The sequence below is a fragment of the Macaca mulatta genome, chromosome 6 (genome assembly GCF_049350105.2).
Source record: "Macaca mulatta isolate MMU2019108-1 chromosome 6, T2T-MMU8v2.0, whole genome shotgun sequence".
Lineage (NCBI taxonomy): Eukaryota > Metazoa > Chordata > Mammalia > Primates > Cercopithecidae > Macaca > Macaca mulatta.
This window is the reverse complement of record NC_133411.1, coordinates 77,562,150-77,809,898: the sequence shown is the minus strand read 5'-3', so window position 1 is coordinate 77,809,898 and position 247,749 is coordinate 77,562,150. Positions and strand designations below refer to the sequence as shown.

At 42.3% G+C, this 247,749-nt stretch overlaps 5 protein-coding genes, 2 non-coding genes and 2 pseudogenes across 24 annotated transcripts; 6 read left to right on the top strand and 3 right to left on the bottom strand.

Moving 5' to 3' along the window:
* Positions 1-4,368: 4,368 nt before the first annotated feature.
* Positions 4,369-20,379, top strand: LOC106998801 (small EDRK-rich factor 1). Of its 2 annotated transcripts, none has more exons than XM_015140259.3 (3): positions 4,369-4,518; positions 5,481-5,589; positions 20,025-20,379. In XM_015140259.3, the coding sequence occupies exons 1-3, from the start codon at positions 4,512-4,514 to the stop codon at positions 20,239-20,241; spliced, it is 333 nt and encodes a 110-aa protein (XP_014995745.1). In that variant the 5' UTR covers positions 4,369-4,511; the 3' UTR covers positions 20,242-20,379. The 2 variants fall into 2 exon arrangements, with proteins under 2 accessions (XP_014995745.1, XP_014995747.1); XM_015140261.3 differs by lacking the exon at positions 20,025-20,379 and adding an exon at positions 11,092-11,474.
* Positions 20,380-20,971: 592 nt separating this feature from the next.
* On the top strand, positions 20,972-21,631 carry LOC144341276 (mitochondrial import receptor subunit TOM5 homolog pseudogene; annotated as a pseudogene). The gene is made up of 2 exons (XR_013418146.1): positions 20,972-20,976; positions 21,135-21,631. The product of XR_013418146.1 is annotated as a mitochondrial import receptor subunit TOM5 homolog pseudogene (transcript).
* A 4,867-nt stretch (positions 21,632-26,498) lies between these two features.
* On the top strand, positions 26,499-26,581 carry LOC114679192 (small nucleolar RNA U13; annotated as a pseudogene).
* A 1,467-nt stretch (positions 26,582-28,048) lies between these two features.
* On the top strand, positions 28,049-60,187 carry SMN1 (survival of motor neuron 1, telomeric). 5 transcript variants are annotated; one of them, XR_013418011.1, is made up of 10 exons: positions 28,049-28,176; positions 41,804-41,875; positions 44,329-44,448; positions 45,284-45,484; positions 45,641-45,793; positions 47,550-47,645; positions 48,957-49,067; positions 56,529-56,647; positions 59,086-59,139; positions 59,612-60,187. XR_013418011.1 is itself a non-coding variant. In NM_001260664.1 (9 exon segments), coding segments are annotated over 8 exon segments (885 nt in total). In that variant the 5' UTR covers positions 28,050-28,095; the 3' UTR covers positions 59,137-59,139; positions 59,612-60,155.
* Positions 60,188-65,901: 5,714 nt separating this feature from the next.
* Positions 65,902-123,785, bottom strand: NAIP (NLR family apoptosis inhibitory protein). Of its 4 annotated transcripts, XM_078004858.1 has the most exons (16): positions 120,819-120,946; positions 111,538-112,108; positions 110,466-110,565; positions 103,960-104,041; positions 102,304-102,355; positions 101,916-102,035; positions 98,934-99,033; positions 88,253-88,334; positions 87,857-87,914; positions 84,886-86,997; positions 82,733-82,900; positions 80,815-80,967; positions 79,755-79,841; positions 77,691-77,855; positions 67,137-67,251; positions 65,902-66,040 (listed from the first exon to the last, which is right to left on the bottom strand). In XM_078004858.1, the coding sequence occupies exons 2-15, from the start codon at positions 112,103-112,105 to the stop codon at positions 67,172-67,174; spliced, it is 3,927 nt and encodes a 1,308-aa protein (XP_077860984.1). In that variant the 5' UTR covers positions 112,106-112,108; positions 120,819-120,946; the 3' UTR covers positions 65,902-66,040; positions 67,137-67,171. The 4 variants fall into 4 exon arrangements, with proteins under 4 accessions (XP_077860984.1, XP_014995736.3, XP_014995738.3 ...); XM_015140250.3 differs by lacking the exons at positions 65,902-66,040; positions 67,137-67,251 and adding an exon at positions 71,373-73,373 and having other exon boundaries at positions 120,819-120,944; XM_015140252.3 differs by lacking the exons at positions 65,902-66,040; positions 67,137-67,251; positions 110,466-110,565; positions 111,538-112,108 and adding exons at positions 71,373-73,373; positions 123,715-123,785 and having other exon boundaries at positions 120,819-120,944.
* An 8,693-nt stretch (positions 123,786-132,478) lies between these two features.
* Positions 132,479-167,109, bottom strand: GTF2H2 (general transcription factor IIH subunit 2). 6 transcript variants are annotated; one of them, XM_015140186.3, is made up of 16 exons: positions 166,914-167,109; positions 161,806-161,893; positions 160,782-160,859; positions 160,369-160,405; positions 159,946-160,032; positions 159,234-159,284; positions 158,802-158,856; positions 154,371-154,476; positions 147,889-147,979; positions 147,583-147,670; positions 146,838-146,945; positions 143,928-143,991; positions 140,140-140,243; positions 139,490-139,592; positions 135,310-135,349; positions 132,479-132,985 (listed from the first exon to the last, which is right to left on the bottom strand). In XM_015140186.3, exons 2-16 carry the CDS (start codon positions 161,859-161,861, stop codon positions 132,866-132,868), a joined length of 1,188 nt encoding a protein of 395 aa, XP_014995672.1. In that variant the 5' UTR covers positions 161,862-161,893; positions 166,914-167,109; the 3' UTR covers positions 132,479-132,865. The 6 variants fall into 6 exon arrangements, with proteins under 6 accessions (XP_014995672.1, XP_014995674.1, XP_014995673.1 ...); XM_015140188.3 differs by having other exon boundaries at positions 167,018-167,109; XM_015140187.3 differs by having other exon boundaries at positions 167,075-167,109.
* A 6,663-nt stretch (positions 167,110-173,772) lies between these two features.
* Positions 173,773-234,020, bottom strand: OCLN (occludin). 4 transcript variants are annotated; one of them, XM_001094789.5, is made up of 9 exons: positions 233,795-234,020; positions 223,349-223,465; positions 217,790-218,468; positions 213,510-213,671; positions 193,390-193,535; positions 183,237-183,452; positions 179,925-180,096; positions 176,445-176,486; positions 173,773-174,508 (listed from the first exon to the last, which is right to left on the bottom strand). In XM_001094789.5, the coding sequence occupies exons 2-9, from the start codon at positions 223,396-223,398 to the stop codon at positions 174,407-174,409; spliced, it is 1,569 nt and encodes a 522-aa protein (XP_001094789.1). In that variant the 5' UTR covers positions 223,399-223,465; positions 233,795-234,020; the 3' UTR covers positions 173,773-174,406. The 4 variants fall into 4 exon arrangements, with proteins under 4 accessions (XP_001094789.1, XP_001095022.1, XP_077860982.1 ...); XM_001095022.5 differs by lacking the exon at positions 233,795-234,020 and adding an exon at positions 233,545-233,655; XM_078004856.1 differs by lacking the exon at positions 233,795-234,020 and adding an exon at positions 233,558-233,655.
* On the top strand, positions 189,236-189,339 carry LOC114679177 (small nucleolar RNA U13). The gene has a single exon (XR_003730852.1). It is a non-coding gene; the product is annotated as a small nucleolar RNA U13 (small nucleolar RNA).
* Positions 197,681-197,783, top strand: LOC114679092 (U6 spliceosomal RNA). Its single transcript, XR_003730776.1, has one exon. It is a non-coding gene; the product is annotated as a U6 spliceosomal RNA (small nuclear RNA).
* Positions 234,021-247,749: the final 13,729 nt, after the last annotated feature.

The window sequence follows — 247,749 nt, the reverse complement described above, 5'->3', positions numbered from 1 at the left end:
CCAAAGTGCTGGGATTACAGGCGTGAGCCACCGCGCCCAGCCCTTTGTGTACTTTTTAATATGAATGTATCGCCCGAGATCTTGCCACTATACTCCAGCCTGTTTAAAAATTATTATAGTTGAAACTTTGTAAATTATTGTGAGTATTCTTAATCTGCTTCAGGAGGTAGCAGTAAACAAGATGTTCTGGATTTGGGAGAAGAAAATACAAAAAAGAAATGAACAAGATATTTTTAAAATGTATCAGGCCGGGCATGGTGGCTTATGCCTGTAATCCCAGCACTTTAGGAGGCTAAGGCAAGGCAGATTGCTTGAAGTCAGGAGTTTGAGACCAGCCTGGCCAACATGGTTAAACTCCATCACTACTAAAAATACAAAAATGAGCCAGGCCTGGTGGTGCAAGCCTGTAATCCCAGCTATGGGAGGCTGAGACAGGAGAATCGCTTGAACCCTGGAGGTGGAGGCTGCCGGAGCCAAGATGGCACCACTGCACTCCAGCCTGGGCGACAGAATGAGTGAGAATGTCTTAAATGAATTAATTAATTACAATAAAATAAAATTTATCAAATGTGAAAGAAATTTAAGGGTTGAACGCTGGGCATGGCGGGGCACGCCTATAATCCCAGCTACTGAGGAGGCTGAAGTGGGAGGATCTCTTGAGTCCAAGACTTCCAGATCAACCTGCTCAAAATATTGAGACCCCTAAAACAAATTACCCACATGTGGTGGCTGTGATGGCTGCCACCTCTAGCCCCAGCCACCCGGAAAGCTGAGGCAGGAGGTCCAGGCTGCAGTGAGCTATGATAGTGCCACAGCCCTCCAGCCTGGGTGACAGAGAAAACCTCGTCTCTAAAACAAAAATGTAAATATAACAAGAAAAAAAAAATGTACAGGACAATGTGATAGAAATTAATGGGAGGGAAGCTGGCAGTAGACTGGCTAGGGAAGTCCTCTATGGTGAGAGGAAAAATAGCCAGAGCTGAGGTTGGCCTTGGAGGTATTGGGCCAACGTTTGAACCAGTGATACAAATCCCCTGACTCATGGGAACACAAAGGTGTGACTTTCTTCTTGGAAGGAAAAGAAAATCCTACAAGAACATGGCAATACATTAATAACAAAATGTCAAGGAATAAAATCCTGAACTGACTGAAGAAATAGATCACCTAAAGGGAGAACAAAAAAGAGGAGAGTGCTTTTGAGAGTAGGAAGGCAAGACTGAAAGCAGAGAAGAGAAAAGATATGTCTCTAACACTATGAAGAAAATGAAGGTCTGGAGGCCAGGCACAGCTCGTGCCTGTAATCCCAGCACTTTGGGAGGCTGAGGCGGGCAAATCACTTGAGCCCAGGAGTTCAAGACCAGCCTAGCCAACATGGTGAAACCCCATCTCTACCAAAAATACAAAAATTAGCTGAGCATGGTGGCTTGCGCCTGTAATGCCAGCTACTCAGGAGGCTGAGGTTGGAGGATTGCTTGAGCCCAGGAGGCAGAAGTTGCAGTGAGCCAAGATCACACTACTGCACTCCAGCCTGGGTCACAAAGTGAGACCCTGTCTCAAAAAAAAAAAAAAAAAAAAGAGAGAGAGAGGAAGAATGGAAGGGAAGGAAAGGGAAGGTCTGTGGATTCTGTGGGCTCCCTGCAATACTCTGGAAAAGGAACGGGATCTCAGTTTTATCTAAAGAAGCTCAAGAATTCGAGAGAATCCCCCGCTACAGATGTCTCAGGAATTTTGGAGGACTACACAGCTTTGAACAGCATATTCTGATACAAACCGAAGACATAGGGCCTTTCCCCAGATGGGCTTCTGTTCCACTTAAGAAACTAGGGCATTCTCCCAAGTTTTTACAGGTCAGAAAGTAAATAGTGACTAAGATTCAATTTCCCACCAGTAAAGGGATGGGATCAGAATCAGATTAAGTTTTATTATTAAATATAAAGCCATAAGACATTTGTTACACAAGTTTGTGGAGTAAATTCTCAGTGGCATCATAGTAATTTTTTAAATCTCTACTTTTCTCTGAGAGACATACCCAACACGTTTTGTGTACATGGGGTATATCATGTGTAGCCCTACGACTTAAAAACTGCAAAATTTTTCAGCTGCAAATAAAAATGTTCAGTGACATTAAATTGAGAGAACATACAAAAACAACTCTACCACCTACCGGCCGGGTGCGGTGGCTCGCGCCTGTAATCCCAGCACTTTGGGAGGTCGAGGCGGGCGGATCACGAGGTCAGGAGATCAAGACCATCCTGGCTAACACGGTGAAACCCCGTCTCTACTAAAAAAGAATTAGCCAGGCGTGGTGGCGGGCATCTACCGCTACCGTCCCAGCTACCGGGAGGCTGAGGCAGGAGAATGGCGTGAACCCAGAAGGCGGAGCTTGCAGTGAGCTGAGATCGCGCCACTGCACTCCAGCCTGGGTGACAAAGCGAGACTCCATCTAAAAAACAAAACAAAACAAGCAAACAAAAAACCAACTCTACCACTTACCTTCCAATCCCACCCCATTCCCTCTTTAGATGATCTTATCTCTAAAGATCTAGTAATCCTAGCTACTGGGAGGCTGAGGCACAAGAATTGCCTGAACCGGGGAGGCTGAGGCTGCAGTGTGCCGAGACTGCACCAGTGTACTCCAGTCTGGGCAACAGAGTGAGACACTGTCTCCAAAACAAAACAAAACACGGTGCTAGAAAGTCAATCTTTTCCTTTCAAGTTACTTCACTCAGTGGAAACAGATGTTAGCAGTATTAAGGAAGAAAGGTGGGGTGTGGGGATAGGATAGTGATGTGTGCCAGGCTCTCTGAATTTGAAGGAATAATGACAGAGCTAACATATTGAGTGCTACCATATGCTGGGGACCTAGTACTTCACATACATTAATTCAGTTAATGAAGGAGGTACATGCCTCCCCATTTTACAGATAAGAAAGCTTTAACATAATGAAATAGTGTCCAAGTTGACATAGCTACTAATTAGTAGAGATGGACTTTCAACCCAGACAGTTCATCTCCAGAGCTCCTCAGTCTTTACTTTCTCCACCTTCTCTAAAATAGACGATTGTATGAGGTAATAATTGAAGTTTGGTCGCATCTCCTTGAGGATTCGTTATCCTTGTTACTAATGCTTTCGTACTGTATAAATGTCAGATCTTCCAAAAATAAAAGTTTTTAAAATATAGGGCAATGTGGGGTATCCAAATCATCTCAGTTTGTAACAATGTTATCTTTTGTTTTTATTCTTGCGTGTGTGACAATGACAGAGGTGAACAATGTAATTATATGCCACATGAGCCATAGAAGCATCTCTACACGTGTTTCTACCAATGACGGATGGTCCACAGCTTTTACGTAGGTTCCGAGGTTATTCTGGGCTATTCTGAATGGTGGTTAAGACTGCACTCCCTGCCATCCTCTCCCCACCAAACAACCTAAGCACACAGTCAGTAGCCTAAAACTACTAAAGCACTGTGGATCGTGACAAGGGCACTGGGATAAACTGGAAAATAAATAGGCTTTAGAGTCCGTCTTAAATTTTATTCTCGGCCGGGCGCGGTGGCTCAAGCCTGTAATCCCAGCACTTTGGGAGGCCGAGACGGGCGGATCACGAGGTCAGGAGATCGAGACCATCCTGGCTAACACGGTGAAACCCTGTCTCTACTAAAAAATACAAAAAACTAGCCGGGTGAGGTGGCGGGCGCCTGTAGTCCCAGCTACTCAGGAGGCTGAGGCAGGAGAATGGCGTGAACCCGGGAGGCGGAGCTTGCAGTGAGCTGAGATCCGGCCACAGCACTCCAGCCTGGGTGACAGAGCGAGACTCCGTCTCAAAAAAAAAAAAAAAAAAAATTTATTCTCATAACAATTCCTACTCGGTTAAGTCTGTCTCTTCTGCAAAATGAAAACAATGAAGCCTACCTTGCAGGGTTGCGTTTAGAATGAGGAAGGAAAATATGTAAAGGATAAGCAGTGCCTTTTGCAGAGTTACCCTCAATCTGTTCAGTTCCCATCCACCACTCTCCGCCTCCGCAAGGGGATGAATGAAAGCTAATGTTCTTTGCCAAAAAGTAATATATTGTAGAGGTTATTGTCATTTCCTATTAAAAAAAAAAAAAAGGTGGGGAGCTGGTGGAGCCCCGCCCCTGTGTCTGGTGCACAGTAGGGAAAATCCACACACGCCTATGCCTCAGTCAGAACAGAACCCGCTTTCTGGGCTCTCTCTGGGATCTCCCAGGCATTTGTTGCAGCAGGGCTCCCGGCGCTGCCAAGTCTCCACGAGCTTCGGAGCTCCGGCCCTGCCCCGGCCGCGCACGCGCAGGACGCGCCGGCCATGCCGCCGGCTGTTGTCTGGCCTCCAGTGGGCGGGGCCGCTGGCGGAGCAGAGCGGAGGCGCAGCCGGGCGGAGGGCCCACGCGGGCTCAGCCTTCCTGGTCAACAGTGGTGACGGTAGCCCAGAGTGCCAGGGAGCCGTTGCTTTTCCCAATTGCTCTCTTCCAGGCTCCCTCGGTGGTCGGCATGGCCCGTGAGTGTGCAGACTGGGGTGGGAAGCTGCGGGAAGCGTCCGGCGTGGGAGCCTAGCGCTGAGGCGCGGCGGGCGGGGGAGGCGGGGTCTGGCTGAAGAATCCCTTTGGGTCCCGCAGGGCGGGAATCCCAGCTTCAGTCTGCAGAGAGAGAGCTCGCGGGTAGTTCTGGTCCGGCTTCTGAGGCCGGGCGGGTGCCTGTCTCTTAGGTGCGAGTTTGTGCGGTAAAGAACACACCCCGGAGATGTGGACACGGCCGCCCGGGGAGGGTCCTTGTTTGGAGGAGGTTTATAGCTGATACCTCAAGTCTTAAGGCCTAATGAGGACCGGGAACTCCAGTGAGTCGCCTCCCTGGTTCTTTTGTTTGGCGCTCGCAGCTAATAGTCGAAAAAACAGGAGGCTTTAGAGCCGGTCCTAAATCTGATGCTCGTTTCTACTAGTCCTAGGTATTAGGTCAGTCTGTTCTGCAAAATGAGAACAATGAAGCCTACCTTGCAGGGTTGTGGCTAGAATAAGGACGTAAAGGGCCCACATTGCCTTTCGCAGTTACCTTCAATCTGTTCAGTCCCCATCCATCCCTCTCCGCCTCTACATGGGGATAAGGATAACTCTCAAGTGATGGGCTGAACTTGTGATCTCTGTGTCTAGCTTTCTCCTTCCACCCACTCCCCTCAAAAGCCAGAACTTATTTTGGGATACTGGCCCAAGATTCAAGTATCTGTTTTAAAATATCTGGTATTTATAGCTAGTGACCACCTTGATTGGGATGATAATACTCTTAAGTCTTTAAGTGTTTGCCTTTAAGCCACTTCCTTTTTGTCAGATCTGGGAACACCATCAGTCTGTTACTCTGCTGGTTTATCTATTAAAACACAAACTAAAGATGCATTTAAACAAGACCTATTCATTGGAATTATTAATAATTTTGGAGATGGGAAAAGAGCATGACTGTTTGACTTTGTAGGTGGAAATCAACGAGAACTTGCCCGCCAGAAAAACATGAAGAAAACCCAGGAAATTAGCAAGGGTAAGAGAAAAGAGGATAGCCTGACTGCCTCTCAGAGAAAGCAGAGGTAAGTGGTACTAACTTAATTCTAAAGTCGCTGACGTTGTGATTGAAGCCACATTTGGGGCTGGGTGTGTTTTATCATGCCTGTAATCCCAGCAGTTTGGGAGGACTGCTTGAAGCCAAGAGTTTGAGACCAACTTGGACAACATAACCAGCCCCTGTATCTACAAAATATATATTTTTTTAATTGGCCAGGCATGGTGGCACATGGTTGTGGTCTTGACTACTCCAGAGGCTGAGGCGGGAGAATCGCCTGAGCCCAGGAGGTTAAGGCTGCAGTGAGCTGCGATTGCACCACTGCACTCCAGCCTCGGTGGCAGTTAGACCATGTCTGAAAAAAAAAAAAAGGCCTCATTTTTGGGGAACGAAAAGCATTTTGTTAAGCCCTCGGTAGAACAGGGCCTAATGATTTGTGCCAGGCAGACTAAAACCACGTGGGGAAGCCATCCCAACCCATAGATAAAGCACGTAAAGCTCTGAGGCTATTTGTTTCGCAGAGACTCATGCAGCTCCTCTACAACCATAAGAACTTTATAGGCTGGGTGCAGTGGCTTAAGCCCATAATCTCAACACTTTGGGAGGCCAAGGTGGGTGAATCACCTGAGATCAGGAGTTTGAGACCAGCCTGACCAACACAGTGAAACCCTATCTCTAATAAAAATACAAAATTAGCTGGGTGTAGTGGTGCATGCCTGTAATCCCAGCTACTTGGGAGGCTGAGGCAGGAGAATCGTTTGAACCGAGGAGGGGGAGGTTGCAGTGAGTGAAGATCGCGCCATTGCACTCCAGCCTGGGTACTAAGCAGGAAACTCCGTCTCAAAAAAAAAAAAAGCTTTATTCAGCAAAATAACATCTTCCATATGCAAAACACTGTGAGGTGCTAGAGTTACAACATTTTCAAAGCAGACAGCGTACCCAAACTACTCTGGATGACAAGTGACTCAATTGTTGATATAATGATAATAGTTCTGAAGAAGATGCAAAAAAAGTATATGTATAATAGCTAGCTATGCTGATTTCTGAAGATCCATTGCATTGGAGAGAATTCACGTACATAGCCTTAATATATGACTATATGTGCCAATGTAAAACTGCTACAGAAATACTTTAGACTGCAGCTTAAGTAAAAAAAGTACATTCATGTTTCTGAAAGAACTAATCAAAGCTTAATTTTATTCTCAAATCATGTTGTCCATATGGAACTTGGAGGTTAAGTGAATAAGTGACTGCACGTGCTTCAGTGTGGCTTGTTTGGCGTTCTCAATCCTGGCTGCACATTAGAATCACCTGGGAAACCTCGACAGCTACTCAAGCCTCGCCTTATGCTCAGTTCTGATTTTTTGTTTTTTAAAAAATTGAATTACGATAGTTGTACATATTTTGGGGGTACATGTGATATTTTAATACCTGTATGTGGGCTGGGTAGTCCCAGCCACTTGGGAGGCTAAGGCAGGAGAATCACTTGAACCTGGGAGGTGGAGGTTGCAGAGAGCCGAGATCCTGCCACTGCATTCCAGCCTGGGTGACAGAGTGAGACCCTGTCTCAAAAAAAACAGCAAGAACAAAAGGAAACCAGCTGGGTGTGGTGGCTCATGCCTGTTATCCCAGCACTTTGGGAGGCTGAAGTGGGCAGATTACCTGAGGTCGGGAGCTCAAGACCAGCCTGACCAACATGGAGAAACCTAGTGTCTACTAAAATTATAAAATTAGCCGGGTGTGGCAGTGAATACCTGTACTGCCAGCTACTTGGGAGGCTGACACAGGAGAATCACTTGAACCTGGGACGTGGAGGTTGCGGTGAACTGAGATCTTACCATTCCACTCCAGCCTGGGCAACAAGAGCGAAATTCCATCTCAAAAAACAAAAACAAACAAAACCTGTATGTGTAATGATCAAATCGGGGTAATTGGGATATCTCTATGCTCAAACATTTATCTTTCATCGAGTTCTGATTTAATTGGTCTGAGGTCGAGCATTAAAAAGCACCCTAGGTAAATTTTATTGTACTTAGGTTAAACCCTTTTTTTTTTTTCTTTTTTGAAGACACAGTCTTATTCTGTTGCCTGGGCTGGAGTGCAGTGGTGTGATCTCGGCTCACTGCAACCTCTGCCTCCAGGACTTAAGCGATTCTCCTGCATCAGCAATCCAAGTAGCTGGAATTGCAGGTGCCCACCACCACACCCAGCTAATTTTTGTATTTTTAGTAGAGACAGGGTTTTACCATGTTGGCCAGGCTGGTCTCAAGCTACTGACCTCAAGTGATCCACCCACCTCAGCCTCCCAAAGTGCTGGGATTACAGGCGTGAGCCCTGCGATGGCCCAGTTATACCTTTATTTTTTTATTTATTTTTTATTTATTATACTTTAAGTTCTAGGGTACATGTGCACAACGTGCAGGTTTGTTACGTAGGTATACATGTGCCATGTTGGTTTGCTGCATGCATCAACTCGTCATTTACATTAGTTATTTCTCCTGATGCTCTCCCTCCCCCAGCCTCCCACCCCACCCAGTTATACCTTAAACTGAACTTAAAACAGCTCCCAGGTGATTCTGATGTGCAGCCACTAGTAAGAATCATTGATTAATGAGATTAAAGACCTTAATTTAAGGCAAAGGTCCTGACACTTTTTTTTTTTTTTTTTTTTTGGAGATGGAGTCTTACTCTGTAACCCAGACTGAAGTGCAGTGCCACAGTCTCGCCTCTCTGCAAGCTCTACCTCCCAGGCTCAAGTGACCCTCCCACCTCAGCCTTCTGAGTAGCTGGGACTACAAGGGCACACCACCAATCCCAGATAGTTTTTGTATTTTGGGTAGAAATGGGGTTTCATCATGTTGTCCAGGCAGGTCTTGAACTTCTGGGGTCAAGTGATTTGCCCACCTCAGTCCCCCAAAGTGCTGGAATTACAGGCGTGAGCCACCATGCCCGGCCCTAACATTTATTATTAAAGTGATAAGCTTTGCCTTCAATTTCTGTTTACTCACTTTAGAGTAAAAATGAACATGGTATAAATCAGTGACCCTGCAGTAGTATTTTTATTGGAGAACCTAGTCTAGCTTGGTTCAGAAATTGTCATTGTTGGCCGGGCATGGTGGCTCACGCCTATAATCCAAACACTTCAGGAGGCCGAGGTGGGTGGATCACCTGATGTCAGGAGTTCGAGACCAGCCTGGCCAACATGGTGAAACCCCGTCTCTACTAAAAATACAAAAATTAACTGGGCATGGTGACAGGCGCCTGTAATCCCAGCTAGTCAGGAGGCTGAGGCAAGAGAATCACTTGAACCTGGGAGGGGGAGGTTGCAGTGAGCGGAGATCGTGCCATTGCACTCCAGCCTGGGGGACGAGAGCGAGACTTCATCTCAAAAAAAAGAAAGAAAAAGAAATTGTCATTGTTTACCAAATATGCACTCCTTATTAAGTTCTGTACTAGATGTTCTATATGTGTTATTCTTTATTCATCATAACCCTGAAAAATGGTATTAACACTAATGTGTAGAATAGGAAACTGAGGCTCTAAACTTCAGTAACATTACTAAGGTCATATAGTAAGCACAGCAGAGCTTGGTTTCAAATAGGGAAGTAACCGTCATGGTTGTTTTTCCACTGTACTTCATTTCTTTATAGCTGTGTTTTTTTTTTTTTTTAGTGAAAGCAAGTTTGTTAGGAAAGTAAGAAAATCAAGATTGGCTACTTCATAGGCAGAACAGCCTGTAGCTGTGTTATTTTGCCTTTCTTCTTTATTTTTATTTATTTATTTTTTTTGAGACTGAGTTTCGCTCTTGTTACCCAGGCGGAGTACAGTGGCGCAATCTCGGCTCACCGCAACCTCCACCTCTTGGGTGCAAGTGATTCTGCTGCCTCAGCTTCCCAAGTAGCTGGGATTACAGGTATGCACCACAATGCCCGGCTAATTTTGTATTTTTAGTAAAGATGGGGTTTCTCCATGTTGGTCAGGCTGGTTTCAAACTCCCGACCTCATGTGATCCACCTGCCTCAGCCTCCCAAAGTGCTGGGATTACAGACGGGAGCCACGGGCCTATTTTGCCTTTCTTCTATTCCTTTGTTTTTGCTATTGGCTTTACAGAAATGTCTTACTGTCATGGCTGTAGAAATCAGTTTAGCAGTTCCTCAAAAAGTTAAAACAGGCCAGGCTCAGCGGCTCACGCTTGTAATTCCATCACTTTGGGAGGCCAAGGTGAACGGATCAACTTGAGGCCAGGAGTTCGAGACAAGCCTGGCCAACATGGTGAAACCCTCTCTACTAAAAATACAAAAATTAGCTGGACGTGGTGGCACATGCCTGTGATCCCAGCTACTGGGAGGCTGAAACAGGAGAATCACTTGAACCAGGGAAGTGGAGGTTGCAGTGAGCAAAGATTGTGCCACTGCACTCCAGCCTGGGCAACAGAGCAAGACTCTGTCTCAAAAAAATAAAAAAATAAAAAAATTTGAAATATGAGGTTAATAAGTCAGAGTTGTGGGACTTTAACCAGAGCTGGTAGAGTGCTTGACACACAGTAGATGTTGAATACATGGCCGTTTAGTCTATTTTTAAAATATGCGTCCATGGACTCATGAATCACCTAACCCAAGTAGTCTGGTCATAGTTCACAGTTTATATGGCATGTGTCAGTTTGACCAGAGATGAAAAGGGTTAAGGGCCGGGCGCAGTGGCTCACGCCTGTAATCCCAGCACTTTGGGAGGCCGAGGCAGGCGGATCACGAGGTCAGGAGTTCGAGACCAGCCCGGCCAATATGGTGAAACCCCGTCTCTACTTAAAATACAAAAATTAGTCAGGTGTGGTGGCATGGGCCTGTAGTCCCAGCTACTCAGTAGGCTGAGGCAGAAGAATTGCATGAACCTGGGAAGCGGAGGTTGCAGTGAGCTGAGATCATGCCACTGTATTCCAGCCTGGGCAACAGAGCGAGACTCCGTCTCAAAAAAAAAACAAAAAAAAAAAGTACCCTGAACATCCAGCTTTTCTTTAGTATAATCCAGTTTCAGTGACTAGCTTTTGGGCTTTTTTGCTTCTGAGAAACTGAAATCCTTCATAATATCTATGTTCTAGTCATAGATACCAGTTAGGATATCTAGGAGAGTTCATAAATGCCTCTTCTTTCAAGAAAAAAAATTAGAATGAATTAACTAGTTAACAACCAGGAGTAATAGCTATTATTTCTACATGTAGCTGCCTAATGTCAGACACTTTTAGTGATTCCTTGTGACAACCTTGATACATATTGCTCGGATTTTGTAAGGGCTTTGAGGTTATTTGCCCAAGGTCATTATAACAGAGATGGTATTCAGAGTAAGATCTGACTTCGAAGTCTTTCCAGTCTTTGTCTTTCCATTTTGTCTCCAGCCATGAAAATGGAAAGACAAGAATGTTTACATCATCTTTTCAATTGTCTTCTAATACACTGAATGGGTTATGTGTAGAAAACAAGTGAGAATATAAAATTGGTTTTTCTGTAACAACTTACAGACTTTTCCCTCATTGTAGGGACTCTGAGATCATGCAACAAAAGCAGAAGGCAGCTAATGAGAAGAAGTCTATGCAGACAAGAGAAAAGTGATGACTGGCTATTTGGAAAACCTGGGTGCTAATGCCAACTGGGTGTCTCATAAGCTCTAAGATCAAGATTTTGTAGAGTGGACAGTCATTACATATGTTATAACTTATCCTTTAAAAACTATTTTAAACTTTGCCATTTCAGCTTGACTTAGTGCGATGTTTTAGAAGCAGTCTTCAAAGAATAAAACACTAACCATGCATGTGACGTATTGGTGAATATTATTTTTATTATTGAACATTCATATATAATTTATCAGGTAATATGATCAGATAATAGGATCTCTTATGTAATAAAAAAATCTTTGTCATCAGCTTTGTTAACGTAGTTTTTTTCCTCACAGTTTCTAAGGATAAGGATAAAGTAGATCTTTGAAGTAAACTTAAATATATAATAGAAGTTAAGATCCATTTGTATAATTTTGCTTTGAAATCAACTTCCAGGACCAGGCGCAGTGGCTCATGCCCGTAATCCCAGCACTTTGGGAGGCCAAAGTGGGCGGATCACTTGAGGTCAGGAGTTTGAGACCAGCCTGACCAACATGATGAAACCCTGTCTCTACTAAAAATACAGAAAAAAAATTAGCCAGGTGTTGGCGGCACATGCCTGTAATCCCAGCTACTTGGGAGGCTGAGGTAGGAAAATCGCTTGAGCCCAAGGTAGAGGTTGCAGTGAGCAGATACTGTGCCACTGCACTCCAGCCTGGACAACAAAGCGAGACTCTGCCTCAAAAAAAAAAAAAAAAAAAAAAAAAAAAACCAACTTACAAAGCTTGCTTGAAGAATTTACAACAGATACTACAAACCACTGGAATAGAAACTAAGTGGATGTAAACTGAGGTCTCAGTTCTACTTATAACTTTAATATTTTTTGGAATGGAGTACCATATTTTCTGTTCTCAGCCCCTTCTAAAACTTGAGTCTTGATGGTAGTTATAAATTTGGAAATATGTAACCTAGGGAAATTAAGGTTTGAGACCTTGCTGCATTCTGAAGTAAACGCAAAACTATGTCAAAGAGAATAAAAATGCCGTTGTAATAGTAAATAGAATAACTTTAAAGTAAGTATTCTACAAATACTTGATTTTTCACATAATGCAGTTTAACAAATTTTTCTGATCGTCCAATACGTCAACCACTCTCTGAATGGACAGATCCTGAAGAGTTAGCCTAATATAATAATATCGTGTGATATGTCTCTTACCAGTGGTAGCACCCATAGGTTATAGGCTATAATTTTTTGGGTCTAATATTGAATTAGACAACCAGGAAGTTTTTTGTTTTTTTGTTTTTGTTTTTGTTGTTTTGAGACAGAGTCTTGCTCTGTTGCCCAGGCTAGAACGCAGTGGTGCCATCTTGGTTCACTGCAACCTCCGCCACCTGGATTCAACTGATTCTGCTGCCTCAGCCTCCTGAGGAGCTGGGACTGCAGGTGTACGCTACCAGACCCAGCTAATTTTTGTATTTTTAGAAGAGACGGGTTTTCACCATGTTGGCCAGGCTGGTCTCAAATTACTAACCTCAGGTGATCCACCCCCTTCTTGGCCTCCCATAGAGCTGGGATTACAGGCATGAGCCATCCCACCCAGCTGAAGTTTTTTAGCCTGAGTTTTTATCTTCATATTAGCCTAAATTTTTCATTAAATTAAAACATTGTTCTGGATCTTTGGTTAACTTTAGTCTTCAGAATATTCTATGATGGTAGTCACAAAGGCAAAAAGATTACAGTAGCTTAATTTGTGGGCCTGATTTCTGTAATTCTGTCTCCAGAATTTATTTCTACACAGAGTAATAAGCCATAAGTTTTCTTTTCTTTTTTTTTTTTTTTTTTTTTGAGACTGTGTCTTGCTCTGTTGCTGAGGCTGGAGTACAGTGGCACAATCTTGACTCACTGCAACCTATGCCTCCTGGGTTCAAGCAATTCCCTGTCTCAGCCTCCCAAGTAGCTGGGATTACAGGCGTGCACGACCACACCTGGCTAGTTTTTTTGTATTTTTAGTAGAGACAGGGTTTCACCATGTCAGCCAAGCTGGTCTCCAACTCCTGACCTCGAATGATCTGCCTGCTTCGGCCTCCCAAAGTGCTGGGATTACAGACATGAGCCACCATGCCCAGCCCTGGAGAGTAATTATTATTATTATTATTATTACTATTATTATAATTTTTGAGACAGAGTTTCCCTCTTGTTGTCCAGACTGGAGTGCGTTGGTGTGATCTTGGCTCATCACAACCTCTGCCTCCTGGGTTCTCCCACCTCAGCCTCCCAAGTAGCTAGGATTACAGGCATGAGCTACCACACCCAACTAATTTTGTGTTTTTAGTAGAGACAGGGTTTCTCCATATTGGTCAGACTGGTCTCAAACTTATGACCTCAGGTGATCCACCCGCCTTGGCCTCCCAAAGTGCTGGATTATAGGCGTGAGCCACTGTGCCTGGCCTTAGGAGAATAATTTTAAAAAGTAAATTCATGTAATGACTTTATTTAGTTTGGATATTCTTAGGGCTTGTTGCTAAAGAAAGATAAAATTATTAGGTGAGATAGTACCAACTTTAGAATGTAATTTGGAAAATACCAAACTCCATGGAACCTCCCCTTTAAACATCAAAAATTATATTTTGCATCATTCTCAAGAGGAGGTAGTGCATTATCATTAGCAATTTTCAGTAAGTCCTGCTGAAAATGAGAAGTAGCGGCCATTACTGCCCAAGATACACTGTGGTCCATTTTATCAGTTCCTTTTTTTTGAGACAGAGTCTCGCTTTGCCATCCAGGCTGGAGTGCAATGGTGCGATCTCCGCTCACTGCAACCTCCATTTCCATGCCTGGCTAATTTTTTGTAGTTTTAGTAGAGATGGGGTTTTACCATCTTGGCCAGGCTGGTCTCGAACTCCTGATTTCAAGTCATCCACCCACCCAGCCATCAGTCATTTATTTTTGAATGCCTCTTCTGTTAGTAGCATGTGTAAGAAATTGTGTTCCATTTATCAAACTCTAGCCTGTTTTTGAAAATAGGGCTAAAAGGGAACATTGATTTCTGATATTTTCCAAAAACTTAAAAAAATTTTATATAGGCTGGGCACAGTAGCTCACGCCTGTAATCCCAGCACTTTGGGAGGCCAAAGCAGGTGGATCAGTTGAGCTCAGGAGGTTGAGACCAGCCTGCGCAACACAGCAAAACGCCATCTCTACCAAAAAAAAAAAAAGTTAGCTGGGTGTGGTGGACTACACGCCTGTAGTCCCAGCTACTTGGGAGGCTAAAGTGGGAGGATCACCTGAGCCCAGAAGGTCAAGGCTGCAGTGAGCCGAGATTTCATCACTGCCTTCCACCCTGGGCGATAGAGTGGGACCCTGTCTCAAAACATACACACACACACACACACACACACACACACACACACTCTCTCTCTCTCTCAACTTAAAAATACTTGGTCTGTTACTTTTATGAAATTTTCATAGTTATCTCTTAGACCAGAGCTGAGTAAGAACATTTATTATATTGCCTCCTACAACTTTATCAGCTAATGTATTTGCTGTGTAACAATTACATATTGTAATATATTATCTTTAGAGATGGCCAAGTCATAAAACTGTCACTGAGAAAAGGAGAATGACACTGTGTATCCTCAAATCTACTTCCCTATAAATTCCTGAAAGATATGAAACTTACTACAGGTTTGTTTTTTTTTTTTTTTTTTTTTTCACAACTTCACTTTTGTTTTTGTTTTTATTTTTTTTTTTAGGCAGAGTCTCGATCCATTGCCCAGGCTGGAGTGCAGTGGTGCCATCTTGGCTCACTGCCAGCTCCGCCTCCCGAGTAGCTAGGACTACAGGTGCCCAGTACTATGCCCAACTAATTTTTTTTTATTTTTATTTTTTTTATTTTTAGTAGAGAATGGGGTTTCACTGTGTTAGCCAGAATGGTCTTGATCTCCTTGATCTCCTCAGCCTCCCAAGGTGCTGGGATTACAGGCGTGAGCTACCGCGCCAGGTCCCACACCTTCACTTCTTAAAAACAAATCTTTTACATAGCAGTAACTATCTAATGCACATTAAAAGTTTGTAAATAGCCTGCTATTGGATCATTTGCTTTGAAAAGTTGAGATATTCAAATTTGATTATAACATAACTTTTGTAGAAATACACAGCCAGGTGCAGTAGCTCACACTTGTAATCTCAGCACTTTGGGAGCCTGAGGTGGGAGGATCGCTTAAGGCCAGGAGTTTGAGACCAGCCTGGGCAACATGACAAAACCCCATCTCTACAAAAAGCACAAAAATTAGCCAGGTGTGGTGGTGCACACCTGTAGTCCCAGCTACTTGGGAGACTGAGGTGGGAGGATGGTTTGAGCCTGGAAAGTTGAGGATGCAGTGAGCCAAGATCACGCCACTGCACTCCAGCCTGGGTGACAAAGTGACACCTTGTCTCAATACTAATTTTTAAAAGGCACCTGTAATCCCAGCACTTTGGGAGGCCAAGGCGGGTGGGTCACGAGGTCGGGAGTTCAAGACCAGCCTGGCCAATATGGTGAAACCTGTCTCCACTAAAAATACAAAAATTAGCCAGGTATGGTGGAGTGCGCCTGTAATCCCAGCTACTGAGGAGGCTGAGGCAGGAGAATTTCTTGAACCCAGGAGGTGGAGATTTATGTGAGCCGAGATTACACCACTGCATTCCAGTCTAGGTGACAGAGCAAGACTTCGTCTCAAAGAAAAAAATAAAAAAACAAGGCTGGGCGCGGTGGCTCAAGCCTGTAATCCCAGCACTTTGGAAGGCCAAGATGGGCGGATCACGAGGTCAGGAGATCGAGACCATCCTGGCTAACACGGTGAAACCCCGTCTCTACTAAAAAAAATATAAAAAACTAGCCAGGTGAGGTGGCAGGCGCCTGTAGTCCCAGCTACTCGGGAGGCTGAGGCAGGAGAATGGCGTAAACCCGGGAGGCGGAGTTTGCAGTGAGCTGAGATCGGGCCACTGCACTCCAGCCTGGGCGACAGAGCGAGACTCCGTCTCAGAAAAAAATGGTGTCTCACGCCTGTAATCCCAGCACTTTGGGAGGCTGAGGCTGAGGCGGGCAGATCACCTGAGGTCAGGAGTTCGAGACCAGTCTAGCCAACATGGTGAAACCCCGTCTCTACTAAAAATACAAAAAATTAGCCGGGCATGGTGGCGGGCGCCTGTAATTCCAACTACTTGGGAGGCTCAGGCAAACGAATTTCTTGACCCCAGGAGGCGAAGGTTGCAGTGAGCTGAGACTGTGCTACTGCACTCCAGCCTGAGCAACAGAGTGAGACTCTATCTCAAAAAAAAAATTCCATTCCACATACTACTCGTGCTAGTTTACCAGTTGGACATGACTGCTTGCTGGTACATAAGTGCCAGACCATTTCCTTGAAGCGGTCTGGCTGACTCTTTGTGTTTACAAGAAATTTACCTACCAGCCTGGCTATAATTGACACAATCCTATTGAATACTTTCCTTTTATGAACATGTATCACATAAGTTTTTGTCAAATACTTTTTTTTTTTTTTTTGGTCAAAGGCTGTAGCCTTGTACCACTCAAAGGGGCTGTTAGGGTAGCTTGTGAATGGATATTTCACACCGAGTTATGTATTTAACCCATTTCCTGTTTAGAAAAAAAAAAAATACAGCTCGCTGCCAGCGCCCATTTAATTTTACATAAACACACTCTTAGAGGTTGATGCCAATTAATTTTCAATGTGAAAATAAAATAAACTATTCTAAGAGTTATTTCTAAACAGAACTTGTCTCTAATCCTAATATAACAGAAATGTATATGATGTTACATTAGGATTTGAGGCAAGAGTATTCTTGGGGCAAAAGGGAAATGGGTTAATATATACTTGAAGTAATGTAACCACATCTAACCTGATTTCATGATATATTGGAATTTTTGGTTGCAAGCAACAGGATCAGATTAATTAACTTACTGATTAAAAACCTTATTTGAAAGAATGAGAGACTCCAGAGTCATGGAGAAGTTGAGGACTTAAGGCTTTGGAAAGATCAAGAATTGCAACAGTTTCAGGTATCTTAAGAGTAGGTGTGGCCGGGCGCGGTGGCTCAAGCCTGTAATCCCAGCACTTTGGGAGGCCGAGACGGGCGGATCACGAGGTCAGGAGATCGAGACCATCCTGGCTAACACGGTGAAACCCCGTCTCTACTAAAAATACAAAAAAAACTAGCTGGGCGAGGTGGCGGGCGCCTGTAGTCCCAGCTACTCGGGAGGCTGAGGCAGGAGAATGGCCTAAAAACCCAGGAGGCGGAGCTTGCAGTGAGCTGAGATCCGGCCACTGCACTCCAGCCCGGGCAACACAGCGAGACTCCATCTCAAAAAAAAAAAAAAAAAAAGAGTAGGTGTTATGAAGTGTTTCCCCCCGCCCCCTCCCAGTGCTGATATCAGATTGAAATTCTGACAAGTATATTTAGCCTTTATGTCACTTGGAGTGCCTCCAACTGAAGTTACATGGGTTAGGTACCCATCCCTCAGCAAGAGGAAGGCAAGTTGATGGTAAAACCAAGACTATGTCTAGTAAGGAATAGGTGGTCCCCTGTATTAGTCCATTCTCATGCTGATAATAAAGGCATACTTGAGACTGGCTAATTTATAAAGGAAAGAAGTTTAATTGACTCACAATTGTCTATGGCTGGGGAGACCTCAGGAAGCTTACAATCATGGCAGAAGGGGAAGCAAATGCATCCTTCTTCACAAGAGGGCAGGAATGAGAAGTGCAAAGCAAAAGGGGAAAAGCCCCTTATGAAACCATCAGATCTCCTGAGAACTCACTCATTATCACGAGAACAGCATGGAGGTAACCACCCCCATAATTACCTCCCACCAGTTCCCTCCCATGACACACGGGAATTATAGGAGCTACAATTCAGGATAAGATTTGGGTGGGGACACAGCCAAACTATATCATCCCCCCCAAAAATTTAGGATTCTTTGCCAAAAGGAAGGAAGAATGGATGCTAAGCAGACTAAAATAATAGATTTTAATCCCTCTTATTGAAAGCTAAGACTAAATTTTTTAAATTGTGTATATAGATAGATAGATAGATAGATAGATAGATTTTTTTTTTTTTTTTTTTTTTTTTTTTAGATGGAGTGTTGCTCTGTTGCCCAGGCTGGAGTGCAGTGGCGCAATCTCGGCTCACTGCAACCACCACCTCCCGAATTCAAACAATTCTCCTACCTCAGCCTCCCGAGTAGCTGGGACTACAGGTGCACACCACCACGCCCAGCTAATTTTTGTATTTTTAGTAGAGATGAGATTTCACCATATTGGTCAGGCTGGTCTTGAACTGACCTCAGGCGATCTCCCCACCTTGGCCTCCCAAAGTGCTGGGATTACAGGCGTGAGCCACCACGCCCAGCTAATTTTGTGTTTTAAGTAGAGACGGGGTTTCGCCATGTTGGTCAGGCTGGTCTTGAACTCCTGACCTCAGGTGATCCGCCAGCCTTGGCCTCCCAAAGTGCTGGGATTACAGGCGTGAGCCACCATGCTTGGCTATATTTTTAAATATAAAAATTAGCCAGGCATTGTGGTGGGTGCCTGTAATCTCAGCTACTCTGGAGGCTGAGGCAGGAGAATCACTTGAACTCAGGAGGTTGCAGCGAGCTGAGATCACACCTCTGCACTGCAGCCTGGGTGACAGAACGAGACTCCATCTAAAAAAAGAAAAAAATGTATTTTTAAAAATACGTGATATGGCAAATCATGAAGGTGGTATCTGAAGTGTGAGAAATAATCATGCAGCTTATGCAATTTTTGTCTCTACAAACCTTTCAAACCCTCAAACTACAATGCTTGCTCATTATAGAAAATCTGGGAAAATACAATAAGTTCTAAATATCCATAAATTCTAAATAGCAGCTCTTTGAAAACTAACTCCTTGGGCATTTATCCCAGTGAAATGATAAATAAACAGCCAGCATTTGAAATGTATGTTTCAATGACTCGTATATGAATACTATGTTCAGATCACAATAAAGGACATTTCCAGCACCGTCTTAGATAATGCCTCCTCACTGATTATCACCATAAATAGTTTTGCCTGTTTTTGAATTTTATATAAATGGGATCACACGGTATGTGCTGTAGTGAGCCTAGCTTCATTTGCTCAACATTATGTCTGCAAGAATCCTCTATTTTGCTGCTACGCAGCAGTTCAGCCTTTTTCACTGCTGTATAGCATCCTGTTATATGAATATACCATAATTTAGTTACTCTACATTTCATGGACCTTTGAATTGCTCCCACTCTGGGGCTGTTATGAATAATGCTACCATAACATTTTTATATATCTTATGGTGGTCTTAAACACGCTATCTACTGAGTATATGCTAGGAGTGGAATTGCTGGGTGATAGGGTGTGTGTCTATACACACATATACACACATTTTTTAGTAGGTACCATTAAACAATTGCATTTTTGTTGTTTTTGTTTTAGTTTGTTTTTAATGACCATACCATTTTACCACCATCAATAAATGAAGGTTCCATTGCTCCATACCAGCATTAGGTATTATCAGTCCTTTATCCATATTGGTGGGAGGTAGTGATATCTCACTGTGGTCTTAATTTACTTCTGTATACTTAATTTAAATACACTCAATTTATATACACACATGTATACTCTCTCAGCCTTCAATAAGCCAGTCTCATTCCCCTGAACTAACCAATGTTAAAAATGGTATACTTCTCTCAGTGCTCATGCAAACATGCGTACACACACACACACATGAATAAGGGATGTGGGAAGGTATTTGATTCTGAGAGCTGCTGTAACAAATTACCACAAACTTAGTGGCTTAAAACAACAGAAATATTTCTGTTCACAGTTCTGGAGGCCAGAAATCTGAGAGCAAGGTGTCAGCTGGGCCACACCTTCCTCTGAAGGCTCCAAGGGAGGATCCTTGCTTTCCTCTTCCAGCTGCTGGTGGCTCCAGGTATTACTTGGCTTATGGCAGTATAACTCCTATCTCTGCCTTTGTCTTTGTGGTCTTCTTTTCTGTCTTCTTCCCTTCTTTTTATGAGGACTTTTGCTATTGGATTTAGGTTCCATTCTAACCTAGGATGATCTTATCTGGAAATCCTTAATTGATCTACAAAAACTATTTTCTCAAATAGGTCACATTCATGCATATCAGATGGACAGATGTATCATTTTGGGGTCCACCGTTCAACCCACTACAAGGAGTTTTTTTAAACAAAAATAGGAAACTTAGATGTAACCTAGCACTTTTTTTTTTTTTTTTTTTGAGACAGAGTCTCGCTCTGTCACCAGGCTAGAGTGCAGTGGTGCGATCTCAGCTCCCTGCAACATCTGCTTCCGGATTCAAGAGATTCTCCTGCCTCAGCCTCCCTAGTAGCTGGGATTACAGGCATGCACCGCCACACCCAGGTAATTTTTTTTTTTTTTTTTTTTTGAGACTCGCACTGTTACCCAGGCTGGACTGCAGCAGTGGTGTGATCACTGCTCACTGCAACCTCTGCCTTCTGGGTTCAAGTGATTCTCCAGCCTCAGCCTCCCAAGTAGATGGGATTACAGGCACCTGCCACCATGCCCAGCTAATTTCCTGTATTTTTAGTAGAGACGGGGTTTCACCATGTTGGCCAGGCTGGTCTCCATCTCCTGACCTCGTGATTCACCCGCCTTGGCCTCCCAAAGTGCTGGGATTACAGGCATGAGCCACAGCCCCCGGCCATAATTTAGCACTTTAAAAAAAAATAGCCATGTTGGGCCAGGTGTGGTGGCTCATGCCTGTAATCTGAGCACTTTAGAAGAATGAAGTGGGTAGATCCCTTGTGCTCAGGAGTTCAAGACCAGCCTGGGCAACATGGTGAAGCCCCATTTCTACTAAAAATACAAAAATTAGCTGAAGGGAGGGGATAGGCCGAGTTCTGGGTGTGAGGGGGCCGCTAGGGAGAGCAGAGCAAGGTGGCTGAAGGCTGGTCAGAGCCCCGATCTTCCAGATTGAGGGCCTTACCCAGAAGCTGGACCCCAAGGAGATGAAACGGAAGATGCATGAGGATATGATCTCCTCCATACGGAACTTTCTCATCTATGCGGCCCTGCTGCGAGTCACTCCATTTATATTAAAGAAATTGGACAGCATATGAAGATTGGACATCACATGTGAATGCATGATATGAAGAACCTGGTTACAGTTTCTACTGCCCTCTGCAAGTAAATAGGCCCAGAAAAGTGTAAGAGACTCTTTGAATGGACATAAAAATTCTGCTTGTTAAGAACAAGTTTGGCTCTGGTAACTGATCTTAATAGCTAAAACATAAAAATATTTGGGAAGTCTGAAACGAGGTCTCCTGGTCATGGTGTGCCGTTATGTCTGTGGCACTTGGCCTCTGTGAATATTGGTATAATTGTAGATAATGTCAAACTCCATTTTCTAGCAAGTATTAATAATTAAAGGAAGTATGTCTGAAATGGCACTGTCTTGTCAGTCATTTCTGTTTACCCTTCTGTCTGGAGTGTATTTGTGAAGAGTCCCTTATAAGTTATGTTTTACGGACATCAGCACATAACCACAATGACATTTAAGCACAGGATCATTAGTCTACATTTTATTTTATTATTATTATTGTTATTTTTATTTATTTTTTTTGAGATGGAGTCTTGCTCTGTCGCCCAGGCTGGAGTGCAGTGGGGCAGTCTCGGCTCACTGCAAGCTCCGCCAACCGAGTTCACGCCATTCTCCTGCCTCAGCCTCCTGAGTAGCTGGGACTACAGGCACCATGCCCGGCTAATTTTTTGTATATTTAGTAGAGACGGGGTTTCACCGTGTTAGCGAGGATGGTCTCAATCTCCTGACCTCATGATCCGCCTGCCTTGGCCTCCCAAAGTGCTGGGATTACAGGTGTGAGCCACCATGCCCGGCCCATTAGTCTATATTTTAAATAAACATACCAATTAAGAAACAAGCCAAAAACAAAAAGTAGCCAGGTGTGGTGGCATGTGCCTATAGTCCCAGCTACTTGGGAGCTGAGGTGCGAGGATCACTTGAACTCAGAGGCAGAGGTTGCAGTGACGCAAGATGGTGCCACTGCACTCCAGCCTGGGTGACAGTGAAACCCTGTTTCCACAAAAAGAAAAAAAATAGCCATGCTTATACTTCAGTACTTACAGATTTAACTTTAGTATAGATGTACAGTAATTTATTCAATCATTTCCTTACTCCTAGACAATTAGGATGTTTGCAACTTTTGCCACTACAAACAATTCTGTGATGTAGATTATCATATTTATTCCCATTTACTGGTGCTTTCATTTCTATAAGAATGGATTTTTAAAGATAGAATTCCTAGGAAATAGTTATGTCAAAGCCAAATATCATACAGAGACAAATCTCTAAAATTTGGTAAGCAAGAGCTGCAATTCAGGGCATACACACAGACCAGGCTAATCATTGTTATGATCAGGAGAATAAAGGGAAGGTTGGGGCTGGGCGCTGTAGCTCGTGCCTGTAATCCCAGAACTTTGGGAGGCTGAGACAGGTGGATTACCTGAGGTCAGAAGTTTGAGACCAGCCTGACCAACATAGAGAAACCCCGTCTCTACTAAAAATACAAAATTAGTTGGGAATGGTGGCGCATGCCTGTAATCCCAGCTACTCAGTAGGCTGACACAGGAGAAACGCTTGAACCCAGGAGGTGAAGGTTGCAGTGAGCTGAGATCGCCCCATTGCTCTCCAGCCTGGGCAACAAGAGCAGAACTCCGTCTCAAAAAAAAAAAAAAAAAAAATGAGAAGGTTCAGGGTTTTATGAGAAAGAACAGTGTTACATACTCTTTTGGAAGAAAGCTCATTCACACTAGAGCTTGTGGGAGCTAGCAAGCTCTGATTGGTGAGTGATGCTGTAGGTAAAACCAGTCTTAGAGTCATGGCAGTTCATTTCAGCAGCTATTAGGTAAAACTGGTCTTAGGGATACAGAAGGCTGTTTCAGCAGTTGGACTTGTGGAAAATTTAATTCTTGAAGCAGATGCTGTGTACCCCAAATGCTTTTTCCCCCTGGCCCTTCAAGTCAGATTTAGTTGAGTATTTCAAGAATGACCAAATATATGTAATCAACTTTCACAGGTATACATGTCTTAAACTTTAAACAGATGTTTTGGGTTTTGTTGTTGTTGTTTTTGAGATGGAGTCTCATTCTGTTATCCAAGCTGTAGTGTAGTGGTGTGATCTTTGCTCACTGCAACCTCTGCCTCCAGGGTTCAAGTGATTCTCCAGCCTCAACCTCCTGAATAGCTGGGATTACAGGCGCCCGCCATCACGCCCAGCTAATTTTTGTATTTTTAGTAGAAATGGGGTGGGGTTTCACCATGTTGGCCAGGCCGGTCTCGAACTTCCGACATCAAGTGATCCGCCCCCCTCAGCCTCCGAAAGTGCTGGGATTACAGGCATGAGCCACTGTGCCAGGCAGTCTTTCTTTCTTCTTCTTCTTCTTTTTTTTTTAATGACATGGGGTCTTACTTTATTACTCAGGCTGGTCTCAAACTTCCAGCCTCAAGGAATCCTCCCACCTTGGCCTCCCAATTTGCTGGGATTACAGGCATGAGTCATCATGCCAGACTATAAACAGATATTTTCAATAAGAGGATAAAAGTTCATTTCCCCATACTTTGCTAACATCAAATGTTACTAATTCCTGATAGTTTTGCCAAACAGGGTGGAAAATGGTGTGTTAGTTTTTCTGGGTTTTCTTTTTAAATTTTTTTTTTCTTTTTTATTCATTGTGACACTATTCACATTTTTTTTATTTTTTATTTTTTTGAGACAGGGTCTCCCTATGTTGCCCATGCTGTTCTTGTACTCCTGGGCTCAAAAGATCCTCCTGTCTTGGCCTCCCAAAGTGCTAGGATTACAGACATGAGCCACCACGCCTGGTTCACAATTTCTTTTTATTTTTACTAAAGGCAGGTATATTCCTGAATTTTTTTGTTTTTTTGAGATGAAGCCTTGCCCTGTCACCCAGGCTGGAGTGCACTGGCACGATCTCGGCTCACTGCAACTTCCGCTTCCCAGGTTCAAGCAATTCTTCTGCCTCAGTCTCCCAAGTAGCTAGGATTATAGGCACTGCAACCACGCTCAGCTAATTTTTGTATTTTTAGTAGAGACGGGGTTTCACCATGTTGGCCAGGATGGTTTCCAACTCCTGACCTCAAGTGATCCGCCCACCTCAGCCTCCCAAAGTGCTGGGATTACTGATATGAGCTACCATGCCAGGCCCGGAAATGTTATCTTAGTTTTCAATTTGTAATTCCTTGGCTCTAGAGGTTGGGCATTTTCTCAGATCTCTAGTGGACATTTGGATTTGCTTTTTGGTGAACTGTGCAGTTTTTCTCTCTGCTTTACAATCTTTATTATATGTAATCTTCACATGTAGGTACTACCATTTTTTTGGTTTTTCAAACAGGGTATTGCTCTGTTGCCCAGGCTGGAGCACGGTGGCAAAAACATGGCTCACTGCAGCCTTTGACCTCCTGGGCTCAAGTAATCCTCCTGCCTCAGCCTCCTGAGTAGCTGGTACCACAAGCCCACACCACCACACCCAGCTAATTAATTTTTGTAGAGATGGGGCCTCACCATGTTACCCAGGCTGGTCTCCAACTCCTGGGCTCAAATGATCTTCTCTCTCCCACTCAGCCTCCCAAAGTGCTAGGATTACAGGCATAAGCCACCATACTTGGCCCTGTTTTGTTTTTTTGTTTTTTTTGTTTTTTTGTTTTTTTAGGCAAGAGTGTTGCTCTTTCTCACAGGCTGGTGTGCAGTGGCATGATCTCAGCTCATTGCAACCTCCACCTCCCAGTTTCAAGTGATTTTTGTGCTGCAGCCTCCTTAGTAGCTAAGATTACAGGCATGCACCACCATGCCTGGCTGACTTTCGTATCTTCAGTAGAGATGCGGTGTTGCCATGTTGGCTAGGCTGGTCTCAGACTCCTGACCTCATGTCATCCACCTGCCTCGGACTCCCAAAGTGCTGGGATTACAGGTGTGAGCCACCGCCCCAGCATCATTTACTTTATCATGACAGAGGTCCAAAAGTCACTGAAGAGAGATTTTTGATGTGAAAATTACATATGAAAAAAGACTGATTCCAGTACATGAAATTAAATTCAGTATTTACATTAAGTGCCTTCAAATCTGGTAAAATGGTTTCTTTTGGCAGTTTACCTCATTATATTTTGAATGATTTGTCTATCATATGAAGTAACTCTTATAGTAACTCAGTCCTGGGCACAGCGGCTCAAGTGGGAGGGCTACTTAAGCAACTGAGTTTGAGACCAGCCTGGACAACATGGGGAGACCCCTTCTCTCCCAAAAAATAGCTGGGCATGGCAGCATACTGCTAAAGGAGACAGAGTTTTTTTTGTGGGTGATTAAATGTTCTGGAATTAGATAGCAGTGATGGTTGCACAACCTTGTGAATATACTAAGGTTTCCATTCAATCTATCATTCAGTTGTACTCTCTTAAATGATGAATTCTATAGTATGTCAACTATATCTCTAAATAATAAAAACAACAGGAAACAGCTGGGCACAGTGGCTCATGCCTGTAATCCCAGCACTTTGGGAGGCCAAGGCGGGTGGATCACAAGGTCAGGACGAAACCCTGTCTCTACTGAAAATACAAAAATTATCTGGGCGTGGTGGTGCACTCCTGTAATCGCAGGTACTTGGGAGGCTGAGACAGGACAATCACTTGAACCCAGGAGATGGAGGTTGCAGCGAGCCGAGATCGCTCCACTGCACTCCAGCCTGGGCGGCAGAGCGAGACTCTATCTCAAAAAGAAAAAATTTTAAAAACAAACAAAAAGAAACCTAGTTCTATATTTTGTTTAAATTTCTTTTTTTAACCATCATGGAATATGTCCATGTAATTTGTTTAAATTTTGACATCAAATGCAATTGTGAGAATTTTTATGATTGAGAAAAATATAAGCAAGCTTTACAAAAATACATATCTTTTTTGACTTTTTTTTTTTTTTTTTCTCAGAGAGTCTCGCTCTGTCACCCAAGCTGGAGTGCAGTGGTGCGATCTCAGCTCACTGCAACCTCCACCTCCCGGATTCAAACAATTCTCCTGCCTCAGCCTCCTGAGTACCTAGGATTACAGGTGGGTGCCACCACGCCTGGCTAATTTTTGTATTTTTAATAGAGATGGGGTTTCACCATGTTGACCAGGCTGGTCTGAAACTCCTGACCTCAAGTGATCTGCCTGCCTCAGTCTCCCCAAGTGCTGGGATGACAGGAGTGAGCCACCGTGCCCGGCCTTTTTGACTTTTAAATTATCTTGATCCTTTCATAGTTCATAAGTGTGATAATTGGGTTTTCATGTTGATGTATGAGATGTATCTTTGGCACATTACTCTCCTGACATGACATTTAAATTTTTTTTTTTTTATCTTGTGACAATTTAACTTTTTTGACATATAAAAACTGTATGTATTTATTTGTTTGAGATGGAGTTGCACTCTGTCACTCAGGCTGGAGTGCAGTGGCGTAATCTTGGCTCACTGCAACCTCCGCCTCCTGGGTTCAAGTGATTCTCCTGCCTCAGCCTCCCAAGTAGCTGTGATTACAGGCCTGCACCACCACACCTGGCTAATTTTTGCATTTTTAGTAGAAACGGGCTTTCACCATGTTGACCAGGTTGGTCTCGAACTCCTGACCTCAAGTGATCCACCACTTTGGCCGAGGATCGCTTGAGCTCGGGAGGTCGAGGCTGCAATGAGCCGAGATGGCGCCACTGCACTCTGGTGACAGAGCGGGACTCTGTCTCAAACAAAAAAGGTTGGGGGATCAAATGTCTTCTAGTGTTTAAGGATCTGCCTTCCTTCCCGCCCCCATGTTTGTCTTTCCTTGTTTGTCTTTATATAGATCAAGCAGGTTTTAAATTCGTAGTAGGAGCTTACCATTTACTTTTCCAGTGGGCGGGGGCGGAGGGGAATACACACACACACACACACCCCATTTACTTTTCCAGTGGGTGGGGGCGGGGGGGAATACACACACACACACACACACACGCACACACACCCCATTTACTTTTCCAGTGGGCGGGGGCGGGGGGGAATACACACACACACACACACACACACACACACACACACACACACTCGAGTTAGAGACCAGCCTAAGCAACATGCCGAAACCCCGTCTCAACTAAATATACAACAAATAGCTGGGCGTGGTGGCGCACGCCTATAGTCCTAGCTACTGGGGAGGCTGAGGTGGGAGGATCGCTGGAGCCCAAGAAATCGAGGCTGCAGTGAGCCGAGGTCGCGCCGCTGCACTCCAGGCTGAGTGACAGGGCGAGGCTATGTCTCAAAACAAAACAAAACAAAAAAAAAAAGAAAGGAAATTATATAACACAGTGAAATGAAAGGATTGAGGGAGGCCGGGCGCGGTGGCTCAAGCCTGTAATCCCAGCACTTTGGGAGGCCGAGACGGGCGGATCACGAGGTCAGGAGATCAAGACCATCCTGGCTAACCCGGTGAAACCCCGTCTCTAGTAAAAAAATACAAAAAAAAAGCCGGGCGAGGTGGCGGGCGTCTGTAGTCCCAGCTACTCGGGAGGCTGAGGCAGGAGAATGGCGTAAACCCGGGAGGCGGAGCTTGCAGTGAGCCAAGATCCGGCCACTGCACTCCAGCCTGGGCGACAGAGCAAGACTCCGTTTCAAAAAAAAAAAAAAAAAAAAAAAAGGATTGAGGGAAATTAAAATTCCACGCCATAAAGGTGGGAGGGCGATAACCACTCGTACAAAACGTGCGAAGTTATTTCAAGCGGTCCTCCAGGCCACCGTGCTGTTCCGCTCCCAGAAGCCCCGGGCGGCGGAAGTCGTCACTCGAAGAAGGGAAGGGGCCCCACGCTGCGCACCCGCAAGTTTACTATGGCGATGAGCAGCGGCGGCAGTGGTGGCGGCGTCCCGGAGCAGGAGGATTCCGTGCTGTTCCGGCGCGGCACAGGCCAGGTGAGGTCGCAGCCAGCGCAGTCTCCCTACCGGCGCTCGCAGCACCCTTCTTCCGGCCCGACTTTCCTTCCACAGCCGCGGGACGGCGTCAAGTCAATCCGCTCACTGGAGTTGTCCGCGTTTTTTACGTCTTTTCTCACTCCGTTCCCTGCGAACCCCATCCGTAAGCTCCTTCCTCGAGCAGTTTGGGCTCCTTTATGGCGTTGAGTGGAGGCCCTGCCGCGACTTGGCAGTAACTTATTTTGTTCACCCGTCTTTGGCTGGTGTCGGGGAGGTGAGGGCATTAGGCCAGGGTGAAGCAGGGAAACCACTTAGGAGTCTGTTAAGATGATCCGGACTTTAGATCAAGATGTTATTAACAGAGTTAAAGTATTTGGATTGTGGATATATTTTGAAATCGGAGGCAACAGGTTTTTCAGATAGATTCGATAACGGAGGTTATCCTGAATAGTTGAAAAGATACAGTTGCTTTTTACTTAGATGCGAAAGAGCAGATTGCCAGTAGAGCAGATTTCTCAGGAGTTCAGTCTTGGGCATAGCATGGTGGGGGTGAATTTGACTGGAGTGAGTTGGAGAGTAGGAGAAGAGAAATCCAAGGCAACATTTGACCAGCCTGGGCAACATAGTGTGACTCCGAGTCCACAAAAATTAAAAACACAAAATTTACACAGGCGTTGTGGTTCGCGCCTGTGGTCCCAGCTACTTGGAAGGTTCAGGTCTTGGAAGGCTCAGGGAGGTTGAGGCTGCAGTGAGCTGTGATTGCGCCTCTGGGCGACAGAGCCAGACCCTGTCTTAAAATAAACAAAAACATCGGTAGACATATTTCAAGGAATTTTATTTAAAAAAAATTTTTTTTTTAAGAGACAAGGTCACTCCCTGTGGCCCAGGCTGGAGTGCAGTGGCGTGATCCTAGCTCATTGCAGCATCAATCTCTTGGCCTCAAGCGACCCTCCTGCTTTAGCCTTTGGAGTAGCTGGGACTAAAGGAGTGAGCCACCACGAAATTTTATTATAAATGGAGGGTAGAGAAATTGGGCAATAAATGGAGGGGAAAGTGAGGTAAGAGGAATTTTAATTGTGTGTGTGTGGTTTTGAGAGAGGGGGGTCTTGCTCTGTTGCCCAGGCTGCTGGGGTGCCAGTGGCGCAATCATGAATCACTACAGCCTTGACTCCTGGGCTCAAGCTATCCTCCCACCTTTGCCTCCCAAAGTGCTGGGATTACTGGTGTGAGCCACACTGCACTAAGATGGGAGCAACGTGTTTCAGCATGTTTGTGGATTGATGGGAAAGAAGAATGGGAAAGTTGATGTCGCAAAGAAGAGAATTGCTAGAGCAGTGTCCTAGAGTAGGTAAGAAGGGATAGATTTGGCCTTTGTTGGAAACATTAGCGGTTCTTTTGGTAACTAACAGCTATATAGTTACACATCTATGATATGTGAATGGGCAGATAGGATGGCAGGAGATTTTGAAAGTTCTCTTGATTCTTACTGTTCTCTTAGTGAAAGAAGCAAGGTTATCAGCTAGGAGCTAGGATGAGAGAGGAAAGAGAAGTTGGGAAGTAGATAGTTCTTTAGAAAAGTGGGCAAGGGTTGGACAGGGAAGTTTAGTGGAAATGTTGCTAGGCAACATAAAAGGCCTACTTGAGATTCGTGGTCATGAGTTGAAGGAGACCAGACAGCAAGATTGTGTGTATGAGGGCAGCCACAGAGTAAATGGAGAGTTGAAATTAATACGATTGTAGTTTTACCACGTGGATATGAAGAAGTGAGGGGGAGAAGTACAAAGGAGTTATCTTAACAATTGACCATGAAATTTAAGCTGGCTAAGAAAGGAAATGAGGATATTAAGACCCTAAGAGACAGTTTAAAAAGTGGGAGGATCGGCCGGGCATTGTGGCTCACTCCTGTAATCCCAGCACTTTGCGAGGCCCGGGCGGGGGGGGGGGGGGGGGCAGATCACAAGGTCAGGAGTTCGAGACCAGCCAGGCCAATATGGTGAAACCCAGTCTCTACTAAAAATACAAAAATTAGCGGGCGTAGTGGCACATGTCTGTAATCCTAGCTACTCGGGAGACCGAGGCGGAAAAATTACTTGAACCTGGGAGGCAGAGGTTACAGAGAGCCGAGATCACGCCTTTGCACTCCAGCCTGGGCAACAAGAGCAAAACTCCATCTTAAAAAAAAAATACAAAAATTAGCTGGGTGTGGTGGCACATGCCTGTGATACTTGGGAGGCTGAGGCAGGAAAGCCACTTGAACACGGGAGGCGGTGGTTGGAGTGAGCTGACATCGCGCCACTGCACTCCAGCGTGGGTGACAGAGCAAGACTCCGTCTCGGGGGGAAAAAATTAACTGGACATGGTGGCAGGTGCCTGTAGTCCCAGCTACTAAGGAGGCTGAGGGAGGAAAATTGCTTGAACCTGGGATGTGGAGGTTGCAGTGAGCCGAGATCGCGCCACTGCACTCCAGCCTGGGTGACAGAACGAGATTGTCTCAAAAAAAAAAAAAAAAAGTGAGAGGATCAATGTATTGCCAGTCCTAGTGAAGTGGAATGTTTGTCCCCATTAAACCGCTAGTAGGAGTAAGTTGCAGAGCCTAGAAGGTGATGGTTGAGAGAGTGGGATTCTTGAAACTGTGTTTATGGAGAGGTTGTGGTTATTGGTTATAATAAATAAATACTGTTGAAGCGAGTGAGTAGCTGAGATTTGGGGATGTGTCAGTTCATTCTCATACTGCTACAAAGACATACCTGAGACCAGGTATTTATAAAGATAAGAGGTTTAGTCAGCTTACAGTTCTGCGGCCTGTACAGGCTTCTCTTGTGGAGGCCTAAGAAAACTTAACAGTCATGGCAGAAGGTGAAGGGGAAGCAAGCACAGTCTTCGTGTGACCAGCAGGAGAGAGAGAGAAGGGGAAAGTGCTACATACTTTAAAACAACCAGAACTTGTGAGAACTCTTAGCAGGAGACAGCACTAGGGGGATGGTGCTAAATCGTTGGAAATCACCCCCATGATCCAGTCGCCTCCTATCATGCCAACCTCCAACACTGGGGATCACAATTCAGCATGAGATTTGGGTAGGGACACAGAGCCAAACCACATCAGGGGATGTACAAGATTGTGGTGGATAGGAGTTTAGAACCCTGCAAATACAGGGTAGTTGAAGGGATCATTTACATGGATATTTAAATCACCAAAAATTATGGCAGTGTTGGAGAGAGAACTGCAATGTAAACATTAAGGAATGAGGAAGAGTGACTCAGGATGCTGTAGATGACTGCAGTAGGAAGTGATAATAGACTGTGAGTCTGGTGACAAGATTTTCCTTCTTACCCCGCCCCCCCAAACAGAGACTCTTTCTCTTGCCCAGATGGGAGTGCAGTGGCGCAATCACGGCTCACTACAACCTCCTCCCAGGCTCAAGTGATTCTCCCACTTCAGCCTCTCAAGTAGCTGGAACTACAGGCACTGACCACCATGCCTGGCTACTTTTTGTCAGGATTTTCAAAGCTGGGAATTTTTAGAGGGGAATGGAGGAGAATAATCTGGAAGTGCAAGTAAGAAGCAGGGAAGATTTCTTTCCCACATCTCCAGTAGGTACCGTGATATGAAGAGTGTGGAGGAGAAAAGAGGAAACATCTAACATTTGAGATGACTGCAGAGGAAAAGGCATCCTCGGGGAGTTGGATTTTACTTAGAGTGAGAAATGAAGGGATGATTCAGAGGTTAAAGAGTGGGATTTTGTTATTTACTCAAGGGAGCACAGTGGAACTTTCAGGAAGTGGAAGGAGAAGGTAGAAGATGGCAGGGTGTTGGGAATAATTTGAGAAATCTGAGCTGCTGGAAGTGACTGAGAATCAGATATAAAGGCGGTCCTGATGTTCTGTTCTGGCTGCCGTTGCCGTGTAACGAATCTGCCAAAACTTAGTGGCTTGAAACAACAAAGAACATTTTATTATTTCTCATCGTTTCTGTGGGTCAGGAATTTGTGAGGGCCTTACTGGGCAGTTTTCGTGCAGCTGTCTCGTGGTTGTGCCTACATAGTTGCTAGAGCTTCAGTAGCTGGGGACTGAGCAACTAGGGATTGGCGGGCTATCTCTTTTTTTCAAGTAGTCTCATGAAGATTTCTTTATGTGGTTTCAATGTGTGGGCTGGTTTGGATTTCATTATAGCGTGGTGGCCTCAGTTGGATTGATGTTTTGTGATCCTTCTCATCCCTCCTTGTCCTGTCCCCAGACAACCACTGATCTACTTTCTGTCACCATAGATTAGCTTGCATTTTTAATAATTTTATAAGCATGGAATGATAAGTACCTTTTTTGTCATGTTTCTTTTACTTCGCATAGCTATTTTGATTTTCATCCATTTTATTGCTGAGTAGTGTTCCATTGCATTTATATACTATACTGTATCCATCGCTTAGTTGTGAACATTTGGGCTTTTTCCAGCTTGGGACTGTTAATAAGTAGAGCCACTGTGAATATTAGTGTATAAGACTTCGTATAGCCAAGGCTGGCAGATCACTTGAGCCCAGGAGTTCTGAGACCAGCCTGGGAAAAATGGTAAAGCCCCTGTCTTTTTATTTTAAAATCAAAAATTAAAAATTTTCTATAAAAAGAATTTTAGAAAGACTTTATATAGACGTATGCTTTCATTTTTCTTGAGTAAATACTTAGGTCACAGGGTAGATGTATTTTTAAGTCTTTAAGGAGCTGTCAAACTCTTCTTCAAAGCGGTGGTTGCACCATTTTACTTTTGAATGTAACAGAGTTTAATTGAGCAAAGAACAATTCAAAAGTTGGACAGCCCCCTCAACTAGAATAGGTTCAGAGCAGCTCCCCCATTTTGCATTTTGACCAGCAATGTATGAAAGTTCCATTTGCTCAGTGTCCCTGCAAACACTTGGTATGGTCAGTCTTTTTAATTTTAGGCATTATAATAGATGTAGTGGCGTCTTGTGATTTTAATTAGCGTTTCCTAATGACCAGTGCTGCTCTTGATCATTTCATGAGCTTATTTGCCATCCGTATATCTTCTTTGGTGAAGTGTCTGTTCAAATCATTTGGGTTTTTTTTTATTTTGGAGACAGTGTCTCACTCTGTCACCTAGGCTGTTGTGCAGTGGTGCAGTCACACAGCCTACTGCAGCCTCCACCTCCTGCTCACAATCTTCTTGTCTCAGCCTTCTGAGTAGCTGAAATTACGAGCACGCACCACCATGCCTGGCTAATCTTTTTTTTCTTTTTTTTTTACACGGAGTCTCGCTCTGTTGCCCAGGCTGGAGTGCAGTGGCACAATCTCGGCTCACTGCAACCTCTGTCTCCCAGGTTCATGCCATTCTCCTGCCTCAGCCTTCCCAGTAGCTGGGACCACAGGCGCCCACCACCACGCCCGGCTAATTTTTTGTATTTTTAGTAGAGACGGGGTTTCACCGTGTTAGCCAGGAAGGTTTCCATTTGCTGACCTTGTGATCCACCTGCCTCTGCCTCCCAAAGTGCTGGGATTACAGGCGTGAGCCACCACGTCCGGCCAAACTGGCTAATTTTTTAAAAATTTTGTAGAAACGAGGTCTCGTTATGTTGCCTGGGCTTGTCGTGAACTCCTGGGCTCAAGCTATCCTTCCTGCCTCAGCCTCCCAAAGACTGGGATTGTAAGTATGAGCCACTGCACCTGGCCAACTTACTCATTTTTTAATTGAATTTTTTTGTTGTTGCGGTTTGAGAGTTCTTCGTATTTGCTGCGTACAATATCTTTATCAGATAGGTAACTTGCATGTATTTTCTCCCGGTTTACCACTTGGTTTTTCATTTTGTTAGCAACATCTTTTTAAGAACAGAAAATCTTAATTTTGCTGAAATCTAATTTTTCAGTTTTCTCTTTGATGGTTTTGAGAGAGGAGGTAAAAAGAGACTAGCTAGGCCGATAGACAAAGAGTCCTCGGTAGAACTTCCCTTCTAACAAAAAGCAGCCCAAGAAATCACTTCTGTTCCAACTAGGAGCAGCCTGGAAGATCGGGCTGTAAACATTGATAAAGAAGCAGTTCTGACACCGAGAGGGAGCTTCCTGGGTAATCAGCAAGCTTCACATATGTACAATGGGTCCCAGTAAACAACAGTGGACCTTAGTGAGCACATTCCTTTTTTTTTTGGACATACTCAGATAAGGAAGCTGAAAGCGTGCATGTTGTGGGTTGTTGGGGATGCCTGCAGCTGCACGGAGAGAAAGGGGCACCTGGGACCAGGCATGTCCACCATGGAGGCTCCACCTCCCCTTATTTAGCACATGCACGATAGGAAAGAGATAAGCAATGTGGAGTAGCTCAGGCCAAGGACCTGCCTGCATAATAAAAGGTGTCCACCATGGAGGCTCCACCTCCCCTTATTTAGCACATGCACTATAGGAAAGAGATAAGCAATGTGGAGTAGCTCAGGCCAAGGACCTGCCTGCATAATAAAAGGTTGGGGTGGGGGCTGCCAGAGATTCACGCTCTATGCAGATGGCACACCTGGTCCTAACTGTTTTTTGCTCCCTATGGAGATAAGATACCGCCTTTCCATTAGGTTGTTTATAAAAATGCTTGCATTTCACCCTGGAATGGCAACCCTTTTCAGGACCCCTCTCTGCAGGAGAGAGCTATTCTCTTTTATTTGCCTATTAAATTTCTGTTCTAACCTCACACCCTTGGTGTGTCAGCGTCCTTGATGTCCTCAGTGTGAGACCAAGAACTTCGGGTGCCATCCTGGGCAACAAAGCCATTTCAGTTTGTTCTTTTGTTATAGGCAATCCGTGATCACAGATTTCTCTCTCTTTTTTTTTTTTAATACAGTTTAGAGTTTTAATTTTACACTTAGGTCTGTAATCCATTTTGAGGTAATTCTTTTTTATTTTTTTTTGAAACGGAGTCTCGCGCTGTCACCCAGGCTGGAGTGCAGTGGCCGGATCTCAGCTCACTGCAAGCTCCGCCTCCCGGGTTCACGCCATTCTCCTGCCTCAGCCTCCCGAGTAGCTGGGACTACAGGCGCCCGCCACCTCGCCCGGCTAGTTTTTTGTATTTTTTAGTAGAGACGGGGTTTCACCGTGTTAGCCAGGATGGTCTCGATCTCCCGACCTCGTGATCCGCCCGTCTCGGCCTCCCAAAGTGCTGGGATTACAGGCTTGAGCCACCGCGCCCGGCCTTGAGGTAATTCTTATATATAGCTCAATGTAGGTGGAAATTTGGTTTGTTTTTGCATAAGGATTTCCAATAGTTTTACCATCATTCCTTGAAACTACTATGCTTTCTCTGTTAAACCACATTTGTAACTTTAGTTAAAATCAATCATAAGGCCGGGCGCGGTGGCTCAAGCCTGTAATCCCAGCACTTTGGGAGGCCGAGACGGGCGGATCACGAGGTCAGGAGATCGAGACCATCCTGGCTAACACGGTGAAACCCCGTCTCTACTGAAAAATACAAAAAAAAAAAAAAACTAGCTGGGCGAGGTGGCGGGTGCCTGTAGTCCCAGCTACTCAGGAGGCTGAGGCAGGAGAATGGCGTGAACCCGGGAGGCAGAGCTTGCAGTGAGCCGAGATCCGGCCACTGCACTCCAGCCTGGGCGACAGCGTGAGACTCCGTCTCAAAAAAAAAAAAAAATAAATAAATCATAATATCACAGGGCTATTTCTGACTCTAAATTCTGTTACATTGTCTATTAGCCTATATTGATGTCAGTACTACACTTTTAATTACTATAGCTTCAGAGTATGTCTTGTAAACCAAAAATAAAATTATAGGCACCCCCCTGCACAACCAACTGAATGGACCCATCCTCTCATCCAAGGGCATTCCAAAATTAACCTGAAAAACTAGTTCAAGCCATGATGGAAGGGGGAGTTGGACATGTCTCATCACACCCTCCTCCCTTTTGGAATTACTGATACAACAGACTCTTAAAGTCTGATAAGAAACATTTACAACCTACCCTCTCTGAAGCCTGCTACCTGGTAGCTTCATCTGCATGATAAAACCTTTGTCTCCACAACCCCTTATGGTAACCCAAACATTCCTTTCTACTTGAAATTCTGTTGATTTCAAGTAGTGGCCAATTAGAAAATCTTTAAATCTTCCTATGAAGTAGAAACCTCCCTACCCCCACTTTGAGTTGTCCCGCCTTTCACGACAGAACTCATATACATCTTACATATATTGATTGGTGCTGCATGTCTCCCTAAAATGTATAAAACAAAGCTGTACCCCACCACCTTGGGGACATGTCATCAGGACCTCCTGAGGGCTGTGTCATCGGTGCGTCTTTAACCTTGGCAAAATAAACTTTCTAAATTGATTGAAACCTGTCTCAGATACTTTGGTTTACAATCTTAAAGTTAGGTAATGTAAATTGTCCAGCTTTGGTTTATTTGTGTCCTTAGTATTTCCATATAAATTTTAGAATCAGCTTTTCAATTTAATATACTACTTTTCTCTTAGATCCACAATTAAATATATTTGATGCTAACAATTCTGGTTTTTTGTTTTTTTGTTTTTTTGTTTTTCTGGACAGAGTTTCACTCTTGTTGCCCAGGCTGGAGTGCAGTGGCGCAATCTTGGCTCACCACAACCTCTACCTCCTAGGTTAAAGCAGTTCTCCTGCCTCAGCCTCCTGAGTAGCTGGGATTACAGGCATGCACCACCACGCTAATTTTGTATTTTTAGTAGAGATGGGGTTTCTCCATGTTCATCAGGCTGGTCTCGAACTCCTGACCTCAGGTGATCCACCCACCTCGGCCTCCCAAAGTGTAGAGATTACAGGCGTGAGCCACTGCGCCTGGCCAGTTCTGTTATTTTTAAAACCCAAGTTTCCCTGGTCAATCTTGGTTGGATGAAGCTTATTTTTAGTAGATTCCCCTGAAAGGCTAGGGAGTACAGTATTCTACATTTTAATCTTTTCTTAGTCTTGCTACTTCAAGCATATAAAATTCTTGGCTCATACTTTTTCCCCATAAATTTCTATGAGAAAGTCTAATGATAACTGATTTTTTTTATTTTGTAACTTAGTCTTTTTGCTTAGAGGCTCTAAGGATGGGAGGGGGTTCTTCCTCCCATCCCTAGGAATTTTTCTTTTTTTTTAAATTCCTGACCACTAGACCACCAGGGACATTGTTTTGTTTTTATTCTTCAGGGACCCCATGTGTACCTATGTTAAATAAATACTGTTTGCCAACTTATCAACCATTTTGCTTTTTATTTATTTTTGTTCCTTTGGTTCTTTTTCATGCCTTTGCTTTGGTGCTCCTTAGGTTTTCAGTCAGATATATTTGTCCTTGGGTACCTTGTAATCAGTATTACTTTTTGTTCTGTCAGTTTGTTTTCTGTTCGTTTTGAAATTACTTGTTTCCTGGTCTGGCAGTAACAGTTGAGATATGAGGAGTTTGAGTTACCATCTGTCTGTGTATCTTGCTTTAAGACTGCACTCTTCTATTGATATCACTGTTCTCTGATTCTGTGATTTCTTTATTTCTTCAGGACCACCCTTCATTTTCTACTGTTTGCTTCCTTTTATTTTTTTGAGATGGAGTCTCACTCTGTCACTCAGACTGGAGTGCAGTGGTGTGATCTTGGCTCACTGCAACCTCTGCCTCCCGGGTTCCAGCAGTTCTCCTGCCTCAGCCTCCCAAGTAGCTGGGACTACAGGTGCACACCACCATGCCCAGCTAAGTTTTGTATTTTTAATAGAGATGGGGTTTTGCCGCATTGGCAGGCTGGTCTCAAACTCCAGACCTCGAGTAATCCACCCACCTCTGCATCCCAAAGTGCTGGGATTACAGTCATGAGCCGCCGTGCCCGGCCTCCCCCGCCTACCTCCCCCCCCCCTTTTTTTTTCCGAGACAGAGATTACAGGTGTGAGCCACTGGACCCCAGCCTGTTTTTATTCCTTTTACCACATCTCCAAGGAACATCTTCCCTTCCAAGTGGGAATGTAACCTTGAACAAGTCAGTTAATCTCTTTGTGATTACTTTTCTTATCTGCAAAGTGACTTAATGCTTTTAAGTACTTTTTTTTTTTTTTTAAAGACAGGGTCTCTGTCACCCTGGCTGGAGTGCAGTGGCATGATCTCTGATCTCCACTCCCTGCAATCTCCTCTTCCCTGGTTCAAGCAGTCCTGCCACCTTAGCCTTCTGAATAGCTGGGACTACAGATGTGAACCACCACGCCCAGCTAATTTTTGTACTTTTTGTAGAGATGGGGTTTTCCCATATTGCCCAGGTTGGAATTATAAGTACTTTTTATCATACAGCAAGATTGACAGTTTTATGTTGGAACACATTTATCTCTATATAATAGAGATTAACAGGAAAATGACAAGGCTGGGTGCGGTGGCTCATGCCAATAATCCCAGCACTTTGGGAGGCTGAGGTGGGAGGATCACTTGAGGTCAGGAGTTTGAGACCAGTCTTGCCGAGATGATGAAAGCCCATGTCTACTAAAAATATAGAAATTAGCCCAGCTTGATGGTGGGAGCCTGTAATCCCAGCTACTTGAGAGACTGAGGCAGGAGAATCACTTGAACCTGGGCAGCAGAAGTTGCAGTGAGCTGAGATCATGCCACTGCACTCCAGCCTGGGTGGCAGAGCGAGACTCTTGTCTCAAGAGAAAGTGAACAAACAAACAAAAAAAATAACAAACTTTTTTGGAATTCATTGGCTAGTACCGTACCAAATCCAAAATACTCTATAGTATACCAAATCCAACTCTACCTTATAGTATAAATTGGATTCTATTTGGACTTGTCTCACTGATCCCTCAAACAGTGTGTTTTATTTTTTATCGAAGTAAAAAAATTTGTCATTTTAGCCATTTTTAAGTATATAGTTCAGTAACATTAAGTATGTTCATGTTGTTGTGCAATAGATCTTCAGAACTTTTTTGTCTTACAGCCTGAAACTCTACCCATTAGCAAATCCCCATTTCTCCTTCCACTTAGCCCATGGTAATCATCATTCTTTCTAATTCTGTAAATTTGACTATTTTAGTTACCTCACATGAGTAAATTCTTTTTTTTTTTTTTTTTTTTGAGATAGTCTTGCTCTGTTGCCTAGGCTGGAGTGCAGTGGCACTATCTCGGCTCACTCTAAGCTCCGCCTGTTGGGTTCACACCATTCTCCTGCCTCAGCCTTCCAAATAGCTGGGACTACAGATGCCCACCACCACACCCTGCTAATTTTTTGTATTTTTAGTAGAGACAGGGTTTCACCGTGTTAGCCAGGCCAGGGTGGTCTCGATCTCCTGACCTCGTGATCCACCCGCCTTAGTCTCCCAAGTGCTGAGATTACAGGCATTAGCCACTGTGCCTGGCCTCACATAAGTAAATTCTTATAGTGTGTTTATTTTTGCTTCCATACCTTTTTTGTTGTCCTTGTTCATGTTCTTACTTGGAATGCGTTCTATTTTGTCTACCTGTACAAATCCTATTGGTTTTTTGGTTTTTTTCTTCCCCCCCCCCCCCCACAAAGTCTCAATTTGTTACCCAGGCTAGAGTGCAGCGGCACCATCTCCACTCACTGCATCCTTGACTTCCTGGGCTCAAGTGACCCTCTTGCCTCAGCCCTGCAGGTGGCTGGGACTACAGGCGTGTGCCACCATGCCCAGCTAAATTTGTTTTTTGTTTGCTTGTTTTTGAGACGGAGTCTCACTCTGTTGCCCAGGCTGGAGTGCAGTGGCACAATCTCGGCTCACTGTGATTTCTGCCGCCTGGGTTCAAGCGATTCTCCTGCCTCAGCCTCCTGAGCAGCTGGGATTACAGGTACCTGCCACCACGCCAGTTTATTTTTGTAGTTTTAGTAAAGATGAGGTTTCACCTTGTTGGCCATGCTGGTCTCGAACTCCTGACCTCGTGATCTGCCTGCCTCGACCTCCCAAAGTGCTGGAATTACAGGCGTGAGCCACCATACCCAGCCAAAATTTTTGTATTTTTAGTAGACACAAGGTTCTTACCCTGTTGCCTAGGCTGGTCTCGAACTCCTGAACTCAAGCAATTCACCTGCCTTGGCCTCCCAAAATGCTGGGATTACAAGCCACTGTGCCCAGCCTAAATCCTGTTGGTTTTTTTTGTTTTGTTTTGTTTTGTTTTGTTCTGTTTGTTTTTTGAGACAGAGTCTCGCTATGTCTCTCAGGCTGGAGAGCAGTGGCGCGATCTTGGCAGACTACAACCTCCGCCTCCCAGGTTCAAGTGATTCTCCTGCCTCAGCCTCCCAAGTACCTGGGATTACAGGCATGTGGTACCATGTCCAACTAATTTTTCTATTTTTAGTAGAGACAGGGTTTCACCATATTGGCCAGGCTGGTCTCGAACTCCTGACCTCGTGATCCACCCACCTCGGCCACCCAAAGTGCTGGGATTACAGGCGTGAGTGGTTTTTATTTCTTAGGTCGGATTCCTGCATATGATCTTTCAGTATACATTAGTTTCTTTCCTTTTTAATTAAAATACTGTTTATATTTCACATTTTGATGTTTGTTCAGATTTGTTTTATATTGTTTTTTGTTTCGTCTTGTGTGATCGTCTTAAATCCCTAGTTAGATCATAACTGAACAGTAACATGTTTCTATATATCTCTCAGTGACTTGCACAGTGCTAGTAGTGCTAAAAAAATATTTATTATTCTTATTTTGTCGTCGTCGTTGTTAGACAGGGTCTTGATCTGTCACCCAGGCTAGAGGGCAATGGGAAAATCATTGCTTACAGCAACCTCCAACAACTGGGCTCATGTAATTCTCCTGCCTCAGCCTCCCAATTAGCTGGGGTTACAGGCATTAGCCACCATGTCTAGACAAAAATATTTCTAGGTGCGGTGGCTCATGCGTGTAATTCCCACACTTGGGAAGCCGAGCGAGGCTGGAGAATGACTTGAGCCTAGGAGTTCAAGACCAGCTTGGCTAAGATGGCGAGACCCCATCTCTACAAAAAATTTTAAAAACTAGCCAGGCATGGTGGCATGCACTTATATTCCCAGCTACTCAGTGGGCTGAGGTGGAGGGTCGTTTGAACACAGGAATTTGAGGGGAGAAAAAAGGCAGAGAGAGAGAAGTGAAGAAAGGAGGGAGGGAGAGAAGAAAGAAACAAAATAAAGGAAAAGAAAGAAAGAAAACTGATACCAGGAAAGCAGGAAAGGGAAATGGAAGTAAAAAATAATAATAAAAATAAAATGAAAATTGGTTAGTCACTATTAACTATTTTGTATCCTTATAATCTGGAAACATAATTTCAAAAGAAAAAATATTCTTTGGATCATAGGTTCTGAGGTCAGAACAGCTTTCCCATAGTCTAGATGAAGTCAAGTTTTATCTGATCTTAATTGAAATAAGTGTAGCTGGCCTTGAACAAATCTACTCATGGTCTGTAGATAGGAATTAAATTGTAGGGGCATTCACTTTATGGCATTCATTCTTAGAACATTTACCTGTGTCCAGCTTTTGAAGTAAAGTCACAAAACCTCTAAGCAGGTTAAGTTTCCTGTGGCTTTATTTAGGATTTTAAATACTCATTTTCAGTGTAATTTGGTTATGTGTAGATTAAGATGACTGTTGGTACTGACATACATTTTCTGATTAAACCTATCTGAACATGAGTTGTTTTTATTTCTTACTCTTTCCAGAGTGATGATTCTGACATTTGGGATGATACAGCATTGATAAAAGCATATGATAAAGCTGTGGCTTCATTTAAGGTATGAAATGCTTACTTAGTTGTTTTCTTATTTTCTCTCGTTATTCATTTGGAAAGGAATTGATGACATACAGTAAAGTGTTAAAGTACATGTTACTCAGTTTTCATTTTGAAGATTAGATGATAATATGAGTTAGTTAAATCAGGTGATATCTTCCTTTAGAAGTTGATAGCCTATATATGTCATCCTTTTTATGAAGGCAATTTAAATAAAATTTAAAATATTTATTCCTACCTGGGTATGGTGGCTCACTCCTGTAACCTCAGCACTTTGAGAAGCCAAGGCAGGTGGATCACCTGAGGTCAGGAGTTCGAGACCAGCCTGGCCAACATGGTGAAACCCCATCTTTAATAAAAATACAAAAATTAGCCAAGCGTGGTGGCACATGCCTGTAATCCCAGCTGCTTGGGACACTGAGGCAGGAGAATCACTTGAACCTGGGAGGCAGAGGTTGCAGTGAGCCAAGATCGTACCACTGCACTCCAGCCTGGGCGATAGAGTGAGACTTCATCTCAGAAAACAAACAAAAAGTGTATTCCTTTTAGTATTTTTACATTGTATCAAACTATAGAAGTCCTCTAATTGAGATTAATAGGAAAAGGACAACCTGAATTATAATTTTAAACATTTAACAAGCATTTAATAAAATAATGATGAAGATAAATAGCATTAGTATGGCAATTAATACTTGTAGCATGCTGACAGTACTCTATGTGCTTTGCATATATTAAATTAATCTAATCATCTCAAATTCTGTAAGTTGGGTATCAAGTCAAGTGTTCCTATTGGGTAGGAATATACAGTTCTTTTAGGAAGTGTAGTATGGTTCTGTGTCTCAAGACACTTATACAGTTGGCCAACATCAGCACCTTCTCCACTCTCTGAGATGTTTAATCTTACTGAGCACTAAATAAGGGTCATCAGTAGTCCAGGCTACCTTGAACAGAGCATATACTCATACGGTGTATAAAGAGTACCAAGCATACAGAGTTCATGTCTTTCTCATAGTTACTCTTGTAACGTGAGCTAAGGATCAGACCTCTATGTCACCTTTGTAACTGATTTCTAGATTTTTTTTTTTTTTTTGAGATGGGGTCTTGCCGTGTCACCCAGGCTAGAGTGTGTAGTGGCATGATCATGCCTCATTGTAGCCTTCAACTCATGAGCCCAAACAATCCTCCTACCTCAGCTTCCTGAGTAGTTGGGACCACAGGTGTGTGCCATCACACCCAACTCACTTTTGTTTTCTATGTAGAGATGCAGTCTCACCCTGTTGCCCAGGCTGGCCTGGAACTCCTGAGCTTAAAAGATCCCTCCGCCTTGACCTCCCAAAGTGCTAGGATTACAGGCATGAGCCACTGCACCCGGCCTAATTTTTAAATGTGCTTTCCAGTATACACTGAAACTAGAAGTCAACTAAAGAAGAATTACCAAGAGAGTTCTATAAAATAGAGATTGAAATGGGGCTCAGTGTGGGGTGGGTTGGTTATATTTCAGGGAGAAGTAATCTGAGTAAAGGAGGAAAAGAACTGACGCGGGAAAACGATAGTTTTAGTAGTGAGTTTGAGTATGAATTAAGTTGAGATTGAGTTTGAATTAAGTTGAGGTTGAATATGAATTAAGTTGAGGTTGAGTTTGAGGTATGAATTAAGATGTGAAATTGATCATTGGAAATGTTAGATTGAGAACAGTCAGAGCTGGATTAAGAGCTTCATAAGTGTGTTTGCAGACTGTTGTAACTAAAGTAATAAGAATAGATGGCCTTGGCTGGGTGCGGTGGCTCATGCCTGTAATCCGAGCACTTTGGGAGGCCAAGGCGAGCAAACCACGAGGTCAGGAGTTCAAGACCAGCCTGGCCAATGTGGTGAAACCCCATCTTCACTAAAAATACAAAAATTAGCTGGGCATGGTGGTACACACCTGTAATCCCAGCTACTCAGGAGGCTGAGGCAGGGGAATCGCTTGAATCCGGGAGGCGGAGGTTGCAGTGAGCTGAGATCAGCGCGACTGCACTCCAGGCTGGTGACAGAGTGAGACTCTGTGTTAAAAGAAAAAAAAAAGATGGCCTTAAGCAAGTAAAGAAGGATGGCCAGCTCTTATTGGGAATGCCTAAATCTAAGGTTTAATCAGAAGTAATGAAACCACTGGGCCCTACATTGCCATGACATCCAAGGGGCCATGAATATCAGGAAGAAAGATGATTAACAGGGTCTAATGTTACAGAGAGGTTGAGAGGAAGGAGATTTGATTAAAAGGGTCTTTAGAGCTGATAATCAGATGTATGATGCCTTTAAGAGCAGTTTTATAGTGTAGGGAGTGGTCAAAAGAGGAAATAGATGCTTTCTGAGGTGATGGAGCCTTGAGACTAGCTTATAGTGGTAACTGGGTTGTGTTGTGACTTTTATTCTATGCACCACCCTGTAACATGTACATTTTTATTCCTATTTTCATAGCATGCTCTGAAGAATGGTGACATTTGTGAAACTTCAGGTAAACCAAAAACCACACCTAAAAGAAAACCTGCTAAGAAGAATAAAAGCCAAAAGAAGAATACTGCAGCTCCCTTAAAACAGGTTATTTTAAAATGTTGAGATTTAACTTCAAAGGATGTCTCGTTAGTCCTTATTTAATAGTGTAAAATGTCTTTACCTTAAGTGATTAGTACAGTGTTTATGTTGACATATAATTACACAACTTCAAAAACAACCATTAAATTTTCTGTTATTTAGGAACATGCATGTTAGTCATGAAAGTATAAAGAATTAGATGGGAATGATAAATGCTAAAATCAGGACATGTGTTCCATTTGTGAGTGGAAGGCAGGGAAAAGGTGCCGTTTGGGAGGAGTACCCAAGAGCCGTAAGCTGAATTGGCAGTGTTTTACATCTTAAGCTGAGAGATAGATTTTTTTTCCCCTTTTTCTTCAAAAACCCTAAAACTATTAATTCCAAGGAACCCAGAAGTCTAGGTGGATTATTTCTGCTAGTAGTCCTGAAAGCTGAATATTTTGGTGTCTTTTGAGCCAACTTTAGTTTCATCATTACCAAGGGGAAGAGAGCTGACAGTTGACGAGCACTTGGTCTAGGCCAGTCCAGAGTGCTGGGCACCATATGCATTTTCTCTCCCTCCTGCTGTTCACCACAAATATGGGAGGTAGCTTATATTATAGCCATCTAATAAGATAGGGAAACTAAGACTCAAAGAGATTCAGAAACTTGTACATGATTATAAAAGCGAGAGTTGGAATTCAGATTTATGTATTTAGACCCCAAGCCTTTCTCATTACATTATTTTGCCTTCCAAGTGTCTACCCTCTATCCTTTGCCTCCACACTGATCAAAACAAGATGTTAGTTTGCCCTCTTCAAAAGAAATGTGTGCATGTATATATCTTTGATTTCTTTTGTAGTGGAAAGTTGGGGACAAATGTTCTGCCATTTGGTCAGAAGACGGTTGCATTTACCCAGCTACCATTGCTTCGGTTGATTTTAAGAGAGAAACCTGTGTTGTGGTTTACACTGGATATGGAAATAGAGAGGAGCAAAATCTGTCCGATCTACTTTCCCCAATCTCTGAAGTAGCTAATAATATAGAACAGAATGCTCAAGAGGTAAGGATACAAAAAAAAAATTCAATTTCTTGAAGCAGAGACTAGATGAGAAACTGTTAAACAGTATATATAGTTGTCAGTTTGATCCACTGAGGCATTAATTTTTTCTTAATGACACTCTTATAACAAAAACCTGCATATTTTTTCTTTTTAAAGAATGAAAATGAAAGCCAAGTTTCAACAGATGAAAGTGAGAACTCCAGGTCTCCTGGAAGTAAATCAGATAATATCAAGTCCAAATCTGCTCCATGGAACTCTTTTCTCCCTCCACCACCCCCCATGCCAGGGCCAAGACTTGGACCAGGAAAGGTAAACCTTGTATGAAAGGTTTTCCAGAAAATAGTTAATATCGGGACATATAACCTCTCTGTTAACTAATTTGTAGCTCTCCCATGAAATTTTTGTAGCTTAAATACACAAGAATTTTTTGAAAAGGAAATAAGGTGATGCAAAATAGTTAATTTTTAAAAAAAGTTAGACACTGCAGTGGATGCAACAATGCTTTATATGAAAGATTTATCTGGTTACTTTTGTGGAGTATTAGATATTAGACTGATAATTAGTACACTTATATAAGTTAGAAAGTATAATAGTGGGCCAGATGCGGTGGCTCACACCTGTAATCCCAGCACTTTGGAAGGCCAAGGCGGGCGGATCACGAGGTCAGGAGTGGAGACCATCCTGGCTAACACGGTAAAACCCCATCTTTAGTAAAAATACAAAAAAATTAGCCAGGCATGGTGGCAGACACCTGTAGTCCCAGCTACTCGGGAGACTGAAGCAGGAGAATGGCGTTAACCTGGGAGGCAGAGCTTGCACTGAGTCAAGATCGTGCCACTGCACTCCAACCTGGGCGACAGAACGAGACTCCATCTCAAAAAAAAAAGTGTAATAATAATTTATCATTAGCTGGATGATACGCTGTTGTTTCCCATGTTACCTGTATAAGATATGTAAAATAACACTTTATTTACATCTAATACAGATAAAATCCTGAGGCGCTCTCAGATTGTTTTGTAGAGTTCACATGTAAATATTGTTTTCATTTATGGTCCTTTTGGTTATAAGTAACAGAAATCAACTCTAAAAAGATTTTATTATAGGTTAGATTATGTCATGGAACCTAAGGGCTTGTCCCTTTCTAGTTCTTTTGTGTAGTGATTCTTCCATGGAGGGGATGGTATTTAGGCAAATTTTGTGGTTTTTTTTGAGATGGAATTTTGCTCTGTTGCTCAGGCTGGAGTGCAGTGGCGCCATCTCGGCTCACTGCAACTTCCACCTCCTGGGTTCAAGCTGTTCTCCTGCCTTAGCCTCCTAAGTAGCTGAGATTAAAGGCACCCGCCACTGCACCCGGCTAATTTTGTATTTTTAGTAGAGACAGGGTTTCACCATGTTGGCCAGGCTGCTCTTGAACTCGTGACCTCAAGTGATCTCCCCACCTTGGCCTTCCAAAATGCTAGGATTACAGGCGCCCGGCCTAGGCACTCATTTTTAAAAATCAAGCATGACTCATCAAAAGTTTTAAGATTTTCCGTGATAATGTTCTTATTGAGGCTTACATTATATTATAGTTTCTTGACTCTAAAATGATGTATCCTCTTAGAATATATATATCATGCTTCATTGGTCTCAGGGGGCTGATTTTTATAAGGTGAGAGATTTGCTAGTTTTCACAGTATGTGCTTTAAGTTAGCATATATAGCTAAACAGGCTTTCATAAAAACATTATACAATTTAGTTAATGAAATTCGGGATATAGTCTTTTATGATTGAAATAATTTTGCTGAATAGACTGTCTTCTGATTTATTAGGTAATTACCACTCTTATTTTGTTTTACTTCCTTAATGTCTACATAGAAAGGAAATGAGAAAAATCCAGAGGTTGTCATTTGACTTATGAGTCGGTTTGACTTCAGGATTTGGTACATGAAATTTCACTTAATCTTTTTGATATGTATAATACAAATATTCTGGGTAATTATTTTTATCTTTTCGTTTTGAGTCCTTTTTATTCCTATCATATTGAAATTGGTAAGTTAATTTTCATTTGAAATATTCCTTATAGCCAGGTCTAAAATTCAATGGCCCACCACCGCCGCCGCCACCACCACCACCCCACTTACTATCATGCTGGATGCCTCCATTTCCTTCTGGACCACCAGTAAGTAAAAAAGAGTATAGATTAGATTTTGCTTTCATATACAATTTGATAATTAGCAGAATAGAGGATCGGAAAATGTCATTGTAGACCATCCCTTGGGCCAGATTCTAATGGGTAGAAATTTGAACTAAACCTCCGGGGTTTTTTGTTTGTTTTTAATGCCTTTCTGTTACCCAAATGCAGTGCTCTTGTAGTCCCAGCTCTAAGCTCTAGGTTGCCTGCTTCTTTCCTGGCAGAAGTTGGTATCTAGTCTATAGGGAAGTAGTTCCTGTTAGAAGGGATTTAATTATACCATATATAAGGGATTAGTGTTTGCCCTTCTAGGTATAGTTGGATGTTAGCTTCTGATGTAAACTGGATTTCTTTTTCTTTCTTTTTTTTTTTTTTTTTGAGGCAGAGTTTTGCCATTGTCGCCCAGGCTGGAGTGCAGTGGTGTGATCTCGGCTCACTGCAACCTCTGCCTCCTGGGTTCAAGCAGTTCTGCCTCAACCTCCCGAGTAGCTGGGATTACAGGCGCCTGCCACCATGCCCGGCTAATTTTTGTATTATTAGTAGAAATGGGGTTTCACCATGTTGGCCAGACTGGTCTTGAACTCCTAACCTTAGGTGATCCACCCACCTTGGCCTCCCAAAGTGCTGGGATTACAGGCGTGATCTACCGCACCCAGCTGTAAACTGGATTTCTAATGTTAGATTTTTAGGTATTAACAATAGATACAAAGATACTTTTTGGCATACTGTGTATTGGGATGGGGTTAGGACAGATGTTCTACCCAAGATGTTTGCTTAAAATGGCCCTTGAAATGATATGTGAGCTGTGTGTGTGCGCGCGCACGTGTGTGTGTCTGTGTGTGTGTGTATTAAGAAAAAGCATGAAAGTATGCTTGACTTTTTTTTACTCATAGCTTCATAGTGGAACAGATATATAGTCTAAATCAAAATGTTTAAATTTTTATGTCACTGTCTTTTGATCCTTGTTAAATTTAATTTTGTTGGTATTTTGTTGTTATTAGTTGGCTTTCTCCAAATGCTAGCTATATTAAGAAATTTAAGGCCAGGTACAGTGGCTCATGCCTGTAATCCCAGCACTTTAGAAGGCCAAGGCAGGAGGATCACTTGAGCTCAGGAGTTTGAGACCAGTCGGGGCAGCATAGCAAGACCTCGTCTTTGTTTAGGGGAAAAAAAGAAATTTAAGTAGGAGATGATCTAAGCAAACATACAATTAATATCTAGCATTCACTGTATAATATAAATCTCCAGACTTTACTTTTTTGTTTACTGGATATAAGTAACATCTTTTTCTGTCTCCAGATAATTCCCCCACCACCTCCCATATGTCCAGATTCTCTTGATGATGCTGATGCTTTGGGAAGTATGTTAATTTCATGGTACATGAGTGGCTATCACACTGGCTATTATATGGTAAGTAATCACTCAGAATCTTTTCCTGACAATTTTTTTGTAGTTATGTGACTTTGTTTTGTAAATTTACAAAATACTACTTGCTTCTCTCTTTATATTACTAAAAAAAAAATAATAAAGTACAACTATCTGTCTGAAGCTTAAATTACTCTTGCATTGTCCCTAAGTATAATTGTAGTTAATTTTTAAAAGCTTTCATGCTGCTGTTAGATTATTTTGATTATACATTTTTGAATTGAAGTTATACTTTTTGTAAATAATGTTTTAATATCTGCTTTGATTTGAAATTGATTGTACGGGAATGGAAAAGATGGGATAATTTTTCATAAAAGAAGAATGAAATTCTTTTTTTTTTTTGAGACAGAGTCTTGCTCTGTCGCCCAGGCTGGAGTGCAGTGGTGCGATCTTGGCTCACTGCAAGCTCTGCCTCCCGGGTTCATGCCAGTCTCCTGCCTCAGCCTCCCAAGTAGCTGGGACTACAGGTGCCTGCCACCACACCCGGCTAATTTTTTGTATTTTTTAGTAGAGGCAGGGTTTCACCATGTTAGCCAGGATGGTCTCGATCTCCTGACCTCGTGATCCACCTGCCTCGGCCTCCCAAGAAAAATGAAATTCTTCTTATGCACAAAGATCTGGGGTAATATGTACCACATTGAACTTTGGGGAGTATGGCTTCAAACTTGTCACTTTATACATTAGTCTCCTACAGACATGTTCTATTGTATTTTAGTCAAAACATTTAAAATTATTTTTAGAAGGAAGCTCATGTGCCCTGCTAAAATTATGATGTGATATTATAGACACTTGAATTTTTAGTAAATTAATATAGAAGAAACAACTGACTTAAAGGTGTACGTTTTTAAATGTATCATCTGTGTGTGCCCCCTTTAATATTCTTATTTAAAAGTTAAGGCTGGGCATAGTGGCTCATGTCTATGATCCCAACACTTTATGAGGCGGAGACAGGCAGATCACTTGAGATCAGGAGTTCAAGACCAGCCTGCCAGCATGATGAAACCCCGTTTCTACTAAAAATACCAAAAAAAATTTAGCTGGGCATGGTGGCACATGCCTGTAATCCCAGCTACTTGGGAGGCTGTGGCAGGAAAAGTGCTTGAACCAGGGAGACGGAGGTTGCGGTGAGTTCAGATTGTGCCACTGCACTCTACCTTTGGTGACAGAGTAAGACTCTATCTCAAAAAAAGAAAAAGACCTGGCACAGTGGCTCACACCTATAATCCTAGTACTTTGGGAGGTCGAGGCAGGTGGATCACTTGAGGTTAGGAGTTCAAGACCAGCCTGGACAACATGGTGATACCCTGTCTCTACTAAATACACAAAATTAGCTCAATGTGGTGGCAGGCAGCTATAATCCCAGCTACTTGGGAGGCTGAGGCAGGAGAATCACTTGAACCTGGGAGGCAGAGGTTGCAGTGAGCCGAGATCACACCGCTGCATTCTAGCCTGGCCAACAGAGTGAGAATTTTGGGGGAAAAAAAAAAGTCACTCGTCAGTTGTTGTTGTATAACCTTGGTATATTTGTATGTATCATGAATTCCTCATTTTAATGACCAAAAAGTAACAAATAAACAGCTTGTAATTTGTTTTGAGATCAGTTATGACTGTAATACTCTAAGCTTTTATGTTTTTTAAATTATGAAATAGTTGAAGAAAAAATATATAATATAAATATAAAGTACTGGTATAATTTATGTTCTAAATAGCTTTCTTGAGATATAATTCACATGGTGTGCAGTTTACCTTTGAAAATACGCAAGTTGGCTAGGCGCAGTGGCTCACGCCTGTAATCCCAGCACTTTGGGGGGCCAAGGCAGGCAGATCACGAGGTCAGGAGATCAAGACCATCCTGGCTAATATGGTGAAAATATCATCTCTACTAAATATCCAAAAAAAATTAGCCAGGCATGGTGGCGGGCGCCTTTTGTCCCAGCTACTCGGTAGGCTGAGGCAGGAGAATGGTGTGAACCCAGGAGGTGGAGCTTGCAGTGAGCCGAGATTGCACCACTGCACTCCACCCTGGGTGACAGAGCGAGACTCCGTCTCAAAAAATAAAATAAAATAAAAAAGAAAATATACAAGTCAGTGGTTTTGGTTTTCACAGTTATGCAACCATCACTACAATTGTAGAACATTTTCATCACCCCAAAAAGAAACTGTTACCTTCATTTTCCCCACCCCTAGGCAGTCAGTACGCTTTCTGTCTCTATGAATTTGTCTATTTTCGATATTATATATAAATGGAAATATACGATATGTGGTCTTTTGTGTCTGGCTTCTTTCACTTAGCTTACTATTTTCAAGATTCATCCATGCTGTAGCATGCATCAGTACTGCATTCCTTCTTATTGCAGAATATTCCATTGTTTGGTTATATCACATTTTATCCATTCATCAGTTCATGGACATTTAGGTTGTTTTTATTTTGGGGCTATAATGAATAATGTTGCTATGAACATTTGTTTGTGCTGTTTTTGTTTTTTGGTGTTTTGTTTTGTTTTGTTTTTTGAGACAGAGTCTCGTTCTGTCACCCAGGCTGGAGTGCAGTGGCGCGATCTTGGCTCACTGCAAGCTCCCCCCACCAGGTTCACCCCATTCTCCTGCCTAAGCCTCCTGAGTAGGTGGGACTATAGGCAGCCGCCACCACACCTGGCTAATTTTTTTTTTTTTTTTTTTTTTAGATGGGCTCTTGCTCTGTCATACAGACTGGAATGCAGTGGCATGATCATATCTCACTGTAGCCTCAAACTCCCGGGCTCAGCAAGGCCACTTCCCCACCATGCCCAGCCCAGAACATTTTCATTACCCAAAAAGAAACCCCATACCCATTAGAATTCACTCCTTAATATCCTGTCGTCCCAGCTCCTGAGAACCACTAATTTACTTTCTGTGGATTTGCCTATTCTGGACATTTTATATAAATGGAATTCTACAATATGTGGCCATTTATACCTGGATTCTTAGCGTAAGTTTCTTTCAAGGTTCATCCATATTGAAGCCATATATCAGTACTTCGTATCTTTTGTTGCTGAATAATATTTCTTTTTTTTTTTTTTTTTTTTTTTTGAGACGGAGTCTCGCTTTGTCACCCAGGCTGGAGTGCAGTGGCCGGATCTCAGCTCACTGCAAGCTCCGCCTACCGGGTTCACGCCATTCTCCTGCCTCAGCCTCCCGGGTAGCTGGGACTACAGGCGCCCACAACCGCGCCCGGCTAATTTTTTGTATTTTTAGTAGAGACGGGGTTTCACCGTGGTCTCGATCTCCTGACCTTGTGATCCGCCCGCCTCGGCCTCCCAAAGTGCTGGGATTACAGGCGTGAGCCACCGCGCCCGGCCTGAATAATATTTCATCATATGGACATAGAACATTTTATCCAGAAAGGTGTTTGGGTTGTTTCCTCTTTGGGTTATTATGAATAATGCTGTTAGGAATGTTTGTTTGCAAAATTTTGTATGGGCATGTTTTCAGTTCTCTTGGGTATACAACTAGGAGTGTAACTGTTGGCTCTTAGGCTAACTCTGTGTTTAACTCTTTGAGGAACTTCGAAACTGTTTTCTGAAGTGGCCGTACCATTTTACATTCCCACCAACAGTGTATAAAGGTTCTTCTTTCTCCACATTCTCTTCAGCAGTTATTGTTGTCTCTGATTATAGCCATCCTAGTTGGGTGAGAAATGGTACCTTACTGTGGCTTCAGTTTGCATTTCCTAATGACTGAATGATGTTGCATCTTTTCATAAGATGCTGCTGGTCATTTATATATCTTCTTTGGAGAAATATCTTTTCAAATCTTTTGGCTTTTTTTTAATTGGGTTTGTCTTTATTGTTGAGTGTTAATAGCTCTTTATATTTTCTGGATAATAGGATATCATCATAATCTCTTACCTTACTGCAGTAGTTCCCAAATCTCATGTCTCACCCTGCTAAATTTATTTTTCATACAGAAGCTAGAGTAATATTTTAAAAATGTAAAGTAGATCCCACCTCTTCCTTTAAAAGACTCTCCAATAGCTTCCAGTCACACTTGGGTTAAAATCCAAACCTTTTACCCTGGTTTGCAAAGTATGTCATGTTGTATTTCTTGCCAGTTTCTTTGCCTAAATCTCATTTCATGCTCTCTCTTCCTCTGCTCCAGCAACACTGGCCTCTTTTCTTCCTCTTATATACCAGGTTTATAGCTTCTTCAGGGCCTTGGCACTCATATTCTTTCATCTGGAAACCCTACCTCAGATTTCACTTGTCTGGCTTCTTGCCATTCAGATATCATCTTAAATTTCACCTTCCCTGTTCATTCTGGAAGTGACACCCCCTCATTCTCTGTCACTTTATCCCACTTAGATTCTCTGTGTAGCATTTGTCATTCCCTGATATAATTTTTCTTTCCTGTTTTATCTGTTTATGTCTAGTAGAATGTAAGTGCTGTGAGAGCAGGGACTTTGTCTGTCTTGTAGTCCTTGTATCTTGTATCTGTGGCCTTTAGAACAGTGCCTGGTTCAGAATAAATTTGGTTCAGAATAAGTTGGTATTTTGCCAAATGTTGAACATTAACAAGGTTTAACTCTGATAATGAGATAACCATTTTTATATATAAAGTTTTTTTGTAGATTATTTCCTTATGACTAAGAAGTATCATTATCAGGTGAAAAAGTATAAACATTTTAATAGCTTTTGATACACGCTGACAACTTGCTTTCCAAAATTCTTATTCCTATATGCATTGCCACCAGTACAATTTGAAAATGCCTATTTTACCATAGCTCTAGATAGTTATGGATCTTATTATTGATGGTTCTAGCAATAATTTAAAAATATGAATGCACTTATGTGTTAGAATATAGTTGATTTGAAGGTTGATAAGGATGAAAAATTAGAGTTAAATTGTACTTAAACATTCCTGTTTCAGGTACTTGATAGAACTGTTATTAAAACCTAGTAGGTTTTTCAGTAGACTTTTGACTTTTACTGAAAAGTCAGGACTTTTTTTTTTTTTTGAGACAGAGTCTTGCTCTGTCGCCAGGCTGGAGTGCAATGCAGTGGCACAATCTCTGCCTCCTGGGTTCAAGCGATTCTCCTGCCTTAGCCTCCCAAGTAGCTGGGACTACAGGCATGCACTACCACACCCAGCTAATTTTTGTATTTTTGGTAGAGTCGGGGTTTCACCATGTTGGCCAGATGGTCTCGATCTCTTGACCTCATGATCGCCCCCCTTGGCCTCCCAAAGTGCTGGGAATACAGGCGTGAGCCACTGCGCCTGACCTTTTTTTTTTTTTTTTTGAAACAGTGTCACTGTCATCCCGGCTGGAATGCAGTGGTATAATTTTGGCTCACTGCATCCTCCGCCTTCTAGGCTCAAGCAATCCTCTCACCTCAGCCTTCTGAGTAGCTGGGACTACAGGCATGTGCCACACCTGGCTAATTTTTTTTTTTTTTTTGAAATGGAATTTCGCTCTTGTTGCCAAGACTGGAGTGCAATGGCGCAATCTCAGCTCACCGCAACCTCCGCCTCCCGGGTTCAAGCGATTCTCCTGCATCAGCCCCCTGAGTAGCTGGGAGTACAGGCTTGCACCATCTTGCCTAATTTTGTATTTTTAGTAGAGACCGGGTTTCTCCATGTTGGTTAGGCTGGTCTCAAACTCCCAATCTCAGGTCATCTGCCTGCCTCGGCCTCCCAGAGTGGTGGGATTACGGGCGTGAGCCACCGCACGTACAATTTTTGTGTTTTTTTTTTTTTGTAGAGATGGGGTTTCACCATGTTGCCCAGGCTGGTCTTGAACTCCTGAGCTCAAGTGATCCACCCACCTCAGCCTCCCAAAGTGCTGGGATTACAAGCATGAGCCTCTTGACCAACAACATCCAGATGTTTCTGTTTCTTTTACTGGAGTTTGAGCAGCAGTTGTTGGGCAGCGCCTTTTCCAGAATATTTGCCACAAATTCTAGCTACCTAGAGAAATGATCTTTACTTTTAGAAATATTTTTTGCATATATGCATTCATTAAAGTTAATTAATTAAAATATAAACATATGAACTTCAGCAGTGTTAGGAAATTCCACTTTCCTGAGCCTGCATTTTTGTCTCTTGGAAATTTTTATCATTTAAAAACATAAGCCAGCTGGGCACAGTGGCTTAGGCCTGTAATCCCAGTGCTTTGGGAGGCCGAGGTGCAGTGATTGCTTGAGGCCAGGAGTTGGAGACTTGCCTGGGCAACATGGTAACAGCCTGTGTCTGCAAGCATTTTCTTTAAAAATTAGCTAGGCACGGTGGCATGCATCTGTTATCCTAGCTATTTGGGAGGCTGAGGCAGGAGGATTGCATGAGCCCAAGAGTTTAAGGCTGCAGTGAGCTATGATATACACCATTGTGTTACTGACCATGGGTTCTTCGGCTCTCAATGCAATAGAAATTGTGAGGCCAAAGGAGTTTTCCCAAATAAGGCTTTATTGGACCATATGCCCAGGCATAGGGATGGCAGCACAAGAGAGAGTTTTCTGGCTGGCTCCCCAGAGGGAGTTGGAAAGGCAGTTTTTAAGAGGCTACAGTGGGAAAAGAGTGACTTTACGTATGTCGAAGCAGGGAACTTTTAGCACCTGTGCAGTTTCATAACATGCTTCTTCATGCCTGGCATGTCGCATTAACATGTTACATCTCCACCCCAGGTGTGATTTTTAGTATTATAATGAAGCTAAGTTAAGGATTGGTCCTTCTCTGGCCTTGTGTGTATGCTGGAGATAGAGCTAACTCCCTTGAGTGAGATTTATGATGGGAGCTGCTTATTTTAGCTCCAAGGCATCATAATCAGTAGGTATGGCCCCTTGAGTAAGATTTGTGGTGCATGATCCAAATGGTTTGGTTGGGGTCTCCGCTGGCCATGGGGCCTCCCCTGCACCAGCTTGCAGTAGAGGTCCTTGGTGGGGGATCGGGGTAGGGGAAGGAGACACTGAGTCCTGTCCCTACTCTGTCTGAACTGCACTCCAGCCTGGGCAACAGAGAGAGATGCTGTCTCTAAATAAACAAAAAGAACAAGCCACTGCTGATGGTTAGGTTTTCCAACAGCTTTAGTGTGTTTTTTTGTTGTTGTTTTGAGAAAGGAATTTTTTTCTTTACATTTTTAAAAAGTAGAATCAGGGTCTTACTCTGTCTCCCAGGCTGAAGTACAGTAGCACAGTCATGGCTCACTGTAGCCTCAATCTCCCGGGCTCAAGTGACCTTCCCACCTCAGCCTCCTGAGTAGGTGGGACTACAGGCACAAGCCACAGCGCCCAGCTGATTTTTTAAATTTTTAATAGAGATGAGGTCTCCCTGTGTTGCCCAGGCTGGTCTTGAACTCCCGGGCTCAAGTGATCCTCCCACCCTGGCCTTTCAGAATGGTGCAGTTATAGGTGGGAGCCAGCCATTCCCATTCCTTGGCCCAGCCTAAGTGGTTTTCTTTTTTTTTCTTTGAGACAGTCTTGCTCTGTCACCCAGACTGAATGAAGTGCAGTGATGTGATCTCAGCTCACTGCAACTCTGCCTCCCGGGTTCAAGCGATTCTCCTGCCTCAGCCTCCCAAGTAGCTGGAACTACAGGTGTGTGCCACCATGCACGGCTAATTTTTTGTATTTTTAGTAGAGACAGGGTTTCACGTGTTAGACAGGATGGTCTCAATCTCCTGACCTCGTGATTTGCCTGCCTCAGCCTCCCAAAGTGTTGGGATTACAGGCGTGAGCCACTGCGCCTGGCCTTAAGTGTTTTTAATATGTCATTGCCTTAAGCTAGCAATTCTTAACCTTTGTTCTACTGAAGCCATGTGGTTGAGATAGGCTCTGAGTCTAGCTCTTAACCTCTATCTTTTTGTCTTAGAAACCTAAGCAGAATGCAAATGACTAAGAGTAATGTTGTTGAAATAACACAAAATAGGTTATAACTTTGATACTCATTAGTAACAAATCTTTCAATACATCTTATGGTCTCTTAGGTGTAGATTAGTAATGAAGTGGGAAGCCGCTGCTGCAAGCTAGTATACGTGTAGGAAAAGATAGAAAGCATTGAAGCCAGAAAAGAGAACATTTGGGCTAGATCTGACAAGAAAAACAAATGTTTTAGTATTAATTTTTGACTTTAATTTTTTTTTTTAGTGAATACTGGTGTTTAATGGTCTCATTTTAATAAGTATGACACAAGTAATTTAAGGTCATATATTTTATTTGATGAAAATAAGGTATAGGCCAGGCATGGTGGCTCATGCCTGTAATCCCAGCACTTTGGGAGGCCGAGGCAGGCGAATCACTTGAGGTCAGGAGTTAGAGACTAGCCTCAACATGGAGAAACCCGGTGTCTACTAAAAAAATATACAAAATTAGCTGGGCGTGGTGGTGCATGCCTGTAATCCCAGCTACTTGGGAGACTGAGGCAGGAGAATTGCTTGAAACCGGGAGGCGGAGGTTGCGGTGAGCCAAGATCACACCATTGCACTCCAGCCTGGGCAACAAGAGCAAAACTTCATCTTAAAAAAAAAAGGAAGAAAAATCTTTTTTTAAATTAATTAATTAAATTTTTAAGATGGAGTTTCGCCCTGTCGCCAGCCTGGAGTGCAATGGCGCAATCTCGGCTCACTGCAACCTCCGCCTCCTGGGTTCAAGCATTTCTCCTGCCTCAGCCTCCTGAGTAGCTGGAATTACAGGCATGCACCACCACGCCCAGCTAGGTTTGTTTTTTTTTTTGTTTTTTTTTTTTTTTTTTTTTTGAGAGGCAGTCTCGCTCTGTCCCCCAAGCTGGAGTGCAGCGGCGGGATCTCGGCTCACTGTAAGCTCTGCCTTCCAGGTTCACACCATTTTCCTGCCTCAGCCTCCCAAGTAGCTGGGACTACAGGCGCCCGCCACCATGCCCGGCTAATTTTTTTGTGTTTTTAGTAGAGATGGGGTTTCACTGTGTTAGCCAGGATGGTCTAGATCTCCTGACCTTGTGATCCACCTGCCTCGGCCTCCCAGAGTGCTGGGATTACAGGTGTGAGCCACTGCGCCTGGCGTAGTTTTGTATTTTTAGTAGAGTTGGGGTTTCTCCATGTTGGTCAGGCTGGTCTCAAACTTTGACCTCAGGTGATCCGCCCACCTTGGCCTCCCAAAGTGCAGGGATTACAAGCATGAACTACCGTGCCCAGCAATGTTTTTAAATTTTTGAAATTTAAATTTTATTTTTTAGAGACAGGGTCTCACTCTGTTGCTCATGCTGGAGTGCAAAGGCGCATTCACAGCTCACTGCAGCCTTGGCCTCCAGGGCTCAAGCAGTCCTCTCACCTCACCTTCCCGAGTAGCTGGGACTGCAGGGATATGCCACTGCACCTGGCCATGTATTTATTTAATTATTTATTTGAGGCACAGTCTCGCTGTGTCACCCAGACTGGAGTGCAGTGGTGTGATCTCGGCTCAGTGCAGCCTCCACCTCCTGGGTTCAAGCGATTCTCCTGCCTCAGCCTTCCAAGTAGCTGGGATCACAGGTCCCTGCCACCACACCTGGCTAATTGTTTGTACTTTCAGTAGAGATGGGGTTTTGCTGTGTTGGCCAGGCTGGTCTTAAACTCCTGAGCTCAGGTGATCCAACTGTCTTGGCCTCCCAAAGTGCTGGGATTATAGGCATGAGCCACTGCACCCAGCCTGAGCCACCGCACCAGCATACTTTTTAAATTTTTTATAGAGACAGGGTCTCATTATGTTGCCCAGGGTGGTGTCAAGCTCTGGGTCTCAAGTGATCCCCCTACCTCAGCCTCCCAAAGTCATGGGATTGTAGGCATGAGCCACTGCAAGGAAACCTTAACTGCAGCCTAATAGTTGTTTTCTTTGGGATAACTTTCAAACTTTTAAGTTGATTAAAAGACTATCAACTTAATTTCTGATCATATTTTATTGAATAAAATAAGTAAAATGTCTTGTGAAACAAAATGCTTATTAACATCCATATAAAGCTATCTGTATATAGCTATCTATATCTATATAGCTATTTTTTTTAACTTCCTTTATTTTCCTTACAGGGTTTCAGACAAAATCAGAAAGAAGGAAGGTGCTCACATTCCTTAAATTAAGGAGTAAGTCTACCAACATTATCAAAGTGAATCTTACTTTTGTAAAACTTTATGATTTGTGGAAAACAAATGTTTTTGAACACTTAAAAAGTTGAAATGTTAAAAAGTTGAAAGGTTAATGTAAAACAATCAATATTAAAGAATTTTGATGCCAAAATTATTAGATAAAAGGTTAATCTGCATCCCTACTAGAATTCGCATGGTGTCAAAGTATCATTGCACCAAATACTTAACGGGTTGGTTGTGTGGAATAAACATACTTTCACAATAAAGAGCTTTAGGATATGATGCCATTTTATATGACTAGTAGGCAGACCAGCAGGCATGTTTTTTTATTGTGATACGAGATAATCTAGGCATACTGCACTGTACACTCTGACATATGAAGTGCTCTAGTCAAGTTTAACTGCTGTCCACAGAGGACATGGTTTAACTGGAATTCGTCAAGCCTCTGGTTCTAATTTCTCATTTGCAGGAAATGCTGGCATAGAGCAGCACTAAATGATACCACTAAAGAAACGATCAGACAGATCTGGAATGTGAAGCGTTATAGAAGATAACTGGCCTCATTTCTTCAAAATACCAGTGTTGGGAAAGAAAAAAGGAAGTGGAGTGGGTAACTCTTCCAGATTAAAAGTTATGTAATAACCAAATGCAATGTGAAATATTTTATTGGGCCCTATTTTGAAAAACCATCTGTAAAAGACTGGGGTGGGGGTGGGAGGCCAACACGGTGCTGAGGCAGTTGAGAAAATTGGAATGTGGATTAGATTTTGAATGATACTGGATAATTATTGGTAATTTTATGAGCTGTGAGAAGGGTGTTGTAGTTTATAAAAGACTGTCTTAATTTGCATACTTAAGCATTTAGGAATGAAGTGTTAGAACGTCTTAAAATGTTTAAAATGGTTTAACAAAATGTGATGTGATGCATATGTGGCAAAATGTTACAGAATCTAACTGGTGGACATGGCTGTTCATTGTACTGTTTTTTTCTATCTTCTGTATGTTTAAAAGGATATAATAAAAATATTTAATTTTTTTTTAAAATTAGCTATGTGTCTGTGATTGTATTTGTTTTTTGCATATTATTTTGCCCTTTGGCCCATATTTTGATATGGATGCCACCATAGCGTTTTGTGTATGTGCATGTGTATTCCCACTTAATGTCACATTTTTCATGTCTTTACATATTCTTATTTTTGTTTATTTTTGAGACAGAGTCTCACTCCGTTGCGCAGGCTGGAGTGCAGTGGCGCAGTCTCAGCTCACTGCAACCTCTGCTACCCGGATTCAAGAGGTTCTCGTGCCTCAGCCACGTGAGTAGTTGGGATTACAGGCATGTGGCACCACATCCCGCTCATTTTTGTATTTTTAGTACAGATGGAGTTTCACCATGTTGGCCACGCTGATTTCAAACTCCTGACCTCAAGTGATCTGACCACCCCGGCCTCCCAAAATGCTGGGATTACAGGTATGAGCCACCGCGCCTGGCTTTTCTATTTCTATACATAGCTTTCACATATTATGTTTATTGTTTATATATTGTTTATATCTGTATTTCCTCTTTCATTAGAAGAAAGGTACTACATCTTATTCTTCATGGTGTCTACAATATGTGGCAGTTTTTGGAAGTCGAGGATGAACTTAGAGCATAGACTGGTGGGATTGTCAAAGAAGAGAGCAAATGGAAGAGAAATGTCAGTTATTTTTGGATCAGTCTTTAATTCATCATGACAGGTTAGGCGTTAGTTGTAATTCTTGCAAATTTTGAAGAAGACTTAATAAATCCTACATTAGGTAAATGGCTTTGAAAGTTGAGTTAATCATAATGGTGTTTGACCGAGGCCCTATTTATCTTCATATCGAATAATGAAGCGGCTTCCCCCTTAGATATAGACAGAAAACATCAAAGCCACCACACTACCTGACTGGACTTATCCTAGTAATAAAGTCAAAACTGAGCTAGTTCTCTGGCTTTAACTGTAACAATTGTCCTTGTGGTTGTAAGGAATCTAGATGAAAATTACATGGTCTGTTCTACAGCCATAGCTGTACCTACATTCAGAAGACAGGCACAAGTTGCTGTGTTTGAAGAGATCCTTCATTAAGGGATCAGACAGAGATTACTTTGAGACATCTAAGTTTAGCTTTTCTGCAGGTTTGCCATTAACAGAAATAAACTACAGAGTTAACTTTTTTTTTGTTTTTTCGATACAGTTTCACTCTTGCCCAAGCTGGAGTGTACTGGCATGATTTCGGCTCACTACAACCTCTGCCTCCCAGGTTCAAGCAATTCTGCTGCCTCAGCCTCCCGAACAGCTGGGACTACAGGCATGTGCCACTAAGCCTGGCTAATTTTTGTATTTTTAGTAGAGACGGGGTTTCGCCATGTTGGCCAGGCAGGTCTTGAACTCCTGACCTCAGGTGATCCACCCGCCTCAGCCTCCCGAAGTGCTGGGATTACAAGTGTGAGCCACTACGCCTGACCCAGAGTTAAGTTTTTAAAAATGTTTTTATGAACTTAAGTCTTGTGTTGTTTGAAATAATGGATTCAATTTAGACATCAAATTCCAAAAGTTACTAAGAGCAGCTGGGTGCGGTGGCTCACACCTGTAATGCCAGCACTTTGGGAGGCCAAGGCGGGCAGATCACCTGAGGTCAGGAGTTCCAGACCAGCCTGGCCAACATAGTAAAACCCCGTCTCTACTAAAAATACAAAAATTAGCCGGGCATGGTGGCACGTGCCTGTAGTCCCAGCTACTCGGAAGGCTGAGGCAGGAGAATTGCTTGAACCCGGGAGGTGGAGGTTGTGGTGAGCCAGGATCGCGCCACTGTGCTCAATCCTGGGCTAAAGCGAGACTCCGTCTCAAAAAAAAAAAAAGTTACTGAGAACAACTCTGGGCCAGGCACAGTGGCTTACACCTGTAATCCCAGCATTTTGGGAGGCTGAGATGGGCGAATCACTTGAGCCCAGGAGTTCAAGACCAGTGTAAGCAACAAAGCAAGACCCCTGACTCTACAAAAAATTAAAAAATTAGCAAGGCATGGTGGTGCATACCTGTAGTCCCAGCTATTGGAGAGGATAAGGCAAAAGGATCACTTGAGTACAGGAGGTTAAGGCTATGTAATGAGCCATGTTCACACCATTGCACTTCAGCCTGGGCAGCAGACTGAGACCCTGTCTCAAAAAAACAAAACCAAAAGCAACAAACAAAAAAACGAGCAACTCTGCTTCTGTACACTTTTTTTTTTTCTCTGCTTCTGTACACATTTTTTTTTTTTTTTTTTTGGTAGCAACATGATCTCATTATGTTGCCCAAGCTGGTCTTGAATTCCTGGGTTCAAGTCATTCTCCCACCTCAGGCTCCCAAAGTGCTGGGATTACAGACATGAATCACCATGCCCAGCCCTTCTGTACACTTTTCAGTGTACCCTTTTGTGATTTTTAAAATGTTTGTGTGTACATTTATTGTGAATTTTTTAAAACGTAATTAAGGCTAGAGGCAGTGGCTCATACCTATAATCCCAGCACTTTGAGAGGCCAGGGTGGGTGGATCACCTGAGGTCAGGAGTTCGAGACCAACCTGGCCAACATGGTGGAAACCCCATCTCTACTAAAAATACAAAAAAAAAAAAATTAGCTCAGCATGGTGGTGGATGCCTGTAATCCCAGCTACTGGAGAGGCTGAGGCATGAGAACCACTTGAACCCGGGAGGCGAAGGCTGTAGTGAGCCAAGATCACACCACTACACTCCAGCCTGGGTGACTGAGTGACTGTCTCAAAAAAAAAAAAAACACTAATTAAATTGTATCATGATGTATCATCATTACCCTTTTTGAACTTTTAAAATTTTTTATCTTTAGAGGTAATTCATACAATGTTCTTTAATAGATAAGTGCTTTTCTGCCAATATATCTTAGAGAACACACCATATCAGTATTTAAAACTCTTATTCTTTTAAGCACTTATAGGATATTCTTATAGATAGGTGTGTACCACGCTTAATGAATTGAGCTCTTGTGGATGACAGTTTGTTTCTAATCATTTGCTATTTAATAGTACAGTCAGCATCTTTAGGATTAAGTATCTAGAATTAGAACTACTGTGTTGAAGAGGATATTGCATTTAAATTTTTTTTTTTTTTTTTGAGATGGAGTCTTGCTTGTTGCCCAGGCTGGAGTGCAATGGCGTGATCTCAGCTCACCACAACCTCCACCTCCCGGGTTCAAGCAGTCCTCCTGTCTCAGCCTCCTGAGTGGCTAGGATTACGGGCGCACGCCACCATGCCTGGCTAATTTTTGTATTTTTTTGGTAGAGACAGGGTTTCACCATGTTGGCCAGGCTGGTCTCGAACTCCTGACCTTGTGATCTGCTCGCCTTGGCCTCCCAAAGTCCTGTGATTACAGGCGTGAGCCACTGCACCCGACCTACATTTAAATTTTTAATAAATGTTTACTAAATTGTTCTCAGTAGAGGTTATATTAATTTATATTTATACCAACATGGAGAGTTTGTTTCCCACAAAATAGCCAATAATTTATCAAACCTTTGAATCTTTGTCAATTGAATAAAAATGATTATCTCATATTTATAAATTTTTATCTTATTGTGAGTTCAGCACCTTTTCGTGTGTTTAAGAACTTTTAATTTTTTGTTGTTTATATGGTCTTCCTGTTACCATTTTAGGTATTTGTTTTTATTTTCACAGTTTTTGCTTATAAAATTTTATTTACAGTCAATTCTCATCATTTGTGGAATCTGTATTTGTAAAGGTACCTACTTGCTAAAATTTATTTGTAACCTAACATCAATACTCACGGCAGTTTCATGGGTTTTCATGGACATACACAGAGGTGAAAAATTTGAGAACCTTACCCAGATATTCCCAGCTGGGGTTGAACAATGTTTTTTGTTTAGCTTTCTTACTATAAACAAGTGTCCTTTTCAAAAGCAGTTTATATAGTTCTACATTTTTCACATTTTTGTGCCTTCTGTTTGGGATTTTACTGTTCAAAGTGATTCCCAAGTATTGTGCTGAAGTGCTATATAGTATGGTATTCCGAGGCGCATGCGGGCTGTGAGGTGCCTTAGAGAATACATATGTTAGATAACGTTTGTTTCGTCATGAGTTTAGTACTGTTGAGTGGGACTTAGATGATGATGAGTCATCAATATTTATTTATTTATTATATTTTTTGAGATGGAGTCTCACTCTGTCGCCCAGGCTAGAGTTCTGTCGCATAATCTTGGCTCACTGCAACCTCCTCCTCCCAGGTTCAAACGATTCTCCTGCCTCAGCCTTCCCAGTAGCTGGGATTATAGGCGCCCACCACTGCACCCAGCTTAATTTTTGTATTTTTAGTAGAGGTGGGTTTTACCATGTTGGGCAGGCTGGTCTTGAACTCCTGACCTCAAGTGATCCGCCCACCTTGGCATTCCAAAGTGCTGGGATTACAGGTATGAGCCACCCTGCCAGGTCTATATTTATTAAGTAATGTGTCTTTAAACAGAAACAGATATAAAACAAGGTTATGTATTCATAAGTTGAAGAAAATGTGACCAAAGGCTTACAGGAACCTAACCCTGTATTTCTCTTAGGAACAATGGCTAAGTATTCACTAATTTGCGTGTTTGTGGCAACTTTATAGAACATAACTACCTCAAGTCATTTTATAAATTATTTACAGAAGAATAAAGGGATGGCGAAAATCAACTTTGCTACCAATTTTAATGAGAATCCAAATATAGGAGACCCAAATTTTTTCCCATATTTTCCCTGTTTTGAATGTTTATGTATACCTAAAAGGCATTACATCCTTTGAAAGCAACTGTTCGTTATGCATGAATCTGGAACATACCTACCTTATAAATACTGATTTTGGATTTCATGCATCTCTACCATGTTCTACCTTATTATTTTTATTCTTCATGAACTCACTTGGTCAAAATGCAATACTTTTTGTTTTTTAATTTATTTTTACTTTTTGTAGGAATAGGGTCTCACTGTGTTGCCCAGGATGGCCTTGAACACCTGGCCTCACGTGATCTTCCTGCCTTCCAAAGTGCTGGGAATTGCAGGGATGAGCCACGACACCTGTCCAAACTGCAATACTTTTGAAAACTTAAGGGCTTATAGTTTTGTTGAAGTGATAGATGATTGCTATATTCTTTGTTACGTAACAGCAAAACATTTTTGTTTTTACATTTATAAATACCAGTTAGAATGACTTTCAGTGGATTGGTTTTCATTTTTCAAATAATCTTTACCTTCCTGTTACCTTGTATACATATCTGTCTTCCATACTTGTCCCCTTACAAACTTTTTCAAGTAAATTCTGGTGTACAGGCATAAAAGATGAAAGAACATTGTCACATTGTCACTTGTCCTTTTAGCAATTATGCGATGATTCAGCTGTTCTAGGTACAACTAGAGGGAGAGTATCCCAGGCGAGGGAGATAACAAGTACAAAGGCCCTAAGACACAAGTGTATTTAACATGTTTGGGGGACAACAAGGAGTTAATCGTGGCTGGAGTGGAAGTAAGGAGGAGAGATTAAAGAGATGGAGCTAAGAGAGGTAGTCAAGGATCAGGCCATATGTCAGCGACAGTAAGGTCTTCAGCATTTACTTTAAGTTGGGAGTCCATTGTTGAAAGGTTTTGAACCCAGGTTACAGCATGATCTGACTTACACAAAGAGACTTCTGATTGCTGTGTTGAAAATACACTATAGGTTTCAATGGAGGAAGCAGGCTGACTAGTTAGAGCCAGTGTGGGTAGCAGTGGTTGGATCTGAGTATATTTTCCAAGTGGAGCCACCAGGATTTTCCAGTAGATTGATTACATGTGGTGTATGAAAGAGGAGTGTCAAGTATAACTCCAAGATTTTTGGCTTATGCATCTGGAAAAATAAAGTCAGAATTTAATGAGATGGAGGTCTACATAAGGAGTACTTTTGTGGCAGGAAAGAAGTTGGGTTTTGAACATGTGAAAATTGAGATGCCCATTAATAGAAGTTGGATGTGAATAGAGTCCAGGCCAGGTGCAGTGCCTCATGCCTGTAATCTCAGCACTTGGGGAGGCCAAGGCAGGAGAATCATGTGAGCCCAGGAGTTCAAGACCAGACTGGGCAACAAAGTGAGACCCCATCTATATTATTAAAATAAAAATATGGTTCAGAGGAGAGGTCTGGGCTAGAGGTGGAAATGTAGAAGTTAGTATAGATACAGAATTTAAAGCTATTCAACTACAGGAGATAGCTGAGGAAGTGCAATCAAATAGAGAAGACGTCAGAGGAGAACTCTGGGGTTCTCTCAGTGGTTAGACATCAGATATGAAGAGAAACAGTGCAGGAGACTAAGAAGGAGCTCTCAGTGAGTTAGGAAAATCAAGAGGGATGCTCTGGAAGCCAAATGAAGGCAGTGTTTTGAGGAAGAGGGGATGATGGGCCATATGAAAACCAATAGGTCAAATGCTGTTAACGGGTCAACTAAAGTGAGGACTGAGAAGTATTCACGAATTTAGCAATGTGGAGCTCATTGGTGACCCTCATAAGAGCTGTTTTGGTGGAATGGAGGAGGTAAAATCCTGGAGGGAGAGAACATAAGAATACGTGAACAGTTGACAGTGCATATAAACAACTCTTTCATGGAACTTTGTATTTCTGAATTTTCATTTATTTGGATGTTAATAAAATCATCGGATATAGCTTTATTTTAGTAAGATTTGTTTTGTGGAACTTCAGTTGTGTATACGCATATGTGTGTGCATGTATGTGCGTATGGCGTTTTGATGGAAAATTTATTAATCGTGGGTCATGGTTAAAAAAAAAAAAGCCTGAGAATAAGGAGTTAGATCAAGAAGGTAGAAGGAATGTTGACATAAGTTGTGGATATAGGAGATTCTACCCATGTGGACACAGTGGAAGGATTTAGGGAGTTGGAGCAGGTTAGGATATATATGTGACCAAAAAGCAGGAGTTTAGCTCTCTCACTTACCCCTGCTTTTACCATGTGATGTGTCTGCTACCCCTTCACCTTCCACGATGACTGTAAGCTTCCTGAGGTCTCCCTAGAAGCCAAGCAGATGGCAGCACCATGCTTCCTGTAAAGCCTGCAGAACCATGAGGCAATTAAACCTCTTTGTAAATTATCCAGTTTGAGGTATTTATAGCAGTATAAGAATGCCCTAATACAGAAAACTGGTACCAAGAAGTTGGGCATTGCTATAAAGATACCTAAAAATGTGGAAGCAGCTTTGGAACTGGGTAGTGAGTAGTGGTTGGAAGAGTTTGCAGGGCTCAGAAAAAGACAGGAAAATGAGGGTAAGTTTGGAACTGTTTTTTTTTTTTTTTTTTTTGAGGTGGAGTCTTGCTCTGTCACCCAGGCTGGAGTGCAGTGGTGTGATCTTGGCTCACTGCAACCTCTGCCTCCCAGGTTCAAGCGATTCTCCTGCCTCAGCCTCCCATGTAGCTGGGGTTACAGGCATGCGCCACCACGCCTGGCTAATATTTTTGCATTTTTAGTAGGGATGGAGTTTCACCATGTTGGCCAGGCTGGTCTTGAACTCCTAACCTCAGTGATTCACCCACCTCGACCTCCCAAAGTGCTAAGTGTCATGCGCGTCTGTGTGAAGAGACCACCAAATAGGCTTTGTGTGAGCAACATGGCTGTTTATTTCACCTGGGTGCAGGCGAGCTGAGTCCGAAGAGAGTCAGTGAAGGGAGATAAGGGTGGGACTGTTTTATAGGATTTGGGTAGGTAAAGGAAAATTACAGTCAAAGGGAGGTTGTTCTCTGGTGGGCAGGAGTGGGGGTTACAAGGTGCTCAGTGGGGGAGCTTTTTGAGCCAGGATGAGTCAGGAAAAGGAATCCCACAAGACAATATCATCCCTTAAGGCAAGGACCGGTCATTTTCACTTCTTTTGTGGTGGAATGTCATCAGTTAAGGTGGGGCAGGGCATTTGCACTTCTTTTGTGATTCTTCAGTTACTTAAGGCCATCTGGGAGTATATGTGCAAGTCACAGGGAATGCGATGGCTTGACTTGGGCTCAGAGGCCTGACTCTAAGTTTACAGGCGTGAGCCACCACTCCCGGCAAGTTTGGAACTTCTTTTTTTTCTCTGTCGCCCAGGCTGGAGTGCAGTGGCGCCATCTTGGCTCACTGCAAGCTCCACCTCCTGTGTACATGCCATCCTCCTGTCTCAGCCTCCCAAGTAGCTGGGACTACAGGCACCCAACACCAATTTTTTAAAATTTTTTGTAGTTTTAGTAGAGACGGGATTTCACCATGTTAAGCCAGGATGGTCTCGATCTCCTGACCTCGTGATCCACCTCCTTCGGTCTCCCAAAGTGCTGGGATTACAACCATGAGCCACCGCGCCTGGCCAAGTTTGGAATTTCTTAAGAGACTGGTTAAATGGTTGTGACCAAAATGCTGATGGTGATATGGACAGTGAAGTCCAGGCTGACAAGGTCTCAAAAGGAAACAAGTAATTTATTGGGAACTGGAACAAAAGTCACGTTATGCCTTAGCAAATAACTTGGCTGCATTCTGTTTGTGCCCTAGGGATCTGTGGAAGTTTGAACTTAAAAATTATGACCTAGGGTATCTGGCAGAAGAAATTTCTAAGCAGCAAAGCATTCAAGATGTGGCCTGCTGCTTCTAACAGCCTGTGCTGAGATGTGGGAGCAAATGAATGACTTAAAGTTGGAACTTACATTTAAACAGGAAGCAGAGCCTAAAAGTTTGGAAAATTTGCAGCCTAGCCATGTGGTAAAAAAATAGAAAACACTTTCTCATCAAGGAATTCAAGCAGGCTGTGGAGCAACCACTTGTTGATATTTGCATAACTGAAAGGGATCCAAGTGGTAATATCCAAGACAATGGGGCAAAGGCCTCAAAGGCATTTCAGAGACCTATGGGGCAGCCCCTCCTATCATAGGCCCTGAGGCCTAGGAGGACTGAATGTTTTCCTGAGCTGGGCCCTGTATGCACCCTCAGAACACTGCATCCAGATGGCTCCAACTCCAGCAGGGGCTCAAAGGGGCCCAGGTATAGCTTGGGCTGTTACTTTGGAGGGCATAAGCCACAGCCTTCACAGCTTCCATTAGGTGGTAAGCCTGCAGGTGCACAGAATGCAAAAATGGTGGATTCTTGGTAGCCTCTGCCTGGATTTCAGAGGATGTATGGAAAAGCCTGGGTGTCCAAACAGAAGCTTGCTGCAGGGGCAGAGCCCTCACAGAGAGCCTCTACTAGGGCAGTGTGGAGGGGAAATGTGGGGTTAAAGGCCCCATGCAGAGTCCCTACTGGGGCACTGCCTAGTGGAGCTGTGAGAAGAGGGCTACTGTTCTCCAGACTCCAGAATGGTGGAGCCACTAGCAGCTTGTACCCTGCACCTGGAAAAGCCACAGGCAATCAACTCCAGCCTGTGACAGCAGCCTCAGGGGCTGAACTCTGCAAAGCTATAGGAGCAGAGCTGCCCAAGGCCTTGGGAGCCCAATCCTCATATCAGCATGCCACATGGAGATCATTGTGGAGTTTTATGATTCAATGACTGGCATGCTGGGTTTTGAACTTGCATGGGGCCTGTAGCCCCCTTTTTTGGCAGATTTTTCCATTTTGGAATGGAAATATTTCCCCAACCCCTGAACCCTTACTGTATGTTGGAAGTAAATAATTTGTTTTTCATTTTATAGGCTCATAGGTGGAAGGGATTTGCCTTGTCTCAGATGAGACTTTGGACTTCTGAGTTAATGCTGGAATGAGTTAAGACTTTGGGGGACTGTTGGGAAGGCATGGTTGTATTTTGCAATATGAAAAGGACATAAGACTTGGGAGGGGCCAGAGGTGGAATGATATGGTTTGGATATTTGTCTCTACTCATGTTGAATTGTGTCCCCAGTGTTGGAGATGTGGCATGGTGGGAGGTGTTTGGATCATGGAGGCAAATCCCTCATGGCTTGGTGTTATCTTTGTGTTGATACCGAGTTCTCATGAGATCTGGTCATTTAAAAGTGTATGGAACCTGCCCCCCCCCCCACTGTCTCTCACTTGTTTCTGCTTTTGTCATGTGACATGTGTGCTCACCTTCCACCATGATTTTAAGTTCCTGAGGCCTCCCTAAAAGCCGAGCAGATGCCAGCACCATACTTCCTGTGAAGCCTGCAGAACCGTGAGTCATCTAAACCTCTTTTCTTTATCAAAGAAAGAAAAGGAAGGAAGGGAGAGAGGGAAAGAGAAAGGGAGACAGGAAGAGATGGATGGAGGAAGGGAGGGAGGGCTTACAACCATGAGGACAGGTGCTGGGTCAATGAGGGATGACTTGGGAGTCCTATGAAGACTGATGTAAACTAGAATAAAGGGCATGATGAGCTTATGATTCAAAAGTATTTTGTCATAGAAGTAGTTCATTTTCTGTAAAACAACAGAGTAAATATTTTAGCTTTGTAGGCCACTGATAGTCTCTGTTGCTTTAAAAAATGTGAAAACCATTCTTAGCTTGAGGGCTGGACAGTCCAGGGCCATACTTTACTGACCCCTGCTTGAACTAAAAGCCCTTAGAAGAAGCTCTGGACAAATAATTTGCATGGAATCTTACGAGTTTTTAACATATTATGATGTTCGGTAGTTTAGGTATATTAAATGCCTGACGTACAATATTTTTACTTACAATGGGTTTTTCAGGATATAACCCTGTTGTAAGTTGAGGAGCATCTGTATATTTTTATTTTATTTTTACTTTTTTTGAAACAGAGTCTTGCTCTGTCACCCAGGCTGGAGTGCAGTGGCATGATCTCGGCTCACTGCAACCTCCGCCTCCTGGGTTCAAGCAATTCTCCTGCCTCAGCCTCCCAAGTAGCTGGGACTACAGTTGCACACCACTATGCCTGGCTATTTTTTTTAAATTTTTTTTGTATTGTTAGCAGAGACAGGATTTCACCATGTTGGCCAGGCTGGTCTTGAACTTCTGACCTCAAGTGATCTGCCCACCTTGGCCTCCCAAAGTGCTGGAATTACAGGCGTGAGCCACTGCATCCGACCAAGCATCTGTATATTAAACTTTCCCCATTCAAATTGCTGTGTGGTTTCTGTCTCCTGACTGGATTCTGATATAATGCTTAACAACCTTTCTAATTACAAAGGTATTACATATAAAATCAGACAAGCAAGAAGACTATCCATCCCACCTTCTAGTACTCTTGCCCTCCAGAGGTAGCTCCAGTTAACGTCTTAGTGCTAAACTAGATTTATTTTTGTTTTAAATAGAAAAATAATGCAGGCACTAGTAAAACAAAAAGCGATACAGAAAGGGAGAGAGTGAAAACTAAGAATGGCTTCCAGGCCCACTTCCTAGAGGTACCCACTATTAACATTTGTAGATACATCCTTCCAGAATATTTTTCCAGTTTTATTTAGGTATAATTAACAAATTAAAATTATGTATATTTCAGTTGTACAACATGGATGTTCAACATGTTTTGGTATACATATACTTTCTGATATGATAAATGGTTACCACAAGCAAGCTCATTAACATATTCAGAAATTCTTAATGTAGCTAGAAATGTAAGTGGTTTTGTTTTTTGTTTTTTGTTTTGAGACAGGGTCTCACTCTGTTGCCCAGGCTGGAATGCAGTGGCGCCATCTCAGCTCACTGCAACCTCTGCCTCCCGGGTTCAAGCAAGTCTTGCATCTCAGCTGCCCTAGTGACTGGGACTACAGGCATGTGCCACCACACCTGGCTAGTTTTTGTATTTTTAGTAGAGATGGGGTTTCACCATGCTGGCCAGGCTGGTCTCAAATTCCTGACCTTAAATGATTCGCCCGCCTCAGCCTCCCAAAGTGCTGGGATTACAGGTGTGAGCCACTGCACTCAGTCGTAAGTGGTTTTCTAAACAAATGAGACCACACCATACATACTGTCCCTATATTTCATACTTGGGCAAGGGGAGGAGAATGGACTTCTTTCTTACTAAAAATAAAAATGAGGATAAAAGTATGGTTGTTTACCAACTTATAGTAGTATCATGAATTTAGAATGGTCTTCTGGCCATTCAGAAAACTACTTAACTGGTAGGAATGAAATTCTGGACACTGACATTGATATAGACACTCATATCAAATATAATACTATGAAATACTATGATATGGAAATAATATTATGAAATCACTAGAGATAAAATATTTCCTACCCAAGGAGAGTGGATTCATAAGAAAATTCTAAATTATAGCATATGTTGAACTCTGAAAAGCCTCTGGAATAAAGTCCAGGTCCCTAACCCCTGTTTCCTCTTTACACTGGCAGTGGATAAAGGGAAAGTAAGTTAATTCTACTGTACCAAAGCTAGTTCAATATAGAAAACAGGTTCTATAAGGCTTAAGGAATATCTCTTGACCCACAGAAGATTCATGTGGATCCTGTGTTAAACTCGTTTCATCCATGTATGAAACCGATTCAACCATTAAGTTAGCCATTTATTATATAAATTGAACACTTCTTCTTCCATATTGTGGCTTTTAGATAGATTGGCAGACCTGTCCCCAACCCCTTCCCTGTTGACCATGGACAATAGAGCGTTAGCTGTATCAGCTTGATTGAAGGGTTTACCTTTAGCTGGGGTGGATTTTTCAGGGACCTCAAAGGTATTGGTGATGATTTATTTCTTGAGCTTGGTGGTGAGTATGCAGGACTGTTTTTTGTTTTGTTTTGTTCTGTTTTTTAGCGAGCCTTACACATTTTCTTTTGTATGCAATATTTAATAAAATAATTTTGGATAAGTTGGTTTTTAGCATTAATTGAACAACTTTTTTTACATCCTCAATGTGCCACAAGACAAATTATTGATTCAGCAGTTTTTAGCTGAATCTTTTATTTCTGAATGATTGGAGAGAACGGCAATATCCATTTCTGGAGAATAGTTAAGTACTTAGATTGAGGATGTCTTTCTTTCATGACATTAAGCAATGCAATATCATCTGCATCCAAGAGCCAACTTAACATGTTCAGTCTAATGAGGCTTGGCAGTCGTAACACACATTGACTCAAAGATTTGACTGTTGTGGCCTGAGCTTTGATACACTCTGTGAAATGCCTGCAGATGTTCAACTCCTGCAAGTTTGGCATGTTGTCCAGTGCTCGAAAGAAATTTCTGTATCCTTCCTCTGTAATCTTGTGATTGATTGAAAGATTTAAGTTCTCAAGTTTCTGGAAACCTCCATTGATTGCTACTTTGGCTACAAAAATAAAATATTTATGAAAATAGAATCATAAGGACTTCCATTTCAATAATGGTGGACTAGGTTATTTTAACCAGCCTCCTCTCCCACCACCACTACTAGTAGGAAGTGCTCAATATAATTTTGTTTTTTGAAATGCGGTCTTGCTGGGTTAACACAGGCGGGTCTCTTTTTCTTTTTCTTTTTCCCCCTTTTTTTTTTTTTTTTTTTTGAGATGGAATCTTGCTCTGTCACCCAGGCTGGAGTGCAGTGGTGCAATCTCGGCTCACTGCAACCTCTGCCTCCCAGGTTCACGCCATTCTCCTGCCTCAGCCTCCAGAGTAGCTGGGACTACAGGCGCCCACCACCATGCCAAGCTAATTTTTTGTATTTTTAGTAGAGGTGGGGTTTCACCATGTTAGCCGGGATGGTCTCGATCGCCTGACCTTGTGATCCACCTGCTTCGGCCTTCCAAAGTGCTGGGATTACAGGTGTGAGCCACTGCGCCTGGCCATCACAGGCTGGTCTCAAACTCCTGGACTCAAGTGATCCTCCTGCCTCAGCTTCCCAAGTAGCTGGGATTACAAGCACATGTCACTGTGCCCAGCTTAATGTAATATTTTAAAAATATCTCCTTAAAAAACTCAAAGAGCTGATGGGTTAATAAAGAAGCACCTGGCAAAAATATAAGGGAGAAGCAGAAACCAAAGAAGTACAGCCAAGTCTTAAAGCACCGACGCCATTGTGCTGAGAGTTTCTCCATCCTGGACAAATACGAGCTTCTCTTTTGGTCTCACAGGAGGTCACATCGTGGCTACAAACCAGACTAAGTTGGCCGGTCACACTGGCTCAACGCCTGTAATCCCAGCACTTTGGGAGGCCGAGGTGGGTGGATCACTTGAAGTCAGGAGTTTGAGACCAGCCTGGCCAACATGGTGAAACCCCGTCTCTACTAAAAATATAAGAATCAGCCGGATATGGTGGCGCATGCCTGTAATCTCAGCTGCTCGGGAGGCTGAGGCAGGAGAATCAGTTTGAACCTGGGAGGTAGAGGTTGCAGTGAGCCGAGATCCCACTACTGCACTCCAGCCTGGGTGACAGAGCAAGACTCCGTCTAAAAAAACAAAACAGAAAAACAGAACAAAACAAAAAAACACAAAAAAACAAAAAAGAAAAATCCAGACTAAATTACAAGGGACTTCAGAAATTGTGGCAACTATGTCTTCCCCTTTTATAGAGAAGGGGGTGTGACATTCCTAAAGCCATGTCATCTGACTGTCTACTGCTATGCCCTATTTCTGTTGCCCAGAAGGGACCCTCCTGTTTGAGACGAAAGTCTCTGAAGGAAACGGAAGCTGGGCACACCCTGTGTTCTCAATGAACACAGGTTGACTAGACTTTGGAATGGGTACCGAGCAGAGTTTTTGTTGTTTCGTTTTGGGGTTTAAAAAAAAATTTTTTTTTTGAGACAGGGTGTCACTTGGTTGCCTGGGCTGGAGTTGCAATGGTTCGGTTATAACTCACTGCAGCCTAGAATTTCTGGGCTCAGGCAATCCTCCCGCCTCAGCCTCCTGAGTCCTAGCTACTCAGGACTAGCCACCATGCTTGGCTAATTTTTTCAATTTTTTATGGAGATAAGGTCTTGCTATATTGCCCAATCTTGTCTCAAACTCCTGGCCTCAAGCAGTCCTTCTGTCTTGGCCTCCCAACGTGTTGGGATTACAGGCATGAGCCACTATGCCCAGCTTTGTTTTTAATTGCTAAACCTCTTTTTTTTTTCTAACTTGGGCAAAGGTTAAGTTTGGTTTCAATCTAGAATCTATGACTGTAGCTTGACTGAGGTTAAAGAACAGAGGGACTGAGAAAATGTCTTCAGCTATGTCCTGAATAGGTATCTTCAGTAACATTCAAGAGATATTTCTCATTCCCCCACATGAAGGACACTTCTGGAGGGACTTGAAGACAGACTCAGGTCTTCCACATGCATTCCCTTCTTTCCCCTGTTTCAGCATAACGTCCACTTCCTATTGTGTTGTTAGCCAGTTCCGTGATGTGTCTGAATGCTGTCTCCCACAGGTAAAGTTTAAGCATTACTGACTACTGGCAAACAGTGGCCTCTCAGCTGTCCCTCAGAAGAAGCTACGGAAAAGTAATCTTGCTTTGTTCAGTCAACAGATATTTATTGAGTTCCCACTGTGGGCCAGGCATACCCTGCTGGGTGCTGGGAAGAGAAAACACCCGCTGTCAGGAGGGAGAGGGACAGGGGTTACTGGCTCAAGAGATCTGTGTGAGAGTCAAGTTCTAAGGAAGGCTTTGACCTAATGTAGTGAGAAGAATAAAACACAAATAATTTATAGTAAATGAGGATGAGAGAGACCATAAAATTTACTGTCATTAAATTCTTCCTCATAAGGAGGAAGAAACAAGGCCTTTAAGAAAAAAGGCTGTAAGTTGTCATTGTTTTTTAGTTTTTTTTTTTTTTAGATAACATAAAATAACAGTGCTGAGCAGTAAGAAAATGAGATGCAGCCCTTGTAACACACCCGGCAAAGCCTCTCCATTCGGGCTTTTACTTTCCTCTCCAGTCTTTTTCTCACAACTCACTCCTGCCTTTTGCTCCAGATATTCCTTTTTTCCCCCCAAGTTCTTCAAATACATCTGGTTCTCTTTAACTCCAGGCTGTGACCTAAGTGATTACCTCTGTTTGAAATGATGTCTCAATCCCTCCTCTACCAACTATGTCTGGGTCATTCTTCCTTCAGGTCTCGACAGAAATCTCAATTCCTCAGGCCAGGCACCGCGGCTCATGCGTGGAATCCCAGCACTTTGGGAGGCTGAGGTGGGCAGATTACTTGAGGTCAGGAGTTTGAGACCAGCCTAGATAACATGACGAAACCCCGTCTCTACTAAAAATACAAAAATTAGCTGGGTGTGGTGGTGTACGCCTGTAGTCCCAGCTACTCAGGAGGCTGAGGCAGGAGAATCACTTGAACCCAGGAGGCTGAGGTTGCAGTGAGCCGAGATCCCGCCACTGCACTCCAGCCTGGGCGACAGAGCAAGACTCTGCCTCAAAAAAACAAAAGAAAAAAAAAAAGAAAAAGAAAAAGAAATCTCAGTTCCTAAAAAAGGGCTCCCCTGGTTCCAAATTAGGTTGAGTCATTCTGCTATATGCAAAAAGAGCAGAGAAAGAATGGAGGAGAAGAATCGGGCAGAAGCTATATGCATATTGGCCAAGAACTTCCCAAAACGGATAAGAGACATCAAGCACAGAGCCAATCAGTTCTAGAAACCACAAGCAGAGTAAATACAAAGAAAACCCACCAGGACACATTAGCGTGCACCTGCTGCTGTTGTCTGCTCAGGTGGCCATAACAAAATGCCCTAAAATGTCCTATCTCCAGATACAAACACATTGGGGGTTAGGGCTTCAACACATGGATTCTGGGGGGTACACAAGTTCATAGCAACTGCCACAAAAGAAAACAAAGAAAATAATCTTAAAAGCCACCAAAGGAGGGGGAAAAGATACCTCACCTTCAAGAGCACAACAAAAAGACGACAGCCGCCGAAACAAAAGATACTATGGAAGCTAGAGATGTGAGAGAAAATACGCGCCAAAAATAGAAGTCTATACTCACTGAAAAAAATATATTTCAAAAGCAAAGTAAAAGACCTTTCTAGGCTGGGCACGGTGGCTCATGCCTGTAATCCCAGCACTTTGGGAGGTCAAGGAGGGCGGATCACTTGAGGTCAGGAGTTCGAGACTAGCCTGGCCAACATGGTGAAACCCTGTGTTTACTAAAAATACAAACACTAGCCGGGTGTGGTGGCAGGCACCTGTAATCCCAGATACTTGGGAGGCTGAGGCAGGAGAATCGCTTGAACCCAGGAGGCAGAGGTTGCAGTGACCTGAGATCGTGCCATTGCACTCCAGCCTGGGCAACAAGCGAAACGCCATCTCAAAAGAAAAAGAAAAAAAGAAAAGAAAATTCAGTGAGCAGTACATATATGATTTTTGTACTCTCCTGTGTGTGTATTCATCTTCAGTTTTAAAAAGGAGTACTTAGGAGGATATGTGACCAGGTGTCTGAAACACCAGGTGACAAGAACACAGATTTGAGGGCTTGTATATCCACAAATGGGAGACCTTTTTGTACTTCCAAATCTGACCAGAATGCGCCTAAATCCAAGAAGGACACTAGGAGGGACAGTATGATAGTGAAAATGAGGAAGTGGGTTGAAAATTTCTAGAGGGACAAATGTTTATATAGACATGTTGCATCAGAAAGCTTGGCTATACCACTGGCTTCCATGCAAGCTGAAACACTAGCTCACCAATTTCCACCACGCTGTCATCATTCAACGTCTGGAAAAATGAGAGGACTCGGAGACAATGAAGCTGCTGACACTGCTGGATGATCAGTTTGGCCACTTGATAAATTGCATCCCCAGTAGGAAGGATCAATTCTTCCAGGTTACTAAGAGAACCTAAAATGTAGGCTGTCAGAAAAGACCAAAAAGCTATTCTCTTTGTACTTTTTGTTCCTGTGCAACAGTAATCTGAAAATCATGCATGGTCTAAACATCATGCACAGTCCAGGAAACTCCATGTAGCAAAGAGGCCATTCCTCTTGCTCTCCCAGGGCAAGAGAGGGGCCGGCACATGCTTTCATCTTCCTGGCTCCTCCAGACAATTCCTCCACCACCCCCTACCAACCAATCTCTCCTGCACTGAAGTCCAGGCTGCCAGTTAAATCTCCATTTCCTCATTTAGAATGAAGCTTTTCCTGACCTGCAGTTTCCTTTCCTAGCTCTGCAATGCCTTCAGCCACCTCCTTTCCCATTCCACCTCCCACTGTCATCCTCAGTGATTCTGCACCGGCCTCCCAGCCCTAAAGCCTCACACTCCACCACTCTTAGAACCTTCCTTTTCACTTTGACGCCTTCCTAGCATGGCACACTATAGATCATTTGATCATTAGAAAGTTAACTTCTGAGGCCTCACGCATGGAAATATATTGATGTCCCAGGCTTATTTTCTTTCCCTGTCTCAGTTCTTGAATCAGCCAATTTTGCAAGGACCCTGGTTCCTTTAAGGAAGGACAGGATTTAGAAATCAGTATCTAGGCACTTGGTGTGTTCATTATTACTGCAGTACCTTCTAGTCTCTCCATTGACTGAACTGAGAAATATGTATGTGTGTATCTACAGACGTGGAGATCAGTGTATATATACAGAGGTATCTATTTATGTATGTTCATAGGTTAAAAAACCATGAGGCCAGACCAATATTTCCAATTCTAATCCAATACCTCGAAGCTCGTTCTAGCCTCACCTTTCAGTATTAGTAAATTCCTTTTCCAACTGTGAGGAAATGTGGCTCTCGTTATACTCACTGTTTTGTTTCTTTGTTTGTATGTTTGTTTTTGAGATGGAGTCTTGCTCTGTCACCCAGGCTAGAGTACACTGGCCTGATCTTGGCTCACTGCAATCTCTGCCTCCCAGGTTTGAGAGATTCTCCTGCCTCAGCCTCCCAAGTAGCTGGGACTACAGGCATGTGCCCCCACGCCCAGCAAATTTTTGTATTTTTTAGTAGAGACGGGGTTTCACCATGTTGGCCAGGCTAGTCTTGAACTCCTGACCTCAGGTGATCCACCCACTTCGGCCTCCCAAAGTGCTGGGATTACAGGCATGAGCCACTGCACCTGGCTATACTCACAGTATTATTTGCTTAATCAACCTGTGATATATGCCAGCCATCCCCTTGGCCCTGATCCTACCTCTGCCATCTCAGCCCCCACCCACCTAGCTACCTCCAAAGGAAGAGAAGAGAAGAGGAGGATCCTGGCAATCTTTATGCACGCTTATGTTTGAGAAGCACTTTGAATAGCACAGCTCTACAGTTCCTATCTCCACTGCCTCACTTTATTTTTTTTTCCTGTTAGAATATTTTCGATGAGCATACATTACTTTCATAATCATTTTTTAAAAATCAGAAAGTATTTAAATTCTATAGCTATCATTTTATGAAACATAGGGTTTCACATATTGAGTTTTCTTAACCTTAAAAGATAGATTTTTACTTATATTCTAGTAACCTTTGAAACTATGAGGTCTTATATTTGGAACAGATACCTGACAATGAAATTGCATAGTGCTATAATGACCAAATATGTACTCTAAGAAGTCATTCTGCTTTGAATGAGATCAAGTCTGGAGGTAAAACTATAGTGAAGGCATTTGGTGGGTAGAAATTGAGCATCACTATCGCTTCGTTCTAGTAAGCAAGGGTAGCTAATACATATCTTACTTCCTTGTGGCTAACTAAAAATAGGAGAAAAAGGATTCTGGGCAGAAAGAGAATAAGAGTACGTAAAAAGCACTATTTTGTAAACATACCAAATTTTTCCGATGTTTCCTCATCAGGAAAATGCTGGCCTGCAAGATTTAATATCTTCAGAGAAATAAAATTTGGCAAAATGGCAACTATGAAAGGGAAAATAAAAATTTAGTTATGTCCGCTACATCTCTCACAGCAAAGCGTAACATCTTTAAAATGAAGAAATTAGAAATTAATGTAATAATTCGGATTGAATTCATATGACTAAGTAGATAAAACAAATTTTTGCTCAGAAAATAATTCTGATAACTAGAAATGTCATTAAAATTCTAGAAATTTCAAATCCAACTGAACTTAAAGGTAAAAAAGAAAATTCTGGAAACACATATACTTTATTATTTAAGAAACAATTTTTCTCTTTTTTTCTTTCTTTTTTTAAAGAGACAAGGTCTCTGTCACCAAGGCTGGAGTGCACTGGTACCATCACAGCTCGCTGCAACCTCAACCTTCTGGGCTCAAGGAATCTTCCTGCCTTCTTCCCTGGTAGCTGGGATTACAGGTACCACTGTGCCCAACTGATTTTTTAAAAACTTTTCAGAGATGGAGGACTTGTTATGTTGCCCAGACTGGTCTCAAACCCCTGACCTCAAGCGAGCCTCCTGCCTCAGCTTCCCAAAGTGCTGGGATTACAGGCATGAGTCACCACACCCAGCCTCAAAATATGGCTCTTTTTAAAGAGTGGTTAATATGACTCTGTGTCCATAGAAACATCTTTTTTTTTTTTTTTTTTTTGTGAGACAGAGTCTCGCTCTGTTGCCCAGGCTAGAGTGCAGTGGCCAGATCTCAGCTCACTGCAAGCTCCGCCTCCCGGGTTTATGCCATTCTCCTGCCTCAGCCTCCCGAGCAGCTGGGACTACAGGCGCCCGCCACCTCACCCGGCTAGTTTTTTTTGTATTTTTTAGTAGAGACGGGGTTTCACCGTGTTAGCCAGGATGGTCTCGATCTCTTGACCTCGTGATCCGCCCGTCTCGGCCTCCCAAAGTGCTGGGATTACAGGCTTGAGCCACCGCGCCTGGCCAGAAACATCTTAAACCACAATTGTAATATTATAACTCTTACCAAATGGGACGGCTTCAAAAAATGAACCCGAAAACTTAATTTCTGTGAGTTTCTTACAGGAAGCAAGTACAGTCATGAGAGACTCAAAATCCGAAAAGGAGTTACACTTCAGATGGAAAACATGAAGGTTTGGAGAATTTCGAATCAATTTTACTGTAAAAGATCAAGGATTTTCAGAAATTAGAAAATACTGCAAATTTCTATCAAAATTAGCCAAGTAGTTTATTATTTTGTTTCAATAATACTGAATTAAAACCAGCTACCACGATGTCATGATCTAAGAATCAGGTCACTGGACTTGGGTTCAGGTTCTGCAACTAACAACTGATGTGAATTTTGACACATTATTGACCCTCTCTGGATAACAGTTTTCTCTTCTATAAAATACAGGCATTGACTCAGTAGCATCACCTTCAGCTTTAACATCTAATAACTCTTAAGTTTGTACATGACATTTGCACAATAAGAATACTGTACAAAGAGGCCAGGTGCAGTGGCTCACACCTGTAATCCCAGCACTTTGGGAGGCCGAGGCGGGTGGATCACCTGAGCTCAGGAGTTCAAGACCAGCCTGACCAACATGGTGAAACCCTGTCTCTACTAAAAATACAAACATTTGCCGGGCGTGGGTGGCAGGCGCCTGTAATCCCAACTACTCAGGAGGCTGAGGTAGGAGAATCACTTGAACCCAGGAGGCAGAGGTTGCAGTGAGCCGAGATCACGCCACCAAACTCCAGCCTGGGCAACAGAGCAAGACTGCATCTCAATTTAAAAAAAAAAAAAAAAAAAAAGAATACTACACAAAGAATACTGTAATCCTAGCACTTTGGGAGGCCGAGGCGGGCGGATCACCTGAGGTCAGGAGTTTGAGACTGGCCTGGCCAACATGGTGAAACCCTGTCTCTACTAAAAATATTAAAAAATTAGCCAGGCTTGGTGGTTGATGCCTGTAATCCCAGCTACTTGGGAGACTGAGGCAGGAGAATTGCTTGAACCCAGGAAACGGAGGTTGCAGTGAGCCAACACGGTGCCACTGCACTCTAGCCTGGGCGACAGAGTGAGACTCTATCTCAAAAAAAAAAAAAAAAAAGAAAAAGAAACATAAAAGGAATGACAACTCTGAAGCAAAACCTAAATTTGTTTCAAAAATTGCTGACAAATATAACTACCACCTCCAGCTTCGATGTGTATACGTACACACACACACACACACACACACACACAAACACACACAAGTTTCGCTGTTGTTCCCCAGGCTAGAGTACGATGTTGCAATCTCGGCTCACACTGCAATCTCTGCCTCCCTGGTTCAGGCAATTCTCCTGCCTCAGCCTCTCAAGTAGCTGGGATTAGAGGCATATGCCACCATGCCAGCTAATTTTTGCATTTTTAGTAGAGACAGGGTTTCACCATGTTGCTCAGGCTGGTCTCAAACTCCTGACTTCAAGTGATCTGCCCTTCTTGGTCTCCTAAAGTGGTGGGATTACAGGCGTGAGCCATCATACCCGGCCTATATTAGGGATTAAGAAACTCAGATTTTAGAGTCAATATTCCTCTATTTGAGTCACAGATCTACATTTCCTTAGCTGGATATTACAAATTACTTAATCTCTTTATGTCTCAGTTTTCCCAGCTACAAAAGAGCATTAGTAATAGTACTTTACTTCATAGAGTGAGTTATGAAGACTGAGTTAATATTTGTGAAGTGCTTAGGACACTTCCTAGTGTGTAGTAAAGGCTCAATAATTACAAATAGCGCTCTGCTTTCTTAATGAGAAAGAGTGCTATTCCTCACAATTTACCATGGATACAGGCTACACCCTTAGAACCACAGAAACTTTAACTCTTAAGTAAATTATTGGCCAAGTAGCTTTTCCAACCGATGTAAAAAACAAGCATATTAAAGTGCCATCCTTACCTAGTTTGGAAGGATCACAGTCAGCTGAAATTTGAATCAATAATTTCTCCATATGATGGAAGTTTGGAAATTCTTCAGGAATGACTGAAAAAACATTTATGTTGCCCTTCAGATCCACTGACAGTTCTTTCAGGCACAGGAACTTATCCAGATTAGGAAAGATTTGGTCTGGAAAACAGCACACAGTTTCCCATTATTAATCTAAAGAGTTCTGAATGGACATTTTAAAACTGTCATTTTGATTCATCCAGCTATTTTCACATGCAAACCTTCCACATACCATAAAACATTTTTTTTACAGAGTACACATATGGAGATATTGCTGTTTGCAGCATTTACTGATTACGTACTGTGTGGGAAGCCCTGTGCTACTCTTTAGACTCACAGAAATACAGCATTTCGGCCAGGCGTGGTGGCTCACGCCTGTAATCCCAGCACTTTCGGAGGCTGAGGTGGGCAGGTGATGAGGTCAGGAGTTCGAGACCAGTCTGGCCAACATAGTGAAATCCTGTCTCTACTAAAAATACAAAAAAAAATTAGCTGGGTGTGGTGGTGTGCATCTGTAATCCCAGCTACTCAGGAGGCTGAGGCAGAAGAATTCACGTAAACCTGGGAGACGGAGGTTGCAATATCTAGACAACAGGCAAATTCATAGAGACAGAAAACAGAAGAGAAGTTATCAGGGGCTGATGGGAGGGAAGATTTTTTAATTTTTATTATTATTATTTTTTGAGATGGAGCCTCACTAGGTAGCCCAAGCTGGAGTGCAGTGGCGTGATCTGGGCTCACTGCAACCTCCGCCTCCCAGGCTTAAGTGATTCTCATGCCTCAGCCTCCGAGTAGCTGGAACTACAGGTACATGCCACCACACCAAGCTAATTTTTTGTATTTTAGTAGAGACGTGGTCTCTAACTCCTGAGCTCAGGTGATCCACCCTCCTCAACCTCCCAAAGTGCTGGGATTACAGGCGTGAGCCACCGCACCCGGCCCGGAGATTTATTGTTTAATGGGTAGAGTGTGGGATGATGAAAAGGTTCTGGAGATGGATAGTGGTGATGGTTGTACAACATAGTGAATGCACTTAATGCCACCAAGTTGTACACTTAAAATGATTAAAATGTAAGTTTTGTTACATGTATTTTACCATAAGAAAAAAGTACTTGAAAAAAGATGAAAAATTTTCTAAATTTGGTAAATGTCAACCCACACATCCCAAGAAAGTTCAGTGTACCTCAAGCAAGATATACAAAAAGCAAAGCACACCTAGGCAGGTAACAGTCAAACTGCTTAAGACCAAAGCAATACTAGCAACAATTAGAAAATGAAAAAATATTTTTAATGACATTTACAATACATTCAAAAGATAAGAGTATCTAGGAATAAATTTAATGAAAGATGGGTAGAGTCTACACTGAAAACTATCAAATAGTGCTTAGAGGAGTTAAGACACAAATAGGTGAAGATCTTATTTCCCATTAATTTATTTATGTCCCAGGGACTATAGGTCTTTCTTCCTTTAGGCAGCTAGGGTGAAGGTAATTTCTAAGCATCATCTCACATATAGCTAATTCTTTTAGTAATAACAAATAATTCATGTCTTTATTAAGAGCCTTCAATAATTTATTTATTTTTGAGACAGTCTCGCTCTGTCGCCCAGGCTGGAGTTCAGTGACACAATCTCGGCTCACTGCAAGCTTCGCCTCCCGGGTTCACGCCATTCTCCTGCCTCAGCCTCCCGAGTAGCTGGGACTACAGGTGCCCACCACCACGCCCGGCTAATGTTTTTGTATTTTTAGTAGAGACGGGGTTTCACTGTGTTATCCAGGGTGGTCTCGATCTCCTAACTTGTGATCCGCCCGCCTCGGCCTCCCAAAGTGCTGGGATTATAGGCATGAGCCACGGCGCCCGGCCCCTTCAATAATTTAATGTAAATATTTTATTCATTTTATCTAAGTTATTTGAAAACCATTCAATTATTCAGGGACTTTTCACTAATTCATGCTACTGTCAAAAAAACATTAGTGAAGGTTTATTTTATATCTATTCTGTCAATGAGCATTCATGCTTTCATGGCCTCAGAAGTTTTCAACCACTTAAAGTAAGAAAAAGAAATTACACATCAGAATAGTCATCCAAAATATATACAGGTATACCTTGTGACTGGATTGTCCCTGAGATTTCAAGAGATTCCAGGGAAGGCAGGGTGAGAAGCATTTCCTCTTCGGCTGCGCTGAGTTCCAATTTGCTTATGGAGCACTTGGTGACAGAGGCCTTAGACAGCTCAAGAGCTGGGCGGATGCTTTCAATAAAGCCTCCGCTGTGGTTTAAATGGAGTTCGATGCGCTGTGAAGCTGAGAAAACTGTCATTAGAATCTCGAGCATCTCCTGGTCTACAGCATCAATATTATTCACATGGACTTCCAGACAAGGAATCTTGTACTGCTTTGGAGAAAGTTTCCAATAGCCAGTACTAAGGTCTGGTGGTGCTGTGCGCTGGATAGCCATATAGCTCTTTACGTTATCCTCTTTTTCAGCTAAATTTTGCTCCCATTCATTCATAGGTTCAAAGGCAGAAGCATAGTCCTGATCTATAGTTGGTGCCTGTGATTTGTCCAAACATGCTTCCAGGACTGAAAAATCGAATCTGGGTGATGTCTTCTTGCCATTTATCGAGACTTGGATGCTCCTCAGCAATGACAAGCTTTCTGGGTGGTCGAAAAAGTACTGTAAGTTAAGTACTTTCAAAGTCAGTGTTCTCCCTTGAAGGAATTGCAAAACAAATGGAGAACACGCAGCAACAGTGTTGCTTTGATAAGCAATTTGCAGGGCAAGAACCAGTAAATATTCTGAAACCATTGAAAAGTAAGCTTGTGGACAAATTTGCCACAATCCCCTAATTAACTGCATCTTCAGTGAAATTTCTGGCTGGTGCTTTAAGTAGTCATCATTTTCAGATATATTCTCCAATGACTCTTTTTTATCCACTAAATGGAGCAAATGAGACACAATTTTGGGCCCTGCTTTTGTTGAAGGGAGGCTGGAGACATAGTTCAAAAAATTGTTGTAGGCGCTTACAGTCATCATGGGTGAGTTGATTTGTGTCAAATAATACAGTCCCAAATCTTGATGTTCCTGCCTATCTGAATCCAGGAGTTCTATCAGCCTCATCCCCGCAAGAAATTCTTGGAAGGCAGGACTTAAAAACTGGTAGGATGGTCTTAGTCTCTGGGCTGTAAATTTGCTCATCAAGCACATGGTTAGATCTTCATCTTCATCAACCCCTGCTTCTGTGAGATCATCATCATTAAACTCAAAGCAACATGAAAAAAACCCTTTCAAGGCCAGCTCACCACAGGAGGATACAGTTGCTTTGAGAAGTTCAGCTGCCACTTTGTTCCTTAAGAAAAGGCGTTCCATATAGGATTTGAAAACAGCCACATCATAAAAGGATGGGTCAAAAGGATACTGAAACCAATGAGCGCAGACTGCCGCCACAAAGAGAGGAGTTTTCTGAATCTTCTGCAAACTTTCGTTCTTTCTAAAGTAAATCATAAACTTTTGCAGACGAGTCATATTATGTGAAAAGAGTTTCCGTAATATAAAGATAGTATTATAAAAGGGAAATGCTTTGATCTCTAGAATCGTCTCTAGGTATCGGCGGATGTCCCTGGCCCTGTCTGTACGGACAGCAATCAATAGGCAGGTCCGTGACAAGTGGTTTTTTTGAATCAGTTTTCCTATGACTTGAGGGACTGAACATATTTCTTTGTAGTCATCTAAAAGGAATAAGACCTGATTCTTCAACTGCTGGAGGATGTTTCTCATGCACATTTCAGTAACAGATACTTCTTTCTCTAGGAGTTGGTCACAGATGATACTGACCAGCCCCTGATCTGGTCTGGTGGAACTAAGGGAGAGGTAGAAAACCAGCTGGAACCTGTTTAACAGGGGACAGCATCCAGACGCCCACAGAAAAGCTATTTTCTTCAGGAGAACCGTCTTTCCACTTCCAGCTTCACCCTCCACACACATGACAGAGTTCAAGCTGGCAAAAACCTCAGGCAGCACCAGGGGCTCCTGCACGGGTTTGCTGATGTGTTTTGAAGCCATGGACAAATCACAGCCCAGCAAGTGGTCCGTGCCCAGATCGGAAGAGATATCAAGCAAAGACATGTGGCGGAAACTGGCGCTGGTATAAGCTGCTCTCAGATGCTCATTCAGATTCTTCGCCTCTTGAAACCACTGGGCTTCACCCTGTGCCACTTCTGTAGAGAAAAGAAAGGGGAAACAACGGGGATACATAGTCACATCTCCCTCAGTCTCAACACCATGCCCTTTTCACTCCATAATTCTGCCTGTCTACTACAAATGTGTTAGGACTTTCCATAGCCATCCACGATTCCCACATTGCGATCATCTCATAGGTTTTGGCACAAAATCAGAATGTGGGAAGCACGTGTCCAAAGTGCCCCACTTGAAACAGGGACCTAGACATAATGTGTGCTTATCATAAGCACCATGGTATCCTATAGTTTCCCATTTAAAACATCTCAGGAAAGAGGCCAGGCAAAGTGACTCAGCACTTTGGGAGGCCGAGGCAGGTGAATTGCTTGAGCCTAGGAGTTCAAGACCAGCCTGGCCAACATGGCAAAACCCTGTCTCTACAAAAAATACAAAAATTAGCCAGGTGTGGTGGCACATGCTTATGGTCCCAGCTACTGGGGAGGCTGAGATGGGAGGATCACTTGAGCCTGGGAGGTCGAGGCTGCGGTGAGCCGTGATCTTGCCATTGCATTCCAGCCTGGGTGACAAAGACCCTGTCTCAAATAAAATAAAATTAAATTAATAAAAATAAAAATCTCAGGAAAGAAGCTTGCTGATTGGTGCTTCTAAGGACTGGTTTGCTTGTACCTGAGACACGTTGCCTACTATCAGTTTGGTCCTGCCTGCACTCTGGAGAAGCCACAAGAACCTTGACTTTTGCTCATACACGACACTGTTGCAAATGCTGTTCCTCTTTGGAAGCTCTTTGAACAATTATAAATACTCTTTTTTTGCAACTGCCCTGTATACAAACATATTTACACATACATATAATCCTACATGCTACTTCAAAGTTCTTACCTGGCACTATAGGATCAACTGCTATTGAATCTTCAAGATGGCTTTCACTTGTGGTTTCCTTTGGAAAATAAAATCCTTTCTTAAATCAAAATTTATATAGGAGGGTGGTGCATCATGCTATAATCACTGGGGACTAAACATCTTCTAAACACAGCCCACCCTCAAATATTTATGCTGACTGAAGGGAAGGGTGCTCCAAATATAAAGCAATTAATAATCTGCAAACATCTGCAAGAGTGTGTGTTCCTCAGTAGTTCATATATGATACAATCCATAGATGAATACTATTCAAGTACATTCATCATAAATAAGTTACATTTGACATTCCTGTTCAAAACAGTTCTCAATTACATGATCATGTGCTACTAAAACAGACAAGATGGTGGTGATCATTACCGGTAATTCACAGACTTCACCAGGGCTCTGAAGGTCTGGAATCACTTCCACAGAGGACTTCATATTTTGGAGAAATGGACAACTACGTGTAAAAGTTAAAAGTTATAAAAGTAGTTGTATGCATTTAAGTATTTGTGTTAGATTTTTTTGTTGTTTTGTTTTGTTTTGTCAGAGAGAGGGTCTCACTATGTTGCCCAGGCTGTTCTGGTTTACAACTTCTGGCCTTGAGCAATCCTCCTCCTTAGGCATCCCAAAGTGCTGGGATTATAGGTGTGAGCCACCACGTCTGGCCTTGTATTTAGGTTTTTAAAAACACTATTAGAGTGTTAGTGACAAGAATTAAGTACAAAACTATTATTTCCAGTGATTTCTCTGTCAGTGTCATCAGGTAAGGCATTTAGGTTGTGGCACTCTGCAAGAGAAACATAAATGGTTTATAAAGTAATGGTAAAGATATCAAGGGAATTTGGTGGAATGAGTGCATATTTAACACTTTTCCATGCAACCAACAAAAATGAACTCAAAGAATCAAAAATAGAAAAAAAAACACAACTATGAATTCTGGAACAAAAAAACCACATTAGTGGAAAAACTGGTGAAATCCAAATAAAATCTGGATTTTAGTAAATAGTAATGTACAGTATATGAATTGGTACATTGATGATTTTGACAAATATGTCATGCTAGTGTAAGATGTTAGCATTAGGGTAAATTGGGTATGGCAATATATAGGAACTCTTTGTATTACTTTGTACTTTTTCTGTAAATCTAAATAATTTCAAATAAAAATGTATTTAAAAAAAAAAAAACAAATAAACTCTGTGAGTGAGGTGGTTCATGCCTGTAATCCCAGCACTTTGGGAGGCCAAGGCGGGCAGATCACTTGAGGCCGCAAGTTTGAGACCAGCCTGGCCAACATGGCAAAACCCTGTCTCTATTAAAAAGAAAATTCAAAAATTAACCCGTTCAAGTGATTCTTGTGCCCCGACCTCCCAAGTAGCTAGGACTACAGGCTTGAACCCGGGAGGCGGAGGTTACAGTGAGCCGAGATTGTGCCACTGCACTCCAGTCTGGGTGATGGAGTGAGACTCTGTCTCAAAACAAAACAAAACAAAACAAAAAAACAAACAAGGCCGGGCATAGTGGCTCATGCCTGTAATCCCAGCACTTTGGGAGGCTGAGGCGGGTGGATCACTTGAAGTCAGGAGTTTGAGACCAGCCTGACCAACATGGTGAAATCTCATCTCTACTAAAAATACAAAAATTAGCCAGGTGTCGTAGTGGATGCCTGTAATCCCAGCGACTTGGGAAGCTGAGGCAGGAGAACTGCTTGAACCCAGGAGGCAGAAGTTGAAGTAAGCCAAGATTGCGCTATTGCACTCCAGTCTGGGCAACAGGAGCGAAACTCTGTCTCAAAAACAAACAAACAAACAAACAGAAAAAAACCAACCAACCACAAACTACTCCATTGCCAGGTGCAATGGCTCATGCCTGTAATCCCAGCACTTGGGGAAGCCGAAGTAGGAGGATCGCTTGAGGCCAGAAGTTCAAGACCAGACCAACCTGTGCAACATAGAGAGATCTCCTCTAAAAATTAGCTAGCGGGGTGGCATGTATGTATAGTCCCAGCTACTTGGGGGGCTGAGGCAAGAAGATCGCTTGAGGCCAGGAGGCTGAGGCTACAGAGAGCCGTGACTGCATCACTGCACTCCAGCCTGGGTGACAGAGGAAGACCCTGTCTTAAACAAACAAAAAATTAAAAAAGAAACTCTCCATCAGTATCAAAACAAAAGAATGGCCACAAACATACTCTCTAAAAACTATTTGCCAATCTCGTGAAACTAGGATGCAAATACCCTCTAAACTCAGGTTTGATGTGTGCTTAAAGAACAAGAGAGAAAGTTTAAAAAGATCCCTAGTTGCAGTTATTAAAATGGACAGATGAGAACTATACATGTGAGTAAGTCAGTGGCCCATTCCATGCTGCAGAATCACAGGAGAGCAGGAATAAAGCAAAGAGATACTTTTTTTTTTTTTTTTTGAGACAAGATCTCACTCTGTTGCCCAGGTTTGAGGCTAGTGGCACGATCAAGGATCAATGTAGCCTCCAACTCCCAGGCTCAAGTGATCCTCCCACCTCAGCCTCCGAAGTAACTGGGACTACAGGCACGTGCCACCATGCCAGGCTAATTCTTTTTTTTTTGTAGAGACAGGGTCTAACTATGTTGCTTAGGGTGGCCTGGAACTCCTGGGCTCGAGGTATCCTCCCACCTCAGTTTCCCAAAGTGCTGGGATTACAGGCGTGAGCCATTGCATCTGGCCCAGACACTTCATTTGTATTGCCTTCAAGTGACTTGGCGATGAGTCCAGAAATAGAAGCATAGCTTCAGGAAAACAACAAGTAGAACTTTTAATGTTTCTATCCAAAGTCAGCCACGTAGAGGCAAATAAAAACAGACCCACAGGGGAGGGGTGAAGTGGCTTACAAAAGAAAAAAATATATTTTAATAGGCCCATCAAGGAAAATAACCATGAAGGAAGGTAAAATATAAACTTACTCATACAAACAAATGCCAAATAAAGTTAGTTGCCAGCACAACTGCACTACAAAAAATGTGAAAGGGACCGGGCGCGGTGGCTCACCCCTGTAATCCCAGCACTTTGGGAAGCTGAGGCAGGCAGATCATGAGGTCAGGAGTTCAAGACCAGCCTGGCCAACATGGTGAAACTCTATCTCTACTAAAAATACAACAATTAGCCTGGCATGGTGGTGGGCACCTGTAATCTCAGCTACTCAGGAGGCTAAGGCAGGAGAATCACTTGAACCTGGGAGGCAGAGGTTGCAGTGAGCCAAGATTGCGGCACTGCACTCCAGCCTGGGAGACAGAACAAGACTCCATTTCAAAAAAAAAAAAAAAAAAAAAGAAGTGAAAGGAAGCACATCAGTTAAAAGGAAAATGATAGCAGATGGAAATTTGGTTCTACTCAAAGGAATGAATAGTACAGGAATGATAACTGACAGGGTAAAAATGGAAGACATTTTCCATTGTAAAAATGTACTTAAATTGTTTAAAGCAAAGATATAACATTATATTGTAATATTTATTAAAGTACATGGAAATGAAATGTATGACAAAAGCACAGAGGATGAGAGGGGAGAAATGAAAATATATTATTGTATGGTTCATACATTTTATGTCAAGGTTATATATTTTTTTGACACAGAGTCTCACTGTGTTACCCAGGCTGGAGTGCAGTGGCACGATCTCAGCTTGCTGCAGCCTCTGCTTCCCGGGTTCAAGCAATTCTCGTGCCTTGGTCTCCCGAGTAGCTGGGATTACAGGTGTGCGCCACCACACTGAGCCAATACTTTTGTATTTTTAGTACAGACGGGGTTTCACCATGTTGCCCAGGTTGCTCTGGAACTCCTGACCTCAAGTGATCTGCCTGCCTCAGCCTCCCAGATTACCAGGATTACAGGCATAAACCACTGTGCCCGGCTGTTATAATATTTTTTGAAGATGACTGTGATATGTTAAATAGGCATATGGTAAACTCTACAGCAAGTAGTAAAAAGGTAAAATAAGGATGAATAGCTAATAAGCTGACAGAAATAAGATGGACTACTAAAAAATACTCAAGGAGGGGGTAGAAAAAAGAAAAAAAAAAAAACCCTAAACCCTAGAAAGTCAGGAAAAGAAAAACAAAGGAGTGATGAAATAAATAGAAAGCAAATGGTAAAATGGTTTAAATCCAACCATATTCATAATTGCATTAAATTTAAACATTCTAAATATTCCAGTTAGAAAGCAGTTATTGTCAGACTCTTAAAAAAGCAAGACTTGGCTGGATGTGGTGGCTCACACCTCCATCTCAAAAAAAAAAGTAAGACCTGCTGGGTTCGGTGGTTCACACGTGTAATCCCAGCACTCTGGGAAGACAAGGCAGGAGAATTGCTTGTGGCTAGGTGTTCACGATCAGACTGGGCAACATAGTGAGACCTTGTCTCTACAAAAAAATGAACAACCTTAGCCAAGTATGCTGGCAAGTGCCCATAGTCCCAGCTACTCAGAAGCCTGAGGTGGGAGGATTGCTTGAGCCTGGGAGGTCCAGGCTGCAGTGAGTCAAGACTGCACCACTGTACCCAGCGCAGGCAACAGAGCGAGAATCTGTCTCATAAAAAAATAAAAAATAAAATAAAAGACCCCACCTGTGTTGTTGCCTATAAGAAGTCACTTTAAGGCTGGTTGCAGTGGCTCATGCCTGTAATCTCAACACTTAGGATGGCAGAGGTGGGAGGACAGCTTGAGCCCAGGAGTTTGAGATCTGCCTAGGCAACATAGTGAGACCCCGTTACCCACAAAAAGGAAAAGGAAAAAACAAGAATTCACTTTAAATGTAGTCACAGATAGATTAAAAATAAAATGATCTAAAAGATGTAACATGAAAAAAACTAATAAAGGCCTAAAAAATACTATCAGGGATAAAGAGGGATATTTCTGTTTTTTAGAGACAAAGTTTTACTCTGTCACCCAGGCTGGAGTCCAGTGGCACAATCATAGCTCATTGCAACCTGTACTCCTGAGCTCAAGTGATTCTCCTGCCTCTGCCTCCCAGGTAGCTGGGACTACAGATGCATGCTACCACACCGTTTTAAAATGTTTTTTATAGAAATGGAGTCTAGCTGTGTTGCAAAGGCCAGTCTCAAACTCCTAGCCTTGTGCACTCCTCCTACCTCAGCCTCCCAAAGTTCTGGGATTATAGGTGTGAACTACCATGCCTGCTTGGGATATTTAATATATTCTCTGGAATATGAAAGACCAAAGGGCAAAAAAATTGCTAAGACACACTCTTGAAGAGAAAGAACAAGACTATTTTGCAGGAAAATATGAAAATAAGCTCAATGGCCGGGCGCGGTGGCTCAAGCTTGTGATCCAGCACTTTGGGAGGCAAAGGCGGATGGATCATCTGAGGTTGGGAGTTCCAGACCAGCCTGACCAACACAGAGAAACCCCGTCCCTACTAAAAATACAAAATTAGCCGGGCGTGGTGGCACATGCCTGTAATCCCAGCTACCAGGGAGGCTGAGGCAGGAGAATCGCTTGAACCTGGGAGACGGAGGTTGCAGGGAGGTGGAGGTTGCAGTGAGCCGAGATGGTGCCATTGCATTCTAGCCTGGGTGACAGAGTGAAACTCTGTCTGGTGGAGGAGGAGGAGGAGGAAGAAGAAGAAGAAGGAGAAGAAGAAGAAGAAGGAGAAGGAGAAGGAGGAGAAGGAGGAGGAGAAGGAGGAGGAGAGGAGAAGGAGGAGGAAAAGGAAGAGGAGGAGGAGAAGAAGGAGGAGGAGGAGAAGGAAAAGCAGGAGAAGATGAAGAGGAAGAGGATGAAGAGGAAGAGGAGGAAGAAGAAGAAGAAGAGGAGGAGGAGGAGGAAGAAGAAAATAAGTTTAACATTATTAGTAATTACATTGACAAAAATTAAAATTTGGGCAATACCAAGTTAGTGAGGAAGCAAATCAATAGAAATGCATCTAGGCCAGTGGGAATGTAAATCAGTGCAACCACTTTGGAAAAAACTTTGCATTATCTAGTGGAGTTGAACATCCGCAAACTCTGTGACTCTGCAATTCTTTACTTTGTTATATATCCTAGAGAAACACACATGAGCACTGGGAAATATGTAAAAGAATGTTCACAGGGCATTATTTGAATTTGCAACACTCTGAAAACAACACATGAGGTTAATCAACAGTAAAATAAATTATATATTCGTAACATAAAAACACTATTTACCAATGAAAACAAGGGAACTACAACTGTGTAGTACATATAAATATGGATGAAACTCAAAAACAGCGTGGAGTAAAACAAGCCAATTACAAGAAGAACCATGCAGTATGCTTCTTATTTGAACTTCAAGAATAGACAAAGCTAAATATGTTTAAGGATATATATGCAGTTGGTAAAACCACAAAGAGAAGCAAGGGAATAATTAACCGAAAACTGAGCATCATGTTTACCTCTGGATTGGAGGGACAAGGATATAATCAGAATTAGGGGGTGGTTGGCATGCAGAGTTGTTTTTTGTTTTTCTTTCTTTTTTTTTTTTTTTTGAGACGGAGTCTTGCTCTGTTGCCTGGGAGTGCAATGGCGCCATCTCAGCTCACTGCAACTTCTGCCTCCCAGGTTCAAGCCATTCTCCTGCCTCAGCCTCCCTAATAGCTGGGACTACAGGCACGCCCAGTTAATTTTTTCTATTTTTTAATAGAGATGGGGTTTCACCATGTTGCCCAGGCTGGTCTCGAACTGTTGAGCTCAGACAATCTGCCCACATCAGCCTCCCAAAGTGCTGAGATTATAGGCGTGAGCCACCGCACCTGGCCACGGGGGTCTTTTAAGGCATTGATAATGTAAAATTTCTTGACTTTAGTAGTAGGTTCATAGGTTGCTTTTTATCCATTCTTTAAAGCATACATAAAAATTTTAGGCACTCATTTGGAGACATACTGGTTTGCAGTTTTTTTAAAAGAGGCAAAGGAAGAGTAAAAATCCAAAAAGGAGTTGGCTGGGAGCAGTGGCTCATGCCTGTAATCCAAGTACTTTGGAAGGCTGAAGCAGAAGGATCATTTGGAGCCAGGAGTTTGAGACCAGCCTGGGCAACAAAGCAAGACTCCATCTCTACAAAAAAAAATAATTTAAAAAAATTAGCCAGGCATGGTGACACGTGCTTGTAGTCCTAGCCACTGGGGAGGCTGAGGATCACTTGAGCCCAGGAATTTGAGGCCACAGTGAGCTAGGATTGCACCACTGCACTTGCTCCAGCCTGGGTGACAGAGCCAAGACCCAGTCTCTTTAAAAATAAAAACACTAAAGGCCAGGTGTGGCGGCTCATACCTGTAATCCCAGCACTTTGGGAGGCTGAGGCAGGAGGATCACTTGAGGTCAGGAGTTCAAGACCAGCCTGACCAACATGGTGAAACCCTGTCTCTACTAAAAGTACAAAAAAGTAGCCAGGCGTGGTGGGAGGCACCTGTAGTCCCAGCTACTTGGGAGGCTGAGGCAGAAGAATCGCTTGAACCTGGGAGGCAGTGGTTGCAGTGAGCCAAGATCACGCCACTGCACTCCAGCCTGGGTGACAGAGCGAGACTCCATCTCAAAAACAACAACAACAACAAAACACTAAAATAATGATAATAATGATAGTATAAAAGGGAATTGATAGATTCCAGAGTAAGTTCTAAATAAAACTAGACTGCATCCTAGCTTATCCTTCCAAGAATTAAGTAGAATGTCTCCATTCTTCACAATAATTTATTACATACTAAGCCCAAATAAGAAAGAAAAATGAGGTTAACTGCTGCTGTCAAAACACCTTCAAGGTAATAAAATTAGATGGAAGTATTAATTTTATTTTATTTTTGTTTTTACCACTATACAAATGAGCAGGAAGCATTCATTTTAAAATCTGTATGTGTTCATATTCATTTCTAAGAAAAAAAAACTCTTACTAATTACATAGTGAAAACACAAATTTCTTCTTGCAATTAAACATTTCTAAAGCGTTTGATGGGTAAAAAAAATTAAGTTTAAAGATTCACAGAAAAGAAAAATTTTTTCATAAAATTTTAGAGCAGATATTTTTCTAAAAACTTCCAGCGCAGGAAAAAAAAAAAAAAAAAAAACGTTGTTGTTTGCAATCAAAGGATTGAGAATCAGAAAGGCATGGAACTTCTCAATAGCACATTAGGAGCTAGTGGAAATGTAGCAATGCTTCTACAATTTACAATTAAAATGATTTCCAACCTATAATTCTACACCTAGCTAAACTATCAAGTAAGTGTGAGAATACAGGAAAAACACATATACAGATAGATCTATATGTCTATATATGCATTATGTACAACTAAAAATGTGTATTTCTTACGCAGTCTTTTCCAGTGAACTCTGATGAAGTGTTCCACCAAAATGAGTGAGTGAACCAAGAAGAGGATGACATTAGATCCGGGAGATACAACAGAGGAGATAATCTCCAGGATGCCTGTGAAGAAAGATCCCTGGATCCCAGGATGATTATAGGACAAGTTGTTCATAATCCAGCAGGCCAGAAGATTTCCAGGGAAACTCATTCAAGAAGGTGAAAATTATGGATGACTGCTTCAAGATGAAAATGGGCCAAGCGCAGCGGCTCACGCCTGTAATTCCAGCACTTTGGGAGGTTGAGGTGGGTGGATCACCTGAGGTCAGGAGTTCCAGACTAGCCTGGCCAACATGGCAAAACCCCATCTCTATTAAAAATACAAAAATTAGCCAGGCATAGTGGTGCACGCCTGTAGTCCCAGCTACTTGGGATGCTGAGGCAGGGAGAATTGCTTGAACCTGGGAGGCAGAGGTTGCAGTGAGCCGAGATCATGCCACTGTACTCCAGCCTGGGTGACAGAACAAGACTCCATCTCAAAGAAAAAAAAAAAGACAAATATGATGATGACTCTTTCAGGAAATGAAAATGATGAGATATCTGGTAGGTCTGGATGACTTAAGAGGAGATTTAAACATTTGGGATAATTTAAAGATGAGCTGGTGTTCGTCTTTATTTACTTAAATAAATGATTAATATGTGAATATTCTCTCAAGAAACAAAAATAAGCAATGTACATAAAAATTAAGCAGATGGCTATAATTTTTTTAAAAACAGAAAAGTTGATGAGAAATTGGAACCCTCATACATTGTTGGTGGGAATTTAAAATGGTGCAACACTGTGGAAAACAGTTTAGCAGTTCCTCAAAAAGTTAAAACAGACCAGGTGTGGTGGTGACTCACGCTTGTAATTCCAGCACTTTGAGAGGCCAAGGCGGGTGGATCACTTGAGGTCTGGAGTTTGAGACCAGCCTGGCCGACATGGTGAAACCCCATCTCTAATAAAAATACAAAAAATTAGCCGGGCGTGGTGGCAGGCACCTGTAATCCCAGCTACTCAGGAGGATGAGGCAGGAAAATCGCTTGAACCCAGGAGTCGGAGGTTGCAGTGAGCTGAGATCGCAGCACTGTACTCCAGCCTGGGTGACAGAGTGAGGCTCTGTCTGAAAAAAAAAAAAAAAAGTTAAAACATAGAATTACTATATAGCTAGCAATTTCATTGTTAGGTGTATGCGCCAAAGAATTGAATATAGTTACATGCTCCAACAGATACTTGTACCCAAATGTTCCTATCGGTATTACTCATGGTAGCCAAAAGGTAGAAACAACCCAAATATCTGCAAATAGATGAATGGATAAATAAAATGTAGTGTATCCGTATGGAATATTACTTGGTCGCAAAAGGAAGGAAGTACTGGCTGGGCGCGGTAAGCCTGTAATCCCAGCACTTTGGGAGGCCAAGACGGGCGGATCACGAGGTCAGGAGATCGAGACCATCCTGGCTAACATGGTGAAACCCCGTCTCCACTAAAAAATACAAAAAAAAAGTAACTGGGCGAGGTGGTGGGCGCCTGTCATCCCAGCTACTCGGGAGGCTGAGGCAGGAGAATGGCGTAAACCCGGAAGGCGGAGCTTACAGTGAGCCGAGATCCGGCCACTGCACTCCAGCCTGGGTGACAGAGCCAGGCTCCGTCTCAAAAAAAAAAAAAGGAAGGAAGTATTTATACAAGCTACAACATGGATAAACCTCAAAACAATATGCCAAGTGAAAGATCCAAATGCAAAAGGTCAAACCGTATGCTTCCATATAGAGGAAATAGTCAGAACAAATAAATCCATAGACACCAATTCGGTTGGTGTATCCCAGGGGCTGGGCATGGAGTGGGGTAGAGAGATAAGGAGGGCTTGCTTAATGGATACAGAGTTTTCTCTGGGGGCGATGAAAGCTTTTTGGAACTAGATAGAAGGGGTGGTTGCACAACATTGTGAATGTACTATGATAAATGCCACAGAATTGTACACTCTAAAATAGTTTAATTGCATGGTGGCTCACGCCTATAATCCCAGCACCTTGGGAAGCCAGGACGGGAAGATTGCTTGAGCCGGGAAGTTTGAGACCAGCCTGGGCAACACAGGGAGACCCTGTCTCTAAAAAAAAAAAAAAATTAGCTGCGCGTGGAGACTCGTGCCTGTATTCCCAGCTACCTGGGAGGCTGAGCGAGGAAGACTGCTTGAGCCAGAGAGGTCAAGGCTGCAGTGAGCCATGACTGCACCACTGCACTCCAACGTGGGCAAGAGAGAGACCCTGTCATGAAAAATAATAAATAAATAAATAAATAAATAAATAAATAAAATGGTTACTGTGTGAATTTTACCTCAGGAAAAAAAAAATAAGCAAACTTACTAACAGGCCAGTTACTACTTCCTAAAGAAAATAAAGGAGGTACAGGAAAGGAAAATAAATAAAAATTTACCACAAGCTTCAGCTCTGCATAGCATTTACATAGTCATGATAATGTAAACATGTAATGTGAAAATATGAATCTAACCAAAACTATGCCATAACAATAAAGAGGCAAAGGCTAGTACAGGAAGGGGGTCATGGAGCAAAGGGATGAAAGACATGAAGACTCATCCTTCATAGCCTGAATCAGAGGAGTAGATAAAGACTCAATCTAAAGATAAAATAAGGCAGGAAATGGGGCGGGGGGAACCAAACTGTTGAAGTGCATCCAAAGTCGCAGATGGTTAACATTCATTCCACTCACTTGGGAAAACATCTGGTGTGATTGTCTAATGGGTCATCACCTTCCTGCCACTTCTCTAAACACCCGCCACAGGAAAAGCACTGCACGATGTCCTTTATACCTAAAAGTAAGGAAACTTGATCAGTGCCACTGGCGTGGGCATCTGTCCATTAACATGCCCACATGTTAATGTCCAATAACCACCAGACCTGTAATAGTGAAAGCCTAGTCAGTCTCCAGCTGGGTTTTGTGACAGTCAGAAGCTGGTTACCAGTGAGGCAATTTTCTATATAAGACTCTGTCCACCAACGGGGTAACCAGCAAGTAGTCATTGAATGCTCCTACGCACCATGCACTTTGATGCACACCATCCCTCTGCTCCATTCTCCTTTGATCAACCAACAGATTGGCAACCAGAATCTGGCATTGAAGCTCCATGAGGGGGCTGGCGCAGTGGCTCATGCCTGTAATCCCAGCACTTTGGGAGGCCAAGGCCAGCAGATCACCTGAGGTCAGGAGTCTGAGACCAGTCTGGCCAACATGGTGAAACCCTGTCTCTACTAAAAATACAAAAATTAGCTGGGCATGGTGGCACATGCCTGTAATCCTAGCTACTCAGGAGGCTGAGGCAGGAGAATCGCTTGAACCCAGGAGACAGAGGTTGCAGTGAACTAAGATAGCGCCACTGCACTCCAGCCTGGGTGACAAGAGTGAAACTCCATCTCAAAAAATAAGAATAAAAATAAGCTCCATGAGGGTAGAGGTTTTTGCTCACTAATGAATGACATGAACCTAGAAGAGTGCTTGGCACTCACGTGGCACTCAGTCAGTATTCGTTTAATGAATGAATCGGAAAGAATATATTTAGAGCTCAAGAAAAAAAAATCAGCAAATCTAGCAGCCCTTATGTAAGTGAATGCATGATGAATTAATTGCATCTTACCACATTATTGCCAGGTTTATTACACCAGAAATAGGATTAAGTCTCTTTGTGAAATTATATGTCTTTGGAAAGAAACTGGTATTTAGCTCTGCAAAAGGATCAAACTAGAAAAAGAGCATTTCTCATCTTCCTTCCACTCTGGGAAAGCTGGGGCAGAGGAAAGCCTCCCAGAAGTATGAGATCCTAAAGCTTGCAAGATCTGAAAAGGGTGAGAGATGATTAGGATTTGTGTGGAGAGGTGGAGGATTGGAAAGGAAGAGGGCGAGGACACTGGTCAGAGGGGTCTTGCGGAAGGCTGACAAGAGGCAGACACAGTAGAGTAGGGAGAAATGGCAAACACTCTTTCCAAAGGCTTAAGATGGTGAGGCAGTCAGATTTTTTTTTTCTCAATGGAATATGTCTGCTAGGTAGAGTGACAACTATATTCTCTTTCTCTGTATTGCTCTGTGATATTTGTGACAGTTACTTGATCTCTCAGTTAAAGATCTGCATTAACCTCCACTGTAACTTATGCATGTGTTTGGTCTGAGCAAGACCAGCAAAGTACCCAGGAACGTTTCCCTGATCATTGTGTATCTCAGGTAGAGATTTAGCTGAGAGGAACCAGCCCATCATTTGTGGACTGCAGAGGTGCTTCCTAATGACCAGCAGCTAAAGAGAAAATGTCACAATCTGGTGGAAGACGCTGCATGTTTAGGAATCATGAAAATGAATTCCCTGAGTTTCTCCTGCAGGCAGAATGTGGCAAAGATTGCTATCCATGTTCTTACTATCTCAAATCCTTCCATACTAATAGAAATTCCAATTTTCAGCTGGGCATATTGCCACCCAGGAAAAAGATTAGGTTTCCCAGCTCCTCTTATAGCTAGGTATGGTCATCCCCATCTGACTAAATTCTTTTTTTTTTTTTTTTTTTTTTTTTTTTGAGACGGAGTTTCACTCTTGTTGCCCAGGCTGGAGTGCAATGGCATGATCTCAACTCACTGCAACCTCCATCTCCCAGGTTCAAATGATTCTCCTGCCTCAGCCTCCCAAGTAGCTGGGATTACAGGCGCCCACCACCATGTCTAGCTAATTCTTTGTATTTTTAGTAGAGACGGAGTTTCACCATATTGGCCAGGCTGGTCTCGAACTCCTGACCTCAGGTGATCCACCCACCTCGGCCTCCCAAAGTGCTGGGATTACAGGTGTGAGCCACCATACCTGGCCCATCCAATTAAGTTCTGATTAAAGAAATATAAGCAGAAGTGTCCTGTGACAGTTTCTAGGAGCACCTTGTCAGGGGACAAGAGGTGAGGAGAGTAACGTGTAGAAAGAAAAGACACGATGATGATCACAAATAGAATACTTGTATTCATTGTTAGTCCAGACCTTAAGGTTTCAAATGTGAAGGTTTACCACCTAAGGGAGGAATAGAAAACTGGGAGAGGATTTATGATGCAGGAAAGAAAAGGGATCTGTGTCAGGTGCAGTGGCTCACACATGTAATCCCAGCATTTTGGGAGGCCAAGGCAGGAGGATTGCTTGAGCCCAGGAGGTTGAGGCTGCAGTGAGCCATGATCTCACCACTGCCCTCCAGCCTGGGTGACCATGTTTCTAAAAATAGAAAGAAAAGAAAAAGAATCTATAAGAAATGCTGAAGCGAGGCCTGGCGCGGTGGCTCACGCCCGTAATCCCAGCATTAGGAGGCCAAGGTGGGCGGATCACGAGATCAGGAGATCGAGACCATTCTGACTAGTACAGTGAAACCCCGTCTCTACTAAAAATACAAAAAAGTAGCTGGGTATGGTGGCACACGCCTGTGGTTCCAGCTACTCCAGAGGCTGAGGCAGGAGAATCACTTGAACCTGGGAGGCAGAGGTTGCAGTGAGCCGAGATTGTGCCACTGCACTCCAGCAACAGAGCGAGACTCTGTCTCCAAGGCAAAAAGAAAAGAAAAGAAAAAGAAATGCTGAAGCTAGTGGAGATTGCTGAGTGTAGCTAAATGCAAGCCCAGGAGCATCAAGTGTATGTGGGAATTAAAGGTTAAGCAAGCAAGTGGTCACAACCTACTGACTCACCTGTGTAGAAAAGACCTGCTTTGGCCAGTGCTGCAGCTCCCACAGCTGACTCCCAGGGCCAGTCCTTAAAAGAGTCCAGCCGTAGTTCTTCGTAAGCAAAGATGCTGTCATTGCAATAAGCTTGAATAAAAAGCACAGAGTGAGACCAGCAGGCTTTAGTCTTTTTTTTTTTCTATGTCTCTATTGCTGCGGCACAAATTAAAGAGACCAGTAGGCTTTGATATTGCAAGTATCAGTGTTCAAGTTGTCCCTTCACAGTTACAGATGGAATGATGTCTAGAGTGTGCTTCAGAACAAATGGGGGAAAAAAGACAAAAAGAGATAGGGACAAAAAAATCAAAAGAAGAACTAAACAAGCAAAGCCTTTGGAAAATGTTTGAGGTTTTACCTGATGCCATAGGTAATTCTCTCTGGACCCAGGAATTCACAAAATGTTCTGCCTGAGGGAAATTAAAATTCAAGTTGTTGTCTTTTTTTTTTTTTTTTTTTTTTTAGGCAGAGTCGCACTCTGTTGCCCAGGCTGAAGTGCAGTGGCACATTCTCGTCTCACTGCAACCTCCGCCTCCTGGGTTCAGGTGATTCCCCTGCCTCAACCTCCCGAGTAGTACAGGCATGTGCCACCACACCCAGCTAATTTTTTTGTGTGTGTATTTTTAGTAGAGACAGACACCATGTTGAAGTTTTTTTTTTTTTTTTTTTTGGAGACAGAGTCTTGCTCTGTCGCCCAGGCTGGACTGCAGTGGCGTGACCTTGGCTCACTGCAAGCTCCGCCTCCCGGATTCACACCATTCCCCTGCCTCAGCCTCCCGAGTGGCTGGGACTACAGGCACCCGCCACCACGCCCGGCTAATTTTTTGTATTTTTAGTAGAGATGGGGTTTCACCATGTTAGCCAGGATGGTCTCGATCTCCTGACCTCGTGATCTGTCCATCTTGGCCTCCCAAAGTGCTGGGATTACAGGTGTGAGCCATCGCGCCCGGCCCATGTTGGAAGTCTTGAGGTTGGTCTCGAACACCTGATCTCAAGAGATCTGCCCAACTCGGCCTCCCAAAGTGCTGGGATTACAGGCGTGAGCTACTGCGCCTGGCCTGATTGTTCGACTTATGAAGTATATACCTATCTGTGAACAAGAACTGAACGAACTTTTCCCCAGAATGAAGAGTTTCATTGGCTGGAACGGCAGGGTCGTAGGAGAATTATCCCTTTAATTTTGATTTCTGTTGATGTTGCAATTGTTTTTATGCAGTGCAAGCAAGCAAACACACACACACACACACACACACACACACACACACGCACACATGCATGCAAGCTGTGAATGTTTATGCCTACTCAGTAGGAAGCCTTCTCAGGGTCACTGTTTCCAGAAACTGACCTTGAAAACAGACTTGCATTTAGATATCACAGATGTACTTTGACGAATGAGGAAGTAAGAGACATAGAATGGTATCTAAATTCATCAGGGTATTATATATTGAGCAACTGACTCTTCTGGGAAAGCTGCATCCAATTTCTTTTTGGGGAAACACCTCTCTTCCCCCACTGTCTGGCCATGTTCTCTCTAGAGTTCTGGTCTTCTGAGTCATGTTAATCAATACATTCTCATTTTTATTTAAGCCAGTTTGGATTCCATTTCCCATCACTCTCCACTAGGAAATTGGTACTGATACAGGATAGTTAGCCAGTGGGGAAGAGCCAGCTCTGCGGCCCACTGTGGGTGACAGCGCATAGGTCAGGAGATCATAGCAAGCATGCAGATGGGGCAGCAGAGGGAAGCTGGGACAAGTGGATTCATTCATAGAGGGGAAGACTATCAGGAAGGCAAGCAGAGCCCATCAGAAGCCAGCTCTGGAAAAAGAAAAAGGCTCTAGGTCAGCAAGTGAATGTGATATTTTTTCACTTTGAAGATGGGAGCCAGGGGAATGAAAGGAGAAAGGAAGAAAGAAATCAAACCCATGACATAAAAAGAATGCCTACGCCCTTCTGAGTCAGACATTTGTAGGTAATCCAAAGACTTGAGAAAAAAATTGCTGTTCTACATTACCGTTATGTCAACAAATCCCTTGTAGCTTTGAATATACTGGGCAATTTCCTCTGAGGATTTCTTACTTTGAAGAAATTCACATCTGTAATTAATGAATATAATTAAAATTTACCCCAATACTGTGATAGAGCTGTCCTATATCACGATGAACATTTATAAAAATGTACTGAATTGTTGAATTTTATTATACTTCAATAAAATTGCCCAAAAATTTACCACAAAACTTACTTAGGAGAATTACCATTATTCTCATATAATTATTTTTTATTTTTATTAGTGACAACATATGTAGTTATTTAAAATTAAATCTTCAGATTAACTTTTTTCTTGAAATAAAATATACAGTACAATCAAAGAGACTGATTTACAGTAAATATAGGATGGAGCTTTTGATTTTTGGAATTAAGCAGTGGTGACTAAATCTAGTACCTGGGGTTATATGAAAGCTACTGGCAGTAAAGAGAACTACATTTAAAATAATAGGCCAGATGCAGTGGCTCAAATCCAGGAGTTCAACACTAGCCTGGGCAACATGGCGAAACCCCATCTCTACAAAAAATACAAAAATTAGCCGGGCATGGTGCCACACCTCTGTTGTACCAGATACTCGGGAGGCTGAGCGGGGAGGATCACCTGAGCCTGGGGAGGTAGAGGCTGCACTGAGCCACGATCAGGCTGCTGCACTCCAGCCTGGGCAACAGACTGAGACCCAGTCTCAAAAATAAACACAAAAAATCTTTTTAAAATAACAATAATATATTTATCTACCGAACAAAAAATTACCATGCATTAGAAAGTAATGTATATTAGGCACCAGGCATGATGGCTCACACCTGGAATCCCAGCACTTCGGGAGGCTGAGGCAGGTGGATCACGAGATCAGGAGTTCGAGACCAGCCTGGCCAAGATGATGAAACCCTGTCTCTACTAAAAGTACAAAGATTAGCTGGCTGTGGTGGCAGGTGCCTGTAATCCCAGCTACTCAGGAGGCTGAGGCAGGAGAATCTCTTGAACCTGGGAGGTGGAGGTTACAGTGAGCCAAAATCACGCCCCTGCATGCTAGCCTGGGCAACAGAGCAAGACTCTGTATCAAAAAAAAAAAAAAAAGAAAGAAAAGAAAAGAAAAAGTAATGGATGTTAATTTATAAGTTTTGATTTTTTAAAAAAAGAGCATATTGAATACCATTTTAAAAACACATTCATTTCCCATAAAAGAGAAGCAGTTTTAAAATTAACTTTTAAAAATTCCTCCAATTCAGCTGGGCATGGGGGATCATGCCTATAATCCCAGCACTTTTGGAGGCTGAGGCAGGTGGATTGCTTGAGGCCAGGAGTTCGAGACCAGCCTGGTCAACATGGTGAAAGCCCATCTCTACTAAAAATACAAAAATTAGCCAGGCATGGTGGCAGCCACCTGTAATCCCAGCTACTTGAGAGGCTGAGGCAGGAGGATCACTTGAACCTGGGAAGCAGAGTTTGCAGTGAGTCATGATTGCACCACTACACTCTAGCCTGGGTGACAGAGCGAGACTCTGTCTCAAAAAAAAAAAAAAAAAAAAAAAAAAAAAATCCCTCTAATTCGAATTTCAGTTTTCTTTCTATGGTGCTGTAGCAAAGAATGGGTTGTGAACCCAAAGGCTGGAGCATTAGTCCCCGCTCTTCCACCAGTGGGGTGTGACCAACCTTGCCATCATTCTCTTAAATAAATCACAGGAGAACATGGATGCCATCAGATGATCTGTATATTTCCCCAGGGTCACGATTCTATGTGATAGGCAGCCAGGGTCCCCAGTTTTCAGGTGTAAAAATCTTTCCAAAGATTGCCCTAAGTCTGCACATAATCCATATGGTACACAATGCACGGGGTGTTTCCCTGTTCTCATGATTTATATGGATTGAGGAGGAACTCAGTACCTTAAAAAATTACCATAAAATCAGCTTACATTTATGGAGTGCCACATTTTAAAAAGTGTTAGGGCATACTCATTTTGTTGAGAGTTTATAAAAGAAGCAACAAATTAAAGCCCAAAAAGCTAAAAACAGAGTAACCAGCAAGAAACTTGGGGATTCTTGCTCTAATTCCAGCTCTTAAATTTTATTGACTGACCATATGCTTATGATGACAAACAAATGAAAGGCAAAACAGTTGGTCATCAGTCATCCTCACATTATACATGGTAATTTTTACAAAGCATTTGATCCATATACTTTTTTTCTCATCCTTACAGCCACCAGACAAGCTGTATATTATTATCTGCTGTGGAAGTTGCAGATACCAAGATGAAATCACTTTTGTCAGACCCATACAAAATAGGGCTTGGAAGGCGCGAAGGAATGGGGCTCAGGTTTACATGTCCAAGATAGGAACGGTTCCAAAGACTTTCTTTTTTTTTTTTTTTTTTTTTTTTTTTTTGAGACGGAGTCTCGCTCTGCCGCCCAGGTTGGAGTACAGTGGCCAGATCTCAGCTCACTGCAAGCTCCGCCTCCCAGGTTTACGCCATTCTCCTGCCTCAGCCTCCCGAGTAGCTGGGACTACAGGCGCCCGCCACCTCGCCCGGCTAGTTTTTTGTATTTTTAGTAGAGACGAGGTTTCACCGTGTTAACCAGGATGGTCTCGATCTCCTGACCTCGTGATTCGCCCGTCTCAGCCTCCCAAAGTGCTGGGATTACAGGCTTGAGCCACCGCGCCCGGCCGGTTCCAAAGACTTTCTAAGAATCCCATAAAAATCCCTTCACGCCTGTCACACATCTCCTGCTTTGCATTGCTTGCATGTATGCACATATTTCTATGACAAGGTTTATTACTGCACATTCTTTAGGACTGCAGCAATTCAGATAAGATAAGATGAGATGAGATGCTCTCAAAAGAACACCTGCCCAGGAATGGCATCTCCACCAATGAACACACAACAACTCTGGCTTTGAGCCTTCAGAACCAAGGAATTCTCTTTGCCCCTCTCGCCTCTCCCCTCTCCCCTCTCCCCTCTCTTCTCTCTCTCTCTCTCAAGAAACTGGAGCCTTGTCATATTGCCCAGGCTGTTCTCAAACTCCTGGCCTCCAACAACCCTCCCGCCTCAGCCTCCCACATAGCTGTGATTACCCATATGAGCTACCATGCACTGCTATGAACTCTGTTTCTAAGGAGCTTATGTGAACCTCTCCCTTTTGCCAAGAAAACTTCCCTTTACCCTCACTGCACGTGCCTGGGGTTTACCATAGTGCATTCCAAATCATAACCCTCTTTTCTTATTCCTGAATAAATTTGACATATTTGGGGATATCTTTCTCTAATTTTTTTTTTTAGGTTGACACTGCATTTTACATATGAGATTCAGACAAGGTCAGTCCCTTGTCTAGAGTCTGGTAGTCAGGTAGCCGCGGATTGAAGCCTGGCTCTATCTCCTAAGCCTCTGCACTACCCCCTGCCCTTGTATGACAGCCTGAGCTCCTTCCTGCTCTAGGAGTGGTTGCTGGACTGCTGTCTCCCCTCCCTGTGCTTATTACCTTACCCTCCGTCCTATGTTAGAGAAGGCACATGAAGGACCCTCCAGACAGGATGTGTGGCTCTAGTAGGTGCTAGTCACATGATAATGTGATAATGTGTGAATGGTGCCACTGGCACTTGTCCAGTGTATAACCCAGCGACACTAAACACAGTGACCCTGAGGCTGAGTGAAGCCTGAGCTGAGGTCCGAGCTGAGACAGGTGCCCACGAGCAGTGGCTTGTGCTCCAGCCAGGGCTGCTGTTCACTGTTACATACGCATAAATGGCGCACTGTCAGCTCGGACAAGGACTGCCTGGGGGGCTGTTTTGATTCGTCAAGGAGCCAGAGTGACTATCAAATGATTTCAAAATTCTAGCTTCATTCGTCCCTATAACCATCTCGTCTGCTTGTCTAACTTTCTCCTCTTCCTGCCTCTCTTTCCCCTCTTCTCCCTTGTTTACTTCCTCCCTCCTAATCTCCTCACTTTCTTTTCAACTGCAAAAGTAATATATACTTGTTTCCAAAAATTTAAACAAGACAGCAATGAACAAAATAAATGTGAAAATCTGTCACTACTTCACCCCCTGACAAATCCAGATCCAGAAGTATCTACAGTTTGGTTTATATATTTTCATAAGTTTTTCTATGTATTTTCTTTTTTTTTTTTTTTTTTTTTTGAGACAGAGTCTTGCTCTGTCGCCCGGGCTGGAGTGCAGTGGCCAGATCTCAGCTCACTGCAAGCTCCGTCTCCCGGGTTCACGCCATTCTCCTGCCTCAGCCTCCCATGTAGCTGGGACTACAGGCGCCCGCCACCACGCCCAGCTAGTTTTTTGTATTTTTTAGTAGAGACGGGGTTTCACCGTGTTAGCCAGGATGGTCTCGATCTCCTGACCTCGTGATCCGCCCATCTCGGCCTCCCAAAGTGCTGGGATTACAGGCTTGAGCCACCGCGCCCGGCCTTCTATGTATTTTCAAACAACTCCATGTACAGTTTAGTGGTCTTAAACATTTTCAAAGTCTCATACTGCACTTATTGTGCATATTGCTTTCCCACATAACATATCAAAACATATCAAAGATATCCATTCCCTTTTTTTTCTTTTGAGATGGAGTCTCACTCTGTTGCCCAGGCTGCAGCACAGTGGTGTGATCTCAGCTCACTGCATCCTCTGCCTCCCGGGTTCAAGCAATTTCCTGCCTCAGCCTCCCAAGTAGCTAGGACTACAGGCACGCACCACCACGCTCAGCTAATATTTGTATTTTTAGTAGAGATGGGGTTTCACCATGTTGGCCAGGGGAGAGGGGAGATGGGAGAGGAGAGAGGGGAGAGAAGAGTTCAGCACTTGAACTCTAGCCTCAAGTGATTTGCCCGCCTTGGCCTCCTAAAGTGCTGGGATCACAGGCATGAGCCACAGTGCCCAACCATTTTTTTTTTGAGATGGAGTCTTGCTCTGTTGACCAGGCTGGAGTGCAGTGGTGCGATCTCAGCTCACTGCAACCTCTGCCTCCAGGGCTTAAGCAGTTCTCCTGCCTCAGCCTCCCAAGTAGCTAGGATTACAGATGCCTGCCACCACGCCTGGCCAATTTTTGTATTTTTAATAGAGACAGGGTTTTACCATGTTGGCCAGGCTGGTCTCGAACTACTGACCTCAAATGATCCACATGCCTTGGCCTCCCAAAGTGCTGGGATTACAGGCATGAGCCACCGTGCTGGGCCTCCATTCACTTTTGTGGGCATGGCTGTCCATGTGCAAGATGACTTATAAATGTAAATAACTGTGCCCAGGTTTGTGGTTAATTTAGCATCCAACCAACAACTTTGCATGTAGTACATGTGTGACAAATATTTGTTAAAGAAAATAGAATCTGAGGCTAGGCACAGTGGCTCATGCCTATAATCCCAGCACTTTGGAAGGCCAAGGCAGGTGGACTGCCTGAGGTCAGGAGTTTGAGACCAGCCTCACCAATATGGAGAAAACCCATCTCTACTAAAAATACAAAAATTAGCCAGGTGTGGCGGCGTGCACCTGTAATCCCAGACCTGGGTGGGTAAGGAAGGAGAATCACTTGAACCCAGGAGGTAGAGGTTGCAGTGAGCCAAGATGGTACTGCTGCACTCAAGCCTGGGCAACAGAGTGAGACTGTCAAAAGAAAGAAAGAGAGAAAGAGAGAGAGAGAGAGAGGAAGAAAGAGAAGGAAGGAAGGAAGGAAGGAAGGAAGGAAGGAAGGAAGGAAGGAAGGAAGGAAGGAAGGAAGGAAGGAAGGAAGGAGGGAGGGAGGGAGGGAGGGAGGGAGGGAGGGAGGGAGGGAGGGAGGGAGGGAAGGAAGGAGGGAGGGAAGGAAGGAGGGAAGGAAGGAAGGAAGGAAGGAGAGAGAGAGAGAAAGAGAGAAAGAAAGAGAGGAAAGGAAGAAAGGAAAGAAGGAAGGAAGGAAGGAAGGAAGGAAGGAAGGAAGGAAGGAAGGAAGGAAGGAAGGAAGGAAGGAAGGAAGGAAGGGAGGGAGGGAGGGAGGGAGGGACGGAGGGAGGGAGGGAGGAAGGAAGGAAGGAAGGAAGGAAGAAAGGAAGGAAGGAAGGAAGGAAGGGAGAAAGAAAATAGAGTCTGAGTCTGACCAGACTGCTAGATCCAAGTGTCAGGTTCCTGGAAATGCAGAAGGTAGAGGAACATGTTAGATGATGCCAGAGGAACACATTTGCTAAATCTAGAGTAGACGGAATTTTACAGGACAGATTACATGGCTTCTTTAACAAATAAGCGACAAGAAAAAAGAGATGGATAAAGAGGAAATCTACAAATTAAAAATCTTAAGGGGCTAAAAATACAAAAATTAGCCTATCTTGGTGGTGTGCACCTATAATCCCAGCTACTCAGAAGGCTGAGGCAGGAGAATCACTTGAACCTGGGAGGCAGAAGTTGCAGCGAGCTGAAGTCATGCCACTATACTCCAGCCTGGGTGGCAGAGCAAGACTCTGTCTCAAAAAAAAGAAAGAAAGAAAAATTTAAGCAAAAATTATCTACTTACTTGGGGAACCATTTGGCATGTTCCTTCCAAGGATCATCTCCTTCTTCCCAATTTCCTAAACATCCACCACAGGAAAAACACTGTACCGTGTCCTGTTTACCTATATATGAAGGAAAATATTTAGATTGCCTGGCAGTGGCACCAGAGGGTATGTACACAGAGTTGATTGTTTTGTGCAGGAGCAAGACATGCTCCAGCGTGCCTGTGCACTCCCGATCTTACTGGCCTGAGTCTCCATCCACAGTCCCACCACCCGAAATGGGCCCCTCCACCACGGCCGCACTCCAGGTACAGAACCCTAAGCTGTGTAACTCAATATCCTTCCCCAGCTGCCTCCCAGAGCTGGTATGTTGCTCTTTGAGCTCTCAGGGTCAAAGTGATAAGGAAGCCGACTAACACCAGGACCAGCTGAAGTAATGTGCAATTAGAAAACCTATGTTTTAGCTTTGCCATGACATTTCAGCAGAAACATAGGCATGTTTCGTAAACTCTCTGAGCCTCCATGAACTCAGCTGTGAAATGGGAGAGAAAGAGGTAAATTCATTGGATAGGAATTAGTACTCACTCTATGCCTAGCATAAAGTAGGTACAGTACTCAGTAAATGATCATTGTTATTGTAAGAATTCTCATTTATGTATCATAACCCCTAGGGCAGGGCTAGGACAAACAAACAAAACCCTCCAATACTGCAGCAATGAGAAGAATCAAAGAAAGATCATGTAAGAGCAGTAGAGGGAGGATGGCTGAGGAGACTGATATCAGGATGACCACATGAGTTATTTAATCTTTTCAGGGCCTTAAGAATACAGCCAGTATTTTCTAAGGTCCAAGTTTAAGGAGAAGTAACTTTCTTATTTTATGTATATTTGGCAAATTAACACAGGCTGTACTAAATATAAAATGAGCAAAAATAAAAACATTGACATTGAATTTTGATAAACTAGACCTTATACCTAATATAACACATTTAACCAGGGAAGAAAGTTTAGCCAAATATTGCAAAAGCAATTGAAAAATGAAACCTAAACTTAAAACGCCAGAGAAACACTTCAGAGAATAATTTCAAGGTACCTGTAAAGACAAAACCAGCCTCTGAGAGCACACGTGGGGATATCCCTTGGGCGTAAAATGGCCAGTGCCTGAAGGATCCAAGTCTAGCCTCCTCTTCTTGGTACCTCATTTTACCTCCTCTCAGCCTGCTCCTCAGATTCTTCACCCTTATGTCGTACTTGGCAATGTTACCAACATCCTTGTTCAGAAGGAACCCACAGTCTGGATGAAACTTCTTGTGGTCTTCTATGGGGAGTCTCCTGAGGCTGGCACCAAAGAGGATGAGGCTACAGCAGAAGCACTGAACCCCAGCTTTTACCCCAGTGAAGTAAAACCCAGCGGCCGCCATCTCCTGCGGTGTCCATGAGCTGTACGGTTCATAGGTCACAAAAGTCTTTAACCTTTTTGCTTCACTGCGCATTTGAGAGTTGTAGCCTTTCCGCATTTTTGCCTGCACTTTCTGCTCATCTTCTTCCATTTCCTTTGCCAACTGAACTGCATCTATGCCCAGAAGAGCAGACAGCTCTGGCAGAAAATCGTAATCAAACTGGGAGATCCTCTCATCAGAGGCTTCCTGCTGGGTGGCCATTTTCTGAAAAGGGAAATAAAGCAGGTTGATCCCTTAGAGTAAGATTTTTCTTAGAAGAGCATTTCCCACTGTTTCTGAAGAAACCAGGAATTAAAGGAATGCCTGAAATTTCAACGCAAAAGAGAAACTGTTGGGAAAATTATGAAACATCAGTATTCGTCTACTTAATCAACAACTATTTACTAAGCACTTCCTATATATCAGGTACTGTGCTAGGCACTGGGGATCTAGCAACCAACAGGACAGACACCGATCTGCCTCCATTCACGAAGCTTTCCAGACATTAGCTATGGACACAATGTGGTAACACGAGCATATACTTACCATTTACATTAAAGAAAAACATACACAAAATTGGATAGCCTGGCAGCAATGATTTGATCAAATTACTCAGTTTTTAAAAATCATTATTTTGTGTTCAGTTTGAAGTCCCAGTGCTCTGTGCCAAAGCTGCAGATGTCCCACTATAATTATAGCCAGGGGAGATGGCTCATGCCTGTAATCCCAGTGCTTTGGGAGGCCAAGGTGGGAGGACTGCTTAAGGCCAGGAGTTTGACCAGCCTGGGCAACACAGCAAGATCCCATCTCTCTACATGTGTCTCTTTATATATATGCATATATATGTAATCTCTCTCTATATATATATATTCTCCGTGTGTGTGTGTATATATATATAATATCACATTAATAAATACATATCTGCAAATTACTCCTTAATGGCTTCATGAATCTCCTCATTTAAGACATTCAGGCTGTTGCCATTTTTCTCTGTATAAACAAATGTTATAGGATAACTGAGTATCCTATAACAAAAAGTGTTTTTCCAGTCATTATTTTTTCCTCACAACAAAGTTTCAAGAGAATTCGAGTCAAGTCATATGTATATTTTTCAAGATTTTTATATATGTCGCCAAATTGCTCTGGAGAATGGTGAAATGAAGTCCTTCATATTGTCAGGGTCCTGGTTCTCTCCCAGAATGTTCTCTGTCCTGGGTTTTCAGATCTCAAAATAATTTTATATCCTTCCATTATAGAAGCAGCCCATTAAAGCCCAGTAACAGGCCAATGACTGTTTTTCAGAGGACATATACCTGCCAGAAGCCTCAGGTAACTTTCTAGTCCCAAATCCCCATGACCATCCCTGAGGGGCAGTCACAGGTTTGGTAAGAAGCTCCATGAGCGTGAGTCGGTTGCCGACACTGCTAACATCATTTGAACACTGAGGTGCTATGGCCCCAAAGGAATCTCTTTAAAGTTCCCAAAGAGTCTGACATTTGTTCATTTTTCAAAGCTCCATATAAATTAGCTCCCCATTCCGTCTTAACTTTGAGAATAAGGGTTGATAAAATTCCCAAATGTGGTAGGTGATTTCTCCAGGAACCAAGAAATTGAACCAATTTTTGTGCCTTTTCCTCTGTCTTGTAGCTAGCAACTTAATTTTGGATGTTTGGGAATGTTTCTAGTGGCTCTAGCCCAAGTACTTTCTTTCCTTTTTTTTTTTTTTTTTTTTTTTTTGAGACAGAGTCTCACTCTATCACCCAGGCTGGAGTGCAGTGGCGAGATCTTGACTCACTGCAACCTCTGCCTCCCGGGTTCAAGCAATTCTTCTGCCTCAGCCTCCTGAGTAGCTGGGATTTCAGACAGATGCCACCAAACCCGGCTAATTTCTGTATTTTTAGTAGAGACGGGGTTTCACCATGTTGGCCAGGCCGGTCTCCAACTCCTGACCTCAAGTGATCCACCTGCCTTGGCCTCCCACTCTTGTCCTTGTCGCCCAGGCTGAAGTGTAGTGGCACTTCGGCTCCCACACTGGGATTACAGGCATGAGCCACCACATCCAGCCTAGCCCAAGTAATTTCTAAGAATTTTACCATTTATACTAAGCCTTGCATTTTAGCCAGGTAATCAGCCCCTCCCTGGTAGTTACATGATTAACAAGCACTTCCAATTCAGTCTTAGCTGGATATTTGGATTGAGAGATTAACATTATATCATCAATATAATAAGACATAGTATTAGCCAGGTGCAGTGGCTCATGCCCGTAATCCCAGCACTTTGGGAGGCCGAGGTGGGCAGATCACCTGAGGTCAGGAGTTCAAGACCAGCCTGGCCAACATGGTGAAACCCTGCCTCTACAAAAATATAAAAAATTAGCCGGGCATGATGGTGGGTGCCTGTAATCCTACCTACTTGGGAGGCTGAGGCGAGAGAATCACTTGAACCCAGGAGGCGGAGGTTGCAGTGAGCCGATATCTTCCCATTGCACTCCAGCCTGGGCAACAGAGTAAGACTCCATCTCAAAAAAAAAAAAAAAAAAAGGCCGGGCGCGGTGGCTCAAGCCTGTAATCCCAGCACTTTGGGAGGCCGAGGCGGGTGGATCACGAGGTCAGGAGATCGAGACCATCCTGGCTAACATGGTGAAACCCCGTCTCTACTAAAAATACAAAAAACTAGCCGGGCGTGGTGGCGGGCGCCTGTAGTCCCAGCTACTCGGAGGCTGAGGCAGGAGAATGGCGTGAACCCGGGAGGCGGAGCTTGCAGTGAGCCGAGATCGCGCCACTGCACTCCAGCCTGGGTGACACAGCGAGACTCTGTCTCAAAAAAAAAAAAAAAAAAAGATACATTATTTTCCAGTGAAATCAAATCTAAGTTGTTCCTCATTACGTTGTAGCAATAAGCAAGAGAATTTAAATGTCCTGTGGGAGCACCTTAAATGTACATTGGTGGCCTTTTCACACAAATGCAAATTGGTTACGATTTTCTTCTGAAATAGGAATCAAATAGAAAGTAAGTGGCCTGGTGTGGTGGTTCACACCTGTAATTCTAGCATTTTGGGAGGCCAAGGTAGGAGGATTGTTTGTGGCTAGGAGTTTGAGGCCAGTTTAGGCAACTTAGTGAGACCCTTGTCTCTACAAAAAATTTCAAAAATTAGCCAGATGTGGTGGCACAGCTACTCGGGGAGCGGAGGCAGGAGGATCACTTGAGCCCAAGAATTCAAGGTTACAGTAAGCCACAATTATGCCACACACTGTTCATTTTATGAAATCTCTTTCCTCAAAGGCATCCCCATTCAGATGTCATATCCATTCCAATAATACATCAGGGAGAAATGACAACAATTACGCAATTATATTGCATCATTGAATTATATTGAAATATAATTCACTGGGAGTAGTGCCTCATGCCTGTAATCTCAGCACTTCAGGAGGCCAAGGTGGGTGGATCACCTGAAGTCAGATGTTTGAGACCAGCCCGGCCAACATGGCAAAACCCCATCTCTACTAAAAATACAAAGAAACAAACAAAAAAATTAGCCGGGGGTGGTGGCGCGTGCTTGTAGTCCCAGCTACTCGGGGCCAGCCATGGTGACTCACGCCTATAATCCCAGCACTTTGGAGGCTGAGGCCAGGAGTTTAAGACTAGCCTGGCCAACATGGTGAAACCCCATCTCTACTAATAATACAAAGAAAAAGAAAAAGAAAAACCTGGGCATGGTGGTGCATGCCTATAATCTCAGCTACTCAGGAGGCCGAGGCAGGAGAATTGTTTGAACCCAGGAGGCGGAGGTTGCGGTGAGCCAAGATCATACCACTGAACTCCAGCCTAGGTGACAAGAGTGAAACTCCATCTCAAAAAAAAAAGAAAGAAATGTAATTCACCCATCATAAAATTCACCCATTTAAAATGAACAACTCAGGGTGTGGTGACTCATATCTATAACCCCAGTGCTTTGGAGGCCAAGGTGGGAGGATTGCTTGAGGCCAGGAGTTGAGATGAGCCTGGGCAACATAGCTAGACCCTGTCTCTAAAAAATTTTTTTAAAAAGAAAATGAAAACTTAGCTGGGCACGGTGGCACGTGCCTGTAGTCCTAACTACTCGGGAGGCTGAGGTGGAAGGATCTCTTGAGCCCAGGAGTATGAAACTGTAGAGAGCTACGATTGCACTACTATACTCCAGTCTGGGAAACAGAGTGAGGCTCTGTCTCTAAAAAAAGTAAATACAATGTACAGTTCAATAGATTTCAGCGTATTCATAAACAAGCAGAACCATCACCACAATCAATTTTAGAACATTTTCATCCCCCTAGAAAGAAACGCTATGCCCATTAGCAGTTGCTTTCCATTTTTCCCATTACCCTCCTACCCCTACGCAACTACTATGCTATTTTTTGTCTCTATAGATTTGCCTACTGGGGACATTTCATATAGATTGAATCAAACAATACGTGGTCCTTTGTGTCTGGTTGCTTTCACTTAGCAAAATGTTCATGTTGGTAGAGGTGCTTAAAAAATAAAATAAAAAGAACAACAAAAAAAGGAAGCCAAATTCATCCATGTTGTAATGTTTTAGTACTTCACATTCCTTTTCATTGTCAAATGATATTTCATTATGTGGATATACCACATTTTATTATTATTATTATTATTATTATTATTTTTTTTTTTTTGAGACGGAGTCTCGCTCTGTCACCCAGGCTGGAGTGCAGTGGCCGCATCTCAGCTCACTGCAAGCTCCGCCTCCCGGGTCTATGCCATTCTCCTGCCTCAGCCTCCCGAGTAGCTGGGACTACAGGCGCCCGCCACCTCGCCCGGCTAGTTTTTTGTATTTTTTAGTAGAGACGGGGTTTCACTGTATTTAGCCAGGCTGGTCTCGATCTCCTGACCTTGTGATCCGCCCGTCTCGGCCTCCCAAAGTGCTGGGATTACAGGCTTGAGCCACCGCGCCCGGCCACATTTTATTATTATATATACCATATTTTATTCCTCAACCCAGTGGATATGTGGATTGTTTACACTTTTTGGCTATTATAAATACTGCTGTGCACATTAGTGTACAAGTTTTTGTATGGACATTTTTCACTTTTTTTTTTCTTGAGACAGGGTCGCGCTCTGTCACCTAGGCTGGAGTGCAATGGCTTGATCACCATCCATTGCAGCCTCAACCTCATAGGCTGAAGCGATCCTCCCACCTCAGCTTCCCAAGTAGCTGGTACTACAGGAGCACACCACCATTTTTTATAGAGACAGGGTGTGGAGGGTGTTCGGGGGGGTCTCCCTATGTTGCCCAGGCTAGTCTCAAATTCCTGGGCTCAAGTGATCCTCCCACCACAACCTCCTAAAGTGCTGGGATTACAGGCATAAGCCACCACACCTGGCCCATTTTCCACTCTTAAACTTACAGTTGCATTGTCATATTAAACTAATTAAGTTAATTGCCCTTTAATTTTCTATTAGCAGGTATAACAATACATTATGCACCATGCTCCAATGATGACAACAAAGTTTTTCACCACTCCGGGCATTTTATCCACACCAATGTAAATGTCCTTAGGTCCCATAGCACCGAGAAACTCTGCCACCCTTTTCTTTACACCACACTGCTCTAAAGCAACTGTAGATTCTGCTTTTGCATCATCCTAAAGGTTTATTTGTTTAATTCATCAAGACTAGGATACATTAGAAATCTTGGCAGGGCACAGTGGCTCACACCTGTAATCCCAGCACTTTGGGAGGCTAACGCGGGAGGATTGCTTGAGCCCAGAAATTTGAAACCAGCCTGGGCAACAAAGTGAGATGGAGTCTCGCTCTGTCACCCAGGCTGGAGTGCAGTCGTGCAATTTTGACTCACTGCAACCTCCGCTTTCCAGGTTCAAGCAATTCTCCTGCCTCAGCCTCCTGAGTAGTTGGGATTACAGGCATATGCCACCATGCCCGGCTAATTTTTTTTATTTTTAGTAGAGACAGGGTTTCACCATGTTGGCCAGGCTGGTCTCAAACTCCTGACCTCAGGTGATCCGCCTGCCTTGGCCTCCCAAAGTGCTGGGATTACAGGCATGAGCCACCATGCCCAGCCCTTTCCTTTTTTTTTTTTTTTTTTTTTTTTTTTTTTTTTTAAGAGACAAGGGTTCACTCTGTTGCCAAGGCTGTAGTACAAGTGCAGTGGCATGATTCTAGCTCACTGCAGCCTCAGATTCCTAGGCTGAAGCGATCCTCCTGCCTCAGCCTCTCAAAGTGCTGGGATTACAGGTGTGAGCCATGACACCTGGCCTCCTTTCTTTTGAATGATATTAATCTGTTCATCATTCAGCACAATTTGGAGCAAAGGAGCTAGTAAGTCTTCAACAGCCTCTCACTTCATCCTGCTTCCCCAGTAGTAGGGTCACACAAAAAGTCCACAAAGGTGGAGGCCCTCTTATCACAGCATCAATCGTCACTTAAGTCAAAGAGATAAAATTAAGGGATACCTTAGTTTCATCACAGAACCAATCCCAATGTGCTTGCTTGCATTCTCAATGTTTCAGTCACCTCTAGGGAGTATTTCATCTAATAATTATGGGTGTAATTGGGCAGTTCCCCCTTACAAGATGTGTTTTATTTACTCCCACCTTTGTCCAGCTCAACTGATTTGGAATTTGCCCAGCTAACCACATTCCGGCAAAAGCTGCAGCTAATTGAAGATCTTCAACGAATTCAGCTAATGAAGACCAAGCACACCTTGTGTACATGTACATTCATTTGAAGGTACATTTGGCAGTACCTAATACAAGGAAAAGAGCTCCTTTGTCATTCATGTATATCATGTCCAGCAGTGGTTCTGCAGGAAGCTCTGTCAGTCCACAGGCAACTTAACTCTTGTGTAGTTCCCTGTTTCAGTTGTCTCTTGATGCCCTCCCACTGTAGTTTCTTTGGTAATTATCTACCAGATGAGGGTCACATTCCCATTAGAAGAAATATCTGCCCAACTCCCCTTTGGCATCATGTTCCTTCCCTTTACAGAAGGAACTTGGTGGATTTGGCAACGCAGGGCTCTTTTTTAGTTACTTTCATTTTTGCCAAAGCAGCCTAACCAGCTAGGGAACTGGATTCTTGGCTGACTTCCTCTGTGTCTGGATTTCTTTTTAAATCTATTTAACTATTTCCTCTTGCTCTGCATCAACCACATTCAAGTTCCATTGCCATCCCTTTCTTCCCATTGAGAGTTGTAGCACTTCAGCAAATTCAAACAGGGATTCCCCAGCAACCAGCCTGGCACCGGTGGCTCTAAATCTTCCCCACTTTTCATCTTTCTCCCAAAGCCTTAGCTATCATTTAAATTATAAAGTAAAAAACTGGGGGGCCAGGTGCAGTGGCTCACACCTGTAATCCCACCACTTTGGGAGGCTGGGACGGGCAGATCACTTGAGTTCAGGAGTTCAAGACCAGCCAGGCCAACATGGCGAAACCCCATCTCTACTAAAAATACAAACAAATTAACCAGGTGTGGTGGTGCAATGCCTGTAATCCCAGCTACTCGGGTGGCTGAGGCATAAGAATTGGTTGAACCCAGGAGGCAGAGGTTTCAGGCTTCAGTGCCACTGCACTACAGCCTGGGCAATAGCGTGAGACCCTGTCTTGAAAAACAAAACAAAACAAAACAAAAATCTTGGGCCCGGCGCAGCTGCTCACACCATAATCCCATCACTTTAGGAGGCCGAGGCAGGCAAATCACTTGAGCCCAGGAGTTTGAGACCAGCCCAGGCAACATGGTGAGACTCCATCTCTACAAAAAAATAATTTTGCTTAAAGTTAGGCAGCTGTGATGATGTGTGCCATAGACCCAGCTACTCGGGAGGCTGAGGTGCGAGGATCTCTTGAGCCTAGGAGGTTGAGGCTATATAGCCATGATCGAGACACTGCACTCAACTTGGGCGACAGAGTAAGACCCTGTCTCAAAAACAAACAAACAAAAATTTAATGATCCTATTCACAGTACCCTCGTCATCAATTACACAGGTTTGGATAATTGAAAAGACTCAGAGGACTCTGCATAGTATACTCACCTAAGGCTTTAATAAAGGTAAAGGATAGATTAAAAAACAAACAAACAAACAAACAAAAAAAAACCTCCAACAAACCAAAAGGCAAGTGAAACACCAGGCCCAGTTCCTAGGGTCCTTTTGCAGACACAAAGGATGTGGAAAATGTGCTTCATCTTTAAGTAATGAACCAGCTAGATACATGCAAGACACCTTGGTCTCAGGAGAACCATAACCTCATCTGAGGCTCTTTTATACTCCTCTGATGAGGTAGCCAACACTAGCTTGCATACCAGGGCTCAAAACCAGGAACAAGCTGGTATAGTCAAGCTGGGGCAGTGGCATGCACCTGTAATCCCAGCTATTTGGGAGGCTGAAGTGGGAGGATCACTTGAGCCCAGAAGTTCAAAGCCAATGAGATTTCATCTCCAAAAAGAAAGAAAGAAACAAGAAACAGGCTGCTCCCTGATCTGTCTCCCACCCCAGCACAAGACTCTATTAATCACTGACTAGTACATTTCATTTAGGTTTGGCCAAGGAACAGCACCAAGGCTTCAGGCCTCCCCAGAGATGAATGAGTACAGGGTTGCAGCAGACCAGCAGACATTGATCCTGTCTGACATAACAAAGTTTGGTGGTCAATCATGCCAGTCTAGAGGCTGTTTCTGGGGGAGGAGAAGTAATTTCCAAGGCCCTTTCCAGGTCTAATATTCTTTGACTACAGTGCTAAGAGTGCCACTGAGGTAACTGTGCCGTGGAGCTAGGATTTAAATCCAAGTCTGTGTGACTCCAGTGTCTGTCCTGTTTCCTCCATACCATCCTGCCTCCAAAGAGAGAAATAATAGCAAGACAAAGAAGGGGCCATAGGTTTAGGTGTAGAAGAAAATCACCTTTGCCACAGATGGTAACTTACTTACCTGAGGTTTATCCACAGTTTTAGTCTAATGGAGGAGAATGCTGGCCAGGGGAAGGAAAGTAGGAGGCTGAAGTACAAATGCTCTGTTCCTCCTTTAATAGGAGGCAGTGAGAAAATATTTAAGGAACTGAAACGCAAAACAAATTGCGCAGTCATAGATGTTAACAGTAAATGCTCTAAGGTCTTGAGTCAACAGGATCCAATCAGGACCCAAGGGGAGTAATGAAACCTACGGAGTCTCACACCAGAAGTATTTTATTCTAGTTTTTTTGTTTCTGTTGTTTTTGAGACAGTGTCTCACTCTGTCGCCCAGGCTGGAGTGCAGTGGCACGATCCTAGCTCACTGCAGCCTCAAGCTCCCAGACTGAAGCGATCCTCCTATCTCGACCTCCCAAAGTGCTAGGATTATAGGCATGAACCACCACACCCGGACTTTCTTCTAGTTTGTTGAGATTGGTTAACAGTTAAGGTGCTAGTGTCTTATTTCTGTTATAGCAACAGTTTCTATCTTTCTGGTAGCTTTTAGGATCTTTTCTCCTAAGTGTAGATCTCTCTACGTTCATTGGGCTGGGTATTCAATGGGCCTTTTCAATCTGAACTCTTGGGTCTCCCATCAAGCCTGGGAAATTACCTTCTATTATTTCTTTGGTAACTTCCTACTGTCTGTTACTCTCTTTTTACTCTTTTGGTATTCCCACTGTTTAGGTGAGAAATTAATTGATCACTTTTTTTTCCCCATATATTATTTTCCTACTTTCTAAGGGTCTTGCTCTGTCATCCAGGCTGGAGTGCAATGGCACAATCACAGCTCACTGCAGCCACCACCCCTGGGCTCAAGTGATCCTCCCACCTCAGCCTCCCAAGTTGCTGGGACTACAGACATGTGCTACCATGCCCAGCTAATTTTTAATTGTATTTCGTGTAGAGATGGGGGACTCACCACGTTGCCCAGGCTGGTCTCGCACTCCTGGGCTCAAGTGGTCTGCCGGCCTCAGCCTCCCAAAATGCTGGGATTACAGATGTGAGCCACCACACCCAGCTGTCCTCTCCTTTATATTCCAGCTCTCCAATCGTAGTTTAAAATTTCAGCAATTAAAACTTCCCACAGCTCTTTCTTTTCTGTTATTTTCATAGTGTCAACTTTGCCCACACTGGTTCTCTAGGTCAGCTAAGAGAAAGCCATGTGTTCAATTTTGGGGGCAGCAGGGAAGACTTCTTTAATTTTTTTGCCCCAGGGTAAACACTTGTGTGTCAAATATTCTGATCATGGGTTAGAGGGAGCTGACTGTCCCACGCACAGGCTTCCAATTAGTCCCTCAATTTTCAGCCCTTCATGTCACTCCAGCGCTCCTTCCTACCTGGCATCATGTCCACGGTTACTCCAAGCTTCTCCATAGGGCAGATAGTCTCTCATAGGAGGAGACTCCATATTCAGGAAGCGGTTTCCTTGGGCTGCTTCCTTCATGACTACTAGTCCGTTTAGTTTCTACTTTCCAAGAATGTGTTAAAATATTCTGTGCTACTGGTCCCATTTCTGTTTTATTTATTTATTTATTTTACCTTTAAGCTCTGTTGGACTTGACATTCCTATTTTCTTAATTTTCCTGGGTTTATACTTTTAAGAATCAGTAATATTGTGTATTACCAAAAACACGAATTAAAATTTACATAGAGTCTATAAAGGAAAAACCATTTCTCTACTCACATTTCTGACATCAAATATATGAGTTTTCCACCAACCAATTCTCCGCAGACAGCAGCTGAGTGTCCTACAATTTTACTCAATTCTGATGCTAAGTAACCAGAGTTAGTGCAGACCCCACGGGTTAGGGGCTCAGCCCCCAAGACTGCCCCCTACTTCGGATGCCAGCCACAACTATTAGGAGCCCAGGGTACCCACACTTCTGTCCAAGTTCACTACAAATCAAGGGCATCTGCAACCCCCTCAGGTTCAATAATTTCTTTCTTAGGGGTTGGGGGAGTTTAGGAGCAGAGGTTTAATAGGCAAAAGAAAGAACAATGAGAACAGATCTCTCCCTTCTGAGGGGCTTCCGAAAGGAAAATCCGGCCCGCGGTGGACTGCACCCGATTTTATAGGCAGGCCTGAGGAGGCGGTGTCTGATTTGCCTACAGCCCACAGGTTGGTTTGACCAGGTGTGACGTTTACATAGTGCGATGGGGAAGGTTGGTCACCCCACCCGAATCTTACTATGACAAAGGGCAGAGTGACCTTGACATGCCGTGTGCTTTCCAGAGCAAGGGCAGAGAGTGATGCTCACTGTGGTGGGGGAGGAGACCCTCTGTTCCTAGAAAATCACAACAGCATGCCCCTGTGCTATATCCCCGGTTACTACAGCATTCCTTGTTCTTGCCTAACAAGATTACGTCCCTGCACTGTAAAACTCCCGCAGCACTGCATACAGAGGGAGGATAGGAGACACGGTGGTCGTGGACAGGAAATGAGGGAATTATGATAGGAAAGTTGGAGGTCCTGTTGCCGACACTCCTTAGAGTGGTCGGAGGCTGGGGTGAGTCCAGAGGCCTTCGGATGGCACCAGGAGGTAGCCCCAGCCAGAAATCCTCCGTTGCTCCAGGACCTCTTCAGCCCCACACGACGGCTTGGTCCTCCGTGAAAGGAAACTGGTTCAAACATGGCCAATATGCCCAGCAGCCCGTGGGTACTTGGGGGTTCTCCATGTTCTCCCCAGCAAGCCTGCCCCCCGAGACTTGTAAGGCCGGCAGGCACGCTCATCATTTTTAAATGGCTAATTGTTGAAGGCAGTTTTCCCATTCACAGAAGCAGAAGGGGGCCCAGTATTTGGTTTGGTCTGATTCTAAAATGGAGGCCAAGAGCCTCGAAATCAAAGGACAGAGTTGAGCTCTGCTCCTCTACTCACCTTTCCAATGAATGCACCTTGGAATCCCAGACGAAGTCCCCAATATGAAGTGGCATTGTTGCCTGGGGTCAGTACCCGGGGTTCGTCGTCTCACACCAAGAAGGTTAAGGACACAGATACACACGAGGAGTGGGTTTAGGAGCGGAGGTTTAACAAGCAAAAGAAAAAGGAGAACAGTTCTCTCTCTTGCGAGAGAGAGGGGCTTCCGAAAGGAAAATCCCAGTTTTGATCATTTCTTATAATGGCTTACAGAACTCAGAAACTGTACTTATGTTTACTGATTTATTGTAAAGGATACAGATGAACAGGCATTTGAAGAGGTACACAGGGCAAGGTCCAGAAGGGTCCCAGGTGAACACAGGACCTTTTGGCTTCTTGCAGTTTGAGGTGCATCGCCTGTTAGGGTTAACCAAACCAAAAGCTCTCCAAACCTGCGGTTTATTTTTTAATGGAGGTGCCATCACTTAGGCATGATTGGTTAAATTACTGGCCATTGGTGGTTAGTCAATCTCCAGCCCTTTTACCCTCTCTGGAGGTCAAGGGGTGGGGCTGCAAGTCCCAGACCTCCAATCATGCCTTAGTCTTTCAGGGCATAGCCGCCATCCTGAAGTTGTCTAGAGGATCCCAGCCACCAGTTAGCTCATTGTCATACACTCTTATCATCTGGAGATTCCAAAGGCCTTAGAAGCTCTTGTGTCAGGAACCAAGACCAAGTATTCTAATAAAAGATGTTTCTATCACCCCTGTCACTCAGGAAATTACAAGGGTTTCTGGAGATCCGTGCCAGGAACTGGATGAAGATCAAATATGTATATTTATTATATCACAATATTGCAGCCTACTACTTGCCAGGGACAATTCTAAGCACTTTAATGTGTCCACTTAATTCCTTTAACAGTCCAAATCAGCTATTGCTATATCTCCATATTACAGATAAGGAAACTCAAGCACATAGAGGTTAAGGTTAACCAGGTGATCTGGCTAGTCTGTACTTTTACCTGATGTTATGCTGCCATACAGACTAGAATTTTTTGTTTGTTTGTTTTTGTTTTTTTTGAGATGGAGTCTTGCTCTATTGCCAGGCTGGGGTGCACTGGCATGATCTTGACTCACTGTAATTTCCACCTCCTGAGTTCAAGCAATTACCCTGCCTCAGCCTCCCAAGTAGCTGGGACTACAGGTGCGCAACACCACACCCAGGTAATTTTTTTTGTATTTTAGTAGAGATGGGGTTTCACCATGTTGGCCAGGATGGTCTTGATCTCCTGACCTTGTGATCCGTCTGCCTTGGCCTCTCAAAGTACTGGGATTACAGGCGTGAGCCACCGCGTCCGGCCTATTCCTACATATTTACCCAAGAAAAATGAAAACACATGAACACACAAAGATTTATACAATAATGTTCATAGCAACTTTATTCATAATAATAACCAAAAAATCAGAAACAGCCCAGTGTCCACTGGGGATAAACACATGGATAAACAAAGTATCCATAAATGAAATACAGGTGGTAAAAAGAAGCAAAGTATTGATATATGCAACAAATGAATAAGCTCAAAAACATCATGCTAAGCAAAAGAAGCCATACATATTTAATTTTTAAAAATTGTATATAACAGACAAATCTCATCTACAGTGACAGAAAACAGATCAATGTCACCGGCGGCTGGAACTCCTCAGGAATACTGACCGCAAAGGAGCCCTTCTGGAATGATGAAGATGTTCTCTCTCGATTGTGGTGGTCGTGGCATGGGTACAGAACACTTGTCAAAAGGCATGGAATTACTCAAAATGGGAGCATTTTTACTGTATGTTAATTATAACTCAATAAAATTGATTTTTAAAAATTCTAAGTACATATATAAATACACTAATGTTTACAGAGCATTAAGAGAAGTGAAAAAGGCCGGGCGCAGTGGCTCACGCCTGTAATCCCAGCACTTTGGGAGGCCGAGGCGGGTGGATATCGAGGTCAGGAGATTGAGACCATCCTGGCTGACACAGTGAAACCCCGTCTCTACTAAAAATACAAAAAAATTAGCTGGGCATGGTAGCGGGCGCCTGTAGTCCCAGCTACTCGGGAGGCTGAGGCAGGAGAATGGCGTGAACTTGGGAGATGAAAATTGCAGTGAGCCGAGGTCGCGCCACTTCCCTCCAGCCTGGGCAACAGAGCAAGACTCTGTCTCCAAAAAAAAAAAAAAGAAGTGAAAAAATAATTCCATGTTTGAGATTTGTTTTTTATTAAGGTTACCTGAATTTGTTTTTTAAGTTTAGAAGAATTCTTTTATCAGGACCTGTTTTTAAGTTACCTACATACCTCTGTAATGGGATTACAGGCAGTAACTCTCACACTTCAACATTTATTGTGACCACCTGGAGGATTTGTTAAAGCAAAGACTGCCAGACCCATCCTCAGAGTTTCTGATTCAACAGGCCTGTGATGGGGCTTAAGAATTTGCATTTTTTTTTTTTTTTTTTTTTGAGATGGAGTCTCACTCTGTTGCCCAGGCTGCAGTGTAGTGGTGTGATCTCAGCTCACTGCAGCCTCCTCCTCCCGGGTTCAAGTGATTCTCCTGCCTCAGCCTCCTGAGTAGCTGGGATTACAGGTGCCCTCCACCACGCCCGGCTAATTTTTGTATTTTTAGTACAAACAGGGTTTCACCATGTTGGTCAGGCTGGTCTCGAACTCCTGACCTCGTGATCTGTCTACCTCAGCCTCCCAAAGTGCTGGGATTACAGGTGTGAGGCACCGCCCCGGCCAATAATTTGCATTTCTAATGACTTCTTGGGTGATGCTAATGCTACTTACTGGTCCAAACACTACATTTAGAGTCACTGACTGTAGAGATCCTTAAAAGATCCCTAGTCCTCCAAAGAGTCAATTCTTAATGCTTAAAACTTGAACTAGGCTGGGCACAGTGGCTAATGTCTGTAGTCTGTAATCCCAGCACTTTGGGAGGCCTAGGAGAGAGGATCGTTTGAGGCCAGGAATTGAGATGAGCCTGGACAGCACGACAAGAGTCCATCTCTTAAAAAAAAAAAAAATCAGCCAGGCATAGTGGTGCATGCCTGTAGTCCTAGCTACTGGAGAAGCTGAATTGGGAGGATCACTTGCGCCCAGGAATTCAAGGCTGCAGTGAGTTGATTGTGCCATTGCACTCTAGCCTGAGAGACAGAGTGATACTGCCTCAAAAAAATAAAAATTTAAATTTAAAACAGAAACACAAAAACCCTAAACTAAATTATCCCCTAAGTCTGGCCACAGTGGCTCACGCCTGTAATCCCAGCACTTTGGAAGGTCCAGGTGGGTGGATCACTTGAGGTCAGGAGTTCCAAGACCAGCCTGGCCAACATGGTGAAACCCTGTCAGTACTAAAAACACAAAAATTAGCCAGGCATGGTGGTGCACGCCTGTAGTTCCAGCTACTCAGCAGGCTGAGGCAGGAGAATCGCTTGAACCCAGGAGGCAGAGGTTGCAGTGAGCCAAGATTGTGCCACTGCACTCTAGCCTGGTTGACAGAGCGAGACTCTGTCACAAAAACAAAAACAAAAAATAAATAAATTATCCCCTAAGAGGAGTATATCCCAGGAAAGTATAACACCTGAAACTTATAAGAATATCTGCCCTGGCCGGGCGCGGTGGCTCAAGCCTGTAATCCCAGCACTTTGGGAGGCCAAGACGGGCGGATCACGAGGTCAGGAGATCAAGACCATCCTGGCTAACACGGTGAAACCCCGTCTCTATTAAGAAATACAAAAAACTAGCCGGGCGAGGTGGTGGGCGCCTGTAGTCCCAGCTACTCGGGAGGCTGAGGCCGGAGAATGGCGTGAACCCGGGAGGCGGAGCTTGCAGTGAGCTGAGATCCGGCCACTGCACTCCAGCCTGGGTGACAGAGCGAGACTCCGTCTCAAAAAAAAAAAAAAAAGAATATCTGCCCTGATGATAAGTGATAGAAAAGAGACAGGCCAGGCCAAAGTTTGTAAACTGGTGGCCTGAAGATATTTAGCCTCTGTGTTTTTCTAAATTAGATGCCAACATCTCAAACTTGGGAGAATTCACTTTAAAAATCCAGTTTTTACGGCTGGGCACGGTGGCTCAAGCTTGTGATGCCAACACTTTGGAAGACGGAGGCATGCAGATTATTTGAGCTCAGGAGTTCAAGACCAGCCTGGGCAACATAGGAAGACGCTGTCTCTAAAAAAAAAAAAATCTTTTTTAAAAATTAGCCAGGCACAGTGGCACACACCTGTGGTCCCAGCTACTAGGGAGTCTGAGGTGGGACCATCACTTGAGTCTGGAAGGTCGAGACTGCAGTGAGCCATGATTGTACCAATGCACTCCAGCCTGGGGAACAGAGCAAGGCTTTGTCTCAAAAAAAAAAAAAAAAAAAAAAAAAAAAAAAAAAAAATTCCAGTTTTTAGTTTAAGTATCATTCCCAGAAGAAAAAAATAGGCTGGGGCCAAATAATGGTTACCTCACTTTAAAATCTTTATTTTTACATTTTTTTGAATTAAGTAACAAAATTTAAAAGATACAAAAGGATCTACAGTGAAAAGTACATCTCCCTTCTATCCCTGATCCCCAGCCTCTCAGAGGCTGCCTCCTTTAGATGGGATGGGTGCTTTCCAGATGTCCCCACTGTGCATCAACTGGCCCCCTTTCACTTATCTGCATTGTCTGCCTGACCCCTTTAGACATCTGAGCTGCCTCCCAACCCACTTTACCACACCTCTCCTGCATCCCCACAACACTTGGCATGTCGTTAGCGCTTCCACACAAGCTTCTTTACAAGGCTGTGTCTTTTCAGATGGGGAGATTCACAGATGCATGAGGTTAGGTTTACTTCTTTTGAGTATCTACATCCCTGATAACTAGGATTGTGTCAGACTTACGGCAGATGTACAAGTTTGTTGAGTGAATTAATAAATGAATGAATGGGCAAATTGTGTATTGTTTCCAGAGTCCTGAGGTGTGACACAAATAGCAATTCAGTCAGGTGAAATCAATAATTTAAATCCCTTCAGGATCCCAGCTGAGTTCCCAGTGCATCTTGTAATACTTCTCCCCAGAACAGACTTAGATTACCTGGAAATAATGAATCCTCTGCCCTTACAGAACTGGATCCAAAGCGGGTACTAGGGCACTCTAAGACTACTTCTCAGAAATGTGACAACCTCCTGTACCGTTTTTCTCCTTACTACAGGGCCCAAGGACTGAAACTTCTTACCTTTTCTCCTAAACTCTGCCACCCACTAATGGCCTCCAGACTGGGGTTCCACTCACCCACTTCCCAAGGGCTGACTGCACCCTTTCTTTGTCACCACTCATGAAATCATTTCATGCTACGAATTTGCCAGCCATTCTAGAGATACAGCTGAACACAGACATGACCACAAACATGAGGAAGTTATAAAGTATTGAGAAATCCTTCTAGAGGCGGATGCAATGCCACACCACTGAGCACGAGATCTGGCTTCCTGAGCAGTTACCACAGGATATGACACAGCCCTGTGGGCAAACTAGGATCAATGGGAAATGGAAGAACTTAAGAAAAGTGAGTTACTTCTCCTTCCTCCCTTCAATGGACTGCTCAGAGGGGCAGTTTCTCCTTATAAACCTTCTGGAGAAGCCCCACACTCTAAGTGAACACACTTGCTGGGAGGCTCCTGTATCTCGTCACAGCTTGTCATGAAGTCCAGCCACTGCAGTAACGCAATGCATCACGTTTTTCCTTGCCTTGCTTTCCCTTTTCTTCCACACTCTCACCCCCCTAGATCTGCCCCTTCCTAATAAAGTAACAACACTTTCATCTTTGCCTCAGGTTCTACTTTCTAGGGGACTTAAGTTAAGAAATTGTTGTTGGCCAGGGGTGGTGGCTCATGCCTATAATCCCAGCACTTTGGGAGGCCAAGGCAGGTGGATCACGAGGTCAGGAGATCGAGACCATCCTGGCTAACACAGTGAAACCCTGTCTCCACTAAAAATACAAAAAATTAGCCAGGCATGGTGGCAGGCGCCTATAGTCCTAGCTACTTGGGAGGCTGAGGCAAGAGAATGGCGTGAACCTGGGGGGCAGAACTTGCAGTGAGCCGAGATCGTGCCACTGCACTCCAGCTCTGTCTCAAAAAAAAAAAAGAAAAAAAAAAGAAATTCTTCTTGTTGTAATTTCTTGTTGTAATTTTTGTTTGTTGTAATTTCTAGGGTAACCACTGAAAGAATAAAAACAAAGTATACAATTTTCAAACTAGTGAGGGAAAACACAGAATGGTAGAAAGTAAGTAATCAAAAAGAAGGCAGGAAGGAAAAGATACTGTCAAATATGCAGTTAAAAAAACTAAAAAAAAAAAGGAAAGATGGAATTGTTGGAACCAATAACACAAAGATAATAAATTTAAACCCAAATATATCAGTGGTAATCTTTTAATAAATAAATATATTTGTTTATTAAATATAAAATGTACACAGTAAATATAAATGAACTAAATGCTTTAGTTCAAAGACAAACAGAATAAAAATTATGAAATAAAAATATATACACTTGAAAGTATTTAAAATAAATCTAATTTTCATAATGAATTTTAAGCATTAAGGAGTTTTGTAACTGAATAGTGGAACTCAGAAAGATATCCTATTCAGAAGGATCTCTCATGTTAATAGTTTCCTTCACTATATTGTATATTGTAGTATACTGTAGAGTTTCAAGAAAACAATTAAAGGCCAGAACTGTCTTACATTACCATTTCTATTTCTGCAATATTCAACAAACCAAAATTTTTTCTGTAATTGTGAAAAAAGAACTCCTCCTCAAGCATAAGCAAAATTTTGTCTTAACCTTATCAAATACCCAAAACTGTAGAAAGAGATAAAGCTATTAACAGAGACATGGATATCCCTTTTTATCAGGTCAAGAAGGTGAGTCTCTAATAGAGAGTTCTAGTAACTTTTCAATAGGTAATTAATGAAGGCCTTCCTTCTAAACCAGATAGGGGGAGATAGAATGCTCTGAGAGTATTAAAGGCATCTCCTGCAAGCCACTGATACCTTTGTTGACAGAGCAGATGGAAGAAAATAGCAGTTACTAGGTAACCTATAGCTGAAATTTGTGTCCACATAAAGAACCACTGGGTCTAGGCTCATGGAGTATGACTCCTGAGAGAAACTCCTGTTACTCTAATCACATTGTGTGTGTGTGTATGTGTGTGCATGTGCACACACACTTACTAAAGATGCATATTCCTGGGCTCCCCTGAAGATCTATTGAATAGACTCTCCAGGATGGGACTATATTGTCTTTACTGATAATGTTCTTAACTAAAAATTGTTAGTTATAAAATCACAGATTTCCGCTGGGCACGGTGGCCGAGGTGGGTGGATGACCTGAGGTCAGGTGTTGGAGACCAGCCTGATCAACAAGGTGAAACCCCATCTCTACTAAAAATACAAAAATTAGCCAGCCATGGTGGCAGGAGTCTGTAGTCCCAGCTACTCAGGAGGCTGAGACAGGAGAATTGCTTGAGCCCGGGAGATGGAGGTTGCAGTGAGCCAAGATCACGCCACTGCACTCCAGCCTGAGTGACGGAGCAAGACTCCATCTCAAAAAAAAAAAAAAAAAAAAGTCACAAATTTCATAGTGAAACTCAATCTAGAGTACCTGAAGTTTATATACATAAAATAGACATACCTTTGCTATGAAAGCCTGATTTACTCTTAACTGGGTAAAACCAGAAAAGAGTTCTGCCTATAATGATATATCTGCATTGAACCTAAAACACAGACTTCATCATACATTCTCACCTAAATTTCTCTGATGACCCAGAGTAAAGCAAAAGGTTTAGCATATGAGAGTGAAAGGATTTGAATCTCACTTTCTGTCAAACTTTTAGAGCTCTGTTAACCATGGTTAGTATCAACTATGATTTTAGGCAACTTTGCTTATAGTAAAAATAACTCATAATTGTTACAGTATCTAGATTGGGATGCACTATAAATAATCTAATGGAGACTTCAAGCTTTAGGCTTTCCTGAGTGTGGTGACTCATGAAATTGACACATCCCTTGTGGATACCCTGGAAGCTGTGTTTATGGAATTGTTAAGAGATATTGGTTCCTTGATGCCTGTGGAGGATCTTATCTCCTTGCACCTAAACTGTAACAGTGGACGGCTGCAAAGACCTCCACTGCTAATGAGGACCACTTGATGCTGTGCTGGCAGGCTGTTGTTTCTGTTTAGTATCCTTTTGAGTAAGCGGGTACCAAGTATGGCCATGGCAGTCTTGTGAGTCTGAATGTTTAATCTAAAGTGACTTCTGTTGGTCAGAGCCACAAATAATTTCAGATGTACTAACTTGATAAACATATTCCAAATGTTTGGTTAAACCTAAAAAGACCTCTCTGGTGGATGTAGCAGTACATCATTTCATATGTATTAATTTCATAACTTGGTTTTTTTTTTTTGAGATGGAGTCTCACTTTAGGATGGCACCATCTCAGCTCACTGCAACCTCTGCCTCCCGGGTTCAAGCAATTCTCCTGCCTCAGCCTCCCAAGTAGCTGAGACTACAAGCATGAACCACCATGCCCGGCAATTTTTTTGTGTGTTTTTAGTAGTGACAGGGTTTCACCATGTTGGCCAGGCTGGTCTCGAACTCCGGACCTCAGGTGATCTGCCCACTTTGGCCTCCCAAAGTGTTGGGATTATAGGCCTGAGCCACAGTGCCCAGCCTAATTTCATAACTATTGATAAATTTTCATCTTACACTGAATTTACATTTCGACTTAACTTTCTTCTTACACTAAATTAATGAATTAACATAAATCATATTCTGTATTTAATTATAAAAACATAAATAAAATTATCACATCAATTTAATTATTATAAGTAATTTATACATACTGCATAATGACTTTGAAAACAGTATAACTCAAAATAATAGAAAACAAAATTAATTGAATGAAGTACTACTGAATTTCAGGTATTTCTGTGACAGAACACAAATTTAAAATTTAATAAAATAATACCTTTTCTTAGCAAAAAGTTTCTTAAGTCAGATTATCCTTTCATGTTTTAAATGAAGCTTCTTCTAAATAAGTCATTTTATTCACAGTTGCAAATTTCTTTTCAACACATACAATGTATAGTACATGCTGGAATCAAACACCTGAAGGAGCTGGAATCTTATGAATACAGCCAGGGCAACAGTGTAGAGAATCATGAACAAAAACATCACAGTCCACACAGAAAACATTTTGGCACACAGCACAAACATAAACCTGTAGTGAAAAGAAGAAAAGTGATAAACTAGTTTCCAAAAGTTAATTACAGCACAGCTTGATGACATTCAAGGTGTGCTTTGCTCTTTTGTATCTCTACCAGTTTTTTCCCACTACCTACTTTATTACTTCCATGTACTCTATATTCTCAAATCTAAGGCAATTAATTTTTTACCCCAAACTATCCCTTAGAAATGAGGGAATGACTTTGTTTTTGAGCCTTTAAAGTCTATTCTATTATAGTTCACTCTCAATTATTTCATTCTACGGTTTGGGAAAGACATGAGCTTCAAACCAGCGCTACTTTTGAATGCTTAGCAAGACCACCTAATTGATTCAATTAAAAAGAGAAGCATAAAAATTTAACATAGATTTAATTATTCTTAGGGAATGACCTCACAATTGCAAACGTTATATTTCCTTTTCAAGTAAACCTTTCAAAAAAATATGTCAAATGACACAGATAAGACAAATAAAAAGGAAAAAACTACATTTGTTCTTTCAGCATTACATATATGAGTACTTATGCCTTGGGATAAATTTTCCAGGGCAGCTTCATACACAGATTCAAAAATCACTAAATCTCAGAAGTATGTGGCTTTGGATAAAAAAATAAAAACGAAATGAATGAATAAATAAATCTCAAACAACACAGACAATGACCTATTCTTAAAAACTCAAATGAGGCTGGGTGTGGTGGCTCACACCTGTAATCCCAGCACTTGGGGAGGCCAAGGCGGGCAGACTGCTTGAGCCCACAAGTTCAAGACCAGCTGGTCAACACGATGAAACCCAGTCTCTACTAAAAATACAAAAATTGGCTGGGCATGGTGGTACATGCCTATAATCCCAGCTACTTGGGAGGCTGACTCACAAGAATCACTTGAACTTGGGACGCAGAGGTTGCAGTAAGCCAAGATTGCATCACTGCACTACAACCTGGGTGACAGCGCAAGAGTTCGTCTCAGAAAATAAAACCAAAAACCTGTCAAATGACTCAAAAAGTAGTTCCAGTAAAGAGGAAGCTACTGATGTCAAAGAGGTATATACAATTTAATAAAATTATAAATTGTGACAGTGGAATAGCAATACTTATAATTATTATTTTATATAATTTATATAGTTTTAAATAGGAACATGTAACTAAATTAAAAATTAAAGCTAGACAGTGATCCATATTATATACATCTATACAAGTTTATACATTAAAGTTGGCCCTCTTCAAAATTGAAAAAATATTTTCTCATTGGCATAATGGAAGAATCACCTATTATCTGTGGCCACCTTAAACAACTTCAATGTGTTATCACACAGCTTAAAGTATAACATGAAGAAAATATTTTAAATACTTTCAGATTAAATGCAGTTTAGCTTGAAAGATAAAGACAAATTACATGTTTTACAAGGGTGTACTAAAGTAGACAAAACAATCAAAGAATTTTAAAAAATAAGAAAAATATTTAAAAACTTTTAATACAAAAAATTTTTTTTTTTTTTTTTGAGACGGAGTCTCGCTCTGTCACCCGGGCTGGAGTGCAGTGGCCGGATCTCAGCTCACTGCAAGCTCTGCCTCCCGGGTTTATGCCATTCTCCTGCCTCAGCCTCCCGAGTAGCTGGGACTACAGGCGCCTGCCACCTCACACGGCTAGTGTTTTGTATTTTTTAGTAGAGACGGGATTTCACCATGTTAGCCAGGACGGTCTCGATCTCCTGACCTCGTGATCCGCCCGTCTCGGCCTCCCAAAGTGCTGGGATTACAGGCTTGAGCCACCGCACCCGGCCCAAAAATTTTTTAAGAAGATGAATTATAGCCCGGCATGGTGGCTCATGCTTGTAATCCCAGCATTTTGGGAGGCCAAAGTGGACGGATCACGAGGTCAGGAGATCGAGACCATCCTGGCTAACACGGTGAAACCCCGTCTCTACTAAAAATACAAAAAAATTAGCTGGGCATGGTGGCGGGCACCTGTAGTCCCAAAAACTCAGGAGGCTGAGGCAGGAGAACGGCGTGAACCCGGGAGGTGGAGCTTGCAGTGAGTCGACATCATGCCACTGCACTCCAGCCTGGGTGACAGAGCCAGACTCAGTCTCAAAAAAAAAGAGATGAATTACAAAGTATCTTTATAGCAAAAATTATAATGCAGAATAACAAAACTACTATTTAAACTATATTGTTCCCATTTTACCTCCACCTATTTTAATTATCTTTACAAGAAATAAACTGATATGAGCCTGGTCTTTAACAACCTGTTGAAAACTTATAGTACCATTTATTTCAGTATTTCTTGTACATTACTTAATATTTAGAAAGCCAATGAACTTACATGTTGGTCTTTCAATTCCCCCTGACATCCATAACAAAATCTGAAAAAAAAGTTTAACAATCAGCTTTTTCTTAAAATTCACTCATTAAAATAGTTCAGCAAAATCTCAATAACTAGAATCCTTTAATTAATATGTACTTGTCTTCACATGACTTTCAGGAAAAAGAGTTAAGAATACCAAAAGGCCAGGCACGGTGGCTCATGCCTGTAATCCCAGCACTGTGGGAGGCCAAGGTGGGTGGATCACCTGAGGTCAGGAGTTCGAGACCAGCCTGGCCAACATGGCGAAAACCCGTCTCCACTAAATACAAAAATTAGCCGGGCGTGATGGTGGGCGCCTGTAATCCCAGCTACTTGGGAGGTTGAGGCAGGAGAATCGCTTAAACCCAGGAGGCGGAGGTTGCAGTGAGGCGAGATGGTGTCATTGCACTCCACACTGAGTGACAGGAGCGAAACTCCATCTCAAAAACAAAAAAAAAGGATACCATAAATTTAAAAAAATTCCACAGTATATACAAGGTCATCTGACAGCCCAAAATGTAGTTTTTATTTTCATTAAGGTTAAATGTGAGCATGCTTTATTTTTCTTTTTTTTCAAGTCAAGGGTCTTGCTTTGTCTCAAAGGCTGGAGTACAGACATGCTATCATGGCTCACTGCAGCTTCAACCTCCTGGTGATCCTTCTGCCTCAGCCTCCTGAGTAGCTAGGACTACAGGCATGCATCTCCACGCCTGGCTAAGTTTTTATTTAGACAGGGTCTCGCGATATTGCCCAGGCTGGTCTCGAATGCCTGGGCTCAAGCAATCCTCCCATCTTGGCTTCCCAAAGTGTTAGGATTACAGTCATGAGCTACCGTGCCCAGTCACAAGCACTTTCAAACTTTTGTTTGATAGTCAGTTATTCTAATAAGTGCTACTTTGTGATTCTTCACAGTTACTGGCTATGAACCTCCAACTACGAAAGAAGAGAATTTAATTCTCTTTCAACCATCTTGAACCCAGTAATGCATAAATATGTAACTAATGTCATTCTCAATTCTTTCTACATAGTTAAGTCTTCCTTTTGGATAGAACAATAATCAATGTTTAGTTTACTATCTAATTCAGGCCCAGTTTTCTCTGGAATAATATAACTGTCCTCTCAATATATTTAAATACATCAGGAGTTCTGCAGTTTTCATCCCCTTGGTGATATCTTTCCTGGAGCATTCTGACTGTCTCCAAACTGGACTGTTCCCCATATGTGACACACAGGTATCATTCTGGAATTTCTTCTTACCATCATGCTACGCCGTTCTTCCACCTGTTTTGAATTAGATACATATTACTAGACCCCATGTCATTCTCTTTCTCTGTTCCTTTGAATCATCTACCTCTTCCAGACCTTCCCCAGAAAAATATCTTTTTGAGACTTTACAAGTCTGAAAATGTTGTTATTCTACCTTCACTTAACTATAGCTTGGCTGGGTATCTAAGGGTAACAATTTTCACTACAAACTTTGAAGGTGACTGCTCCCTCTCTGCATCCAGTGTTGCTAATGAGAAGCCAAACAAGTTTAATTCCAGATCCTTTGTATGTGACCTCGTTTTTCCTCTCTGGAAATGTTTAGGGTTAAGGATTTATTGTGTATTCTGAAAGTTCACAATTATGGGGTCTGTCTTCCTTCAATACGTCAGGCACTTGGCAGTCCCTTTCTTTTATCTTTGTTGTAGAGATGAGGTTTTGCTATGTGACCCAGGCTGGCCTGGAACTCCTGGCCTCAAGTGATCCCCATCTCAGTCTCCCAAAGTACAAGGATTAGAGCTATGAGCCACCCTTCCCAGCCAACAGAACCTTTCAATCTAGAAAGTTCTGTCCTTCAACAGAAAATTTCTTTGAACTATGTCTTTGATGATTTTCTATCCTATCTTTTTTTCCCTCATATTATTCTCATACTGGACCTTCTGGATGAATCTCCAGTATTCTTATCTTTACTCTCCTATTTCAACCTCTTTATTTTACTCCTTTTATTGTACTTTCTGGAATATTTCTTAAACTCCATTTTCTATAGTACTGGGTTTTTCTTTTCTACTACATTTAACCTCAACCATAAGCAAATAAATACCAAGCTAAAACAATGAGACTTTTTTTTTTTTTGTCTGTCAGTTTTAGCCAATATAAAAAAGTTTCATAATACCTAATGTTGGCTAAATGTGGGAAAACAATAAATGAAACTTCTTTGAAGAACAACTTTACAATATCTATCACAATTCACAAAACATGTAAAACTCCTGACTCAGTAATTTTACCTCTAGGAATTTACCATGCATTTATACTTGTACAAATGTTCAAAAATATAGATATAAGCATTATTTGTTAATAGCAAAAAGAAAAAAAAATCTTATATCCAACAGGAAGCAATTGGTTATAATTATCCCTGAAATATGCAACAATTTCAAAAACAACACTGATCTAGATACGGTGACGTTAAATGACTTCCAAATGATTTAAGTGTGAAAAGCAAGATGGATACATAAGCCCAGCGCAGTGGCTCAAGCCTATAATCCCGGCACTTTGGGAGGCTGAGACAGCGTATCACAAGATCAGGAGATCAAGACCATCCTGGCTAACACGGTGAAACCCCGTCTCTACTAAAAAATACAAAAAAAAAACCTAGCTGGGCGAAGTGGCGGGCGCCTGTAGTCCCAGCTACTCGGGAGGCTGAGGCAGGAGAATGGCATGAACCTGGGAGGCGGAGCTTGCAGGGAGCTGAGATCCGGCCACTGCACTCCAACCTGGGCGACAGAGCAAGGCTCCGTCTCAAAAAAAAAAAAAAAAAAGATGGATACATAATTGTCTTCTGCTAGCCAGTAAGCATTTAATGTGATTCCTAAATCCTGGATGTTCTTTTTTTTTTTGAATGGAGTTTCACTCTTGTCGCCCAGCTGGAGTGCAATGGTGTGATCCACACTCACTGCAACCTCCGTCTCCGAGGTTCAAGCGATTCTCCTGCCTCAGCCTCCCGAGTAGCTGAGGGTTACAGGCACCTCCAACCACACTCGGCTAATATTTGTATTTTTAGTAGAGACGGTGTTTCACCATGTTGACCAGGCTGGTCTCGAACCGCTGACCTCAGGTGATCCACCTGCCTCGGTCTCCCAAAGTGCTGGGATTACAGACATGAGCCACCATGCCCAACTGATCCTGGATGTTCTTAAAAGTAGTAAATCTTTATTTTCTGAAGACTATTCTATAAAAGATTGACTACCTCTATTTCAGACTTTATTTGTTGTATTTCACACAAATACCATTCATAAAAATCCTTAAAGATTTTAGGTAAATTATGTTATGCCAGATTTTTATTTTATTTTATTTTATATTTGAGACAGAGTTTTGCTCTTGCTGCCCAGGCTGAAGTGCAATGGCGTGACCTCAGCTCATCGTAACCGCCGCCTTTCGAGTTCAAGCGATTCTCCTGCCTCAGCCTCCCGAGTAGCTGGGATTACAGGCATGCGCCACCACTGGGCTAAATTTTGTATTTTTAGTAGAGATGGGGTCGAACAGGCTGGTGTTGAACTCTGACCTCAGGTGATCTGCCTGCCTTGGCCTCCAAAAGTGCTGGGATTACAGGCATGAGCCACCGTGCCCAGCTTTTTTTTCCTTTTTTAAGAGATGGTGTCTCACTATGTTGCCCAGGCTAGTCTTCAACTCCTGGCCTCAAGTGATCCTCCCACCTTAGCCTGCCAAAGTGCTGAATGAGCCTCTTATTTTCAGTAGTATGCTAGGACTGGATTGTACTGGCTCAAGAGGATATATTGTTAAATATGTATTCAAGGATTTTGAGAGCTGGTTGTTAATTGGTAGATAAAAATTGGCCATAGTGGGAGTATTCAAACCATGGAAATCTGTGAATACTACCAGTCAGGGTTTTTTTCTTTTCCTTCTGGAAAACTGATTTAGTAGTACAATCATTACCCTTATTTATACATACGTGGGTTTAGTGAAATTATTTGGTTTCTGGAGATTCAGATCTATTTAACAATGAGTCATTTCAATCACAACCACGACATTCTTCACCTCATCTTCCATATTAGAAGTACTCTTGTCCAAGCCAATTGGATTATTTTTTAAGGTAGTAACAATCTATTCAAACATTAGCTTACCACTTGTAACAGATATAAATTAATCCAAACTGATATACCTTTCTCCATTATATTCTTCTAGGGGAATTTCTTGAAAAGCATCCAAAGGAAACAAATGATGGTAAGACCGTGCCAAGTGGGGAGCAGACACCAAAGTAAGACCTAACACATGAAGCAGAGAGACATGTTGAGTAGCCCAAACCTCATGAAGACAACAGCTGAAAAGACAAAAGATGTAACTTTGGCAGAATATTTTCAGTTTCTTTTAGGATGGCAGTTATTCATTTTACCTGTGGCTATAACAGAAGATTGTATGATGGAATCTTAGTTCTGTCACTAAGTGTGTAACCAACCTGTCTTGGTCTATTTGCTTACTTATAAATGAAATAAAATTAGACAATTCTATTAGTTCAATTATTCATTCTTGTATATATTTACTTTATAAAGGTAAGAGATGGAAAAATGTCTACTAGATCTACTGCACTGCCTTTAAAGAATATACTTTTTTCAGAAAGAGGATCAGAAAACTAGAATGCTACATTTATATCTGGAAGTGGAGTACTAGGCACTCAATTTTAAAAGTAATCTATTTTTCTTTGCACAGATTAATTCCAGAAACATAGGAATAACTTAACATTTACATTAATTTTAGCAGCAATACAGATAAGTCATTAAACATTTACTGAATAATGAATAGTTGGTTTCTTACCACAGATTTTACATTCAACAGGTAGCTCACAGTACTTTGCCCGACACTGTGGACAGAAATAGCCTCCTAATGTAAGTCCTGGCTCAGTATTGCCATCCAAATGCCTGTAGAGGGGAAAAAAAAGGTAATATATAAGACTCTGAAAAGTTAGAGCAGGAAAGCACATTATCTTGACCTTAAAATCTTGACACTATTTAAAAATCTATTTAAAAGTCTGTATTTTTGGCCGGGTGCAGTGGCTCACACCTGTAATCCCAGCACTTTGGGAGGCCAAGGCGGGTGGATCACCTGAGGTCAGGAGTTCAAGACCAGCCTGGCCAACATGGTGAAGCCCCGTCTCTACTAAAAAATACAAAAATTAGCTGGGCATCTGTAATCCCAGCTACTTGGGAGGCTGAAGCAGAATTGCTTGAACCCAGGAGGCAGAGGTTGCAGTGAGCTGAGATAGAACCACTGCACTCTAGCCTGGGTGACAAGAGTGAAACTCTATCTCAAAAAAAAAAAAAAAAAAAAGAAGTCTATATTTAAAAAAAATTTATAACTTTTTGTAGAGATGGGGGTCTCACTATGTTGCTGGTCTTGAATTCCTAGCCTCAAATGATCCACCTGCCTCAGCTTCCCAAAGTGCTGGGATTATAGGTGTGAGCCACCTGCCTGGGCTGAAAGTCTATTTTTTTTTTTTTTTTTGAGACGGAGTCTCACGCTGTTGCCCAGGCTGGAGTGCAGTGGCGCGATCTCAGCTCACTGCAAGCTCCGCCTCCTGGGTTCACGCCATTCTCCTGCCTCAGCCTCCTGAGTAGCTAGGACTACAGGCGCCCGCCACCGCGCCCGGCTAATTTTTTGTATTTTTAGTAGAGACGGGGTTTCACTGTGGTCTCGATCTCCTGACCTTGTGATCCGCCCGCCTCGGCCTCCCAAAGTGCTGGGATTACAGGCTTGAGCCACCGCGCCCGGCCTGAAAGTCTATTTTTAAATCTGCATGTCTTATAGCTCAATTATGCTACATTCATTTTTTTCCCTCTCTTCAGTTTTTTTTTTTTTTTTTTGAGACAGAGTCTCACTCTATTGCCCAAGCTGAAGTACAGTGGCACAATCTCAACTCACCGCCTCCACCGCCCAGGTTCAAGCAATTCTCGTGCTTGGCTTCCTGAGCAGCTGGGATTACAGGCTTGAGCCACCGCGCCCGGCCTGAAAGTCTATTTTTAAATCTGCATGTCTTATAGCTCAATTATGCTACATTCATTTTTTTCCCTCTCTTCAGTTTTTTTTTTTTTTTTTGAGACAGAGTCTCACTCTATTGCCCAAGCTGAAGTACAGTGGCACAATCTCAACTCACCGCCTCCACCGCCCAGGTTCAAGCAATTCTCGTGCTTGGCTTCCTGAGCAGCTGGGATTACAGGCACGTGCTACCACGCCCAGCTAATTTTTGTATTTTTATTAGAGATGGGGTTTCATCATGTTGGCCAGGCTGGTGTCAAACTCCTGGTCTCAAGTGATCTGCCTGCCTCGGCCTCCCAAAGTGCTGGAATTACAGATGTGAGCCACTACACCCAGCCCTTCATTTTTATTTTAAAGTTTCTATTACTATCTTTGAATTCACTAACTTTTTTCTTCTGTAGTGTCTAATCTGCTGTTAATCCCAGCAAATATATTTTTCATCTAAAACACTGTATTCTTCATCACTAGAAGTTTATTTGGGTCTTTTTTATACCTTCCATATCTCTTCTTACCATTCTCATGTTCTATAATATCCTGAACATACAGAGTACATTTATAATATAATTGTTGTCCTAACATCTTTATCTACTAATTAATTAATTAATTATTTTTAAGCCTGTCACCTAGGCTGGAGTGCAATGGCACGATCTCAGCTCACTGCCATCTCTAGCTCCTGGGTTCAAGTGTATTTTATACCTCAGCCTCCTGAGTAGCTGGGATTACAGGCGTGCGCCACCAGGCCTGGCTAATTTTTGTGTTTTTAGTAGAGATGGGTTTCACCATGTTGGCTATACTGATCTCGAACTCCTGGGCTCAAGTGATCCGCCCACCTGAGCCTCCCAAAGTGCTAGGATCACAGGCATGAGCTACTGCACCCAACCCTTTGTCTATTAATTCTACCAACTGGGTTATTTCTGGGTATGTTTCCATTCTGTGATTTTTCTCCATTTTATGGGTCATATTTTCCTTTGCATCCTTGGTAATTTCTGCCAGGGATTGTGAATTTTGCTTTGCCAGACATTGTGAATTTTGCTTTGTTTTGGGTGCTGGATTTTTTCTTTTTCTTTTTTTTTTGTATTCCCTTAAATATTTAAGGGTTTGTTTTAGAATATACTTCATTAACTTGGAAATAGTTTAATCTCTTCAAAACTTGCTTTTAAGCTTTGTTAGGCTGGTCCAGAACAGCTGTTAGTCTAGATTTCTCTTTTTTTTTTTTTTTTTGCCTCTGGTTCCAGTTCTTGTGATAGAATTAATTTGATCCCATTACTGTGGACTCTATTCAATGCCTGTCATGTTAAGAGGTATTTCCATACAGACTGGTGAGAACATGAATGTTCTCTGTGTGAGCTCTGGGAATTGCTCTGTCTGCTGCTTTCCAGTGATTCTTTCCCTGACTTCCAGTAGTCTCCTCACACGAAAGTGCTGATCAACACTCAGCTGCTGACTCATGAGCAAGTCTCTGCAGCTCCCCAGAGAGTTCTCTCTGTGCAGCTCTTTCCTCTCCAGTACTCTGACCTGCAAAATTATCACCCTCTCAGCCTCCTTGAAAGATGAACTTTGTTTCTTCAACTCAACATCTCCAGCCTCCATCTGCAGCCTGGGAATTCCATCCAGGCAGTAAGCTGGAGTGCTCTTAGGGCCCATCTCATTTGTTTCCTTTTTGTCAGGGATCATTATCGCAAGGCTTGCTGTCCAATGTATGAAAACCACTGTTTTATATACTTTGTCTACTTTTTTTGACAGGAGGGTAAATCTAGTCCCTGTTACACCTTTTTGGCTGGAGGCAGAAATCTTGTTTGTGATTTTTAAGAATTACTCTCTTAAATTTAATTTTGTTTTATAATTATGTAAAATACAAAGCTCTGAAGTTAAAACACGGTACAGTAATATTCTATGTAACATTTTGGTCAGTGATGGACCACACATATGACAGTGGTCCCATAAGATAATACCACATTTTAGTTGCACCTTTTCTGTGTTTAGTTACACAAACACTAAGTGTTACATTAAAACTGCCTACATTATTCAGTACACAATATGCTGTACAGGTGTGCAGCCTAGGAGAAATAGGTTATACCATATAACTGTGATGTTAGTAGGCTACACTATCTAGGTTTGTGTAAGTACACTCTGTGATGTTTGCACAATGATGGTATCACCTAATGACGCATTTCTCAGAACAGATCCCTATCATTAAGTGATGCATTCAGAAAAGTCTAGGGTCTATCCCTTTGCTTTTCCCTACGCACTCACTGAGGTAAACATGAAAAAAAAAAAAAACTTCCCCCTCTACCCCTTTTAAGTTTTTATTATTTCCATACTACTGTTTTTATTATTAACATAAACAAGCAAATATATCCACTTACATCTCTACTTTCTTCTTAGGTGATCAGTAGCATACTACAAAATTCTCTCAAACTTACTATTTTATTTAGTAATAGATCCTGAAGATCACTCCATACAAGTATACAGACATACTCTTCATTGCCTGTCTTTTGAATTTATAACTTAAAAGAAGGAATTAAAAATGTAAAAACATTATCACTGATATTTTCAAGGTCTTTACTTACGCCATGCTGAAAGAGGGTTTTGCATCCTGGTCAGATAAAGAAGCAATGGTGTGCTGAGGAAATCCTTCATAGAAGAAAATGTATTACTTTCTTTTTCCAAGCAAACAGCAGAATTCTAGGACTAAGAACCTAAAGATGTTCTTATCAAAAAGCCAACGAAGTTGTACAAAATATCACTTTACCACCTTTCAGATAAGCTTATTATAGCATGATGAAACTAATTCCAAGCTACAAGAAAAAGTAGAGGAAACAGGGGAAAGACCTGTCTATATATATGACCTCAGATTCTGAAGTTCATATATATATTTTTCTTTTTCTTTTCTTTTTTTTTTTTTTTTTTTTTTTGAGATGGAGTCTTGCTCTGTCACCCAGGCTGGGGTGCAGTGGCGTTATCTTGGCTCACTGCATCCTCCACCACCCGGGTTCAAGCGATTCTCCCACCTCAGCCTCCCAAGTAGCTGGGATTACAGGCATCCGCCACCATGCCCAGCTATATATTTTCTAACTTAATAATGATCAACACCACTTTTTAAAGAGGTTGTAATTTTTACATCATTTCTGATACAAGTGAAGATATAGTACACCTTCATTTTATCTAAGTTTATACTTTTATGTTTAAAATTTTGAAATGCTCAAATCTTTCATGTAATTTGTTTTCCATATATAATTTTAAATTCTGAAAACATGTTCAGGAAAAGCAGAAACCATTTTTAAAAAGAGATATTACATAAAAAATTTAAATGTATCTACATATCAAAACAAATAAATAAAAGTAAAGGCAAATAACCAACAAGAAAAATATTTGCATCAGGTGACTAAGAAAAGGTTAATGCCGGGCGCGGTGGCTCAAGCCTGTAATCCCAGCACTTTGGGAGGCCGAGACGGGCGGATCACGAGGTCAGGAGATCAAGACCATCCTGGCTAACACAGTGAAACCCCGTCTCTACTAAAAAATACAAAAAACTAGCCGGGCGAGGTGGCGGGCGCCTGTAGTCCCAGCAAATGTAGTCCCAGCTACTCAGGAGGCTGAGGCAGGAGAATGGCGTAAACCCGGAAGGCGGAGCTTGCAGTGAGCTGAGATCCGGCCACTGCACTCCAGCCTGGGTGACAGAGCGAGACTCCGTCTCAAAAAAAAAAAAAAAAAAAAAGAAAAGGTTAATATTCCTAAAGGACTCTAACAAACAAATTATAAATTTAAAATGGAATAAGAATATATATCAGTAAATCAAAAAGATTAGCTAAATAAGATCTAAAATGTATTGAATGTTTACATCAAGCATTATTCTAAATGCACCATCTGTATTAACTCGATCCTTGCAACACACAATAAGGTAGTTAACTAACATCATTAAACACATGAGAAGACCGTGGAAAAAAGAGGTCGACTAGTAATACAAAAGGCCAAAAGTAGAAAAGCATCCTACTTAATTAACATTTAAAAATATATATATTAAATAAGGAGATTCTTTTTCTATTTAAAAGTTATACCTTTTTTCAATATAAATGTAATAAATCTTCATTGCAACATTTTTGTAAAATAGAAGAAAATAACATTTTAAAAAAGTCATCCAAGCCCGGGTGCAGTGGCTCACGCCTGTAATCCCAGCACTTTGGGAGGCTGAGGCGGGCGGATCACGAGGTCAGGAGTTCAAGACAAGCCTGGCCAACATGCTGAAACCCCGTCTCTACTAAAAATCCAAAAGTTAGCTGGGTATGGTGGTGCCCGCCCATAATCCCAGCTACTTGGGAGGCTGAGGCAGGATAATTACTTGAACCCAGGAAGCAGAGGTTGCAGTGAGTTGAGATCGCGCCATTGCACTTCAGCCTAGGCAATAGAGTGAGACTCTATCTCAAAAAAAAAAAAAAAAAAGAAAGAAAAAGTGATCAAAAACCAATAATTTCCCCTCCTTTGAGCAATTTGGTGTACTTCCCTGCAAGCTTTGTCTTTGCACAGTTTGTATTACACAGCTTTGATCATACAGTACAGAGAATTTTGTAGCTTATTTTATTTTTATTTTTTTTAAGACAGTCTCGCTCTGCCACCCAGACTGGAGTGCAGTGGCGCAATCTCAGCTCATGGCAACCTCTGCCTCCTGAGTTCAAGCGATTCTCCTGCCTCAACCTCCTGAGTAGCTGGGATTACAGACATCTGCCACCATGCCCTGCCATTTTTTGTAATTTTTAGTAGAGACAGGGTTTCGCCATATTGGCTAGGGTGGTCTCAAACTCCTGACCTCAGGTGATCTGCTAGCCTCGGCCTCCCAAAGTGCTGGGATTACAGGCATGAGCCACCACGCCTGGCTTTTGTAGCTTATTTAAAACATTTCTTAATGTAAGTATTTTTCTTTTTTGTTCTTTTCTTTTTTTTTTTTTTGAGACGGAGTCTTGCTCTGTCACCCAGGCTAGAGTGCAGTGGCGCGATCTCGGCTCATTGCCAGCTCTGCCTCCTGGGTTCACACCATTCTCCTGCCTCAGCCTCCCGAGTAGCTGGGACTACAGGCACCCGCCACCACACCCGGCTAATTTTTTGTATTTTTAGTATAGATGGGGTTTCACTGTGTTAGCCAGGATGGTCTTGATCTTCTGACCTCATGATTCGCCCACCTTGGCCTCCCAAAGTGCTGGGATTACAGGTCTGAGCCACCACGTCCAGCTTAATATAAGTATTTTTCTATAAACACAGTTTATACCTTTCTAGCCTTAAAAATAAAGAAAGCCAACAGTATTTTCTGGGTGACAGGACTACTGGTAGTTTTAATTTTTTTTTTTTTTTTTTTACTTCTCTGTACTTTCCAAAATTGCTTCAACAAGCATATTTTTTCTTTAAAAATTCTTAAATATTAAAATAACTTGTGCAAATAAAAATAGAGAGCCTAGATATATATTTTTTAAAAACATAAAAACACTTACCCATACGAATAAGGGAGCATTCAGAACTTGAGCTAGCAGGAGGAGGACTAACATGATGTGTGAGCAACTCTTTGTAATGGCTTTCATCTAAAATAACATGGTATGTGCCTAACAAGATGAAAAGGAAAAAAAAAACAGCTTCATAGACATAACGAAGTATACGTTCTATGTAATTCTGTAAAAGTTTTATCATCTGAAAATGTACATTTTCAAAATAATGATTTCAGCTAAATTATCACTTTTAAAACCTTATTTAAATAATACATCTAAACCAACTTCTCTAGGAATAACTGTAATTACAATTTATTATTACTATTATTATTTTAACATATAAATAGAGACAGGTCTCACTATGTTAATCAGCCTTGATCTCAAACTTCTGGCTTCAAGTGATTCTCCTGCCTTGGCCTACCAAAATGTTGGGCTTACAGGCAGAGCCATCATGCCTGGCCTGTAATTAGAATTTAATTAAAGACAAGTTATAAAATCTTTATAAAGAATTACATACAGTAAAATTTCCAGCTTTCCAAGAGTTATACTACTTCCTCTAAATATTGACATAAGTACTGAAAACTCTTTGCATTTTGAGATGATTGCTTACAGAATCAATGATATATTTAAGATGACTGCCCATATTTTAGACTACTTTTAGTAGCTCAGAACAGATTAAAACATCCTAATTTAATTAATAAATTATTTCCTACACAGTAATTATGAGCAAATATTAAAGAAATTATATATATACCACCAGTTTCACGAGCAAGTACAGTGCAAACGCGAACCTCTGCAGACAATCCAATAACAGATACTCTAATTTTAGCTGCCTTTAGGGTCTTCATAAAATCCAAGTAGATAGATAGTTTTAGGGAAGAAGAAAAACATTTAAGAATTAATGTATTTGAAATATAAAGAATGCTCTGAAAACTAGTAATAAATTCACTACATCTACCACAAAGATGAATTAGACACACAAATATATATATATAAAAAAACAAATTTGCTACAGAATTCTCTTTAGAGTTGTAACTTTGGTTTTGATTTTTTGGTCTACCTTGATTAGATCATAAATATTAGATGGATCACAAGTTGTAAGGCTGCTAAAGATGATTAGTACTTCTCGACTTGTATGTCCAGGCATGTGTCTTAAAAGAAAGATAAAATACACTCCAATTAGGTACAACAAATTACACTACCAAAAAATTTACCCAAAAAGAATAGTAAACATAGGAATACACATTTAGACTATAGAATACCTCATTTGTTTCAATAATGCAAGGAAAGGTTGTGAGTATATTTTAAACACTTCAATGTAAATTTTTCTAAAATGAACTACGCACTTCAAAAAATTGATAATTGATTCATTTAATAAATACTGAGTACTCAAGTTCTGGGGATAGAGTGATAAACAAGACTGACAATGTTCCCGACATCATGAAGCTTACATTCCAGTGGCTTGTTTCATACAAAGTCTAAAGTATACACTAAGAAATACAACAATATATGGATAAACTTTAAAAAGTGGCAATATCATATGGATCAGCTTTAAAGTATATAGATGTGGCTTCAAAATAGTAACACACACTTCTTTCTCAAAGACTATATAGTAGTCCCCTCTTATCTGCAGAGGATACATTCCAAGACCCCCAATGGATAACTGAAATCAAGGATAGTACTGAACCCTATATATACAGTCATCCTTCGGTATCCTTGGGGGATTGATTTCAGGACCTGCTACGGATACCAAAATCTGCAGACACTCAAGTCCCAGATACAATATGGCATAGTATTTGCATATAACCTATACACATCCTCCCACATGTTTTAAGACATCTCTAGATTATTGATAATACCTAATACAATGTATACTATGTAAATAATTGTTATCCCCTTTTAGGGGATAATGACAAGAAAAAATGTCTATTTGTTCAGTACAGGTACAATTTTTTTCCAAATATTTTCGATGTGTGGTTGATTGAATTCACAGAAGCAGAACCCAGGATTCGGAGGGCTGACTATAACATGTTTTTCCCAATACAGGCATACCTTGGAGATACTGCAGGGGTGGTTCCAGACCACAGCAATAAAGCAAATATCACAATAAATATTTGCAATACAGCAAGTCACATGAACTTTCAGGTTTCCTAACGTGTATAAAAGTTCTGTTTACAGCCAGGGGTGGTGGCTCACACCTGTAATCCCAGCACTCTGGGAGGCTGAAGCAGGTGGATCACGAGGTCAGGAGATCAAGACCATCCTGGTAACATGGTGAAACCCCGTCTACACTAAAAATACAAAAAAATTAGCCGGGCGTGGTGGCAGGCGCCTGTAGTCCCAGCTGCTCAGGAGGCTAAGGCAGGAGAATGGTGTGAACCCGGAAGGCAGAGCTTACAGTGAGCCGAGATCGTGCCACTGCACTCCAGCCTGGGTGACAGAATGAGACTCCATCTCAAAAAAAAAAAAAAAAAGTTCTGTTTACACTATGCTGTACTCTAGTAAGTGTGCAACAGCATTATATCTTAAAAAAAAAGTACACACCTTAATGAAAAATACTGCTAAAAATCAACAGAGCTGTCAGTGAATAATATCTTTTTGTTGATGGAGAGTCTTGCCTTGATGTTGATGGCCACTGACTGATCAGAGTGGTGCTTTCTGAAGGGTGAGGTGGCTATGGCAATTTCTTAAAATAAGACAAAGTAGTTTGCTACATGGGTCAACCCTTCCTTTTATGAAAGGAATGCAAATGCTGGTGATAGCATTTTATTCACAGTATTACCTCTTTCAAAATGGGAGTCATTCCTTTGAAACCCCACTGATGCTTTATCAACTAAGTTTATAGGGTATTTTTTTTTTTTTTGAGACTGATTCTTGCTCTGTCACCCAGGCTGGAGTGCAGTGGTACAATCTTGGCTCACTGCAACCTTCACCTCCTGGGTTCAAACAATTCTCCTGCCTTAGCCTCCCCAGTAGCTGGGATTACAGGCATGCGCCACCATGTCCAGATACTTTTTGTATTTTTAGTGAAGACAGGGTTTTACCATGTTGGCTAGACTAGTCTTGAACTCCTAACCTCAAGTGATCCACCCGCCTTGGCCTCCCAATGTGCTGGGATTACAGGCATGAGCCACCACACCCAGCCAGTGTAGATATTTTGAACCCCTTCCATGAATGGCATTTAGAATGGTGAATTCTTTCCAGAAGGTTTTCAGTGTACTTTGCCCAGATCCATCTATGGCAGTCATAGCCTTATGATATGTATTTCTTAAATAATCAAGATGTGAAAGTTCAAACTATTCCTTTATCCAAGGGTTGCAGAATGAGTGCTATGTTAGTAGACATGAAAATAACATTAATCTCCTTGTACATCTCGATTAGAGCTCTTGGGTGACTGGGTGGATTGTCAGTGAGCAGTAATATTTTGAAATAAATCTTTTTTCTGAGATAGATCTCAACAATGGGCTTAAAATATTCAGTAAGCCATGCTGTAAACAGATGTGCTGTCATCCGGACTTTGTTATTCCATTTGCAGAGCACAGACTGAATAGATTTAGCATAATTCTTAAGGACTCTAGGATTTTCAGAATGGTAACAAACATTAGTGCCAACATCAAGTCACCAGCTGTATTAGCCCCCAACAAGAGAGGAAGCCTATCCCATGAAGCTCTGAAACCAAGCATTCACTTCTTCTAGCTATGAAAATCCTAGATGGCATCTTCTTCCAACAGAGGGCTGTTTCATCTACATTGAAAATAAGAGGCCAGGTGCAGTGGCTCACGCTTGTAATCCCAGTATTTTGGGAGGCAGAGGCAGGAGGACTGCTTGAGCCCAGGAGTTCAAGACCAGCCTGGGCAATGTGGCGAAACCCTACCTCTACAAAAACAACAACAACAAAAAATACAAAAATTAGCTGGGTGTGGTGGCACATGTCTGTAGTCCCTCCTACTTGGGGGGCTGGGGGAATAGCTTGAGCCTGGGAGTTTGAGGCTGCAGTGATCCATTACTGCACCACTGCACTCCAGCCTGGGTGACAGAGCGAGACCCTGTCTCAAAAACAAACCAACAACAAAAGAAAAGAAAAAGAAAATTTAATATTTAGTGTAGTCAGCTTCATCAATTATTTTAGCTAGATCTTCTGGATAACTTGCTGCAGCTTCTACATCAGCACTTGCTGCTTCCTCTTGCACTTTTTTTTTTTTTTTTTTTTGGAGACGGAGTCTCACAGTATCGCCTGGGCTAAAGTGCAATGGCACGATCTCAGCTCACTGCAACCTCCGCCTCCTGGGTTCATGCAATTCTCCTGCCTCAGCCTCCTGAGTAGCTGGGATTATAGGTGCACACCACCACGTCTGGCTAATTTTTTGTATTTTTAGTAGAGACAGGGTTTCACTATGTTGGCCAGACTGGTCTCGAACTCCTGACCTCATGATCCGCCCACCTCGGCCTCCCAAAGTGCTGGGATTACAGGCCTGAGCCACTGTGCTTGGCCCCTCTTGCACTTTGGTTTTGGAGATAGCTTCTTTCATTAACCTCATGAGCTCAGCTCTGTTAGCTTCAAACTTTTCTTCCGCAGCTTCCTCACTGCTCTCAGCCTTCATAGAATTGAAGAGAATTAGAGTCGTGCTCTGGATTAGGATTTGACTTAAAGGACTGTTATGGCTACTTTAATCTTCTATCCAGCCCATTAAAACTTTCTCCATATCAGCAATAAAGCTGTTTCACTTTCTTATCATTCATGTGTCCACTGAAGCAGCACTTTGAATTTCCATTATGTTTTTCTTTTTTTGAGACAGAATCTTGCTCTATCATACAAGCTGGAGTGCAGTAGCACAATCATAGCTCACTGCAGCCTCAAACTACTGGGCTCAGTCTCCTGAGAAGTTAGGGACTACAGGTGCTCACCACTGTGCCTGGCTATTTTTTTTTTTTGGTAGAGATGGGGGTCTTGCTATGTTACCAGGGCTGGTCTCAAACTCATGGCCTCAGGTAATCCTCCCATCTCAACCTCCCAAAGTACTGCAGTTACAGGTAAGAGCCACCAGGCCCAGCCAAGCACTTTCAATTTCCTTCAAGAACTTTACCTTTACATTCACAATTTGACTAAGTGTTTAGCACAAGAGACCTAGCTTTCAGCCTGTCTTGCATTTTGACATACCTTCCTCACTAAGCTCAATCATTTCTAGCTTTTGATTTAAAGTGAGACATGCGACTCTTCCTTTCTCTTGAACAATCAGAGGCCACTGTAGGGTTATGATTGGTGTAATTTGAGTTTTTTTTTTGTCTTAGGAGATGGGGGGCCCGAACAGAGGGAGAAAGACTGGAAAACAGCCAGTTGGTGAAGCAGTCAGAACACACATAATACTTATCAATTAAGTCTGTTGTCTTATATGGGCCCAGTTTGTGGTGCCCTAAAATAATTACAATAGTAACATCAAAGATCACTGATCACAGATCACCATAACAGATATAACAATAATTTACAAAGCTTGAAATATTGCAAGAACTACCAAGTGTGATATAGAGGCATGAAGTGAGCACATGCTGTTAAAAAAAATGGCACCAACAGACTTGCTCAACACAGAGTTGCCATAAACCGTCAGCTTGTTAAAAAAAAAAAAGTTATCTGAAAAGTGTAATAAAAGTGCAACAAAATGAGGTATGCCTGTACATACACACCTATGATCATGTTTAATGTATAAAAATTAGGCACAGTAAGAGATTAACAATAATAACTAATAATAGAACAATTATAACAATGTGCTGGCATCACTACTCCTGCACTTTGGGGTCATTATTAAGTAAAATGACACAAACACTGCAATAGTTTTGACAGTCAATAACAGTTAATCTGATGACTTAGGCCATTACATGGGTGGGCAGCATATACTGTGTGGATCTACAGGACCAAGGGATGATTCACATCCTGGGCAGGACAGAGAAGGAAGGTGTAGGATTTCATCACGCTACCCAGAATGGCATACAACTTAAATCTTATGAATTATTTATTACTGAAATTTTCAATTTAATATTTTTCAGACCAAGAATAACTAAAACTGGAAAGTGAAACTGCAGATAAGGGGAGATTACTGTAAACCTCATAGTAATTCGGTCATAATAATCACGAACATTAATCTTGTATACCATTTAATTAAAATGATAGCTTGTAGAGTTTTAAGTTGTGGTGACCAGTTTTCACCTATACTAAATAGATGTTTCTATGCTTTCTGCAGCAATTTTATCAGTTAGTTATAGCTTTCCTGCTTATGTTTTCTTTTTTTTTTTTTTTTTTTTGAGACGGAGTCTCGCTCTGTAGCCCAGGCTGGAGTGCAGTGGCCGGATTTCAGCTCACTGCAAGCTCCGCCTCCCGGGTTCACGCCATTCTCCGGCCTCAGCCTCCAGAGTAGCTGGGACTACAGGCGCTCGCCACCTCGCCCGGCTAGTTTTTTTGTATTTCTTAGTAGAGACGGGGTTTCACCGTGTTAGCCAGGATGGTCTCGATCTCCTGACCTCGTGATCCGCCCGTCTCGGCCTCCCAAAGTGCTGGGATTATAGGCTTGAGCCACCGCGCCCGGCCACCTGCTTATGTTTTCATTGTTATCTTCTCAGCTCTCACTGGTAGACCCTGCTACTGTACTTACCTCTATTACATGTGTTACCTCCTTCTCATCCACTTCAGAACTAGAAAAATATCTATTATGTAAAGTTATAAAGTCTGAGCCAGGGCAGACTACCCAGAGATAAAATATGTAAGCTTTAGGGAGGCTGAGGTGAGCGGATCGCTTGAGGCCAGGAGTTCAAGACCAGCCTGGCTAACATGGTGAAATCCCATCTGTACTAAAAATACAAAAATTGGCTGGGCATGGTGGCACACACCTGTAATCCCAGCTACTAGGGAGGCTGAGGCACAAGAATCACTTGAACCCAGAAGGCGGAGGCTGTAGTGAGCTGAGATCATGCCACGGCACTCCAGCCTGGGTGACAGAGCAAAACTCTGTCTCGAGGAGAAAAAAAAAAAAAAAAAAAAAAAAAAAATATATATATATATATATATATATATATATAAGCTTTAACTATACCAAGTATTTCCTTTCAGGTCTTGGCTCTATTCCACATAGCTGAACTTGCCATATCTATTAATTTACAGATATATGAGGTTGGTGCAGAAGGAATTGTGGTTTTGGCCATTATTTTCAAAATAAATTAATAAATGTTAATAAAGGTACAACCAACCTACAATTATTATACTACATTAAATCTCATTTTAATAAAATATTTTTTACCAATATATTTCTTTTGTACTATTGATATTTCCAACAGTTTTAAATTATATTTTTATAAAACCTTTAACAATATCCTACTAAAATGTAAAATAGAAATTACTAGCCAACACCACACTAAACATCATAAATGACATTACATACTTTTCGTACTTAATAATTTTGTTATAGCTGTGTTTATGGGCCCCATATTAACACATCATTTCAACTTAACTCATTTAAAAAACTTCTAATTCAATTATACATAATGTATAATACTAACTTTAGAGTTTGCATAGCCATGCTTAGGGAATTATAAAGAGATGGCTCTCCATGACAGGTCATATCCACAGCTTTCTTCAAAGATGTTATATGTTTTCTTGGGTTTCCTAAAATAGAAATAAGATCTTTAAATAAAATCCTATATATTAAAAAAGTTTCTTTCTCTCAAAATTTACATATCTAAGATGTTAAAGAACAGAATCCTTTCAATTTGCATTTCTGTTGGAATTTTATCTCAAATATTTTGTAAATAGTCTCACTTCATACTGAAAAACATAATACAAATAATCTCCTTATAGACTAGCATACATATTTTAAGATAATATTAACCTAGAGTGCATTTTTTTACTCTTAATATTTCCACATTTCATCATTTTTAAGATGAATACATTTTCACATTTTAACATCTCTGAAATCAGCATGTGTTTAATAATCACTGGTAGCCAGCAGCACTTGTAACATAGTCTTTGCCTGCTCATATGTGAACCTACAAATAGGTCTTCACATATTGTTGCTTCAATTACATTATGTACATTGTCCTCTTCATGGTGAGTTTAACTGCCATTTAAAATGTTTTTAAGGCCGGGCGCAGTGGCTCACGCCTGTAACCCCAGCACTTTGGGAGGCCATGGCATGCAGATAACCTGAGGTCAGGAGTTCAAGACGCACCTGGCCAACATGGTGTAAACCCCATCTGTAGTAAAAATGCAAAAATTAGCTGGGTATGGTGGCACACACCTGTAATCCCAGCCACTAGGGAGGCTGAGGCACAAGAATCGCTTGAACCCAGAAGGTGGAGGTTGCAGTGAGCTGAGATCACACCACTGCACTCCAGCCTGGGCAACAACAGCAAAACTCCATCTCAAAAAACAAACAATAAAATGTTTTTAGAAAGGTTGTTAATACAAAAGGCTATATTTTTATGTAGAAAGGTGTGGAACATAGAAGTGAGGCATAAATTTATTATTAATGAAGCAAATATTGATGGAAGAATGCATGCAATCCCGTATTTTTCTTGAGGGAAGAAATCAAGAGGTTTACAAGACCTAAGAAAGGAATAGTCCCACAAATAGACAAAGCTGTGTTATCTTCTCTTACCAAATAGCATCTGAAAAGATTGTCTATCTTATGCCAAGCAATTCAAATGAAGGGGGGAGAAGTTGCCAAATCCTTTTTTTTCTTTTTAATATAAAAATTTTTTATAGACAGGATCTGGCACTGTTGCCCAGGCTGGAGTGTAATGGGGCAATCTCGGCTCACTGCAACCTCTACCTCCCAGGCTCGAACCATCCTCCCACCTCAACCTCCCAAGTAGTTGGGACTACAGGTGCCCAGCACCACACTCAGCTAAATTTTTTTTTATATTTTTGGTAGAGACAGGGTTTCGCCATGTTGTCCAGGCTAGTCTTGAATTCCTGGATTCAAGCAATCCTCCGGTCTCAGCCTCTCAAAGTGCTGGGAGTACAGGTGTAAGCCGCCACGCCCAGCCCCCAAAGTGACAGACATGTCAAATTACCAAGAAGCTAGTATAGCCAACTCATATATCATTTGATATTGTGTCAAAGTTTAACTACTACGACTTTTCCTTCTTAATGGCTTATAAAAGTATACTGTAATTGATGGAATCTGAGTTTCAATGAAATATAGTATTCCGTAAACATTTTCCATTTCAGCACTGTCTTCGTATCAAATCATTAAATTGATTTTGTCATAAAATATAATCCATCAAAGTATACTTTTAAACGTTTAATTTTTAATCTGTCACTATTACACATAATGTTACAAAGAGTATTTTTGTAAAGTGATCATTCTCCTTCCATAACATTTCCTAAATATAATTTCAGGAACAATTTTTATGCTGTTCTAAAAAATGCTGAACTAATTTATAAGACTATCAGCACTATAAATAACAGTTTCTCTGTGGTTCCACAAGCAACATATTGCTTTTGAAACTTAATTTTGCTCATTTAAAATATATTAAAAAATAAAATGTTATGGAATTGGGTGGAGTTTTTTGGATTACTAGTTTCCCTTATTTAATTTCTGGGGTTTTTTTCTGTGTGAATCATGTCTTGTCTATTCATCAACTTGGGAGCTCCCTTGAGTTATTATTCATCTGAATAAGTTTTAAAATATTAACTATTTGTAATAGTTAATATTTACTGCAAGTATTTTAGATTCATAAATTTTAGAGATGAAAAGTACCTCACTAAGCAGACCAAATCCCTCACTTCATAAGTGAGAAAATTAATCTAAATCGAAACAAGTGAAATGACTTGCCCAAAGACATATGCCTACTTAACTGCAGGACCAGCAGCACCCAAACCTAGATCTCCTGGCTCTCTATCCACTTCTCTTCCTACCCTACAAAATTATTTTTAATCTCCCACTGTGTTATGGGTATAGGAAAAAAGCATACCACAATAGTGTCAGTGTGGTTTACAGCAGTGGTCTGATTGGAGGAAAAAAGGTGGCTTCAAGAGGCCTGTCAGAATCTCCAGAGTATTTTTCATCTTTACGTATATGACTTCACTAACATCCATAGAAAACTGCTGGGGCTGAACACAGTGGCTCACGCTTGTAATCCCAGCACTTTGGGAGGCTGAGGTGGGTGGATCACCTGAGGTCAGGAGTTTGAGATCAGCCTGGCCGGCACGGTGAAATTCTGTCTCTACTAAAAATAAAAAAATCAGCCAGGCCTGGCAGTGCACACCTGTAATCCCAGCTACTTGGGAGCGGGAGGCAGGAGGATCACTTGAATCCGGGAGGCGGAGGTTGCAGTGAGCCAAGATAGCGCCACTGCACTCCAGCCTGGCAACAGAGTGACAGACTCCTTCTAAGAAAGACAGAAAGACAGACGAAAGACAGAAAGAAAGAAAGAAAGACAGAAAGACAAGAAAGACAAGAAAGACAAGAAAGACAGAAAGAAAGACAGAAAGAAAGACAGACAGAAAGAAAGAAAGAAAACTGCTGGTAATTTGGGGTGGGTAAAGTGAGAGGAAAGTATTGACCCTATAGCCCTACCTTGGAGGAACCATCTTCTTCCACTACATAATAATCCTGCTTAGTTCATATGGTGCTGACCCTACTTCTATCCTCCTCTGGGCATTGGCAGGCAATCGAAGCATACAAACAAAATACTTCATTCACTGGCCACTTTGTTCATGGATGGGCAAATCATAAGTCAGGCCAATCAGAGTTCTCCCAAGACGTGTGCTGAAGCTATAGGCTACGGGTACAATGTAGACTGGGACAATTAAGAGACATCTTTTCAACTTCCAGAAAATCTATCCGAGAATGAAGCCCGACAAAGCCAGGACCCCAACATACACAGCAGCTATATATGGAATTGGCCCACCTTTGAATATAGCCAAAAATGTTCCTTCTGCACCTAAGCTAGCGTGACATTCTTTTGGTTACTCACAACTGAGTTTCTTGGATCACTCCAAGCCAATGTACATTTCACTCCTCGCCAATGTACATTTCACTCCTCACTGCATTTAATGAAAAACTACTAATGAAGAAAGTATGTCATTTCCCTTATGTGTGTTGGCAAGGATAAAAGGTTGAGAACCAGATTTAAGGGATAGCGTGTTTCACAGAAAATAAAATAGAATCAGTGATGCAAATTTGTAACAGCATATATACCAAAGCAAATTTTAAAATGCCATTACTACGTTTTGCAACTAAAATTCAGTTAGGTATGTCATGGAAGCAGAAAAATTGATTCATTAGCAATAGCTACAGTTTAATTTTTATACTTTTTCCCTTTTAAATTAGATGCTTAACTTTTTAAGAATTTAAGATTAACTGGATTTTATAAATGATTACAATAACTGTATTTTAATATTTTCAGGATAAGGCCGGGCGCGGTGGCTCAAGCCTGTAATCCTAGTGCTTTGAGAGGCCGAGGCGGGCTGATCACAAGGTCAAGAGATCAAGACCATCCTGGCCAACATAGTGAAACCCCATATCTATTAAAATACAAAAAATTAGCATGGTGTGGTGGTGGGCACCTGTAGTTCCAGCTACTCAGGAGGCTGAGGCAGGGAATCCCTTGAACCCGTGAGGCGGACTTTGCAGTGACCCGAAATCACGCTACTGCACTCCAGCCTGGTGACAGAGCAAGACTCCGTCTCCAAAAAAAAAAAAAAAAAGAAAGAAAGAAAAAAAAATTTCAGGATAAGCACATATAGATTTTAAATAAAAACATTTATATTCAATGTAATTATTATTTGCCACTATGAAGAACTCAATTTAGAATAGTTAACCTTGTATCCTAAGAATATAATGGTGGGGGAAATGTTAGTTTCCCCTAGAGAAGACTGAGGAACCCTTCACGTTACTTATTAAGCAGACATACAAACAGGGCTATGAGGTTGGGTAAATAAAGCAAAGTCCTTGAGTCATGTAAAGGTAATTTTATGCATACCTGAGAGTTCAGTCAATTTTTCAGCTCTTTTACTCTTAGTCACAATTATTCCAATCTTGAAATAAAAACAAAAATTATTATTAATCTAACAAGTTATTTCTTCCCATTAAGAATATATATAACTATTCCTGTAGATCATATTGGGGCAGAAAAAAAAAAATTTACATAGCTAAAATAAACTAGTAATTACAAAAGAAAGAAGCAACAGGTGAGAAACTTTTTCTCATGGTGTTTTTGGCAAATAAATTTAGCTATGAGTTCACCATACATTGTTTAACTTTTAGAGTTATTATGCTTTTCATTTTTAAGTATACCGGAAACTGGTTAAACAATTTGGGTAATTCACAAAATACATGTCCAATTTTTAAAAATAAATTACATTTGGAAGCAAAACATGAATCTAATTCTGAATTCTATCATTTATATACGTACCTGACTAATAGGATTTTGATCAAAATATTCCTCTACAAAGTATTCCAACAACTGTTTAAATAAAAAAAGACATACTAGATAAAGGCAAAATAACAATCATAAAGAACATGTCCAAGTGATGTTTCAAGCATCACTTCTTATGACTTTTAAACTTACAGATTTTCAAAAAATTTTAAGTAATAAAAATATTAAACAGTAAAAACTTTAATTTGAAATGGTGGGTAATGAGATAGGTTTGAGCTAGGTTTTAAAAGATGGAACCATTTGGATGTGTCAGAAAAAATTTCAACGAGGAAAAGATCCAATGAAGAGAGATGGGAGAATGAGCAGAATTGAGAATAGGTTTTGATAAATTAGGAATAATATGAACATATTTGTAATCTGAAGAGACAGATTTAAGTAAGGCAAAGGAGAATGAAGATTCAATAAAGAAAAGGGATAACTGACAAACCAAGATCCTGACGTGAGGTGGGAGGATAGAAATTAAAAACACAAATAATTAGCTATGTTGGTTTAAAATTTCCCTAAATGACCTGGCAGTACTTCTACTTAGCTATCATTAGTACTAACTAAAAATACAAGGCAAAAAATAAAAAATATTGCATTCTTTAAAAATATCCTTTAGAATCCAGTGTTCTTCCCCACTTTCTTAGTAGAAGTTTAAGTGATTTTGGTATAAATTTAAATGATTTAGTATAAATTTAAATTTTACCTTTAAAGTACATGTCAGTCTATTAGGCTTTAAGTCTTGGTCTTCCATTGTTCTTGATCCATCTACTACCACATAAAGGTGGCGCATCTACCAGAAAAAAGAAAGGGCCAATTTCAAGTACTTGTTTTGTTTTGTAGAAACTGGGTCTCACTCTGTTGCCCATGTTGGTCTCAAACTCCTGGGCTCAAGCAATCCTCCTGCCTTGGCCTCCCAAAGTGCTGGGATTATAGGCATGAGCCACTGTGCCCAGCCTCAAGTGCCATTTTGATTAGTAAAAATAGCATTTAATAATTTCATATTCTATGCATATATTTTTAATGTATTCTTTTAAAAACTTTGTTATTTCACTATTGTTTTTTCTAGCAAGTCAGAATATTTCTCTAACCTAAACTAGTTCTGTACTAGTAAAAAATAATGACATACCATTCCAAGTCGAACTTGTCCATGGTGCTCAAATACTCTGTTAAAATTACACAAACATTTTAATGGAATTCAATATACTATCCCCCCCAACACACGAAAAAATACAACTTTCCAATTGACCTGCTTTCTCTTTTTTTCTAATTCTGATTAAGAATGTCATAATGTGCATTTTTAGTGGAGTAAATAATTAACTTATGGAATACAATACACATAATTATAGGTATTGTAGATAGTCTCTAAAGACCATTTCCTGCTGAGGCAAGGGTAGGTGGCTAGTTCTTTCCCCATAGTCAGAAGGCAATAGGTCAGTTTCCTTGAAACAGCTGAAGTGAAGTACTGAGGAGTGTTTATAGATAGAAAGGCTTAAAATGAATATATTTTACCTTTTTAACATACGTAGGAAGGTTACATACCTTTTTCTCTTTGCCTTGAATAGAATGTCTTCTATTGTAGCTTTAAGTGATCCAGATTCATCTTCTTTAAGAATCTCCCTATAAGTCATAATTATTTGTTTGAAAAGACAAGCTAAAATGATTACTAGCCCAAATAAAATGAAAATATACGTCCACACAAAGATTTGCATGTGAGTGCTCATGGCTGCATTTACCTAACAGCCAAAAACCGTAAAGAACCTAAATATCCACAGACTAGTGAATGGATAAACAATAATGTGGCATAACCATAGATGGGAATACTATTCAGCAATAAAAAAGGAATGAAGTATCAATACATGCTGCAACATGGATGAGAAATAAGTGAAAGCCAGCCACAGCAGACCACCATGCTATAATAAGTCATGCATTGCTTACTGACAGGGATACGTTCTGAGAAATGCATTGTTAGGTGATTTCATTATTGTGTGAATATCACAGGGTATACTTACACAAACCTAGATGGTATAGCCTACCCCACGCCTAGGTTATGAACCGGTACAGCATGTTACTATACTGAATATATTAAAGACAACTGTAACACAATGGTCAGTATTTGTGTATCTAAACACACATAGAAAAGGTATAGTAAAAATACTGTATTATAATATTATGGGACCACTGTCATATATATATACAGTCTATCTTTGACCAAAACATCATTATGCGGCGCATGATTGTATATGATCACATTTTTGTGAAATGTCCAGAAAAGGTTAAAATTTAGAGACAAAAAGTAGACTAATGATTGCCTACAGGTGGAATTAAATCCAGATTAAATTAATTGTAAATGGACATGAAGGATCTTACTGGAGTGGTTACAATGTTCTAAAACTGGTTTATGATAATGGCTGCACAGCTCAGTAAAGTATTAATAAAAAATCACTGAATTGTACATTGGAAATGAGTGAATTTTAACAATGTAAAATATACTTTAATAAAGTTGTAAAAAAAAAAAAAAAGACAATGTCTAAAAGAAAAGACAGGGCAATAATGCTCTCCTTACCATGTTCTTTCATAGCCTCCTTCCCATCGCTTAGTTCTTTCAGGTTCTTCATCCATTTTTTCAAAACTGTATTTTATTATTCAGTAATCTATAAAAATCATTAGAAGGTAAGTTATCTAAAGATGTTTGTTACAAAATGCATCCAATTAAATTTGAAAATTAGACACATATATAAAGTAAAAAAAATTGAATGCCAGGTCATCTTATTCTTTGTATTTTACTCAGTAATTGTCATTAAAAATCTTCATAGAACTCCATTTCTCATTTTCAAGAAATAATATGAACATGTATACACAAACTTGGTACTAATAAAGCATCTTTTTATGATTTGTAAAAGAACAAAAATGCTTTATAGATGTGTCACATGACAAAACTGCTTTATAGATGCTTTATAGATGCGTCACATGACACATGACTGTAGAATTGTGAGGAGTCAGTATGGGTATAAACTATTATAGCTGAGTGACATGTGATTCATTGTAATATCTTTGTGTATGTCTGAATTTTCTCATAATCAAAAGTTTTGAAATCACATTTATTATTTATAAATGGGTAAATGCTATGGCTCATAATTCAAAAAAAAGGACACAAAATTAAACATAGTTCTTTGAGACATCTCCAAACTGCTTTCCACAGTGGCTGAACTAATCTACATTCCTACCAATAGTGGATAAGCATTCCCTTTTCTCCACAACCTTGCCAACATCTGTTATTTTTTGACTTTTTAATAATATCCATTCTGACGGGTGGTGAGATGGTTCCGTGGTTTTGATTTACATTGTGGTTTTGGTTTGCATTTCTCTAATGATCAGTGATGTTGAACATTTTTTCATATATTTATTGGACACATGTATGTCAACCCAACAATCCCAATACTGGGTATATACCTAAAGGAAAATAAAATCATTCTACCAAAAGTATACATGCACTCATGTTAATCACAGCACTATCCAAAATAGCAAAGACACTGAATCAACTTAGATGCTCATCAGTGGTGCACTAGATAGAGAAAATGTGGTACCTAATATATCATGGAATACTAGCAGCCAAAAAAAAACAACAAAAAAACCCCACAATGAAATCCTGTCTTTTGCAGCAACATGGATACAGCTGGAGGCCATTATCCTCATTGAATTAACAGGAACAGAGTCCCAACGCAGTGGCTCACGCCTGTAATCCTAGCACTTGGGAGGCCGAGGCAAGTGGATCACCTGAGGTCAGGAGTTCGAAATCAGCCTGGCCAACATGGTGAAACCCTGTCTCTACTAAAAATACAAAAAAATTAGCCAGGCGTGGTGGCGAGCACCTGTAATCCCATCTACTTGGGAGGCTAAGGCAGGAGAATCGCTTGAACCTGGAAGGCAGAGAGGCTGCAGTGAGCCGAGATCGTGCCACTGCACTCTGGCCTAAAAAAAAAAGGAACAGAAAACCAAATACAGCATGTTCTCATTTACAAGTGGGAGCAAAACACTGAGTACACATGGACATAACGATGAGAACAGACATTGGAGACTACTAGATGACGAAGAATGAGAGAGAGTGAGGGTTGAAAAACTGCCTATTAAGTACTATGTTTACTACCGGGGTGACGGGATCATTTGTACACCAAACCTCAACAACAAGCAATTTATCCATGTAACAAACATGCACACGTACTCCCTGAAAATAAAAGTTGAAAACAAAACAAAACAACAAACAAACACAGGCCAGGCCCAGGTGCGATGGCTCCATCCCTGTAATCCCTGCACTTTGAGAGGCCAAGGTGCGGATCACCTGAGGTTAGGAGTTCAAGACCAGCCAGGCCAACATGGCGATACCCGTCTCTACTAAAAATACATAAATTAGTTGGGCATGGTGGCGGGTGCCTGTAATCCCAACTACTAGGGAGGCTGAGGCAGGAGAATTGCTTGAACCTGGAGGGCAGAAGTTGCAGTGAGTCACAAAAAACAAAAACAAAAACAAAACCAGGCCAGGTATGCTGGCTCACACCTGTAATTCCAGCACTTTGGGAGACTGAGGCAGGTGATCACTTGAGGTCAGGAATTCAAAAATTAGCTAGGAGGTTGGTAGGGACAGGTGCCTGCAATCCCAGCTACTAGGGAGGCTGAGACAGGACTGTTTGAACCCAGGAGGCACGGAGGCTGCAGTGAACCAAGATCATGTCACTGCACTCCAGCCTGGGCAACAGAGTGAGACCCTACCTCAAAAAGAAAGAAAAGAAAGGAAAGAAAGAGAGAGAGAGAGAGAAACAGGCACGGTGGCTCATGCTTGTAATCCCAGCACGTTGGGAGGCCGAGGCCAGCAGATCATTTGAGGTCAGGAGTTCGAGACCAGGCTGGCCAACATAGTGAAACCCCATCTCTACTAGAAATACAAAAATTAGCAGGGCATGGTGGTGCACACCTATAATCCCAGCTACTCAGGAAGCTGAGGTAGGAGAATTGCTTGAACCTAGGAGGTAGACACTGCAGTGAGCCAAGATCGTGCCACTGCACTCCAGCCTGGGTGAAAGAGCAAGACTCTGTCATTCATTCATTCATTCATTCATAAATAAATGTCCTCATCATACCTCCACCCTCCCCAATGCAATCTCCCTCTCCACTCCACCACCTCCTGACTCACTGCAACCTCCGCCTCCCGGATTCAAGTGATTCTCCTGCCTCAGCCTCCCGAGTAGCTGGGATTGCAGGTGCGTGCCACCATGCCCAGCTAATTTTTGTATTTTTAGTACAGTCAGGGTTTCGCCATGTTTTGTATTTTTGTAGAGCCAGGGTTTCACCTGACTTGCCAGGCTGATCTCGAACTCCTGACCTCAAGTTATCTGCTCATAAATGGAACATTTTTGTTTGTTTTTTGTTTGGAGACAGAGTTTCACTCACCACCGAGGCTGGAGTGCAATGGCGCGATCTCGGCTCACTGCAACCTCTGCCTCCGGGTTCAAGTGATCCTCCTGCCTCAGCCTCCCAAGTAGCTGGGATAATAAGAGCCTACCACCAAACCTGGCTAATTTTTGTGTTTTTAGTAGAAATGGGGTTTCGCCATGGTGGCCAGGCTGGTCTCGAACTCCTGACCTCAGGTGATCAACTCACCTCGACCTCTGAAAGTGCTGGGATTACAGGTGTGAGTCACCGCACCCAGCCTAAACTGAACATTTTGCTCTTCCCTGTTTTCTGTTACATATTGCGAACTTCAAAAATGAAAAACTCACATAACGTTCTCAATGTTTTAAAACTCAAATTCTTGGCAGGGCACAGTGGCTCAAACCTGTAATCCCAGCACTTTGGGGGGCCAAGGCAAAAGGATCGCTTGAGTTCAGGAGCTCAGATCAGCCTGGGCAACCTTGTCTCTACAAAACATCAAAAAATTAGCTGGGCGAAGTGGCGAGTACTTGAGTCCCAGCTACTTGGGAAGCTAAAGTGGGAGGATGGCTTGAGCCCAAGCAAGTCAAGGCTACAGTGAGTCATGTTCACTACTGCACTCCAGACTGGGTGACATAGTGAGACCCTGTCTCAAAAGAAATAATTATAAATATATAATATATATTATAAATATAAAAATAAATAGCAACTGAAAGACTTTTGGATGATCGTATCAAAGGACTTCTTTTTTTTCCTTTTTTTTTTTTTCCTGAGACAGTCTTGCTCTGTCGCCTAAGCTTGGAGTGCAGTGACACGATCTCAGCTCACTGCAACCTCCACCTCAGGGTTCAAGCAATTCCACTGCCTCTTCTGTCTCCGGCATAGCTGAGATTAAGGCGCATGCCACCACAGTTAACTTTTTTTTAGTAGAGACGGGGTTTCACCAGCCTGTTGGCCAGGCCTTGTCTCGAATTCCTAACCACAACTGGTCCTCCTACCTCGGCCCTCCAAAGTGTTGGGACTAGAGGCATGAGTCACCACGCCCGGCTAAAAGGACTTCTTTTTTTTTTTTTTTTTTTTTTTTTTTTTTTTTTTTTTGAGACGGAGTCTCGCTCTGTCGCCCAGGCTGGAGTGCAGTGGCCGGATCTCAGCTCACTGCAAGCTCCGCCTCCCGGGTTTATGCCATTCTCCTGCCTCAGCCTCCCGAGTAGCTGGGACTACAGGCGCCTGCCACCTCGCCCGGCTAGTTTTTTTATATTTTTAGTAGAGACGGGGTTTCACCATGTTAGCCAGGATGGTCTCGATCTCCTGACCTTGTGATCCGCCCGTCTCGGCCTCCCAAAGTGCTGGGATTACAGGCTTGAGCCACCGCGCCCGGCCTAAAAGGACTTCTTAATTAGAGCTGCCTGCAATGGGAAATCAGAGACTGGACAGGAGGTATTAAGGTCCCTAAAACTGCAGACGTTCAACGGGAAGTCTGATTGTAAACATGCACGCTGTTTAAAGGATTCATGCATCTTGAAGATTGACTTTGTAAAGATCTCCAATGGCCTATCATTTCCCAAGAGTCCATCTTCTTCTTAAAAATATCAGTGAGGCCGGGCGGGTGGCTCACACCTGTAATCCCAGCACTTTGGGAGGCTGAGGCGGAAGGATCACGAGGTCAAGAGATCGAGACCATCCTGGCCAACATGGTGAAACCCCGTCTGTACTGAAAATACAAAAATTAGCTAGGCGTGGTGGCGCGCGCCTGTAGTTCCAGCTACTCAGGAGGCTGAGGCAAGAGAATCGCTTGAACCCGGGAGGTGGAGGTTGCAGTAAGCCGAGATCGCGCCGCTGCACTCCAGGCTGGCGACAGAGCGAGACTCCGTCTTGGTGGGCGGGGGGAAATTAAGTGATCTGTTTCCTGGAATCCAACCCCAAACAATCCACATTCCTCAGCATAAGCCTACTGGTGTGATTCCCATTACATGAGCTCGGAATGCTCTCTGGAAACAAATGAGAGCACCAAACATCCCAATTTAAGAAGCTTCTCTTCACACCTTACCCTACCAAGCTATGTGAAACTGGCAAGGCTGATTACTGTCCTTGTTTTTCAGGTATGGGATTCAGGCTCAGAGGGTGGTCACTTTCTCAAGCGGGTCACAAACTCGAACCCTGAACCATCATTTCTAAAAGTCGCGCTTTTACTTAGGGAGGGACGGCCTGCAGTCCCCCTCCCTACTCTACGCCTCCCCACACGAAAGTTACCTTCCTCTGCCTTCACAAGCTCCTTCACATCCTCCTTCCCTATGAGCACAGGCAGGGCAGTTCAGCCTCCGTTCCCCGCCACGAAAACCCTCCCAGCCGCCTACCTAGCCAAGCAGCCTGCCCCACCTCTGCGCCACACAGACTTCCACCCGCGGACTCACCGGCCCGGCTAGAAGGACTCTCAGCCGGAAACTCCGCCCCGCCGCTTTAGAGGCGCCCCGGAAGTCATTCCGCCTCGCGCTGCGGCCAAGGCGAAACGTTCCGGATGGTGCAGGCGACAGCTGCCGGAGCGGGGCGCTCTGGTGCAGGGCATGCCCGCCGCTGAGTTGGGGCGCGGAAAGGGATTGTCTTCCAGCTGGACTTCGCAGAGAACTGGAAAACAGTGATCGCCATTCGCTCTCGGAAGGTCGAAGGCTCTGCAGCCGTCGACCTGGGTTCTGAGGAGCTCGATCTTGTTTTTCTACCTCTAAAAAGTTGAGATAAAAGACCCTGGCTACAGAAGTAAGGCCAGAGTTATCCTTGCTTCTTGCTGTGTATTTCAGGACTCTTCCGTTGCTCTTGCTGTTCATTCAGCAAACATTGAGCATCTACTTTGAGCCTGATGCATGTCTAAGCACTGAGGAAATAGCAATGAAAAACTGACAAAAATCCTTACTCTCGTGAAGTTTTTCTCCAAGGGGAGTAAGTATGAAGAAAAACATATACTATATGAAATGGTGATAGTGCTGTGGAGAAAAACTAAGCATTGAAGGGGAAAAGTTGACAGTTTAAAATAGGATGGCTAGACCGGGTGCGATGGTTCACGCCTGTAATCCCAGGCATGGTGATTTGGGAGGCCTAGCGGGGATGGATCACCGGAGGGCAGGAGTTTGAGACCAGCCTGGCCAACATGGTGAATTCCGTCTCTACTAAAAATACAAAAAAATTAGCCGGGTGTGCTGGCAAGCGCCTGTGATCCCAGCTACTCGGGAGGCTGAGGCAGGAGAATCACTTGAATCCAGGAGGCAGAGGTTGCAGCGAGCCAAGGTCGCACCTTGCACTCCAGCCTGGGTGACAGAGACTCCGTCTCAAAAAAAAATAAAGTAGGGTGGCCAAAGGAGTCCTCGCTGAGAAGACAGTTAAGCCATGACCTGAATGAGGAAGGGTGTTAACCCTGCTGATATCTAGGGGAAAAGCTCTTCAGACAAAGACAGCTGCAAGTGCAAAGGCCCCGTTAGAAGTGCATTGGGGTCTTTGACGAGTGCAGGAGTGAGCAGGGGATGAGTGATGGCAGCTACAATCAGAAGGGTAAGGTGGGGAGGAGAGGCTGTGAGCATTGTTAAGAACTTTGCCGGGATTGTGATGGCTTGGACCAGCAGCTGGTGAGAAGTGACTGAATTCTAAATCTTACTGATACACTGGATGTGTGTTATGAGAAAAGAATCAAGGATACCTCCAAAGTCTTCAGCTGAGCAACTGAAAGGTTGGGGTCGCAATTATTGAAATGTTGGTGGGGTGGGTAAGATCAATTCAGTTTTGGACAAGTTGTCTGCCAATTAACACAAGTGGAATTATTGGCATTTCCCATACTTGAGAAATGGAGAGGCAGTGCACCCCCAGATGAGAAGAGGATTAGGAATAACAGAAAGCAACTGCAGAAGCTGGGGCCTCTTTCCTTCCCCATCAGCATATTCATCCCCTCCGTTGCCTTTATTGTTAAATATTCTTCCCATCTCTGTTGTCTCCCTCAAAAATATAAACAGAAGGTATCTTGCATAGCAGTGGAAAGAACAGCCCTGGATTTAAAATCAGGTTCTGACATAGTGGCTGGGTGACCTCAAGCAAGTCACACCAAGTCTATGAACTAATGTGTAAAATGGGGTTGTCTCCACCAACCCTACAGGGCTTAGTGGCAGCTCTGTAATCAGTCTCATTTCCTCCCAGAAGACAAGATTTTATTTAGTTATTTGTGTTGGCTTTGCATGAACACGATTTTAAAAGAGAGAGGAGGGGAAATTAGTATCACAGTGCCAGGAAGCTTCCATGCTTGCCTCCCTCCCACCTTTGACCTCATTAGAGGACTCACACCCAAACTCCACACTTTTCCGTTTGTGCCCTTCCTTCCTATCCACACTTTTGCTTCCTTCCATCTTAACTGACCATCCTATTTGCAAGATGGGATGCATTCCTCTAGGACAAACAGCCTAGAGGAATCCCAAGCCCCAAGTTTCTTGTATATGTTTGTTATCCATCAGCCTGGGAAGACTTTAAGGAAAATCAGGAAAAGGATAGAGGATTCCCCAATAAATGTAAAGCATATTTGCAGAGAGGAGACTAAAACAGTTCTCCTAACTGTAATATTTGCTCTGTATAGATTTTAGACATGGATGTTAAGATTCAACTAGGAATGGTACTAAAGCAAAACAAAATATGCATAAATCCATAATCTCTTGGCGTGATTATGACTGACATATTCTAATCATGTACAAGTGGTAGAATAAATTATCCAACCTACTCAGATGTTTTTTCAAATTGTAAAACTAAAAGACATATAAACTATATGTCTTTTATATGTCTTTTATAACATATAGACTATATGTCTTTTATAACTATAAAGAATGGAATAAATCTGCTCTTTGCCCACGAGTGGCCAGACACAATCAACAGGATTAGGACATTCACAATCAGCTCAGCCAACGGAATCAAACAGATATAAAAAGCATGCAACTTGAAAGACTGGGAGAGCTGATTCCCTTACAGGGAAACTAAATCATTCCAGAAAGCCTCATCTAAAACCTCTGTAATTGACAACAGTATCTAACGATCTTGATCTTGATATGTAAGTATTTGCTCTAACCTAAAGAAGCATTTGTTTATCACGTACAAATATTTAGAATGCCAATCCTGCATTCTCTGCCTAGAATTCAAAAGAATTCTAGGCTCTAAGGCTGCACCCAGCACAGATCAATCATATGGGATTGGATGATACATGCACTTCAAAAAACACAATTTGCGGCCGGGTGCGGTGGCTCAAGCCTGTAATCCCAGCACTTTGGGAGGCCGAGGCGGGCGGATCACGAGGTTAGGAGATCGAGACCATCCTGGTCAACACGGTGAAACCCCGTCTCTACTAAAAATACAAAAAACAAACAAACAAACAAAAAAAAAACAACTAGCCGGGCGAGGTGGCGGGCGCCTGTAGTCCCAGCTAGCTACTCAGGAGGCTGAGGCAGGAGAATGGCGTGAACCCGGGAGGCGGAGCTTGCAGTGAGCCGAGATCCGGCCACAGCACTCCAGCCTGGGCGACAGAGTGAGACTCCGTCTCAAAAAAAAAAAAAACACAATTTGCAGCCCGGTGCGGTGGCTCACGCCTGTAATCCCAGCACTTTGGGAGGCCGAGGTGGGTTGGATCACGAGGTCAGGAGATCGAGACCATCCTGGCTAACACAGTGAAACCCCATCTCTACTAAAAAATAAAAAAAAAAAATTAAAAAAAAAAAATTAGCCGATCGTGGTGGCAGACACCTGTAGTCCCCACTACTCGGGAGGCTGAGGCAGGCCAATGGCGTGAACCCGGGAGGCGGAGCTTGCAGTGAGCCGAGATTGTGCCACTGCACTCCAGCCTGGGCAACAGAGAGAGACTCCCATCTCAAAACAAAACAAAAAAACCCACAATTTGCTTTTAGAAAACTTGTTAAAGTTTTACCTTCTGGCTTTGAAAGATAGGGGTAGCTAGGCATATTTACTTTTAGACAAGGACTGAGTCACACATTAACTACCTCCTTAACTATTAGATTATTACAAATGTATTTTACAGATACAAAAAACTGAAGTACAGAGAGGCTAAGTTAATTTCTCCAAGGTCCCACAGCAAGTAACTGCAGAAGGGCAAAGCAAAAATAGGACAACACATGTAGGCAATACCAAGCAGGTCTTGTGGCAGCAACTGGAAACCTTTTGGAGACACCATTCTGCATTTTGTTGTAGTCATACACAAACCTAGTTATGTATCCAGGCTTCTTTCTCATAATGCCAAAGTAGCACTATTCTAATTTACTAACACAACGTTTTCTAAAAACTACCCAAATTATTGAGGTGTTTTTGCTCACTTCTTCCCATTAGAATAAATGTAGACAATAAGAAAAGCATGAGGGATGACGTAGTCCTCCATCAAATTTGTCCTTTCACACAAGAGATGGCATGGTGTAGTGTAGCAGAATCATAAGCTGCCAGGAAATTATGAATTCTGTATTCCTTCAGCTGAGTCTTTGAAAAAGTCCAGATGGGAAACACTTCCATCCTGATGCTGAAGGAAGGAGAATGTCCTTGTGTGAGGAATTCTCACACCAACTGAACCTAAGGTCCCTGGAGCCATGATAAAAGCACTCTTCTGCCCTGATTCTTCTTTACACATATGTACCCATTCAGGTCTTTACAGATATTTCACAGGAAGCATTTATGTTACAAGTACTTAAAATGCACTCAAAATTAATATAGAACACTTTATTTACATCAGAGTGATCTCACATTATCCAATCCATTAACAAAGTCAACACAGGATGGAAGTATAGAATCTAACAGTCCAAGAGACCAAGATCCTAATCCCTTGTTTTGCCACTTGCTAGTGTGACAATGGCCAGTTAATCTATCATATCATTAGTTCCTTGTCTGTAAAACAAGAATAAGAAATGGTCACATATCAAAAGATCGTTGTAAGGATTAAATATCCTATATGTACTTATGTGTATATAACTTATTTACTATAAATACTAGTTGACTTCACTTTATTTCAAAAACTATGAAGCACATATGACAAAACATTAACAGATGTTATTTCTGGGTGGATGGTACTTATATTTTATACTTTTCTGTATTTAAAATTTTCAAAATAAAATAATGATCCTATATACTTTTAATACAAAGCCACACATGTAGGGCATCACTTTATATACAGGGAATCTTTACAAAATGAACTATGTGCTATCACAACGAACTCCTTAGAACAACAGTTTATAACAAAGCAGAATTCCAGACAAGAACCACAGGTCAGAAATGGAAGGGATGGCGGAAATCTAATCTAAACCTCTGACTTTCTAGACTAGGAAACTTTCTGAGTGGCTTTTCAAATTTACATCCAGCTAGTTAATGCCAACACCAACAGAAACACTCTGATCCTGGTTTCCTAAAATGGTATTTAGTATAAATACATGTGAAAATTTTTCCTATTTTTAAAATTTCAAAGTCCAATTTTATAACACAATTTTACAATGCAAATTCTTGCTATTTTACCTTCTGGATTCAGCTGAATAGTTTTGTTTTGTGAAAATACTGACAAACTTGCCTTCATGAATTAAGTACACTGACTTCCAAGAACAAATTGTTAAAAATTTAACACAGAAAAATCAGTTAAAGGTGCTCGAGAGTCCTTTTCATTTGGTATAAATCCAAAAGCTATGAAAATACCTTTTCTATTATGTGCAGCATGCAGAAAATTAAGAATTTATTCAATTTGCAGAAATAAATCAGTGATATAATGGAAACATTTAAAATTTTATCTCCGGAAAATAATTCAAAATCATCTATCAAAAATTATAGGCTGGGCACAGTGGCTCACACCTCTAATCCCAGCACTTTGGGAGGCCGAGGTGGGCAGATCACCTGAGGTCAGGAGTTCAAGACCAGCCTAGGCAACATGGAGAAACCTCATCTCTATTAAAAATACAAAAAAAATTAGCCAGGCATGGTGGCGCATGCCTATAATCCCAGCTACTTTTGCTTGAACCTGGGAGGCGGAGGTTGCGGTGAGCCAAGATCACGCCATTGCACTCCAGCCTGGGCAACAAGAGCAAAACTCCATCTCCAAAATATATATATATATATAATTTATATATATAAAAATATATATAATTTATATATATATAAACATATATATATTATACACACACACACACTTAGGCTGGGCGTGGTGGCTCACGACTCTAATCCTAGCACTTTGAGAGGCCAAGGCAGGTGGACCACAAGGTCAGGAGTTCAAGACCAGCCTGGCCAATATGGTAAAACCCCATCTCTATTAAAAATACAAAAATTAGCCAGGCATGGTGATGGGCACCTGTAGTCCCAGCTACTTGGGAGGCTGAGGCAGGAGAATCGCTTGAACCCAGGAGGTGGAGGTTGCAATGAGCCAAGATAGCACCACTGCACTCCAGCCTGGGTGACAGAGTAAGACTCCGTCTTAAAAAAAAAAAAAAATTATATACCTAAATATCTGAAATGCATACTAAAGGTCACAGATTATTCTAAAAAAAGGTTTTTCGAAAAGTCTAAGCTGGGATGGTCATGATCAACTTGGTCAGCACAGTGCTATCAACTAATTTTACTAATAAGAATCTGAATTTTTAAAAAAGTGATACAATTTAAGGGCACCATTTGAAATTATTTGGTATTTCGTGGTATAGCATTCTATTTGCAGACATACCAGCATTCTTACAGCCAAAGGATTGGGAAACGACTAACCAGCACAGCACCCAAAAGAGTATAAACAACAACAGATACAACTCCTGAGTGTGGTTTTCCACAGCTGTATGTTAACAGCACTAACAACATCAAACAGGTTATTATGGAAAGAAAACACCAGGTTGAATACCTTATAAAATATGTATAGAAATTGAACATTCCTGTAAGATACAGTTCAAGTCACAATTGAATTATAAATGTAATCAGATATTCTGATATAAAGAAAAGGTTTAGTTGGTTTTTTAAAAAATGCATGTAAACCATAAAAGATAAAAAGTATTTAAAAATACACAAAATTCTAACCACTGGGTTTAAACTTTGATCTTAAAAAAGTAAATGTATATTTACAATCTTTAAATTTCACACATTTGTTACTTTTACATGATCTTTATTATTTAAGAAAAACTTTTAGCCATTTATATGACAGAAAAAAATAGGGAGGCTGGTAGATCATCACATATATAGTATCTAAAATATGAAAGGCCAGGGAGTTTATTATTAATGGAGTCATAAAACAGACTTAACCAAAAGTGTGTGCTAGGAAACAAGCAGTTTCACTTCAGAGACTTCATTGCAGGAACCCAGTTTCCTTAAGTGGAAAAAAGTGATTATAAATAACAGTTATCTGAAGGGTGGTTGAGAGGATTAAATGAGATCACCTATGCAAACAAATACATGTAGGTATTAAGACAACATCTGGGGTGTGAAAGTTTAGTTCACACCAGAACCTTCCTTTAAGGCTTAAAAACCTCAAACAGTATTTCATTCTTAATACAAGAACCAATGTTTAAAGCATAAAATCCTTAATTGGAGTGTTCAGCCCAGTTGATTATCAAAAGCTATTTATAAAATGCTTCAATACTGATGATATTAAAGCAACCAAAACTTTGTGATGCTCACAAGGTTTGGCTTCCTGGGTTATGGTCCAAAGTCATTTGCCTTCTGAGAAGAATGCAGAGATGTCAGATACTTAATTTCTCAAACAACTTGGCATCAGCCTTCTATGTTTTCTGTCTATCATAGTCTCCAACCATCTTCTTGATGTGTGACAATTTGCTCTTTAACTGCTTGCAATGATCCTTCTTACTTTTGTAATCTGCAGACTAAAAAGGGAGAAAATGAATCACATAAATTCAACAAAATAAAAACAGGTCTGCTAGGAAGGCAGAGGTGAACAAAAAAATGGAATATTTAGTCAGAGAATTGTTGGGAGTGTTAATTGAAGTAATACACTCAAGGTGCCTGGCAGTATCACTAACCACACAGGCAGCTGATTCTGTTTGCTCAGTTCTGTCTTCTAACCTGGGTTTTTCAAAAGGATACCCCATTTCTAAAAACCTGTAAAATGACCAAGAAAACTTATCAGCCTTTTTGCTAACAGATCATCTAAAACTGTAAGTAAAACAAGAGACTGGTGATCTCAGTTGACTGGGGAAAGGGAAGCTGAATAGGGGATAAGTGAGATGGGAAATTTTACTGTATACCCTTTAAACTCTTATTGCAAATCATGATGCCTGTAATTGATAATTTTTTGTTGTTGTTGTTTTTAGAAAGGGTCTCATCCTATTGCCCAGGGTGGAGCGCAGTGGTACAATTATAGCTCCCTGCAGCTCTGAACTCCTGGGTTCAAGGGATCCTTTTGCCTCAGTCTCCCTAGTAGCTAGGACTACAAGCACGTACCACAGCACCTGGATAAGTAATTTACAGAAATTTTAATATAATTTTTGTTAAGGTTTTAAGTCAATAGTGACTGACATGCCAAGTGTTAGCAACGATATAGGGCAATAGGAGTCTGTAGCGGTTGATGGGAAAGTAAACTGGTACAACTACTTTGGAAAGCCATTTGACAGTATCTACTAGCGCTGGATACACAAATGCCCATCACTTCTATGTTCAAACATTTACAAATATGTTTGAAGCTGTGATATTTTTAAATGCCAAAAATTGGGAACAACCCAAATGTTCATTAACAATAGAATGGATGAATAAAGTTGCGTTTTATATACAACACTACACAGCAATAAAAATTAATCAACCAGCCAGGCATGGTGGCTCATGCCTGTAATCCCAGCACTTTGGAAGGCCGAGGCAGGTGGATCACTTGAGGCCAGGAATTTGAGACCTGCCTGCCGAACATGGTGAAACCCCATCTCTACTAAAAATAGGAAAATTAGCCGGGTGTGGTAGTGCTTGCCTGTAATCTCAGCGGCTCGGGAGGCTGAGGCAGGAGAACTGCTTGAACCCAGGAGGCAAGAGGTTGCAGTGAGCTGAGATCATGCTACTGCACTCCAGCCTGGGTGACAGAGCGAGACTCCCTCTTAAAAAAAAAAAAAAAATCAATGAACCATGGCTGGGCATGGTTGCTCATGCCTGTAATCCCAGCACTTTGGGAGGCCAAGGCAGGCGGATCACCTGATGTTGGGAGTTCAAGACCAGCCTGGCCAACATGGCAAAACTTTGTCTCTACTTGGTGTGTGCCTGCAATCCCAGCTAGGCTGCAGGAGAATTGCTTGAACCTGGGAGGCGGAGGTTGTAGTGAGCCAAGATTGCGCCACTGCACTCCATCCTGGGCAACAGAGCAAGACTCCGTCTAAAACAAAAAAATAGTAATGAACCATGAATGGACCCTTACAAACACAATACTGAGCAAAAGAAATCACACACAAAATACATACTGTATGGTTCCATTTATGTAATGTGCAAGAGAGACAAAACTCTATAATGTTAGAAGTGAGCATGGTGGACCCCTCTGCAGAGAGTGTAAACACTGGAAAGGAGTACAAGCATGGGGTGGGGAGGTACTGGGAAATACATTTCTTGATCTGCAAACACAGGTATGTGGTCACACTGTGAAAATTCATCATGTTATACACTTTGATTTGTACACTTTATGTATACTTCAACTTTTACAAAATACATAAAATAAAAAATGAAAAACATGTAATAGAAAAGCTCTTCCTCCAGATGAGTAGGTATGGGAATTAAAAGAAAAAGAAGAGGAGGAAAGTTCTTCCTACAAGAACGATCTCGGATACTTACTCCCTTCACTTGCTTCAGTCTATTGTATTCATCAGCAGCAGCCTATTAATGAGAGACACAAAGGAATATGTTTACTGGGGCATTTTATCTTTCAAAAGTAACATTCCTGATGTTATACTTTGGAGCTAAAAGTGACAGCTTATGACAAAAATATAAGCAATTAAAAGAACAAAGTCATAAAGCTCTTAAAACTCATGATCAGTAGGAAGGTCTGAAGGAATTCAGTGAAGAGATATTTATGATACTGTATCTTTCACATTCCACTCACACAGGCAGGTAACTATCTGTTCTGCTACTTCTCATCTCTCCTCATGCCAGTCCCCATGCTACACTGACACCAGGAAGATCTTTTCAAACACAGCGCTGATCAGGTAATATCCCACTACAAAACTGGTCTGAGCTTCCCATTAACTTCTCTCTTCATCCAGTTTCCTACCTTTCCAGTCTCAGCACCCATCATCAGCAACTCCTTTAAAAACTGAAACATGTTAAATGCTTCAAGATTTTGATCATGTTTTCCTTATGGCTGAAATCATGCACCTCCCCGCACCCTTCTGTCTGGAAAATTCTTAATGATTCCCTCACTGTGAAGCCTCGAAAGACTTTATTTCTCCTATGAGCAGTTAAGTTATAGTGCTTTCTACACATGATACAAATACAGCATTAATCATATTGTCTAAATTGGTTAGATGTCAGTTTTTTTCTTCAAATATGAGCTCTTTGAGGGTGGGGACAGGATTTTATATATCTAACCTCAGCATTTCCACATCAAAGAGCAATAAGTGATCAATACATGTTCACTAAATTAAGAAAGATCTATAACACCCTATAGAAACCATAAAAGAAATACATAAATCTAACTATACAAAGATGTGAATATATCAAAACTAAAAAGCAGATCACTTCAACTGAAAAATGGCAGAATATCTAATTTTTCAGGTGTAAGTGACATGTGCATCAAATGAGCCCTGTATTGTATCAGGAGGGGGACGCAATTAGTGCAATCTCTCTGGAGGGCAATTTTGCAACAGAAGTTTAAAGATACATACCCTCTGACTCTCAGCAATTTCACATTCTGGAATTAGTTTTAATTAGATAAGCAGGCTGGGCGCTGTGGCTCACACCTATAATTCCAGCGCTTTGGGAGGCTGAGGCAGGCAGATCACCTGAGGTCAGGAGTTCGAGACCAGCCTGACCAACATGGCAAAACCCCGTCTCTACTAAAAATACAAAAATTAGCCAGGTGTGGTGCTATATGCCTATAATCCCAGTTACTTGGGAGGCTGAGGCAGAAGAATCACTTGAACCTGGGAGGCGGAGGTTGCAGTGAGCCAAGATAGAGCCATTGCACTTCAGTGTGGGCGACAGAGCAAGACTCTGTCTCAAAAAAAAAAAAAAAAACTAGATAAGCAGACAAGAGTACAAAAATGGAGAGGTTCACCAGTGCATACTGGTACTACTGGAGTAGGGGGAGACATACTTAAATGTCTATCCATAGAAAATGACTCTTAAATTATGATGCAACCATAAAATTGAAAGTTGTTTACCTAATTTTACACATAAAAAACTTAAAACTAAGTAGGTCTTTATTACTGATATAAAAAAAAACTTGCTGTTAAGAAAAGCCAGAAATAAGCAGTGCAAGAAAGTTTTGTTTTGTTTTTTTTTTAAAGATAAAACACCACAATGATAAGAGTACATCAAAGGGACACAGGAAGCAACTGAAAGAGTTCCCAACGGTCAAAGTGAGAACAATTAGAGCTACAAAGTAAAGCAGCCTTGGATTATAACTCACAGTATAAAACAGATATCCATGAGTCCACAGTTACGTAAGTGATTGATCAATAAAGGAACAAATAAACAAGAAGAGACTAATCTCCCTCTAAAAGGTGGTGTAACTACATTAATTTCAGTACGTATACAAAATACAGTATGAAAAGGATGGATTTAAAAAAAAAACAAAACCCAGTAACTCTACATGGACAAATTCTATCTCAGCCAGGTGATCAAGGGAGGAAAAAAAAGATAACTATAAACTGTTGATTTAAAAGACAGGAAGAAAGTAAGTGGAACATGGAAGATGATAGATGATGTTTCCTTAGAGAAAGTTATATGTACCTCGGTGACTCCTGCTTGGAGAGATTGTTTTAACAACTAATATTTTGGTGATAAGGATTTCTTGATGGTAGGATTTAAGGTGATTTCTTTTTCTTTCTTTTTTTTTTTTTTTGAGATGGAGTCTTGCTCTGTCGCCCAGGCTGGAGTGCAATGGCGCAATCTCCACTCACTGCAATCTCCGCTTCCCGGGTTCACGCCATTCTTCTGCCTCAGCCTCTCATGTAGCTGGGACTACAGGTGCCCGCCACCACACCCGGCTCATTTTTTTTTTTTAAATGTATTTTTAGTAGAGATGGGGTTTCACCGTGTTAGCCAGGATGGTCTCGATCTCCTGACCTCGTGATCCGCCCGTCTCGGCCTCCCAAAGTGCTGGGATTACAGGCGTTAGCCAACGTGCCTGGCCACGGTGATTTCTTTTTCTGTATACAATTCTGTGTTAAGTTCTTTTCTACAGAAAGAATGGCTTTATAAATAGGAAAGATAATAGGGCTATTTTATTATTATTATTATTATTATTATTTTTGAGATGGAGTCTCACTCTGTTGCCCAGGCTGGAGTGCAATGGCGCAATCTTGGCTCACTGCAACCTCCCCCATCCCAGGTTCAAGCAATTCTCCTGCCTCAGCCTCCCGAGTAGCTGGGATTACAGGTGTCCACCACCATGCCCTGCTATTTTTTGTATTTTTAGTAGAGACGGAGTTTCGCCATGTTGGCCACGCTTTTCTCAAACTCCTGACCTCAGGTGATCCACCCGCCTTGGCCTCCCAAAGTGTGGGGATTATAGCCGTGAAACCACCATGCCCAGCCTGGCTATTTTAAATAGGAAAGCATAGATGTACATAGAATAGTGCTTTGTAGGGGCTGGGCACGGTGGCTCATGCCTGAAATCCCAGCACTTTGGGAGGCTGAGGTGGGTGATCACAAGGTCAGGAGATCGAGACCATCCTGGCTAACACGGTGAAACCCCGTGTCTACTAAAAAAAGAATACAAAAAATTAGCCAGGCGTGGTGGTGGCAGGCACCTGTAGTCCAGCTACTCAGGAGGCTGGGGCAGGAGAATGGTGTCAACCCCGGAGGCGGAGCTTGAAGTGAGCCAAGATCGCGCCACTCCAGCCTGGTCGACAGAGCAAGACTCTGCCTCAAAAAAAAGGAATAGTGCTTTGAAATTCTTAACTATTATACATTAGTTCAGTCTTCTATTAGAAAAGAATTTCATACAAAACCCAATCTCAACTATTCTTCAATGAAACTGCAGTTTGATAATTACTAGCACATTTTAATCAACATTAATATAAAGGATGCTGTACCTCCACAGATAAGATTCAAATTCTGCATAATATACAAATATTAGGTTGAATTTACCATGTACTCTTCACTTTCTTCTCTATAGTCATCCAATTCTTTATCCAAACGGGAGAGTTCTTTATTGATCTCATCAAGTTCTGATTGTAAGCTCTTGTATTCCTGTAGGCCAGTGTCAAAATTTCTCTTGTACAGTTGTCTTTGTTGATCTGAAGTGATAGGTGGATATTCCCTAAAAGGTGAGAGAAAATGACTACATATGTATCCTTAGCAGACATAAAATTCAGTGCTCCTTCCTCAAAGATAATAAAGCTGGTGGGGTATGGAGAATGACATTTTCTTGTTTCCTTTTTGTTTCTTATGGGTAAAGAGAGAGAGAGTACAAATAGGTTCTATTAAGAGTGACTATATATTACTGCTCATTTTTTAAAAACTATGCCGACATAATTTGCAGAAATAATTTTGAAAATCATTTACAAAATTGAAGGTACAAGTCATAGGAACTCATTTATGCTCCATACACAGTATCAATAGTGGACTACTTATGTTTCAAGTTTTTATTTCTTTTTTTTCTTTTTTTGAGACAAAGCCCGCTCTATCACCCAGGCTGGAGTGCAGTGGCACAATCTCGGCTCACTGCAACCTCTACTTCCCGGGTTCAAGCGATTTTCATCCCTCAGCCTCCATAGTAGCTGGGATTACAGGCAGCTGCCACCATGCCCAGCTAATTTTTGTATTTTAGTGGAGACGGGGTTTCACCATGTTGGCCAGGCTGGTCTCAAACTCCTGACCTCAGGTGATCCACCCACCTCAGCCTCCTGAAGTGCTGGGATTACAGGAGTAAGCCACCACGCCTGGCCTGTTTAAAGTCTTAAAACTGGAATTCTGGAACACAAAGTACGCTTTGATCACCACAGTGGCAGCACAGCTGACTGGAAGTGGCTGTTTCCTGCTACCACCCATAGTTTTCAGACTGGTTTATTTATTTTTTGCTCTTGTTTTTCCAAAGTGGAAATAGCTTATCTACTTCTTTCATAATAAAAATAGACATTAAAAATGTACATGTATAAAAACATGTGCTCATTATTAAAATAATCTGGCAATTCATTAAAGTATAAAGAAGAAAAACTGAAATTTTGTATCACATGTATCTCTCAATATGCCAGCTACTCCTTACATAGGAAGATGATGCCATCAACCCATAATCCATAGAGAAAATACTCTGAATCCTTTCACAGGACTGGAGTTTCACAATGATGTGGAATTTCAAATTTTAGATCTAACAATCTAGTATCTTCATTTTACAGAGGGGAGAAATTTAAATGATTTGATCCAAAGGGAAATAAGAATTCAGATTTTGAAAATTTTCAGGCTGGGCACAGTAGCTCACACCTGTAATCCCAGCACTTTGGGAAGCCAAGGCGGGTGGATCACCTGAAGTCAGGAGTTTGAGACCAGCCCAGCCAACATAGTGAAACCTTGTCTCTATTAAAACCTCAAAAATTAGGCCGGGCGCGGTGGCTCAAGCCTGTAATCCCAGCACTTTGGGAGGCCGAGACGGGCGGATCACGAGGTCAGGAGTTCGAGACCATCCTGGCTAACACGGTGAAACCCCGTCTCTACTAAAAAATACAAAAAAACTAGCCGGGCGAGGTGGTGGGCGCCTGTAGTCCCGGCTACTCGGGAGGCTGAGGCAGGAGAATGGCGTAAAAACCCGGGAGGCGGAGCTTGCAGTGAGCTGAGATCCGGCCACTGCACTCCAGCCTGGGCGACACAGCGAGACTCCGTCTCAAAAAAAAAAAAAAAAAAAAAAAAAAAAAAAAAACCTCAAAAATTAGCCAGGCGTGGTGACACATGCCTGTAATCCCAGCTATTTGGGAGGCTGAGGTAGGAGGATTGCTTGAACCTGGGAGGTGGAGGTTGCAGTCAGCAGAGATTGTGCCACTGCACTCCAGCCTCGGCAACAGAGTGAGACTCTTATCTCAAAAAAAAAAAAAAAAAAGTTTTCAGTTAAATCTTCTGGATACAAGTTAGGTGAATATTTTACAGATAGATAGCTAAGCCAGGCCAAAAACTCTTGAGGGGAGAGGGGAAGATAAAGTATCAGAATCATCAGTGAATAGGGGATCTCAAGCTACCCATGCCCCGCCTATCCTTCCTCACTCTCTGAGAAGCAATGTTTTGATTACCATTCACATTGCAAATGTTTCTGATGTGTGTCTTAGTCCTCAGCATACTTGGGCATAGGAAGGCTACACATCATAAACAAATACATTTGGTGATGGTGGGTGGACTGTAACAAAACCACGGACACACAAAGAAACTTAACCACAACTGTGGCTGAATACTAAATTGTTACCTCAATTGTTTACGAAACTCTTTGGATTAAACTTTAAAAGAAACTCTGGTCTTATCATTTTAAGCTTAACTTAAAAAATAATTGCCAGCCAGGTGTGGTGCCTCACACCTGTAATCCCAGCACTTTGGGAGGCTGAGGCGGGCGGATCATCTGAGGTCAGGATTTTCAAGATCAGCCTGGCCAACACGGTGAAACTCGTCTCTACTAAAAATACAATTAGCCAGGCATGGTGGTGGGCGCCTGTAATCCCAGCTACTTGGGAGGCTGAAGCAGGAATCGCTTGAACCCGGAAGGCAGAGGTTGCAGCCAGCCGAGATCGTGCCATTGCACTCTAGCCTGGGTGACAGAGCAAGACTCCATCTCAAAAAAAAAAAAAGTAATGCCAAAGGAAAACCATAGCACTGGTCTGGGAATTTTATAATCAGTAAAACAAAGTTCCTCTATACCTGGATTTTATTTATTTGAAAGGCCTTTCTTTGGTTGTTTTTTGAGACAGGGTCTAGCTCTATCGCCCAGCCTGGGGTGCAATGGTGCAATTAAAGCTCACTGCAGCCTTGAACTCCTGGGCTTAAGCAATCCTCCTGCCTCAGCCTCAGCCTCAGCCTCCTGAGTAGCTGGAACTACAGGCCCATACTACTATGCCTGGCTGGTCTTGAATTCTTAGCCTTTGCCTCCCAAAGTGCTGGGAGACCTTTCTTGCGTGACTATTGGTATAAGTAAGAGCACTGGTGAAGTTCACCAGCCACGCTGTGGAAAGTTCAAAGTGGTTACTGCCAAAGTTCAAAGACATGGTTACTGCCAAACATTCTCTCCACTTCAATCTTTATCACAAAAGGGTGCTAAGGAAAAAACCAACCAACACCACACAAAAAACTGTCTCCAGTCCTGGCTGGCAAAGAATGAAATTACACCAGTGACCTCAATTTGGGAGGCAACAACTCCGACACCTGGTTGGTCTCCTTTAATCATCAGAAGGTGCACGTAGCCCAGGAAAAGGAGAGCTGAGTCGGTACCTGATCCAGTCCTCCTCCAGCTCATCACAGGACTCGCCGCCAGTTGTGTAGTCTGTTTCATAGTGATCTTGCTCTGTTCTCTTTGACTTTCCTGCTCTTCCCTTTGCAGAAGTCCTTTTTGAAGGTGTCTCAAAGTTACCACTGCTGCTGTAACGAGGCTGCCTGAAGTCATCCACAGGCGAAGTCACTGGAAGCTCCTGAACCACTTCAGGAACCCTAATAAAAACAGGCATCATTGTTCAGTACACTACAGCCCTTTGCCAGTGCACTGTAATCACAGAGTGCAGCCATAATAAACACCAGGAGACATCTGCACACAGGTGCACTCAAGCAAGGACTTCAGACAATTGAAGTCTTGAATTGCTTGAACTTCAGTTCAAGTAATCCACCTGCCTCAACACTAGCACTGAGCAGATGCCTCGTTTTCTGCACGCAATTTGACAGCAGTTCAGAGTCCTCTAATACACACAAGTAGTAGGTTCCAATTTAAAGGGGAGTAGCCATTTTTATACCTTCTAAGTACAATGGATCTCAGATTTCATTTTAAAAAGTTCAGGCTGATCTATAAGAGGTGTTTACTTGACCTGTGCCAGGGACTTACTCTACAAATGCTGTCAGGAAAATAATGATCATTCTTTTCTACAGGCTCTTCTGGTTCCCTGGAATACTGCGTGGGGAAGAATGCACATATGCTCTTTGTAATATTAATCTTATACTACCATGTAGCAATTATCATATTAAGATAAAATCTTGCAAAATAAACTAAATATCTAAACTAAAAAACTAAAAAGCTTTACATTACAATAAATTAAAGAGTTCCTTTAGGATTCTTTTTAAAATTGCTGTTAATCCTGAAGTCATGTAGAATGAATAGAAGGGTTACCATTACACACTTATTATTTTTTCTAATACAATTAAAGTTGCATCACAATTGCACATTTATAGTGTTTCAGACATAAACATGAAAATAACCCTAACTGAGGAATAAAATACCAAAGTTGAAAGTGGGAACTACTTCTGAGTAAAAGAAATACGAAGTTTCATTTTCTTGTAGAAAAGGGCAAGCACAGAAATGCTTCTCACTCTCTGAGAAGCAATGTTTTGATTACCATTCACACTGCAAATGTTTCTGATGTGTGCTTAGTCCTCAGAATACTTGGGCATAGGAAGGCTACACATCATAAACAAATACAAAGAATGGGCCTAAGACTTTCCAAGCATCAGCCTTGCCATTCCAGTCAACTATTTAAAACGTCTGAAGCGTTTCTTTTTGCTGCCAATTTACATAAACTATCATACTAAGCTTTATCTTCCAGGTTTAGTCCCTTTTCTAGGTGATCCACATGTGCTTTGCTCTAACTGTTGTCAGAGTCTTAGATTTGTAAGCATACAATTTCTTGCAGACTCTAAACTTTGGGGTATGTGTGTGTAGATGCAGGTGGGGGTGGTATTTATTTCTTCTTTCAAGATTTATGGCCGAGGGCGGTGGCTCACACCTGTAATCCCAGCACTTTGGGAGGCCAAGGTGGGCAAATCCTTTGAGGCCCCAGGAGTTCAAGATCAGCCTGGCCAATATGGTGAAACCCCATCTCTACAAAAAATACAAAAATTAGCCGTGCATTGTGGCGAGCATCTGTAATCCCAGCTACTCGGGAGGCTGAGGCAGAAGAATTGCTTGAACCCAGGAGGCAGAGAGTGCAGTGAGCTGAGATCGCACCACTGCACTCCACCCTGGGTAAAAGAATGAGATTCTGTCTCAAAAAAAAAAAAAAAAATGTATTCAGGTAATATGGCTTTGTGTGCTATGCTAATGTTACTTCTAATGGAGGGAAAATGTGACTTTCTCCATGAGTCAATGATTAACAAGTTCCTAGACACTCTGCCAAAACTGCCAAGTACTATGCTTCTTCTTCGAGGTAGCAAAACAAAACCTTTAGAACGCAGTGGATTTATTTTAGGGGTAAGGCCAAAGAGGGAGGAAACTAAAGGGCAAAAGAAATTACAAAAAAACATAAAAAGTAAAACATCGAAGTAGGCCTCCTGCCAGAATTTTTATATTCTTGATGTATCTTTACCTTCGAAGTTTTCCTCCCCTCCTCCTACACCCCTTTAAAATATTAACATACTTGATCTAGCATGAAAGCTAAAAGCAAAATGTTTCACAAGAAAAGTACTGACTACAGGTGTGAGCAACACCACACTGGGCTAATTTTTAATTTTTTTTGTAGAGACAAGGTCTCACTCTGTTGCCCGGGCTGGGCCCTCCACATTTCCCGAGCTGCACTGATCTTTTCAGCCCAGCATGAAGTTTCCTTTCCCAAAGCTTACATAGCAAAAAGGTTCTGATTGGCCCTTTTCAGGTCACTGTCATCCTTGAAGCCAGGAGAATGTTCTCTGATTAGTAAGACTTAGATATGCCTCCCAATAATGGTGGCAGCTCTAAAATACACAGTGTATAACAAACTTCATTCTAATAGTCATGGCATTGTTGATCATAGGTTGTTTCTCTGCTGTCACTGATTCTGTGTGTAATCAGAAAAGGATTCTTATACATATGTTTTCAATTCAGTAATTGTCCTTAACACCTGACATGCATAGAGTACTGAGCCAGGTGACCCTGGGAAGACCAGGTCCATGTTCTCACGGAGGCTGCAAAACAGGGGTGGAGGAAAGTGCACAACTCCACTGAGATCAGGGCAAGGTAGGAGCAATAAAGGCAGCATGAAGGAGTGTGTGTGAGAATGAAACAAATGACTGAAGAATAAAAACAAGCCAGCCAGGTGCAGTAGCTCACACCTGTAATCCAGCACTTTGGGAGGCCTCGGCAGGGGGATCACTTGAGGTCAGGAGTTTGAGACCAGTCTGGCTAACATGGTGAAACCCTCGTCTCTACTAAAAATACAAAAATTAGCTGGGCATGGTGGTGCACGCCTGTGATCCCAGCTACTCGGGAGGTTGAGGTGGGAGGATCACTTGAACCTGGGAGGCGGAGGTTGCAATGAGCCAAGATTGTGCCAAGCCTCCAGCCTGGGTGACACAGCAAGACTCCATTTCAAAAAAACCACCACCAACAAAAACCCAGGCGTGGCTGCATGCACATGTAGTATTAGCTACTCAGGAGGCTGAGGCAGAAGGATCACTGAGTGCAGTAATTTGAGAATTCAGTGAGCTATGATCACACCACTGGACTCCAGCCTGTGTGAAACAGTGAGACTCTATCTCTGAAAAGTAAAAACAAATAAATAAATAAATGTAGATGGCTATGCTGTCACAACAGAAGCTGAACTGAGAATAAAGCCAACATACCGACAGATGAAAGCATATAAGAGCCCTGCTATCTTCTGAATCCCTCGATTATGCCATGACTGAAGCTAGAGACATCCTTGGGCCTCATGTGACTCAGATAATTCCTCCTTTTGCTTAAGCTACTTTTTTCTTCATGATTTTTTAAAAAATTGAGACAGGGTCTCCCTACGTTGCCCAGGCTGGTCTCGAAATCTTGGCCTCAAGCAATCTTCCCACCTCATTGGCCTCCCAAAGTGCTGGGATTATCAGCCTGAACCACCATGCCCTGTCTTAAACTAGTTTAAACTGGGCTTCTGTAATTCCTCTAACTTGCATAAAAGTCCTAACATCATCCTACCAGCCTATTGCTACCAAACAATAGTCTCATTTGGCAATGCAAGGAGTCAGTCTTTGAAAGTTTTGCATTGCAGCAACATTCAACTTCCTTGATTTATGAAGGCTAATTCAACCTGGGTGTGGACAGGATAATAGACAGTGTACCTAATAGGGCTCTCCCAAGTTCGTTTAGTAAGTTTGGAGAGGCAACCATCTTCAGCTAAATTCTGGTGTGCCCTGATGCAGGATTAATTCTCATAGCCAACTGCCTTAAAATTCGAAGGTATAGGACATTATAAGCAAAAGGAACCAGATATGAGAGTAAATTGCATGATTCCATTTTATATAAGTTCACTAACAGATGGTGACAGACATCAAAATAGCGGTTACCTTGGCATGGGTGTGGGTGGGTATTGATGGAGAAAGGGCACATGAGGACCTTATGTGGGGCTCAAAATGTATCTTGGTGGTGGGAGTTAAGTTCATATATGGGAAAACTCATCAAGTTGCATACTCAAGATTAGTGCTCTTTTTATGGAATGTACATTATGCGTTGGGAGAAAAAAACATCTTAATACTGAGTTACCTCATCCTTAGCATGGATGGATGGATGGACACAATGTTCTCCATCTAATTCCTTCTCTATCCACTAGAGTGGTGAGGAAGAGACGTGCTCATGGGTTACTAAGCACTTGCGAGAATGCCTTAGGAAAGACAGGCTATGACTTATGTCTTCTTATTCCCATTCAAGTGGATGTCCTCTGAATGCTCTACAGCACTCAGTACTCTACTGTGAATAACACTTGACAATTTCTGTTGCCCCCCAGAAGCTGTAAAATACTTCCATCATTACCATGCTCTGGGGGAGATACTGTGCATTTGTATCTCTTAGTACCACTCCCATTCACCCATTCATCTGGGTTCTAAAATGAAGCATCATGTTTGCATTTTCCAGACTTTCAAAAAAAATTCCGGGGCATAAGTTCAGAGTAGAAACTAGTACAACCCTTATGAAATAAAATTTTTACATCTATCAAAATGAAAAAATGCACACTTATTTTAGCTCAGCAATTCTGCTTGTAGTATTTATCCTCCAGATACGTTCACATATGTATAAAGTGATAAATGTATAAGGTTATTCCTTAGAGTGAGTGGTCTGTAATAACAAAACATTGGGGGAAGTGTGCATCATATAGAATTAATACATTAAGTATACCAGCCAGGTGCGGTGGCTCACACCTGTAATCCCAGCATTTTGGAAGGCTGAGGCGGGCGGATCACCTGAGGTCAGGAGTTCAAGACCTGCCTGGCCAATATGACAAAACCCCATCTCTACTAAAAATTAGCCGGGCGTGGTGGCAGATGCCTGTAATCCCAGCTACTCGGAAGGCTAAGGCAGGAGAATCACTTGAACCTGGGAGGCAGAGGTTGCAGTGAGCCGAGATCGCACCACTGCACTCCAGCCTAGGCAACAGAGTGAGACTCTGCCTCAAAAAATAGTAATTAAATAAAGTATACCTATTTGATAGAATATTATACGGCTATAAAACAGAACAGTGCTTCTTCTTGGTTATAATTTAAAAAATAAAACAGAATCAGTCAACTCATTGTATACTGCTATGGACAATATCCAAGATAAAATATATTGCTAATGATACTTTTGATATGCTAATATTTTCTGTCTGTTTCGAAACAGGGTCTCGCTCTGTCACCCAGACTGAAGTGAAGTCGCACGGTCTTGGCTCACTGCAGGCTCGACCTCCTGGGCTCAATCAATCCTCTCACCTCAGCCTCCCAATAGCTAGGACTAGAGAGGCATGTGCCACCAGAGAGGCATGTGCCACCATACCTGGCAAATCTTTATTTTTTTTGTAGAGAGGGGGTTTAGCAATAATGCCCAGGGTGTTCTCGAACTCCTAGGCTCAAGCAATCAACCCACCTCAGCCTCCCCAAGTGCTAGAATTACAGGCATGAGCCACTGTGCCCAGCTCTGGTATTTTAGTATTTTAATGGGGGTGGGGGTGGGGGAAATCAATGTACTTTGGCCAGGATCTTTATGTTTTAAAATCTCAGGAGAAATATAAAAGAAAGTGATGACATTAGTTGCCTCTGGGGAGAGGAACTAGGTAGCTGATACCTTTTGTCCCTTTTAAATTTTACACTACCTAAGGTATTCAAGAATAAGAAAGATTAATATTTAAGGAATAAGATTTTCAAATTAATTTCATATGAATTTGTGAAACTACCCTGGTTTTCGTGAAAAGGGACAACACCTGGGAATGCTGTGTAAGCATGCAGGCCTCACAATTTAGAGGCACAGCTGGTGCCAAGATGCAGTATAGGCAGACATTTTGCATGTATGAAAGTTCTGCAAATCGGTCCTTTTATAGTTCATGAGCACAATGACTGGGTGTTCACACGCATGTGTGAAATGTGCCACCCTCAAACCTTGTTACAATATTGGCATATTACCCGTGTGACATAAAAAAGAAAAGAAAAAAAAAAAAAGCTCTGCAAATCATAGCTTAAAATTTTTAGAGGTTGAGGCAGGAGGATCACTTAAGGCCAGGAGTTCAAGACTATCCTGGGCAACAAAACAAGACCCCTTCTCTACAAAAATAAAAATAAAAAATTAGCCAGGCATAGTGGTATACACATGTGGTCCTGGCTAAAGTGAGCTATGAGGCAAGAGGACGGCTTGAGCCCACGAGTTCAAGGCCACAGTGAGCTATGATCACACCACTGCACTATAGGTCTGGGCGACAGAGTGAAACAGCGTCTCAAACAAATGATGAAAAAAAAACTTAGAAGGACTGCATCTCTCTTGTGTACCCTTGTCCCTAACAGTCTCAAGTCCTTTAGTTTTTGTTAAAATCCAAAGACACAGAGAAAAAGTGCTTTCTCCAAATCATTCACAATTGAAATCAACAGCAAGATCAAGTCTGAATACCAAAACAACTATGCACTCAGAGTAAATCTCATACATCATGGGCCACTAATCACGAGTCGGGTGTTGTGGATGAAACTTCAAAGTAGGCAAGGTGCGGTGGCTCATGCCTGTAATGCCCACTTTGGGAGGCCAAGACTGGTAGATCACCTGAAGTCAGGAGTTCGAGACCAACCTGGCCAACATGGTGAAACCCCGGCTCTACTAAAAATACAAAAATTAGCCAGGCGTGGTGGCTACTAGGAGGAGGCTGAGGCAGGATAATCATTTGAACCCAGGAGGCGGAGGTTGCAGTGAACCAAGATCGAACCACCGTACTCCAGCCCGGGTAACAGAGTGAGACTTAGTCTCAAAAAAACAAAAAAACAAACAAAAAAAACTTCGAAGTAACAAAAAAGTTATTTCCAGTAGATACACTTTTAACATAGACATTCCAACTAGCTGAAAGGAAGTTTTTTGGGCTTTTTCAGCCTCCAAAGGAACCTGGAGTTCTAGAATTACAGTCACAAAGTCAAAAGGGCATTTTAGTCAATGATGGACTAATAAAAGTACACGGCAAATGCAATTACATACAGTATATAATACTTGACAATAAACGACTATGCTACCGGTTTATGTATTTACACTATATTTTTTATTATTAGATTCCTTCAACTTATTAAAAAAAAAGAGTTGAAAGAGAAAAAGAAGTTAAAAGAGGTTCAGACAGGTGCTTCAGGAGGTATTCTAGAAGAAGGCACTGTTACCACTGAAGATGACAGCTCTGGGTATGTTATTGGCCCTGATAACCTTCCACTGCAACGAGACGTGGAAATGGAAGACAGTGATATTAATGTAGGCCTAGGCAAATGTGTATATTTGAATCTTAGCTTTGGGTTTGTGTGTGTGTGTTTTTGTTTGTTGTTTGTTTGTTTTGAGATAGGGTCTCTGTTGCCCAAGCTGGAGGGCAGTGGTGCAATCACAGCTCACTGCAGCCTTCCAAAGTGGTGAGATTACAGGCATGAGCCACTGCACCCAGTCTGTATCTTAGTTTTTAACAAAAAAGCGTAGAAACTAAAATAAAATTTACATGGTACAAATAGAAAACAGCACTTTGGGAGGCCAAAGTGGGAGGATCACTTTAGGTCTTTTCTAGAGAGTCTAAGAACAGCCTGGTGGCAAGGCATGGTGGCTCATGGCTGTAATCCCAGCACTTTGGGAAGCCGAGGCAGGCAGATCGCTTGAGCCCAGGAGTTCAAGACCAGCCTGGGCAACATAGCAAGACCCTGTCTCTACAAAAAAATAGAAAAAAAATTAGCTGGGCATGGTGGAGCACATGTGTAGTCCCAGCTACTGAGGTGACTAAAGTGGGAGGATCGCTTGAGCCTGGGAGGTCAACGCTACGGTGAGCTGTGATCACAGCACTGCACCCCAGCCTGGGTGACAGATCGAGACCATGTCTCTACCAAAAAAACAAAACAAAACAAAACAAAAAACCAAAACCAAAAACAACAACAAATCTTATAGAGTAAGGCAATTATTCCTCTATATCTATACAATGTAAGTACGGGTTTTTTGGCTTTTCTTTTTTTTTTTTTCCTCCTGTCTCACTATATTACCCAGGCTGGATTTGAGCTCCTGGGCTCAAGTGTGATCCCTCCCACCTCAGCCTCCCAATTAGCTGGGACTGCTGGTGTGCACCACTGTGCCAGGCTTTGTGATTGTGTTTTTCGTTGTTGTTCTTTTTTTGAATTTTTTTAAAACAGAGTTTCACTCTGTCACCCACGCTGGAGTGCACTGGTGCAATCTCAGCTCACTGCAACCTCCACCTCCCAGGTTCAAGCAATTCTCCTGCCTCAGCCTCCTGAGTAGCTGGGATTACAGGTACGCACTACCATGCCTGGCTAATTTTTGTATTTTTAGTAGACGGGGATTCACCATTTTGACCAGGCTAGTCTCAAACTCCTGACCTCGGGTGATGCGTCCACACTGGCCTCCCAAAGTGTGGGGACTATGGGCGTGAGCCAGTGCACCCAGCCATGTGATTGTGTTTTAAGTGCTATTACAAAAGAGTCAAAAAAAGTAAAGTTATAGAAAGCTAAGATTTATTATAGAAGAAAGAAAAATGTTTAGTAAAGTTAGAATAGCCTAAGTATAGTGTTATAAAGTGTACAGTAATGTCCTAGCCCTTCATATTCACTCACCACTTACTCCCTGACTCACCCCGAGCAACTTCTAGTCCTGCAAGCTCCATTCATGGTAAGTTCCTTACAAAGATGTACCATTTATTTATTTATTTATTTATTTATTTATTTATTTATTTATTTTAGATGGAGCTTCGCTCTTGTTGCCCAGGCTGGAGTGCAATGGCACGACCTCCGCTCACCGCAACCTCCGCCTCCCGGGTTCAAGTGATTCTCCTGCTGCAGCCTTCCTGAGTAGCTGGGATTACAGGCATACGCCACCATGCCCGGCTAATTTTGTATTTTTAGTAGAGATGGGGTTTCTCCATGTTGGTCAGGCTGGTCTTGAACTCCTGACCTCAGGTGATCCGCCTGTCTCGGCTTCCCCAAGTGCTGGGATTATAGGCGTGAGCCACTGCACCCAGCCAAGATGTACCATTTTTGATCTTTTATATATACTGTAACTTTTTTGTGTTTAGATATACAAATACCACTGTATTACCTCTGCCTAGAGTATTTGGTATATTAACATGCTGTCTGCATTTGTAGCGTAGGAGCAAGAAGCTATACCACATAAGCGGGCTACCCATCTGGGCTATCCATCACAGTGTTAAGTACACTGTGATGTTCACTCAAGGATGAAATTGCCTAAAGACACGCTTCTCTGTATTCCCATCGTTAAACAATGCATGACTATATATGTAAAAATACCGATTTTATCATCCTTAGGCAAAAATTACATCCCTGTCCATACCAATTACCTCCAATATTCTTCTCTCACTAGTCATTAGGTGGAATTAGAATTGGGCTTTAGGGTAAGTGTTTCCACCACAGAGATATCATTTCAATAATCATATGGCACCTACCCTAGGCCAGACGTTCACTGAAGTTTCACATCTCCCAACAATGAGGACCTAGCACAGCAAATGAAATACCACAATTCCTGGATTCAAATGAAGTCTTCCAGTTTAACAGAAATGTATGTGGACAGGGTTGATTAATGTGCAGTGTCCTCCTTCTGTTTATGAGATCCAACAATTACAGGCAAAAGGAGAGGCTGAGCACAGCACTGACCTCTGCTTAGTCACTTCCTCTCACCCTCACCTAAACTTCAAAACCAGAAATAGCAGAACCACATTCCTAGAGTGAAAGAACCCAACCCAGCCTTTCAATTAAACAAGCAAGTGAAAAGAAGCATTTTCAACTTAGAAGGGAAAGAGAACCCCACCCTCCTCAACCTGGTCTTCCAAGTGGCCGTAGGCCTCTCTACCAACAAAGCAAAGATTGTTGTAATACCAAGATCCAGATCCAGCTTTTGTGTGCACTGCTGGATACTTTTTTAAGCAGAAAGGTACAAAAACCAATTATGTGCAAATATTCATTTTTACACTCAGTCTGTCAAACTAAGAGAGACGCTACTTACGGTGTGGATTTATAGGAAGACTCTGGATAAAACCGCTTGTCATTCACTTTGCCGTTGGAAGAGTATGCCATGGGACTGTCAACTCTTTCCGCATAGTCAGATGGGGGTGGAGGCACGTCCTGTGTGCCTGCAGACACATTTTTAACCTTAAAAAACCCCAAGAGATAGTTATTATTTATCTTGTAATGAAAAGGGGGCATACACTGAAGAAAATTATCTTATATGCATTATCTAGTATTTATGTGGCCCATTAATGCTATTAATGCTAATAAAAAAAAGGCAATCATTAGAGGTTAATAGTCAAATCCACTTTTTAATAGACATATAAATAGTGCTACCGCTAGTTGAAACAAGTATATTACCAAGAAGAAAAATCTGATCACCTCGTTCTCATTCTAATGTAATTAGGTTTAATAATTATCCATGGCAATTTCCCACCTCCATATTAGGAAGACTGGTCTCATTACCTCACACCCACATTAGAAAGACCATTCTCATTTAACCTAAGCCAGGTCCGGATTAGGAGAATTTTCATTTCTAACAAGCTCTCAGGTAATGCTATGTTGCTGTCTGTGCACCACACTTGGAAAAGCACTAATCTAGAACAAAGTACACTGGTGGTTCTTAATCCATTCATCTCTCAACGTGGAATGTTAAAACCACAGAAGAAATCAAGCAGTTCAAGCTGACTTCTGCTCTTTTAATAAGAGATTTGTTTATTCTCCCTTAATGTAGGTTCTTAATGGCTCTATTACTAATAGCCTACGCAATATATCTCACAACATCAGTGCCTTCCCTTTCCACTTTCCTTATTTAATTGTGATGTGTAAGTGAATTCATCCTACAGAAGTAACATGCATTAGAAATTATGCCTTAATAGGCTGGGTGCGGTGGCTCACGCCTGTAATCCCAGCACTTTGGGAGGCCGAGGCGGGTGGATCACGAGGTCAGGCGATCGAGACCATCCTGGCTAACATGGCGAAACCCTGTTTCTACTAAAAATACACACACACGCGCACAAAAATTAGCCGGGCGTGGTGGCATGCGCCTGTAGTCCCAGCTACTCAGGAGGCTAAGGCAGGAGAATCGCTTGAACTGGAGAGGGAGAGGTTGCAGTGAGCAGAGATTGTGCCACTGCACTCCGGCCTGGCCGACAGTGAGACTGTCTCAAAAAAGAAAGAAATTATGCCTTAATGTTAGATACATATACAGGTTCTTCTTATCTGAGGAATGTAAGCCCTTTCTTAAAACATATCAGGCCTGGAGAGGCATTAAAATGAAACAGCAATCAAGTCCTACTGCCCCCTTGAGCTATGTAGTTATCTCCAGAAACTGCATAACCTAACAATGCTCCACACTGGGCACCATGACCCTGCTATAGCTCAACATGTAACAACGTTATTTCTGTAAACCAGTGAGAATTCTCATGAACAACTTTGTTTCTGCCCACTCCTCGTGCCCCTTTTTTGCCTTTAAAAACTTGCTTATAAAAAAGGCTGAATGGAACACTCCCCAGGGCAGCTTGGAAGCATGTCCCAGGCAGCTGTTCTCAACCTTGGCCCAAATAAACTCTCTATATTAATTTTGCCTCAGGTTTTTCCCTTAGGTCAATGTTAACATGGAAGGCTTACCACAGAACCTTTGGGATAAAAAATTTAAACATACAAAGCACAGCCAATTAGACTCCCAACACTGTTTTATATATATATATATATATACACACACACACACACACACACACACACATATATATATACATATATATATATATATGTGTATATATATATATATATATATATATATATAGAGAGAGAGAGAGAGAGAGAGAGAGAGAGAGAGAGAGAGACAGAGACACGGAGTCTCACCCTGCACCCAGGCTGGAGTGCAGTGGTGCGATCTCAGCTCACTGCAGCCTCCGCCTCCCAGGTTCAAGAGATTCTCCTGCTTCAGCCTTCTGAGTAGCTGGGATTACAGGCGCCCGCCACCATGCCCAGCTAATTTTTGTATTTTTAGTAGAGACAGGGCCTAACCATGTTGGCCAAGCTGGTCTCGAACTCCTGACCTCAAATGATCCACCCACCTTGGCCTCCCAAAGTGCTAGGATTACAGGCGTGAGCCACCCCGCCCAGCCACTGTTAGATTTTATGTTTTATGTAACAGCTCCAACACTCTTGACATTTCACCTAATAGTCTTTAAATTATTACATATCACTCTGTAATTGAGAAAAAAAATTGGAAAAAAAAAAATCAAAGACCTCAAACAAGTGCTAACCCTAGATGAATCATTTAGTTGTTTTAAGGCAAAGGAATAGAAATAAAGGGTGGAAAAAAACTAAATCTACAAATCATTTCTGTGAAAAAGAGCTGCTATTCAAAAGGGTAGAACCGCTTTAGCTTTGTGATAGGATCAATGGCATTTTAGCCAGGTTTGGTACACGTGCCTATAGTATCAGTTACTCGGGAGGCTGAGATGGGAAGACCTCTTGAGCCTGAGAGACGGAGGCTGCAGTGAGCTCTGATTGTGCCACTGCACTCCAACCTGGGTGACAGAATGAGACCCTGTCTCAAATACATACACAAACAACCAATGGCATCAGATTATCTGGGCTCACCCCAGGTCTGCCAACCACAAATTCTATAAAGCCTCAGTTTTCCTCTGGAAAAAAAAAAAAAAAAAGAAGAAGAAAAGAAAGAAGAAAAGAAAGAAGAAGAAGAAGAAGAAGAAAGAAGAAAGAAGAAAGAAGAAGAAGAAGAAGAAGAAGAAGAAGAAGAAGACGACTACCTAGTACATAAAGTTATTTGACGATTAAATGAGGTGACAAGGTATCACATTTACCACAGTGCCTTTAAACACAGTAAAAATTCAAAAGATGCTGGATTTTGGAATTAAGGCCACTGGATCTGATCAAATTAATTTTTACAAGAATTTAGAGGTGGCAGAAGACCTTTATTTGGATTATTTTGCTATTATAAAGCCTTACAATTAGGTTCAGCTTCAATATAGTGTATCTTCCTGCAATACACATTCCTTACATCTTAACTTTCCCATTCTTAGTAGCATTAAAACACAAGATGCAGTCTCCGGACTTATCCAGGCAGTACTGCATGCAGAAAGATATTTACCTACCCCTCCAAGTCCATAGGGGTATTCTTGATTGTTTAACATTCAGAGTCAGAAAGGAATAGAATCATTTCCCTCTGAAAGTGGAATTTGGCAGCAACTGCGAAACCAGTGGGTGGGTTACCACGGAGTGTGCTCAGATCCCACCACAGGGGGGAAGGGAGGGGAGCACTCGGTTCCCACAGAATTCCTTACAACAAAAGTTTACAGCAGAAGTTGCCAAGCTTCACAGGCAAATGCTTCACCAAACCAAAGCCTATTCTTAATCCAATACCTCATCAGAATTTAAAAATGCTTCCTTTACTTAAAAGCCCATTTTATACTTCTCTAGGTCCCACCCCCTCCTCACAGCGTGAGCTTTAGCAGAGTCTGGGTATCTTTTCAGAGATTTCTTACTGGCTAGAATGCCCCTCCCCTTTTGCCAGCTATTCCTTAATTGGGCTTCAATTCTTGGCTCACGTGCCACCACCTCCTCCTCATACAAGCCCCTCCTGGATGAGGCACCAACCTGTGCTATTTCCCTACACCTGTGCATACAAACCTCCCACCAAATCACGTATACACTGCCGAACAATGGCTTACTCACAGTACAATGGCTTGCTCACCTATCTCACTTCAGTAGGCAGTGGACTGGGCTTAAGCCACCACTATCTGACTGCTTACAATGAGCCAAATATTGAAGTGACAGATCATTTAGTAGGCATGGCTCTACAGACATTTCTTTTTCAGAAATGAGGAAGCTGTGGCTCAGGAAGTTAGACAAGTTTCCCAAGAACCTAGACATAGAAAATGGAAGTGAGCTGAGATCCGGCCACTGCACTCCAGCCTGGGTGACAGAGCGAGACTCCGTCTCAAAAAAAAAAAAAAAAAAGAAAAGAAAAGAAAATGGAAGGGTGGGCAGTCTCCTGCTTTCCTCTTCGAGTCTCCAAAGTACCACACAGTGTCTGGCACAAATCGGGAGCCCCAAGTTTGCTGCATAAAGGTTACCTCACTGATAACTGTTATATTCCTACATGTATACCGAGGTATCTTATCAATGAGGCACGCTGAGCTGACCTTTCTCTCTTAGCGTCAGCAGAACTGGACTAGCTTGACCACTGACTCCACCCTCCAGCACAGATCTTTGATTAAACCTTTTCTATACACGTGCATAATAAACTCCAAGGCAGTGCTCCCTTCAGCAGCATGTATATAAAGCTGAACAATACAGGGAAGGTTAGCATGGCCCTTGGGCAAGGATGGCACCCAAATTCATGAAACATTCCACATATTTTTTTTTTTTTAATTCTGAGCCAGCTATGATGCCACTCCAAGAGTCTAGAGGCAAAGGCAAAATATATTTGAAAAACAAAATATATTTGAAAAGATCATTTTTTTTCTCTCTTTACGCTTCAATTTTTCTGAAAAAAAGGCTAAAATATTTTTTCCTCTAACCCACTTAATGGTATCAATGCAAAGTAAGTATAAACCCAGTATCTGTGGCTTTTGAAGGACAGGAGGAAAGTAGAAGGGGGTTGGAGGGGGCAATACAAAGTGAACAGGTGCTCATTTCTACAAGGAATCCCCAACCTGTATTTCCTCTTATGAGATAAAGGACTTCTGAATTTCACTGTTATTACTGATAGGATCCCCAGTCAGCTCATAAAACTCAATGATGTAGTTAAAGTTCTCTTAAAAAAGAAAAAAAAAAAGATTTTAATTTTCAGTAAGATTTTTTTTTCTTAAGAGATGAGGCCTTGCTATGTTGCCCAGGCTGGGCTTGAACTCCTGGACTCATGCAATCCTCCTACCCCAGCCTCCTGAGCAGCTGGGACTACAGGCTCACACCACTACACCTCGCTTTTAAAGAATGAGAACTTGAGAAAACCAGCTAGGCATAATTCTAAACAGTAAAATGTCTTTGTAACAATTTTCCCTTAAGTAACTTGAGGATATCTCTAAGAAACTAGGGACAGAAGAAAGCAGGATGAAAACACAAATTAAAGATTTCTCTAGGCTGGGCGCGGTAGCTGATGCCTGTAATCCCAGTACTTTGGGAGGCTGAGGCAGGAGCGATTACCTGAAGTTGGGAGTTCGAGACCAGTCTGGCCAACATGGTGAAACCCCATCTCAAAAATAGCCAGGCATGGTGGCGCACGCCTATAATCCCAGCTACTTGGAGGCTGAGGCAGGAGAATTGCTTGAACCCAGGAGGTGGAGGTTGCAGTGTGCCGAGATCGCACCACTGCACTCCAGCCTGGGTGACAGATTCCATCTCAAAAAAAAAAACAGTAACTCAGACTTACTCTTGAAATTACATTTTGGCCAACAAACATGAAAAAATGCTCAACACCACTAATGATCAGGGAAATGCAAATCAAAACCACAATGTGATACCACCTTATCCTGCAAGAATGGCTGTAGTCAAAAAATCAAAAAATAATAGATGTTGGCGTGGATGCAGTGAACAGTGAACACTTCTACCTTGCTGGTGGGAATGTAAACTAGTACAACCAGTATGGAAAACAGTGTGGAGATTCCTTAAAGAACTAAAAGTATAACTATCATTGGATCCAGCATTCCCACTACTGGATATCTATCCAGAGGAAAAGAAGTCTTATACGAAAAAGGTACTTGCACATACATGTTTATAGCAGCACAATTTGCAATTGCAAAAACATAGGATCAACCCAAATGCCCATCAATCAATGAGTGGATAAAGAAACTATGATACATATATTATAGTGTGTGTGTGTGTATATACACATATATGATGGAATACTACTCAGCCATAAAAAGGAATAAATCAATAGCATTCGCAGTGACCTGAATGAGATTGGAGACTATTATTCTAAGTGCAGTAACTCAGAAATAGAAAACCAAACATCGTATGTTCTCACTCATATGTGGAAGCTAGGCTATGAGGATGCAAAGGCATAAAAAAGACACAATGGACTTTGGGGTCTCAGGCAAAAGCATGGGAAGAGGGTGAGGGATAAAAGACCACAAATTGGGTTCACTATATACTGCTTGGGTGATGGGCACACCAAAATCTCACAAATCACCACTAAAGAACTTATGTAACCAACACCACCTGTTCCTAAATAACCTATGGAAATAAAAAAAAAAATTAATTAAAAAAAAAAAAAAAAAAGAAATTACATTCAAAAAGGACAAGTGCTCACACTAAACATGCTTAAGGAGTACGAATTATTAATTTAGGGGATACTTAGGGAAGTTTTTTTAAGATTCTTATTCCAATCAAGAAAGAACTTCAGTATTTCCAAAATAGCAAAATGAAATATCTTTTTTTTTCTTTTTTTTTTTTTTTTTGAGACGGAGTTTAGCTCTTTTTGCCCAGGCTGGAGTGCAATGGCACAATCTCAGCTCACCACAACCTCCACCTCCTGGGTTCAAGCAATTCTCTTGCCTCAGCCTCCCGAGTAGCTGGGATTACAGGCATGCGCCACCATGCCTGGCTAATTTTGTATTTTTAGTAGAGACGGGGTTTCTCCATGTTGGTCAGGCTGGTCTCAAACTCCCGACCTCAGGTGATCCACCCGCCTCGGCCTCCCAAAGTGCTGGGATTACAGGAGTGAGCCGCTGCCCCTGGCCGAAATATCATTTTTATTGATCTTCACAAGAGGTAATTATGAGGATAAATTTTTATTCAAAGTTTAATTGTACTCATTAGAAGTGTTCTGATTCTGTCACTTGTGAAAAAATTCTTTGTGACAAATAACACCTAACACTCCTTGGAGAGTTAATGAAAACATCCTAAACCCCTGTGGGATGCCAAAAGGAAAACAAAGAGGGCAGCTCTCCTTTAGCGCAGCTCAGGTGCTCTTCTCCGAATATGTACCGTGATTCTTCCTCGCCTGAGAGTAAGATGGGTCTACACCACCATGTTGGTCCCACCTTCCCCACCCTGACTCCCTGAAGTCAGAGAAGGAATAAAAAGGTCAAGAAGGAATGTTCTAGGTCACTCTGAAAGAAAATCTTCTCTCCTCCAAAACAAAGATTGGGGAAAACACTTATTCCCACTTAAATCAATTTCATATTTCATTTAGAGTTACTAAAAGCAAAATATATGCAAATTATATGCAATTATAGCTAATCCTAATTTTTCCCCTCACCCTAATTTCATCCCTAGTTCACATATGGGAGAGAGTCAGACTAGACCTGCCTCCATGTGGCCTAGCAATGTGCAAAAGCCATCTATCACTAAGAAGGAAAGGGAAGTTCGCCTGCTGAGTATCCAGCATGTGCCAGGCAAACCTGACTGTTTATTCTCACCGCCACCCAGGGAGACACAATTATCTCCATTTTCGGATGAGAAAATTGAGCTTCTATGGTTAAATTAACTTGCTCAAAGTCACAGAGAAGGTAAAGTAGCAGAGGGGAGATTTGAACCCTGGTCCATCTAGCTCCAAAGCCCAGCTCTTTCTGGCATAACAAACTGCCACCTCAAGAATTCAAACATGGCTTGAAGTACCCATCTTGGGTACCTGGTATTTTGACTGGTCTTTGTAACAAAGGAGACCATTCTCATTGTCTTAAACTCCTCACTGTTTTGAAGAATTTTATTTGCCTATTAGTTTAACTTGGTAAGAGCAGCTATTGGTGCAAAATTATTATGAGTATGTTTCAGTCACCATGTGCTTTTGTTTGGGTCAGCGTTTAGGAACACCTCTCTCAAAAAGGAAAGAGTAGGTTTTTCCCAGCTTGGTGATTAAAGTGGAGAAATACCTCAGGCAGCAGAGGGAGGAGCATCTTAATCTCAAGGATCATCTCCAGGTTTACAACCTGCCCATTCCACCCTCCTCAGCCCTATGCCCTTGTACTACAGGTTCTCAACAGTAAGTGGTCTAACTCGTTTTTCCTGTTTTCTGATATTTTACACCCTCAGATACTCCCCCGAATAAAAGCTTCAAAATTGACTGGAAAGTTCTCTTAGACTTTTCTCCACCTTTGGTCACTTGAAGGCAGACGGTCTCACATGTACTAATCCCACAAATAAAGAGATTGTGGACCAGGTTTAAACATGTCTGGTTATTTTACCTTGCTCAGGTGGCACTCAGGATTTAGGAAACAAATTGCCCCTACTCAACTACACGCTGTCCAAAAATACTAATAATATAGACTAATGAGAACTATAAATAAAATCCTAAGCCCCCAACCGAGAGACTCCCTTTTGGTCAAGAGTACTTCAGAGAAATCTTAATTGAGTTCCTGGCCATGAGAGAATGGGAGGTCAGACACAACTCATTTACTCCCTCCCTTTTGTGGTTCAGGCACAACTGACCAGCATTCATGTTAACATAGAGATCATCAAGATTGATAGAAACAGACTCTTTGTGGCAATAAAACACCAAGTTATAAACAAGACCTAAGGCCATGCCAGACAAGGGTTAAATCCCATACCCCTATTATTTGTCCTAACCATATACTATGTTCTAACTACCATAATAAGGTTGCTCTTTTTCTCCAGCAGCCAAACAAGCACTAGCCTCAAGGTAAGCAAGATTAAAGCAATTGCATAAGCCTACTATGTGCCCACAAAAATTAAAAATAAAAACTTACCAAAAAATACAAAAAGAAAACAACCGCAGCTCATCCACCAACGGATACTGACTGACCCCTGTTCCACAAGCCATACAGCTTTGACTGGACAAGGAACTGATTTCAGTAACTTCCTCCTGATCAGAGTGGTTCTGGCCAGCTTGCAGAAGCTGCAGGTGAGAGCCTTGTGTTCCTGTTTCACCTTTTTTTTTTTTGAGACGAAGTCTCACTTTGTTGCCCAGGATGGAGTGCAGTGGCACTGTGTCGGCTCACTGCAACCACCGTCTCCTGGGTTCAAGCAATTCTCCTGCCTCAGCCTCCCAAGTAGCTGGGATTACAGGCGCCCACCACCACACCCAGCTAATTTTTATATTTTTAAAAGAGAAGGAGTTTCACCATGTTGGCCAGCTGGTCTTGAACTCCTGACCTCAGGTGATCCACCTGCCTCGGCCTCCCAAAGTGCTGGGATTACAGGCGGGAGCCACCGTGCCCGGCCCCTGATTCACCTTTTGATGTACAGGGTCTAACTGTAATACATTTAAATGTTAAGTCTCCACCCCAAAGTGAACGTGGGATGCATGTAACATCAATGTTTGTTCATTACGCATGCATCAGGACCCCATTCATGGATATTCATAGCTCCTCCTATAACCTGTTGAATAGGAACATATAGCCAACCTGTTCAGCATTAAGCTCTTGTCCCAACTCCATCTCCTTCTAAGTGCCTTTCAGTGTCTGCCAGAAGCTACGCTTCCAAGACTGTCAAGGATGGCCACCTTGCAGGTTGTAACTCTTTATAATAAACAGTCTCCTTTCTACTTTTTTCTTCTCTTTCACAGCTGGAGATTCTTTCTAAATTTATAATTGTGTCATCTTTAGGTTGACATCAGCAAAGGTAAATTCTGAAATTCCCTGACAGTCAACAAGTTATTAGAGCTCTGGAAGAGGATGAGGTAGAAAAACCTTGTACTCAATGAGGCTTATCAATAATCTCATTCAAGGCCCCTTACTTAAATGAAAATCCCTGTGAATTTCAGATTGTTAAATATACCTGTACCTCATGCCAGAGTTTTTCAACAGGTGTGCCACGATGTCTTTGGTCATTCAGCCTGTGAGCCAATCATCTGCACTTCCAGATCCCCCTCAGTTTACTCCAGTATCTTGTACTAAGTTACCATTTTCCAAGTATGCCATGATGTAATGATAACTTGCTTACAGTTTAATGGTTGCAGCTTGAATCTATAAAATAGTGGTTCTCAAAATATGGTCCCCAGACCAGCTACATTAATATTACCGACCTACGCCCCACCCAGGCATAGCGTGCGCATCATAAACTCCAGGGTGGGAGTGAGTGGGCTGTTTCAATGAGCCCTCCAGGTGACTCTGTTGCCTGCAAAAGTTTGAGAACCACTGATGTAGACACAATTCTCTTCAATGTTGCAGATCACTGTACCTCATAAAGACATACAAGTTATGGGTCTCGTTTGCCTGCAGTGATGCACAAACCTGACAGTGCCTGTTGTTTGGGCCCAGGTATCATAAAATAACCTAGAGCAACAGTGAGAAGGTTCACTCAGCATGACAACAGCTGAGGGTACCTACTTATAACACAACAGAAACATTAATTGATTCTCAACCCTGAGAAGGACTTCTATCATACTAACAACACAGTGGAAAAGGGAAGGAACACATCTTTCCCTAAATAAAGGAGAGAAGGCACTTTGGCTTGTCGTATCTATAAAGGGTTACTCATTTGTGAAAAGGACACTAATGATCAGGCAATAGACTATACTTCCTCAGGACTATGCCTCATAAAAAGTTGACCTTTATCCCATCAAAACGCTTATAAAAATCAAGAGTATCAGAGAAACTGGTTGAGTTTTGCCACCTCAGCAATTGCCAAAAGGTAAAAAGTAGAAGAGAAAACACATTAGGCCAATAAACATGACATGTTCAGAAGAAATATAAACCAAGACAACAGTGATACACTTTTACACATTTGAACTGGAAAATATTATAAAGTCTAACACCACTAAGAGTTGCTCGTTTAGATTATATATGAAAAATAACTTGGCATTGTTTTATAGAAATGTACACTCACAGGCCGGGCACGGTGGCTCACGCCTGTAATCCCAGCACTTTGGGAGGCCGAGGCGGGTGGATCGTGAGGTCAGGAGATCGAGACCACCCTGGCTAACATGGTGAAACCCCATCTCTACTAAAAATACAAAAAATTAGGCAGGTGTGGTGGTGGGCACCTGTAGTCCCAGCTACTCAGGAGGCTGAGGCAGAAGAATGGCGTGAACCCGGGAGGCGGAGCTTGTAGTGAGCAGAGATCCCACCACTGTACTCCAGCCTGGGTGACAGAGTGAGACCCCATCTCAAAAAAAAAAAAAAAGAAAGAAATGTACACCCACAAATGCTGCATCCCAGAAGCTCCACTCTTAGGTACATAGCCAAGAGAAATGTTCACAAGTATAGGTGATTTAAAAATGTTCATGGGGCCAGGCAGGGTCGCTCATGCCTGTAATTCCAGCACTTTGGGAGGCCAAGGCAGGTGGATCACTTCAGGTCAGGAGTTTGAGACCAGCCTGGCCAACATGGCAAAACCCCGTCCCTACTGAAAATACAAAAATTAGCCAGGTGTGGTGGCATACGCCTGTAATCCCAGCTACTTTGGAGGCTGAAGTGGGAGAATTGCTTGAACCCGGGAGGCGGAGGTTACAGTGAGCCAAGATCACGCCACTACACTCCAGCCCAGGCAACAGAGCGAGACACTATCTCAAAAAATATAAATAAAAAATAAAAATGTTCATGGCATTTGTAATGGTTTTAATAATCCAAAACCCCATTAAAAGGAAACTGGATAAACTGCTATGAAATGTTATAAAATAGAGGACCAGACAATGGTGACATCAGATGGACTTCAGCTCCATCAACATGCATTAATCTATAACCCAACTCTCAGTAAAACGGCAAATGCCAAGACACTACATGCAGGTACGCCTTCTACGAAGTTAAAAAACACCCAAAACAAAATCATGTATTGCTAAGTTATACATATACATAGGTAAAAACTTCTTAAAAAGCAAATTATAATAAACTCCAAATTCTAGACAGCCTACCTCTGGGGACAGGTAGAAGCAAGTAGATGAGAGAGTGAAAACTGTATAATGTCACTTAGTAATGTTTTGTAATTATTAGGTGGGATGGTAGATCTGCAGGTGTTCATTATGAAACAATAAATGTACCAGGAATGCTATGCATGGACTAAAGGTGATCATGTCATAAGCTAAGAATTGAATTCATCTATTTCTGTGCACCTGAAGTCCAGTTTTTGTTTTTAGAGACAGAGTCTCACTTTGTCACCCAGTCTGAAGTGCAGTGGCACATCTCGGCTCACTGCAACCTCCACCTACCAGGTTCAGGTGGATTTCCCACCTCAGCCTCCAGAGTAGCTGGGACTAGAGGCGTGTGCCACCAGGCCCGGCTAATTTTGTATTTTCAGTAGATATGGGGTTTCACCACATTGGCCAGGCTGGTGTCAAACTCCTGACCTCAAGTGATCCACGCACCTTGGCCTCCCAAAGTGCTGGGATTACAAGTGTCAGCCACTGTGCTCAGCCTTAAAGTCCAGTTTTTAAAAAGGTAATCATTGGCTGGGCACGGTGGTTTACACCTATAACCCCAGCACTTTGGGAGGCTGAGGCGGATGGATCACCTGAGGTCAGGAGTTTGAGACCAGCCTGGCCAACATGACGAAACCCCATCTCTACTAAAAACATAAAAATTAGCCGGGTGTGGTGGCGGGTGCCTGTAATCCCAGCTACTCGGGAGGCAGAGGCAGGAAAATTGCTTGAACCCAGGAGGTAGAGGTTGCAGTGAGCCGAGATCACGCCACTGCACTCTAGCCTGTGTGACAGAGTGAGACTCCATCTCAAAAAATAATTAAAAAAAAAAAAAAAAAAAGGTAATCATTAAGGTTTTTCCTCAGAATCTAATGGCATGGAAATGCTCAATTAGGGTTCTAATCCTGGCTTTGTCGCCCATATGTGACCCCAGGAATGCAGATGAAAATGCTTTCTGTTAATATAAAACCATATTTAACTTCAACATCAATTTTGTCTATTCTCTAAAAATATTATCATATACAGTTACAAAATGGCTTAATAGCCCCCTTTTACACAATTATTCTGGCCAAAATGTGTTCAAAAAAGGAAGAATAATCCAAAGACTCAACTTTCACCAAAAAATGTAAAATTTCAGAAAACACAATTTCAGTATTATTCAAGTTGACCATCTGGGAACAAAATTAAGTTAGTGTTTATCTCATACTATAATAAAAAACAAGCTTCTCAATCTGAATAAAGTTATGACATTTGGTTAATAGCAAATATCAATATTGGTCCAGTAGTGGTGACAAACGTACCATACTAATGTAGCATATTAACAATAAGGACAACTAGCTGCACTGTGTGTAGTGGCTCACACCTGTAATCCCACCACTTTGGGAGGCCAAGCCAGGAGAACTGCATGAGTTCAGGAGTTCAAGACTACCCTGGGCAACATAGCGAACTCTGTCTCTACTTTAAAAAAAAAAAAAAAAGTCAGCCAGGCATAGTGGCATGTGCCTGTAGTCCCAGTTACTTGGGAGGCTGAGGTGGGAGGACTGCTTGAGCCCAGCAGTCAAGGCTGTAGTGAGCTATGGTTGTACCACTGCACTCCAGCCTGGGCAACAGAGTGAGACTTTGTCTCAAGAAAAAAACACAAAAGGGAAAACTGAGTGCCATGGTATACAGAAATCCATCGTACTATAATTGCAACTTTTCTGTAAATCTATTAATAAAACTATTCTAAAATGAAACGTTTATCTTCAAAAACAAGGGGAGTGGTCCATTGTATATCCCGGATGTTAAAAAAAACAAAAACAAAAACACAAAAACTGGATTGGGTGCATGACACTTCTAAGTTTGCTAAAAATTACTGTAAATTTTTAATGGGTGATTACTATTTATGGTATATAAATTGTACCTCAATAAAGCTGTTTAAAAAAACAAGTTTCTGGTGGTCTAAAGCTTCTGGTGATCTTAAAGGTCTAGACTGGGCAAAAATAAAAACAAGAAACATGAGAGGAACATTACACCAATCAAGGATGTTAAAATGTACCAAGGACTGACATATGTTTAACTCAACCCTCTACACACATTTAGTACACATGGGGTAAAAAAACAAAACTTTAAGATACCAAAGAAACTATAGGAGGGTATTATTTAAACCTTGAAGGGGGTATAAAACTTTCTAGGAACAAAGATATGTAGAAGCCATAAAGAAACAGGAAATATAAGTACATAAAAAAATAAGTCTGGGCACGGTGGCAAATGCCTGCAATCCCGACACTTTGGGAGGCCAAGGCACAAGGACCACTTGAGGCCAGGAGTTCAAAACCAGCCTGAGCAACACAGTGAGACCCTCTCTCTTAAAACAAACAAAAAAACACTGTAGACAAAGGTGAAAGACCACAATAATATGTGAGAAATTATCATCAATAAGACAAAATATTAATAACCATAATATAAAAAACTCCAGTCAGGAAAGAACGAACAATCACAGAAAACTAAGCTATGCTCTGAAGACATCAAGTGATGAAGAACAGGAAATAAGCATATGCTTAATCACCAAATTTTGAAAATGAAACTTTATTTTTACTTACTGGATTAACAAAAATGAATGACAGATAATAACCAGAGCAGAAAAAAAATGTTGGGAACTGAGCAATTTCATATACCATTAGGGTTAGTAGAACCTGCAGAGCTTTTAAAAACAATTCAACTTGGTAATCCCTCGTAAAATGCTTTTTTTTCAAGAGAAGGGTCTTGCTCTATTGCCTAAGCTGGAGTACAGTGACACAACCATAGCTCACTGCAGCCTCAAACTCTTGAGCTCAAGAGATCCTCCTGTCTCATCCTCCTGAATAGCTGGGACTACAGTCGAGTCACCATGCCCAGCTAACCTAGTAAAATTTTAAGTGTGCACACTCGATGACTAGCTCTGGAAATTTATCTTACACAAACACTAGCAAGAGTGCATAAAGACATGTGAGAGAACGTTCACTGCAGCATTATCTGTAATAGTAAACCGAACACAATTAAAACATCCATAAATAGGAGAATGAATCATCGTTTACTCATACTATGAAATACCACCCAGCTGCTAAGAGCAAGTAGGTCTGTGTGCTGACAGACTTGGAAAGATGTTCACAAAACAAAGTTTTTAAAAAAGCAAACTGCACACAATGTGTACATTATGATCCTATTTTTGGTTTTAAAATAACACAAAATTGGCTGGGCACGGTGGCTCATGCCTGTAATCCCAGCACTTTGGGAGGCTGAGGCAGGTGGATCACCTGAGGTCAGGAGTTCAAACAATGTGGTGAAACCCCGTCTCTATTAAAAGTACAGGCCGGGCGCGGTGGCCACGCCTGTAATCCCAGCACTTTGGGAGGCAGAGACGGGTGGATCACGAGGTCAGGAGATCGAGACCATCCTGGCTAACATGGTGAAACCCTGTCTCTACTAAAAATACAAAAAATTAGCCGGGCGTGGTGGCGGGCGCCTGTAGTCCCAGCTACTCGGGAGGCTGAGGCAGGAGAATGGCGTGAACCCGGGAGACGGAGCTTGCAGTGAGCTGAGATTCGGCCACTGCACTTCAGCCTGGGCGACAGAGCGAGACTCCATCTCAAAAAAAAAAAAAAAAGTACAAAAATTAGCTAGACATGGTGGTGTGCACCTGTAATCCCAGCTACTCAGGAGGCTGAGGCAGAAGAATCACTTGAACCCAGGAGGTGGAGGTTGTAGTGAGCTGAGATTGCGCCACTGCACTCCAGCCTGGGTGACAGAGCAAGACTCCATCTCAAAACAAAAAAACAAAAAAACCACCAAATTATTAAAAATAACATTACATTATTTACCATATGCAAGGTATTATACTAAGTATTTTACAAATATTAACCAGTTTGAGGCTGCAGTGAGCTATGACTGCACCACTGCACTCCAACACAGGTGACAGAGCTACACCCTGTCTCTAAATATTAACAAAATTAAAAAAAAAAAAATTTAAGGAAGTATGACCATACTTCTGATTTAGAGTAAGAAGTAGGAAAGGAAAAAGATGATTAAAGAAAGTGCCCTGGGCCAGGCATGGTGGCTCACGCCCGTTATCCCAGCACTTTGGGAGGTGGAGGCGCATGGATCACGTGCTCAGAAGTTCGAGGCTAGCCTGGCCAAGATGGTGAAACTCCGTCTCTACTAAAAATACAAAACTTAGCCAGGCATGGTGGCAGGTGCCTGTAGTCCCAGCTACTTGAGAGGCTGAGGCAGGAGAATCGCTTTAACCCAGGAGGCGGAGGTTGCAGTGAGCTGAGATAGTGCCACTGCACTCTAGCCTGGGCAATAGAGCAAGACTCCTTCTCCCAAAAAAAAAAAAAAAAAAAAAAGGTACCCCAAAGTGCTAACTGAAAACCACTTGAACCTGGGAGCGGGAGGTTGCAGTGAGCTGAGATCATGCCATTGCACTCCAGCCTGGCAACAGAGTGAGACTTTGTCTCAAAACAAACAAACAAACAAAAAAAATTACTTTATATAGTCGGCCCTTGAACAACCAGGTTGGAACTGCATGGGTCCACATATATGCGGATTTTTTTCAACTAAACACAGATGGAAAACAGTATTGGCGGGATGCAAAACCCGGGTATCCAGAGGGCCAATTTTTCATACACATGGGTTCCACCAACTACAGGAGTTGAATATGCATGGGGGTCCTGGAACCAACCCCCTGAGTATACCAAGGAATGGCTGCACTTGACTGTATTTTCCAAATAATCCATACTTAAACAAACATAATATTTAACTTAAAAAATCAGATCTGAAATTTGAGGGCAGAACAAAACAAAGACCTGCAAAGTTTAATTAAACAAACCTTAAAACATTTAAAATACAAACTGGTATCCACCTGAGTGACTATAAAAGACCAGGTTATAAATCAAGCAGTGTGCAAACATGAGCTGTTTATTTTACAAGGTACAAGATATCCAGAAAAAGGAAGAGAAAAAAGCAACAACACTAAAAAGCCCTAAGAAGGGCAGAGAAACCACCGTGTTCAGCCAACAGGGACAGGGAATTACAAAACTCTAAGTTTTCTCACAGATTATACAAAAGGGCTAAAACCTGTTTTAAACACTGAAGGCACAGCTTTTGACTACCCTCTGCTCTGAGAGGCGGCGGGGCAGGAGGCCTGTTATAATCCTGAAGATGCTAAAAATCCAAGAAGGAAGGCAGTAAGACTTAGCAACATAATAAAATTCTAGACCGACCGCAATCTGTAGGGAGGGATTAAACTAATATTGAGTAGCTAATTGTTACTGTAGTAATTTTTTGTTTTGCTTTTTTGGGACAGGGTCTCATTCTGTCACCCAGGCTGGAGTGCAGTGGTGAGATCATGGCTCACTGCAGCCTTGACCTCCCAGGCTCCAGGAATCCTCCCACCTCAGCTTCCCAAGTAGCTGGGACTACAGGCACCTGTGCCCACGTCCGGCTAATTTTTTTAATTTTTTGTGGATATAGGGTCTTGCCATGTTGCCCCAGATGGTCTTAAACTCCTGGGCTCAAGTGATCCTCCTTGGCCTCGCAAGTACTGGGATTACAGACTTGAGTTTTTCTTTTTGCCCCCAAATCAACCATCATTAGCTATTCAGGGAGTCACCTGTCTCGGCTCTTTGCAATCAATAAAACCCAAATTTTAATTCTCCTTTAGTGCAAGTAGTTAATTCTAGATTCTTGTCCATTATTTTAAGTAGAAATTGTTTTGATATTAATTTCTCATGACCAAAAGGAAGAAAACTCCCTAATCTACTCCACTGTGAACAGTTTAGATGCAGGAAGACACAATTCCACAGCGATAGCCACATTATCAGGGTGAAACTAATTCAAGCAGAAATGAAAGTAACAGGCTACATCTGCCTGTTGCCATCAATTAAGGAAAGAATGAGAACGTGGTATTGAATTCCGCGTCATGAACTTGGGCAGGTGAGGGGAGAATAAAAAGAAAGGCAAAATACCAGTGGTTAAACCAACTCCAAATAATTTATTTTAAATAGGCTTTCTAAGGCATTTCAGTTCAGAAAACTGAAGGGGAGAGGAAAAGAAACGAGGAATTTGCCTCTGGTTAAGTATCACATAAAACATCAGTCTGGGCAAAATCATATATCTGCTATTCAACAGATAGTTCTTTTACATACAATGAAAATACTTGTTACTAAACAATGAAGTCCATGTGCAACAACCCACAGGGTATCAAATTTCCAGAGGTTCAAGGAGGAATTTTATTAAAATAATACCTTTTTAAAAGCTAAGTCATTCTTTCACCTTAATCATCATCACCTCCATAAGTTACAATAGTTATCTTTTGCCAAGTTATCAAAAGCAACTAGAACTGATTAAACCTACATGATAGTAAATCAGATGAGAGGCCAAAGTTCACTGGCACTCTAATATTACTGGCATTGGTCTCCCTTGAGTTGGGTTTGTTGTTTTTAAGCCTCTTGAAACCTTAAGTAAACAAATCTAACTGCCAATGAAAACTAACACACCCAGAAACTCTCAGCGAAACATTTACTTCATACCTCCTAATATAGACCTGTCCTATTCCAGCTACAGGTGGCCTTGCCTGGAGGTAAAGGTCGAAAGAAAACACTTCCTAACACCTTCTCATGTTAAAGCGAGGGAAAAAAAAAAAACAGGGCTTTGAGTCAAGGGCAGGGACATAAGAACTATCATCTCAGTGGTGAATACATACCACAGCCTTCTTGGCTTTCCTAAGACTGCTTCATTTTTGCTCCTTAATTAACCAGAAAAAAAATTCATCTATCTTCCTAGATTCCCTTAAAAATCAGACTTATAGAATGTTAGAGCTAAGCCTTCAAGATAGTAATGTCTCGCCTATAATCCCAGCATTTTGGGAGGCCAAGGCAGGCAGATCACTTGAGGTCAGGAGTTCGAGACCAGCCTGGCCAACATGGTGAAACCCCGTCTCTCCTAAAAATACAAAAGAACTAATCAGGCGTGGTGGTATGCACCTGTAGTCCTAGCTACTCGGGAAGCCGAGGCAGGAGAATCGCTTGAACCTGGGAGGTGGAGGTTGCAGTGAGCCGATATTGCACCACTGTACTCCAGCCTGAGCAACAGAGCCAGACTCCGTCTCAAAAAAAAAAAAAAAAAGATATTAACGTCTTTACCCTAGACCTGACCAGCAGCAGCCAGCATCCATCTTTAGCCAGCCCACTCCCCACCCCACTCCTAGAGGCCAAAATAAACCTCCCGGGAACCAGTGGCAATACCTTCATGACAATCAATCAATCTGCTCAAAGAACCCTGTGATGTCAGTTTCTGAGGTAGCTTCTAACAGGACCCTAAGAGGATTTCTTAGAAAAAGTTTCACTCCAAACATCTTTTCGTTTTTATTTTTTCCGAGACAGGGTCTCACTCTGCCACCCAGGCAAGAGTGCCAGTGGCAGAATCACAGCTCACTGCAGCTTCAACCTCCCATGCTCCAGTGATTCTCCCACCTCAGCCTCCTGAGTAGTGGGGACTTCCAGCATACACCATCATGCCCAGCTAATTTCTTTTTTTTATTTTTTGTAGAGACAGGGTCCCATTATGTTGCCCGGGTTGTTCTCAAACTCCTGGACTCAAGTGATCCTCCCACCTTGGCTTCTCTAAGTGCTGGGATTCCAAGTGTGAGCCACCACACCTGTCCTCTAAACATCTCTAAAGACAGTTTACTAACACTCATTTGGGAGGCATTTTTAAAGAGATGAACTTTCTAGGCTTTCAGCAAATCACATCATATAGGAAGCCTGGTAAGATTAATAGCATATATTTTTAAAAGGAAATTGTTCTAATCTGTCTTTGCCTCACTGAAGTATTTCATAATGTTAACTCAGAATTAGTCACTGTGGTTTGTCATGCTGTTATCTATGTCAAAAGTTTAAAAGGCCTGCCACCTGCTATTCCAAAAACACCCTTGCCAATCTTGACCCAAGAGAGCACCCTTGGCAATGGTTTCTGTTTATCTCCAAAATGATAAGCAGAAAAATAAAATGCAGTAGGGGAAGAAGCAGTTTTTGTTTTGCAAAAACCAAGTTCTTTCTGCATGATTTTTTTAGAAGCCATTTCTTTTCAAAACCTAGATTCACTTCTTGAAAATAGAAAGCTGATTTTCGCCTTTTAGTAAAACCATTTCCACTTAGCCCACCCTCTTAAAATTCTGAGTAAAAACCAATGCAACAATTTTTGCAACATATACAAACATTAATTATAAGAATAAAGTTTAACAAAGCACTAAAAATTCAGACACATATTTGGGGCTTTAATAAAAGATGTAAAGTTATTTTTTTAACACTTACCCACTCCTCGACATTGGGGGACTGCTCTTCATAAATGTGTTCCTTGTCCCACAAAATATTGGACTTGTCATACCTGTCCATCTTTCTTCGAGTTTTCACAGCAAAGAAAATTATTAAAGCAAAAGCCACAATAATCAAGAAACCCAGTACAATGGCAATGGCCTAAAAAGGGGTGAAAAATATTGGCATAATTAGATTTTAATTACTTAATCACAATTCACCCTCTACATACTATTAAAACCCTTATCTACCTAAGGCCCTACTAAATCCATGTGGTTTAACTTACAGAAAACTGAAGCAAATAGTTACATTTCAGACATATCATAAAACCTAACCCACACTAACTGGGCTAAGGCCAGCAAATGTACACACATACATACTACTTGATTCAATCCTCAGAAAATGCCTAACGTTAAAAACTATCAATCATCACCCTCATTTCAGAGCTGTAGAAAATTAGTTCCAAAGCTTGTGCATCTATGGGCCACAGTTTTATAAACAGATAAGAATGGCCAGTAAAGTAACTCAATCATTGGTATACTTCTAAAGGGCCTGAAAAATGCTATTCAAAAGCTTTAAAATAGCCAATCATGCTTGTAATCTTGTTCAAAACACATGCTTAGCAAGCCTTTTTACAATGAATGTAAATTTCAGTCCACAGATCTCTATCTTACCAAAAATGATGAAGACATGGATCTAATCAAGCTATAAGTACTAAATTGACTAGTGATTTGTTTGGTCTGGCAGGTTTCTCTGTTTTAGGAGTCTTGCATACTTACTAGAAAGGGCCCTGTGACAAACTTCCTACTCTTAACAGTTCTCCCAGCAGTGATGGGATATTAAATGGTATATTGGCCTAGGAGGCACTTGGAGTTGAGGGAAGTACCAGGCCTCTGCCCTGGATATCTGCTAATGGGAACAAGAGGCTCTCCTTCCAGCTGTCTGACAGTGACATCATTTTTCAAAGACTACAAGTTTCAAGTAGTAAGAGAACTAAGAGGGATGGATGGGGGTGTGATAGGATAGGAGTACCAACCTTCAGTCCCTATCTACAATGGGCATGTCTAAATGGCAACAACGAGCACTGTGAAAACCTACATCTGCAGGGAAAACCTTCTGTCTTCAAAATAATGGCAGAGATACTAGAGGTCTAACTCCAAAGGAGTGACTCATTCAGGAATGAGAATTCCTGAGTCAGTGTAAGAAAAAAGGAAAACAAGGGAAAAAAGATTAGTAACTCAGAAATGTTTCAGATGTTAATATAATCAGGATGACTCATGGTTACTAAGGTAGGTTTCTCAACCCCAACCTGAACATTTGAATCACTTGCATTGCTTTAAAACATACTTACACTCTGAAAACTATAAAACACAATTAAAAGAAGTTTAAGAAGACCTACATAAATCGCAAGACATCTTATGTTCATGAATCAGAAGACTTGTAATTGTAAAGATGACAATACATCCAAAATTGACCTACAGATTCAATATAACCCTTCAAAATCCTAGCTGGCATTTTTTTCCAAAATTGACATGCTTATCTTAAAATCCATATGGAAATGCAAGGAATCCAGAATCTAGCCAAAACAGTTTTGAAGAACAAAGTTGGAGAACTCCCAGTCCACAATTTCAAAACTTACTACAAAGCTACAGTAATCAAGACAGTATGGTACTGGCATAAGGACATATGATTAATGGAACTGAATTGAGAGCCCAGAAATAAATGTCCACATTTATGATCAATTCATTTTTGACAAAGGCATGAAGAAAACTTAGTGGAGGAAAAGTCCTTTCAACAAGAACACTAAGACAACTGCATACAAACATGTGAAAGCTTTCAGAACCCTTGCTTCCATCACGCCCAAAATTAACACAACATGAATCACAGACCTAACGGTAAGAGCTAAAATTATGAAACTACAGAAAAGTTAAAAAATAGACAATGTAGGAGTAAATCCTTGTGACCCTGAATTGGGCAAAACATTAGCTATGACATGAAAAATACAAGCAACAGAAGAAAAATTAAATAAACTGGACATCATCAAAACTAAAAACTTCTTTCTTTTTTTTTTTGAGACAGAGTTTTCGCTCTTGTTGTCCAGGCTGGAGTGCAGTGGCACAATTTCGGCTCACTGCAATCTCCACCTCCTGGGTTCAAGTGATTCTCCTGCCTCAGCCTGAGTAGCTGGGATTATAGGAGCGTACCACCATGTCCAGCTAATTTTTTTATTTTTAGTAGAGACAGGGTTTCACCATGTTGGCCAGGCTGGTCTCGAACTCCTGACCTCAGGTGATCCACCCACCTTGGCCTCCCAAAGTGCTGGGATTACAGGCGTGAGCTACCATGCCCAGCCCAAAACTAAAAACTTTTATGCAAAGGACACCATCAAGAAAGTGAAGATGCCTATAATCCCAGTAGTTTGGAAGGCCAAGGCAGGATTGCTTGAGCCCAGGAGTTCCAGCCCAGACTGGGCAACAAAGTGAGACCCTATCTCTACAGAAAAAATTTTTTTAAAATTATCCGAGTGTGGTGGCATGCCCCTGTGGTCCTAGCTACACAGGAGACTGAGGTAAGAGGGTCACTTGAGCCCAGGAGGTCAAGGCTGCAGTGAGCAGTGATTGCATCACTGCATCCCAGAGTGGGTGACAGAGTGAGACTCTGTCTCAAAAACAAAACAAAAACAAAAATAGCCCAATTAAAAAATGGGCAAGTCTAGGCCGGGCGCAGTGGCTCACGCCTATAATCCCAGCACTTTGGAGGCCGAGGCAGACAGATCACGAGGTCAGAAGATCGAGACCATCCTGGCTAACACGGTGAAACCCCATCTCTACTAAAAATACAAAAAATTAGCCGGGCGTGGTGGAGGGCACCTGTAGTCCCAGCTACTCGGGAGGCTGAGGCAGGAGAATGGTGTGAACCCGGGAGGCGGAGCTTGCAGTGAGCCGAGATCGTGCCACTGCACTCCAGCCTGGGCGACAGAGCAAGACTCCGTCTCAAAAAAAAAAAAAAAAAAAAAAGGGCAAGTCGTCTAAATAGCCATTTCTCCAAAGATAAAAGAGAAATGGCCAGTAAGTACATGAAAAGATGCTCAATAACATTAGCTACAAGGAAAATACAAATCAAAATCACAATGAAGTACCACTTCACTTCTCACCCATCAGCATGGCTAGAATCAAACAGACAATAACAAGTGTTGGTGAGGATGTGGAGAAATCAGAACCGTCATACATCTCTGGTGTGAATGTAAAATGATGCAAACTCTTTGGAAAAACTCTGGTAGCTCCTCAAAAGATTAAAGAGTCACCATATGATCCAGGAATTTCACCCCTAGGTATAACCCAACTCAAGAAATCATTAAAACATAGGTTTACACAAAAACGTATACAAGAAAGTCTATAGCATGATTCTTATTTTTTTTTGAGATGGAGTCTTGCTCTGTCGCTCAGGTTGGACTATATGGGCGCGATCTTGGCTCACTGCAAGCTCCACCTCCCGGGTTCATGCCATTTCTCTTGTCTCGGCCTCCCAAGCAGCTGGGACTACAGGCGCCCGCCACCATGCCCTGCTGATTTTTTTTATTTTTAGTAGAGATGGGATTTCACTGTATTAGCAAGGATGGTCTCAATCTCCTGACCTCGTGATCCGCCCGCCTCAGCCTCCCAAAAGTGCTGGGATTACAGGCGTGAGCCACTGTGCCTGGCCTAGCATGATTCTTAATAGCCAATGTAGACATGGCCCAAATGTCTATCAACTGATAAATAAAATGTGGTTTATCCACATACTGGAATATTAGCAATAAAAAGGAACGAGGGAATGGCACAAGCTATGACATGGGCAAACCTTAAAAACATTATGCTAAGTAAAAGAAGCCCATCATAAAGGCCACATTGTGTGATTCCATTTGTATGAAATACCTAGAGAATAGACAAATTTATAGACGTAGGATTAGTGGTTGCCTAGGGCTAAGAACAGTTAGGGAAACGAGGAATGACCACTAACAGGTACAAGTTTCTTTTTACGATAGCGAAAATGTTCTAAAATTGATTGTGGTGATGGTGGCACAATTCTGTGAATATATTAAAAACCACTGATTAAGTAACCAAATTACATGGTATGTTAATTATATCTTAATGACACTCAGTCCCTCCCCCAGATTTAATTAGAAGTGGAGCCTTGTCATTAATATTTTTTAAGAGTTTCCAGAGTGATTCTATTACATATCCCAAGTTGAAAGCCTCTGGCTAAGGAGATGGAGAAAAAACCCAACACACCACTCATACCTCCTGGGGATCCACAACACAGTAGTGATATAAATACTGATCCACGTAGAGTCCAGTAACGGCAGGTGTATAAAATTGGTTGCAGAGGGCATATATTTGTGAACCATACAGAGATCCAGAAGACTGAGCAGTTGGGTTCACTCCCATTATATAGACAATTGTGGCAATAAACACCATGATGCCCAGGATAGCACTCACTATTATCACACTTAAGTAATATCTTCTTGTTCTGGACATTTCAGATCTTATAACACTGGTAGCAAAGATCACCAACGCGGCAATGAAACAAAAGGCGGCCATGGCCAACATGAAGCCCTTTGCTGCTCTTGGGTCTGTATAGCCTCCATAGCCATAGCCATAACCATAGCCATAGCCATAGCCACTTCCGTAGCTACCAAAGCCACTTCCTCCATAAGGGTAGCCTACACTACCTCCTATAAGGGAAGTTCCATAGCCTCTGTCCCAGGCAAGCGTGGAGGCCACACATGCAAAGATGGCAATGCACATCACAATAATGAGCATAGACAGAATCCGAATCACTCCTGGAGGAGAGGTCCATTTGTAAAAGTGAAGAATTTCATCTTCTGGGTAAAAAGAGTATGCTGGCTGAGACAGCATCGGTCGAACATGCATCTCTCCACCATACATGTCATTGCTTGGTGCATAATGATTCGGTTTGCTGAAATGAACATGAAAATAATTTCAAGTTAGCACTTTTTGGTAGTAAGCAGAAAGAACACAACTTATTTGGAATAATTTAAACCATTGGGTAAATGAAACTAAAGCTTATCTGTGCATAGGAATCACCTGGAGGGCTTGTTAAAACATAAGATTATTGGCCTCTGGCCACAACCTATTGTGCTCGGACATCTGGGTTATCTCTGTTTGGGGGTATTGTAAACAGTTTAAGTATAAACATCCTTCAATGTGTATTCTGGTATAGAAAAGTACTCATTTTTCTAGGGTATATACCCAGGAGAATTTCTGGATCACATATTTTTTTATCTCCAACTTCACTAGACAGTATCAAACTGTTTTCCAAAGTGATTGTACCAATTACCTACAGTGGAAAGGGTAACTGTAATATATCCATACAATGGAATACTCCATAGCTATACTGTCCAATGTGGCAGCCATTAGCCACTTGGGTCTATCATACACTTGAAATGTATCTAGTCTGGCTGGGCATGGTGGCTCACGTCTGTAATCCCAGCACTTTGGGAGTCCGAGGCAGATGGATCACTTGAGGTCAGCAGAGTTCGAGCCCAGCCTGGCCAACATGGTGAAACCCCGTCTCTACTAAAAATACAAAAATTAGCCAGGCATACGCCTGTAATCCCAGCTACTCAGGTGGCTGAGGCACAAGAATTGCTTGAACCCGGGAGGTGGAAGTTGCAGTGAGCCGAGATCGTGCCATTGCACTCCAGCCTGGGTGACAGAGCAAGACTCCGTCTCAAAAAAAAAAAAAAAAAAAAGAAAAGAAATGTGGCTAGTCCAAACTCAGATATGCTGTTAAAATGCACAGCGGTAAGTTCGGGGCGGGCAGATCACTTGAGGCCAAGAGTTTGAGACCAGCCTGGTAAACATGGTAAAACCTCATCTCTACTAAAAATACAAAAATTAACCAGGCATGGTGACACATGCCTGTAATCCCACTTACTTGGGAGGCTGAGGCACGAAAATCAAGAATCACTTGAACCCAGAAGGCAGAGGTTGCAGTGAGCCGCGATCACACCCACTGCACTCCAGCCTGGGTGACAGAGCAAGACTGTCTCCAAAAAAATTTAAAAATACACAGTGGATTTCAAAGATATAATATGAAGAAAGAATGTAAAGCATCTCCTGAATCTTTCATTTTTATGTCAATCACATGATGAAATAATGTTTTAGATATCCAAGATTAAGTGAAGTATATTAAAATTAATTTCTTCTTTTGGCCGGGCACGGTGGCTCATGCCTGCAATCCCAGCACTCTGGGAGGCCGCGGCGGGTGGATCACCTGAGGTCAGGAGTTCAAGACCAGCCTGGCTAACCTGGTGAAACCCCCATCTCTACTAAAAATACAAAATTAGCTGGGTGTCGTGGCGGACGCCTGTAATCCCAGCTACTTGGGAGGCTGAGGCAGGAGAATCACTTGAACCTGGGAGGTGGAGGTTGCAGTGAGCCGAGACCATGCCATTGCACTCCGGCCAGGGCAAAAAGAGCGAAACTCTGTCTCAAAAAAAAAAAAAAAAAAAAAATTCTCCTTTTATTTTTCATGAAAGTATAAAATTACATATATGGCTCATGTTATATTTCTACAGTGCTATGAAGCCAAAACTGATGAACTATGAATACATGCAGTTACAGATAATGCTGAAAAAAATGAAAAAATACATATAGCATTATTATATTTATATAAAGTTTTAAAACAGGTAAAACTGGCTGGCCGTGGTGGCTCACACCCATAATTCCAGCACTTTAGGAGGCGGGAAGGTCACCTGAGGTCAGGAATTCGAGACCAGCCTGGCCAACATGGCGAAAACCCATCTCTACTAAAAGTATAAAAATTGGTTGTGCATTGTGGTGGTTACCTGTAATCCCAGCTACTTGGGAGGCCGAGGCAGGAGAATTGCTTGAATCCAGGAGGCAGAGGTTGCAGTGAGCCAAGATTGTGCCACTGCGCTCCAGCCTGGCCAACAGAGTGAGACTCTGTCTCAAAAATAAATAAATCAGGTAAAACTAAACTGAAACGTTTAGGATATACAAGGTGATAAAATAATAAAAGCAGCTAATGATCATAATGTCAGGACAGGGGTCTCCACAGAAAAGGAGAGGACACAGGGAAGGACTTTGAAGTGTTCTGTTTCTTGACGTGGGTAATGAGTATGTATGTTTGCTTGGTCTTTCCTCATGATCTCCTACATACATTGTATGTCCTTTTCTTTATGTATGTTTCAGTTCATCATTATTTACAAAAGCAACACAAAATAAGTGTCAGATTAGTGGTGTACTACTCAATTACTATATTCTCTAGTATGTTTTAAAAACTGTATTGTCATAAACAACTTGTGTCCCCACCATGTTTTAGGCACTAGTAAGGAGGTTAAATAACTGGAACACAACCTCCACATGATATTGTGAAATATGTATTTGGTCTTCATCTCCATTTTCTGGCATACAACTCCTAAAATCTCTGGAATCTCCAAAGTGATAAATGTCCCTTATATGTTAATGAGATGATAGGTTCCTAGCAGCCCTAGGAAGCTTTAGGATGGGAGCTAGGATTAGAGGGTTGGAACTTTTCAGCCCCAAATCCCTCTGGACAGGAAACGGGGGCTGAGGCTTACACTGCTCACCAATGGCCAATGATTTAGTCAATCATGCCTGTGTCATATAGCTTCCATAAAAACCTAAAAGGACTGAATTCACAGAGCTTCTGGACAGCTGAACATGTGCAGGTTCCTGGAGGGTGGCACAACCAGGGAGGGCCCCTTCCCACATACCTCGCCCTGTTCAACTCTTCATCTGGTGTTTGTTGGTATCCATTGTAATATCATCTGTTTGTTCATTCATTCATTCATTCATTCTTAAAAGACAAGGTCTCCCTATGTTGCCCAGGCTGGCCTCAAACTCCTGGGCTCAAGCACTCCTCCTGCCTCATACTCCCGAGTAGCTGCGATCACAGGCGTGCACCACCACATCTGGTTTTCGTAATACCCTTTATAATAAACCAGTAATGATAAGTAGTGTTTCCCTGAGTTCTGCGAGCCACTTTAGCAAATTAATTGAACCCAAGGAGAGACCTGTGTGAATCCTGATTTACTGTAGGTGGGTCAGAAACACAGGCTACAACCTGAGCTTGTGGCTGCTACGTGAAGTGGGGGCAGTCTTGTAGGAATGAGCCCTGAACCTGTGATCTGATGCTATCTCCGGACAGTGTCAGAACTCAACTGATAATTAGAGGACACAGAGCTATTGTCCACTGTAGAACTGATTACTTGGTTGCTGGTGGGGAAAAATCCCCACAAATTCTGGTGATCAGAGGTCACAGATGTGTTGTGACAGAACAGCAGGGGAAACTGTTTTTGCCTACATTACACTCCACTACACTTATCAGGGTTAAAGCTGCAAACTACTTAGAGGAGGAAATCCCTATCAATGTTTGATAGCAAATTTGGAATTCAAAAATTCACTGATAAATCTTCACATGACGAAGGAGCCCAAAACCCCTCAACATTGCTTGTTTTAGATAATGGCAGGAATCACTCTTAAAACTGACAGTATGGAAAGTATTATGCTAAGTGAAAGAAGCCAGTTACAAAAGGCCACATATTACATGAATCCTCCATTTATACAAAATATGCAGAATAGACAAATCTATAGAGACAGAAAGTAGACCGATAGTTGCTTAGGGCTGATGGAACTGGGAGATGACTGCCAGTGGGTAGGTTTCTTTGGAGAGTAATGAAATGTTCTAAAATTAATTGTGGTGATGGTTATACAACTCTGTGAACATACTAAAAATCATTAAACTATCCATTCTAAATGGGTAAATTGTAAAGTATGTTAATTATATCTCAATAAAGCTGTTATTTTCATTTATTAATTTATTTTTTGACAAGGAGTTTCGCTCTTGTCTCCCAGGCTGGAGTGCAGTGGTGCGATCTCAGCTCACCGCAACCTTCGCCTCCTGGGTTCAAGCGATTCTCCTGCCTCAGCCTCCCAAATAGCTGGGATTACAGGCATGCACCACCATGCCTGGCTAATTTTGTACTTTTAGTAGAGATAGGGGTTTCTCCACGTTGGTCAGTGTGGTCTCGAACTCCCGACCTCAGGTGATCCACCTGCCTCGGCCTCCCAAAGTGCTGGGATTACAGGCATAAGCCCCCCGGCCTGGCCTTTTTTTTTTTTTAGATGGAGTCTTGCTCTGTCTCTAGGCTGGAGTGCAGTGGCATCATCTCAGCTAACTGCAACCTCCGCCTCCTGGGTTCAAGTGAATCTCCTGCCTCCCGAGTAGCCAGAATTACAGGCAAGTCGCTGGGATTACAGGTGTGAGCCACCACACCCAGCTAATTTTTATAGTTTTAGTAGAGATGGGATTTCACCATGTTGGCCAGGATGGTCTTGATCTCTTGACCTTGTGATCCGCCGGCCCTCAGCCTCCCAAGGTGCTGGGATTACAGGCATGAGCCATGGCACCCGGCCTGGCCTAAAGCTGTCATTTTTAAAAACTGACAATATATTGCCAGTGCCCATCTAAACAAGGCATTTAAATGGAAGCTTCATTATCATTTGTACAAAACAAAAACGAACATAAAAATATAAACCTTGGCAATCTCTTGAAACAAACATTAGCAATAGGTGACAGTAGTTGTCCTAGCAGAGACAAACTGTCACTCTGAAAGTTGAGAGAAATTCACTTTTCAGTGCAGACCCTTTGATACAATTTGAATTTACAAGTACACGTATCATTTTATTTTTAAAAGCAAACACTTAAAATTGAAAGTTTCAACCATACTTATTGTTTACATGTGACAGACTTTTTAAAAGAGAATAACTAAAGGATTATTTACTTACAATTCATCAGGTCTGTAAGGAGGTGGACTTTCAAGAGGCCTGGATGACATGGCTGATGTCAATGGTCAGCTGATCTTCAGGATGAGCAATGCCCTATAGCTCCCAAGATAAACCAATCTAAGCAACAAAAGTAGGGTTATGGCATCACTACTGAGCTCACAGTTTCTTTCTTTTCTTCACCCCCTCCCCCCCACCGAGACAGTGTCTTACTCTGTCACCTAGGCTGGAGTGCAGTGGTCCAATCACAGCTCACTGCAGCCTTGACCTCCCAAGCTCAAGCCCTCCTCCTACCTCAGCTTCCCAAGTAGCTGGGACTACAGACGTGCACCACCATGCCTGGCTAATTCCTCTATTTTTTGCACAAAAATTTGAAATATATATAATTTCATATTACTTTTGAAAGTTCATATTAAATGAGAACACATATGAAAGTGCACATATAGCAGCACTAGCACATACTAGCTCCTCAATGCAAACTAACAATCTAATGGGTTAAACGCCTTTATCATTAAAAAAGATAATAAAATGTATCTATAAATGGCAGAATTGTAGATATTTTCCCCCTTATCTCCTTTTCCAAGTCTTCAAAACCGAGCATACTTTTTATACAAGGGGAGAAAAAACACTATGCATAGTATTAATTGGTCGTTTTCTGAAATTTTGTCCTAATATTCTTCAGCACAAGTTCCTAAACATCTGAGAAGCAATTTCACTTACCAAGCATTTATTAAGTGCCTACACTAGACCAGGAGAGCCTGTGGGAGTGACGCATGAGAGCCAGCGCTGGGGTCCTGGTTCTTCCAGGCTGGTGTGGTGCTGATACACAGGTGGCTAGCTTATGGAACAGTGAGGAGACCAGGTGGGAACATGGTGGAATGGTGTAGTCTTTTAAAATAAGGTTACAGTAAGAATATAGTGGATGGAGGATGAGTAAGAAAAGGGAGGGCTTTGAAAGTCTAGTGGAAATGTCTCACTTCCTTCAGGTAGGAAACAGGGAGCCAGTTCGTGATTCTCGGCAAGGGAGGTGTAAGTTTGATTTGAAACAGATTTGAAGGACAAAGTCAACAGTAAAAAGAAGCACCTAGAGTCAGCAGCAGCAAACCTAGGTGTGAGGCATCAATGAAAGACTAGCTTAGGAGACAGAAGATGGGAAGGAAACTAACATTCAGCAGACACCTACCGACGTGCTGGGTGCTTTAAACAAAATCCTCCTTTCATCCTCAAAACAACCCTCCATGGTTGATTAGTCACTTTACAGATGCAAAGAGGGTCAGAAAGAGATGTAAAGTAATATGCTCAAGGTTATATGGATGACAGGGAGTCACTCAGAAGTAACTTGAACCCAGATGATCTCCTGTGCTTTTCACTATGCTAGTTTGAAACAGTGAGTTCCATTTGGGAAACACCAGCTTTTGTGGGGAGTGCACAGCTGGTGTTAGCATCCATGAGGAAGTGAAGATGGAGATCGTATGCCTAGGTCTGTAGGTGGATCCATGGGCACTGAGAGCTCTCCAGGAAAAAGACAAGTCTCAGCAAGATCTGGTAAACACACAACTCCCAAACCTACAAAGCTTGAGGATTATTCTAGAAAACTCAGTGCTGGAGACACTGGCAAGGTACTTCCCACATCAGCTACAGAACTTTATGCCACTCCTTAGCTATGTTGAACCAACAATAAATTCTTTCCAGGCTATACCAGTGATTAGTAGAGTAGGGAACTTTGAGATCTACTAGAAGGTAAACTCCACATGAACAGGAATTTTTGCCTGTTTTGTTCACTGATTAAAACAATGCCTGGCACATAGTAGACGTCCAAATAATTTGTTGAATGTTTACAGGAACCAGATTGGACCATGGATATCTCTGCCTGCAAAACCTCTTGTGCTTTCAAGTTGAAGGTAATGGAAAAGTATCAGAGTAACTTTAAAAGGTATGATCCTTGAATGACACTTGAGCAATATCTATAATGAGTATATTAAAGTATCTGATTTGTTTTCCTTTTCTAATAAGGCCTGTACAATCATACATTACTATATTAACAGCAGTACATCAATTTAAACTGTTAAAACTTTTTTTTAAATTAATGGCAGCTCTTTTTTTTTTTTTTTTGAGCCGAGTCTTGCTCTGTCGCCAGGATGGAATGCATTGGCACGATCTCAGCTCACTGCAACCTCTGCCTCCCGGCTTCAAGCAATTCTTCTGCCTCAGCCTCTAGAGTAGCTGGGACTATAGGCGCATGCTGCCACGCCTGGCTAATTGTTTGTATTTTTAGTAAAGACAGGGTTTCACCGTGTTGCGGAGAATTAACTGTCTCAGAATTAAACTCTGCCCAACTGTTAGATAAATCCTCAAAGATGGGAATATAATGTTAATAACACCAACACAATTAGCATAATTTTCCAAAGACATGAAGGAAGATGACTTTTCTACATTTTTGAAAACCACTTTATTAAAGTATACCATATAGAAAAGTGCAGAAATCATAAGTGTACACAGCCCTGTAACTAGCACTCAAGTCAATTTCTCTGTATTTTTTTTTTTTTTTGAGACAAAGCCTCACTCTGTCGCCCAGGAGGAAATGCAGTGCCATCATCTCAGCTCACTGCAACCTGCCTCCCAGGCTCAAGCCATCCCCCCGCCTCAGCCTCCCAAGTAGCTGGACTACAGGCACATGCCATCATGCCTGGCTAATTTTTGTTTTTTTAGTAGAGATAAGGTATCACCATGTTGCCCAAGCTGGTCTCAAACCCCTGAGCTCAAGCTATCCACCTGCCTTGGCCTCCCAAAGTACTGGGATTACAGGCATGAGCCAACACATCTGGTCAATTTCTCTATATTCTAATAATGGTGAAACACACACACAAATGAGCAATTTAGGCCAAAATGTTTTGGTACTATAAAAAGGCAAAAGTCCAAACTGTCTTCCAAACTGATGTTCAGAAAAAGAACATTAAGGAAAACTGATTTTAGGCCAGGCGAGGTGGCTCACACCTGTAATCCCAGCACTTCGGAGGCAGGTGGATCGCTTGAGGCAAGGAATTCAAGACCAGCGGACCAACATGGTGAAACCCCATCTCTACTAAAAATACGAAAACTTAGCCAGGCATGTTGGTGCATGCCTGTAAACCCAGCTCCTTGGGAGGTTGAGGTAGGAGAATTGCTTGAACCTGGGAGGCGGACGTTGCAGTGAGCCAATATTGCGCCATTGCACTCCAGCCTGGGCAAAAAGAGCAAAACTCCGTCTCAAAAAAAAAAAAAAAAAAAAAAAAAAAAGCAAGCTCGTTAAGAACAAGTCCCACCACACCAACTTCACTTCCTTTTCTGGGAAGGTTACCAGACTGGTGGATGACGGGAATGCAGAGAGAAAGAATCCTGAGAATCTTGAGCACATCCTTGTGTGGGTGGGCAGATTCCCAAGGGGCTGAATTATGGCACCCCATTAGCACAAAAGAATGAACCATTTATGTCCACCTGGTGGGAGGTCTCCAGTGGTAACCACAAAGTGGAGGAGACAGCTTATCCAGATTTGCAGCTGACCAAACACACAGGAAAGGATAACTAACCCATTGGCTAGGCCATCAACACTAAGCAAGAACTCTCTGTAAAATAAGAATGATGAGTTTAAAACAACCTAGTGGTTTTAACAGCCCCCATTTACTGGCTCACAATCTGAGACAAATTCTCTATCTCCTCTAAGTGCACTCCTCTGTCAAATGCGGGAATAATCCTGATCTCTGCACTGGGATAAGAAAAAGTCTTAAAGAGCCAAGCGCTGTGGCTCACACCTGTAATCCCAGCACTTTGGGAAGCCGAGGCAGGTGGATCACGAGGTCAAGAGATGGAGGCCATCCTGGTCAACTGGTGAAACCCCATCTCTACTAAAAAAAAAAAATACAAAAATTAGCTGGGCGTGGTGACGTGCTCCTGTAGCCCCAGCTACTCAGGAGGCTGAGGCAAGAGAATCTCTTGAATCCAGGAGGAGGAGGTTGCAGTGAGCAGAGATCGTGCCAATGCACTCCAGCCTGGTGACAGAGCGAGACACCAGCTCAAAAAAACAAAAACAAAAACAAAAACAAAACCCCACAAGAAAAAGTCTTCAAGAAAATGGGCAACAGCATTCATCATAAGGTGGTTATCCTGAAAGTGAGAAATTTCAGTGCTTAGGCACTTAGGTATATTGTATCCATTTTCAAATACAGCTGACCCTCCACATCTGTGGGTTTTAAATCCAGATTCAACCAACCTCAGACAGAAAATATTCAGGGGAAAAAAAACTAAAAATAACAGGGCAGGTACAGTGGTTCACACCTGTAATCCCAACACTCTAGGAAGCTAAGGCAGCAAGATCACTTGAACCCAGGAGTTCAAGACCGACCACAGCAACATAGCAAGACCTCATCTCTACAAAAAATTTTTCTTAAAATTAGCCAGGCATGGTGGCACATGCCTATAAGCTCCAGCTACTCAAGAGACTGAGGTGGGAGGATCTCTTGAGCAGAGGAAGTTGAGGCTGCAGTGAGAGCCATGATCATGTCACTGTATTTCAGCCTGAGTAACATTAATACCTTGTCTAAAAAAAAATAAACAGTAAAACAAAAAAATACAGATTTTTAAAACTACAATATCACAATTCTATGTAGCATTTACACTGTATTAGGTATTATAACTAACCTAAAGATTATTTAAAGTCTACAAGAAGTCTGGGTGCAGTGGCTCACACCTGTAATTCCAGCTCTTTGGGAGCCCAAGATGGGCAGATCACTTGAGGTCAGGAGTTCGACACAGCCTGGCCAACATGATGAAACCCTGTCTCTACTAAAAATACAAAAATTAGCTGGGCATGGTGGTGCATGCCTGTAATCCCAGCTACTTCGGAGGCTGAGGCAGGAGAATCGCTTGAGCCCAGGAGGCAGAGTTTGCAGTGGGACAAGACTGCATCACTGCACTCCAGCCTAGATGATGCAGTGAGATTCTGTCTCGAAATAACAATTAAAAAAAAAAAAAAGTATACAAGAGCATTTAGGCCATATGCAAATACAAAGCTATTTTGTAATAGGGACTTCAGCCTCCTCAGATTTTAGTATCAAGGGGTCCTGGAAGAAACCTCTCACAGATACTGAAGGGTGACTATATTGGTGGCATAAATGAGTCATTTTTAAAATGTAAACTGATTTTTTCTTTTTCTTTTGAGACAGAGTCTAGCTCTGTCGCCCAGCCTGGAATGCAATGGCGTTATCTCGGCTCAATGCAACCTCCACCTCCCAGATTCAAGCGATTCTCCCACCTCAGCCTCCTGAGTAGCTGAGATTACCAGCGCATGCCACCAGGCCAGGCTAAGTTTTGTATTTTTAGTAGAAATGGGGTTTTACCATGTTAACCAAGCTGGTCTCAAACTCCTGACCTCAGGTGATCCACCCGCCTCGGCCTCCCAAAGTGCTGGGATTACAGGCATGAGCCACCACGCCCAGCAGTAAACTGAATTTTTTAAAAGTCAATTCCATAGTACAGTATAGAGGAGAACTAACTTAATAATCGTTCATTTTTAAAGGTGCATTTCTTTGGTAAGAATTTCAACAAAAGCTAACAAGCGATCCCAAACTTTATTCACAGAAATAGTGCTCATATCTAGGAATAATACGCTATTAAAAAGAACGAACAAAACCTGATTTGTACATCATATTCTAAACTACGTGCCTCTCCAGGAGGGTGACTAAGAACGGTAAAGATCTAGAAAAGCTGGCCAGGCACAGTGGCTCACGCCTGTAATCCCAGCACTTTGGGAGGCCAAGGCAGGTGGATCACAAGGTCAGGAGATCGAGACCATCTTGGCCAACATGGTGAAACCTCATCTCTACTAAAAATACGAAAATTAGTTGGGCTTATAATCCCAGCTACTTGGGAGGCTGAGGCAGGAGAATCGCTTGAACCCAGGAGGCAGAGGTTGCAGTAAGCTGAGATTGTGCCGCTGCACTCCAGCCTGGAGTGAGAGCCAGAGTGAGACTCTGGCCCCCCCCCAAAAAAAAAAATCTAGAAAAACCATGTCTTAAGACAAACAATTAGAAAAACAGGAAATGTTTGGCCTGGAGAACTGAACATTAGAAGAATCACTTTAGTAGCCCTGAGGTATCTGAAGAGCTGTCTTTGTTATCCTAGAAATGGTTAAAAAAAAAAAAAAAAAATCCAAAAACCACCATGTTAGGAAGCCTCTCCCTCACCCTGACCCCACACCCCCTCCAAAAATAACGAACAACAAATTGAGCTCATGCAATTTATGCAAAGCTTAAGTTATTTGATATTTTTTTGGAGACCAGACTGGAGGACTTCTAAGGTCTCTGAAATTTCAAAGTGAATCTGTGACTGTGCTTTAAGGCCGGCAGCCAAAGGTGAAAGAGGACCAATGCCCAGCACAGCAACATTAACAATCTGTACATGTGTTGAGTGAAGGAAAAAATAAAATGAGGAATGAAGAGACCACTTATTAACTACATGAACTTATGTCAAGAGTGACAAGGACAGAAGTCAGATAGCTAAATGAGAGTCAGGGGCAAAAGGGAAGCAGCAGATCCTTGTCAAATATGTTAATCTGAAAACCAGCATCTTGAGCTAATGATAATATATAAAAAGCATTCTCCCCTTGACAATGTTTACTGACCAAAAGCTATCTTAATGGAAAACTAAGCTAAGATGAAAAAAACAGGCTGAGGTTGGGTGAGGTGGCTCACACTTGTAATCCCAGTACTTTGGGAAGCCAAGGCAGAGGGATTGTTTGAGCCCAGAACTTCAAGATCAGGCTGGACAACAGAGACTCCGTCTCCATCTTTTAAAAAAAAAAAAAAAAAATATATATATATATATATATATATATATATATAGTAGAAAAAAATAGACTGAAAATGCTTTGCCCTCAAATTATTCTTTAAAGAAAACTCTCAATAAGTGAAAAATAAACATATTTAAGAGAAGTCTGTTCCTTTTAGGGCACATGCAGTAACTGTCAATTTGTCTTTAAAAAGTTTAAGTTGTGCCTTATATTAAATGATTTAGATTATAGGCACATCATTAAATTGTCTAAAAATTTGAAGTTAGGCAGATTTTGTAATAGACTGTGTCAGAAATTGTATTTTTAATAAACCTTCCAAGTGATTTTTTAACACACCACATATTTTGAGAATTGCTGTTTACAATAATGGTGTCAATCCAAAAAGGACATTGATCTTACAATTTCCTGTCTAAAAAGCCCAGATCTTTTACACAGCAGACACCTGCTGTTCACATCTCAGCTCAGATGCCACCTTCTGGGAGATGCCCTCCCAGTCCCTCACTCCATCACACAAAACTTGTTTTTTCAGAGCAAACTCTCCTCTGCCCTCATACCTAAAATTATTTTAGGTATTATCTCCACCCCATCTGGAATGCCTGCATCCCAGGCATCGAATGTCTATTTTGACCACCATTTATATCCCTGGTCCCTGAAACTAGCCCTGGCACAAAGTGATTGTCAATGAGTACTCAATTAATAAAACCAAGTCAATTATTAGAGTTGGGATTTCAATCCAGCAGTGAATGCCTTGAAGTTCTTCACACAACACCCAATCAACACCCAATAAACGCATTTTTTTTTCCTTTATTTCCAACTTCAGTGTGTCAAATGTAATTGAGTAGAGTCTAAGAGAAAGGGAGAAAAAGAGGACAGAACAGTCTGAGAATCACCTGTGAGCCTGTTAGAAAGGCAGAATCCCAGGTCCCACTCCTGACCTCCCAATCAGAATCTGTGTTTTAACAAGATCCCTAGGTGATTCATACTACAGCCAAGACTGGAATCACTGGGTTACGGAACAGCGGCAAGCCTAGGGGTTAAAACGAAAAGCCTAACAGAAATCTACATGGTCTGTTTACTCTCTTATTTCTATAAATAGTAATTTGATGAAAAAGATCCACTGATATTCCAATCAAATAAGCCTTAAAATGCAACTGAAGAAAACTTCCTTCTGGGACGTTCCTGGGAAGGTGAAAGATATTACATCAGATCATTTATGTGGTTAAAAGTAATCTATTATTTTGGAAAGGCAGTAATTCCAACATTACCTTTAGAAGAAAAAAGAATTTTACCATGACATCAAGCAAAATGCGGGAAATCTTGTATCAGGCTACAGGTACTAGTCAATGGTACAAAGGTCCAGAAAAATCCCCCAAATCTGGTTCTGGAATATCAAGGACCGCTGCTTCTGATATTCCTTCCCAGATTAGCTGAAGCAGTTTGCAGGCAAGCCCATGCAACACGTTTCCCCCACAGCATATGCCCGCTTTTAAAACGGAGTTCTACTAAGGTCTGCCTTTTAGAGTTGTTGGGATAATTAAATGAGAAAATACAGAATGCTTTTAGCACAGTGCCTCACGTGCAGGAGACACTGCCCATTATTTCCCGAAATGGCCTGGAAGCTGCCAAAAGGTGGAGAATCATGTCTTAACGACCTCCCTATCCTCCGCTCCATCACCTAACAAAGGAGGCCCCTAATAACTAAATAAATTGCAAAACGACAAAAAAAAAAAAAAAAAAAAAAAAAAGGGTTGCTTTGTTTGAGGAAATATCTGTGCCGCCCCCACACACTCAAAAAGCACCACTAAGAAAATATTCATAAAGGCTGGGCGTGGTGGCTCCTGCCTGTAATCCCAGCACTTTGGGAGGCCGAGGCGGGTGGATCACCTGAGGTCAGCAGTTCGAGATCAGCCTGACCAACATGGCAAAACTCCGTCTCTACTAAAAATACAAAAATTAGCCGTGCATACTAGTGGGTGCCTGCAATCCCAGCTACTCGGGAGGCTGAGCAGGAGAATCACTTGAACCCGGGAGGCAGAGGTTGCAGTGAGCCCAGATCACGCCACTGCACTCCAGCCTGGGAGACACAGTCGGACTCCGTCTCAAAAAAGCAAATAATAATAATAATAAAAACAAAAGAAAGACTCATACGTACAGTGCAAAAGAATTATTGTTACACTTGGGAATGCCTAGTTTTCTAAATCACCATAAGTGCCTTCATGGGAAGCGTTTCTCTTTTCCAGGTATTCCAATAATACACCTGTTGCCTAAGGGCCACACACTAACTGGCCTAGAAAGCTGCCGCCTCCTCGCCCGGGATAATTCCCCAAGCGGGCAGTGTAGCCCGCGAGCCCCGGGTCCGGCCTGAGGATGCCGCGGTTTTCCCCTCGGGCCCGGTGGCTTCCCGAGGAGCACGAAGACCTCGGCGCAGCTCCCAACCCCTAGGCGCAGAGGCCATCTTGGCCCTTGACCCCCGCTCCCCGCAAGCTTCCTTCCACGCAGGCAACATGGCTGGCGCGATGGCCGGCCCAGTCCCGGAGGTCCCCAAACTCCGTGGCCCGGCTGGGCGCGGATCCCGGCGTCCGTGCGCCCCGAGGCGCTCCCGGGCAGCGCGCGCCTGCGTTCGCTGGGCAGGCACCGCCCGGAGGCAGTTCCGCCCCCCTGGCGGCAGCCCTTTTGGTCACGGGTGAGAATCCCAAGCGTGAGCAGCTTCCCTCGAAATTAACTCCGTGAACCCCAGCTTAAATCGGCGCGGGTTCACACAACTCCCAACAAGTGGATTCGAGGTAGCCAGTGTGGCCCACACCGTGACTCCCGGAATATTTCACAGACTGAATCCAGCCCCCGTCTCCCCGGGATACCCAAAGGAGTGGGGTGGGGTGGGAGCCGAAGGGATGAAATTCCCCCCGGGATCTAAGCGGCTCGGACCAGCAAGCAGTCTCTCGCTGCAGCCTCAAGCTTAGGACCCCCAACGAGCTGGGCGCAGGACCCCTCTCCATGAGGGCCGCCCCCCAAAACTGCAGCCCCAGAGCTGATGCAGGATCGTCGCTGTTCAGGAATGTCCTGCCTCATAAAAGTGAAAAGTTGCCCGCGCCGCTGAGGCACTGCTAGCTTTAAGCGTCTCCGCGGAATAAAGCTTGATCGGCGGCTCCAAGCCGCCCCTTGCCCGGGGAGGCAGCCTCCCAAGTTGGCCGGTGCTGCTCTCTCCGCAGACCCGCGCCTCTCCGGTTCCCACGAGTCCCAGCCCGGGGACGAAACTGCCACCGAAACCAGCGCGGAGCGTCCTCCCCCCCGCACCTCCCCTAACAGAGGCGCCGCGGTCCCCCCACGGGGACCCTGGGGGCTCCAGTGCGCCCCTGACGCCACGCCCAACACTCACCCACTGGCCGCACCTGGGCCCGACCCTCCGGGGACCAACCGAGCCAGTGAGGGCGCTCACCTGGCGGGCGCACCTGACGCCGCGCCGACCGCCAGCGCGCAGCCAGGGACTGGGCTGGGGACGTCTCCTCCCCCTCCTCTCTCTCTTTCCCCTCCTCCCCCTTCTCCCTACAACCGGCCCTGCCCCCGGGCATGCGCACCAACGTGTAGGGGGGTGCGGGAAGCCTGCGGGCCAGCCCCGAGAGACCCACCTGCTGCGTCCCGGACGGGCTTCTCGGCGCTCTGACCCTAGCTCTCGGTTCTTGCCGCCTCCGCCGGAGGAAGCAGGGAGGGAGAGGTGGGCGCGGGAGTGTAGGTGTGGTGTGTTGGCCTCCTCCCTCGGTGACCCATTCACCTGAAACTCGGATGGGAGGGGGCGGGAGGACGCAGCCCTGCTTCCCACACCCTGCCAGCGCGCTGTTAAAGGAACCGCGCGATGTTCCGGCCGGAGGGGCGGAGCGCAGAGGAGCAGCGCGGGCTCCCAGGGGGCAGCACGCATGGGGGTCCTGGACCACCTAGGGGTGCGTTTGGTGCTCCGCCTGCTTCACATGGAACCTTGGGTGTCTGACGGAGAGACGTCGAACGAGGTCCGGAGGGGACTGTTTCCTCCGGAAAGGGTCTAGGCACTAAGCACTTTGATAGGAAAGGCACGTCCTCTCGGGACACTTTTCTGCTTCCAAAATTTGATTGAACTGTTGCTGGAAAAAGGCATCTAGATGTGTTGCTCCCACGAAAGACTCCTGGGAAAATTTCAAAACTCGTGTGTAAATATTGGCGCTATTTCTGAATCTCTAGATTCAGAAATAAGACAATTACTTAGTGGGGATAAAATGAGGGTGAACTACTGTAGCTGTTAGTTGCCGTCCAGCAAGCTAAAGTGCATAATACACAGTTTACACATCACCACCTCAGGGTCCTCCCCTGCCCACCCGTTCCGAAATGTAACTGGTCCGCTCTTGGGGACGGGGAGATTTAAACTATTATGGCTCTTTGGCCTAAGAAAAAGCACCTTATACTTTGTTTACCAACCTGTAGTGCTTTAAGAACCCTACTTAAAAAGCAAAATAAACCTGGTTTATTTGTTTATTTTTTTAAGAAAACGAAAAAGCACCTTAGTCCTGGGTGCTGTATTCTATTTCTTGATCTGGATTATGGTTCCAAAGGAAATTTCATAGTCTGCACTTAACACTGTGTATGTTTTTATGTATGTTTGTTGTTTTTGAACATATTTTTAAATTGTACTCCAGGATGAGGTAATTATAGTTCTTGGCATTTAACTACCTGCATTGAAAGCGAACTGTTAGGTTTCTTAAATCCTGCTTGTCTTTGCGTTCCAATCTGGAATGTCAGCATTGCTAATAAATTTCTATCCAATCCCACCCACTTCTCTACCTTTAATTAAATGGTTGGAGATGTGACTCTCCCATACATTAGATCTTAAGGCACAATTCATACTTAAGGAAGTAAAAGCACCATGTAAATATGAGGTATTTCAGATGATGACAGCTTTAATGAGTAATTAATTTAATTGGTATTTTTTTCGTGGAAGTCATTGCCACAAATGCTTTAATATGACTATGTAGTTTTTGAATGATGCAGTTTAAATTGGTATTGTTAACACTGGGGAAGTCAGGTTAATCCTCTTAATGTTCCCTGTCAGATTACTGAAATCTCCAAACATTCCACTTGGTTTATAATTAAACAAGGGAACATTTCCTAATACTCTCAGATTTGTAAACACATGTCCATTATTTTATAATGTATTTTGATATGTTCTGAAGAGGAGATCTTAGGAGTTTTTTTCCACTTTATAAAAGAGTTCACATACCATAAAATTCACCCTTTTAAAGGGCACGTACAATTCAGTGGGTTTTAGTATACTCACCAGATTGTACAACCATCACCACCATCTAATTCCATTTTAATCACCCCCAAAAGAAACCCCATGCCCATTAATAGTCACTCTCCATTTCCCCTCTCCCCTCATCCCTCGGCAACCACTAATGTACTTTCTGTCTCTATTAATTTGCCTGTTCTGGACATTTTATATGAATGGATAATACAATATGTGCCCTTTGTGTCTGTCTTCTTTCACTTAGCATAATGTTTTAAAGGTTCATCCATGTTGTAGTGTGTATCAGTACTTTGTTCCTTTTTATAACTGAATAATATTCCGTTGTATCGATGTATCACATTTTGTTTAATCATTCATCTGTTGATGAACATTTGGGTTGTTTTTCCTTTGGGGATGCTATGAATAATGTTACTATGAATATTTGTGTACAAGTTTTTTTGTGGATGTATGTTTTCAGTTCTCTTGGTAAATTAGGTTTTTAAATTAAACTTTTTATCATTTTAAGATAATAATTTATGCATATCATGTTATTTTGCTTATTCCCACCCTAAACCTAAACTCAAAGACATGTTGTGTTGGGTAGAAGGTTAGCTTTCATATTTTATTTGCTTTCCCAATTCATTCCTTCAACTATTTTCTGAGTGCTCTGTACACATGAGTGAACAAAACTCAAAAATCTCTGTGAAACTTACTTTCTAGTTAGTTCTGAGTTCATCCATATGGAATAATAGGATTCATTAAGTTGAAATATATGAATTCTATTTTATTCGCTTGAGATTAATTTTCTAAACAACACAGCATCAAAAGAACAGTTAACTATTGCCCAATATTGTATATATTTGGTAGTTGAAAGTGTCTAGAAAGAAAAATCCAGCCTTAAAACTTAAACACATCATTCTTCAATACCAAAACAAAATTTGTTGGATGTTAAATGATGCCATGCTCAATTTAATCTAAAATTTACATAATCATAAATTATAGCAAAATTTAACTACTATATTGTTACCAAATATTCCTTCTTGGCAACTCACATTAGTATTGAGTAGTATCCACTATTGGATATTACTTAATGAAAATCCCCATGACTCAGAGCAATGTAAATATTATTCTCAGAAGAACCCCATGATTAGAAGCTTGTTGACTTTACCTGCAGTCAAATGGATGATAAGATGAAAAAACAATTTTTTTTCTCCTTTTTTATGTGTAAAAGAGAAACTTAAGAGCTCAGATTATGGTGTCAGAAATTTCATTTGAAATTCCAGTGTTGCTACCTGGTAGCTGGGTAGGACTAAAGGAAATTAAACTACATAAGCCTCATTTTTTTCCACCGTAAATTTGAGATGATAATAAACAATACTATCTTTATAAGTCTGTTGGTGGGAATGTGGAACATTCACCAAGACAGTCTATATGCTGAGCCATGAAACAAGTCTCAATAAATTTAACAAGCCATTGCTGTATCCTATCTGCCTGAAATAGGAATTCTATAACTTTGTGTTGGATGAATGAATGAATGACTATAGCCCTGTTTCCCAAATCCAACGTACCTGTGGAATCTTGTCCTCCTCTCAGATGGCCTCCTGCCATTGTGAAACCTGCACATTCCTTAGTAGCATTTCAAGGCTTACATTCTAGTACTAGGGTTTAGAGGGGAAAAGACGGGAGATTAAAATAGTTCCACGGTTTCCACTCTGCCTTGCCTACTTAGTAAATGAATTCAAGCACTGGTATGTGTCCAAGGCAACTCAGTTTGGAGTTGCTGAGGGCCTGGCCTGAAAGGCCTCTGGTATCTCTGCCCAATTATGAAGAGGGAGGCTCCTGGTCCACACAGGAGAGTTTCCTTGGACAGGTGTATGGAAGAATTTATGGGGCAGCCACTAGGAAGACAATTTCTAAAAGGATGATTACACTAGATGAGTAAACCTTTATCTCCTCAATTCCTATGTGTTAAGCAAGATCCTCCTGGGAGGAATCCACATTTAAACAAAGAGACTCAGCACCTGAGCAGGAACTGCAACAGGTGGAAGAATAACAATAGCACCATTTACTCAGGGAAAAACATGTTATAAGTACTATGCTAAGTGTTTTTTTGGTTTTCTGTTTGTTTGTTTTGAAACGGAGTCTCATCTGTAGCCCAGGCTGGAGTGCAGTGGTGTGATCGGCTCACTGTAACCTCCGCCTCCCAGGCTCAAATGATTCTCCTACCTCGGCCTCCCGAATAGCTGCGACTACAGGCACCTGCCACCACGACTGGCTAATTTTTGTATTTTTAGTAGAGACGGGGGTTTCACCTTGTTGGTCAGGCTGGTCTCGAACTCCTGACCTCAGGTGATACCCATGCCTTGGCCTCTCAAAGCACTGGGATTACAGGGATGAGCCACCATGCCTGGCAGTTTTATGGGTTTTTTTATTTTTTTCTATTTTTGGGGAGTTTTTTGAGATAGAGTCTCCCTCTGTTGCCCAGGCTGGAGTGCAATGGCGCGATCTTAGCTCACTGCAACCTCTGCCTCCCAGGTTCAAGCGATTCTCCTGCCTCAGCCTCCCAAGTAGCTGGGATTACAGGTGCCCACCACCATGCCCAGCTAATTTTGTATGCTTAGTAGAGTTGGGGTTTCTCCATGTTGGTCAGGCTGGTCTCCAACTCCTGACCTCAAGTGATCCACTCACCTCAGCTTCCCAAAGTGCTGGGATTACAGGCGTGAGCCACCACGCCTGGCCCTGGCTGAATATTTTTATTTTTTATTTTTTTGGTCTTTACAACAACCTTATGATGTACTATTATTTTCCCCATTTTACACATAGGAAAACTAAAGCTCAGAAAGTATTGATGATTTACTCAAGTTGTCTACTAAGTTGTAGAGTCAGGATTCAAAAACAGGTCATCTGATTCCTGAACGAATGTTCTTAACAGTTTTACTATATTTTAGGACTACTTTTTGTCTATAGGCAATATTCTGTTTCTTACCGAGTCCAAGTTACATGGCTGTTAGCCTTACAACAATTTATCAAGCTGTACATAAATGTTTTATATACATTTTTGTAGGAATTTTGCATTTCATAATTTAAAAAAAATTATTTTGAGTCACCTCTGTCACCCAGGCTGGAGTGTAATACCATGATTATGGCTCACTGCAGCCTTTATCTCCTGGGCTCAAGCAATCCTCCCACGTCAGCCTCCTGGGTAGCTGAGACTACAGGCATGCACCCACAACTGGCTGTTTTTTTTTGTTTTTTGTTTTTTTTTTAGTAAAGATGAGATCAGACCGGGCGCAGTGGCTCATGCCTGTAATCCCAGCATTTTGGGAGGCCGAGGCGGGTGGATCACTTGAAGTCAGGAGTTCCAGACCAGCTTGGCCAACATGGTGAAACCTCGTCTCTACTAAAAATACAAAAAACATTAGCCCAGCGTGGTGGCAGCACCTGTAATCTCAGTTACTTGGGAGGCTAGGGCAGGAGAATCGCTTGAAACCAGGATGAGAGACTGCAGTAAGTCAAGATTGCACCATTGCACTCCAGCCTGGGTGACAGAGTGAGACTCCATCTCAAAAAATATATAAATATAAATATAAATAAATAGAGATGAGGTCTCTCTATGTTGCCCAGGCTGGTCTCAAATTCTTGGGCTCAAGTAGTCCTCCCATCTCTGCCTCCCAAAGTGCTGGGATTACAGGTGTGAGCCACCACTCCCGGCCAAAATTTGCTGATAGGATTTAGTTAGAGACCTACATCCAGGATTTTTGTTTTGTGAATAATGTTTTTCAAATACCAACAGAAAATACATTCATGGGATCAGAGTAAGTTGAGATCATCATCTAAAGAGAGAGTAAATGAGTTTGGTGTGGGACAGAATATTGCTACAATTATAAGGATAATACAGAGAAAGAGATTTGGGACTGATTTTTTAAAATTTTATCAGTCATCTATTGCAGTGGAAAATTGGCCTTGCAGGCTTTTTCAGGAACTAGCCTTCCTGAATCTTTTAAGCTCAAAAAAGGAAAGAGGAAAAAGTAAACATTAACCAAATACTGCCTTCACTTACCTGCTTTTAACTTCACGGGGCTCTTTACCTCCTGTGTCCCCAAACTGGAAAGGTAATAATAATTATCTTGTAATTTAGCATAAGGAATCCTAACCCTAGGAAAATCACTTGAACTGGGTCAGTGTGAAACCAACACACTTTAAGCAGATCACAAATTTCTCTTATTCTTTGGTTTTGAGGTACAGGACTCCTTTTATTCGATATAGGGGTTTCCAAATAGCAGCTTTTCTTGTTTTTTGTTTTTGTTTGAGACAGAGTGTCGGAGTCTCACTCTGTCTCCCAGGCTGGAGTGCAGTGGCACAATCTCGGCTCACTGCAACCTCCACCTGCTGGGTTCAAGCATCCTCCTGCCTCAGCCTCCCGAGTAGCTGGGATTACAGGCGCACACCACCACACCTGGCTAATTGTTGTATTTTTAGTAGAGATGGGGTTTCGCTATGTTGGCCAAGCTGGTCTTGAACTCCTGACATCAAGTGATCTGCCCTCTTCAGCCTCCAAAGTGCTGGGATTACAGGCATGAGCCACTGCACCTGGCTCCATATGGCAGCTTTTCTGATTTTACTTGGAGTTTCTTTAGGAGAAACTCAAGGAGCCTACAAGCAAAAACTCACTACAGTTCCTGAAATGTTGTTGTTGGCTGACACAGGGTACAGCGTAAGTGGTACATATGGCAATTGTATGTGAAAAGGAGTATTTATTCAGTCAGGAAATATTTACCTCAGTACCTGCTGTATACCAGACCCTGTTCTAAGCCCTGGAAATACAGTGGACTCAGGACAGACAAGGTCCTTTATGGAAGTTTAGGGAGGAAATAGTTAGGAGAGGAAATACAACAAAGATGATGAAACTGAAAATAAACAAGATAATGATAAGTGACTTGGAGAAACTAAACCAGCTAAGGGGACAGAGAAGGCTAGGAGAGGCAGGTGGAGGAACAGCTGCCTTGTAGAGTGGTCACAGGTGGCTGCTCTGAAGAGGTGACATTTGAGCCAAGACTTCTAGTGAGAAGGAATCAGCCATGCAAAGATCTGTGACAAGAACATTCTAGGGCTAGAATCCAGGACCGCTTTGGACATTCAAAGCAAAGAAAGGAAGAGGAAGGGGAGCGTGGGGGAGATGAAACACAAGGAAGGCAGAGGTCAGATCTTGGATGCTGTGCTACAAACTGTCTGGGCTTCTTTTTCTTTTTCTTTGTTTTGAGACAGGGTCTCACTTTCCCCAGGGCTGCGGTGCAGTGGTGCAATCCTGGCTCACTGCAACCTCAATCTCTGGGTTCAAGTGATCCCCTCTGCTCAGCCTCCTGAGTAGCTGGGACTATAGGTGCATGCCACCGCATCTGGCAAACTTTTTATTTTATTTATTTATCTGTTTTGTAGTGACAGGGGTCTCACTTTGTTGCCCAGGCTGTTCTCGAACTCTTGGGCTCAAGCAATTCTCCCACTTCAGCATCCCAAAGTGCTGGGATTACAGACATGAGCCACCGCACCCAGCCGAGTGTCTGTTTTCTTCTAACTGCAACAGGAAGGCTTTGAAGGGTGATGAATTATGTTTGGAATGTTGTGAAATTCTGAATGTTAACCTAAATATTTTCCTGTTTTTAGACTAATGTTTTGTAACGCTTGAGCATTTTATCTTTAAAGTTTGTGGCTTCTGAATAGAAAGGACTAAACTTGAGAAAGAGAGTCTGGGTGATCTGAAACCCAGTTAATAGGATCTGGAGAAATGCATACGACTCCTATTCATCTTCCTACATGAATCTTAATTAGAAAGATTGGCCTTTGTGCCTGAGAGGTCTGCTGACAGTGCCAAGGGTGGAAAGAGACATAGTAGGAGAAGCTCTACCGTAATGCCATGATGTTTTAAAATGTTTTTTCTGTATTTTCTAAAATTTCTCAATGAATAGGCATGCATTATCTCCAACAATTAGGAAAATAACATATTTTATATTTATTTATTTATTTATTTATTTATGTATTTATTTATTTTTGAGACAGGGTCTCACTCTGTTGCCCAGACTGGAGTGCAGTGGCATGATCTCGGCTCACTGCAATCTCCACCTCCCAGGTTCAAGTGATTCTCCTGCCGCAGCCTCCCAAGTAGCTGGGATTACAGATGCCAGTCACCACACCTGGCTAATTTTTTGTATTTTTGGTAGAGATGGGGTTTCACCATGTTGGTCTCGAACTCCTGACCTCAAATAATCTACTTGCCTCGACCTCCCAAAGTGCTGGGATTGCAGGCGTGAGACATCACACCCGGCCATATTTTAATTTTTTCCCTAATTTACTGCGTTGAAAATTTCAAACCCATAGAAATGTTGGCTGGGCATAGTGGCTCACACCTGTAATCCCAACACTTTGGGAGGCCGAGATGGGAAGATTGCTTGAGCCGAGAAATTTGAAATCAGCCTGGGCAACATAGGGAGACCCCATCTCTACAAGAAGTTTTTAAAAATTAGCTGGGCATGGTGTCACACCCCTGTAATCCCCGCTACTCAAAAAGCTGAGGTGGGAGGATTGCTTGATCCCCCAAGATAGAGGCAGCGGTGAGCTGCAATCATGCCACTGCACTCCTGCCTGGGCAACACAGCAAGACCATGTCTCAAAAAGAAACAAACAAACAAACAAAAGTTGAGAAATAGTACAATGAATTATATCCTTCACCTAAATTCACCAATTGTTAACATTGCCCACATTTGTTTTTTCTCTCTCACACATATAATAAAAAGTATACATAGTATAATTTTTTTAACTATTATTTATTTCGAGACCAGGTTATGAGATTGCCTAATTTTTGTATTTTTGGTAGAGACAGGGTTTTGCCATGTTGCCCAAACTGGTCTTGAACTCCTGGGCTCAAGCAATCTACCCACCTCAGCCTCACAAAGTGCTGGGATTACAGGTATGAGCCACCGCTCCTGGCCCATGGTATACTTTTTTTGCCCAACCATTTATACTCTAACATTTATACTTTTTTGTTCAGCTTTCTAAAATGAACTATTAGATATAATAATACCTTACCCTAACTACTTCAGCATGTATCTCCTAAGAATCAAGACATCCTTCTGTATAACTACCATATCATGAACACATCTGCAAGCAAACATTAATATAGATTATATTTACATTGTTCTAATTATTCCAAAAATATCCTCTACACACACACACACACACATGTGTGTGTGTATATATATATGTGTGTATATATATGTTCTTTTTTAAAATCCAGGAGCCAATCAAGGATCATCCTCACATCTCACCATCATGCCTTTTTTTTTCTTTTTTTGAGACTGGGTCTTGCTCTGTTGCCCAGGCTGGAGTGCAGTGGCACGATCTCAGCTCACTGCAACCTGTCTCCCAGGTTCAAGCAATTCTTGCACCTCAGCCTCCCAAGGAGCTGGGACTACAGGCACCTGCCACCAGGTCCAGCTAATTTTTGTATTTTTAGTAGAGACAGGGTTTTACCATGTTGGCCTGACCTCATGGCTAGTCCCAAACTCCTGACCTCAAGTGATATGCCTGCCTCAACCTCCCAAAATGTAAGTCTCCTTAAATCTTGAACAGTTCCAGTGCCATTTTTGTCTTTCATGACACTGCCATTTATTTAAGAATCTGGTCCAGTTGTCCTGTTGCACGTCTCACAACTAGGACTTGTATTTTCCTTCCTCATTGTTAGATTTAAAGGAAACATTTTGGCAAAAATACTACACAGGTGATGTTGTGGACCTCATAGAACATTACATCAGGAGGCTATCACTATCAAGTTGTCCCAGGATAGGTGATGATAAGTTAGAATGCTTGGTTCAGGGGGTGCTCTCCAGATCTCTCTTTTCTCTTTGTAATTTGTAAGTATTCCATGGAGCCATGCTTTGATTCTGTGTGACTCTCTTATTCCCCAACGACCTTTCACCCAACGAAAGCTTTCAGTGTCCACTGCTGATCCATCATTGCATTGGCTGTTGCATTATGGTTATTTTCTAATACTATCAACTATTAGCATCAACACTATTTAATACTACCAAGGGAAATTTTTAAAAAATTTTAAGTATAGGCCGGGCTCGGTGGCTCACGCCTGTAATCCCAGCACTTTGGGAGGCCCAGGCAGGTGGATCACGAGGTCAGGGGTTGGCCAATATGGTGAAACCTGGCCAATAGGGTGAAACCCCATCTCTACTAAAAATAAAATTTAGCTGGGCGTGGTGGCGTGAGCCTGTAGTCCTAGCTACTTGGGAGGCTGCAGTGAGCCAAAATTGCGCCACTGCACTCCAGCCTGGGCAACAGAGTAAGACTCTGTCTCAAAAAAAAAAAAAAAGAATTTAAGTGTAGGCCAGGCATGGTGGTTCATACCTGTAATCCCAGCACTTTGAGAGGCTGAGGTGGGCGGATCATGAGGTCAGGAGATTGAGAGCATCCTGGCCAACATGGTGAAACCCATCTCTACTAAAAATACAAAAGTTAGCGGGGCATGGTGGCGCATGCCTGTAGTCCCACCTACTCAGGAGGCTGAGGCAGGAGAATTGCTTTAGCCCAGGAGGTGGAGGCTGCAGTGAGCCGAGACCACGCCCCTGCACTCCAGCCTGGGCAACAGTGAGACTGTCTCAAAAAAAAAAAAAAATAGTTTGAGAAAAAGAAGTTGGAACAGACTCTAAAATCATTAAAATATCGACTTTTCATGACACATTTTCTTTCTATTTTGCCTTTAATGAGTCAACCAATGCCCTCACCTCCATAATAGGATGTGTTACTTTTTTATTTACTGAGGAGGGTAGATGATACAGGAAGAAATCAAAGCATACTTTTTGTTTTTTGTTTTTTAAGACAGAGCCTTGCTCTGTTGCCCAGGCTGGAGCGCAGTGGCACCATCATAGCTCACTGCAACCTTGAACTCCTAAGCTCCAGCAATCCTCCCACCTCACCATGTCCAGCTAAGTTTTAAAATGTTTTGTAGAGACGAGGTCTCCCTACGTTGCCTAGGCTGGTCTGAAACTCCTGGGCTCAAGCAGTCCTCTCTCCTCAATCCCCCAGAGTGCTGGGATTACAGGTATGAGCCATCACAACTGGCCCAAAGCATATTTTTTTGGACAGCACTCTTCCTTCACGTAGTCTAGGACAGGGGTCCCCATCCCCCAGGCCACGGTCCATGGTCTCTTAGGAATCGAGCCTCTCACCTCCTGCATGGACTGGCACGGTGGAAATAGCTAATTTAGGATGTAAGTGGCTGGCGAGCATGTTAGGCTTCATCTCTATTTATAGTTGCTCCCCATCCCTCTGAGCTTACCGTCTGAGTTTCGCCTTCTGTCAGATCAGCAGCAGCATTAGATTCTCATAGGAGCATGAACCCTATGGTGAACCAGGGATGCGAAGGATCTAGGTTGCAGCTTCTTCTCATAATCTAATGCCTGATGATCTATCACTTTCTCCCATCACCCTCATTTGGGACCATCTAGTTGTAAGAAAACAAGCTCAGGGCTCTCACTGATTCTATATTATGATGAGTTAAATAATTATTTCACTAAATCTTACAATGTAATAATAATATTAATAAAGTGCACAACAAATGTAATGCGCTGGAATGATCCTGAAACCATCCCCCTCTGCCCTGATCCATGGAAGAATTATCTTTCACGAAACCGATTCCTAGGCCAAAGAAGTTGGGGACCACTCATCTAGAAGATGAGGCATACACTCATAAAAATTAAAAATAAAATGAAAAGGCCGGGCGCAGTGGCTCACACCCGTAATCCCAGCACTTTAGGAGGCCGAGGGGGGCAGATCACGAGGTCAGGAGATCGAGACCATCCTAGCTAACACAGTGAAACCCTGTCTCTACTAAAAATACAAAAAAATTAGCCAGGCATGGTGGAGGGCGCCTGTAGTCCCAGCTACTTGGGAGGCTGAGACAGGAGAATGGCGTGAACCTGGGAGACACAGCTTGCAGTGAGCTGAGATCTTGCCACTGCCCTCTAGCCTGGGTTACAGAGCGAGACTCTGTCTCAAACAAATAAAATGAAATAAAATAAAAGGACAGATAATTGGCAGATGAGTGGCAGAGATAAGGCCACTCTTTTTTTTTTTTTTTTTTTTTTTGAGATGGAGTCTCGCTCTGTCACCCAGGCGCTATCTCGGCTCACTGCAACCTCTGCCTCCCGGGTTGAAACAATTCTCCTGACTCAGCCTCCAGAGTAGCTGGAATTACAGGCACCCACCACCACGCCCAGCTAATTTTTGTATTTTTAGTAGAGACAGGGTTTCACCAAGTTGGCCAGGCTGGTCTCGAACTCCTGACTTCAGGTGATCCACCCACCTCAGCCTCCCAAAGTGCTAGGATTATAGGCATGAGCCACCACGCCTGGCCCACTCTCTCTTCTAAGTGGAACTGCTCACCTGGCTGCCCATCTGTCCCTCCCACTCTTGTCTCTGTGACTTGCCCTTTGCTCATACTAATTTCTCTACCTGGAACATTCTCTTCCCAACTTTGCATCTGGAAGTTCATATTCTAAAATAGTGCCAGTGCTTCAAGACTGAGCTGAGATACAATCTCTTTAATTTATTATTATTTTTTAAAACCTCCTTTAGGCCAGGCGTGGTGGCTCACGCCTGTAATTCCAGCACTTTGGGAGGCCGAGGCAGGCAGATCACCTGAAGTCAGGAGTTTGAGACCAGCCTGGCCAATATGGTAAAACCCCATCTCTACTAAAAATACAAAAACTAGCCTGGTGTGGTGGCACATGTCTGTTATCCCAGCTACTTGGGAGGCTGAGGCAGGAGAATGACTTGGACCCAGGAGGCAGAAGTTGCAGTGAACCCCAGATCATGCCATTGCACTCCAGCCTGGGCAACACAGCAAGACTCCATCTCAAAAACAAAAACAAACAAACACACAAAAACAAAAACAAAAAAAACTGGGCCGGGCGTGGTGGCTCATGCCTGTAATCCCAGGACTTTGGGAGGCCAAGGTGGGTGGATCACAAGGTCAGCCATCTCTACTAAAAATACAAAAAATTAACCAGGCGTGGTGGCGGGCGCCTGTAGTCCCAGCTCCTCGGGAGGCTAAGGCAGGAGAATTGCTTGAACCCAAGAGGCAGTGGTTACAGTGAGCTGAGATCACGCCACTGGACTCCAGCCTGGGTGACAGAGCAAGACTCTGTCTCAAAAAAAAACAAAAACAAAAAACTCCTTTAATTTCTTTTCTTCTCCAAGAAGTGGCTTCCTCCTATTCTGCATATACTTCATAAACAATTTAAATCAGCCGGGTGCGGTGGCTCACGCCTGTAATCCCAGCACTTTGGGAAGCTGAGGCTGGCAGTTCACCTTAGGTCAGGAGTTCAAGACCAGCCTGGCCAACATGGCAAAACCCCATCTCTACTAAAAGTACAAAAAAATTAGCCAGCCATGGCGGTGTGTGCCTGTAATCCCAGCTACTCAGGAGGCTGAGGCAGGAGAATTGCTTGAACCTGGGAGGCAGAGGTTGCAGTGAGCCGAGATTATGCCACTCTACTCCAGCCTGGGCCACAGAGCGGGACTCCTGTCTTAAAAAATAATAATAATTAAATATTTTGACCCCCTGAAGTTAAATCACTTTCTAACCTGTATTACGTCAATCGTGTGTGGGTTCCTCGTCCTAGATTGTATTCTCTCTGAGGGTGCCCCCCTTCTGGGACTTTGCACTTCTGTTACCTTATTTAAGTAAATGAACAGTATTCAATGCTTCAATACTATCCCTAAGTACTTAAGAGTTGAATTATGCTGGTAATGATATTAATGAGAAACTCACTTGCTCTCTGTGTTTATTTTTTGAAACATGTTCCTTATAGTAGCAGTTTAACAAGGAAGTTTTCTTTACTCCTTTCCCCCAGACAGAGGGAAAAAAATAACAGGAAACCAACCCACAAAAAACAATGAAGATAAATATCAAATATTTGTTCCTTTCTATATAAGAGGAGATAGGCACAAAATTAGGTCATCATACTAACACTTGAAAGAATCAAAGTTTCTCTGAGTTTTAAGAATTTCCAGGAGAGAAATTTGGCTATTTTTATTGAAGTGGATTGAAACATAGCCACTTAACAGAAATTGGTAGATATTATTCCAAATATCCACAAGCGTCATCTAGAAGTTGCTTTCAAACTTGTGATCCAGGAAGTTGGTCTGCTGCTGCAGGCAGTTAAGTCGCTTTCTTGTGCTCACATAGACATTGTACACTGTAAAAAAATAAAATAAATAGAAGATGCTACTTATTAAGTACCGTCTATGTGTCACAAACACAGATGTTTT

Coding starts and splice junctions, on each gene's coding strand:
- OCLN (XM_001094789.5), bottom strand. CDS start 223,398: ATGTCATCCAGGCCTCTTGAAAGTCCACCTCCTTACAGACCTGATGAA. Junction 218,469..223,348: donor CCTTACAGACCTGATGAATT/GTAAGTAAATAA, acceptor TGTTCATTTCAG/CAAACCGAATCATTATGCAC. Junction 180,097..183,236: donor CTGGAGGAGGACTGGATCAG/GTACCGACTCAG, acceptor CTCACCTTTTAG/GGAATATCCACCTATCACTT.
- LOC106998801 (XM_015140259.3), top strand. Junction 5,590..20,024: donor GCCTCTCAGAGAAAGCAGAG/GTAAGTGGTACT, acceptor TTCTGTTCACAG/TTCTGGAGGCCAGAAATCTG.
- GTF2H2 (XM_015140186.3), bottom strand. CDS start 161,861: ATGGATGAAGAACCTGAAAGAACTAAGCGATGGGAAGGAGGCTATGAA. Junction 158,857..159,233: donor ATCAAAATCCTATTAGTCAG/GTACGTATATAA, acceptor TTTTATTTCAAG/ATTGGAATAATTGTGACTAA. Junction 132,986..135,309: donor GGGAATTGAAAGACCAACAT/GTAAGTTCATTG, acceptor TTTTCACTACAG/GTTTATGTTTGTGCTGTGTG.
- NAIP (XM_015140250.3), bottom strand. CDS start 112,105: ATGGCCACCCAGCAGGAAGCCTCTGATGAGAGGATCTCCCAGTTTGAT. Junction 102,356..103,959: donor AGGGATTTGTTGACATAACG/GTAATGTAGAAC, acceptor AATTTCCCTCAG/GCAGAACATTTTGTGAATTC. Junction 88,335..98,933: donor CACACCAGATGTTTTCCCAA/GTGAGTGGAATG, acceptor TTTTACACGTAG/TTGTCCATTTCTCCAAAATA.